Genomic DNA, 238,342 nt, shown 5'->3' on the forward strand with positions numbered 1-238,342 from the left:
CATACCTGTAGGTATCATTACGCAGCATAAAACATTTTGAGTCATCATGTTACACCGTGTGCCATATTTTGTGCTAATTTAAATCATGACTGGTAGAGAATTACACAGTTGTCTTGGTCTAAGAGAAATTAGCTTCTGTGTGAAGAAATCAGCCCTTCTGCAGACAAAAATGCCTAACTCTGATTGTGATAGGAAGACCCCAGCACAACTTCAGCCAACCTGCCCCTTGGTCAGCTGTCCAAGCGAGCTGCATGGCTTTGAAATCTTATAAGTACTTCACAAGTAGGGGTTTGTTTTTTCATGATAACTAATGCAATTCTGCATTATTACTTTATTACTGGCCAGTTGAAAATAATATTAAGAATGAGTTGGTTTCTGATGACACCAATAACTGACAAGATATCAAAACCTCTTTTGAAAAGAGGTTATCACATTTAAACAGAACAAAATAATCAGATGAGTACAAGGCCCATACATTAGTTTCTGGGTTTTCCCACTATTGATTCGATAAATTACATTTTTGTAGCATTTTATAACTTATAAAGTAATTCCCCCTGGATGATCTTATTTGCATCTCACAGCAGCCCAGTAAGAGAAACATTATTAAGCCCATTTTCCTTACATAGACATTAAGGTTCAGAGGGATATGCAAGCCGCCCAAATTCACAGAATTAGTAGGTGGAAAAACCTAAGCTCAGACCTATTGCTTCCCAATTTTATTCCCAGTTGCCCCTCGCTGTCAGCAGAGCTGGCTGCCCCAAATGCTGAAGCCAGATAATTAGCTGAGGCTTGGACATGGGTCACGGGAGCATGTTCTGCTCACTTCAGGGACCCTCCGTGTCTAAAACTTGAGACATTGTACTTGTAATAACTGCATTATTGAATAACTTTACATGCAGAAACACTACGCGAGGCTATCTTTCCACTGTCACAGAAGGCCATTTTCCTCTGGGTTCCTCATTGTGATGCTTTCCTGCCCCATTGTGCAAGTTTACCATGGAGGCTTCGAGGTGAACTTTCCCCTAGGGGACAGTTCTCAGACCTCACCCGGGTTTGTTCTGCTTGTTCAGGTCTGTTCGTCTTTATTGGCAGCTCTGGGGCAATCTGGGGTCGAGGCGGAGAGACACGAGAGGTTGGACATTGCAATGTAGTGACGTGGGCCTCCTTCTCCACAGAGCTACCACATGTGTAAAGGAATCTGGGGAGGCGGGGGTGGCGGGAGGGTGTGGGAAGCACGACGTCGTGGCCAAGCAGGGGGCTGTGGTACGGATCACACTAAGGGGCATGCTTTGTGATTTCGAACACTGTGTGCCCTGCACTGTTTCTGCAAGCTCAAGGGCTACAGGAACAATGTGGATCCCCCTCGGATTCCTGGCTCCGACGTGATGACAAAAGCTCAAACAGCCACGGGGGTCTATTTTTTCTTAATACATATTATTTAACTTTTGCAGTTTGACTACTGTAAGTAGATGCCATAAAGGAATTTTCAAAGATGTGAGTGGGAGCTGTGAACACTGGAAACTAAAGAATCAACTCACATGCTTAACAATTCTATTCTAAACAACCGAGAAGGTGTTTGGAAAGGAACATGTAGCTCTGCTTTTAAATTGCCCAATTTTCTATAAACATATAATTTTATTAATAGTCCACATGGCTGGACTGTTCTAGCAACAATGTCAACCGCACTGGGCTGATTCTTCCCCTAAATGCACTGCACTCACTGAACATAGGACTCAGGGAAGAAGGACTAAGAAATCTCTGTGACTAAGAAATCTCTAGAAATTTTTTATCCTTTCCAGGAGCCCCATGGGGAGACAACCTACAAAATCATCCCAAGACTCCTATCTTTTACAAGGAAGTATGACACGATCTCTGAGCTGGAGGAAAAGAACTAATGTAGGCAATGCAAAATAAAGGCACTTCTGGTGATCAGTGGTTTTCTAAAAAAAAGCTGTCAATTAAATATCAGAAATTTTGTGTGTGTATGTGTGTGTGTGTGTGGGCATGTGGGCATGCACACACGCACCAGAGGACTTATTATAGAGAAAGCTTTGGATGATCTTTTGTTAATACAGAGGGTCTTTCACGGCATAAAGCTCCATTTTTCTGCTCTGGAAAATTCGTATTAGCCTGAATTTCTCTTTTGTGTCCAATACCAAGATACATTTACAACTGTGTCTCCCACTAACAGATGGTAAACCTGAAGGACGAAAAGGTTATGTGGCTTAATTTTAGTTACATACTTGCTGCCACTGTCTTTAATTTTGTTGTCTCTTGGGGAATTGGTAGGAGGGCAGTTACCTGGGCCTTTCCCCTCGTGCTTTCTGTCCCACCAACACAGCTTCCGAGTCATGATTGACATAGTGACCCGGAAGGACAAGGCTACTTCTCCACGTTGGGGGATCTTCTCACTCCTCTAAGCAGCTCCAGTTCCGTGCGGGCTCGTCAGATTGCAGAACGTTGCTGAGGCAGCGCGGTGGGGGGGTCACGTGTGAGAGCTCTGACTCAGGTAGTCCAGGATTAACTGGGCTTTACCCCTTGAAAGTTGTGGAACCTCGATCTTGTTTTACTTAACTTTTCTAAGCCTTGGTTTCTTAACCTTGAAAACGAGGCAAATAATAGCAGTTACCTTATCAGGTAGGATTGAATGAGGTTATTCATGAGGTCTTGATGTGGTCCACTCACTGGTGAACTGCTGCTACCCCTCTGATCTTTTCTCCACCATAGTCCTCCTCTCTCACTCCACTCCAGGCACGCTCAGCTCCTTCCCATTCCTTAAGCAAGCTAAGTTCACCCCCTTCTCAGGGCCTATGCATTTGCTGTTCTCAATGGCAAAAACCCTCATCCCTGATACCTGGATGGCTCAGGTCAGGAGTCCATTGCTCAAACGTCACCTTACCAGAGAATTCTATGGTAGGGGGAATAATGTCCCCTCCCCAAAGATGATGATGTCCCAGTCCTTGGAACCCACAGATATGTTACCTTACATGGCAAAATGGACTTTGCAGCTGTGCTTAAGTTAAGGATGTTGGGATAGGGAGATTATCCTGGACTATCTAAGCGGGCCTACTATAATCACATGGTCCTTATAAGAAGGAGGAGTGAGAGGGAGAAGAGGGGGATTTGAAGATGTTGTGTTGCTGGCTTTGAAGATGGAGGAATGAACTAGGAGCCAAGGAATGCAAGTAGCCTCTAGAAGTTGAAAACAGCAAGGAACTACGGTCTCACCTAGAGCATCTAGAAGGAATGTAACTCTGACGATCTATTTTTGACTCTGACCTCCAGAACTGTAAGATTATAAATTTGTGTTGTTGTACACCATTAAGTTTGTGGTAACTTGTTATAGCGGCAATAGGAAACTAACAGACATTCTCTCGCTCTCTGCATGCAATTGCTCATGTCTGTTCCCCTACACCCATCCCTTGCTGTTCTGCTTACAATGCTGGATTGACTTTCACAGGCTGATTATCACCTGATACACGTTTGGTTGTCTTTTTTCTATCTCACCTTCCTAGAGCGTAACCTTGAGAAAGGGGTCTGTGTTTTATTCACTGTTTGTGCCTTGATTCGAAAAATGCCTGGCACATAGTGGGGGCTCAGTAAATAGTTCTTGGATGAAAAAAGCCTAGCATGAAATAATCCTCTGCAACTTTTGGAAATTGATAACACATCTGCCAGTGTAGAACTTCTAAACAGTGAGCTGCAGTCCCATTGCTAGGTCTCTAAGGAGTTCCAGTGTGCCTGACATACTCCTTCCCTGGGCCCTTGAGTTGGCAGGTGGAGTACCCATGCCTATTTATCCAAGTATGTCATGCAAATATTATCCTGTTCTTTGTGTGGCATAATTGAAAAGGATGTCATAAGGCTTTTTTGAGGGCATTGACATGACTACCCTGCAAAAATCAGAGCTCCTTTTCTGAGAGCCACGAATTCCGGAACATAGTTGTATCCTGAGCATGAAGCAGGTTTTAGTTTAAAGGAGATGTCAAGTGATAGCCCTCTTTTAACGTGAAATCCAGTTTTAGGTTGGGAGTGACTTCCTAGAGTAGAATGCCTACTACTAATAGTAAACATGAACCCAAGGGATGAAACTTCAGCCATGGCTTCCATTGGGCTTTTGGGCTCCTGCTATACCTTTAGACTCAGCTCCGTTACCTCTGCTATCTCCTCACTGGAAATGTCCATATTTCTTGGCTTGCAAGGCCGTCTGTTTCACCCATATTGACCAGCTATTTAAAACAGATTTCCTGTCACCGATGCATGGATTTTTCTTCTTTGACTTTTTTCTTATTACCTCAAGTGTTGCAAGATTATTGCTCATTAACCATTTCATTGTTCTAGTCCTACTGTCTCAGGAAGAGCTGACTGCTCTAATAATCAGAGCTGTTCATTCCTGGAATTTGCTGAACCAAGCATCTATGCTGAGGGTGAGTGTGCTTTTGGAGAAATGGGGCTCATGGGATGAAAGCCATTTAGGGTGGGCCTTCTATTTTGATTTGCTTACTCATTCATTGATCTATTAATTCAATCAATAGTTATTAAGAATTGCCTATATGCTGGGCCAGGGGATAAATAGAAAACAGGATAGACACTATCCCTGCCACAATTAATGCAACAGGCCAGAGAAAGAGTTAGACATTGACAAGGAATGACAAACATGTTGAATCTACAAAGGAGAAAACCAAGATTCTAGATGGCCCTAGAACCTACTCAGTATTCAACAATTGTTTAATGAATGGCTCCTACATATGAAAGGCATTTTTTAGGTACTGGGAATTCAACAGTGAATAAGGCTACCAGAGTCCCTGGCCTGGTGGAACTTACAATCTAGTAAAAGAAAGACACACAACAAATAAACAGATAAATAATATAATGTCAGTGAATGATAAATATTATGAAAAAGATAAGAAAGAACGATGAAGGGAATGGTAAGTGGGTAATTCTAGAAAGCCATTCTGAGATTACATTGGAGTTGGCTTCCTACTTCTGGAAGGAACCTCATCTTATCAGGCTTCCTGGGAAGTAGCCTTTGGAGCAGGAAGGATATACAAGGATGTCCCCAAATCTTCAGGTAGCCTTGCAATTGTCCGTTTATGATAGGTTTTCTACACAACCTGGAAATACTAGTTTCCATTAATACTCTCTAGGAGTTTGTTGAATCCTTTTCTGCCCACACAGTAATTACATAATACACAGTAATTCAGCTTCTACAAAAAGCTATGGGGTAAATTTTCAAAATCAACAGTTACCAGATAGCTGGTAGGAAAGAGTAGAAAACTAATTCGGAGGGGAAAAAAGAATTAAATCTGGGTATATCGGGGCTTAAATGAGATGTACAATGTTGATCTATTGGCAACCTTCTAGCCTAGGCAAATTTTTCTCATGCCCATTTGGGGATAAGACTGAGTGCGTGGAATCATTGGCAAGAGGGCACTATGATGAACGTGCAGTGGGTTTAAGGTTGACCAAAGAATGGATATTCATTGAGTATCTACTATGTGTATGGCTATAGGCTATAGAACTAGCAACTGGAACCGGGAGGCCTTTTCTCTTGTTGCTTTTCTCCACCTGAAATGTACTTTTTCATACCTTGTACCTCTGGCTAGTTCTATTTGTGCATCAGAATCCAAGATAGATATCATCTTACATATGCCCTTCTCAGAGCAATGTCTCCCCAACCAAAGTAAGATTCACTCATTATGTTACGTTCTAGGGTTCTACAAACTGTATTTTTGCTCTTACCATCATACTTATAATTATTTAATTCATATCTCCTTGAGAGGAGGGCTGTGTCTTCTTCATCTCTGTATCCCCCAGGACTTACTTGTTAAATTATCTGGACCATCTGGCCTTTCTCTAGAAATTCTGATCCAGCAATGCTGGGTTGTTCTAGCAAGCATTCCAGCTGATTCTTATCATCAGGTAAGATTGAGAAATACTGGCCCAACATGTAGTTAACACTGAGAAGATATAATTGAGTGAATTAAAGAACTACAAATGAACAGAACTTCCTCTTCTCCTTTAGATCAGATAATCATCACATAAATACAATATTCCAAAATTATTTGTCAAGTTCAGTGCCTAATTTTGATGAAACTGGGAAAGGGCAAATATGATGAATTGTTCCAACTCCTTGACACGAATGGAGTAGATTAAGAAATGAACGAATAAACTAATAGTTGCTGCTGGAAATGAAGCTATTGATCAGTCATTTATTCACAACTTTATAACTTAAGCAGTGCTTCTCAACCAAGTGACCTTGCCTCCCAGGGAATCTTGGCCATGTCTGGAGATACTTGGTTGCCACCACTGGATTGTCACTACCAGTATCTAGAGGAGAGGCCAGGGACGCTGCTAAACATCGTACAGTACGCAGGAAAGCCCTCCTCCCCGAATAGGTATCTGTCCCCAAACATCAGTCCTGCTGAGGTTGAGAAAGTCTGCATTAAAGTCATTTGGAAGCTTGAAAAAAGAGTCCCGATGCCCAGGCCACTCCCCTAGACCAGTTCCCTCTGAATGTCTCAGGGGAGGAGCCAAACATCAGCATTTTGTGAGCAATTCCAGTGATCTCAGTATGCAACCAAGGCTGAGAATCTCGGAGAGTTTATAGGATGCCAGAAGGAGGAGTGCACTCAAAAACCTGGGTTTAAGTCCAAAGTTCGCCACCTGTTAGCCGGGAAATTAGGCACGGCACCTCCCAGTTTCTGTTTCTTCATCTGTAAAATAAGAATAACACCTACATCAGAGGGTTATTAGAGAGATTAAAGAGACAATGCATGCGACAGTACCCTGTAACTAAATATACAAAAGTAAGGTATCATTACTGTTCCCTGTTTGGGCCTCAATCCAAGTGGCAGAATTGAGTAATTTACTTGCTTAATACCACAAATACATTCTTGCATGCAAATCCATGCTTGTGTTTTTGCCTAAACTGTTCTACGTATGCCAGGGTGAGAAAACTCATATGCTCAGGTGATTTTTTTAATACAATGAAGTCTTCCTTTTCCTTTACCTTTTCTATTTGATGTGTTTGAATTTATACAAGGTTTTAATACAGCAATCCCTATGTCGTTTGAAAATAATACAAAGACCCCACGTGCTTACGTAGAGTGAAGCTTACAACATTGCTTTGGACATGGGTTGAGACTGATGAGTTCAGCCTGAGTCCTTGAGTACATGTTCCTTCCGAATGCGGCCCGGAGACCAGCAGCAGCCACATCAGCTGGGTGATTGTTAGAAACGCAGAATCTCACGACCTGTCCAGGTGGGTCAACATCAGTATTTTAATAGCTCCTGGGTGATTTGTAGGCATATTAAGACTACAGAAGCATTACTCTAGACAAACCTATGTGGGAAATTAGACAACTCAGTTCTCCCAAACATCAAGCACACAGCAGTCCCCTGTGAGCCCACATAGAAAGTCTATGTGGCTTTCTTGCTCATCTCAAATGAATTCAGACTGCTGCCAACTGAATGCATAGGGACACTTTCAATTTGTTACTTCTCTTTCCTTTGCCACCGCTGGGTTTTTAGCAGTCATTCTACGTCAGTAGGTAATGATCTTAAGAGTTTTCAGCAAAGTTTAGCCAGAAGATAATCACTATTTATTTTTGCTAGCCAATCCTTTGAAACATGTTATTTCTTTGTTTTCATTATTCAGAAAAATACTTTACCTGGCAATAGAAGGGTTAATTCACAAGCTGCAAAACTGGTTTCTTTTGTGCTGAGAAAGCTAGCTGGCTCATGGTTCTTGCTGAGAGAGGCAGGTAATCAGTATATAAAGACCTGTGATTGATGTGGCAGAACTTCAAAAGGTACATGGTTTATTTCTCCATGCAAGAGCCTACTCCCTGAGAGGCAGGCCAGGAGTGGGGCTAAATCCTCTCATCTGTGCCTGTGTCCCACCTGGTTCTTTTAATGGCAAATCATGTGTACCCTACAGTCCTACAGCGTCTCCTCCTTCAGATTCTCAGCATCTTCGTAAATGTTGTTCGTGTTGGTGGGGCAGCGTGTCCTAAGCCAACATTGGTACCCAACACTTAGACTCACTTTAAGTCATCTAGGAATTCTTTTCAATAATTCCTATTTCACCTTTTTTCGAAAGTGGCCCTACATTTGCAGTCATGGGAGTTATTATAAATTATATGCAGTCATTCAAATCCCCACCTAGGAAATTGAAGCAATGCTCAATTATTTGGTAGTCTGTTTGGAGAAAGAATCATTCAGATGTGAGAGGAAAGTATATATTTCATCTGAAAAAGCAAATCTGAATGTACTTAGTTCAGAAGGGAAAACACAGAGCCCTAAAGAAGAGTGGGGAGAAAAGTAAGATTTACCTTGTGAGGAATGGAGCTAAAAAATAGACTAGAGCTTTTAAAAAGTTGGTTAGTGGGAGAAGAGTTAAAAAAATAAAAATAAAAAAGTTTCAACCACTTGAGTTCCTTAAGAACTCAAACCCCTGCTTGAATTCCTGGCTAATCCATATTTTTTGAAACTATCATAAGGTGACCTCCTGTGTGATGTACATGAATTAGAGTTCTTACAGTCCAGTAAGCTATCAGCCTCCAAAAAGTAAAAAAAAAAAAAAAAAAAAAATTGTGATGTAAAAATACATTGCATTTTAAAGTCACTAACTTTCATCTTATTAATGTTAAATGTACCAAAATGAATAAGATATAACCTTAAAGTTACACTTGCGTTTGGCTTAAGGGCCTAGTTGCATCACTGTAAAGTCACAATTCATATAATAGTTTTAAAAATAATTATTAATAAATTCTATGAGGTCCTTTGAAACATAAATACATAAAAAGTGTCTCTTTTGAAGACATCTATTTTTACCTAAAAGAGACTGTCTTTTGGAGAAGATACTGAGGAGAAATTACTGCAGACAGTCTTGCCATCAAGAACTAAGGATTCTGTCAGGAGGACAACAATGAACACATTTGATCTAAGTAGAACATAATTTGTTTTTTAAAAAACTGAGTTTTTTATGTGTTTTTGCATGTGAAGAATGTTTTCAGAGAAAGGAAGGATCATGGTGGCTGGAAGCTTCAGAGTATGCTTAATGGAAGACACGGAATGTGAAGCTGGACATTGGAAAAATAAAGAGTAGCAGAGTTGGAGGGAGCATTTTAACACAGGGGAAAACGTGTGAGAACATAGAGACAGACGGGAGCTTAATGTCTATATGGTAGACCCCAACATGCTTTTCTAGCCCCTTTGTGCTTGTCTGTCTCTGCTTAGGATTCAGAGAAGTGAAATACTCTCCAAGCCTCCTTTGTGGCTAAGGGAGATCATGTGACCATGAAATTTAGTTCTGGATAATAAGTCATGTGAATAGAACTCTTCTTGGAGTTTCAGGCAAAGTTTTTGTTTTGTTGGTAAAAGGGACTGTTATAGTCTATACTAACCTCTCCCCTTTCTTTCTGCCTTGAATATTAAATATGATGGCTGGTGCTGCAGTAGCCATCTTATGACTATGAGGAAAAAGTCTAGAAAAATAAAAGGCCCTGGGGTGCCTGGGTGGTTCAGTTGGTTAAGTGTCTGCCTTTGGTTTAGGTCATAGTTTTGGGGTCCTGGGATCAAGCCCTGCATCAGTTCTGGCTTCCTGTTCAGTGGGAAGTCTGCTTCTCCCTCTTCCTCTGCCCCTTCCCCCCACTGGTGCACACACTCTCTTTCAAATGAATAATTTAAAAATCTTAAAAAAAAATAAATATTACGCCAAAATTATGAATTGCAAAGTCAAACCAGTTGCCACTCACTTCTCCATTTTTTATCATTTGAGAGGAAGAAAATTCATCCTTATTTGCTTAAGCCATTGTAGTCAAGTTTTTGATAAACTCAATTGTTCCCGCTATAATATATGAAGAAAAAAGTGAAAATTTTTATGTGATTGACACAGAAAGAATGTTATGGAGTGATAGAAAATAATATTGTCTTGGACAGGCTGGTTAGATTATGGAAAGCAGAAGAGTCTGTTTGATACCGTGGGCAAGCTAGGGAATATTATCAAGGCAGAGAATATAGAAGAGCAATTAGTTGGAAATTTTACCAATAAATTGAAAGATTATTCTGACAATAACGTGCAAGCTAATTTGGAAGAAGAATTCGAAGCAACAGAGCCATACGTTGAACATGCATCTCATATATGGTAAGATGTAAGGTACGTTTTACTCCTCACATTCAGGATTTGAGATAATTAGACCAGGGGTTGTGATTCCACATCCTATGCACGTGTCTCAGTTCAGGCTGCGATAACAAAGTACCATTGACTGGATGACTTAGAAATAACAGAAGTGTAGTTCCCAGAGTTCTGAAGCTTGGAAGTCTGAGATCAGGAAACCAGCGTGATCCGGTTCTTGGTGACACTCTGCCTCGCAGGTGGCTGTCTCCTCTCTGTGTCCTCACAAGGTAGAAGGAGAGCTAGCTAACTCTTTGGTCTTTTCTTATAACAGCGCTAATACCTCCCAAAGGCCCCACCTGCTAATATCATCACACTGGGATAAGGGTTTCCATATATGAAAGGGCAGAATAAACATTCAGTCCATCACAGAGCGGTATAGGTAAAGTCAGTGGGTTAAGATAAAAATTGCATGTAGTTAAAAACACCATGGAGAATCCTAGGAGTCAAAGCACAAAGCTTTTTGTGTTTGTTTTACTTTTTTGCTGTGGTCTTCCTTTCTTTAGTGTAGTGCTCAGCAATCTTTTTCCATAAAGGGCCAGAGAGCAAAGATTTTAGCTTTTACAAACTGTACGGTCTCCACTGCGCCTACTCAACTCAGCCGTTGAAGCGCCGAAGCAGCCATAGACGGTAACTTAATGGTCATGGCTGTGTTCCAGGAAAAGTTTATTTACAAAAACAGGTAGTAGGCTGGATTTAGGCTGCAATCCTTGACCAAGAGCATTGGAAACCAGTCTTCTTTAACGTGGAGAAGGGTCATGACATAAATTAAGGGTGGAGGCCTTATAGTTTAATTTGCTTAACATAGATATACATGAAAATAAACTATTTACATTGTAAATGGTTTTACGGATTTGCTATAATGTTTAGGGTCTTACTGATGAGTACAGTAGTTCTATCTAAGAACAGTACCAAAGGTCTTAAATCTTAAAGAATCATTAAATTCACTTCCAACTTCTAAAAATTTATTGTTTATATAATTTTTTATGCAATTCAAGATCGTGATTTTCCTCATTAACATAGTTCATTATTCCCAGGTAATGAATATCACAGAATGTCACAAAACTGTACCTCTTTTAAAATATTTTCTAATTCTAATTTTTAATTTTATTTTTTAGAATAATTTTCCCTGGTAATTTAAATATTGAATTCGACTTTCTTTCTTTCTTTCTATCTTTCTTTCTTTCTTTCTTTCTTTCTTCTCTCTCTCTCTCTCTCTCTCTCTCTCTCTCTCTCTCTCTCTTTCTTCAAATGTTTTATTGCTGGGACAGGCTAGGTGATGCTGTTGTAAAAAATTACTGCCCACGTCTCACAGCAACACAACAAGCCTGTCTTCTGGGAGGCACCAGGCACTGCTCATCCAGGTGTGACTCAAGGATATACCTTGTAGCTGTGCCGAGTGGAGTTGTTGACTTCTACATCCCTGAACAAGGGAAAGAGATCATAGCTGTTCTCTGTGCTATGGCCTGGATGTTGTATGTATCAATTCTATTTACAGCCAAGTTACCAGAACTAGTCATTTGACCCCAAACTACCCATCAGGCAGAGAAATGCCATCCTCCTGTGTGATCAAATGGGACTTAGAGAACATAGCATTGTCTCTGCCAAACTTTCATTCTATTGTGTAAAAGGCCATAAAAGAACCAGTTTATAGAACTTGGTTGAGGTTTAAACTTTATGTAGACGAAATATTCAACGTAACATGTAACAGCACATGGAGACATAATATAAGCCCTATAAAAGGTCAAAGGTTATTACCCAGTTTTGTTCCTTAGTTTAGATAGCTATTGTATCTATCTTGATGAATCGCCAAAGGATTGGTGTAAAATTAGGAAACCTGTACTGTAGAATGAGAATTCTGTTCAGACGTTGTTATTTGACCACCACAAATGATACATATTCCAGTTCATTCCCTATAAGGATTTAAAGATCATCCTTAGCCAGGCATAGTTAAGAGAACACCCTTTGTTCTGGGTCATCTTTTTGTTTTACCCCTCAATTCCATTAATCCAGTTGGAAGTCTCCCACCATTACTATCATCACTGATCACAGTTAGCACGGTGCTGCTTTTTCTTTAAATGAGAGCCTTTATTGCTATTTGCTATTTACATATGAACTATGTAAAATTGGCTGCCTGCTTTGCGTAGGACTCCAGAAGTAGCAGAATGTTACCATCATTGGTCTGTTCCCTGGAATCTGAGCCTTGGCACTCTGTAAATTTACCCTGGGTTTGCTGGCGGGGTTGAAGTTATATTCAGTTCCTTTAGGCTCATGATTCTCACCAGGGAAGCCTGGTTTTCTGGGTTTGTAGGTGGAAATTAGAATCCCTGAAGGTATGGGCAGTGTGTGTAGTAAGAAAAAAACATATTTAGCATAACAATGCAATTTTATATTTAAAAAAATAAGTGCTTTTATGCTGAAACTCTTACAAGTAAAATTCAACCACCTTCTTGGCTGCTGGAAATATACAAATGTTGGTGACTTTCAGCAGGGTTGGAAGGATGCATTTCTGAATCAGCAGGAGATTGGATTTTTGCATTTATTAAAAAGCACATTGGGTTTAAATGTGGAAACATTTTTTTATGATGGGAAAAGTTAAAAATACATCCTTCACTGAGCAGTAAAAAGAAACCCATGGCATGACTGGGAGATCTGAGGGCAAGCAGGTCAAAAGGTAAGAATTCAGAGCAGTGGGTAAGCGACTAACATCAGGGCACTAAAAATACCTCTAGGAAATCCTTAGAAATATAAAAAAGGGCCCTGGACATACCTGGTGGTATGGGATGGAGCTCACATTATTTCATTTGGATGTTAAAAGAAGGTGAGCAAAGTTGTCATCACTAGAATTCCATTTGTTTGAAGCATAACGTGATCTTTGCATGGCTAAAATCGCAAGTTTTTTTAAAAAATCTAATTAATTTAAATTTTATTTGGGGGGGGCCTTGGTTTTATCTACAAAGTTAAAGAATGGATGAGAGCCAAGGTCTCTTCCATTCCAAAATTCTGTCATTTTCTGAGACGTTACCCCTGCAAACACACACACGTCAAATCTATCAGCCAATATTTATCAATCCCATATAATGATCAAAAACATTACAGGGCAAAGTTTCATAGGTGTTGTAAAACAGGATACAGACTTCCCTATCTGCGAGGAGCATACAGTCTATTTGGGAAGACAGGATATAACTGTAAATAATGCAAAAAGTACATACTTTTCTATTAGAACAAAGATAAGCAAAATATTGGCTCATTGCGGGACAAATCTGGCCCAACATCTATAGCGACTCTCACATTGCACAGAGCAGAGCGGAGTGGTTGCTACGGTGTATATGCTATCTGCCCACACGCCCAAAATATTTATCACCTTGCGCTTCATGGAAAAAGTCTGCCAACTCTTTTTTTTTTTTTTTTAAGATTTTATTTATTTATTCGACAGAGATAGAGACAGCCAGCGAGAGAGGGAACACAAGCAGGGGGAGTGGGAGAGGAAGAAGCAGGCTCCCAGCGGAGGAGCCTGATGTGGGGCTTGATCCCATCACGCCGGGATCACGCCCTGAGCCGAAGGCAGACGCTTAACCGCTATGCCACCCAGGCGCCCCAAGTCTGCCAACTCTTAGAATAATCAAATAATGTCACAAGGCAAAACGGGATAGATTCCAAGCAGATAACAGGACAAAGCTATCGGAGTTGAGATAAGAGGACCAGCCTGGGAAAGCTTCATCGGGTCCCAGCATCCCAGTTTATTGAGACAAAGAAGAGGACAAGGAAACTCCAGTTTCTATTTAAAAAAAAGGGGGGGGGGGGAATGGGAGATCCTTATAATTAGTAAGAAAATGCTAAATGTAACTACATATTGTTTTTATTATATCCTTTTCTTATCATTTTTACTCTCCTGGCCCTCAAAATAATTAATTTGGGAAAATCTAATCCTTTTAAATACTCTTCAGTGTTGTTCCAAAATCAACATTGATTAAAAATTCACTACCCCCTCTGGAGAAGCAAGAAATATTGCCACCTTGATACTTCTAATAAATGAAAATTTGTGACTCACTCTAAAGATAATTAGAGGAATATATAAATGAGTTCCAAGGGAAATTAAGACAAGAAAATGTGGAGTTTGAAATCAAATATCAATATTTATTGTATTTCGATTGAGAGATTTCTATTACTATCTGTCCTTAATTCATAGATGTATTTTATTAACCGCTGTAATTTTAACAAATGAAAATACCTGAAGATAAATGGTAATTGCTACATATTCAGGGTCTAATTATTTTCCAGTTCAGGGTCGAACTTTGCTGTTGTGGTAAAATAATTACATTTACTTTGACCCCTTGAAGCATTTGTCAATGCCTCTGAGTCCTTTGGATGCTGTGGGAATCATACTTTGAAAGACCCTCACCCAGACCTGCTCTCCCCAGAAAATGCCCCATGTTCCAGAACTTTTCTAGCTCTTACCTCTGCCTCAATCCAAATTCATTTGCTTCGTGACTTGTATCCTGGGGGCCTTGCTAGCTACTTAAAGACAATTAGATGAAAATGAGTTAATACACCTTTTAGTAAACATCTACTAGTGTTGTGATACAGGACAAGGAAGAACTCATTCACTCCTGAAACTTCCTGTGCTTGGTAACATGCTAGGCCCTGGCGACACAAAGATGGATATTAGCTTGTGAGTAGCTTGCTGTCTTCAGCAGCGGGCTCTAAAAGGTGGTCCCCGAGTGATCTCCAGATGAATCTCCTGGGCTGCTGATTAAAATATGCAGCGGTTTAGCCTCCAAAAGGGGCTTATTCAGTAGAGATACCTGTGGAGGCTACTTAGAATGCACATCTTCAGCATGCTTCCGTTATCCTATACTTTAAGACGGGGAGGAGATGATTCCTGGATTTAGGGCATCAATCAACCAGAACACTGGCAGCTATGGCCAGATTTGACTTGCAGATATGTTTTAAAATTGGAAAATTTCACATAAACATTTGATTTCTTCCATCTCTTGAAAAATAAGGAGATCTGACATTGCTGCATTTGTGTTTCTTGGTTCAGTTCAAGGATATATTCCCCTTTAGTTGGACAGAGCCCGTGCCTTCCTGTTGGCTCAAGTCCACATTCTCTATTGCCTTAAACCCTGGGCCACCCTTATTCAGATATCCCACATACCTGGCTCTTGGGAATCATTTGAGTTAATGGCCTGGGATCTAGATTCCAGTGGATAGTTACATATTAAAAAATTTTTTTGGTTAATGTTATCCCAGTATATATGTGCTCCAGGTAGGCTGGAACTTAATTCTATGCGGAACCTCTGGAAGGCCTCAGGAAGTGGACGTTCTAGGTTCTAGAGCAGAGAGTGGGCAAGACAGTTGGGACAGGTGTTCCCTTTCTGTCTCCTGGCCAGCATAGGTTTAGTTTAGGCTGTTGAACACAGGTAGCAGGAAACAGAATTGAAATCACCTTGTTTCTTTCTAAATCTAGCATTTCTATAGCAATTGTCACCATGGTATCTTGATGTGTTCTGACAGGGGAAATTTTACTTTTATTTAAAAAAAATGTGGTAATAAGGGAAAGAGAAACTCCTCCCATGCCTTAACCTTGGAGGCATTTCCTTAACTAAGAGCTCAGAAATATGTGTGTGTACAGGACAGAAAAGCTTCACCATGGTCTGAGCCAGCCAAGGGCTGGTGGTATTTCTTAATGATGCAGTAGCAGAGGTCCAGCTGAAAGATCCTTGAACCTGAGGGCTGGAATATTCCTCAAAGTCATAATACTCCTCGTGTAGCTCTTTTCAGCATTTGAGGCACTTGTACATGTTAATCTCATTCAGTCCTCACGACAACCCTGTGAAGTAACTATTGAAATGGTCGTTCCCTTTTTATTTTCTTCTTTTTTTTTTTTTAAAGATTTTATTTATTTATTTGACAGAAATAGAGACAGCCAGCGAGAGAGGGAACACAAGCAGGGGGAGTGGGAGAGGAAGAAGCAGGCTCATAGCGGAGGAGCCTGATGTGGGGCTCGATCCCATAATGCTGGGATCACGCCCTGAGCCGAAGGCAGACGCTTAACCGCTGTGCCACCCAGGCGCCCCGGTCGTTCCCTTTTTAGAGTGAGGAAAAGATAGTCACGTGCTTCAGGGCAAACGGGTCTTCTATTTATTTATTTATTTTAATTTTTTATTATGTTATGTTAGTCACCATACAGTACATCCTTAGTTTTTGATGTAATGTTCCACAATTCATAGTTTGCGTATAACACCCAGTGCTCCATGCAATACGTGCCCTCCTTAATACCCATCACCGGCCTATCCCAATGCCCCACCCCCCTCCCCTCTGAAGCCTTCAGTTTGTTTCCCAGAGTCCATAGTCTCTCATGGTTCATTCCCCCTTCTGTTTACCCCCCCTTCATTCTTCCCTTCCTTCTTCTACTGATCTGCCTATTTCTTATGTTCCATAAATGAGTGACACCATATGATAATTGTCTTTCTCTGCTTGACTTATTTCACTTAGCATAATCTCCTCTGGTCCTGTCCATGTTGCTGCAAATGTTGGGTAATCGTTCTTTCTGATGGCTGAGTAATATTCCATTGTATATATGAACCACATCTTCTTTATCCATTCGTCTGTTGAAGGGCATCTCGGCTCCTTCCACAATTTAGCTATTGTGGACAATGCTGCTATGAACATTGGGGTGCATATGGCCCTTCTCTTCACTACGTCTGTATCTTTGGGGTAAATACCCAGTAGTGCAGTTGCTGGATCATAGGGTAGCTCTATTTTTAACTTTTTGAGGGACCTCCACACTGTTTTCCAAAGTGGCTGTACCAACTTGCATTCCCACCAACAATGTAAGAGGGTTCCCCTTTCTCCACAATCTCTTCAACATTTGTTGTTTCTTGCCTTGTCAATTTGTGCCTTTCTTTTCTTTTCTTTTCTTTTTTAATTTTTGCCTTTCTAACTGGCATAAGGTGGTTTTCAAGCTATACTACAAAACTGTGATCACCAAGACAGCATGGTACTGGCACAAAAACAGACACATAGACCAATGGAACAGAATAGAGAACCCAGAAATGGACCCTCGGATCTCTGGGCAACTAATCTTTGACAAAACAGGAAAAAACATCCAGTGGAAAAAATACTGTCTCTTCAATAAATAGCACTGGGAAAATTGGACAGGTATATGCAAAAGAATGAAACTTGACCACTCTCTCACACCATACACAAAGATAAACTCCAAATGGATGAAAGACCTCGGTGTGAGACAGGACTCCATCAAAATCATAGAGGAGAACATAGGCTGCAACCTCTTTGACATCAGCCACAGCAACTTCTTTCATGACACATCTCCAAAGGCAAGAGAAACAAAAGAAAAAATGATCTTGTGGGACATCATCAAGATAAAAAGCTTCTGCACAGCCAAGGAAATGGTCAAAAAAACCTAAGAGGCAGCCCACAGAATGGGAGAAGATATTTGCAAATGACACTACAGATAAAAGGCTGGTATCCAAGATCTATAAAGAACTTCTCAAACTCAATACACAGGAAACAAATAATCAAATCAAGAAATGGGCAGAAGATATGAACAGACACTTTTCCAATGAAGACATACAAATGGCTAACAGATGAAAAAAGTGTTCAAAATCAAACAGGTCTACAGTTTAAACGACGGCCACTGTTTTTAACTCTTATTCAGCCTAGACCACTGGAGGAGTGGAGCCCCCTGGAGTTGTGCAGTGTTGCATATGGGATACAATGCAGGCATAAATGAGTCATGAAACAAGATGTGTGCAATTCGTGGTAGGCTGGCTATAAGTGCTCTTTTTGTCAAACTCATTAAAGTGTATTCAAAATGAAGTGAATGAGGTGATATAGAAATGACCTTGCATCTGATCTCATTTTTCAGTAACCCCCCCCAAAAAAGAAAGAAAAGAAAAAAGCAAACTTCAGAACTATGCCTATCATTAGGGACAAATTGCCTGAGATTACAGGTAACAAGCCCATATATTGGAACATTTGTACTGGGAAGCACCAAGGGACCCCTCACTGCCTCAACTCTGTCCATAACTTCTTCCCCTAGAGATGTGAGCTCACTCCAGAGCTGACCTGGCTGATATAAAGTCACTTGTGGGAGAGCAGAGGAAGAATGAGTTCATTCGGAACAGATGCTGTATTAGTTTGCTAGGGCTACCATAGCAAAGTACCATAGACTAGATGACTTTAACAACAGAAACTTACCTTCTTAGTGTTTTGGAGGCTAGAAGTCCAAGATCAAGTTGGCAGCGGGGTTGGTTTCTTCTGCGGCCTCTCTCCTTGGTTTGCAGATGGCCATCTCCTCCTCTTCCAGTTGGTTTTCCTCTGTGTGTGTGTCTGTGTCCCAATCTCTTTTTATAAGGATACCAGACATATTGGATTAGAGCCCTCCCTCCCATAACCTCATTTTACCTTAATTACCTCTGCAGAGACTCTATCTCCCAAATAAGTCACATTCTGAGGCACTAGGGGTTAGGACTTCAACAAATGCATTTTGAGGGGGACATAATTTAGCTCATAAAAGATGCTTACATTGACCTTTTTCAAAGGATTTCTGAATTGTTAGCATGCATTTTGATGGTGGATGGCAAGACACCTGCATTACTAGGTCTTAGACATGTTTTTAGTCCAAGTTTCCTCCACCGTTTTGATTAAATTAAAAAACACATATAATCTGGCTGGAATCACATAAACTACAACGTTTTGACTTAGGGATCATGAAGTTAAAACTCTATGGAAAAACAAGAAAGTAATGTAATTATAGGAAACAAGGAAGTAACGTAGACTAAAATAGGGCAGTGAACATTCTAGACAGCTGGAGAGTGCAAGCCTCAGTCTCGAAGGGACTCAGTGTGAGCACAGTGGTTTCAGATACTCTGAATTTCTGAGAGGTTGAAAGGCTGAATTTTTATATGAAATTCCCCAATTTTAAAATGTGGGCAATTATTCCCTTTAAAAAAGTAACATTGTATGAGTTAAAACATGTCTGCTTATTGGAATTAGCCCATTGGCTTAGATTAGGCTGAATTTAGATCTAATGGCCTGGACCAGTTCTACCTAATCCCTAGTGATATTTTTGGATCAATACTATGTATTATTTAATGAAAACATTTCCTTATTGAGTAAAAAGAGGTATGCTTTAAATGTAGCAATCATCAATTTGGCCGGAACTGACTTATAGGATACACCCCAAATTTCTCTATTATGACTTTTACAAGCACTTATGGAGAGTTTTTACTATTTAATCTAAAGTCTTAGAATACTTGATTTAAAAATTTAAAATGTATACAAAAGCGCTTGTTAGGACTGTTGTGTAGTTGTAGAATCATTTTAATAAATTCAATAAATTATTTCTGAAATGTCATGTGCATAAGGGTGACTTTACTCTTTAATAGGTACATGCGGGGCATGAAAATAGTAATGCACCTAAACTTACTAGGAGTTTATTGGGGGCCAAACACTGTCCTAAGTGCTTTAAATGAATCACTCAATTTAATTCTCTCAACAATCCTGTAGAGGCAAGAGCCATTATGATGCCACTTAACTGATGAGATAACTGAGAAGAGCACTTGCCCAAGGTCACACAGCTAGAAAGAGGCTCTTGGGGTTCCTGGGTGGCGCAGTCGTTAAGCGTCTGCCTTTGGCTCAGGGCGTGATCCCGGCGTTCTGGGATCGAGTCCCACATCGGGCTCCTTCGCTGGGAGCCTGCTTCTTCCTCTCCCACTCCTCCTGCCTGTTTTCCCTCTCTTGCTGGCTGTCTCTCTGTCACATAAATAAATAAAATCTTTTTTAAAAAAAAGAAAAAAAGAAAGAGACTCTTAATCATGGAACCCTGTACTTAACAGCTGCTCTACACTCTGTGTCCCGAGCTGTTTTGTTTTGCTTGGGGGATGACCCGGGGTAGCATTTGGGAATCTTTAACCTTCTGAGCATACCCTACTTGGCCTAATACATCTAAATTTCTATCCTTCTCCACCTCCAAAATATATGTTATATATAGGCACCATTTTATATAAATAGATCTTATATATTTACATATGTAACTCACTAAATGTCTCAAATTGGGTAGAAATTTTTATTTTAACAAGTATGAACTCTCCTTAATATCTATTTGAGTGAGCTTCTTAAATGATAGGATTCATGGGTAGAATTTCCATGGGAATTTCAGGAAAATTTTTTTAAAAAAATTATATGTTCATGTTCACTCACCTTTCACTGATAGGTAACATTTACTTCAATTATGAATTTAGGCAACAGACCATAATAGACCTGGGAGTACCTATGACTTTGTCTCAATAGGAATCACAGATCGATCAACTGATTGATTTTTAATTTTTTTTATTATGTTCAGTTAGTCACTGATATTTTTAAATCTCAATACAATTGTTACAGAGATCTGAAAATATCATTTATATTCACAGAGACTTCAAAATTACATTATTTATGGGCCTACCACTATACTGTCTTATTTCCTTATAGAAGAGAGAAGCACATCTATTCCTATGTTACAAAATTTTCTTTTTTTATATGCAGAATTTTGATCACTGGATTTGAACATAAGTAATTTTCTTTATGATGTCCTGTTTTGTTTTATGCATTTAAAATTTTTGTCTGAGAAGGAATCCCTAGGTTTCACCACAATGCCTAAGGGGCCAATGACACAAAAAAGTAAGTAGGTAGTAATATTCACTCCATCCATTTATTCACCTATCTTTCCATCCATCCATCCATTGGTTCCATTGAATTAATTTGACTAAATATTTATTGACTGCTTGTCATGTGCTGGCTCAGTGTTAGGTATTGCATGCTTGGAGTTTATGTTCTTCCTTACCCACCAATATTCACTTGACCTTGAAGTCCAGAAAACCTGCCAAAGTTTTCCAGAATGTACCAGAATCTTCACATTTGAGATGTGTTTGTTCTTTGAAAGACATCCCTTTGACCATCAGTCTCTTAACTAAGGGAAACCCAAGGCCATCCTCACTCTATTCTTCCTCTCCTTCTCTTTTCAGTCTCTCATTTTTCTTTTATTTTCTGAAAGCTGTCAGGCATGCTACTCCCTAGAAATAGGAAGCATATCACTGCATTTTTAAGACTGGTAATAGAATTCATACGTCTACTGCTGCAATGTCATCCTTTATTCCCAACATGGTTTTTCATGTCTGACTCTGGATGAGATAGCAGATCAGTGCCTGGATTCTGTCTGTCAATGGCAACTGGATAGTCTCAGCTGGGTTCCCCCCAGCACCAGGATGAGAAAATAAATAATACGGTCCTGGATACAATCCAGTTAGGCAAGGGAACATTAGGAAGTTTTGTTAGTTATAAACACTCCTTCTAAAAGTAAGCACATGTGGTTTTCAGTTCTAGTCATGACAGGTTACTTAGTATAGGGCCAATCCTCCTATTAAAAACAACATACATATGAAACGACTGGTAGAGGTGTTGGCAAGTCATAAATGTGGGCAGGACTTGAGGGGCTATGATTTTTGAGAGAAGGGTGAGAATGCGGGTAGGGAGCAGTTGGGGAAAAATGAGTTTTACTGGGCCAAAGAGATAAAGGTCAGGATTTGGGGGTTGCCAAAGCATGTGGGACTTGAAGGACGAAGTCCCAAAGAAGAAACTTAAGAATCCAAAAAAATCTGTACGTGATTTCCTCTCAAATTTTAGGCTAAATTCTAAGCTGAGTGTGTGCGGAATGAGACTCCAAGAAAGCCAACATAAAACAGCATCTGGGAGGCCAAGGAGCTGAGCAAAGATTTCATAAACAGGACGCAAAACACTAACCACACAAGAGAAAGACTGATAAATTGGATTGCATTAAAAGTCAGAACTTATGTTCTGATTTACAAGTTCATGAAAATATTTTCCTGTTAGAAGCTTTATTGCTTTGCCTTTCACATTTGAATCTATGATTTCATTTCTGTGTGTTTCTCTAGCTCTAAAAATGATTCTTTTACAGGAAATAGAGCTATACAATGTGGTTTTTCTAAGCAGGGTGCCTTTATCTACTGCTCAAGCTCCGGGGTCTGGAGAAGCTTCCGTTTGACTTCTCCCTTGCCCCTTCCTCAGATTTTAAATTCTGGAAAGGGGGTTCCCCATCACCATTCCAGGTGGTATCTATGGCCACATGGGGTGGGGGTTGAGGGCTGATCCAAGCAGAATATGTCAAGCAAAGGTGTCTCTTGACCCAAATGGCATCATCCCTTTTGGATGGTCAGTAGTCAGGAAGTAGAAGCTGAAAGCTGACAAAGTGGGGTCAGTAGCAGATCTGAAGGAAGGAAAAAGTAGCAGTAAAATACTTTCCAACTGAATTGATTCTTTTTTTTTTTTTCAAGGATTTTATTTATTTATTTGTCAGAGAGAGAGAGAGAGAGAACACAAGCAGGGTGAGTGGCAGGCAGAGGGAAAAGCTGGCTCCCTGCTGAGCAAGGAGCCCAATTTGGGACTCAATCCCAGGATCCTGGGATCATGATCTGAGCCAAAGGCAGACACTTAACCGACTGAGCCACTCAGGTGTCCCCCAACTGAACTGCTTCTTAACAATGAAGACGTTAACGCTGAAAGTGATAAATCATGAACATTAAAAGATGATGTAATGACAAAGGGATGTTGACTCTGATAGTAATGGTCAGTATATGGTTATTTCTGTTTTTCCATAAGGAAAAAGTATTGTATTGCTAGCATAAAACTACTTCAATGGTTAAATTTCTTTAATTGCCAGAATAAAACATTCCAGGCTACTTAAATGTTGATTTGGCAGTATTTTTTTTTTTTTTTTTTTATTCTATAAGTGACTTCCCCTTCCCTGGAATGAAATAGTAACATTAATGCTTTTTTTTTTCTTTCAGTTCTTGAATCATAAATATAATTAAGCCTTCAAGTCTAGCCATGACATTGTTTTATAAATATTGTGAATTAAATTTTATTTTATATTTGTTGGTTAATTGAATAACCTCTGCTATATATATTTATTTTATTTCTTTTCAAATAATGGCATCATATTTTCAGGCAATTTTAAGTGAGCTAAACTGATTTGAATTAAAAAACTTGCGGTAGACAAAAAAAAACTGTGTCATCAAGTCAGATTTGGGGTGATGTAAGATGGAATTTATGTCTCAAAAATTCCAAAGGGGGGCTCAGTCAGTTAAGAGTCCGGCTAGGTTTCCACTCAGGTTGTGATCTAGGGGTCCTGCAATGGAGGCCTGAGTCAGGCTCCACTCTCAGTGCCGAGTCTGCTTGGGATTCTCTCTCCCTCTGCCCCTCGCACTTGTGCTCTCACTCTCTCTCAAATAAACAAATCCATCTTTAAAAAAAAATTTCAAAGCCATTTGAAACTCTATTAATTTAGTGTACAGCTAGTTGATTATGATAGCCTGGAAAACGTTGATGCATGTGGCTTATTTCACATTTTTACATGGGAAACCTATACAGTCATGGCTTTTCTCCTGTATTTTGCATCATGAGTAAATCTTTGCCGAGTTGATCATAAATACCATCTGCATATTTATTAAAATTGAAAGGCATCAATAATTATTAATTCTTCAAACACTACATTTCCTTTTGAATTGAACATTACATACCCCATAGTGAAAAGAAAATGTCAGCTTTGGTTTTATAGCTAGCTCTACACCCCTAATCTGTTGAGAAAAGGGTCTGATCTCACAACCTATTTATATAGTTTTTAAACTTTCTAAGAAAAATAAAGCTTGTTATAATTGATGCCTAATGGTATAAACACCCCTGCTTTAGTGGTTGCCTAGTAACTACATACTGCAGGCTTGTGGGGCTGCTAATGAGGCTGAATAAACGGAAATATTCAGATCCATTTCCAATTCAGGTGTGGATGAGGGGCAGCAGTGGGCCAGAGTTCTTTGTTAAAATTGTTTTTCCATAATGGTTTTGCACTAAAACATCTTTTGCACTAGAACTTACTTTAGTAAATGACTTCTGCAGATAAGAGTTGAAACCAGCAAGTAATGGTTTAAGATTTTAAAAACATTCAACAGAACTGAACCAACGTTGCTACATTGTTCTCATCAGCCCCAGTTTCTGTTCTGAGTGACTGGATTGGGGAATATCGTTCTTACTGTACCTTTAACTCTTTATAAAACCTTCTTTTTGGGCCTCACTTTAGCATTGAATGACCAAATGCAGTTTCCAGCTAAAGGTGGTGTTAAAAGGGGCTGGGAGTGATTATGAGGATATATTTATGTTTGGCTTTGGCTTGCATCCTACCTAGCAGATTTAATTTCCTAATTATGTTTTGCTTTAGCTTAGGTAAAATTAGCTTGCATTCCCTTGGCACACACCGACTGCAGTTGGTGGAGGAGGCCTCCCAAAACCATAGGTTGTTGACAAGAGTGGCTAACTAGATTAGGATTAAATTTACTGAGCAAAATCCACAAAAAGCCTAAGCACATGTAGATAATGACAAGTTGACTATGAGGGAATGTAGTTAGGTCATATGAAAATTCATTTCTGGCGATGTCTTGGTTTCAAACACATGTGATAGATACAGGGCACTCAAGCTCATCGGCTCTCTTTTGTTAGTGTTCCCAGCGTCAAGATCTGGGGCTTTCTAGGTGGGTCACCATGGTGTAGACAGGGATAAACGCGGTCTGGAATATTTAAATTGTATAACCATAGCCTTGTGGATGCAGTCAGAAGTGATTTGCTCCTCAGTAATTTTGTCATTTGGCAATACTAAGACATGATAACATATGGTTTGCTCTTTGGAGCTCACATAAATGTTGTCATTTAACTGAAATAAAGAATTCTCTTACTGTACCAGGGAAACTGTTTTGGAATATGTGTATGTTCCTTTATCTTCTCACATGGAAGGAAGAAACCCTTTGCATTATTATATATAACTCTATGGGCTTTTGGTTTAGTGGGTTGGAGGATGTGGCTGGTGAGGCCAAGGCCATGGTTTAATCAGAAAACCACTTGGCTCCCCAACCACAGTCTGCATTCCTAGCTGCAGCAACCCATTTCATAGGTCTTAAAAGAGAATCTTGGAGTATAGCTCAGCACAAGCACCTCTATTCCAGGGTTCAAAACATAAATTATCTTAATCTGACAAAATAAATTCATTTGTCAGTGGGTCAGCCACACCATTATTTTCAGAGAAGAAGACAATGTAACTAATAGTTTTCTCTGTTTGCAATGTATTCAGTATCTCTCCTTCCATGTTAATGCTGAAAGAAATTTACTGATTAAAAATCATGGTTCATTTTTGTTATAGGAATTTCTTTTCTTCCTGCGTCTACTTCCACATCTTTTCCTTTCCCCTGCTTCTCAGAAATTTTCACTCTAGCCCTGGGATGTCTTTTTTTTTTTTTTTTAAGCTATTTAATGAAGCTTCAAAAGATTTAATTTCTAGAGCCATCAAGTCACTAGGCGGATCTATTTGGTCTGACTCTAGTAGAGCCTGTCTTTGTGAAAAGAAAGTCTTTCAGAAAGAGTTAATTTGCAGTCTCAATAGAGGTTAATTCTCAGGAGAGAATTTAAACCAGCAAGTGTCCCTCCCGGTAGAGAAGCAGCCCCAGGCTAGGCCACTGGTGAGGGAGTTAACTCTTTGAGTGCCACTTCTATGCAGTAGGGTAGGATATTCTTCAGTCCTTGGGAGGCAGTGGCAGCTTTAAGGTAGGGACAAAATGCTGTTTATTTTCCTTCCTAGGTCTTGGATTTGGCCCTTAGAAAATGTGCTAGTCTGTGATTTTTTTTATTTTAACTGTTTATTTTTTATTTCACCAAAAAAGGGAGGGGGAGAGGAGTGAGAGGTAAGAAATCACTCAAGGTTTGAATCTTTTGTGAAGGTTCTGCTTTAATTGTATTTAGACTCATAGAAGCTATTTCTTTCCAATGATGCTTTTTAAAAAAAATTGAACTGCATGTATAAAATAAATGGGAGTTGCTTCTCAGGGATATTGTCATGTCATATCCCTAGTTCTTACCACCTAAGTGAAGTTTATTATTTTATTTTATTTCTTTCCCTAGAAGGGAACCAGTTAATTTCTCTGGTAGTAATATCAGTGTTAAGAAAATTCATTGCCTTTTGATGTGTAAAAATGAATTTTGAAAAGAAGAAGGAATGTTTTGAGTTCAAACTTCAAGTCTTTACTGTCAGTTCAGCATTGAAGTTTTACTGTCAAATGCTTTTCTTTCATTGGATAAAGAGTCTAGTTATTCTAATATTGAGCAATTTTAGAGAGAATGATAAAAGAAATGATATAATGAACAGAGATGGAAATCAGAGGGTTCAGAGAGGGAGTCAAAGACAATAAATAAATGATTATCTCTGCTTACAGGATAACCTGGAGGTGATTTCTAAGCCCGTGACCCTTAACCCCAGGGTTCCAGGTGAAAGTTCTTTCTTGATGTAGACCCCTTCTGGGAAGGAACTTTCAACAATTTATTGATCCACCCTTTTCAGGTCCTTGAAAAGATTTTCTCTGTCCTGGTTTGTATCATATTTGGATCTACTTTGGAAAGTGAAGCAATTAAAGTGCCAAAACCTTTCATTAGGAGTGTGCCATTAAAAAAAAAAAAATGAGCTTTGATCTGTTAACCCTTGCACTGAACATTCCAGTCATTCATCTTCCAGAATTTTAAGTCCTGGATTTGGTTGTGGTTTGAATTTACTTTTTTGAGACACGGCTTGAATGCCTCCATTTGATTTTGTGCTTTCAACACATTTTTGGGATCTGGTGAATTGGGAAGGCCTGTACCATATGGTCTTGATAAGGTGATAGATTTTCACATCCTGGGAATTGGCAGGAAAGGGTAGGAACTGAATCAGATGTGGGAAGAGAAAATTAAGAGTTTGGGCCTAATTCATCTCATGGTAGATCTTCTGAGACCTACAATTCCCATAAAATCAATTTTTAGGAAAAAATTGTGTTGTCCCCACCTCATGGGGGTCACTTAAATTCTCTTAAAAGTAGAGAGCTTCCTTTTACAAGAATGGCACTTAACATTAGCCCTTCAAAAAATACCCCAGACTTTGGGTCAAAAAGCAAAAAACAAAAAGGCCCTGCTCCACCTTTCCTGAAGAAGAGGTGGTATAAAAACGAATAGGCCAACGGGCCGGGTGCCACGAAATCAAAGGTAGCAAGACACATTTTGACCTGGGAGTTGATGGTTTTCAGAGGACTCAAGGCAATGGTAGAATAAAACAAAGCCCGAAATATACATCAGAAGGGGAAAAACGCCCTGGTGGCAGTCTTGCAAAAAACCCCAAAACAACAACAACAACAAAAAACAAATCCAAGAAAGAAGAAAAGGATGCCTTATGTGATTCCTAGCGGTGGGATAGAGGGAGCTGAAGTGAAGGCTTTTCCTTGACCGTACAGAGAATTCAGAATCGGGAGGCCTGACATTTAATTCGGTTGTTCTGTTCCCCGCCGGCTTGGTGGGGACCGTGCCGGGAGAATCACCTACTGGGCTCTTTCTTTTCCTCACCTCGTCCGGGGCTTTGGGTCTCCCTTCTTCGCGCAGGTTGCTAGCCGGGCCTGGGCGCGTGCCCATTTCCCGTACCTCTCTCCACGCGCCGCTGATTGCCGGCAGCCGGGCGCGGGGCGGCGGGGCGGGGACCAGGCGGCGGCAGGCGGCGCTCCGGCGCGCAGCGGGTTAAGGCAGCGGGGGCGGCGGCGAAGGGAGGAGGGAGCGCGGCGGCAGCGGCGGCGACGGCCGCCGGGCTGCGAGCGCCCGCGTCCCCGGACCGCAGCGGGTTAAGCGCCGCCCGCGCCGAGAGGGCTGAACCCCGAGCCGCCGCTCCGAGCTCGCATTCGGATCCGCTAGAGCAGGAAGATGGCGACGGACGGCGCGAGCTGCGAGCCCGACTTCTCCCGCGCCCCAGAGGACGCGGCGGGGGCCACGGCGGAGGCGGCGGTAACCGAGGTCCCGGGGTGGGCGCGGGGAGAGTGTAGACGCGGGCTGGGGTTCGGGCTGGACCCGGCTTGCGCCCCGGTGCGCTCCGCAAGCCCGGGCTCCCTGGGGTGCCCCCTCCCCTGGGGAACCTCTCCCCGGGTCCCCCCTCCTTGCGGTGCCTCACGGCTGAGCCCGGGTCGAGGCGGGTGAGGCGGCCGCCTGCGCTCGGGATCCCTCCAGTCCTTTCCCAGCCCCGCGGGAAGCAGTCCCGGTCCGCCCGGTTCTCGGGGCTCCCTGCGTGTGTCCTATGCGACCCTATGCCCACTCCTTCAGCTGCTGTGGGGTTTGGTCAGGGGCGGGGGCTGGCGTGTGTTTCGAGGCGAACTTGACCCCCCATTGTTCGCCTTTAGCTGCGCGCGTGGTGGTGGGCGCGTGTCTCGGGGTTGCCTGGCATCTCTCAGCGGACCCAGGAAAACAGCCAGCGGGAGACGGGTCATCGCCAGGCAGGTGTGGGGATGCCCATTGTGTGTGTGTTTGTGTGCCTGAGGCCCCTTGAGAGAGGCGCGGCGTCCGGCTTTGGGCGCTGCTGCCCCCCGCTGAGCGTCGGCGCTTTGCCTGCTAGCTGCCTGCTACCCCATCACTTGGTGATGGGGGGCCGGGGTGGGAGGGTGTCCTCGTTCTTCCCTAGAAGGTGCCCGGGCGAGGTGGAGATTCAGCACCTGGTGTCCACACATTGTTCTTCGCTGAGATCTAGAAGCCTAATGAGCTTCTATCCAACGCTGGCCCCACTTTCGGCCCCACAATTATCCCTGTGCACAGAGACCGAATGGTGGTTTCCAGCCCCTACGTCGGGGGGAGGGCTGGACCCACATTTCCTGGGTGGAAACGTTTTCGGAGTTGAGAAGCAGCTTTACAGGAGCTGCAAGGATCTGCAAAGAAAGGCAACCCTGGGAACGCCTCCCACCCTTGGCGCGATCCCGCTGCTCTAGCGGGAGATTCCGGGTGGTGTGGACTGAGAAGAGCATGGACGCCCCTCAGTTCTTCCCTAAACAGAGTCGGTGCACGAGCAGCAGAGGGCAGGGCCAGGTGTCAATAATCTGGGCTGTTTGAACTTCTTCCCTGTTGTTTGGACGTAGGGCTTTCTGGAGAGGGAGAGGAGAGATGTGGAGGGGGAGGAAGCTACTTGAGCTGAGCCGAACCTGGGCAGGAAAAGAAAAACGGAGGAGGGGGACTACTGATTTCCACTTGTGAAACGTACAAGTTTTAATTTGAAACTTTTAGGAAAACTGATTTTTCATTCTTTGCATGGAAAACGTGAACTTAAGATTTCAAATGAAACCTGCTCACTTGTGATGCAGTGAATCAGTTCCCTTTTGTGAAATGCAGTAAAGCTCGCTACTAAGACAACACAAACCTCTCTGGGAAGAAGTGATTGGGTACCTTCATCCCCAGGAGGTGCTAAAGGGAGGGAAGTCAGGAAAAAGAGGTAGGGGTGTGTGTGTTTGTTTCCCAGGAAGGTTGAATTTGTTTAATTGACCTGGAACGGCCTTCTTTCTATTATCCTCAGTCTTTAATCACCTGACAATTAAACCAAACACAAACATCTGATTAATGGTCTGTAGCTGATCTATAGTTTTATTTGGTTAGATTGCAAACAGAATCTTGGATGCCAGACAGATTTTTGTGTTAACAAGGTCCTTGTTCCCTTTCTGCTGTTGAAAATTTTCAGGAGTCTGATTTTTCACTGCGTATAGGTGGGGATTTTATAATTTCACCCTGGTTAATGATAGCCATGGAAAAATCTGTGAAAGTAAAACTCCTTGTTACTTCTGTAGAATTCTTGGAGGATGCAATAACGATGCTTAATCTAATAATTTTTTAAAATAACTTTTTAGTAAAATGCTGATGATGGCTTATTATGCAGTAAACTGGGCATTTTACTTTTCACTTTGTAAGGTATGGTCCTCCTGTATCAGCCACTTATAGCCTGATTTTTAAAGTTAGGTTGAAGAATATTTGTCATTATAACTGCTTCTTATCTAATGATTAAAAATCTAAGACATTTTTATGCATTTTGGGTTCATGGCAACTGAGGACTTAAATTTTTTTTAATTTTTAGGGAATAATTTTTGCATTTTAGAGATTTATTTCATATCAAATTAGTTTACATATTATGCATTTTTATATGTACATTTGGCAGTCATGAGCCAATGGAGACTCCAAAGCAGTAGGCTATTTTTGAAAGTGAGTGTTTTCACTAAGTTTTGACTATTTAGATTGTTGCTTAGAGACAAGTTTAATTTATAGTTTTCAGCTTAATGTGCTTTTCAGTGGAGTGTTTTAAATTTAGTTTGTGATCCTTGTCCTTAGCTGTTTAAATCCTGAAAGCATCCCAAGTGTAAAGCTGGGTAACAGCTACATTATTCAATAGGATCATATTAATAGTCTTTGCCGTGAACCATGCTGAGAGACCTGGGTTATTTTCAGAGCCTTAGCCAAATGTGATGACTTTTATAGGCTAGATTGCTATTTCTACTCTGAAAATAACTCCTAATGGATAAGGCAGTATGGAAAACAGAAATCTTCCTGCTTTTTTATTGTCACCAAAGAATTTAAGAGTGAAAGGAAAATGGAGATCTCTTTAGAGCTGTGTTTGGGAAGCTGACCAACATTCTTGTCATTCTGGACTTTTCTGGAGCAACTAATATGCAAAAAGTAGATATAAATTTTTGTTGTCATGGTGATAATGACAAAAAAACTTGGACAGTTCTTTTATTAAATGCACAACAGGAATATTAAACAAATTAGCAGCTGGTACCTCGGAAATTTTTGTTTCCAGGTGGCAATATTGAATGTAAATGCAAAGAAAAGCACTTTCTTAGCCAATTTTGCTAAGCTTTCTTAAAACAACCATAGTTATATGGCAGCCATAGAATATTCAAAGTTTCACAGCATAATTTTTATGTAGGGAATAATTTAGATTTAACACCTTACCACCCACTTACCAAGATGGTGGCGTCACGAGTAACATCTTTGCTGCCATAAAAAGTAACACATCCCATTCCAATGGTGGATACTGATAAATACCACGGAATCAAATCAGACGTGATGATGTCATGAAAGGCGCAAATAATTTATATTAGGAGTCTGGGGAAGAAGAGTCATGGAAAGGATCCCTAGTGGAAGGACCTGGAAACATTGCACAGAAGGATGGCATTTGAGTTGGGCCTTGAGATGGAAGGAGGACTTGGAAGTGGAGACTGCAGGAAGCTGTATGCCATGTGTGTGGCTGGTTCTTAGGATTCCTTAAAGGTGACCTGGGGCACACGTGAGGGGCTTTCCAAGATAAGTATAGAAGTTTCAACTTCAGTCTCAACAGTGTGCTTTAGAAAAATAGATGAGTAGTTGAGGAAATAGACTGAAATATTCCCCCATGATTAGAGTATAACTGATGCTTTTCAACATGACACTTTTCACTCTTTTTTCTTCTTAAATAATTATATTTCTGTGCCTGTTTTTTTACTATGTCGTTCTTGGTATCGTTGCTGTTAAATTTCTCACAGGAGCAATTTTGTTTAGAGAAAAACATTTGTCTTCTCTGTGATTCAATCCATGCCTAGGCTAGATTGCCAGTTGGTTCTATCCTCTTGTGTTTCATGTAACTTTATGAGGTGAGAAAATGTTTCAAACTGAGTACTTATTCAGCCATTTACAAATATCTGTTGTTGATCTTATGGACAGCAAGGCTGGAGGTGGAAGAGAGCAGCCTCCTTCAAGAAAAGCTGTGTGGGTTTTGTTTCTGAAAGAAAGCAAAGGTTAAGCACTGTGCCAGGCAAATACATGGTAGGTGTTTCACCAATATGGAATGAAGAAAATGAACACTCACCAAGAAGTTGTGTCATAATACTTATTGTTGTTTAGCTGATTGAGAAATTTACTTTGTGCGTTACTAGATTGTAATGAAATTATTGGGCTATGATTTGTAGTAATTAACATTATAGATGCTACAGAGCTTTTATTGTTTCTGAAAGATGACCCTGATTTTCTGATTTTTTTTTTCCAGTCTTTTTTTGTATTTGTATATTATCTCTTTCCAAGCTGGTTGGACATTTCAGTGACATTTCAGATTCACAGGTTTTTTAAAAAGTTAATTTCCAACGCTGTTAGTTTTCCCTTTACATTGTCTTTCTTCAGAATAATGGCTGAGGCTGGGAATGGTAACTGCATCCCTCCCATCCTGAATTCTTCCTATAATAGAGTCAAGGTCAAATCACCCACTAGGGTGTGGGGGGAGGGGATGATTGAGGGGGGTCAAGGCAGAAATGGAAGGAAGCTTGGAAACAGGAAAATGGAATAAAAGGAAAGATTAGACAGGAAGACAGGCAAGGCTTTGGAATAGTCTGCAAATGCCCAGAGATCTGGGACTAGAATTCAACTTTAAATGTGCCTAGGAAAGGTGGAGCAGTTTCCCTCCCTTCTGCCGCCATATACTTTGCCACCTAAACACATCTGAGTGTTGTTTTAGAAAAGACTATTTGAATGCGCTCAATTGTATTCTTCTCTATTGGGACTCCTGTGCACGACTTGTATAACATGGAAAAGGAAACTTGTCTTTTCTCTTAGACATTAGGTTAAAAAAAAAATGGAGAACAGGTATGAGAAAGATGATGATGATGACATTGAAATCAAAGGATTTTTAAAAATGCGTTCATCTTTTATAAGTAACTTGTACAAATATAATGAAATCATATTATTAATGCTTTGCACAAGATGATGCCACGCATGTAGAAATCCTGATTTTTAGGAAAAAAAATTGCTCTTGAAATTGTTAGTAAATAACCAAGTAGATTAAGGATGGAATTAAAAGGTTATTACAGTAAATGCAGTATAACTAAGTTAACATCGCTATGCAGAATGAATACTTCGTAAATGATTTGCTTCTGACGCTTTATTTCATTGAAAAGGCAAAAAGATGATTCCAAAGGCCCAAGTTCTTCCACAGAAGGGCTTTGTAACTGTGAGAATATCAACTAGCAGTCTACGTCTCAGCCTCTTCATTTGAAAATCAGCATGCTGTCATTTGCCGCCTACAGATAATCAAGCTGATATTCAATGCACGATAAGCATCTTAAAGGACAGTTATTGGATCTGGATGCTGGTTCACATGTGGAGATGTCCATGTAGGGCTGATGGAACATGGAAAAGCTGAGTTAGAATGGAAATAGGCATCTGTTTTATCTGAGATGTGGTCTTTTTCTTTTTCCAAAGAGGAAATGGAGACAGGAGATCTGAAAGAAGGAAAAGGGACGTAGCCGCAATTAATTATCAGAGCTTGTCTCCCCTGCCTGAGCCACTTTTCTGCTTTTCATTCCAGTTTTCTTGTACTTAAAATTAGTTATATCCATTACCAGGTTTCCTTCCTGACATTCTATTTACTTGTCAGTTCTGCCTCCTTCCAGTATACTCAGTTGCTTGTCTTTCATGAAAGACCTCAGGCAGTAGGGTTGATTTGAGGTGCAAGGCCATGGAGAGCTGACCCCAAGTTCCCAGTATGTTACTTTAAAGCCCCACACCAAAGGGCCCTAGTTTAGATTACTCTAAATGATTTTTGAAATAATGAAGATAATTGGCCAGTTACTGAGTTGGCCTTAGAGTGGGCCATAACTTTGTATCTTAGTAAGACAGGTGTATCCTTTACACATGATTTACATGTTTTGTGTGTCCATACTGCATGAAGTAGGCATTTTATACCAAACGTGGGTGGGCATGCATGTTAGGTAGAATCATGTGAATATTTAATACTGTCCTCACATTTCTAGTAGGGGTGAAAAAATAGAGCATTAAGATAGAAAATATGAGGAAATACACAAGGCAGGACGTGATTAATTGCCAAATGAAGTAATAGAGCAGACTGTAAGACTGAATGTAGAGAAGGAAAGATTTCTGGGGTCCATAAAGACCTATGAAAGTGGGATATCCTATGTCCTGAAGAAAGGTAGGATTCCCACGAAATAGAGGAGAAAGGATTAGGAAGAACAAAATCAAAGGTGTGCAAACCCTGTCAGTAACCCTCTTTCTAGAGGAAATCGGGAGGGATAATCTCAAAGGAGGATGTAACGTCAGAGATTTGAAATAGTTTTAGAGCATGAAAATGTACTTTTCCTCATGAAAATCCATGTAATTGTCTGAATTCATATTTTAATATTGTAAATGTTATGTGTACCTGGAAAGTTGGATTTTTTTTCATGTTAATGATAGTCTTCAGCTTTTTATTTTCTCCTTGAAATTTTAAGATGAATTTCATTGGTTTCCCCATCCTTACAGCCTCTTATTCATCCCCAAGCCATAAATCTTGCTTACATAGAAAGTTCTAGTGTGCCTTATTAATTATTAGCATGCACTATTAGACTGGGAAGAAAATACATTTCTGTAACTTCAGAGCAAAGAGGCAAAATCAATTTACCTCAACGATTTCTCAAAGGCTTCATGGAATGACCTAAATTTCCTCAGTCCAGTAATCCGGTTACCCTCATAGTCTGTGAAATCAGGACATTTGGGAGCTGGGGGAGATTTTAGAGATCACTTAGTACAACATTCTTGTTTTACCACTGAGAAACCTGAGGTTCAAACAGATGAAATAACGTCCTTCTAGCCCATTGGCTTTCTCAGGTACCACACCGCCTTCCCATGTGGTAAACTCATTGATCAAATGGAAGGTAGCCCACTAGATTTCCCAGAGGAGATGCTCTTGGTGTCTGTGGGAAGTGCCAGAGAACACGTCTGGCTCTGTGCTTGGTCACTAGATTTTTACCATAACTAGAAAGTTTGGGCAAAGGTCTGAGGCGTACTTCTGCCACTGTGGTGTATAATCTCTCTTAAATGCCCTTTGGCAACCATCAGTGTTCTGACCCCTTTAATTCTTAAAAGGGTATGGGTAAGGATCTTCTGGCCCTGTGTGGCTGTGACTGTTGAAATTCCCTAAATAAAACCCAGTATTTTAGATTTTTTTTTTTTTTCCCACCTGAAGGTGAGGGTGTGGAGTGGTAGTGGAGGAAACTGGTATTGGCCTATGTTTAGTTCTGGCAACTGAAGACGACGTAACTCAGCCAGGTTCTGTTTTGTCTTCTTCTCCCTCCCTCTCTCTCTGAGCCTGTATAAGAAAATCTGGAAGAATGCCCTCCCCACACCCACCCCACAATCACCCCAAGTGATTTAGAACTTGTTGAAGACTGCTGTGTTGAACAGTAAGAGTTTAGGGTTATGTCTCCTCTTTTGTATATATGTTTATGTCCCAAAGAAGCCTCTCTCTCTGATGACCAGACTCTGGATTAGTTTAAGCTGTCTGTGCCAGATTTTTAAAACTAGGTGTTAAGCACTGTTCCTGGAGTACTTTTCCTGGCAACCATCAAACATGACAGGCAGAGGGGTGGCCTGTGGAGTTGAAATCTAGCTGGTTTTTTCTGTTTTTTTTTTTTTTTGTGCCTTGCTATCAGTTAAAAATGAGATCTGGGTTTTTCTTTATTTAGGAAAACAAGTACGGTAATAATAAAGCTCAGTGTGTGAACATGTCTGCTGTGATTTTGTTGTTGTTGGGGATGTGGGGGTGTCATGTTTTCATGGATGTCCTGATAGGGATCCTAATTTTTTATGTGAGCAGTAGCATTTGGATCTATCCTGTCTTCTCTCTTTTTTTGAAAATTAGGTTATCAAGTTAGTTTGCCTTTTAAAATACAAAATTTATCAAAAAAAAAAAAAAACCACAGGAGGAAACTTGGAGGCAATGGATTTGTTTATAGCCTAGATTATGGCCTTGGTTTCCTGTCTCTTCAAACTCATCAAGTTGTACATATTAAATATGTACAGCATTTTGTATGTCAATCACATCTCAACGTGGTTTAAAAAAAGAAAAGATTCAGAACAATTATTTTGTTCTTAAACCAAAAAACATTAACAATTTTTCTATATCCGAGTACTCGTGTCCATGTGTCAAGTCAGATAAATGCCACTTCATATGAAACTAACATACTTTTTTGTTGGGCTTTTTGCTTTTGGGCTTTTTTTATATTTCTAACAATACTTAAGTGCTTTGAATTTATTTGTAAAATGAATGATCTCTAAAATGATTTCATATACTTTCTATTACTTTGTTTTGTCAGAATAGTGGATGGAAACATCAAGCATTGGAGAATGACAATTTGAAAATATTATTATAATATTCTTGAAGGCCAGGAAGTAGTGTTTTTAGTGAGGACCCAGGGGTGAGAAGCATAGGGGAAACGGAGAGAGAGAGAGAAAGAGAAAGAGAGGGGCAGGCAGACAAACTCTATATTTAAAATAGTGCATCACTTAATACACTGTGATGGGAAATAGATTATTATTTTTAACATTCTGTGTAACCTAATCAGTGGATTAGCAAGGAGCCTTATAATGGTGGTTTTTATTTTAATGAATTTCCCTTTTTATTGATGGTGATATATTAAAAACAGAAGTGTTGGTTGCAGGTCACATGTAATGTTGATGATGATGGAACCAGAGCAAGCACTCCTGACTCTAATATGAATCAGAATCTTGGCAATGTCTTTCATAATTTATTAGTATTTAAAATGGAGTGCTTTGCTTATGAAGCTTCAGGGAAACAAGGACAATAAAATATACAATTAATTAAAATCTTTAGAACAACCAGAAGCAGCATTAATAAAACATTACCTTCTAAAGCACAGAAGAATTGCAGCTTACTCTCCTATCTTAGTAGGAAAAAGCAGGATAAAAGAGTCTATCTTTCATCATTGTCAATAAACTGAGTTTTTATTGGACTTAGGCTGCTAGATTTTCAAAGAAATAGGCTTATAGCCAATAGCCCACTCCTCCCTACATAAAACATCTGGGTGCTCTCAGCTTGAGTAACAACAATCACTGCTTTTATTTAGCACTTACTTCATTTATGTGTTCTTGTTTAATGCTCAGAAGAACTTTGTGGGGTAATTGTTAGGATGTATATTACATAGATGAGAAAACAGATCAGATAAGATACAGAAATGCCTCTCCAAGTGTAGCTGTTGGACGAGCAGAAGCCAACAGGAGCTTGTTAGAAAGGCAGACTCAAGGCTGCACCTCAGACTTGGATCAGAAACTCCGGAGGTGGGGCCCTGCATCACGTGTTAACAAGGTCTCTCCGTGATTCTTAGGTACGCCCGCCTTTGAGAACAATTGGATTATAAGACCCGTGTGACGCTGGTGTATTAGATTTTACTGATCACAGGGAATCTCAAGTTTTTTTTTTTTTTTCCTGAAAGATTTATTTATTCCAGAGAGACAGAGGGAACGAGAGCGCAAGAACTTGTGAGTGAGGGGGGAGGCAGAGGGAGAGAATCCTCAAGCAGACCCCATGTGGAGTGCAGAGCCCAATGTGGGGCTCGATCTCAGGACCCTGAGATCAAGACCTGAGCCAAAACCAAGAGTCGCAAGCTCAACTGACCAAGCCACTCAGGCGCCCCAACAGAGAATATCTCTTATATTAACTTTCTAAGCAAGGACATCCTGGAAATACATCCTTTAGGTTTTGCTGTAGGTTTTTCTTTTTCTCTTTTTCCATCCTGAGCCCCTGCCTTTCCAAATAACTGCTCTAATGTATGTGCAAAAAGAAACAATTTTAAGAGGAAGATCCTTTTAAAATCTTTCTTTGGAGAACCAGCTAGCTCTGGTTTCTTTCCCCTTTGTGCTGTTATCTCCTTCTAGAAGGTTTCTTTGAAACCAAGAGATAGCCAGTTCTGGTTATGCCTATTTGAAAGCCCCTGGAATCATTTATGGGCTTGCCATATTTACTTCTGTGTCATCATGAGGATAATATAGGGTCAGGTATCTAGGTGCTAAACTAGTTCTTATTAGCAGATTGATAGGATGGCACTATTTTTCATCTCTAGAATGTTGTCACTGTGTTGGTAAAGTGCGGAGACAACTCATAACACTTAGTTGTACTTTTGTCACTTCCTGGCTGAATGATGTGGGTATGTTATCAACTTCTCTGAATTGTGGTTTTCTTAACTGAAAATAGAGATTATATCTTACATATTAGATCTGGTTCTTCACGAATACTTTGGAAACCATTGGGTGCTATGCAAATGTGAAATAATGTTCTGGGATGGCCTGAAGAATGGCTTCTGAGGTTGGGTGTTCTGAGGCATTTGGGGATGAACATGTGTTCCCTGCCCTCTGAGGGTAATGGGTTTATCAAATGAATCTCTGCACAGAAGGGTGCTGTGGACAGTGTGTGTAGAGGGAGCTCAGTCTGTGGATTCACCCAAGCTTGGGCTGTGAGCACTCTAGTTGATCTTCTCTAAGATGGCTGCCGGAAGACCTGTTCCTAAAGCTTGTTGTCAGGAAAGGAGGGGGCAGAGTTGGAGACAAAGTATTGGGCATCAGTGGTACCTCAATGGGATTTAAAGAGGAGAGATTGGATGCAGTTACCAGAGAAGGAATGTAGAGCAGACAACAGAACTGGAAGAGTGGTGGGTGAGGACCATGATCCTTATGACTGATACCTTATGGTATAACTGAGTCTCTGGAAAGCTCACTTTTTCTAGCCTCAGCCAACCTTCGGAATGGCAAGAAGCTACAGAGGCATTGCTTAAGAAAGCATTTGATAACCACATAGCAGGTTCCAGACTCACCTGACCATAGGCCCAGTTGAGTAAACGTGGGTGGTGGGCCAGGCCTCTTGAGTACATATGCCTGCCCTGTGTGTGTGTGTGTGTGTGTGTGTGTGTGTGTGTGTGTGTGTGGTGGGAGAGCAGGGCAGCAAAGGGAAGAGCATGCTCCTTCTGAAGGGACTGCTGCTACTTGGTTCTGCAGATTACTGCTCTGTGAGAATGTGAACCTGGGGTTAACTGGGCATCTCTCAGAAACCAGAGATCTGGATTTTTTGGGGACATCTTTTTTTTTTTTTTTTTTTTTAAATGCTGGCTGAGTAAAAAAACAAAACACTTTGTGGCCCAAGTTACACACATCTGTAGGCCAGATTTGGCTGTAGGCTGCCAGCTGGTTACCTCTGCTGCAGAGTGTTCTATAAACATGACCTGTTATTATTGGATGTCCCGGAATTTATAATAACCTCCCAGGAGCCTCTACGTTGGGGCCCTTCTAGGAATACATTCTCGTGCTTTCTTTGCTACCCCCTTCAACTTTTCCTGAACATATACTAGGCCTGTTTGGATAGAAACTCCAGAGACTTTAAATTTCTGCCACAATTTGAAGAGATTCTGAATCCAGGTGTGCAGGCAAGCTGGGAAAATATTTCCTTAATGAAGAGATTTGGGACTTTGGCCTACAGTTTTTACCCCTCCTAGAAGGCCTAAGCATAGATTATCTGATGCTGAACAGGGCCTCTGGGCTTCTGGGATTTGCTGAGCCACTGAGATAGAAAACGATCCATTGCATACCTTTAAGACATGTGTATTGTCCTATGAATAGCTTTTTCATTGCTCTTTAAATATTTGTGTTACAGAAGAAAGAGTTTGATGTGGACACCCTCAGTAAATCAGAGCTTCGAATGCTCCTCAGCGTGATGGAAGGGGAGCTGGAGGCCAGGGACCTGGTCATCGAGGCCCTGCGGGTAAGAAGCTTCTAGGGCCCAGTCCCATTGCTGTATCGTTTCCTTTTTTTCAAAGGGCCAATGGCAAAGCGGCTTTTCTTAATTTTGAACCATGTAGATTTAAAACGTTACATTTGGTTAAAAGGTGCCCCTCACCCCAAATGCCAGCCCATAATCTTTATAAACCCAAGCACTGAAGTCAGATGGTCAGTCTAATGATGGGGATTGAGACTAAATTGTTTGGTATGGGAAACTAGCGTCTTGAGGTGTATTGTTTCATGTGGTTATTTGGTTATAAGTTTTTAGAAAATTGGAAATTTGGTGTCATATATGTATGTGAGGTCAGGGAGGAAAAATTATGAGATATTGCTGATAATAGAGCTTTTCCTTCCTATGTAAATTATAAATGACTTATTTTCCAAAACCTGTAGGAGTTAAAAACTAGTGTATAGCTCTCTTAAAAGCTACATATATCTCACAGTTTTAATACTTTTTCATCTGATCTTCTAGGAATTTTGAAATTTGCATAACTTGTGAAGTATTATCTTCTAATGTATTACTTAAATACCTCAAAGTTCTGTTGCTTTAAAAATGTTAAGTTTTCTTAATGCACAATTTTATAGTTGGTGGTTCTTAATCTTGTGCTTGTTTTGGTATATTAGCCAAGCCAAGTGTTGTTTTTTTCCCCCTCTTTTTTCTTTGATATTAAATACTTTGTATATAATCAAGTGTTTCCTGGCTTTTGGTCATTTGGCCAGGATGGCTGTATTTATTGTATATGAAGTATGGACTTGATTGTTTTCTTTTTCCCCCCACCATGAAGTATGTCCTCAAACTTTGCCTTAGGAGGTTATTTTAACATAAGAAAATCTAAGGATGTCAAATTGTTGCCCCCTATGGGCGCTAATAGAGTGGGAGAAAGCGGCAATAACAATGGTGGATGGTCAGACATCATGAAGACGGTGGGCGTGCTGAGAATCCAGTTGTGTGAGGAAGGGGTGGCTATAGTTCATTTTCACAAACTGGAAATTGCAGTGGGGATAATGATCACTCAGTCTGATGACAGAGAACGTTTGCCTCAGAAGAATGGCAGTAGGGTTCTACCATCTGCAAGCCAATAACAAGTTGAAGGTGGTGCTTTTTGAATGACAAGCTTTGCTAAGCAGACTTGTGCGCGGTTTGGTTGTGAGAGGGATTTATCTTGTTCCACACTGGAAACATTTGCATTGCTTGCCAATGTATATTTTCTTAACAAATGAACTTTGTGCGAGAAATGCTAAGCCAGTGGATCACTAATACGGATTACACTCAGCCCAAGGAGAGAAGAGGGTCACCTGTGAGGCCAGTAGCGTAGGCTCTTGAGACCAGATGGATATGAAGGCTCCAGTTCTACCTTGGGTATTTTTCTGTCCCTCTCTGCTAAAGCTGTACAAGGCATCAGCTTCTGTGGCATTTCCCACTACCTGCACAAATGTGTGAGACTTGAGCAGAGTCTGTGTTTTTATGTATCACCTGAGCAAGCATATTTATTTCTCTTTTTAACTTAATTGCAATACTTTCAAATATAAGTAGAATTAAAGGCTTGCTAATGATGAGGGCTTGCCAAACTGAAAGTTTTTCATAGAGTCAAGGAATGGTGGAGTTGCAAGGAGCCTTACTACATAGTCTAGGTCAATAGTTTGCATCCCTCTGAATCTAGTGGCGTGTTTTTGGTTTTGTTTTGCTTTTTTTTTTTTTTTTTAATATGTTTTGTATTACTCTTTTACTGTCCTGCAGTGAAATTTATGGATAAGCGCTTATGTAAGTAGGTTGTGTTAAAAATAACCAGTACACTGCCCTAATTATGATATAAAGTAACAGGAAAGTCATTTATAACAAAAAACACATTTCAGGATATAAATGCTCAGGCACGCCTAGTGGAAGACAGGATAAAATCAGTGGCAGTTTGCACCTGTCCGTCGCAGTGCCGTGAATGCCGTCATTGTGAAGGAATCCTGATCCAGGCATGCTGTATTGGGACTCAGACATGGTGAGCGGATTTGCTGGGTGTGAGGTGATTTTTTTTCCTGAGATGGTGAATGACTCTTGGTATAGTTCCAAACAAAAGTGCACACTTAATATGGGAAGGGAGTCCCTGGAAAATTCAGTGTTTGCTAAAACTAAATTAAAACAACTTGTCTGTGTGTCAAATGGAGTAACTCTTTAGCTCAGGTCGTCCTACTGAACTGAAGGTTCTACTGAAATGAATGAAAACGGGACATTTGACAGTTCAGGGGGACTTGAGACAGTTCCTGCATGGGGGACACACCTCTAGCCCTGCCCCCTAAGTGCCAGTCACTGTGGTAACATCACTGTCTAAGGTACTGCCCCTGTGGAGGAGCACTGGCTGACACCAGACTACTTTGTTCATACATTAAAATCCACGTAACAAACACAAAGGAAAGAAGCCCAGGGAGACTGTGACTTAATCTCAGGTAGACATGTGGCATCCATGAACTTAGTATGTTTGGAGATTTTTTTTTTTAAAGATTTTATTTATTTATTCAACAGAGATAGAGATAGCCAGCGAGGGAACACAAGCAGGGGAAGTGGGAGAGGAAGAAGCAGGCTCATAGCAGAGGAGCCCGATGTGGGACTCGATCCTGGAACGCCAGGATCACGCCCTGAGCCGAAGGCAGCCGCCTAACAACTGCGCTACCCAGGCGCCCCCATGTTTGGAGATTCTTAAAGCTTTTTGTCATTTTTTAAACTTGAGGATTGTGATTGATTTATTTAGGTGATTGTGTTTTAAGAGTAGATGATACCATTTTCATATAGCTGTCATAGACTCAGTGTGGTCATTTCCTGATTGACTCCCTCGAGGGCATTCACCGCCACTAGTGAAAGGTGTCATTTAGTTGTCTTCTCCTTTACTAGTAGAATATAAGTTAGTGACTGGCTAAAAAAATTGGGAAGGGGAGAGAATGTGAAACCTTTATTTTTATTTCATATTATGAGATAAACATATTCCTGAATTAAATTTCAAAATCTGTCTAATCGATGATCAGTATGTTGCTATTCAATTGTGAGAGAAATACCCCTTGTTTTAAAAAGTGTTAAAAGTAATATTTCTCTGAAGGTAGGAAATATTTTTTAACTTCATATGTAAAAAGTGATTTTATTTTTCAAAAATAAAGATAGCAAATTTATACCATGAACTATATTAAAATTCAGAAATGGTTGTGTTATGAGGCATTTAAATCCTTTAGAATTTTAGAATCTTTATAAAAAGATATTTCAGGAGTGCCTGGATGGCTCGGTTGGATAAGCGTCTGCCTTTGGCTCAGGTCATGATCCCAGGATTCTGGGGTCAAGCCCTGCATTGGGCTCCCTGCTCAGCAGGGAGTCTGCTTCTCCTTCTTCCTCTGCCTGCTCCTCCCCCTTCTTGTTCAATCTCTCTCTTGGTGTCACATAAATCTTTAAAAAAAATATTTCAGACCAAGCTTTTTTACTTTTTTGATTATGCTACCTTGATTGACTTTTTTGAGAGAAAGAGGGAGAGAGTGCCAGTGGCAGTGTGGTTGGTGGGGGAGGCCTGGACTGGGCAGAAGGGAGAGAGAACCCAAAGCAGGCTCCATGCTCAGTGTGGCTCCCGATGTGGGGATTGGTCTCATGACCCTGAGATCATGACCTGAGCCAAAATCAAGAGTCAGATGCTTACCTAAGCCACCCAGGCACCCTCTACCCTGGTGTTTTTGACTTTCAAGTTATCATTAAAAAATGCATAGATCTTTGGATTAATGGTAAGAAACTTTCAGAGCAATTCATAAATATGAATTGGGGGAGGGTGTTATGAAATTATAATACATATCTTGGTACATTTACTATTTTCATGTTTAAGGTAAAAATATTTCCGGGTAAAACTTGTTGGCTTTGTAACAGATGTAATATTCAGGAAATTAATTTTTGGGGGGGAATTATATTTTAAAAAGTGCAGCATTTTTGGAAAATATGAACTGCTTAACTGAAATATGTTTTAATTGCATAAGAAATATTCTATCAATGGGGGTGCCTGGGTGGCTCAGTCGTTAAGCGTCTGCCTTCGCCTCAGGGCATGATCCCAGAGTCCTGGGATCGGCCCCGCATCGGGCTCCCTGATCTGCTGGGAGCCTGCTTCTTCCTCTCCCACTCCCCCTGCTTGTGTTTCCTCTCTCGCTGGCTGTCTCTCTCTCTGTCAGATAAATAAATAAAATCTTAAAAAAAAATTCTATCAATGATTCCCCCTCATCCTCAAAAAGTAGGAATAAATCTTTGACTAAATAGATATGGCAAAGGAAGTTTAGAAGAAAATACTGTAAAATTTAATTGAGAATGTGCTCAAGAAGCAGCCACATTTTTTGAAAACTACGATAGATACAGAGCCTTTTGAATTAAATTTAATTGTATATTCTAAGTTTGAATGTACACTCTGTTAAGAGATCATCTATTTGATGCTAATTGTTTAGTTTGTGGAATCTTCTGGCTTTCACTTTCTTTCCCTTTTCTAGAATTTTTATCAGTACCTTAGTCAAAGGGAAACAAAGGCAAAAAGATGAAAATGCTATAATTATAAAATTTTAGGTGTCAAAATTTTGTTTTAGCTTACATTTTATAGGGTCAAGCTGGCTGTCATTAGTGTGAGTTTACATAAATATTACATCACTGAAACAATGAATTCCTTGGGCAGTCAATTCCAGATTTCTTGTGTGCCTTCTTTTTCCTTTTAGATTGATAAATGAGAATTAATAGTACTATTGACATGGCATTTCTTCCTCATAACCTATAGTTACTATAAAGTAACTGTATAATACAGATTTGTGTTATTTGCACTGAAAGTTTTAAAAATTACCAGTTTAACATTTCTTTGGATAGAATGCATTTATAGTACCCGTAGGGGATATTAAATTAGAGAATTACCTAGTATAAGTGGCTGCAACAAAGAGACCGAAAGTATGATAGATTAAATATGAAGTTTATTTCTCCTACCATTCTGGAGGTGAGCCCTCTGTACTGGAGGACCATTACAAAGCCAAGTAGTCATTCAACAGCCCAGATTATATCTATGTTACTGCTCTCCTTAGGGAATTAGCCTCATTGGTATGGTTGAAATTGTCAGTAAAGGGGTAAGAGAGGAAATGGTAAAGGGGGCAAGAGAGGAAATGAGGGAGAAGCAGCATCATGTGCATAGGGGAGAACTTTTGTGGACACACCTAGCAGAGTTCTGGGGAATGGTTCTGGCTGGCTGGCTCACTGGGAAGGGAGAACTTTGGAGGACGTCTAATAACCTAATGTAGTCCATTATCTTGGTTTAATGTTATAAAATATCCTGGGGTATGGTATAAGAAGATAGATCCTTCCTTTCCTCCTTCCCTCAAATATTTGTTGAGTACCTACTGTGTACCAGGTACAAAAATGAAAGTTTGAAGTGAATATAAGTGGAGACTTATTATGCTAAAATTGTGTCCATTTAGAACATCATATATACCTTTTATATGTTTATTTTTTATTTATTTTTATCCTTTCCTAATTTTTTTTATTATGTTAGTCACCATACAGTACATTCCTAGTTTTTGATGTAAAGTTCCATGATTCATTACTTGCGTATAACACCCAGTGCACCATGCAATACGTGCCCTCCTTAATACCCATCACCAGCCTATCCCATTCCCCCACCCCCCTCCCCTCTGAAGCCTTCAGTTTGTTTCCCAGAGTCCATAGTCTGTCATGGTTCATTCCCCCTTCTGTTTAGCCCCCCCTTTCTTCTTCCCTTTCTTCTCCTACGAATCCTCCTACTTCTTCTGTTCCATAAATGAGTGAAACCATATGATAATTGTCTTTCTCTGCTTGACTTATTTCACTTAGCATTATCTCCTCCAGTCCCGTCCATGTTGCAGCAAATGTTGAGAAATCGTTCTTTTTGATGGCTGAGTAATATTCCATTGTATATATGTTTAAAATTAATTGTTCTGAGTAGTGTCATTTGGGGCCGTGTTTTTGTTTTCTCAGACTATGACTCTATACGTTCAGATTTTGTCTAGAATGATCTTCCTTTTTAAAAACCTTAACTGCTCATTGGGTTCAAAACTCAATTAAAAAAATGTTTTGAGTGGTTTTGCTTTGAAGCAGGTTATCTTCCCTCAGCACTGTTGATGTTTGGGACTGGCTATTTGCTGTGGTTATTGTGAGAAGAAGGGCTATCTTGTACACTGTAGTATGCTTTGCAGCAGCCCTGGTCTCTCTGCTCACTTAGATGCCAGTAGCACCTCTATAGGTGTGACAGCCAAAAAGGTCTTCCCTTGGGGTACATGATCGCCCCCCCTTGGGAAACACTATTGTAAAATAATACTTGTCAAGAAAATGCTGCTCAAATACATTCATAATAAGTACAGCATCCATTATTGATAAAAACTCTCAACAAAGTTGGTTTAGAGGGAACATACCTCAACATACTTGATATGAAAAACTGACAGCTAACATCATACTCAGTGGTGAAAGAATTAAGAGCTTTTCTCCTAAGATCAGGAATGAGACAAGGATGTCTACTGTCATCACTTTTGTACAGCATAGAAGTCCTAGCCATAGCAATCAGAGAAGAAAAATAAATAAAAGTATCTAAATTGGTAAGGAGGAAGTAAAATTTCCACTATTTGCAGATGACATGTTACTACGTGTAGAAAACCCTAAAGACTACCGAAAAAGTACTAGAACTAATGAATGAATTCAATAAGGTCACAGGATATGAAATCAATATACAGAAAATATTTTTTAAAAAAAAATGTGTATGCATATATATACACATACGTGTGTGTGTACACACACACAATGGAATATTAGTCATAAAAAAGAATGAAATCTTGCCATTTGCAGCATGAATGAATCTAGAAGGTATAATGCTAAGTGAAATAAGTCAGTCAGAGAAAGACCAATACCACATGATTTTACTCATATGTGGAATTAAAAAACAAAAACAAAATGAACAGGGAAAAAAGACAAAAAAACAGACTTTTAACTGTGGAGAGCAAACTGATGGTTGCCAGAGGAGAGGTTGGTGGAAGGATGGGTGAAATAGGTGAAGGGGATTAAGAGTGCATTTATCATAATGAGCACTGAGTAATGTATAGAATTGTTGAATCACTATATTGTACACTTGAAACTAATAAACACTGTATGTTAACTATACTGGAAAATTAAAAATACATTTTATTTAGGTACAGTGATTTTTCTTTGAACTATTTTCCCTCAAAACTAAATATTTGAAAATGCCCATTTAAGAAATTTCATGACTCTTTCAAAACACATCACATTTTATATAAAATTGCAGTCTTATATGCAGAAATTAAATGCTTTACTTTTTCTATTAAAAAAAACCTTTCTAGTTGTATGGCTTAGTGTTGGAGTCTTCACCTAGAACAAAGGCAATCTCTTCAAATAAAATAAAACCATTAAACAGAAGAATGCTTTCACTTTGGTTTTGAAAGCAGCTACTGCAATACTACAGAGTATTGTGAGGTTTTCCTCATATGACATATCTGCTAAATCATGATAAAAGAGGAGCATTCTGGTTTCAGCCAAGTAAAACATGTAGCCTTTTGTATTTCAAAATTCTCCTATGATTTCAGGCAATTGATTGACCAAAACATACCCTTTTTTGTTCATTTTAATTAATGAATGAATTTGCTGAGCAGAGCTGAATTCATGAAAACATAAATTGTTTCCTTTTCTGTCTGCTGAGATAACACCTTTGTTCCATGTCTAGAGAGAAGGAAGACGAGCTGACCAGACGTCGTGTTGTTTTTGCATGCAAATCACTTTTCATAAAATACAAATAGTGATGATTCTTAAGTAGCATTGTATTTTGTCCAGTAGGACAGACATAGGAAGCATCACTTTTGATTCTTCTGAGAAATTTTATTTTCCCTGATGAACATTTAATTATTAGTGAAGGAAAAAATGGAATACCAGGCAAAATAGTGCTTTTTTATGTATTAAGAAATGAAGGTCAATGGTGCTATGAAAGCAAAATATTTGTCACTATTTAATAAGCAACTGATTTCAAGCAACATTTTCTTGCTGATGATTATTAAATCGTTAGGACATCAGTGCAACAAACTAAAGCTCATTGTTCAGCTCAGTGATGTACCATTTGTTTTACACTGGGTTCAGGATAGATTCAGAGTTACAAATGGCATGAAAACAGGAATACATTTTGTATACTTTGAAGATTATCGTAATCTTGGGGACTGTTCACTTAACAGTTCCTTTTAAGAATTACTTCCTTGTGATCTGAGAATAGAGGGTGTTCCTTTGAGGCATTTTGATAACATTTTAACCACCTCATCTTATACTCAGTGGCCAAGCTACAGGTCATGTGTTTTTATGGGAATTTCATTTGTTATGTTGATGATTAACTCTGTCTTGATTAGAAGAGGAAACAAGGATCTAACATGGTACTCAAAATTCTGCCTTCTCTTTGGTTGTGATTATTTTGGAAAGAAACAGAAGAGGTTTCAGCTTCTCCCTTTTGATTTTTGGAGTCAAAATGTAAATAGGCATTGAACAAATAGGAGTATTGTATTCAAGTATTGTATACTTGAAATGATATTTGAGCATGGTGGGGATCCATTTATCCATTCATTCAACAGATGTTTGTATCTTTAGGCATGTCCTGGGTTTCAGTGGTGGTGAACAAGGAGCATGAGTTTTCTCTTAGATTCCAGTGGGAGAGACTGACATTATTAAAACAATAAACCAAACTATCTAAGTTCATATGATTACCGAAGAAAAGAATGCCATGAGAAGAGAGATTACTCTAGACTGGGTCAGGAAAGTTCTCTCTGAGGAAGTGACACCCTCCTGAGACTTGAAGGAGTATCCCGAATCTAGTTGGAAGAAGAGTGTTCTTTCAAAGGGAGCAGCACATACAAAGGTCCTAAGAGAGGAAGGAGCTTGGCAATGTATAGGAACTGCAAGAAGTCAGAGAACAAGGGAGAGAATGGCACAAGATCAGATGCAGAGCTAGGCTTAGGCCAGACCATGCTGGAGGGTGAAGGGCATGATAAGATTGGATTTCATTTTATATCAGGGTAGCCATTGAAGTGTTTAAGCTTGAGAATGCCAGTGATTCTATGTGATTTTCTAAAAGATTCTAACAGCACAATTACATTGCATTTAATTTTTTTGCATTGAAATTTTAATTTATTAAATGTAAATACTTAATGTAAATATTTAAAATTTATCACCATCGTCAAGGGAGAAAATTGCAAAGGTCACCCTGGCTGCAAGGCAGACGAAAGTTTGCAAGAGAGCCAGAGTGAAGGCAGAATGTCATAGGGGCTGTCTAAGAAATGTGAATGTCTCAGATGCTTATAATTATTGCCCTTTAAGAAGGCATGGAAAATGTGCTTGCTCACCACTTTTGTCACTTAGCGGTGAATAGTGTCTTTCTTCAGACTGTGAAGACAAGCTGATTATGGTTTTTAGTTAAGGTGTTGTGCACCTAAAATAAGATTGATAAGGTTACCTCTCCACGTGAAATTTTTTTGAAAGGCAAAATTCTATCTTCAGTTTTACTGTTTCCAATCCAGTTCATCCCGACTCAGTTTAGATTTTTACGTTAAGTGAATTTTATGGTTAAAAGCCCTTTTCTTTCAAGATTATGTATTTCTAAAGGCATATCTGTTCTAAAATAAGCGTCCTTTTTAATTTTTTCCCGCAGGGTAGGGTAGAGTAGCAGAAGATTGCTTCACATGGTGCTAACAGTGATCTAGCAACAATAAAAAATGTTTCAACGGCATCTGAATTTGTTCTGCTCAAATGTGTCCATTTTGGCCTGTCTTCAGTGGGCCATTGCAGGGTGCGCGTTCACATGATTACCCCCTGCTAAAATAAAATGGTAGTTCTGACAAGCCTTTAACACTTCTCATGAACTTCTCCTATGGAAAGCAAGCCATGGACCGAGTTCAAACACTGTATGAGGCACCTCACCTGTATCCAAATGGAGGTGCAACCCCGATAGGGGTTAGGTTTTAGTGGTTAAAATACTGCAGAGAGTAAACCCTAGCGAAGCTCTGAATTTATTCATAAGACATTTTGTATATTCAAGCCTGAACAGTAATTTTTATGCACAGGAGAGACTGAGACTCCCGAGTTAGGGGGAAAGGACCATCTGTGTGCTGCTGTCTGGGCATTAAAGCCATTCTGCCCTGAGTTGGCTTTTAAATTCCTAGGGAAACGGGGCTGGGTGGATGCTTTAATATGACCACTCTCTGGTCTCCATGCACAGTCATGGATTTGTTTTTAAATTGTAAGAATTAAATGAGAGAATACAGTACAGCACCTTGCGAGGGCTGGCACATAGAGGGTTCTTGAAAAACTATTTCCAGTTGAACCTCAATCTTAATAGAAAGACTTCCCTTTAGGGATCCTAGGTGGCTCCGTCGGTTAAGCATCTGCCTTGGGCTCAGGTCGTGATCCCAGGGTCCTGGGATGGAGCCCCGCATGGTCTGGGCTTCCTGCTCGGCAGGGAGCCTGTTTCTCCCTTTCCTCCCTGCTAGTGGTCTCTCTTGTTTTCAGTCTCTCTCTAATAAATACATAGAATCTTAAAAAATCTTCCCCTTAAACTTTCTCCTTTTCTTTATACTTTGAGAGTCTTGGTCATCTTCATAGCTCATAAAATAGGCAGTGCCCCTTATTCCCAGGGTAGAACTCTACTCAAGTTGGAGGGTGCCAGGTGGGAACGAAGGCAAATCTCTCTATTAATTTCTCCTGCCAGCAAGCCTAAGGCAAGTGGGAAAGTAAGTGGCTGCTGTGAGTCCTGAGTGCTTGGTTGTGAGAGCAACTTGGAGAGAGAGAAGTGATTTGTCAGGTGTTGTCCAGACAACAACGTTTTCTAAAACAGAACTACTCCCCACCCCCCGGGAGGGCTTAGGAATTTGGGGGGCTTCTAAAATGTATTGGGAATCAGATAATATGTATTATTTTTAAAAGTGACTTTGTAAGTGTGTAGGAATGGCATGATAAAAATACTAGCCCTACAAATTATAAACGCTATTTCCCCATCTCCTTACTGAGACATCATATTCTTTATAATATTAAATCTTCGCTTTTTCATGGCGTTTAACTCTTTGCATGAAAATTTTGTTTGCCGCCACCTCTGTTTGCAGTCATGTAAAAGTGAAAGGAGGGAGGTGGTTCAATTTTAAACTAAAACAATTTCTTTTCCACAGCCGCTGCCTCCACCCCGTGATTGTGGGTTAAGCAGTAGACAAATCCAAAGAAGTGGCAAGTCTATTTGGCCTTTGTTGCTCAGGAGTGGTGAGGTTTGCCGCTGTTTCCAGTAGGTTGAAGTCGGAGCAGGACACGGAGATGAAATGGGACTTAACATTGTGATCTTTTTACTATGTTCCAGGCACTTCCCATGTATTATCTCCTCTCATCTCTATGAAATCCCTTGAAATCAGTGATCGTACCCCACTTTAGGAATGGAGAAACAGACCAAGAGAATAAGCCATTTATGTGACTCCTAACCTTGACTCACCATTCCTCTGCTTCAAAGGCAGCATTAATGAAAGTAGAGCTGGTTGACATTCGTGGGTTATTTACTTTAAATGCTATGAATTCCCAGAACATTTCCCACGCACCTGTAATCAATTGTAAACATCAAAAGCTGCACAGAAATTGTTAGGCAGTCCTCAGTGTGTAATCATTCATTTGTTGTTCCCTCCCGATTGACTGCAGGTAATTACTAACAGAAGTAAATCCTGCAAGATTTCTAAGATCTTATTGAATGGCAATTAGGATAATGTAGAAAAGGATCATTGATTTTTTAAATGTTTTCCTCTAATTATCATCCCAAGTGCAAGAAAGTTTGTACTTTTCTGTAATTAGGATATTCTCATCTTCTGGATGAGAACATGTTGGATCATTTGAATGCAGAATGATCCAAATTTATTCTAGGAAAATGAAGATTTATAAAATGGACAAGGATGCAATAGTTAAGGAACTCCTATTTCCATCCTTATCTTCCCACTTTTTAGTCATTATTAAATCCGTCTCTTGTAGTTGTGCTTTATTTATTTATTTATTTATTTATTTATTTATTTATTTACTTTTTTTGATACTTGATCACCTTGTTTTTCTGTTTTCATTTGCATCTAAAAAATGACAGGTGGCAAATTGAGTCCTTTAATAGAAATTTAGTTTGGTTTTCGTGAAAAGCTGTTGTACTGATTTTAAGTTATATAATCCTTTGATTCTTTTTTTTTCCCCAGTCAGTAGAAGTTGGTGGGAATTTGTGAGGGTGGATTATGTAGGCAGGGTAATAATAGATTCACTACCAATAAAGAGTTCAATATTCCTAATAATGAGCATGCTGAAATGCAGATACATCATTGACCTTGTTAGAAAGTTCAGGTTTCCTTTCACAAAGGCTAACTCAACAGAATCAAATCGTGTTTAAAAAGATTGTTTTGGATAAACCTCTTAATAATCCCTAAAAATTAATTTGAGTTGACAGTGATTTTCTATTGATGGGTCTCTTCCCATGAACGACTGGAGAGAAATCTTTCATAGACGCTCTGGAAAGTGCATTGGACTTCTGTAGTGTCTTGACAAAATAATAAGACTTCACTCGTGCATTGAGGAGAAACCTTGCGTCATCTCTGCTTGGTTGGCTCAGAGATTCCACGCTTTTTTGTACCTGTTTGGGGGATAGTAATAAGATGTGAGTTTGGTTTGGAGGGACGATAGGCGGCACAATTAAAGGAAAGGCTTTAGAAACCCTTCATGGGAATTGTTAATATGTTAAATTCTTAATGAGTTTAAATTTCAAACAGTTGAGGATTGAAATTCACCGTAGGCTCTGAGGTAGGAAAGGATATGACAAAAACAGTGTTTAAGGGAGATTATGTTAACCACTTCTGAAAGCAGATTGACAGAAAAAGGGAGAGAAGGGATCTGAGGAGGCAATTACAGTTGACATTTATTAAAGTACAGTTTCTATAAAACTCTGAATTCTGCGTGATGGCTCTAAATGTAGGTGCTATGCTATTGGGGAGTATTATAAGGACTTGAATAGATGGAGAGGAGATTGTGAATAAAAATAACTCCTCCAGGGTAAGAGCACATTATTTTCTAACTTGTGACAGCAACCAGTAATTTCTAAAGCAATTTCAGTGTCAGGGAATAAACCCTTTTTATTTTTAAAGGATATTGTGTTTATGCCCCATGTGAATTCATACTTAAGTAATTCAGCATCAGCTGCAGTTCTCCCAATCGCTTTTTTAGTGCTAGTCCTTCAACATTCACCCAACAAATATTTATTGAATATATTCTGTCATGCCAGGTGCCGGGCACTGGGAAGAGAGTAGAAGCTAGGCAATCCCTGCACCCGTGGAATTTATTGTCTAGGAAAGGAGACTAACCATGACTAACCAGACCCATTTGTGACAAATGCAGCAAAGGACAAGTACTGGGCACTAAGATCATGGGCCATAACTGATATTTTTCTCAGACTCGCCATGGAAGACCATGTAAAAACAGGGTCAAAGTAAGAGAACTAATCACCAAGCAAAATATTAAATTTTTAACGTATTTAATAAGAGGAAAATAACCATGCTTCTTCAGTTTGCTCCTTACCTACTGTGTGTCCCTAGATTGTGTGGAACTCCTCCCAAAAGTTGTTTCTTTTTGGGTATCTCCTGCTGTGCTTTGTCTCCTGCTCCTTTCTTAGATGCACATGGTGGCCTCCTACATTTCTTGCTTTCGAAGTGGGTGCTAATCTCCCTAGTTTAGCATTATTGGGTTATTTGAGATTACAAAGCAGTACTGCTGTTTGTACTGACTTTAAAGAGATTTTTTTTTAAAGCCTTATTTATTACTTTTATATATTTCATTATCAATTCTGTAGAATTCTGCCACAACTCTGGTGGGGGTTAGGCAAGATGAAGACTAAAGTATTTTGCTTTAAAATGAATTATTTCCCAGGGAGTTCTGTGTTTATTCACAAAAAGAGATCCCCTGGGAGTATTTTCCCTCTGGAACAGTTTGAGTCTTGTGATGAACAGTCTTTAAGGTTCTCACCTGTGATCCTCTCTGCTAGCGAGGAGAAAGGATGCAAAGGTAATGACGTGTTCCCGCTTTGTCATCTGTTGCTATGCCACAAACCCACTCCAAGGCTTAATGGCTTTAAAGGACACCAGCCATTTATTTTGCTCACAGATCTGCAGTTTAGGCGGGGTTTGGGATGGACAGCTCACAGTCTGCACCTCATGTAGCAGTGGGGGAGTGAGGGTGATAGAGCATCTACTTCCAAGATGGCTCCCTCATGCTGGCTATCTGCTAGGAGGTCTGCGGGGACTGTGGCCTGGGGGCTTGGGTTCCTTGCCACTTCTTCCACTTGGGCTTCCTTGTCACAAAGTGGCTGGGATCCATCAGTGAGCAGTGTAAGAGGCAGGAAATAAAATCTGCCAGTTCCTTAACATCTGGGTCACAAAGTTACTTTGCATTGTATTCGATCTATTAAGCAGTCACAGGGCTAAGATTCAAGGGGAAGAGACATAGACCTGACCACGTGGAAGGAGTGTCAAAGAATGTGATAATGTTCTTAAAAGTCCAGAAAACTGGTACTTGTCATTTACTGAGCCTTATCTGCTAGGACTGCTATTTAGCACTAGACGTGGATGAACTTATTTAATCCCCACCCGTCTCCCTTGAAGGAGATACTATTGCTATCTCGCTTTCAGACTCATGGTTAGGTAACATGTTCTCTGTCACACAGCTGACAAGTGGGGAGCCAGAACTTGGACCCAGGCCTTGCTGACTCCAAGTTCATCTTCTTAACCATCCTCCTATATAATCTAGTGGAAGAGAGCTATGTAATTGCTACCAAGTCGAATGCAAGACAAGCTTATGTGTAAGAGTAAATCACAAATGAAAGAGTTCTAATGAAAATAAATTACAGATGCCTCCTGGGAAGAGGTGGCATTCCAGGAGTCTTTTGAAGAATGAGTACATTAATAACTAGACAAGGAGAAGTGGATATGCGTCAGAAGGGCAGCATGGGCACAGGAGGTAAGTTGGCCTGGAGCATAGGCTTATGGACTTATGGAGCAGGAGATAGGACAGGGTTCATCAAGAAGGTTTTGAATGCAAGCTGATACCTTTGCGTACCTAATATGATAGGCAGGGCAGAGTCCCGCAAGATTTTTAATCAGGAGAATGGACTAACCTGAGGCATTGGTTCTTAAAGTGGTTTTCGGACCAGCTGCATCAGCATCCCATAGGAACTTGCTAGAAATGGAAATTCTTAGACACCCACCCTAGACAAACTGACTCAGAAACTTCAGGGACAGAGCAAAGTATTCTGTGGTTTCACACACCCTTCTGGTGATTCTGATGTCTGCTTCAGTGTGAGAGCCACTGATGTGAGGGGTGGTCATTTGTTGTAAAGCAGGTGTGTTTATGTAACTTAACATCAGGGTGCACTTGAAATCCCTGGTGCTGACTAAAGTCCCTGCAAGCTGAAAAGACTTTCTGCTCAGTAAGCAGAATGGGCAGCCAAATTGGTGGCTGGTGCTGGTTCTAGTTGTAAAGAGATTTTGATGTGGAAGAGGCCAATGGCTAGTCTCAGGACAGCTTCTCCAAAAGCCATCATTAAGTGCCTCGAAGTGACTCAGTCGAGACATGTTCTCAAAGGCATCTGTGGAAATAGTGCTAAATGAGCCTTCTTGGATTGTTGGATTAAAGTAAAACATCAGTTATTAAGACACTCAGAACTGTGTGCAGTAACTGTATTCTAGTACAGTTGTTGTAGCTTTTATTTACTTCTTATACCCCTATTTGTTCCACAGAGGATTTGAGGTGGCTGACAAGAATATAAAACAGCAAAATGGAAAAACAGGAGTTTGTGAAAATCAAGATTTAGGAACCAGAACAGTGGTTTACAAACCTTGGAGTCGTAAGACGCTTTCTTCTAATGAGGTCTTACTTGAGGCGGGGAGGTAAAATGAGCCAAGCCTCTGGGTGGAGGCAGAGTTTGGAGCCCTAAGCTTCCTGAAGGGGAAAATAAAACAGGAACGGGGTGGCTGGCAGGATTTGCATTGTTCATGAGGAAAACAGCAGGGCAGTTACCTCCTCAGGGAAGACAACTCCTGGTCCTGAGGTCTGAAATTTCTGTTGTGCCTCTTCAGACTGGAGGTGTTGGGGCGTGTGCATTGTTTTCAACAATATCCACATAGGTCGTGGTAGCTGGGTGTGTATTATCCAAGGACCTAAGTGAGAGGCAAGATGAAGGAGCCGGGGTGAAGGTGAAGGGGGTAGGGTGGTCCTAGGGCTGGCCAGGACAGCGGGGGTTTAAACGCGCAGCACTCTGATGCTCTGCTGTGGATGAGGATTCATTAGATCCTCTAAATAAACAGATGGGCTGTGTGACCTTCAAACCGTTTGCCAGGATGATCTCATATCATTTGCTAGTGTTCCTTGTTCATCAGTTTACATACACGCTTTTCAGACTGAACCAGCCTATCCCTTATATTCAGATACGGTTAGGCTAAGCAGTAGCTCTTAAAATTTGAACACGGGATCAAAGCAAACACTTGTATCTGTGTTTCCAAAAGAAACTCAGAGTCAATGTTAAATAATTTTGGCTTATAACACTTTTTCTACAAATGTATGATGGCTGCCTGTGACAAACATTGTTTATGTTAGGATTTTATGAATATATTTTGTAGTTTACGTTAGTTGACATTAAACATTTTCCTATAGCACTGTAATAATTTTGCAAAACATTGCCTTTAATCAACATACTTCAACTTGGGAGTTCATCAGTTTGAAAGCTTATCAGTTTTCCACATGCTTGGTTTTGGATTTTCCAGCTGTCTTTATTGTTCTTGTCATGCTTTGAAAACCAGTTTCTGCCACACCTGGAACAGCTCTAATGGTTTCAGGTGTGATACCCACTTTGATCGTCTTGTAATACACAATGTGGTTACTCATTTGTTTCTTCCTGCCGGTGAATTGTGTATTGATTTTCCTCCACCTTGTTGCTGCTTTCTGTGGTGTCACTGAATGGATACTTTGTTTTTAAATTGTAACTAACCACGTATCACTTATGATAAACATTCACTACCATTTTTTAGGCTACCCCTTTACAATGAGAGTATTTTTAGTTATGAAGCAATATTAAATTATATAAATGTCTGTTTAAGAAAAAGGCACTGTACAAGAAACTAGCTTTTATATCTCGATACATGTAACAGAGGAATGACGAGGACCAGATAGCAATAATAGAGCAGGCTTTTAACAGTTTTATTAGTAAAAATAATTGTTTATGAGAATTGAAAATTTAAGCTTTGTAAAATGTAATAATTTTCTCTACAGTCTATTCAAATGTCTCTTCATTAGTCTTTGTCTTAACTGTGCAGATAGCATTGTGTGATGCTTTAAAGTCACAGTTGTTTTTTTTAAATTTTGTACATGATTTATAGGATCCATGGGGGATTACTATTTTTCTGTGGCTCTGTTTTCCTCAGTAATAGTTGAGTTTAAATCCTTCATGGACCAGAAAGTTACACTACTTTTTCTTAATGGAAACATGTATCACTGGATTGTTAAATTCTGACTTAAAAATTCACCCATAATTTTACCACCGTAACATAGTTGTAACTAGGTTATTTCAACACTGTTTTTTAATCAAGCATTTTAAATATTTTCAGTGTTTCTGGTGTTCATAAACTGTAGCCTTGTTGACTTACTGTATTTCATGTGGTTGAAGAACTACAACCTAATTATTTTTCTATATTCTCTCATCTGTTGTTTTTCTGCTAGTTTTGTAAAGGGATGATTTTCAAGATATTTAACAGAAACCACACAGGCACCAGTGAATCAAAAAGGATGCCTAACTAACCAGGACAGATGACAACCGTTACACCATCTTGATGTGTACTAGCCGAACAACAGCCTTTGCCGTGGGTGTCTTTTAGAAATGTTTTAGCTTAGAAAGCCTTCTGAGGAGAGCCCATTCAAATGCACTGGCTTGTAAAAATCAGTGTCATCTTAATGCATGTTAGTAACACCTAATGATTTTAGGATGACCTATTCATATAGAAAGAAACCTGTAATTTAAGTGGGAATGGTTTTAAATGACATAATTTATAAGAAATTTTAACAGTTTTACTACTTAACATGTATAATTTCCCCTAATTATTAAAGCAATAAATGGTTTTTTTTTGTAGAATATCTTAAACAGGCACAAAATGATATTCCCATCATTCAGAAGTAGCCATTTTTCTCTGCATTAGTGAATATACATAATACATCTTTCAAAATAGGATCATTCTTTACATAGTAATTTGGGGACCTGTTTTCCTTCTTTCTTTAAAGATTTTACTTATTTATTTTAGAGTGTGAGCAGCGGAAGGGGCACAGGGAGAGGGAGAGAGAGAATCTCACGCAGACTCCTCACCAAATATGAAGCCCCACATGGGGCTTGATCTTACAAGCCAAGATCATGACCTGAGCTGAAATCAAGAGGCAGACACTTAATTAAGCCACTCAGGCACCCCTCGGCAACCTGTTTTCGTAAGATATTGTGAACATGTTGCTAGATACTCTTCAACATTATGATTTTTAATCACTGCAAAGCATGGATTTAATATGAAACCTCAGTGGTCCAAAATCTGCTCACCATCTTAGATCCCATGAGTTACTGCTGTAGTTCCTCCTTCAAAGATACCCTTTCCCTTGGTCCTTTCACTTTGCCCAGTTCACCTGGCAAAAACCTGACGCTTGTTAAATTCAACTCTTTGCCTAGTTCATGCCCACACAAGTAGGATTATACAGGCTAGAGAAAAACCACCCGACCTTGCTGACTGGTCTCACTTTAAATTTACAACTATATCCTCTTCTGGGCACTTTATGCTGATTGGCAATTGTATCACATTTTTTAGCACTTGATTCTTTCCCCTAGATTCTTTCACACTTTCTTCTGTGTTCTGAGACCTTCCTTTAGCACCTCCTCCCTTTGGTTCATTCTCAGCTGCTCTGTTTCACTGAGGGCCAGGAGCAATCAGAACTTCATATTCTAAGAACGAGTTCTCAACATTTGCTACAACATGGATGGCACTGGAGGAGATAATGCTAAGTGAAATAAGTCAAGCAGAGAAAGACAACTATCATATGATTTCTCTCATCTATGGAACATAAGAACTAGGATGATCGGTAGGGGAAGAAAGGGATAAAGAAAGGGGGGGTAATCAGAAGGGGGAATGAAACATGAGAGACTATGGACTATGAGAAACAAACTGAGGGCCTCAGAGGGGAGGGGGGTGGGGGAATGGGATAGACCGGTGATGGGTAGTAAGGAGGGCACGTATTGCATGGTGCACTGGGTGTTATACACAACTAATGAATCATCGAGCCTTACATTGGAAACCGGGGATGTACTGTATGGTGACTAACATAATATAATAAAAAATCATTAAAAAAAAATAAAAGAACATAAAAAAATTAAAAAAAAAAACTTCATATTCTGTCACTGTCACCTCACTCAGTTCATTGGCATCTGTACCACATACATCTCCTCTCACTGAGGGCAGACTCCATGTTCTGGGCTCTGGTTCAGCTGGCCCTTGTGCACCTGATTCTGTGCCTTCTCAACTATCCAGTTACATCTTTAGCAATAATCCCGCCCTTGTGTGTCATCAAATTTTATCCTTCATTTGACTCTGCCCGCCTCCCCTCAGCTGCTGCTTCTACCCCCCCCCCCCCTTATAGCAAAGCTCCTTGAAATAGTTGTCTACTAGTTGATGCCATTCCTTGTCTTCCATTCTTTCTTGGTCCTATTCTAATCAGGCTTTTTCCAACACTATCCCAACCAAAAGTCAATCCATTCTTGTAGTTGCCAGGAGAAGAAAACAAAACAAAACAAAAAGACTTGGAGTAAGACTTGGTTCCTCTTTTTCTTCCTACACTCACATCCAGCCTCTCTGCAAATCTTGCTGGCTTTAACTGTAGGGTACAGTCTGACTACTGCTCCCATCTCCACTGACACTTCTCTGTATTAGTTGCTGTTATTGTTTGTCTAGGTCCGTTTGGGCTGCTATAACAAAAATGCCATAGATTGGGTGACTCTAACAACAGACATTTCTCACAGTTGTGGAGGCTGGGAAGTCCAAGATCAAGATTCAGTGTTTGGTGAGAGCCCACGTCCTGGTTCATGTCCTCACATGTTGGAAGGTGCAAGGGAACCCTTGATTCATGAGGAGTTTCCCCTCTTGACCCAGTCACCTCCTAAAGGCTCCACCTCCAAATTCCCTCACCTTGGGGATTAGGTTTCAACATAATTTTAAGGGAACACGAACATTTAGTATGGCACTGCTATAACAAAATTATCACACACTTAGTGGCTTAAAAACAACACAGACTATTAACTTACATTTCTGGAGGTTAGAAGTATAAAATGTGCGGTCAGAGGTTGGTTCCTTCTGGAGGGTCTGTTGAATATTTCCTTGTCCTTTTCAGCTTCTAGAGGCTGCCTACATTCCTCAGCTTCTGGTCCCTTCCTCCATCTTCAAAGCCAGCTGTGTATTAAGTAGTTTCTCCTCCTTCCTCTCCTTCCATTGTCACACCTCCTTCTGACACTTCTGTTTCTCTTTCAAGGGCCCATGTGGCTATATTCAGCTCACCTACATTTAATCTTGGATAAGCTGCTCATCTCAATATCCTTAACTTAATCACATCTGCAAAGTCCCTTTTGCCAGGTAAGGTAATATATTCACAGGTTCCAGAGATTAGGACATCTTTGGGGATAATTATTTTGCCTACTGAAACCCTCTTGCCTGAATTATTTCACAAGCCTCCTAAGTGGTCCCCCACTTCTGCAGCTGCCCCAATATAGTCCATATTCTCCAGAGCATCCAGAATGGTCCTCTTATGACAGGAGGCAGAACATGGCATCCTTTAGCTCACAACCTTTTAGTGGTCACCGTCTCTGGGGCAACATGGTCTTCCTGACTTCTGTCTCTTCTCCTCTCCTCATTCCTCTGCAGCTCTGCTGGCTCCCTTGCCTGTTCCAATCTTGGAGCTCCTGCATCCGTTTTCTCTGCCTGTGAAGAAGCTCTTCTGAACAGATCTGTGGCTCTTTCCCTTACCTTTGTAGGTCTTTGCTCAAATGTCATCTTAATAAGGCTTTCTCTGACCATCCGCTTTTAAAATCTCACCCCTGTCCATATCACATGCATTCCCCATCCTTCTTTCTTGCTTTCTTTAGTTGCATTGCATTTATGGCCATTTAATATGCTATATATTTTTATATGTTTAACATAATATGTTTGTTTTTATTTTCCCACTAGAATGTAAGCTCTGTGAGGGTAGGGATTTTATTTTGTTTACCACTCTGTTGCATCTAGCTCAATAAATATTCATTGAATGGATAGATTTAGATTGACTCCAAATTTCCCCTGTGAAATACAGGTGCATCTTTATATCCAGGAGGTTAGATTGATGAATATGGCATAGCCATAGACATATGGTACTGTAGCCTGTTTGTATCTTTTTCACATTACACAGAAATACACATTTTCTGATTTTCAGTTAATACCCTTTTACCCTGCCTCTTTTTTTTTTTTTTTTAAAGATTTTATTTATTTATTTGACAGAGATAGAGACAGCCAGCGAGAGAGGGAACACAAGCAGGGGGAGTGGGAGAGGAAGAAACAGGCTCATAGCAGAGGAGCCTGATGTGGGGCTCGATCCCGTAACGCCGGGATCACGCCCTGAGCCGAAGGCAGACGCTTAACCACTGTGCCACCCAGGCGCCCCTCTCTCTTCTTTTTCCATAGAGGACAGTACTACTTTGTGGTGTTACTTGAGTCTACATTTCTAGGGAGCCTGGAATACTTTTCTGTACTTTATCATGTCTTTCTGTTTGTTCACCCTATGACATATAGAGATTATTTAGTGGTTAGAGTGGTGCCATGAAGCCTGGAAGAGCTCTTAGAGAATTGTGGCCCAAACAGGTGTTTCTTTTCCCCATGTTCTCCCTAAAGCCAGGGGAACTGTGGTTTCTTTTGTTTCTTCTCTGCTATTTGCTATTCTGGTCGTGGATTCTAATGGCGGCTACTCCTAGTTGTTATTCTGTTTTTTTCTCTTTTATGCTTTGACTTTCTGTTCTCTTTAGTACCTCATCATTTTTTAACCATCATGGGGAAAGACAGTGGCCTTTTATCTGACCACACCAGTTGGTGTCTCTAACTTTCTGCATGTGGCATGCAACCATGTTTTCATCATCCTCCCCTACCTTCTTTTGCATTCTATGCATGTGATTTTTGGTGGAAAGAAGAAATTCTACCAAAAGGCCCTAGCTTTGTATTTGACATTTACTTTATCCTTGGAGAGGTGTAGACCCTTTTAGGGTCCTGAACCTACCATCATTTTGATATGTGAGGGTTGCTGTTCTCTCATTAACTTTCTGGGACGAGTGGGTATAGAGGGCTCTTCATTCTCTGTAGCAAAACTGATACAAGGCAGAAATGTTCCAGAAGATGTAACAAAAGGATGGAAATGAAAGTAAAATGAAAACAGTAGTAGAATCTAGACCAGCACCTCCCAAGGTGTGGTCCAGTGTCCTCAGAGTCCCCGAGGCCCTTCTAAGTCCAGGAGATCAAAACAATTTTTGTAATAAGTATGGAGACAGTATTTTCTTTTTTCACTCTAATCCTGTCATGAGTATAGATGGGAGTATTCCAGAGGTTATGTGACATACGATTAGGCAACAGATCAAATGAAGAAGCAGGTAAGATAATCTGGCTATTTTCTATTATGCCAGACATTAGAGTAATTTGCAGAAATATCAAGTAACACCATTTTTCTCACTTTGGTTTGGAAACTATAGTGACTTTTTTTCCCCCATAAAACATGTTTATGTTAACATGCCATGGGTTTGTTGCTTTAAAATAAATGAATAGATTTAAATTTTCTCAGTTTTAATTTCTAATAAGATGAATGACAACAGCTATAACCCACATGAACAAGTTATTTGGGTTGTAAATAATTTTTAAGAGTGGCCCTGAGACCAAAAATTAGAGAACAGCTGGTAAGATAATTTGGCTTTTGAAATATAACTTGCTTGTGTTCATCTGTGCCTTGCCTACACCCACTGTTCCTTTGGACCCCACGCTGAACAGTCTCTCTTGGTTACTTGGGCTTTGCCCTCATCATTTATATTTCCTGTTGGAAAACATAGCTTTGCCCAATGACAATGGGTGTAATCGCCCACAGGACAAACCCAGACTGTATTCCAAAGAGCGAGAATGGTACTCTGCTGCCGAAACAAGCTGTAACCATAAAGATGACTGCAGGGTCCCAGGTGCGTGTTTATAGATTATGCACCTGCGTGATGATGGTTTACATGTGTGGGGGGCCCTTACTGGGGGGAGGCAAAGGATTGATTTATTCATTTTTGACCTTGTGATATGCTTGGTCCCAACTTAATGCTGGGGATGCTGATGGGAATTAGAAATATCCCTTCTCCCCTGATTTCTTCGACAAAAGAGTTGGTGGTGGCTGAGTTTCCTACTCTTCACAAAAGATAGTTTTTTCCCATCTAGGCTATTTCCAGAACTAGAAATGTTTCAAAAGCCTATGGATTCAATCAACTTGTGGTGCTTAGTTATGGTTTAGTACCTTGCAGTCTTCAGAACCTTTAAAATAGGGCCCTGTTTATGGAATATATGAGCAGGCGTTTGTGTGTACATGTGTATATTTGTGTGTGTAGCTACACATACCCATATGTGAACGTGTATGTTGTTCATTTTTACACTCCATGTAAGTTAGGGGGAGTGACATTTCGGAGTCAGGAGAATAATTTGAGGTGTAACTTTAGAAGTTCAGATTAATCAGATTTGATTATTTGGTTATTATAATTTGTTATTATTAGAGTAGTTAATGGTCATAAAAAATATGTGATGGGTAAAGCCTGTTTTTAAAACCATCTTAGGGTGATTTCGTAGAAGTAAAGAAGTGTTACGCTGTGGGGCCTGAGGTGGTGTGCCGTCGGTGATAAGCTGAGGTGCAGTGGGGTGGGGCTGCGGGGGCTCGAGTGCAGTAGCTAGCAGGGCTGGAGTGGAAGATAGGACCAGGCCTGGGCTCCAGGTTCCTGCCGCTCTGCTGTGTGACTTGTGAAATCAGAGATTGACCTTATTTCTTCTTTAGATAGAAGTAGCATTTTTATTAAATTAACTGTGTGGCTAAAATGCTCATCAGAGCACATTAACAAGAGTAAGGTGTTTGGATCCCATTAAAATGAATAATGTACTAGCATAGTAAAAATAATGTTTTGTCACATTATAAGTGTGTTGAAGTTTTTCATTTATTGTGATCCCTTTAGCTGTTTCTAGAGGATTTTTACTACCTACTAGATGCACTATTAAGGCAGATCTGTGATATTAATACAGGGCTTTGGGACTAAGTCCAGACTTTGCCTTTATTAGCTATGAGACTTTACGAAATGTATTCCCATAGCTTAAATCTCATTTACCACTTTGACAATAGAGTATAAATAGCTATCTTAATGTGGCTTTCAGGTTTTAATGAGGCTACATATGTAAATTCTTATAGTAATATCTGACAGTAACCTTGCCCTTGTGGTATGGATAGAGAGGGGGGTAGGGGAAGAAACTATGTGCAAAAATTACTAATTTGACAAGATTTTGTACTAGAAGAATAATAGGTAGGTTCCTACTTGAGATAAGGTGGTTAGAGAAGGCCTTAAAATGAATTTTCATGTTTCTCTGGGACATGACCATGAACCTATGGAAATTGCATTTTAGAGGATTTTTTTTTAAAAGCTCCCATTTGGAACATTCATATACATTATTAAACAAGAATGTGCAAAACTCTTCAAAGAAGTGAAGAAATTCTAAGTAATAAAATGGTACAGTACTTCCCAGCTGCTACATAAATGCTTGTTATTAAAAAGACTTATAAGGAAAAAAACCTAGAGAAACTATAGTAAGTCCTGAAATCTTTATCTGAGTGTAGATTTCTTTCAGTATTTTATATGCCACTGTTTTCTTTAACATTTTTGTAACGACAAAATCAAAGGTGATATATAATTGTTGAACCTCTGAAATGAAATAGTACGCTTTTGGAGAATTTCTGCCTCAAATCTTTCAAGCTAGATCACTTGTTAGACAGCTTATCATTTGTTTAGGGGAGGGGGGAAGACTGAATTCAGATCTATAAATCCTTTTGATAGCTAGGAGAGTTTTCAAAGATTGGGACTGTGATTAATGCAGAGTTAATATATGTTAATGAATTTTTAAAATTCTTCTGTTTCCTCTGTGATGATTAAATAGTGTATGGAGAGAAGAATTGCCTGTAGTCTAAGTTATGCCCTCAAACAAGGCATCAGATATCCATAAGGGTCTTTAATAAATGCATTCTTTATAACATGCTCCATTTTACTAAATGGGAGACTGGAGCTCAGTGTGTTAACTCTCCAGTGGTCTTAGTGGCAGAACTCTGATCTTTGGGTTCAGAGTCTAGTTTTTCTCCCCATTTCACCATGATTGTTGCTCACACCAAGGGTGGGCTCTTATGCTTGGAGGATTTGTAGGAAGCAATAAACTGCAATGCGACTGAGCATCTTGTTAACGTCATACTTACCTCTAGGTGGAATCTATGTACCTCCCATCAGGAGAGTGTATCCCTTAGGCCAATATTCCAGTTATCTACTGCCACATCACACACTACACCCACCATTTAAATAATGACTTGTTCCTGTCATGGTCTTTGTAGGTTGGTTGGCTTCAACTGGCTAGTGTGGGGGATGAGCTGGTAGCGTGAGGCTGAGAGGACAGAGGTCAGATCAAAGAGGACCTTGTTGGCCTTAGGTGGTGGATGCCACTTTTCTGGGGCTCTAGCCTTTGTATAGAGGTGTTTGGTATTTCTTTAACTGGGATAGATTGGTTAGGGCCCGTGACAGGAGGAGTAGGGAGCAAAGAAGGTAGCCAGGGTGTACCAGGAGAGGAGAAGCAGGAATCAGAAAGCATCTGCAAAGGATACTGTCTGTGAGGGTTACTGGTGGTGACAAAAGCAGTTAAAGTTTATTAGGCTCACAGATGTTAACAAGTAAATATTTTGTTGTAATTGGTGGTATTGTTGTCTTTACAGAAGTGTGGAATTTAGGGCCTTGTTATTGAGAATTGTTTTGGTTGCAAGTGACAAAAAACAAATATCTCCCAAGAAATATATTGGCTCATGTAACCACAAAATTACAGGAGAAAGTCTAGCTTTTAGGAATGGCCAGCTGGACCCAAGGACTCATATGATGTCAATCAGAGCTCAGTCTTACTCTCTCTGTTTCTCGTCTCTGATTTCTTCAGGTTAACTCTTTTCAGACAAAAGACTGGTCCTGGTTTCTCTGAAAAGTACGGTGCTGGTAGAACTGGAAGATTGAGGTATCTTCTGTAAGACTTACATTTATTAACCCTCCCAGGATTCTTAAAGATCACTCTCTTGAATTTTATAAAGAGAAATATGTGAAGAAAAAAAACCCCCATGAAATAATAAAAATTTAGCAACACTGCATACCTATTAGAAAGACCAAAGTCCAAACAATGACAACACAAAATCCTGGTGAAGATGTGAAGCAGTGGGAGCTCTCTTTCATTGCTGGTGGGAATGTAAAATGGTGCAGCCACTTAGGAAGACAGTTTGGAGGTTTCTTACTAAACTAAAGGTACTCTTACTATACAATCTAGCAATCACATTTCTTGGTAGTTAACCAACGGGGTTGAAAACTTACATCCACCCAAAAACTTGCACAGGGGTTTATAGCAGCTTTATTCGTAACTGCCAAAATTTGGCAACCACGATGTCTTCCAGTAGGTGAATGGATAAACTGTGGCACATGCAGACAATGGCATTCTTATTTAGTGTTAAAAAGAAATGAGCTACCAAGCCATGACAAGACATGGAGAAACCTTACACACGTATTACTAAGTGAACAAAGCCAATCTGAAAAGGCTGCATACTGCGTGATTCTAATTATATGACGTTATGAAAAAGGCAAAAGTCAAGAGATCTGTGGTGTGGCAGGAGTGAGAAGGGGGAGAAGGATGCTTAGTTGGAGCACAGAGGATTTTTGGAGCAGCGGAACTACTCTGGATGATACTATAATGTTGGATATATATTATACGTTTGTCCAAACCCAGAGAATGTACAAGAGAACCCTGAGGTAGACTGTGGACTTTGGGTGATGATGTGTCAGTGCAGGTTTATCAGTTGTAACCAGTGTACTGCTCTGGTGGGGGCGTTGGTAATGCAGGAGGTTGTGCATGTGTAGGGGCAGGGGTGGATGGGAAATCTCGGTACTGTCCTCTCAATTTTGCTGTGAATCTAAAAATGCTTTAAAAATATTTAGCAGTTGTTTCTTAGCTTGCTAATCCAAGGATATGACTTGTGCATAAAACTTGAAGTAACAGAAGTAGGAACATCAGTCTTGGTAATGAAGCCTCTACCCAATGTTCCAGCCTGGACTTAGCCTGGGTAGTTTGTAAGTGGTGTGCAATTTATCTTCTCTTCTCTTACTGGGAGTGACAGAACTGAATGCTGGTCATTGTGCCAGGCAACGTGCTATGCACAGTACATTGATTATCTCCTTAAACCTTGCAACAAGTCTATGACCTAGGTATTATAATCTCTAGTTTACACACGAGAAACTCAGGCTTAGGGTGGTTAGCAACTTGAGAGAGGCCACAGAAATAGGGAATTTTAGAGCCAAAATGTAAATCCAGGCAGCTGGAAACCATTCTGGACTGAATTATGTGGCTTTGCGTCTCTAGAATCTCTAATCTCTTTCCAGATGCTCAACCAGACCCTTAAGCTTTAAGCAAGATGAGCCATGTGAGTTAGTGTGCCTGTCTTTCTTGTGGACAAAACACATTGATAACTCCTTGTGCCGTCCTTGGGGCTCGGAGAGAAGTTTGCTCCTGCAAACACTTTTCAGAGCAACTTTCAGCTGCCCTTCTGGGGGGGGGTGGGGATTCGTTGGTTAGAGCATCCATCCACGTGGCAGCTGGCCTGCTCAGGTTCGCTCTTCTACCTAAGGAAGTGAGCCTTGTTTTTCCCTTTATTGATGCTGGCAATTATCTGAAGAGAGTAGGAAAATTGGAATACTGTTGCATAACTTTGAGACATTTCCAAGGGGCACCTCTAAATAAAGCCTGAACCTTTTTTGCTTGTGTAGCTTTTGAAGGGCCAGAATTATTTTGTTTTGAGAACTTAAGTAAACCAACCTAGCACCTTCCCGGAGGGCCACCGAATTAGTCTGTGTATTCCTGTTCCTGTCCTCAAAACACATTAGAACAAGTTATGGAAACTCATCACTTCTTGAAAGCAATAGACTTGAATGGTCTAAATGAGATTTTTCCAAATGTTAAGATGGAGAAATTTATGATCAACACTTGAAAAAGTAATGTTTGTTCACTTTTAAATGTTAATTTTATTATAGTTTTTAAAAATTGACATAGGTAAATACTCTTTTCCTCAGCTACGTACTTACCTTGAATTCTAACCAAGCTAGCATTGAAATTTTAAATTGCCTTTCACGAGGAAGAAAAGAATGATCAGTTTGTTTAGATCTGTGCTTTATCATTTCCTAACTGGAGTGAATTATAAAAGAATCTTAAGTAGGGAGATAAAAAGGAAATTAGCATAGGTTCCCAGTTCAGAATCAGATCGGCTGTCTTGTGGGTTCTTTTTTTTTTTTTTTTTTGGAAGGTACTGTATTGTTGATTCTAAGGTTTTATCACCTCAGCCAAATACATTTATGAAAATACATTCCAAAGCCAGTACCTATGGTTGGGCCACCATTAAGATGTTATCTGTATTTATTTTGGAGAGGGTGTAGTTTAAATGACTGAGAATAAATTACATCTAGAGTTATTACTGATTAACTTTTTTTCCTTCTAGCTGGAAATTCTTAATTGGAAAGCTCTATTTCAAAGCAGCAAAGCTGGTCATTAGCACTATTCAATACTAACACTATTGATGTACATTTAAATTCTTAAAGAATTGATTATTGGATACTAAGCTCAGTGCTCGTGATAAACATGAGTATGGCCCAGTCTCCTTATAGTTCATATCCTGGCTTTGGAGGAGAGAGGGGAGAGAGACTGAAGCAATTAACTCAGTTGTGGTGGAAGGGAAATGTTCAGGTAAGAGCCACATACAGTGTATACAGTGGAGGCACACAGAGAAGAGGATCAGCACTGGGGTGGTCAGAAAAGGCTTTGCATAGAAAGACAAACTAGAAACTGGCTCTCACGGGAAGATACAGCTTACCAGCTATATGTCCAGAGACCTAAAACAGCATGAATTCAGGGCCTTGTACACCATTTTGTAGTTGAACCTTGTTTTAAAATTAACCCAGGATTTGTTTTAATTACATATGGTAAGACACACAAATGTGGAAATAACTGTCAGGTAGGAAGAAGTTTTGTTTTGTTTTGTTTTGTTTTGGGGAAGTTTTTATAGTCAGATCCCTGGAAGTAGGCACAGCATTGCCACACAAGACTACATGGGGAAGCACCAGGGTCAGTTTGGAGGCAGAAAGAGTGGGGAAACGCAGGGGCAAAAGTCTTTATTGTGGTTTGCATGGTAACGAATGGGTAAGGCAAGGTAAGCAGACTCAGTATTGGTAGTTTGAATAATTTCAGGAGGCCCCAGGATTGAGAGACTGCTTCTAGATGTTGGATACCTGACCCTGGAGGAGATTAGGGCCCAGGATAGTGGCTGCTAGTGAGAGTCTGATGAAGGAGGTAAACAGAGGGACCATAGGCTCTGCATTGGGTGGTTTGCATATGAAAGTCAAATTCACAGGAGAGGCTGCCTTTAAGAACTGGCTAGCCTTGGGAGGGATTTCTCCCTAGTCAGTGATGCTCAGATGCCAGAATGTGAAGAATGTAGCAAATAAGAAAATGCAGTTAATTCAAAGCTTAGGTAAAGAGGAGGAGGGTGGGTGCTGGTATGTAAAAAATGAGAGTAGAGATAGAATAAGGGGTTAGATCAAGGAAGACCTTGATGAAGTTTTGGGCTTTATTTTTAAGTAATAAAGAGTTCTTGACAGAGTTTAAGCATTGCCATGATACCTTAGACCTGCATTTCAGGGTAATCCTTAGCAGAGAAGAGTAAGATTGATTGGAGAGGTGGAGGTGTGGAGAGTGAGCAGGAGATTGTTGCAAATGTTATGTGAGGAGGACAAGGGACTTCAGAAAGACAGTGGTGGCTGGAATAGAGAGGAGGGGATAAATATGAGTAATACTTACGAGGTAGCAATGATGAGCCTTGCCTGATTGGCTGTGGGTACGAGAAGGGTGAAATTGGCTCTCTTTTGACACTCCGGTGAGTTGTAGGGTGATGGTACCACAGTCCAGACAGGGAATATGTGAGGTAAAGGTGTCCAGTGGAGAAGAAGAAGAGTTCAGTTTGGTACTTCCTGAGTTTCCTGGCCTTATTGGAACACCCGGGGTAGGTTATTTGCCAGACAGTTGAATTTAAGGTTCTAGAAGAAGTAGATTTGGTCATAGAGGACCGTTTGTATCAGCTTAGAGATAAAAGGAAGTAGAGAGGAAAGACAAGGAGTAGATGGGATTAACAATCTTAGAGGGGCAAAGAAACAGTTTCCTTTGAGAAAGGTAATAATGCGTAATATTGAGAGTATTGGGAAAGAAGATCACCAGCTTGAAGAGGAAAGCCAGGGTGAAAGTCACAAGGAGAAGGATGAGTTAGGAGCCTAGAGAAGGTTTGGAATGTCCACCATAACCAGGGACATATGGGAGGATAGACCTTCTTCTCACTAGTATGATTCACTGAACCTGTAATGGTCTTGGCTCCTTGGGTCTAGGTGAACTTGGAGACTAGAAATGTTTACTGACTTGAAAGTAAGCTGTTAGTGTGCTCGAGCACTGCTTAGCATCCTGAGAGAGCACAGATGGCAGATGCTGGATGGACCCAAGCTTACTGCATTGAGAAATAACTGAAGAAATAGAAGCATCTGGAGAAATACGAGCTCTACACTGGATGGAGAAAAACAGTGTTTGGGGAGTGGGAGAAAAGGAGGTCTTTGTGTAGTCGTGATGAAGGCCAAGGATATGAGGATGTTGAGGGGAAGTTGTGATGAAGGCTGTTGGAGCCAAGGATACTAAGAAATTGTGAGTTCTGGTCCCTTTGCTTATCCATATGATTCATGTACTCTGGGATCCTGGCGAAGTCCTGAGTGAATACAGGGGACTAAAGTCTTAAGCCACTTTTACGTTTTCTCTTTTTCTGTTTGATTTTAACATGAAAATGTAATAACCAATAAATATTCCATTCACAGTTGAAATTATACCTTACCTTATGCTTCATAATCTATGGCTTATGTGGAAACATCATTAGCCTTTTTCTACCCGGTAGGATTCTTTGATCATTTGGTAATCTAGACTCTTCATCCCCAAAGGGTAGTTCAAATGTAAATTCGTTCTCAAACAAAAACAGTCTTTTTTTTTTTTTTTTTTTTCAATTAATTCAGACTGCGAGGTGTTTATTTCCCGTGAGGAGCAGGCAGCTTCCAGGGCCGTGTAGCCATAGAGAGTGGTGTTCATTCTATGACGAGCCTTTGTGATGAAGGAAGAACAATCTGATGCTGTGGCAAAACCATCAGTTGTTTGGTGGCTCTAATGCTTTTTTGCATCCCTTCCTCCTACAAATAATGGATCCGTTCTAAGGACAACACTTCTGTCAGTGGCTGTCTGTTTGGATTTCTAATTCTTTGCTCTCATTTCCAAATCTAGTTCTTGATGAAGAAAGAGAGGAAAGCACTAGGCATACAAGATGCATAATGTGTTCCAGTGTGTCTCTGGGCCTTTCACTCAGATAGGGGCCAATGGCTTAATGAATCCTAGGGCAGAGTCTTAGTCTATCATGGTGCTGATTAATTTCTTGACCCTGGAAGGTATCCATGGAGCACTGGCTGTTGGCCTCCTAATATGATTTTGTGGCTCAATATAATCATAGCAAAAATACTATAATATTGATCACCTTTAGATGTGCATTTATTTGGTTATCTCCCTTGAAACAAAGAGAATTTGGTTGCATGTTGTGTACTCCATATATGGTGTGTGTGTGTGTGCGTGTGTGTGTTAAATCTGTTAAAATCATTTTAATATTGAGAAATAGTAATAAAATTAGGAGTGTTACTAATACTAAATCAGCTCCAAAAAGAATTATTTTGGAAATGAACTATTAAGATTTTTCCTTACAAAGGCTGATTTTGTTTTTGTCATTTTGGTGGACTCCTTGTTGATACTGTTATTTATATGAAATAGAGTAGGAATTGTTTCTGTGAATGCCAGGCTTAATCTCAAGTACATGTTATCCTTTACTTTCCAAACACAGCTGCAAGTATCCATGTGCCTTGAACCAATATTTAAAAATAGACTTCACAGGCAAAACAGTCTGTACATTCACTTGCAAGCACAAGATGATTTTAGAGAGATCTAAATGCATGGCTGTACTGAGTCCACTCAGACAATTATCATGATGCCTTGTATTTATCTGACAGCTCCTCTTTTATAAATTCTGGTATGTAGTAAGTTCTGTTGGTTTGAGCATGAAGCCATCGCGACCAGGGCTGTGGTTGTGATTCCAATTTGGGGCATTTATTATAGCACAGAGGCAGTTAAATTATGCTAGAGTCCTTTCCTGCTGGCCAGCCAGATGGGGAGACAGGCACTCACAGGAATGGGTGAATGAGTGTGTGTGGATGCCCCATTCCTAGTCCAGTTGCTCCTATGCATGCGTATCTCCTGGAAGTTTCATAGCATCGTCATCTTGTGTATAAAGCAAAGACATTCAGATGAAAAGAACATGATCACGCTTAATATGAATGGTACTGTTGTCTACTCTGGCCGAGGGACTGTGAACACAGGCTTTAGTTCTATCTAATCAACATTTCTCTGTAACTGACCAGTGTTTTAAGAACCGGCATGTTTTGGCAGAGGGTGATGACCTCAGTCCCATCCTAACTGTTATTTTTACTATCCTGTGTTCTCCAGGAATATTAATGGGAGACTGAGGATATGAAAGGACAGAAACAGATGCCTTCAGTAGCTGGTGCAGGATAGAGGGGGTGGGAATGGCAAGGTCCCATCCTCCTTCCTGCAGCAAATTCCAGTGAGCGCTGTCATGTGCCACCTACATAGATGAGTGCTGTCATCTGCTCTGAGGCCACAGAGGCTTTCGGACTCATGCTTCACTTTCAGTGAGAAAGTGGGTGGCTTAGCTTGGAGAAGAGAAAAGGGATTCTTATAAGAATAGACTTTAAACCTATAGTTCATGTCTACTCGTTTCAGAAATTGATCACAGCCAGTCTCAAATTGTGTTGGAGACTCAGGATATGTTTGCCATTCGTCTTGGTCTGAACTCTTTTGGAGGCAATGCTGCAGTTCACTGTTTCATAATGTGTAGCATACACCTGCAGTTTTCTCTAATTTATTCTTTATTGCAGACTATTTAAGATACACTACCCCCTTCCCATTCTGCTCACAAATGCCCATTGGAATAAGACAAAGGAAGCTGGTTGCTGGAGGAAAATGGCCCATACATAGACATAGCTTGAGCTCTCACTGAATAAATGATGTAATGTAAGCAGAAAAGTCTAGCAGAAGCATAAATAGTTGAGCATCTTCACCAATGTGAACCAAGATGGATAGGCCTGTGATGAATGACCTATTTGATTTTATGTTAATACCAACCAACGTATGCACCACAGTTAATGGCTTATAAAGCATTTTCACAGCTGTTCTTGCATCAAATACAGTGAAGACAAAATTACAGGATCTGAAATAGATTTTCACCCTGTTCCTGCAAATGACACTTGACTTGTTGAGACCCGTCTATTCTTTGAACAAGATCAGGCCTTCTCCTCACCATTGCATAGGTCCCTGTGCCTCTGACTTAAGAGTAGCTAGAAGTGTTGGACCTGCAGTTTGCACATCTGCCACCTGTCTGATGGGCACGCATCTTTACTGCAGGCATATGATGAAGTTACCGTCCAGGGATTCTGCTTCTTCCCAGGTTTGCCCCAAGATCTATGTGCTGACACTGTTCTGGCAGCTACAGTGGTCTTCTGGTTTGCTGTGGGGAGCAGCAGTAGGCACACATTCTTGCAAGGACTGGGGAACATCTAATGGTGTTAAAATTACTGGCAGGGTTTGAACAAAGACTGCTTTCAAACCCTTGACATTCCTTTTCCCTTGATTGTTGTTGATACGGAATGAGTCATCTTCAGCTGGTAGAAGGTGAGACTATTAAGAGCTTTCTGTTTAAGTTTTCCAGGTGCTCAGCAGGTTCTTGTGTTTGGTGAGTTATTCCTCAGTGTCCAATGCTGGTTCCTTCGGGAGTTGGGAGGGGGCGCAGCAAAACCATCTCCACCATTCTCTCTATGTCCTGGGGAATTTTATTTTTAACCAAGCCAACTTATGTTTCCTTAAGTTATGAAAAGGACCGTGTTTAAAATTTTTAATCACAACCACTGCCCACAGACATTATCTGTTATATTATCCCCAGTACACAAGACGCTGCCTTTATTTTCTTTGTTTTTCACTTAAAAATTTTATGGATGAGGATGGTTTGTTAGCATTCCCACGCCCACCCACTGCTGCTTCCAAATTTCTTTTCTCTAGTCGCAAATAAATAGGCATTTCCGGAATTATCATACTGGCGAACTGCATTATTCCCGAAATATTGGAACATTTCAAGGAAGCTACCTTGGATCCTCTTGAGATTGGTTGGTTTGTTTGGGCAATCGTTTCTATGTTCATTTTAGGCAAGATGTTTAATGCTGGTTTTATTTTTTTTTTCCCTTGTTAGGAGTCAGAACCCCTAGATGACTAAAGCCTAATGAGAAAATGCTTCTGTGCAGTCATGATAATGTGGATAATATGAAAGTGGGGGAATAACCTGTTAGGGAATTTTCTGAAATGGGAATTTGATCCAGCAAGCATGAAGTGGGGTGGGGAGTATCTACAGAATTCCTGCCAGTGTTCTTGGCACAGGAATATTGAGTCTCCACAAGTGGTTGGTTGCTTCTCTGGACAATATCAGACTACTCTACAAAAGCCTTATTTTTCAAACACTTAGTTTCAAATCAATGGTCAAATGAAATTTTACTCTTTTTAATCATTGGAAGCATATTTTCTTATAGATGTTCTAAGTCGTCTCTTTACCAGATGACTGTTTTGTCAGTTCATTATAATGTCAAAAGCCTTGATAAGTTTTTTGATGAGATTACTTATTTTGTTGGAATATTCTGCCAATTTACTCAGTATCTAGAAGCTTTAGAAAACTTAACATAAAGAATATGATTTAGAACTTCAGCAAATGAATGGCTCGTGTAGATTTATTACTTTAGGGCTGCATGTTGATATCTAAATTTACCCTGAAAGCTGAAAAACACATCCGTTAATAAGGGCAAAGCTTATAAAGTTAATGGCATAGCCGTACCTCCATTCTCCAAATGCAGTGCTTCCGAACCACTTCATCTGACTTACGTTAGAACTGATTTTATATGTTAAAGAGTGATACTGAAATAGGATTCCACTGTATTATGTTCTGAGTCTTTGCTTTTTGCCCTGTAATCCTTTAAAACAAATCTCTTAAAAGAATTTAGTATTAATATTTTCTCTGCTGGCGGAGTGTCGTATTTATGTGTGTTCTGTACGTGTTGGGTGACGATGAGTTCATTTCCATCCAGGAGCATGTTATTCTATTTTACTTCATGTGCTGTGTCTCATGAGTATGCCCTCGCTGCTCGGGCTTCCACGTGCATGAAGGAGGCTGTAGAATCATGGACAGTTAGGAGTCAGGGCTTTTTCCTTAAGGAGTGTGAGGCAATAGAAGAGATGGAATAGTTGTAAATGTGTGGACACACACGTGAAAACAGTCACCAGCTGCCAAGGGCTCTAAAATGGAAACTTTGGCACTTTGGCATCTGACTCACAACTTCCCATTTCTCTAATGAGATAGCCTAAAAATGATGTAAAAGCAGGCAAAAACAAGAAAGAAATAATGTCATCATTATTAAAATGATCGCTATTAATGATTACATGTTTACTGTTGTTCAGGTACCCAGCTAAGCGCCTTACATGCATTATTTCATTAATCCTTCCAAACAACAGAACAGAACCCTGGATTGGGTCCTCTATTATCCTCTCATTACTGGTAAAGCCCCAGGGGAATAAAGTAACCAGCCCACGTGGACATAATGTATAAGTAACAGAGTACATCAAACCCATCTTTTGTGATCTCTGAGCCCATCCTCTTCACTATTGTATTACTGTGTCCCAAAAAATGAAAGAACACCTGCTCGATGCAATGTCCGTATGACCAGACTAAGCATAAATGAGCATTGACTCACTTCCTGGAACCCTGTGATGCTCTCTTAGGAGGCAGAACTATAACTTGGAAAGAGCCAGCCAACACATACCTTCCTGGATTTGGAGAGGCAAGGGCAGACTGTGGGATCGGTAGGGACTTGCTGCTGGAAACACGTTTCGTGAGTGTGAAGGAGAAACACTAGAAAGCAGCGTTGCTGCAACCACCAGGAAGGTACCTGGGCAGCAGGGCCACTCCCTGATCCTCTGCCAGCTCAGGGGATGGCACAGACATGCTCCCATCCCCAGTGGGCAGGTGCAGCTGGAGAGACTCCTTGTCCTTGTCACGCAAGGCAGCAGGGAAAAACCCAACAGAGGAGCCTGTTTCGCTCATAGGGACTGTGGCTCTGACTGCTGCTTCTCCCCTCTGAGCTGAAAGGAGCTCTGCCATGTAAATTAGTATCAGTCTGCTCGCTGGCTCCCCATATTAGAGAAGCATTTTAATGGCAACCAGCTGGAGACTAAAGGTACTCAGTCTACCTGGCCTGCTTATGGATGAACACCAGAACTGGGTTAACTCCTACTGGTTCAAAGATGGAGTAAATAGAAAAAAGAAAGAGAAAAAACACAAGGCTTATGAAAGATTTTGTAGCAAAGAAAAGGGAAGATAACCTAACATTTAAAATGCAAAGGAACGACCTACATCTGACAAAATTATTATGAGAAACAAGTAAATTTTAGAAAGTAATTTTTAGACACCATCTGCTTTGTGTCTTAAAATTCAAGGAAACATAGACTTTGAAGTGAGACTGAATGGTGGATGAGCCAGACTATGAGGAAGAGTGAACTGGGTGCAGAGCTGGAGAACAGAAAGCACAGATGTGGGTGGCAGATTGCCGGCCTGAGTCCTGGCTTCCCCGCTTCTAGCCCTACAACCCGGGTCAAACCCTTTCGGGTTTCCAGTCTGTAAAGTGAGGATAATGATACCAACCTGATATGCTTGTTAGAATTTAAAATGCACTAGGAGAATTGAAGCATTTATTAGAAGCAATGGTGAAAAATCAACATTATAAAACATTGAATCCATAACAAATTTAAGAGGTTCTCTTAGAACCTAGAGGAAAAGATTACAGTGATAAGGTAGAAACAAAGACACAAAAATGGAAGATAGGGAGTGGAGACCCACAGGTTAAAAAAAAAAAAATAATTGATGTTCCTGAAAAAAATCAGAACAAATAGAATGGATGCTGCAAATGAGATGGAGCAGAATCTTTAGGTTAAAAAGGCTGTAGGGGAGGAAAAATGCCAGCCTGCGCCAGGAGTAATCTTAGATGTTAGAAAAGGAATTGATTTAATTAGGCAGAAAAGTGGAAGTTTTCCCTTCAAGGGAGAAAAATTGACCCAGCCTTGGACTTGTTCCTGTGCACTATTGAATGTAAGAGGTGATGGAACAATATCCAGTGTTGAGGGATGCCACCTAAGCACGTTCTCACCCAGACAAGGTGGTGTTCACATAAGAAGGAAATGGAAATCCTAGCTTGGCAGAGCAATAAAATATTCTCATCCAAAAGCTGCTTTGAAAAATAAATGCCCTAAAGACTTACCTAGTTGGAAATAAGCGTCAAGATATTAAGCATGGGAATAATGGTAGGAAAGTGTAAAGAGAAACAAGAAATTGGTTCTTCTTATCCTTGGTTGGGGCATTGAAGGACTTAGGGGAATCTTGATAGACTCATCATTGAACATTGGGCCAAAGCTGAGTGTTTGCTGAGTTACACACAGTTCTGATGAGCAGCCTGGATTGAGAACTCCTGCTCTAGCATTTTAATCAAGATAAAATATGTACAGAGATAGTTAGGGAAGTGGGGATATTGCCAAAAATTGGAAAAGCTTTTCCTTATTTTCAAATGTATGCTAATTGATTTAAAAATAGACAACTTTGGTAAAATACAACAGCAAATTCTAATAAATGAAGAGACGAGATTACTTCCAGTAGCAAGACTTGATTTTATGAAAAAGTCCTCTTTCTTCAAATGTGTATCTAATTTATACAGGATACCAATCAAAATTATGATTGTTTTTTTGAGATTTATCAATTTCTGAATTTCATCCAGAAGAGAATAAGCTGATAGCATAACAAAGAAAGTTTTAGAAACTGATGTTGGGAAGGAAGCTTGTCCTACTGATTGGTAGGATTTAATAATACAAATTAAAACATTTGTACTGGAAAAATCTGAATGGAAAGATAAAGGAAACAATAGAAGGTTCAAAAACAGACTCAATATTGTAGGGATAATACAATTCATAATGATAAAGGGGACAATTCCTCACAAAAACGTAAATGTTAATGTGACTAGTAACAGCCTCAAAATATGAGAAGTGAAAATCAACAGGTTTAAAGGGAAAAAAAGACAATTTCATAATTACAGATTTTAATACTTCTTTCAGTAGTTGATAGAACTATTAGTAGTTGTTAGGGGAGAAAAAACAGTAAGAACATAGAAAATATGAATAACACTATCAACCACCTTAATTACTTGACATTTGTAGATTGTATTCAGTAACCTCAACAGAGTTAAATGAGAAACCAATAAGGATAAGCTATTTAGGAAAACTCTAAATATCTGGAAACTTTTGAAAAAAAAATCTGTAATTCATCTGTCAAAGACAAAATCATAATGAAATTAGACAATAATTTGAACTGAATGACAGCAAAAATACATATTAAAAAAATATTTGAGTTACAGCTTAGAGGAAAATTTAGTGCTTTAAATGCTTGTATTTAAGAGGTGAAAGATCTAAAAATGACTTAAGGCTCTACTTTGAGAAACTATAAAGAGGGGACAGCAAAGTAAACACTAAATAGAAGGAAAAAATATTTTTAATCAAGAGCAGCTATCGGGGCGCCTGGGTGGCTCAGTCATTAGGCATCTGCCTTCGGCTCAGGGCGTGATCCCAGAGTCCTGGGATTGAGCCCCGCATCGGGCTCCCTGCTCTGCTGGGAGCCTGCTTCTTCCTCTCCCACTCCCCCTGCTTGTGTTCCCTCTCTCGCTGGCTGTCTCTCTCTCTCTCTGCCAAATAAATAAATAAAATCTTTAAAAAAAAATAAAGAGCAGCTATCAGTGAAATATAAAACAGACAATATAGAATATTAATGAAGCCAAAATCTGGCTCATTAAAAAAGTCATCAAAATTGACATATTCCTGAGGTGCCCGGCTGGCTCAGTCGGTAGAGCATGGGACTCTTGGTCTTAAGGTTGTGAGTTCAAGCTGCACATAGGATATAGAGCTTACTTCAAAAAAGGGGCCGGGGGAGAGAAAATTCCTAGCTATAAAATGAGCAAGAACACAAAAGGCAAGTCACCATATTGGGAATGAAAAAAAGGGGATTATCACTACAGATCCTATAGACATCACAAAGATATTAAGTGAATACTGTGAACAACTTGAACATCCTAGATGGAGTAGGCAAATATCTTGAAAAATACAACTTACAAAATTGCTATGAGAAAGCAAAAGTCCAAACAGCCTCATATCTATTTTAAAAATTCATTAGGAATTTTAAAAACCTTCCCCAGAGAAAAACTCCAGGCCTGGATGATATGGTAAATGCTATATCAAACATTCAAAAAATAAATATTGCTAATATACACAAACCTTTTTAAAAAATACGCGGGGGGCATCATGGCCCATTTCATTTTATGGAGTTTGCAGTACTCTAATCCCCAAACTGACAAAGATATTTAAAAAGTAAAGAAGGAGACTGTACACCGATATCTCTCATAACTACAGATGCAAAAAAAACCCAAAAAAACAAAAAAACCCACAAAACCCAAGCAAACTACTGGTGGTGGGAATTGGCAAACTCTCTTTGAAGAGGAATTTGGTAATTTCAAAAGTCTTTAGAATATTTTTATTCTTTAATCCAGTAATACTGCTATGGATTTACTCTAATACACGTTCTCACAAGTTTACCTCCAGACAGGTTAGAATAATCAAATGCAAACTCAGTGAGAAACAATGAGATTTTTAAAATAGATTTGTTTATGCAATTAAATATTAAAAATATTGATATAGGGGTGCCTGGGTGGCTCATTTGGTTAAGCTCCAATGCTTGGTTTTGGCTCACGTCATGATCTCGGGGTCATGGGATCGAGCCCTGCATTGGTCTCTGCACTTAACACAGAGTCTCCTTGAGATTCTCTCTCCCTCTCCCCCCTCCCCCTGCTCGTGCACTTGAGTGTGCTCTAAAATAAATAAATAGATAAAACCTTAAAAAATATTGATATAGATTATTGAAATGGGAAACAAAGTGGGAAAGGCTACTTAAACATAATCCCTGAAGTTCTTGACAAGTATTTTTTTTATTTTTATTTTTTATTATATTATGTTAGTCACCATACAGTACATCCCCGGTTTCCGATGTAAGGCTCGATGATTCATTAGTTGCGTATAACACCCAGTGCACCATGCAATACGTGCCCTCCTTACTACCCATCACCAGCCTATCCCATTCCCCCACCCCCCCTCCCCTCTGAGTTGACAAGTATTTTTTTAATACATGCTTGGAAAAAATATAGAGTACAAGGCAAATTTAATGGTGACTGCCTTTCAGTGATTGAATTATGGATGGTAGTTTTTTTCCCCCTTTTAACAGTATTTTCGCACATTGTTTAGTGAACATGCATTATTTTAAATAAAAATATAAAGTAGTTCAAATATGCTTATAGATTTGGATGAATACACTTAGTTTTTTATTAATGTTGAAATAATAGTGCCTTGCTCATGAAATTTAGAATTATTTTTTATATGAAAAGTTCATTTATAATTAACAGTCATAGGAGTGACTAATTCCAGTAACAGAAACCATTGCTTCTGTTAACCTTAGATAACTAACTAGTATTTGTGGGGTACACTGCTAGTTGTTCTTTAAGTTACAGAGGTGTAAAAGGCCCTGTTTTAACTGTCTCGTGTTGGTAAAGATGTAGCTGATCATAGCAATTAAATGCCTACGGCCGCCTTGGCAGCTGGGTTCATCTGTGTTCCAGTTCCGATTGACGGCTGCCTGGAGAGAAGAATTAGGACAAATTGTGAGGCTTTTCCTGGATTCAGCTTCAAGTGTGCTGATAACTTAATCATATGTACTCCGAGTAAGAGAACAGAACGGTGCAGCCCTGTGTGCCATGCTTGACCTAGTTAGGGAATAAAGGTAATCTTATTTTTACAGATGTGCATGGACCACGTATCTGGCTGAGACGGATGTGTGCAAGGTGCTAAGTGGCCTATGAGATCAAAAGAAAGGGTTGGGAGATTACTTCTGGCTCTCATTTCTGTGAAACAAAGCCATTTCATGGATTTTGTTATAATGGTCTACATTTTTGAGAGAAAATTAGTGATTTATTGAAGGAAAACTTCTAGATTTTAGCCTTAGGAACCAAATAAATCTAAGTCTATCTTGATTTATGATTCATAACACGCATTATGTATATTCTTGGCATGACAGTTTCCATACATCCGGGTGATTATGTGCGTGAGCAGCTATGACATTGTAGGTGTCAGAGGAGTTGGGAAAGGAGGGAGGAGAGAGAGCAGGGAAAATGTGCCTCTTCTCTGACTTTCTATTCCAGTGTGGCATGGCAGATCATGGGACGGCGTGACACCCCTTCATTTCCTTGTGCTGTGTGTCTTGCCATATGCAAACAATGTCTGAAATGTATTCACTGAAATGAACTTTTCAGACTTTTTGGCATGTACTTCATATTCCAAGAAGTTCTCTTTTGTTCCTGGCTAGTGAATTTCTGAGACTTTGCAATCAGTGAAGGGCAGTGATGGTGCTCCAAGAGAGTATGTAATTTTTACATTGCTGTTTTACCCTCTGTTGTCTATTTACCTGCTCCGTGTGTGTGTGTGGGGGGGGGGTTGTATATGAATATGTAAACAGACTCCTACATTATTCTACCCCTCTTAGAGTGAGAATGAGTTCTGAGGACCCATGGCTTATCTCTGGTTTCCTATTCCCTTTTATTTACAAGTAGGATTTTTTCCTCCTTTCTTCTTAGAATAGCTCTTAATTTTTTTTTTTTGGAGGGAGGTTGTTTAATCTTGGTCTATTTGAACTCTTCCATTAAGAGAGAAATTTGGAGAGAGGTAAATTTTTATGTTGACTGGTTGTTTGGAAAAATCTCTATGTATTTTTCATCCCTCTTGATTTCGAATAATAGTGTTTCAGGATTTGAGGGGAGTGTAACAGTCTAGAAACCAGTGACCTTACTGATTTTTGAGACCCCTGCACCCTATTTCTACTACATGTCTTTTCAGCCTATGTTTGCAACATAGCCAGAGATTTCACGCCAGTCCAGTGCAGCTTATTGTATCTCTAGAAAGCTTTGGCCCATGGAAATTTATTATTATCATGGCTATAATTTGATTGTTTGGGAGTCATGTAAATAGTCCAATACCTCTGTAAACCTGAGACACCTTCAGATACTGAAAGAATGCAGTCATGCCTCTGTGGGTTGGTTATTTATTTAATTTAATTTAATTTTATTTATTTATAGATTTTATTTATTTATTGGACAGAGAGAGACACAGCGAGAGAGGGAACACCAGCAGGGGGAGTAGGAGAGGAAGAAGCAGGCTTCCCGATGAGCAGGGAGCTGATGTGGGGCTCGATTCCAGGACCCTGGGATCATGACCTGAGCCGAAGGCAGAGGCTTAATGACTGAGCCACCCAGGCACCCCTCTGTGGGTCTTTTAAGCATTCCTGTTTCCTTCTCTTAAATTTCAGTTCTGTCCTCAGGTTCTTTTTCTATTGATTATTATTTAAATATTTCACCCAGAACTGAGCCCAGTAGTCCAGGAATTGGCTAGTTCTGATATCTTTCTTCTATTAATTAATGAACCTTGGAATTGAATTGCTGGTTTGAGGTGTGGGGGAGGGACAGTTTCCATTTCACTGTTCACTCCTTGAATATAGTGTTGATTGCAACCCCTAGGCTTTTCATACTTGCTTCTGTTTTTTTTTTACTCAAGAACTGACTCATATTTATTCCTGAGAACCTCCGTCTTGTCAGATTGGGCTCATCATTTCAACCATCCCTTGTGGTTTTATGTCCTTGGCACCCGAGACAGTGGCGGAGTAGGCTAAAGCTGAGGACAGAATTTCTTAGTCTTGCAGTTAGATCTGTATTAATGCTTTAAACATATTTTTAGTTAATCAGTACTTTTCGATAAAATCAGTACTTTTTGAAAAAGAAACCATTTTTTTAGAAACCATTTTTTTCCTGTTGAATTGTTTTTTACATTTAGATGACATTCTCTGAAGAATCTTAGGAAAAGAAAAAAAACCCTTAAGTTTGATTAAATTTTATTAGCCATATGGTCAGTAACAATGAAAGTAAATATAGAGCATTGAGAATACTCTTAACTTCTTGAAATATGAAGTCATATTTGTGTCTTTTAAACTTCATTTCTTTGTACTGGTTGGATAGTGTTATAAACATTACTTATTTTGAACCTTTTTTTAGTGTTCCAAATACTCTAGTCATAATGATCTTTATTTTATTTTTTTAAAGATTTTATTTATTTTTTTTTGAGAGAGCAGAGCCAGAGAGAGAGCGCAAGTTGGGGATGGGCAGAGGCAGAGGGAGAGGGAGTACTAGGCTCCCTGCTGAGCAGGGAGCCCGATGTAGAACTCAATCCCAGGACTCTGGGATCGTGATGCCAGCTGAAGGCAGATGCCCAACAGACTGAGCCACCCAGGCACCCCCGTAATAATCTTTTAGTGCTCAAAAGTGTGGACTTTGGAGTAAGACTGCCTGGGTTGAATACCAGCTCCAGTTGAAGTGACCTCGAGAGTAAGTTAATCTTTCTAAGTCTCGGTCTGCTTGTCTCTAAAATGTGAATTAAAATAATGGCTATCTCTTGGACTTATTTTTAGGAGAAAATGAGTATAAAACACCTAGCAATGGGGCGCCTGGGTAGCGCCGTCGTTAAAGCGTCTGCCTTCGGCTCAGGGCGTGATCCTGGAGTTCCGGGATCGAGTCCCACATCAGGCTCCTCCGCTGGGAGCCTGCTTCTTCCTCTCCCACTCCCCTGCTGTGTTCCCTCTCTCACTGGCTGTCTCTCTGTCACATAAATAAATAAAATCTTTAAAAAAACAAAACAAAACAAAAAACACCTAGCAATAAATAGTAAGGTCTCAATAAAAGTTGTCTTTTATTAGTATCATTTTTTAAAATATTACAAGATCATTTTGGCTTTTCATAAGATAAAATAATTTTAGCTATAAGTTTAAAAATGTGTTTCAAAATTAATTGGTGGTATGTTTTAATTGTGACCCACAATGCAAGTTTTAGATTTTTTTCCTAAGGAAATTACATACTCTAGGAAAAGTTGAATATTTAAGTATTTTTCCTTTTATTGTTACTAATTAGGTCCAACCTACTTCAGTTGATCTGGTTGAACAATTAAAGCCTAAAGTAGGAACTCTGTATTTGTCAAATCCTCTCCTAATAATGGCCATGTTTTATTTCTTTCTCTACAAGATCTTATAAAACTTCAGATTCTGATTGAAATTATATTTCTATCAATGTAGCTAGCTTTAAGGGTTCCTCTAAAAGTCTGTTTTCATAATTATAGTCTGTGTCTTTATAATGACTCATTTCTCTGAAATGCGTTTCATTCTCAAGTAATTCTGATGCATAAACCAAGAAATTATCTGCACATTCAGCTCTTCCTTTTTTAAGGGAAAGGCCTCTTCAAACCCAATATGATAAATACCAAGTCATTTTTTTGTTACATGATCTCCTTAAATATTAAACGTTGTATGTATTGTTAGTCTATCCTTACCAAAAGTAATGTAGTACATTAAGAATCAAATAGTTATAAAGTAAGACGTCCTAAGGTAAACATTTTTTCAAGAATGTTAAAAGGAATAAGCATTAACAGTTAGTTGAAAAGTGAGTAAAATTAAGGAATGTCAATTGGCTTGGGCATGTGTTCAGTTATAAATGCTTGCCTAAATCCAAATTAAGCTAAACTCTGTATCTTTTGGGATGAGCAGAAGAGGAGGAGATGGCAGTGAGGGTTAGGGGTCAATGGGAAGTAACTTAGGAGAAGGATGGGAGGGTGTCCCAACCTGCCAGCATCACATGGACAAAGGTATGGGGGGACAGAGTGCTTAACAATGAATATGAGAATGTTGAAGGGCTTTAAGCAGAAAAGTGACTGACCTTTCCTTGGAAAGGTATTCTGACAACTCTGTGACAACTCAGAGTGCCTCTATTATATACAATCTTAGGTTTCGGGTGTAAGTAGTACAAAGAATCATAAACCATGGAAAATCAACAGTTACCCCCCTGTAGTTTTCCTGAAAGTGCTCTCACGTGGTTTTATTTCAGAGAGTTAATTGAGTCCTTTCTGGGATCCCCTAGTTCTGCCTCAGGTAGTGTGTAAACTAGTACTTGGTCATCATTTTCTTAGGAATTAGTTCTGCATAGAGGAGTCCGACATTGGTGGAACTTCCTCCCCAGGTTCCTGGTAAGATTGGTCCCTTTGTGAGGAAACTTGACTTCCTTTACTAGGGAAAATGGCCTGAGCTCTTTCCTTAGGGGACTCTGGGTTACCAATGATATTTTCCTAAGGCCATTGGATGCTACATTTATCTGTGCAACAAGAATACATTACACACCCATTGTGTGTTCTTTGGTGGGTTGGCAGAATGTCAGCTGAATAAAATTGCCCCTACTTGAAAGGAGCTCAGAGCAAATGTTTAGGAGAAGACAGCCCCACTCGGCCCAGAGTGACTGGACTCTTCCCATAATAGAGATTACAAACTGGGTGTCCTGTCATCTTGCATTCCCAGATTGTGTTTAGGTGAAGTTTCATGAGTGCTTCCTATAGACTAGCTTGGGCCATAAGCACCAGAGTGTGGGAATGAGATTGATTCAGGTCCTGTTCAGTAGAGAAGTCAGGAGAACATGGAACCTCTTCTGACAAAAACTGTGTTCTAGGTGCTACATAAGGAGTGTATGCAAGGCTAGCTTCATGGGTGTGCAACCTGTGCAGTGCAGAGGGCCATGCACTTAGGAAAGCCCCCGTTCGGTTAAATGGTATGCCGTCACCATCTTGAAATTCTTAATTTTTGAACAAAGGGAGCTTTGTTTTCATTTTGTACTGGGCCTTGCAGATTATGTAGTCTGTCCTAAATTGATGACCTACATTGAAGGAAACTATAGTTGAAGAGACCCCAGCAGTGGGACGAGAGGGTGGTGGCCCTCTAAAGTCACCAGACACTTCATAGGGACACAGTAGGCTTTAAATATTCACGACACTCAGTTGGTAAGGCTAGTCTTCCAACTGAACCAGTCAGGTGGAATCATCCTGCTCCCCTCACTTGCAGGCCCTTCTAGCCCAGAGAGAATGGAAACCATTTAGAAAGAGGGGGAGACAATTTATGTAAAGGGAGAGATGTTTTCATCAACCCTCCTTTCCCAGGCAGTACAGATTACCCTGCCACAGATATTTGCTGGGAAAAGGAAGGTGCATTGAGACAGGTTTATGTCTTAAAATGACTATAAGACTTGTATTTAGAGAAAAGTAAGAGGAAAAAAAAGTAAGAGAAAATTCATAGGGGTATCTCAGGTTTTCATCCAGGGGTGGAGGACGAGTTACTACGTTGAACAAAAATTAAGAGAAAAGTGAAGGAAAGCAAAATGAACTCGCTTTTGAAATTGCATCTTGGAAGTGATACTCAGTTTATTGATGACTTAATTGAATTTGAAGAATCTAGAAATATCAAATGCTTTTTCACTCATAAATCATGTTGACTTTTAAGTTTAAAATGATCCTCTGAAATGATCCTAGCTTAAATTTAATGGTGAAATTGGGCTTTTTGTCAACTGTATTTCTTAATCTAATTTGGTAATAGGAAAAGAAATGTTAGATTTGCCCATTTGTCATTTGCACTTGTGTTTATCTAGTTGTTGGCTTGCTCACAGTGGTCTAAAAATGGAAAAGTCTCGTTGTTCAATGCACTTTTAAAGTGAAATTTATGTAATATTTCTGTAGAAAACATTTAATGTTTTGGACAATTAGCTTGATTTATTGTAAAGTAATTTAGTTTTTCCACTGGCAGTGACATAGAATAATTTTTTTCAAGTGGCTATTCTACATGACCTAAGTTCGGAAAATGTTGCTAGTTTCAATATATTTCTACTGTTTTCCATTTATGCAAAGACTGTTGTAGGCTAATTATAGAAAATTTCATTTAGTGCCATGTGGATGTGAAATTAACGGACTGACACTGAGAGTGAAATGAGGTTACATTCTTTTCTGGGACTCTTTGAACTCTATTTTCATGCCCTTCAACAATGAGGAGATATTTGCATCTTCTTAAATCTTCTAGGTTTTGGGTTTTTTTTTTTGTAGTTTAGTCAAACTTCACAAAATATGAATGTTGTGACTTTTTGACATAAAAATTTCATCAAGTATTTTCTTCTTTAGCAGATATCCTTATAAATTCTTTCTGGCTCTACAAAACTTGTAGGAGATTTATATTTTGTGACTGAGCTTGATAAGTATTATGTGAAATAGAAGTTCTATCAAGGTAGAATGAACAGACACTTTTCCAATGAAGACATACAAATGGCTAACAGACACATGAAAAAATGTTCAAAATCATTAGCCATCAAGGAAATTCAAATCAAAACCACATTGAGATACCACCTTACGCCAGTTAGAATGGCAAAAATTGACAAGGCAAGAAACAACAATTGTTGGAGAGGATGTGGAGAAAGGGGATCCCTCCTACATTGTTGGTGGGAATGCAAGTTGGTACAGCCACTCTGGAAAACAGTGTGGAGGTCCCTTAAAAAGTTAAAAATTGAGCTACCCTAAGATCCAGCCATTGCACTACTGGGTGTTTACCCCAAAGATACAGACGTAGTAAAGAGAAGGGCCATATGCACCCCAATGTTCATAGCAGCAATGTCCACAATAGCTAAATCGTGGAAGGAGCCAAGATGCCCTTCAACAGATGACTGGATTAAGAAGATGTGGTCCATATATACAATGGAATATTACTCAGCTATCAGAAAGAACGAGTTCTCAACATTTGCTGCAACATGGACGGCACTGGAGGAGATAATGCTAAGTGAAATAAGTCAAGCAGAGAAAGACAACTGTCATATGATTTCTCTCATCTATGGAACATAAGAACTAGGAAGATCGGTAGGAGAAGAAAGGGATAAAGAAAGGGGGGGTAATCAGAAGGGGGAATGAAACATGAGAGACTATGGACTATGAGAAACAAACTGAGGACCTCAGAGGGGAGGGGGGTGGGGGAATGGGATAGACCGGTGATAGGTAGTAAGGAGGGCACGTATTGCATGGTGCACTGGGTGTTATACGCAACTAATGAATCATCGAGCTTTACATCGGAAACCGGGGATGTACTGTATGGTGACTAACATAATATAATAAAAAATCATTAAAAAAAAAAGTTCTATCAAGGTAGAGATAATTTTATTTTTGAACTTTTGCTAGAAGCTATTTTGATTGTTGGTACTTCTGATTTTACTTTAAACTAGAAAAGACTGTACCTAAAACACAGATTCTTGAAGGAGTGAGCATCTTGGGAAAAAACTGTATTTGCTTCATTTGTAATTTAAAAGACATTCATGAAGGAAGAAAATTTAAAAGTAGGCTGAATGGCATGCCAGGCTAGACAGGGATTGGGGTCACATTCCCCTCGCTTCTCGCTCAGCGCCTGACATCATACGTAAGCCATTACTCAAAACAGTTGTGAATACCATTTGGAAAAGTAATCACAAAACCTTCTTATAAATATCTTTCTGTATATTTTTATTTCTTTCTTCAATACATTCCTCTGATTTTGTTCTAGGCTCGCAGGAAGGAGGTATTTATCCAGGAACGGTATGGGAGATTTAATTTGAATGACCCATTCTTGGCACTGCAGAGAGACTATGAGGCAGGTGCCGGCGATAAAGAGAAGAAGCCAGTTTGTACCAACCCCCTCTCCATCCTTGAAGCAGTCATGGCCCACTGCAGAAAGATGCAAGAAAGGATGTCCACACAGCTGGCTGCTGCTGAAAGCAGACAAAAGAAGGTATTGAGACTTTCAAACAGTCATTTTTCCTATAACACAGTGTAGGATGAAGAAGCCTTCTCCAGGCTTGTTGTTTGTTCTTAAATTTTGTCATATTTTCAAGAAGGGTGGGGATAATTGCCTCAAAAGGCAAAATGCTGACAGATTCTGGTGACCCTTTTCAAATATAATTCAAAAATAACACTAAGCTATAAAATAAGAATAACAAAGAAATTATGTTTCCTATAAAGGTTACTTTGATGCTTTCTTTAAAGTATGCTTTTTTTTTTTTTTTTTTTTTTTTTTTTTTTTTTTTTTTTTTTTGGACTTCCCTTTCTGGTGCCATAAGACATGCTTAACTGCTGGGCGGGGGGGTGTGATCCAGTATTGCAACCAGGGCGCTGATCAGATGGTGGTGTCCCCAACTGTCTCAGATATTTCTTTGGAACTAGAAATTACTTCTTTAAATTATGTCTTTGGAAAATGAAATCAGCATGAGGAGAATAGAATGAAATTTGCGTGGTATATGCAATCTAACAACATGTCATCTTGAAGTCCTGGTTCGTCTCAAACTCGCCTCTGGGGTCTGATGGCCGTGTCTGGGGCAGACCTCCAGGCTCCTGCTCACATGTGTTTCATTTAAACCAACCTCCTCGCCCCTCCTCACCTCCCCCACCAACACACATACACGTATTTATTATTGTACTGGAGTACATGCTTCCAAGAGTCCTAAGTGATAAAAACTTTCCTGACTTACTGCCATCAGCCATAAGGAAATATAAGTTCAAATTTTGTTCTTCTGATAGGCTTCCCAGACTACTAATTCCGTTTATTAGAAGAGAGTGAAGAAGTCAGAGAAGCTAATAATGTCTAGTATGATTAGAATTAAAAGTAATCTGTTCTTCCAACCATTATTAAAGCAGTGTGTCTTCTATTCGTCCTTTTCAGAGAACTTGTTATGGTTCACATGTAACACCTGGTTGACAATGAACCTGAATGCAGTATACTGTAAATATTTATGATACTGTCATTTAGTGTCCCTGCAATTATATCCTTGCATTGACATATATGTGCCCATGTTCCAGTATAGGTGTTGAGTGAAAGCAAACCTCTTCTTCAGTATGTCCCGCGGTAGAAAACTAAAAGCACTGGGTAAAATAGCACGGAAGACTAGAAGGCTTTCCATGTGTGTGAGGCAAAATCAAACAGTTTTACTCTGGACTTTACAAACCCTTTACAAAGCCCTGCAGAGCAACCATTGAGGTCTCTGGAGATTTTCTGAAATCCCCAGGAACCGCATAAGCAAGAGCCAGTATATTTCAGCTGATGTCACTGAAGCTCATTTGTATTTCTTGGATGAGACACATTTCAATTATGTTCTTAACGTGTCAAATGAGCTATTTCATAATAAAGTATTTCTGCTGGGTTTTATGCTGTGCTATCAAAAATAAGAAAATATTTTGTTTTCATTGTAATTTGCATTTAATGTATAAAAATGCATGCTTTCCTAAATTTTACTTCAGTTTTGTATTTTATCTATCATTTCTCTTGTAGGAGAAAAAGGAAGGAACTCATTTCAAGTTGAATCAAAGATTTTATTATCTAGCTGATTTTTTTTTTTTAATCAACTTACATCCTGTTTGTTTCTGAATGACTGGGTCATTTCCAACCTGGCTGGAAGTGAAAGGAAATTGTTTCTGTCCTATGGGTCCTGAGAGGCTAATACGAAATGAGCCAGTGATCTGTCTCCCACGTATAACGGGGATACAGGAGTCCTTTATGGTCAAATTCATTGGCCTGTGTAGTCTCAGTGAAAGGTTGCTCTGATAGGCCGTGCTGCTCTTTGTCCATAAAGAATATTCTCTTCTGGTAGATTGTAGCATGTGAGAAGTTAGATTTTGTACTCTTATCCTGAATCTTTACTTTTAAAGAAAATATCACATCCGTTGATAAGAGCAGAAACACCAAAGTCATCTTTTTAGCAACGAAATTACCTGTAACCTTTCGTCCTGAAAGTAAATATTTTAACCAAACGTCTTCACGTCTCTTGCGTATAGAATAAATTGAAGCTCTAGAAATCTAAAATCAGAAAGACAAAAAATCCATTATTTTAAATGAGTCCAGTTCTTTAAATTACTGCCAGAACAGAAGTTGGGGAAAGCAAAGGTCCCATTATCTACAATTCAAGTATTTATTATCTGACACTGGACATAGCTCTTTGGTAATTCTAAGACATTTGGCCTGAGCACTGCTCCGGTTGGCCTTTCAAGGCGGGAGAAGAGGCTCCATGCTCATTCATGCATTGATTCCTGCTGAGACTACTAATAGGAGGGTTAACTGTTTGGTAATTTGTGTGCCAGGAAAATTTGGGCAAGAGTCAATTTGGCAAATGGACTAAGCCTGTAAAGCCACTTTGAATAAGCTAATGAGTAATCATCATGGGGAACTTTGCCTCCAGTAATCTACTTTCTGTTTAGAGCCAGTAACCCAGGGTGGAATGATATTTGGGTTTTCATTATTTATCATGTGCATCATATGTTAATGGAATTTCTATTCTAATTTATTTTCAATCATTTATTTATACTTATAAAGTATAATTTCTAGCCCTGAAATAGGAAAGACTTTTTGATTTGAACAGAACCTTTACAAGTCAGAAGCCAAAACAAAACCTAGAAAATTCAGAGGGGAGCAATTTTTTTTTTTTTTTTAACTAGTGAAAAACTAACAGTCGTTCTGTATTAACTATAGCTTCTTCTAGCTGGCAACTTAGTATAATGAGGTAAGTTGAAAAGCACGAGATGTGCCAGGCAGGATTCTTAGTGTGAGCTGGTGAAGCCAGTATTCCTGAGTTAAGCAGGAAAGTGTTTTGGTTGGCTTACAGCGTGGTAGAGCATGGCTGGGAAAGCTGGGGGACCAGGCCTTAATCAGCCAGTGTTCCTGACGAATGATCACTGTCGATCTAGTCTGCAGTGGGTTGTTACCATCATGCTCTAGGTCTTAAGTGGTGCCTCCCCTGGCCCTGCTTTTTGCAACGCTCATTTCCAATTTGAAGCCTAAGAGCAGGAGCATTTGGTTGGCCAAACAGGCCCCCCACTCTCTCTCTGGCTGTAAGGAAGATCAGGAAAGCAGCTATGGGGCGTATTTAGCTTCTACCGGGGAGAATCATAAGGTGGAGAATGCTCCTAACATAGGAAGGAGTTTCAGGTGCTAGACAACCAAAGAAATGACAAATGGGTCAGAAAAGAGCAATCAAATTATTTGTTTTAATTTATTTCATATGCTTTTTTCTTCCTGTGATGAATTGTACTTGGTTCTGCCATTTGTATTCAGCACTCTCTACTTCATTATATAATACCGTTATATCAAGCATATCATTATATATGCTTTATAACATAGAAATACAATTTAAAGTTGCTCTCTAGACTTTCAAGAATAACGTGATAGAGAATCATCTAAAATACTATTTTTTAGAAAGCCTGTTTAGGACGTCTTGTACAAGGATGGTTGTTTTTTTAGCTCATTCATGAATCTTATATAATTCATTTTGACTCCCCGGGAGCATTGCAGAGTGATTATTAAGGGGGGAACTGGAGACTGAGGTCTGTGTCTGTGAGCAGAGATTTGGAGGAGAGCGTAGTTCACTTGATCCATGTCTTGCCCTCCCTCTCTTGAAACTCTAGATGAAGAGGAGGGGTCAGATGAGAACTGCAGAGCATGACTGATAGCTGTAGCCCCTATAAGGAAAAAATATGTTAATGTATCTCATTGTTAGCTGTTTGTTGACCAGGATTGGGCAGATGGGTAGAGGTGACCAGGTGAAGGGAACAGAAGGCACTGAGTGAGTATTGAATGATTTGGGGCAGCAGTGAGGAATAGTTAAATGTCATAGAAGTATTTTGTGGTTGTGACAAACATGCATTCTGCTTTCTTATTTTACAGTTGACCCTAATTGCTTTCCTCTCTGTTTTCCACTTTGAATTAGAACTAATTGCCTTTACATTGCTGCTCTGCTCCCACCTACATAGTTTTCCCTTTCATTCTGTAAAAACAGTTGTTTGGTGCTTCTTCATTCATGGCTTCCAGTCTGGGTGCTATTCTTAGAGCAACCGCCCACTTTCTCACTACCAATGAAGCTGTCTAAGTTCTCCTAAGCTCTTCCACACAATCCACTTTTTTTTGCAAAAGGGTTTGGTGATACTGCTCATGCAGAATTCCCCTTCAGGGAATTCGGCCACTACTTGAAAATGGTTGTGAGTAGATACAAAGTGAACAATAATATAACAAAGTCAACTGGAACTCCATAATCTACGTATATAGGAGGTGAGGATTCCTTTATAATTGTAGTAATGTGTGGTTGAGTTGGGGGGGGGCTGTCTCTACCTGACTCCTTAAGTCCACAGCCCTCGATCACTGCTCAAAACAATCCCAGATTGAGCCAGTGAGAGCCCTTTTAAGCTGACTCCTTTTGATATGTTTCCATCATTCTTTGAGTACTTCCTTATTTTCTTGCAGCAAACTATTCCAGGTTCATCTTACATTTTTCCTATCCCAGCCTCTGGAATTAGCTATTACTCCTGGGACCATTAATTTCTTTTTTAATGGAAAATGGTGTTTAGGGACAAATCTAGAGCTAGGAAATTATGTATATTTACCATAATCATATATATTTTTATAAACACACATATATTTATATTTTATTTATATGTCTATTATGAAACCGTGAATTCATACTGATATTGAAACCTCTGATTCTAAACCAAAGCCATAGAGTATGTTCTTGTCCTTTCTCTATTTAAAACTAATTTCTCCAATAGTGAGAAACCTGGCTCCCATTATACTTAAATTGATTTACTCATTACTTGAGCCTAGAACACACAGGGTAGTTTCAGAATTGCTAATCCATAGCACGATAAAAAGCGAATATACAAACCTGGAATTCACCATTTTAACAGCTCTTTAAGGATATATTTACATGAAGTGAAACTTATACATCTTAAGTATACAGATTGATGAGCTTAAGAAATGCATATACTTGTGGAATCTGTACCTCTTATAAGATAGAAAATATTTCCTTCACCAGAGAAAATTTCCTGGAATACTTTCCCCATAAGTTCCTTCCCCAATCCAAGCAACCACTGAACAGTCTTCTGAGTTTTTTCATCATGAATTAGTCTTACCTGTATAGGAGAACTTCAGGTAAAATGATGACTGTAGTTAAATATTAAGCCTTAAATGCAGAAACTGTAAGTGTCTCGATTTTGTTTGTTTGTTTTTTTTTAATTTTTTAATATTGAAGTATAGTTGACATACCATGTTATACTAGTTTCTAGTGTATAACATAGTGGTCGGACAGTTCGGTACATTATGCAGTGCTCCCCATGGTAAGTGTTGCTACTGCATGTCACCAAACAGTGTTATTACGGTATTATTGACTGTGTTCCCTCTACTGTACTTTTCATTTCTGTGACCTCTTTAACTGGAAGTTTGTACCTCTTAATCCCCTTCACCTACTTCACCCATCTTTTCACCACCCCCACCTCAGGTAACCATCACTTTGTTCTTTGTATTTATGCATTTGTTTCTGTTTTTTGTTTCTTCATTTGTGGTTTTCTTTTTTTTTAATCCCCCATGTAAGTGAAATCATGTGGATCTAGAGGGTATTATGCTAAGTGAAATAAGTCAGGTGGGGAAAGATCAACTTTGCTTTTCCTTTATCAAAATTGTTTTGCCTGTTTTCCTACAAATTTGAAATCAGTTTGTTGGTTTTCCCAAAAGTTTTGCAGGGATTGAAATTTTATTGAATCTGTAGACTACTTTGTTGAGAATGGACATGAACAAGATTGAGTCTCCTAACCCATTATCATAGCATATTTGTCCATTTTTTAGTTTTTGATGATTTCTTTTAACAATGTTTTATTGTTTTCAGTGTAGTGGTCTTAAATGCCTTTTGCTGGGTCTACTCCTAAGTATTTTATGTTTTTGATACTGTTATAAATCACACTGTGTTTTTAAAAACTTTTTTCCAGATATTTATGGCTAGTATACAGGTATTGAAATTATTTTTGTATGTTGACATTGTATCCTGTGATCTTGCTAAGCTTGCTTATTAGTTTTAGCAGTTGTTTTGTATATTATATATGGTTTTGTGGGTAAACAAACATATCATCTGTGAATAGAACCCACCTTACTACTTGCTTTCTAAGTTGCCTGTCTGCCTGTCTGCCTGCCTTGTTCTCCCCACACCCTCCTATCATCATACTGACTGGAACCTCCAGTGGTATATTGTTGAATAGAAGTGGTGAGAGATGACTTCAGTGCTTTCTCCTTTTCTCAGGGAGGAAAGAGTGAGTTTCAACATTAAGTATGATGTTAGCTGTGCTTCTTTATAGATGCCCTTTACGTCACTGAGGTTTTATTCTAGGTTGAGAGGTTTTTATCATGAATGGGTTTTGCATTTTGTGAAATGGTTTATCTGCATCTATTGGTGTGGTGTGGTCATGGTTTTTCTCTTAAGTCTTTTAAGGTGATGAATTACACTTATTTTCGAATACTGAAACAACTTGCATTCCTGAGGTAAACTTCAGAGGGTTACCTTTTATTAATCTTTTTAGTATATTGCTGGATTTGGTTAGCCTGTATTTTGATAGGAAGTTTGCATCTTTATTCATGAGTGATCATTTTTCTGTAAATTAAGAAAAATCCTTGACTGGTTTGGACTTCAAGGTAATTCTGGTATAAAATGAATTGGAACATTTTCTTCTCTCTTTTCTGAAAGGGTATATATAAGTTTGGCATTATTTCTTTCTTTAATGTTTGGTAGACATCACAGGTAAAGCCATATGAACTAGAAATTTTCTTTGAGATAAAGTTTTTATTTGTGGATTCAAGTTCCTTGAAATATAGAAGGCCATTCCAATTTTCTTTTTCTTTTTTTTTTTTTCTTTTTAAGATTTTATTTATTTGACAGAGACAGGAAGGGAGAGCACAAGCAGGGGGAGTGGCAGAGGGAGAGGGAAAAGCAGGCTCCCTGCTGAGCAGGGACTCCCTACCTCACCCCCCTCCCATGCCTGCCAGGGTGATCCCAGGACCTTGGGATTATGACCTGAGCCAAAGGCAGAGCCTTTGGATTATGACTGAGCCACCCAGGCGTCCCAAAAAATGAAACTAATTCCTATGTAATCTTTACTTCTAATCCAGTGGTTCACAGCCAAGGACAGTTTGCCTCCCACAGCACATCTGGCAAAGTCTGGAGACATTTAAAAAAAAAAAAAAATTTTTTTTTTTAAGTAATCTCTGCTCCCAGTGGGCAGCTTGAACTCACAACCCCAAGGTCAAGAGTCACACACTGTACCAACTGACCCAGCTAGGCACCCCCATCTGGAGACATTTTTGGTTGTCACATTTGGGGAGAGGGTGCTGCTGGCATCAAGTATGTGAAGGTCAGGGATGCTGCTGAACAGCCTGGTATGGACAGAACAGGCCTCCACGAGAGAAAAATTACCTGGCCCAACGTCCACAGCACCAAGGTATTGTAAATATAGGTAAATGAATCTAGAGGTTTAAACTTGGACAAGAGAACACAGGTAAAATTCAGCATTTTGGAACTTGAAAACTAATTTTTGTCTCAAGATCAGGAGCAGATGTGGTTTGGTGTTTAGGAGAGAAAGGCTGGAAACAGCACCTCAAGTGTTCTAGTAAGCACTTAACCTGCTTATATTCAGACTCCAGAATGTCTCCTTGCAGCTGGCAATAGCTGAAGTATTTGCTTGATTCTTTCAGCCATTCAGCAACCGCCTCTGTCATTCAAGGTGGTATCTCCCCCATGAATATGTAATTCAGGAGTCAGCCACGGATTCTGATGGGGTTAATTGTGGCAGCCCTAGTTCCATTTTTGACTCCTCGAGCCAGTATAGGGAGCACTCTGTGCTTGAGCTCCTGCTGCCCGTGCTGCCAGGACAGGGAATTGCCCTCACTTGAAAAGCTATACAAGGGCAAATCTCATCCAATTCTTTTGGCTCCTCTAAATGGAGGGTGTACTCCTCTCCTGTTTTACCACTTACTCCTCTCCAAAGCCTTCAAATAGTTATTTTTTAAAAATATTTTTTTTCTAAGGGTTTGTAATTATTATCTGCAGAAGAGCTACTCTAATAAAAGTTATTTCACCATTATCGATAATGAAACTTTCTCTGATGTACTTTGTAATTGAATTATAACTGCTATCTAACTTATTAAAAAATCCATCTATATATTTAATATGGTCAATTCTGTAGATCATTGTTTGCCTATAAATGTGTTTTCTGAGGAAAAACACTGTGCAGAAGTGACATACTTTTAAATAGCACAAATAGTTATTGTATTATGAATTGAAAACATAACATATTTTAATGCCAGGCACAATGATACATGCTTTACATTCATTGCCTCATTTAATCTTATAAAGTAATAAGTATTAATGCTCTATTGTGCAGATAAGGAAACCAAATAGAACTGAACTTTAGGGAGAATTTACCAAGGTCACACAGCTGAGAAGTTTGGGATCAGACCTTGGTACTCCATCGCTTACTCTTGCAAGCACAAAGACTTTGTCTCTGGGCCACAATGGCCTTGGAATTTTTTTTTTAATATAAAAAAATATTTTTAAGTGTGGAATACATTTATAAACCAATTGGAAGGAGCCGGTATAGAGGGGGATGTTTATTATTTACAAAGAGCAGTGTGATAACGGATGGAGCAAGTCTCAGGTGACAGGAGAGAGTGAAGTTAATTGTTGAAGAAAGTCTGACCTTGAACAGATGGAAGTCTTTCTCCCTTAGAGTGAAGGGAGGGAAATAGAGATTGATGTGGTTATTTAACTATATATATATATATATATATATATATATATATATATATATATATATATACATACATGCTTAAGGGAGGAGACAGGATGTAGAGGGAGTGAATTTTCTTGATAGAAGAGTATTAGGGTAGACTGAGAGTTAGTTGAGTGGTCATTGGGTGATGTTTTGGGGAGAGTGGCAGAAGTTTATTCCCTGAAGTGTAAATGGTAGAGAAGGCTAAACAAAGGTAGAATGATTAATGACTGGGGCTCAGAACGCACTGGAGTCCGGAGCCTTGTGTTTGTAGGTGTATCGCTTATGTGGCTTCCTTTGTGCCCTACTCTCCGTGGTAAGAGTTAAAAAAAACTTGTGTTCATCTGAGCTAGGACTTATAAGGTCTGAGTGATGGAAGAACAAAGATGCAAAAGAATTACAGGTGCGTTGATAGTAGTATAGTTTTCTGTATAAATATGTGAGATTTGTTGAGTGGATCTCCTGTTAGAAGTCTTTCTTCAGTTTGATTCTCAAGTGTGATACGTAAGTTATCATTTCAAAAATAAAATGTGATGACCCCTAGTGAAGAAATAGTGTGGGCAAGATGTATGATGTGAGAAAAGCTTGAGACAAGTGGAACCTGGAGTCCCATGATGCGGACTCTGATTCACTAGATGACGTCAGAGAGATCACTCATTTGGCCTTTAGTTCATTGTTGTGTAAAATGAAGATAGCCCTCAAAGTTCTACAAAACATCTTTTTCTTTTTCCAGCTTCCAAGGTAAATTATGGAACTCATATTTTTAAAATAAGCTGAAAATTGACCTAGTTTGGCTTTTTCCAACATCGCTGTAAGAATTTGGGACAGTGGTGAACACAAAATTTAAAATTCTCTTTATAGTTCTAACTTTGTGTATGCCTTCTACAGAAACTTACTATTTGATGCATTTAGAAGAGTTAAATGTGTTTTGACTATTTAGAAGTCAAATTTTCTGTGAGGCATTTAGATGAATAAAATAGGCATATTAATATAGTATATGACAGCACTGTTGTTCCCCACATCTTACCCAATCTAGTTACGAAGTCACCCCTAAAATTTCATAGAGTAGAGCATATGTGTAAAAACAGTTGTCACTAATTATTCTTGGGGAATTATCTGTATTCCTAATCACTTATTTATAGGACCCATGCAACGCAATTCAACTTTTTCAAGGGAGGAAGCATCCTAGAGTAAATGAATAATATGTCTGGCTCTAATGAGCCATTCTCTCCTTTTGATGGTGACCGACTGTGAAAGTAATGGATTTCTCAGCAGGGTGAGGGGCAGGAGCACATTCCCACAACTGATGGATCATGTGAGCATCTCCTTCTGACTGTGATTACTGGATCTCACGAGAGTATATTTATATCTAACATCTGGGGTGGTAGTCGGTGGGGGGAGTCCTTTCTGGGTCTTTATCAGGTAGATCTGCTTTAACCTTTATGAATCATAAGGCCGTTTTATGGACTACCAGTGGAATGCTTCTCTAGTTGGGCAGGTCAGGCATGTGGCCCTACCTGACTACTACAGCCCAGCGCGGGAATTTGCCCTTCACGAGCACCTCATGGCAGCAGGTGCTCCTCTGGAAAGAAGTGAGAAACCCGTATAAACATGTTACAGTAGTGCGTCTCGGAGGCTGTAAGGCCTGTGTACTCGGGCCATCAGTGTGCAGAAGTTTGTTCATAAAACATAGTTCATTAAATATGTTAATTTTATTCATCCAGTCAACACTTAAACACCACTGTGTGCCAGGTACTGTTTTAGGTCTTGGGAACAGCAGCAAAGAAGATCTAGTCCCTGCCCTCATGGAGTCACATTCCGGTGGGGGCATGTAGGTGCTAAGCAAAGGGTGACAGGTACAGGGGTGGGAGGGACCATTGTTTTCAATAGGGCAGTGAGAAGGAGGCCTCGCAGTGAAGGTGACAGTTGAGCAGAGGCCTGGAGGAGCTGAAGAAGTCAGACTTCTGTCCTTTGGGTGCTTTTGTGCATATTTAAAAACCCTACCTGGAGATACAGAGGTGTTTTAAAAGCTCCTCTACATTGATCAACTAGAAAAGTGTTTCTTTGGAAAGCATAAATTCTAGTGGCCTGTGGCTTGGTGAGCAAAGAGACTCTTCTTTTTGTGAAGGGAAAGGTGCCCTTTCCAGGCAGATGCAGCCCCAGGCCTGGGCAGACACCGGGTGAGTAGACAGGGCTGGATTTGGGCTCCCACTCACCTCTCCAGCTGGTCTTCCGTGTGCGGTGCACAATCTGCTTAGCCAGGAGCCCTGCATGAAGGTGTGCGGTGGAATTCTGGGCAGAGAGAGGGGAGACCCAAAGACCCTGAGGCAGGCCAATGTGCAGGAACCAGGGAGGCCAATGTCGTGGGAGCTCAGGGAGCAAGTAGGATTGGAGGAGATGAGGTTGGACTTTGGGTTCGCTGCTACTGATCATAGTTCTAATAATATTTCTTTAGTTCTTACAGTTTTCAAAGAACGCTCAGATGTGATTTTGTATGATTTCTACAGCAACCCATCATAAGAAGCTTGAAGTTAAAAAATAAGTTAAGCAATACAATTTGCAAATACAGAAACTTAGAATTTAACTGAAGTCCTGTTTTCAGCACTTCTCTTTATACTGTACCTCAAAGATTCGTTAATAACCTTAAGGCACTAAACCTTTAAAAAAGAAGAAGAACACCAGTTCCCTTACAGAGTTCTATTTTCACAAAAACAGAACTTTCTGAACTCTGTGTTGTGATCTGAAGTATCAGATTACTGTTCTTTTTCTATTGTTTAATAGATTTTTAAAAATTCTCTATTGCTGTGATTTAGATGTTTTCATTAAACCATTTACATCTATTTTCTCATTTAATGAGTATCTAAAATATTAGCTTTCATATCACAACACATTTTAGAAATGTGGCACTTTGGCTAACCCAAATCACATAGCTGTTACACAATTAATAAAAATCTTGCAAGAAGCACTTCTTTGGCTGTGAGGATTCTCCGCGTGTTAATCAGGGCTGTCCTGTGAATTTCTTTCAGCTAGAGATGGAGAAGCTTCAGCTGCAAGCCCTCGAGCAAGAGCACAAGAAGCTGGCGGCCCGGCTGGAGGAGGAGCGCGGCAAGAACAAGCACGTGGTCCTCATGCTGGTCAAGGAGTGCAAACAGCTCTCGGGCAAGGTCCTGGAGGAGGCCCAGAAGCTAGAAGATGTGATGGCCAAACTGGAAGAGGAAAAGAAAAAGACGAGCGCGTTAGAAGAGGAGCTCTCTGCTGAGAAACGAAGAAGCACCGAAATGGAAGCTCAGATGGAAAAACAGCTCTCTGAGTTTGACACCGAACGGGAGCAGCTTCGTGCTAAACTGCACCGAGAAGAAGCGCACACCACTGACCTCAAAGAGGAGATAGACAAGATGAAGAAAATGATTGAGCAACTGAAAAGGGGAAATGACAGCAAACCAAGCCTCTCTCTCCCCCGAAAGACAAAAGATAGGCGTTTGGTCTCCATATCTGTGGGAACAGAAGGACCTGTGACAAGGTCTGTTGCTTGCCAGACAGACCTAGTGATAGAAAGCGCTGACCACGTGAAGAAGTTGCCTTTGACCGTGCCTGTGAAGCCTCCCACAGGGAGCCCCCTTGTTTCTGCAAGCACGAAAGGAAACGTGTGTACCAGTGCCGCGATGGGCAGACCAGGTATCGACAGGCAGGCTTCCCACGGTGACTTGATTGGCTCCTCTCTGCCTACTGTCCCACCTCCAAGTGCAAACAGAATTGAGGAGAACGGACCAAGCACTGGCTCCCCAAGTAGCACCCCCCCACTTCCCAATAGCACTGCCCCTCCCACCGTGCAGACGCCAGGCATAGCTCCCCAGGGCTACTCGCAAGCACCGCCTACGCACAGTTTACACTCACCGTGTGCCAATGCAGCTTTGCATCCAGGTCTCAACCCACGAATCCAAGCAGCTAGATTTCGATTTCAGGGCAATGCTAATGACCCAGACCAAAATGGAAATACTACCCAAAGTCCTCCATCCAGAGATGTCTCTCCGACAAGTCGTGACAACCTAGTGGCCAAACAACTAGCTCGGAATACTGTGACCCAAGCACTGTCAAGATTTACGAGCCCTCAAGCAGGAGCGCCCCCAAGGCCTGGAGTGCCCCCTACGGGGGACGTTGGCACCTGCCCTCCGGTCGGTCGGACCAGTTTAAAGACTCCTGGTGTAGCACGAGTTGACAGAGGAAACCCTCCTCCTATCCCTCCAAAAAAGCCAGGGCTCTCCCAAACTCCTTCTCCACCACACCCCCAACTCAAGGTTATTATGGATAGCAGCAGGGCCTCCAATGCAGGGGCCAAAGTTGATAACAAAACTATGGCTTCGCCTCCTTCCAGTTTGCCACAAGGGAACAGGGTAATAAGTGAGGAGACTCTCCCTAAATCATCTTCCCCTCAGCTGCCACCAAAACCATCCATAGATTTAACTGTGGCACCGGCAGGCTGTGCCGTTTCAGCCCTGGCCACGTCTCAGGTGGGTGCCTGGCCTGCTGAAACCCCTGGACTGAACCAACCTGCATGTTCAGAAAGTTCCCTTGTCATTCCCACCACCATTGCCTTTTGCTCTTCCATAAACCCTGTTAGTGCCTCATCCTGTAGAACAGGTGCCTCAGACAGCCTCCTGGTAACAGCATCAGGTAAAGGGATTGAAATATTATACCCTTTTTTAAGAATGTGGCCTGTTTTCTCACTTGCCTTAATTTTCTTCACATTGCCTTGAAACTTTTTTTTTAATTTGATACGGTTTTGGTTTTGTTTTCCTATTTCTTTCTTCTCTCTCTCTCTCTCTCTTTTTTTTTTTTTTTTTTTTGTATTTTTCTTTAAAAGCTCCAGGGTATGGTGATTCGTCTTGCTATACGAATTGTGGTTTCTTGATGCTAACTGCCTTCTTCTTTTAAATAACCTGAAGGTCGTGGTGTGGAGCACATAGAGACCATTAATATAGAGACACTGAAGCATTTCCATGGGAAGAAAGACTATTCCTTCTTTTTAAATATTTATCTCACAAGGCTTCATATATTAGGGGGTCATCACCAGACAAGCTGTGTTCGATTCCATCCCTTCGGAGATAATGTTAAAAAATCCCTTCAAGTGGTTATTAACACTACAGTTTACCTCGGATTATCAAATTGATTAGATTCACTCTGTAATTGGTATGTTCTAAGTTAATAGTGGTTTGGTATTCTTTTTAACCTCAAAAATAGAGTACGTATATTTCAAGTCTCTGTTCTAAGTTTAGTTTCTTTCAAAAGCTATTTATTCTGTTCCGAGCTGTTTTCTTCCAACACTGGAGCACAGATGGATAGCATCGCATGTAGGCCGTAGTGGAGGTTTTCCTTGCAGATGTGGTTTAGGAAGTAGGGGACTCTTAAAGGAGTTGATAAAGAACTGGATTTTTCCCTTTTGTTATACACTTTTGAAGAAAGCATTGCTTTTTTTTTTTTTTTTTAAGATTTTATTTATTTATTCGACAGAGATAGAGACAGCCAGCGAGAGAGGGAACACAAGCAGGGGGAGTGGGAGAGGAAGAAGCAGGCTCATAGCGGAGGAGCCCGATGTGGGGCTTGATCCCATAACGCCGGGATCACGCCCTGAGCCGAAGGCAGACGCTTAACCGCTGTGCCACCCAGGTGCCTCGAAGGCATTGCTTTTTATTGACATGACTGGATTAGTTCTTCGCTGAGTAAATGTGGCTCTAAAATAATGTCAGAGTGTCAAAGTTCTATTGAAACTTGACAGAAGTCTCTCTTACCATGGGGTCTTAGTGGCTACCAGAGACCACTGGTTCTAATGAGAGGGAACTTTAAGAATTAAATGAAGGTTTGAGTCATGTTATATTTAAAACTCAGGGTGTAGGGAGTGGGAATGAGAAAAATAGGTAGCACTGTTCTTGCTAATTGCCAGGTAATGAGAGCAAAATGCCAGGACTTACTTATCTAATTATAAGCTGTCTCCTTGAAATTATGCTCATTGAGAGGCTGTTATTCATAGTTTGGAACGTAACTGGGAATTGGAAACAGCATGGACTTTGATGTCAGGTCTGCGCTGGAATCCAGGCTTGGCAATTTATGGCTGTGTGTTTTGGTGATTTTCTTGGACTGAGCAAGTTTTCTCATTTTAATGTGGAGCTTATGCTACTTACATGGGGTAGGGTGGCTATTAAGATTAACTATCCTAACATGCACAGAGCTTGGTATTGCACTTAGAGTAGCATGAGTGGTGAATAAATAGAGGTGATATTCTGGCTTCATTGATACTGCTGCTTAAAATATTTTTTGAAAATTTGCTTTAGAATTGACCTCACTGTTATTACCTTGTGGTCTTTACAGGCATTCAGCACTCCATATTTTTAATTCAAAATGGTATTACTGAGCTGGACAGCCCTTCTCATGGCCTACAATGATGGTAGCTATTTTCCAGAGCTAAACCCACGCTCAAAGGAGGAATTTTTGCTGCCATTTAGGAGAATCAGAGGATGTACTGTAAGGTCTGAAGGCCATCTCGAAGCACAGGTTCCAAAATGGTTGGGAGCCGTGGCAGTGCTGTTGACATAAATGCATGAACCGTAAAATGGAAAACACTTCCTGGGACATGCAAATTTTGTCAGTTTTTAAAATCTGCACAACCATCTTTGCTTTGGACCTTGACGCTTTGCCAGTGATTGTCCCGGTCGTTACTATGGTTTAGCTTCAGTGTCCTGGTTTCAGTGGGAAAGCTTTAAAATCAGCATCCATAACTGAGGAATAATTTGTCAGTGGGATCTTAAACTTGGAAGACAAGAGAATTCCTAATCTATTATATATTTGCCAGAATGACCTAGTGAGGATAGTGTGTAATTTTGGATAAAGGAGCTATAATCCCTCCGAAAAATGCCCTTTGCTTCTGTCTAGAGAGCAAAAGAGGATAAACAGTGGAACCAAAGAAGTAGCAGCCACTGAAGATAGGTGAAACTTGTTCCTCATTTTCTCTTCTCTGATTTTGCAATTTGGCCAAAACCATCTCAGAATTCCAGGATTACCCTTGGTGGGATGATAAGTTTCTTGGTTATAGGGAGGAGTAGTCATTCAGCAAGCTTTTCCTGAGCATCTAGTCTGGGGATTAGTATTACAGTTAATAGGAGGGGTGATTAAATCAACTGTGGTTGTAGGTCAGCCTAACTTTCCCAAATGAGAAACAGGATTTGAGCTCCTTTACATTTGGATTGCCCCTATGTCTGCCGCCATGCCCGCCATGCCCGTTGCAGCCAGGAAGTGCCAGAGCTCCCTCCATCTTGCTTCTTAACCTATCTGTGCCTGGGTGGACTTGTGCCTCTCCAGATCATAAGCTCATTGAAAGTTATTAATCTTCTAAATAGCCACTAATGCCGTTGTGGTTGGTAGGAGCAGGGCCTGAGGACAGAGCATATCTGCCAAATCCTTGGTAGATAAATGTCTGTTCCAAATTCAATGAGGAAAAGAGCTCTGGACTGAGTCTAAGAAGTCAGGGTTAGTCCACTTCTGCCTCTTTCTAGTATCACCCTAAAGAGCCCATTTGCTCTGAGCCATTAGCTTTTTCATCTAAAAATGAAATCATTGAGCCAAAAAAAAAAAAAAAAAAAGTTCCAGACCAGAAAGATTTATTAAACTTGCCTGTTGAATTTTTCAAACAGCATTACATTACCTCTCCCTTCTTGGAGAACCACTAGATCCTGTATCTTTAAAACTCTAAAATTCTGAGTTTCTATATCAGCTTTTATCTGTGACAAACAATTATGATTAAGCTAAAGGACTCCTGAGGAGAATTGCAATGACAGAAGATACCATTTTAATGAATTATATTGTAAATTGCTTGATTAGCCGTTTTTATGGCCAAATGTTAAATTTTTAAATAGCATTTTAAATTCTAATGAATTAGAATTTCTTGTTCCTCCTGAACATGTCCAGTGAATGCATTTCGAACCGTTAGATGAACAGAAGCCTAAACCAGAAATCACCCCAGGCAGCTGTGTTTTCATACCCTTGGAAATTTATTTCTGGTTTGTTTTGTTTCTTTGGGGTTTTTGTTTGGGGGTGGTTGTGGTTTGGTACATTTTATTTATTTGGTTCAGACATTTTTCCTTAAACATATATTTTTAAAAAATGATCTTCCATGTATGATTGGCTTCAAGTCTAAATCTGAAGATGAGATTGACCTGAGCTATGACATTAACCCTCTCCACACTCTGAAGCTGATGCCAGAAGCTGTTCTCAACTTCTCTTCCCTCTCGCATTGCATGTTCTGTCTCTTCCCTTCCTCGCCCACCGCATGTTCTGCAAGATGCTCACCTTTACCAATGTTTGCCTGTGACACTGCAAAGCTGAATGACGTTTTTCTCACATCATTAAAGTAGCTGTGCGACGCAGGTCTGTTCTATCATTACCTAACCAGTCAATAAATATTACCATTTTTATCATTGTTGGGAATTTCAAATGAACAATAAAGTGTCATGGTAAAGTTTTATTTTATTTTTCTCATATTGATAGAATTCATTAAAATAACTTAATTGGAAATGATAGTGGGGATAAAAAATTTATTTAAACTTTAAGAATACTTGGTAATTATAAAGCATTGTTCTTATGTAAAAGATTTTAAAAATATATTGCACACCTCTTAGAAAATTTTTAAAAATTCATGTATATTCCTCTGTTGTTTTGTATGACGGAAAACTGACTCTTGAGTGGTCTAAAGATTGAGAAAATTTTTGAATGAATATTTTCTCTTTCATAGCTTAGCATTAGAAATAGTTTCTCAGGAATACTATATCCCAAGTTGCCATAGAAGGCAGTTAAAAATATATCTGTATTTAAATTGTCCCCCAAAGCCTGGAATTGCACTGAAAAAAAAAAAACAAAAACAAAAAAAAAAAAATCCAAAAGAAGAGCAACCCATTTGATATATAAGTGTTGATATTCTTTAGAGGATATCAATAACCAAGACTGCTTGGGTGAGCTAGAGGAGGTGGGGGCAGGGGGGAGGGCAGTGAGAGGAGAGAGAGGGAGGGGGAGAAGGGTGGGGAGAGAGCGCACCAGGAGCTCAAGGAGAGAAACTCACTGTGTTGTGAGCCACACTCCTGGTCCACAGAGGACCACCTTGCAATGCCTTCATGTTACCTTTGTGTTTGCTTTGCAGTCAAGGTGTCATACCTTGGTGTTTATAATTTCTCTGTTTATCATCCATTTCTAATAAGTACTGATTTAATTTTTGTGGGCTTGTTTTTTTGTTTGTTTTTAAGAAAATACAAAAGGTAAAATGTACCAGAGAGGAGCCTTCTTGTAAGTATGAAGTAAAAATACTACTTTTGTAAGAGGAGCTAATGAATATCAATGGGAAAATATCATAAAGTTTAGATAAATATTTAATTTTATGAGCATTTGAATTTTGTATGCCATTGCAGTCTAACAGGGTAAAAACAATACATTATTCATGGACCCAAATAATTAATTATGAAGATGTAATATCCAGCTTTTAATAAACAGTCTTGTTTTATTTGTATAAACTGCTTTTTTTCACCAAAAATTTTTAAAATACCAAGAAATCCAAAATCAAGTTTTAATTATACAAATTTATTACTTACTAATGTAATATCTGTATACGTAGACTATTATCCTGATACCAAGGTGGAGGAAACATAAGAGGTCCATCTATTGTGTCCTACTACAGAGAACGTTACTGGGTTTATGTAGAAAGCGTACCCTGAGGAGTGAATATGTGTGCAAAGCCCCCTCCATATACACCACCATTACTCTGAGGTATTTGGGGCTTCAAAAGGAAGAAAGTACAATGACTTATTTTGAAAGTTAATTGTATCTAAAACACATAAAATACCTATATATCACATTAAATAAACATTTTTACTTTACTGTTTTTACAGCCTTTTGACCAAGGAAGAATTCAGAAAATTTTCCATGTTATATGCAGCCGACTTCACACACTTAACAGATTCTCTTCTAAAGCTGCTAAATACTGATGAGAAATACCTAACTATGATAACTCTTATGACTCTTGTTAAAACTATATGGTAGAGTGTCCTGTTTTGTTGGCTGGTTAAAAGTTTCTGGTACACAAGTTGTAAAGATGGCCAGACGATAAAGTCTTCAGAATCATGTTGTGCATATTTATGCTGCTATAGAATATTCTAGATTCAAATACATATGTTGTGCTTCTATTAGCTCTTGATACTGAATAGCACTTGGCTCCCTCCATTATTATTTTTTTCCCCAAAATAAGGGACTTCAAGGAATGTAAATAGATTTCTTGGCAATATTTGGTCCATCTTAATGGTCTGTGTAAAATTTTTAGTTAATTACCTTGGAAACATGGTTGAAAAAAGAAAATCTCTATTTCTTACATTATTTCTGGACCTAAAGATGTCAGTTCACTTTTCAGATTGATATTGAAATTGAGGAAATCTATACATAATTTTAAAATTCAAATTGTTTTGAAACCCTGAAGTGGAATTTGAACTTTTAAAAATGAGACAGCCATCTTAGTTTCCTAAAACCAATCACCACTTTAACATTTATCTGTGTAAGACTGACAACTAAAAAGAGTATGTCACCGTGTATGTTAATTTAATTAGGTACAAGATTGAAATAACAGTACAGATTTGTGCTAAGTAAATATTAACAGATAATGTTAGAAACTACATAATCCTCTAAGGATACATATTCATATGTCTGTGTGTGTGTGTGTAATTCAGATACAAGTGGGTAATATCTGTCTCTTGTCCTTGCTCCTACTCTCTAACTAGGGTCACTTTAACCCACAGGCTGGTCACCCTCCCTAACCCCTTTGCTAATGAGTGGTGGTCCTGCCCCCCTGGCTGGCAGGCCCACCCTTCTTCAGCAAGCTGCTGCCCAGGGAAATGTCACTTTATTATCAATGCTGCTTAATGAAGAAGGACTGGACATAAATTACTCCTGTGAAGATGGCCATTCTGCCTTGTATTCTGCTGCTAAGAATGGACATACAGGTAAAGATGGTGAGATCTTACTCTTACAAAAGATAGAGAGTCAAAAGCATTGCTAACCATTGCTATGACCACAGGGTCTTTTGGTTTTGATTTTTCTCTTACAGGTGGTAGTGGATACATTTTTTTTTTTTACATGATTTAAAGTGTGTAAATACCGAAAAAAAAAAAAATCCAAATTGTGGTTTTGTAAAAATGTAAGATTTAAGGATCACCTGGGTGGCTCAGTCAGTTAAGCAACTTGATTTCAGCTCAGGTCATGATCTCAGGGTCGTGAGATTGAGCCCCCATTGGGCTCCATGCTCAGCACAGAGTTTGCTCAAGATTCTCTCTCTCCCCTCTCCCTTTGTCCCTCCCCCCATGCTCACTCTTTCTCTCTCAAATAAATAAAAATTTTTTAAAGTAAGATTGTATTGCAGATAGCAAAAAGTGATCTTTGTTTTATGCACAATGGAATGTATTGTGTGTTTCAACATTTGGGGTCTAGTACTATGAACCACATTTTAGAATTGAGCCTTCCATCTGTGATCACTTTAGTCAGGACAAAATAGCTCTAATTTTTCTGCTAGAATACCTCTGTGTGAAAGTCAAAGTGACAGGGCTTAACACATGCTACAGTGAGGGCAAGTTTTAGTAGTTAGAAAAGGTCATGGGTCTGAAACTGTTCTGTTGTTGGAACAATTTATAGTTATTTGGATTTTTTAAGAGAACCTAGGGGTTGTACAGCCAGAAAGGACATATTGATGAAGTCTGGGAATTATTCTTGTTTCTTAAAATGCAAGTCTTGTGGTCAAATTTACTAAAACATATGGTAGTGCAGAAAAAGATAATTTGACTGCAAATCCAAAATCAAATAGCATTGCTCATATAAGCTGCATGATTGTTGAGTAATTCAGAGAAGTTTTCAGAGCTTCACTGCATTCAAGTGGACTAATTGGCAGAATCTAGTGAGCTAAGAAGATAGCTCATGATTTTAAAAGTACCTTCGGATTTTTCTTTACTTCAAAAGCCCTGTGGGAATTTTCTTTAATGTAGAGAAATTAAATCTAGTAAATACCATGGGGAACACGCATCCTAGATGATATTTATTCCAGAGTCAGGTGACTTTATGTGGGTTTACCTCACCATAGAATTACGTGTAGGATGACCATCACACAACAGTGTTTTAAAGGTTAATTATCACAAAGTAAGAATTTAACTATTTAAATACAAAGAATGGTATTTCAATTTGGTGAGTAGTTTTCGTTCTCTATCCAATAACGTTATTTCCTGGGATAGACTGGTGGAAAAATCTGGTAAAACATTTTCTGACACATAACAATCCTTTCTCTCATCAGCAACTCCTCCCAAAGCAACACACACACACACACACACATCTCGTCTTACTTAGTTGGTGAGTCTGGGGCATTAGCATCTTCTGGAAAAGAAGCTACTTTCTCTGTAAAATAGCCTGTGGAGTCTCATATCCACCATGCTAGAATTGTCAGGTGGACCGTGCACGGGAGAGGTCCTTCGGGTTTAGCATCTATATGGAGCTCGTTTAGAATTTGGCTCACCATAACTCTAAATGGGGAATTTAAATGGCTTTCTATTAAAATCCATAGACTGTGTGAGATTGCTGCTGAATGCAGAAGCCCAAGTCAATGCTGCTGATAAAAATGGCTTCACACCCTTGTGTGCTGCAGCTGCTCAGGGACATTTCAAGTAAGTGATGCTCTGAATTCTTCTTTTTCCCCCCAATGAGAAGAGTCTCTCTATAATTTGCACACACATTTCAGGTCTGGCTGAATGTGTAAACTAGCGCTTAAAATCCACTGGCAAATAAATTCACTAAATATACTTGAAGATTTAAATGCAAAGCAGGACCCTAAATTTGCTCTTCTTCTTTAAAGGTAAATAGTTATATAGGAGGGAACTAAAGAAGAGAAATGTGTTGGGTGTCCAGCCTCACATGAATGAACTTGCTTCTGAAGAAGAAACTCGATTTATAGTCTATCAACATACATGCGGTGATACATACACTGTTAAGGACTGTCATTCCCTGTTTACCACCACCCCAACACAGAAAAGCTTTTTTACTTGTGATGGCATTAAAAATAAATCCTAGAATTATATTAATTACAATAATCTTAACTTTCGAGTGGCAGTTTATTCACTATTAAGTCCCAATATATTCACCTTGTTTTATCATTTAAAAAAGTTGAAACAGAAACTTTTAATACTAAAAGTAATTAGAGCCCAAACCCAGAAGTACGTACCGTTTGAAATATGTGTAAGTTTAGCAGTGATTTCTTCAGTAGCCTACCAAGTCTGTTGAATATGGCCATGGCTTTTGAAAATTAAGAGTCATGGTTTAATAAAATAGAATGTCACTAAGCTGCTTTCTCTGCCTGTGCTGAAATGTCCTGTGGGAATGCAAGCTGTTTTCAACTTTTTATCTAACTATCCTGATAGAAATATGTGGGGTTTTTTTTAAGTTTTTTAAAATGTTAATTCAGTTGATTAACATATAATGTATTATTAGTTTCAGATGTAGAGTTCAGTGATTCCTCGATCTTATTATATAATACCCAGTGCTCACTACATCACATGCCCTCCTAATGTCCATCACCCAGTTACCCTATCCCTCCACCCCCAACCCCTCCAGCAACCCTCAGTTTGTTTCCTATGATTAAAAGTCTCTTATGGTTTGTCTCCCTCCCTGATTTCGTCTTGTTTTATTTTTCTCTCTCTTCGCCTATGATCCTCTGTTTTGTTTCTTAAATTCCACATATGAATGAGATCACATGATAATTGTCTTTCTCTGGTTGACTTATTTTGCTTAGCATCCACATCATTGCAAATGGCAAGATTTCTTTTTTTTTTTATGACTGAGTAGTATTCCGTTGTATATATACCACATTTTCTTTATCCATTCATCTGTCGATGGACATCTGGGCTCTTTCCATGGTTTGCTATTGTGGACATTGCTGCTATAAACATTGGGGTAGAGGTGCCCCTTTGGATCACTACATTTGTATCTTTGGGGTAAATCCCTAGTGCAGTTGCTGGGTCATAGGGTAGCTCTATTTTCAACTCTTTGAGGAACCTCCATACTGTTCTCCAGAGTGACTGCACCAGCTTGCATTCCCACCAACAGTGTAAGAGGATTCCCCTTTCTCTGCATCCTTGCCAACTTCTGTTGTTTCCTGACTTGTTAATATTAGCTATCTGATAGAAATGTTCTTTAACATATTTCATAATTCCTGTAATATGGGTTTTAAAGTTCACACTAATGTTATTAATTATAAATGTAAGTTTTAAATATTCAAAATGCATCTTTAAAGTATATGTTATTTTTTCTGCATGTCCGATGCACACCTCAGTGAGTTTATTGTTGAGGACCATAGATGCTGGTTTTGCTGTTACTTTGTACATGTGTCCTGAGTCCTCCAGAAGGGATTTCTTCTTCAGGCCTATGCATTTATACTTATTGTCACCCAGCTTTCTGTACTGCCACTTACGTGGAAAGTCTAGGAGTGCCAGGAATGCAGGCTTAGATAGGTTTGCCAAAAGGAAGAACCCCAGGGGTTGATTAGTTTAAACATACATGAGATACAAACACATATCAATATGTAACTTATTTTTAAAATATATATAAACCAAATGTTTTCAAAAAAAGCCCAGAAAAAAAAGCATATATCTGCAGTAAAAAAATGAAGATTGATGTGCATTGCTTCTTAATTTGATTATGATTTAGCCCACTTTTCTCCATTTATTTGAATCTGATTTTACAAACACTTTGCATAAATGCCACAATGTCTTGGATTTACCTCATTTCTTTCCTCCTCGATTCTCAGAGCAATGAGTTTCTGCTTAGCCCGTCTTTTTCCTTGTAAGTAGCCCCCCTTCAGGAGACAGGGTAGCCTCTGCTGTCTGTTGTGCCCAAGGCAGCCCTTTGCTCTGCCTCCCTGCTGCCTTTTATAGTGGAGGCACATGGTGCCCTGCTGTCTGAGCTATTTATAATTATTTTCTCAAGTGAAAATTTCAAAATGACTCAGCAGTCTGACTTTTTTCAAGGTTTAATCTATTTTGAACCACAAATAATATATATGTCAACCACAGTTCAACCATTCATCCCAATTAGTTAAATATATTGCAAGGACTCAACGTTTACAAGTTGGTTACAGAAAAGTGTCAAAACCAAGTTTTAGCACTTGATCGACGCTGCTATTTTAAATTTTCATGGGAGTAATTGTGATTAAAATATATCTTCTAGCCTTGCTACAAAACAGTACCCATATAATAAGACCCGTAGTAATTGATAAGTATGCAAGTAAAAACAGTGGATGTAGAAAGATACAGAATTGCTTTAGCATTATTTCCTATATTTAATATCTGGGTCAGGTGCTTCAGAAATCAAACCAGTTTTAATGTGATTAATCATAATCTTGAATTCAGGTGTGTAGAATTATTAATTGCATACGATGCCAACATTAATCATGCTGCTGATGAAGGACAGACACCTCTATACCTGGCCTGTAAAAATGGAAATAAAGAGTGTATCAAACTCTTATTGGAAGCCGGAACTGACCGAAGTGTAGAAACCAGAGTGAGTACCAGTTTTTTTGGGGGGGGGGGCGGTTTATCCTGTATTTTACCCTATCTGCTAACTCTGTAGGCAGAAAACCAAGATATACTAAAAGAGATGTTGTTTTGTTTTGCTTTGCTTTTAGGCTATCAGATATGAACAGAGTCTGACCTCTGACTTCTGTTCGAGTGTCTGCTAATGAAAAGCCTTGTCTGTTAGCCTAACCAGTCCTTTATCCTCTGAACCTCAAATTATTCATCTGTAGAACAGAAACATGAGTACCTGTGTCCTGGCTGTTTTCCGAATCAGGGGAGATAATGGAAGTGTAAGTTTTTAATCATTGGACAAATAGTACCTGAGCACCAGCTGTCCTCAGGATGGGAGAGACAGCAGCAAATCAAATAGTTCTGTCCTCATGGATCTTATATCCTCACAGGACGGGAGGGGCGACCATAGGCAAGTAAGTAAACAGATAGTAGCTGGATGTTTCCAAGATGGGAGTGCCTGGGGTGGGGGAATTCCTTTAGTTGGTGGGGAAAAGTCTTCATTGAAAATGTGACAGTTGGGCCAAGATCTGAAAGATGCAAGGGTGTGGGCCAAGAAGAGACACGGGGAGAAGCGTGCCAGGCCAGGGATGGGAGAGCAGTGGTACCCTCAGTGCACCTCAGGCAGGCCAGTGTGGCCAGAGGCCAGCCACAAAAGGCCTCGTGGGCCATGGCGAGCACTGGAATAAGTCCTTTGGATGGATGGGTTTAAAGAGAGGAAGGACATGAACTGAGTCATTTTTATGAGTCACTTTGGCTGCAGATTTGAGAATAAACTGTAGGTGGGGCAGGGCAGCTGTAAGGGAGACCCATAGGAATCTGTCGTAATCCAAGGAAGAAGCAATAGTGGTTTGGATCAAGGTTGAGGGGTAGAAATGGTGGGAAATGGTCCACTTCTGAATATATTTTCAAAATGTATATTTTATAAAAGAGCTGCAGAAGTATCACCTGTTGAGGCGGTGACAGTAATAATGATAGAAAATTATCGCATAGCGGCTGAGAGAGATCAGGCTCTGGAATCAAACCTTTGAGGCTCAAACCAAGCCTTCACAAAGCTGTGTGAGCTTAGGCAAGTTATGTTACTTCTCTGTGTCTTGGTTGACCCCTCTACCAAATGAGTCTAATAACGGTAGTCACTGTTAGGGGTATTAAGTGAAACGAGGCTGTCTATATAAGGTAGTTGGTAGAGTACCTGGGAACTGTAAGCAATAAACAGATGTTAGCTGTCACCATGGTCACCACTATCATCAATTATAACATGGGACTCCTTGCAACGTGTGTCAACAAAAGGAAGTTTTGTGACAAGATAGTGCCCATTGCCGACACTTAGAGGAGCGTTATCTGTGCTCTCTTTTCTTCCTCTGACTGATGTTTGTTATTGCTAAGATTGTGCAGCACCTCACAGAGTTCAAGGTCATTGTCTAATTTGCCTCAGAACCAGAAGCACTATATGCAGAAATCCACTCTGGACCTCAAGTCACTCTTGGCTCCGTCCCACACCGTTCTGGTATCTCCTGTACAGGGTGCACAGATAAAGTCAGGGATTTAGAAACTGAAGACAAGTAGAGTCTGATGCATGGAAGAGTCTTTGCATCTCACTTCTGGCTCAGAAGTGTGTTTGAAACAAAACTTCTCAATTAGCCCTCCCAAATTTGTCTTCATCAACCTGTTGTGTAACACTTGAAGACCAAGGCATCAGCGCTGTGTTTTGAAGTGTGTTTGAAACAAAACTTCTCAATTAGCCCTCCCAAATTTGTCTTCATCAACCTGTTGTGTAACACTTGAAGACCAAGGCATCAGCGCTGTGCACACTGACATGCGTTTCTCTGATGACGCCCTCTCTGGGCTGGAGGAGTTAAGGAGCTTCATCATGATCCACTTTTCATTGTGCTCAGAAATTGCTTTGTTTTTGCAGCTTCCCAGAATATGAAAGGTGTAATATCCACCACCTACCATATATTCCTGATGAAAGATGAGGGTAGATACTTAATTTCCAAAGGTTATCTGAACCTTGGATTTCTTGTTAGTAAAAAGTATTGCTGTGCATTCCTTTCATAGGAAACATCCTTAAAATTTCCCAGGATAAAAAGGTGCCTTATCTATTTTATAGGTCACCCTTAGATCCTGGATTGTTGTTGGTTTTATGTTTTCTTTTTTCGTTTGTTTGTTTGTGGTAAGAGCACTCCTTAATCCCCATTGACAATTTAACCCATTTCCCTCCACCCCCTTCCTCACCCTCCCCTCTGGTAACTATCAATTTGTTCTCTATAATTAAGACTCTGTTTCTTGATTTTTTTTTTCTCTCTGTTTCTTGATTTTTTTTCTCTCTCTAATTTTTTCCCCTTTGCTTGTTTGTTTTGTTTCTTAAATTCCACATATGAGTGAAATCATATGGTATTTGTCTTTCTCTGACTTATTTCACTAAGCATTATACTCTTAGGCTCCATCCATGTTGTTGCAAATGGCAAGATTTCATTCTTTTTTGTGGCCGAATAATATTCCATTATATAATATATATCTCACATCTTCTTTATCCGTTCATCAATTGATAGACACTTGGGCTGCTTCCATATCTTGGCTATTGTAAACAATGCTGCTATAAACATAGGGGTGCATGTATCACTTTGACTTAGTGTTCTTGTATTCTTTGGGCAAATATCCAGTAGTGTGATTGCTGGATCATAGGTCAGTTCTATATTTAACTTTTTGAGGACTCTCCATGCTGTTTTCTACAGTGGCTGCACCAGATCCTGGGTTTTCTTAAATAAGGTACTGAAAGAGAACCAGTAATTAATGCTATAACCAGGTATAAACATTTTCCATTGAGTCCTATTGCTAGAGCTTTTTTAAAAAACAAACAAAAAACAACCACTCCTTTTTACTTATGTTTTGAAAATCTGAAAAAATAGTACAGTGTCCTATTTATTCATTTATTTTATATAATTTATTTAAGAAATCTGTGGTATTACACATATTTAATATAAAATTCTACCTTATATATGAGAAATGAGTGAATTTCACATCACCAAACTGAACAAAAAATAAGTAGTACAATGTAAAAATAAAAATTTAAGTCACATCCTGTAAGTTAGAGAGCACAGAAGTCCATGCTCACAAGCTACTTGTTGAAGAACTGAACAAAATCATTGGAAGTACAGGGTCTCCAAAGTACAGAGATAAATGGTATATTTGATAGAGGAACTGAAGAAAATAATTATTTCTTATGACTTTTAATAAGAAATCAAAGGGGGAATGGAAAATTGAAAGTTTTTCAGAAATGATTACATAGCCCTTGTAATGTAAAAATCAGGAAAAAGTCAAGAGATTTGACTAGGGAAGGTCAGGAGCACTTACACTCTGGGGCCTAATTAAGGGTTACCCAAGTAAAGGTGTCCATAGCCCAACAAAGAATAAGCCATGAAATGCTTTACCTAGCGGGAGTATGGCCAAGGACTCTAAGGTATTCCATTTACTGCCCAGCCCTGGTCTTGCCTTAGCCAAGTCGACTTCACTGGTATGAAGTACAGAACCAGAGAAAAGTCCACTTCATCAAGAGACGGCTTTAGCAGATGATCAGATAACTCACTCTAAATGTACCTTGTTACCATGAACTGTCTTTCCTTCCTTCTACCCCATTAATTTTTTAACGTAAAGGTGCTTTAGCTCACTGAAAGATATTTAATACAGCAATATGAAATACCACATGAGAAAAATTAGCCAAAAAGAAAATAAAGATAGGAAAATAAAATAAAAAAATACAGATCACCAAAATAATTCTGTTCTTTTATGAAAGTCTTAAAAATGTCATGAAGACTGGTACCTGAGTGGAGGGAAGACCCTTGAGAGATGGAAAGGGGACCAAGATTTTCCCTGTAAAAGTGCTTGTCAAACTTTGGTGCATCGGAACCACCCAGAGGGCTGGGCCTCACCTCCAGACTTCCTCACCCAGTGGCGCTAGGTGGAGGCTCAACCCTCATTTCTAACAAGCTCCCTGGGGATGCCGCTACTGCTGGTCTGGTGACCACACTTGAGAACCACTGCCCTAGAAAAGAGTTCTGAATTTACTCTAGCAGCCAGCTAAGTGGATGATGAAGGCCTCACAGAATTATCTCCTAGAGAATGGCCCCAATAATTGTAGCTGGAACATTTTCTAAGCCTGCATTTATCAGTTTCCAACTGCCATCACAGAACTCTCAATAGACGCCCATAGACATTTCGTGAACTTATTTGGCCTTGCTTTTCCCATATGTCTACCTTTTCCCTATCATCTAGATTTTTTTCCTTCAAGAGTCATTGGCATTAAATTCTAAGATCACCAGTTAGGACTGCCCTATAAGTAAAACTGGCTTATAGCAGCACTCGTTCAGTACATTCCTAGTAATCCTGCACTTGGTTTTAAACTTTGAGAAATCTTTATGCTGAAGTTCATTCTCTTTTGTATTATTAAACTCCAGATGGTTAACTGTTGAGTGGAAATTCTTACAAAACAGCAAACATGAGTCACAGCAATGGGAAGTACGGTAATTGACAGAGGTCAGAGAACTTGACTCAGCTCATCAATGATATTCAGGATTGGAATGCCTGCTTTTCCCAGCTCACTGGTTCATGCCCAAGAACATTTAGAGGTGAATTTTAAATAATACTGTTCTCAACATTACTGTTGTAATCAACCCTTTCTTCCTGGCCATTTTATCTTCAGGATGGCTGGACACCAGTACACGCAGCTGTGGACACTGGTAATGTGGACAGCCTCAAGCTTCTTATGTACCATAGAGGACCAGCTTGCGGAAACTCTTTGCATGAGGAGGAACCCGAGTCAGGTGTCTTTGACTTGGATCAAGGAGAAGAGAGTCCTGAAGGCACATCCAAGCCTGTTGTTCCTGCAGACCTCATTAACCACGCTGACAGAGAAGGCTGGACCGCTGCTCATATTGCTGCTTCAAAAGGTTTTAAGGTGTGTCTGGTAGCAGCTGGCATCATTACACAGTTGTAATTTGATGAGTGAAACAGATGTCTGCTACTGACTGAGTGTATTTCAATGGAATGATTGGAGACTGACTGATATCCTTGCCAGAGACAATCAGCTACCAATATGAACTGACTTCTGTCCAGTAGTATTTACAGTCAACCATATATGAGACTTCTTTTTTTTTAAAAGTTTATTTATTTGAGAGCGAGAGAGAGAGAGAGCGTGCACAAGTGGGGGGGGGGGCAGAGGGAGAAGAAAAGCAGACTTCCCGCCTGTCATGTGGGACTCAATCCCAGGCCCCGAGATCATGACCCCAGCTAAAGTCAGATGCTTAACTGACTGAGCCACCCAGGCACCCCGACACTTCTAAAAAAAATCATATTGGAGTTTGTTAACAAATGTCGGAGTAATTTCAGACATTTTTTTTAATCCCATGTAAAATTAGGAGAAAGAGTTTGATGTTAATTTAGTTGACTAGATTGTTTGATTCAAGGGCCAAGGCCATGCTACTGGTTAGAGGGAGGGCCAGAATTCAAATGCAGGCTCTTGACCCTGACCTTCCTCACTTGTACTCTTCCTGTGCTGATTTACTGGTAGGTAAGAGGGGGCTCAAGATGTCACTCATCAGAGTAGAAAATGATTATTAAGGAAATAATAGGCCATTCACTCATGCTTTTTTCTGTTTTGATCAGTTTAGCAATAATGTACTTTAGCGATAAAAAGCTATTAGGGAGCTCCTGAGTGCAAGGCACTCTGTAAGCTGACATCTGCAGGGATCATTTATACCATCAGCTAACTCCTGGTTCAGTGGCAAGAGAACAGGATACAAGACAAGCATAGATAAGGGAACATAACAAATTAAAATAAGGGTAATGGACATGCAGTTGGCACAGTATAAAAATGCAAATTTTATTTTATTTTTTGAAAAAAGAGAATGCACATATTTCAGAGAGCAGAGTCATGGGGATCTTAGGCTCAGAAATGGCTCTTTTGGGAGGCAGTGGAAGTGATTTTGGCCTTACAGGTGGGTTAAATTTGCCTCTCATCACTGGGATTGGAGAGTCATTCAGATTGGGCAGCAGCAGGAACAGAGACTGCAAGTAGGGAGGTGGGCAACAGCACTGGTTGGGCTGATGACGGATAGTGAGAAATAAGATGAGACTAGGGGTTTCATAGTATGGTGTGGACTTCAGTGACATTTTAAGGAATTGGGGCTTTATTTACTGGTTGGAGTAAAGCCACCGAAATGTTTTATACAAGGGAGCAAAATAATCAGCTCTATAGTTTGAATGATTAATTCAGCAATAACATATAGAAGATTGGGGGTTATGAAAAAATTGGTGGCTGGAAGAGAGACTGGTGAAAGATGAAGAGAGTGGCAGAAATGAGAGACATTACAGACCGGAAGTGTCCATAGGTTGCAGAGAGATTAGATGCAGAAAAAGAGGGAGTGGACGAAAAGGGAAGCAGTGACGTTACCAGAAAGAGAAAAGAAGAGGCGTCATTGTTATCAGAAGATAGAACGTGGGTTTAGACATACTGGATTTAAGTGCTGAGATGTTCATCCAGATGGAGATATCTGGGAATAGCTAGAAATTGCATTTGGAGCTCTTGGTAGGGTAACTTCCTGTTATTATGACCTAGAACAGAAGCTGTTCATTTTGGACTTTTTTTTTTAATGAGAAAAAGGCATGATTTAGTTAAATGTGGAGGTATTGCTTGTTAGTAGTTTGCTCCTATTTTACCCTTTAACAAGAAAGTACAAAAACTTTGTGAATCTGATATACCTGTCTTGATTTGAATGAGATGCAATGCATATATATGATATAATAGTTTTTAGGAGGCAAAGATGAGAACTGTGGAAAGTTTACATTTGAAAATGCACAGTTCATCTAAGACCATGAATCTCATTTGGTGGTAGAAAGGCACATTGAAGGGGCTGTTTTCAACCTACTTCCACCCCCTCAAGAAAATCTCTGAGTATAAGGCAAGATGTTACTGATAGGAGTGGGTTGTATACATGCTCAACCTGGAGGAAAAAAAAAAAAAAGAAACCCAGAGCATCACTGATCCAGAATGTTCAGCTGCTGAACCTCTCATGCTAAGCAGAGAGAGAAAGCGCTCCCAGGGTGAGTTACCCTGATTTGTAGGGCATTTATGTTGCTGTTCAGCTCTTTAATTATGAACTCCTTATTAGTCCTGGTGCTTTTTGTAATCAAGGATGGTATCTTCCTGGATCCTCAGGCCCTTTGCACACGTAGATGCTCTGTCTGTCATTATTGAGTAAAGGGAAATATGACCATTTCTCTCATGGAAAATGACTCTCCCTGTATTTTCTTTAAGAGGCAGAAGATAAATTTTGAACGAGAAAAGAGAGATTTTTAAAAGTGATCATGACTGACAACTCTGGCACACTGCTGAGTAGAATCATAGATTAAAATAATAGATTTTTTTTTTAAGCCCCAAAATGGATACTTCATCTTCCAGTCTAGCCTCTTCATTTTATGATTAGGACATTTAAGCCCTGGAGGGAGTAATAGAGAGAAGTTGGGAATGAAGCCCAGATTGCCTGATTTCATTATCTTCACACTGTACCATGCTGCCTTCCTTCCTAGTCAAAGGTATTGGAAAGTTCTTCTGCGTCATTTGCCTAATACAGAGTTCGTATCCTGGCTGAGATAGTTCTCCAGAGAGGTAATCCATTTACAGCTAAGTTCCTAAGCCTAATTTTCTGGAAAAAAAAAAAAAATTACAATTCTGCATTAATCATTGTGTGGGGGAAACATTCTACCTTGACCACAAGCAGAGCTTAGAAAATGGATGTTTCTTCTCTGTCCAGCAGCATATATGTGTCTGACCTACGTAAGGTAGCAGTACAACGTTACTTGTTTCCATGTGTTTTTCAATAAAGAATGGTGGAATTTCAGAGCTCGAAGGTCATGAGACCGACCTCCTCATTTTGTAGATGAAAAAAATCAAGTCTCAGAAAATAGTGTAACAAATTCCCCGAGGTCAGTTCACGGAAGGTCAGATTCCCAAATCACTCTTCCCCCACGTTAGTCCTTGTTCTTTCTCCCAGTGGTTAAGCAATTTACGCAAGTCACCGTTGAGTGTTTGGTAATAGGAGTGCCTCTCTCTAAAGCCGGCCTGTGACGAATCATTGAGCATAAACCTTTGTTTTCATCACAGAGTGAATAGAAAGAAGAATTTCTTAGTGAAACTCGGTTGTGTCATGAGACCTTTGACATGTCAACTTTGTGCAGCAGAAACATGAGGGAGATTTTCTGAATTTGATATCGCTGTTGTTGAAGCTCTCGTACAAAGAGATTCTTTATTTCGGAGGACTGTGTGTGTTTTCGGCTGCAGGACTAGATTCTAATTCTAGTTTATGTATATGACCGAAGCTGGTGGCTTCGGTTCTCAGGGTCTCACTTGGTCTCTCTGGGTTAACGTGCTGACAATCTCACGCACACTCTTTCCTCCGCTTTCAGACCCTGCCCCATCCTCATTTCCCCTCCTGTTTCCAGGACCACCTTTCTCTTTGTTTTTCTGGTTTTCTCTTTTGTTTAACCATAAGCAACTCCCACGCTCCATTTGCGATTGGCTGGTCCTGTTTTTTAAGAGCTTATCCAGTCTTTCAGCTTTAACTGTGGCTTCTGCAGTAACTGGCCCCAAACCCCGATCTTCAAACCTAGCTTTTTACCTGTCTTTCAGACATACCTTTCTAGCATCCTAGCGGTCATCTCTGGGCAGGCCTACTGCCCTCTGATCAGGCTGTGGCCCTCTTGTCACCATCTTTAGGCCATTCTTGCATTGTGTTAGGGTTGTGGTCTGCCTGATACAGGATTCTCTTCTAGCCAGGGAGTGTCAGGCACTTCCTCTGAGGCAGTAGCATCCACCCGTGTGGGTGGTCTGGATGAGGGTGTGTGTCTCAAGTATAGGCCCTTAGGGGGCCCCAAGATTTAGATCTCCTCTCCCTGGGTCATGGCTGCAGGGAATAAGATTGTGGGAGTCACTCCGTTTCTTCCTCGTCATGCGGAATTGGGTAACTGGCTGGGAGAGGAGAAAGATAAGATACTTATGAAGTTGGACCAACTCTTACGAAGTTGGAACCAGATGTGGATTGTGCTAAATAGAAATCTATTCTTTGGAATCTGTTTTTGTGCTTTAGATTCTCCACAATTATTTCCTTTTTTTCCCCTTAACTTTTATAAAATTATTTTTGAAAAGGCCAGACTGACTCAGCTGTTAGTAAACAAAGGGAAGGCTATATGTTTTTTTAACACTTATTCCAGAATATTCAGTGCAGAGTATTGCACCCTTGCTTAATTGGAGCAGCAGTGATTAACCGACAGGATCCTACAGGATTCTAATCTAACCTTAGCCAACCAGAGTCCTGTTCCACCCCTTACCCAAGACGTGGACTCTCCTTGTTTTCCGCGAACACCTTTCATGGACCTGGGTTTTGACCCTTTTCCTCCTTGTGCTCTGTACTTTTTCCCTTGCATGATCTTACTTATCCCCAGTTTATAACCTATAGAAATTCCAAAATACTGTCTCCAGCCTTACCTAACCATTTCCTGAATCTATCCAAGCAGGTCCTATTCAGGAGGGCCACGGTTTACAGGGCATCTCCTTGGAAACTAGAGCAGCAAAATTCCTTTGCCCAGTGCAGTCATTCTTTATGCCTGTCATCCCAGTGTAGCTATTAACAGTACCCTCCTTTTTACTCTTAAAAGTACACCATTTGGGGAATTATATGGTAACCCCATTGATGATCATATTCACTTTTGCTTCATCAGACAGCTCCATGTGGCTGCATCCCCGTGCTCCCATGTTTGTGCTCCTTGGCCCAGCTGCTGCATCTCTTGTTCCTTCTAAATCCAGTACCATCACCTAGCTTTTGTGTTCCCTTGTTCCTCTTCCTGACTTAACGAATTCAATGATTGGTACAACTAGATTTGATTCCTTCGCATATGAATGTTGACTATGTTGCCTCCTCCATGTCTCGTGGGCGCTGCCCCTGGGGAGCCCTCCTCGTCTGCTGTCTGGATTCCTGCAGGTTCCACCAGACTCTTCATCTGCGGCCTCTCCACCCCCTTAGCCCGCCATGAGAGGGACCTTTCAGACAGGGGAACTTGGTCATGTAATTTCCCTGCTTAGCGTCTTTCCAAGGGTCTGTCACTTCCAGGATAGTGCCAGACCTATATGGTTACAGACAAGTCCCTTCCTGATCTGGACTCAGTTTACCTCTATAGGCACGCTTCCTATCTCCTCCCCTAATGCATTCTGTGCTCTCAGCAGGCACTGCTGGCTGCGGTGCAAACACCCTGTGCTCTCTCTTCCCTCCCTGTGTCTCATCTGTTCTTCTCATGACCTCAAAAGACCTCTTCTCCTGTCCTGACCCTTCCCTGTCTGGAAAACATCTCAGCTTAAGTCTTGGCTTCCAGAAGGGAGGTGTTCCCAGGGCACCTCTCCACACTTCACTTAGAGCGCTTCTACTTTAATTGTTTGCATGCCTGTCTCTCTTTCCATCTCCTCCAAAAAAAGAAATCAGTTTTCCATTTTTTGTATGTACTGTGTCCAGCAGAGTCTCTGGCCCATGAGTACTGTTGGCTGAACTGATGAGTGAATGGACTGTTACTGCAGTTCTTTCTTACTGAGCTCCTACTTTTCACCCTCCTTTCCAGTATAGGAATGTACCAGTTGGTTTTCAGAATTAAGCTTCTCATGGCATTCTGCTACCTGAATATATCCTCATGCCTACAGAAAACCTAACTTCATGCCAACCTTGGAACTCAGCCCTTCACAGCTAACTGCAGCTGTCTTTGTCCACTCACCCCAAAATCTACCTTGTTGCTTATGCCATTATTTCTCACTTTAACAGCCCCCATCGCCCTGCCCTGCCAGACAGTGGGCATACCCACACCCCCAGGGGATCCACCCTGTGCATTTGCAGGCTGTTTTCACTCTCCCTCCTTCTGCCCAATGTCAGACTCTCGGCTCCCTGCCCTGACTTTGATCTTCTATCTAGCTCTTTGGACTTGGGGTTTCTACTTAGCCTCCCTGGCACTTCTACCTTGCTTCTCAGCTCTCCTTAAAGGACCGTGGCAGAGGTGGGCCACTGACCTTCAACAGCTCTTCTCCCCTTCCTCTGTAATAATGGATTCTGCAGAGTTTGGGGCCTGTGACCACCCAAAATAAAGACTACATTCTCCAGACTCCTTTGCAGGTAATAAGGTCACCTACCTACATTTTGGAGAGTGAGATGTGAGTGAAAGTGAAAATTTAAGCTTAAACCTCTGCTTTTTAAGTCTCTGTTGTAGCAGATGTATCTCTATCGTGATGAATAGGACTTTGGTTTAAACCCACTTGTCCAGATCTCTTGCTCTATGTCCACTTGGGTAGGACACTGCCCGGTTTAGGCCTCCTGGGAATCCATTTCCAGAGGCAGTGATTGGCATCACAGCATTTATCCTGTTCACAAATCCCACCCATCGAGGAGAGAGCTTAGATTCTTTTCTCCCCCTTTCCTTTCTCTTCCACCTAGTACAACTTTGGACATCACTTCAGTGCCATTTTGCCCACGTCTCTACGACACTTTGCATTCTACCCCGAGAAGCAGAATTATTACCTTACTCATCATCACAACCCTTAGTTCTAACAGAGGACCTGGCAGAGTGCTTGGTACCTCTTCCTTAAAGTGGCCGGGGGTAATGAGCACTAAGTACTTGCAAAGTGTTAGATCTGTGCCTGCACTTAGTATGCACTCAAAAACTGTAGCTGTGCTTGTTAAGTGTCAGTTGGGTGGAGGTTTTCAACTTCTTCCTGTTCCCCATGGAGCCCAGCATGGTGTGGAACTTACACTTGCAGAGGGTTTGGAGATGCATCACCCTGCTGTCCTCCTGGGGACCGACATTGCTTGCTTCCTTATAGAGAAAGTCATTGCTTGTATTATTGCCCACTGACCTACCTGAGAATAATAAAAATTATATACAACCCACTTCAAAGGTCAGAAGTAAAAGAATCTTACAAATTTTGGTTGCATCTTTTATCATTTCTGTTTGTGATTTGAAGTAATGTCACCTAGAAGAATTATATTGAAATCAGTGATATTCGTTGATGTGTTATAATTCCTCACCACTTAATTGAATATTTGGGCTATTTTCTAATTAGTGATTATGTCGCTTATAATAATAACAGCTAATAAATATTGAGAGCTTAGTACCTGCTGAGAATGTAAACTTTTTATGCATCTTTTCATTTAAATCATGTACCAACCCTATAAATACAGATATTTAAACAAAGATAAGGAAACTGAAACAGAAAAGTTAAATGATTTACCAACAGTCATAGATAAAAGCATTTACATTTGCAAAATTAGGATGCAGGTCTGTTTTTGCTTTTGCTGCAAGTATTAACTTGCATAATAAGGGTATTACTTTTATCTCTTCTCTGGGAATTCACAAAGTTTAGTGCTCCGATTGCATTCTAGTTAATTTCCCATTAAAGTTCATTTCTAAGTCAGCATTTCTGAATTTCTCATTTACTATCTAATGCATTTACTGATATTATACAAATTAGTCAACAGTTTGATAACTGTTATTTATATATTTGACTTTGTTTTCAGTTCATTTCTTGGCCTAGGGAGTTTTTGAATTTGAACCCCAGACTTATCTACAAAAAAACAGACTTTGGTTACAGGTGTTGGAGGAGATCCCTCCAACCTGAGCAGGGGCAGTGAGAAACCAATGTTCTAGTCATTTCCCTTTGCAGGCAAACGCCTGGTTCAGCTCCTCCATTTTGGGGCTCTAAAGACCTAGTCTCCCATCCCCCCAGAATCTGAAAAGATTCCCTACATCCGCTTGGCCCTCACACCAGCACTGGCTTCCTGTTCAGATTTCACTTAATTGGTGGTTTTAGCTTGCTTGCTTTCTTTTTGACCCTAAGGGATTTCCTGTACTTCCTTATGAACTCATGTATTAAAGTCTGTTTTGGGGACAATATGAAGCAACTGGAACTCACATATACTCCTGGCGGGAGCGGAAATTGGTATAGCCACTTCTGAAAGCTCTTTGCAGTGTACACTGACCTAGAACAACATATGCATAACCTGTGACCCAGCAGGCCAGCTCTGAACATAACACCCAACAGGAATGTGTGCATGTGTCCATCAAAGGACGTGTACTAGAATGTCCATAGTAGGGGCACCTGGGTGGCTCACCTGTTAAGTGTCAGGTCATGATCCCAGGGTCCTGGGATCGAGCCCCACATCAGGCTCCCTGCTTGGCGGGAAGCCTGCTTCTCCCTCTCCCACTCCCCTTGCTTGTGTTCCCTCTCTCACTGTCTCTCTCTGTTAAATAAATAAATAAAATCTTTAAAAACAAACAAACAAAAAGAATGTCCATAGAAGAACCTGATGTCCATTAACAAGAGAATAGATAATTATGATGTATTCACATATACCACACATGGAATACCACACAGTACTTTTTTTTAAAAAAAGGATAAACTATGATTACTCCCAACATGTGGGTGAATTTTATAGACATTATGTTGAACGAAAAGAAGCCAAATATAAAAGTGAAATTGCAGTGAGATTCCACTTATATTAAGTTGATAAATAGGTTAAATCAATCACTGGTATTAGAAATCATCACAGTTATTTGTGGGATAAAGGGGAGGGGCTCGTGATTGAGATGGAACATATAGGAGGCTTCCAGAGTGCACCTTACATAGTTATGTTCACTTTGTGATACTTCAGGCTTCCCTGTGTACTTTCCTATGAGTATAGTATATGTCAATAAAAATATTTACATAAAAAGAGGAAAAAATTATGTTTCTGTGCTTTACAAAACAGAAAAAGATGTTTTACAGCAAGATTTTCAGACTACCTGGTTTACTAATGTTAGAAGTGAAAAAATGAAATCCGCCCAAAGCCTGTGTGTGTGTGTGTATGTGTGTGTATAAGGGAGAGATGGAAAGAGTGTTGCTTGTTTTGTTGTTAGTTCCTTTTTATGGTTCTGATCTGTTCAGTTTTGTGCTTATTCTGGTGGGAAATCAGTAAACAAATCATGAAGCAGTAAAAATTGATATAGCAGAGGTTGTTGGCCAGTATCCTGATGTTCCATCCACCATGCAATTACTTACTTGAAAATGTTTACACATGTATTGTCTTACTTCTACGTTGCTATGAAAAATTTTGGAGAACTAAGAGTTTCCAGTTCATAGGTTACTGATACTTTTTTGGTGGGGATCTCCTGAAGCAACATAGAAGAAGAAAGAGCTGCAAAAGAGAGGACGCGTATCTTCAATATCTATTGGGAAAATTTTTCTAAAAACTCAATCAACATGGTGGTCGTATTTTTCAAATAAAAATAGGGCAGTGTAAGATCTCAAATATAAAAGTGCTTTTGGGGACTCTGAGACAGAATTGTTAAAATCGGAGCCCTGCACTTACATGACCAGGAAAATAGTTCATCATCTAGAAGATAGCGTGGAGCACCGGTTAGCAAAAGTCTTTTTGCTTTATATTGCCAAATTACCATAAAAGGAGACTGTCTGCCAAAGTCAATTTCTTTCTTAATTTCACTCCACAACATGAGTGATTAGTAAGCTTTTTTTCTCTTGAAACCTAAGAGGCTGTTCTGTGGAGCGATGTTGTGGTCCGTGATTCACATTTGAATGAAGCACTCTTTGCTTTCCATCTTGAGCCAGTGTTTAGATTAATGTGTGTATTTGGGTTGCTGGAATTGAAATACGATTTCTAGCTGAGAATTTCTGATTTGCTTGTTACAGGCGAATGACTTTTCCCTTGAATTTTTCATTTGAGTTTATTCATTTGGACGTGAGGTAATAGAGCCTTTGCCTTTACAGAACTGCCTGGAAATCTTGTGTAAGCATGGAGGGCTTGAGCCAGAAAGGAGAGATAAGTGCAACCGGACCGCGCACGATGTCGCCACTGATGACTGCAAGCATCTGCTGGAGAATCTGAGTGAGTACCATTCGCAGCTTTGTTCGTCCTTCCTCACACTGCCAGGGCCTCTGGCACAATGGAAGATATTCATGCAGCTAGGGTTTTCTCATTCGCTTCTTAGCCTTCTTTGAACCGTAGCAACTACAAAAACATTTTATTGATTATAAATGTGGTTATTGTGTTTTCCATGCAGAATGGCTTTTTAGAGAATTAGTTGCTATTCAAATAATGCTGGCTCTTCTTTGTATTTTAATGACCTCGGACAGTATTTAAATAATTACTGCTCTTTTCTTTTGGACTTAGATTGTCTCTCTAAGACAGGAGATGAATAGGGTATGAAGAATCATGGCTGGGGCTAGGTACTACCATTAGCTGATCATACAAATGTAGGAAGGTTATCTTTCAATGCCTGGTTGCCGACCTGCCTATGAAGATAATTGATGATCTTTTGGGTCTCTTCCAATTCTAAGAATATATGCTCCTCAGCACATGTTCTAAAAGGTTCACTTGTGGGTTTATGGAATATGGAGTTTCAGATCATACAAAATATTAGTTTCTTATATGAAGATTATCACTCCATCCATCCAATCAGCCAGCTGTATCAGTATTTCGACTTTAACATATATTCTAACATTGAGACAGAAAATGAAAATAAACATAAGAAATAAATTATCACATGGTATGTGAGACAGTAATTTGTGCTATGGAAAAGACCCAGGAGGACTGAGAGTGTGAGGATGGGTTTCAGTTTTTAAAGTGATGGTCAAGGTAGCCTCACTCGTAAGACATTGAAGCAACCACTTGAAGGAGGCGAGCAGGGCAGCTGTGTAGACTCTCAGGTGAGAGTTTTCCAGGCAGAACATCAAGTGGACAGAGGCCCTCAAGTAGGAGCATATTTGCTGTGTCTGAGGGTGTCTGAGGAGCTGTAAAGAGGGCAGAGTGCTGGGTTGGAATGAGCGAGGGAGAGAAGTTATGAGATGGGATGAGGTGGCGGCCTGATCTGGTTGGAATTTGTAAGCCATTGTAAGGTAACCCTTCCAATGTTTGAGCTTCACAGTGACAGGATCCACTGTACATTTTCATAATTTCTGTGGCTGCTGTGTTGAGAATAATTGTAGGAAGTCCCAGGAGAAGTCAGAGAGGCTTGTTAGTCCCTTGATGTCTTCCAGTGAGAGAAAATAGTGACAGCTCAATCTAGGATTGTCACAGATGAGGTGGTGAGAAGGGGTGGGGTTCTGGAGACAGCTGAAGGAGGAGCCAGCAGAACTTCCTGATGGACTGAATCTGAAGCATAGGGTGGGGTGGGATTCATGTATCACCCCCAGGAATTCAGCCTCAGCGATTGGTAGGATGGAGTGGCCATCACCTGTCAAGGGGAAGGCTGTGGGTGAAGCAGATTTTGCTAGTGAAGATCAGGAGTTCCGTTTTAGGGGTATGAATGTGAGATGTCTGTTAGCGTGTCTGTGTGGAGATGCCAAGTCAGCAGGAATCCCGGAGATGAGATGAGCTGGATACATAAATCTGAGAGTCAGCAGTTTATAGACGATATTTAAAGTCATGGGACTCGATGAGATCACTAAGGAAGTGAACACAGAAAAAGTACAAGAAAGGAGCCTTGCAACACTCTATGGTTAAGAACTCTGGAAAATGTGGAGGGACCAGCAGAGAATCATTACAGAGTGACCAGTGAGGCATGAGGGAATCCTGTGGGAGTGGATCAGAGAACAGAGAGAGAGCAGTTGTGTTGGAAGCTGTTGACAAGGTGAGAACTGAGAATTAGTGATAATGGAAAAAATAATGTAGTAGTTGGTTAATAGAAAAAGCCAGTTTAAGAAGGGAAAATAGACTTTTTTTAACATTTTATTTTCATTTTAATCATACAAATACTTCTTTCATCAACTGCCAGGCAGAGGTCTTTACTTTAGTATGGTTTTGCGGACTGAAGTTCCACATATTCTTATTTGAAAACCATACCTCTAATGCTTCATCTATGATTTCTAGTGTTTGAGGACTTAAACACATTTATAAAGCAAACTAAATTTTTTTCTAATTTTGTGTAGTCTCATCTGTACCTCATTAGATGACCTTTTTTTAATACCTCCTCTGTTCAGTGTCTCTAAAGTGTTCAACTTCATTTTTATAGGATTAGTAAGTCATTTCATCAGTTTATGGAATATTTAATTTACTAATTATAATAATGAGTTCAATAGATATAAAAGATTAGGGAATAAACACAAGTGATTCTTGGTGAGCTCATAATTCAGTTCATGAGAATAGAAGTACATCGGACACTGCCCACTTCAGTGGGGCCTCAGTCAATTGGTGTCACAGACAGACTGGAAAGATCATTTAAAAAGCTTCAACTGCACTGTTCACTATTTATTAAATACTCACTAGTATTTACCATGTAACTGACAGTATGTTAAATTCATTTCAAACATGAGTTCCTTTAGTCTTTATAACAATTTAACAGCACATTCCTAACATTCTGTGGAAGGAACTGGGGTATGGAGAGATCAAGGCAATTCACCAAGTACACGTGGCTAGTAGGCGGCTGGCCCTGAGGCTCAGACCGAGGTCTGTAGGAGTCTGAAGCCACCATCCTTGACTTCCACAACTGTAACCTGCCGTATTCATGATGTTATCGATGTAGGTGAGGAGAAAGGGCAATATAGAGAATTCAGGGTCAAGAGAGCACTCTGGTTTTCCCAGGTTTTTGTTTGTTTGTTTGTTTTTAAAGAATTTGAGAGTCTTGCTGAAGGGAAGATGAAGGGAAGGGCCAATGAACTACAAAAGCCCAAAGATACAAGGAAAGATAAACAATTCAAGCAACATGGTTCTAAAGAAACCGTGAAGAGTTTGGGAGACCAAAGTTTGCTGTAGTAGAGGAGCATTCAGTTAATAATATCTAAAGAAATAGGATAGCTGCCCTTTGCTTTGTATTTAAAATGCTTGGTTTTTCCTATCAAAGTTTTTTTTTTTTTTCCTAATTCTTTTCTTCTTCCAACAGACGCTCTTAAAATACCTTTAAGGATTTCAGTGGGTGAGATTCCACCAGGCAACTATGGTTCAGATGACTTTGAATGCGAAAACACAATATGCGCTTTAAATATCCGCAAACAGACATCATGGGATGATTTTTCAAAAGCAGTGAGTCAAGCTCTGACAAATCATTTCCAAGCAATCTCATCTGATGGATGGCGGAGTCTGGAAGATGTGACATTTAATAACACCACTGACTCCAGCATTGGCCTCAGTACCAGCAGTGTGCGATCCGTCATGCTAGGTATCAGCAATCCTGTGATGAAGAGAAAGTTAAATTTCTGGGTTTATTTATGTTTATGGGCTCCATAACCTGATACTTAGTTCATTGATTAAATACATTCAGAGCTCACTTGTGACAGCTGCTGGTGCTGAAAACCTTGAGTATTCACAATGCAGCCATTACACAATGTTGCCTGTTAGTATGAAAGATGCTTTTATGCCTCAGATAATACTTAGCGAGTAAAGAACAAGAAAGTCCTTGATGAGGCTTTGTGATTGCACTTGCTATCTGATAAATGCAAGAAACTAACCACATTGCAGCTGCTTACTGGTGCACGAGTTCTGAACACAGCTCCAGATTTGCACTTGGGCTGTGCCAGGGATGCTTGTAGTATATTAACACCTTACCTCCAGGACAGGAGCGCTAATGTAGTCTAGAGCTGGAAGAAGCACTCTCCATTGAAGATGTACTCAAAGCTCCCACATGGGATGAGTCAGGGTGATAACTGGTTATTTTTGTTTGATAGACACTGAAACAGACTCCGGAGAACTTATAAAGATAAGATTTGTTGGGGCGTCTGGGTGGCTCAGTCCATTCAGCGACTGACTCTTGGTTTCAGCTCAGGTCATGATCTCAGAGTTGTGAGATCGAGCCCCATGTTGGGCTCTGCTCTCAGCATGGAGTCTGCTTGGGATTCTTTCCACCTCCCTCTACCTCCCCCTCTGGTCCTCCCCCTGCTCGCTTGCACTCTCTCTCTAAAATAAATAAATAAAATCTTAAAAAAAAAAAAAGATAAGATTTGCTTTCTGGTGAGCATAAGAGCTCCCTGAATGTCCCTGGTTAGTTTGATTCCTCTTGAGCCAAGAGAACTAGCACCTGTGGGGAACCTGCTCTTATTTCAGACCTGTGTTGGGAGCTTTATACACAGCACCTCAACGAGTGCTTAAAACAGGCTCATTTTACAAATAACTATACAAGATGACTTGCCTGGGATCACAGAGCGAAGGAGTAAAACAGGCAGGATTCAAATCCCAGTCTGTCTGGTAGGAAAGCCTGCATATTTTCAGCAGCACTCTGTTGCAAAAGAATGGTCAAGGTTGAGGAAAAGGGTGAGTTTCACCGTGCTTTTAATACATCAGCTTATTAGATCAGAAAGTGTTTTATTCTGTTAACTTACATATGCTAAATCATTTTAAAAATATATGTATATATTTTACTAGTTTTTAAGGCAGATTATTCCTGACAACTTAATTTTATGTATCTTTGGCAAGATCATTAAAATAATTGTTATAGAAGAATTATTATATAGTTAAGTAAAGTGCATTAAGACGATATGTCATACGTGATTCTCAGTAACACATTTTGCCCACACATGAACTGTTATTCAAGGTGTGGTTGTGCCCAGAAGTCTAATAAGTCAGCACAGGCTTGTTTTGCAGAAAATGGCCTTTCATCATTAGCCCTCATCTAGCTAATCTGGAAATGAGCATAAGCAAATGGATATTTACCACCATCAGAGAGACTTACCTCTGTGAGTAGTGGATGCTAAGGCCTGATGGTTCCAGTGTTCATGCTTGTCAGTGACGTGTGGGGCACCCTGATTGTTTTAGATTGAAGGATCATTGAGTTCTGTGGGTAGAGGGCTTAGGTTACTGTCTGCCTGTAGCTGCTTGAAAATTAGCAACTATGACAAGAGTTATTTATGTATATAAGTAACTTTACTATATTGATATCCTAACTAGAGTAAAGGGACCCAGGCCAACCAGTGAGTTATAGGGAGGCCCTGCATATGTGGTAGGAACATTTAAGAATTTAAGATCTGTAGAAGGGAAGGAATGGGACAAGTAGCTACCATGCATCCCTCCCTAGAGTAGACACCCATGACGTGGGATCCTTTCTGAGCAAGAGTGAGCAGAGGGCCCAGACTGTGGGAGGCTTGCTTTATTCTCAGCTCCTGAAGTTACTGTTTTTTTCTGGAATCTAAAACTTTGTCGGGAAGGGAGCAGATCATAAAGGCCCCGTGACCTCATCCAGAGTGCTTGGACTTACTTTGTAAAGCCGGTACTGCAAGAGCCATGAAAAGTTATCATCAGCTTTGTTCCTGAAAACTTAACGCTAGAAATAATTGTTGCTCCCCAGATTTCTCTCTTACTCTGGAAAATAGCTCTGGAGAAGCCTGTTGTTGGAAGGCCTTCCTTTTGACCTTCCATAGACGTTGTGTTTGGGAGTTCACCCCCGTGGCCCTTGACATATTCTGTGCGTGGCTTTGACAGTTGAAGATCTGGGTTCCTTAGGGTTCTCGCATAGGAGATTGTCTCCTATAGGAAAAGTTACTTTTAAGCTTCTTTGACATTTTATTTCGTTCTTTTTGAACTAGGAAATGTGCCATGGTCAGCAGGTCAGAGCTTCTCCCAGTCCCCGTGGGACTTTATGAAGAAAAATAAAGCAGAGCAAGTCACTGTGCTTTTATCAGGTAGGGACAGTCCAGATGGAGGGAATGCTGACACGGTGTTTGGCTTCATGATTGTCTCCCAGGGCTGGTTCTTAAATCTGCATGTTTCTGTCCCGCATTCTCTAGCAATGCACGTATGTCTCCTTCTGCTAAGTCATTAGATGTGTTTTGAAACATTTGACTAAGGAGAAGAAAAGAAGCCCTGTTTCTGACACCCCTGGTGATATCCATCCTGATCATTGATTGCTGCGATTTTTTTTTCTTTTTTTTTAAGATTTTATTCATTTATTCATTCATTTATTTATTTATTTGAGAGAGAGAGAGAGTGGGGGGAAGAAGGGTGAGAGGAGCAGAGGGAGAGGAGTGGGGGGGGCGACAAGCATAATCCCCACTGAGCAGGGGAACCTGCCCTGGGGCTGAATTTCATGTCCCTGACCCTGAGATCACGACCTCAGCCCAAGCTTAACCAGCTGAGCCACCCAGGCGCCCCGCTGAGATCCTGCTCGCCTCTCTCATTAGGAACAAGCCAGAGGTTAAACCTAAGGTGCTGAGAGAGTGACAAGAGACCAGGTTAAAAAGAAATGACTTCTGTTACTGTCAAGTCCGGTGTATGATTAATATGATTATTGTGATCATACCAGGTAATGTTTGGTGAGCTGCTATTATGTGCTAGGCCCTGTTGTTTACAGTGCATTGCAAGTATAAATTCATTTCATCCTTATAAAAATCCAAGGAGATATGTATTTCTGTTTACGCTCATTTTATGTACAAAGAAATTAAAGCTCAGAAAGCTTAATTTTCTGGTCTAAAGTTATATAGCTAGTAAGGGTTACAAGAATCCTCAGTTTCTCAGCCCTTAACTCTAAAAGGGATTTCATCACGTATTTCCCATGTTGGGATTGTCTTTAAAAGTTCAGCTAATAAAGTTTCAACTAATAAAGTTGTATTCTATTGTTTGAACTACTTACTGAAGTTTGGAAAAAAAAAAAGTGAGACTATCCCAGAAAATTCCTTTAGGCTCAAGTGCTATATTGAAAGAGTAGCAGAACTTGGGAGCGAAGTGAGGGAGATAGAGTTTGGGGAAGGATGTAAAGGATAACCTCCCCCATTGGCTCTGGTCATGATCTCAGGGTTGTGGGATCAAGCCCTGTGGTGGGCTCATGCTGGTCGTGGAGCCCGTTTGAGATCTCTCTGTCTCTCTCCCTCTGCCCCTCCTCTCTCTCTCTTTCTCTCTCTCTCTACCTCTCCAAAAAAAAGCGGGGGGGGGGGAACCAATTTTCCTTCTGTTATTGCTTTCTTACAGGTCCTCAAGAAGGCTGCCTCAGTAGTGTGACTTACACGTCAATGATCCCTCTTCAGATGCTGCAGAACTACCTCAGGCTGGTAGGTGGCTGCTGCCAAGTGGAGTCTTAAGCTCCCATCTCTGACGCTGGAATATATTGGTTGGCCCATTTTCATGTTTGCAAGAGTATGAGTCCCTACTCACCCTGTGCCCTAACCCTGTGACCTTCCCCAGCAGCCCTCTCCCTAGAAGGCTGCTGGTCACTTAGTTCTGGGTTTCTGTCACAGTCGTGCATGTGTTCACTGCCTGGACCCGGGGACTGTTACCTGTCAAGTGTTATAATTGGAGCGGGAGATTGTCTTCCCCCAACATGGACTTGACATCAAGAAACCGATCATCAGTATGAAAGACAATGGCTATAAATAGCAAGATGCTTTGCTGTAAACTTTTATAATTGAAAACTAAGTTAAAAATGCTAGTATTAGTTAAAATATTGATTTGGCGGGGCGCCTGGGTAGCGCAGTCGTTAAAGCGTCTGCCTTCGGCTCAGGGCGTGATCCCGGCGTGCCGGGATCGAGTCCCACATCGGGCTCCTCTGCTGGGAGCCTGCTTCTTCCTCTCCCACTCCCCCTGCTGTGTTCCCTCTCTCGCTGGCTGTCTCTCTGTCACATAAATAAATAAAATCTTTAAAAAAAATAATAATAAAAAAAAATATTGATTTGGCCACTTCAACGGAAATTGAACAGTTATAGCTTAAACAGTGTAGGAATTTATTTTTCTCAAACAGAGAAATCCCAGCAGGGAGAGAGCCAGCCAGAGGCTGTGGTGCAGGGTGACCCCGGCAGGGTGTCAGCACCTTCTCTCTCACCGGGCCACTCTGACCCGGGGTATTGCATATGTGGGTTTGGTCAAAGAGAGTCACCAGGTTCTAGCCTGCGGGAGGAGAGCCTGGAGGGCAAGCCCCTTCCTTTCTGGGGAGTTGCACACATCAATTCTACCCACAACCCACTGACCAGAATTGAGACACAGGTTCACACCTCGTTAGGATATGTGGTCTTCTGCTGGGCAGCCGTGCACCCAGCTAAAATTAGTTCTGTTATTAAAGGGAAGAAGAATATGATTATCAAGAGAAAGCAAATTCTAGACAGTGAATAACTATAATGCTTTGCATTTGTCTGGTACTTAGTATATGCTAGACAGTGTGCCAAATGCTCATACGTGTCTTATTTATTCCTCAAAACATCCCTATGAGGTAGATAACATCATCCATCTTATGGATGAGGAAATTGAAGCAGAGGGCACATAATGTGCTTAAGGCCACGAGGCTAGTGAGTGATTCAGCCAGGACTGTGCAGTCCCTGCGACACGCAGCGGTGTCTGTGTGAGATCCATCTAATCTAAGAAACTAATATCGAAGGTATAAAACTTGAGGCAAATATTCATATTGTTTGCTGCCTTAATTTGGAAAGCTTTTAAAAAAAAAATGGGTTTGCCTATGGCCCTTTACAAAAATTGTTTCCATTAACTATCAATTGATATCTTTGTTCCTCATGAAGTATTCAAAACCATTCTGTTGATGTGCTAGCTAAAGTCTAGAGTTGGGGTTGGCCTTTGTAAAAGTAGCCACAGTAGCATAGAAACATTTAGAGGCTTTACAATTGGGAAGAGATGGTGTCTTGTAAATCTGAGACGTTCATTTGTTTTCTTTGTCATGTGTTCCTCTCTCCCTACAGCTTCAAAGTAAGCCTGAGGGTTACATACAGGTGGGAGGGAAGGCTGTCTCCTTCCTGTGCTTTAGTGAAAGGTGAAGTTGTGTGACCAGTTGGTTTTCAGGAATGTGAGCCTAGGCTCCCAGTAGAATGAGCGTATAGAACCACTTTCTTTTCTCCCTTCTCCCTTCTCCCTTCTCAGCTTCTCTGTACCAGGCAAGGTTCTGGCTCAGGGCTTTTCATTCACTCAGATGATAAAATAAACAGAAAGGTGATGAAACAGATTACAAGTGCACATCAGGCTTGACAGCAGGTCAAATGAAATGTCTATTAGTACATTATATCCAGAATATTCCAAGTATATTTATATGTGTATCTCCTAATGCATAAGACATGGTAACTACCAATGACCAACAAACCAGACACTAACTAGTTGTTAGTTCTAGTCTCAGTTTAATGAGTGTACACAAAAGGCTTTTTAAAATTCAACAATTATCCCCTGGATGAAGATAGTAAATATTTATCGTGCACTTGAAAATTTAAAGTGATTCAGGCAATAAGATAATACCATGGTTGTGAATGTTTCATCTTCCACATGAGATTATAATGCCCTAATGAGACAGATAATATGTTAACACATTTTTGTATCCTGTTTAGTTATTTAATTCAGTTGTTTGACAGGTATTTATTGAGAGCCTTCCAAATGCAGACAGTATTTTAGAAACTTAGGATATACCTATGTGTGAGATGTGTTCCCTGACCTCATGGAGCTTACATTCTAGTGGGGGAAGAGAAGTAAGAAACAGATGAATAAATACATCTGTAATGACATGGCCAGTCAAGTATGCAAGTATATAGAAAAGTATGTAAGTATAAAGGAAAATAAAGCAGATAAGGAGATAAAGAGCCAGTGGGAAGGGTGGCAGAAAGAACTTCTGGATGGAGTTGTTAGCAAAGACCTTTCTGTAGTGATGTATAGACAGAAAACTAAATGGGGTGAAGGTGGTAGCCTTGTGAAGGGTGTTCGAAGCAGACGGAAGCTAGATCGCTTGGGATCATGGCAAGGACTTTGAATTTTATTCCAGGTGTGCTAGAAAGCCACTGGTAGGGTTTGAGCCAGAGAGTGACATATCCACCCAGTGCCACAGTAACTATAGGCACATCCATAGGTCTTTGAATTGTGGGAAATCTGTGCGACATGCAAATCTAGTAATATCTGACTTTACTGAGTATTATGTGCCGGGCTCTGTCGGAAGATAGGGAGGTTGTTTCATTTAATCGCTCCATGAGGGTAGGCATTTATATCAGTTACTCCCATTTTACAGGTGACTAAACCAAGATTTAAAGTAACTTGTCCAAGGCGAGCAAGCAGGTGGTAGAGCCTAAGGAGTTGCCCCTAGTCTGTCTTCCTTTCTCATGCTTGTAATAATAGTGTACTTATTAACCTGTTGGTTAAGAAGGAATCACAGTAACCAGTTGTAACTGTGTGTGTAAATGGATTACATAAAATGCATATATTAAAGCCTTTATGCAGAAAGCCACATGGATTGAAGACTTTAAATCAGATTTGTTTCTTTTTTTAAATGGTGTTATTTTTCAATACTTTCATTATATAATTAGAATAATACACATCTTAAATGTCCATTCTGACAGTTAATAAGGAAACATTTAACTTGATTGAGTTTTGAGTTGCTAATAATTTATTGTAATAGTTGAACTTTGTGTATTAACTCAGACTTTTCCTAGCCGGTTGCAGTTTTCATTACGTTATTTGCAACCTTCTTTTTTAATACTTCAGTGACTATGAGTAATTATTATATTAGAAAACTTGCATAGATCATCCTTATCTGAGCACTACTTTAAAAGGCAGGATCTGAATCCGCAGGACATAGTTCTTGGGATTCCACTGCCTGGTAGCCGTCCACCCCCATTTGTGCCACACTAACCATCAAGAATCAGGACTAGAGGGGCGCCTGGGTGGCACAGTCGTTAAGCGTCTGCCTTAGGCTCAGGGCGTGATCCTGGCGTTATGGGATTGAGCCCCACATCGGGCTCCTCCGCTGGGAGTCTGCTTCTTCCTCTCCCACTCCCCCTGCTTGTGTTCCCTCTCTCTCTCTGGCTAATAAATAAATAAATAAATCTTAAAAAAAAAAAAAAGAATCAGGACTAGGAAATTCCACCTGCTCTTCATAGAGTCTCATAATAAATTTGCTATGTTCCCATTAAAATAATGTTGTAATGATGACGGTTATGTATCTAAGGCCACAAATATCGATCTAGCAGGTAGCTGGCCAGTTCTAGCCTTATCTCTTTTAGGCAGGAGGAGTAAACGTGGGTAAGGCTCTAGTGGAAAGAAGAAGCCAGTGAATCTTTTGGCTTCCATGGGAATTATGGAAGAAGATTCTGGGCGGCCGGCAAGTGTCAGCCCAGAGGAGGTCTGGAGGACCAAGAGCTCATGAGTAGAGGCTGGGTGACAAGGGAACGGTTAGATCCAAAGTTATATCTTATGGTGGTTTGGTTTTTTGGTTTTGGAGTTTTTTGTTTTTTGGGGTTTTTTTTGGAATAACTACAATACCAAATTATTATGCCTGTGTTACTAAATGAGGGCCTGTCTTTATTTGAAATTAGTAACCAAGTCCAATCTTGGCTTTTCAAGTTTTAGTAAACTAATTTTTTAAAAACCTATGGTGTGTCTCTCTCTATGAACTGTAATTTCTCTTAACATTCCCATTAGTCTTTTATACCGATTCTATAAAGAGGGACCTCAGCATATGGCTAAAACCGTCTCGCTACCATGAAGGACTCTAGCTTTTTTGTAGCCGGGATGCTGGATGTGCCAGGATTGTTTGGGGGGATTTTATGCAAATCAGTTGACAGTAACTGTGTTGTTTGTGGCTCTGAAGTCCTACATAAATTCTTTAAAATCGATGTCAGGAGAGGTCAGAACGAAAGTCCTCGCTATAAAGCCATGACACTTTAAGCTGCAGCCATCTCAGCTTTACTGGCTCAGTAAAAACCTTTTATTTTTTATTCTTTTTTGAGTTCAGCATCTTAGCCCGACCAGGCCTAAAACCATTTTTCGACAGTAGAAGCTTTCCCTCAGACTCTGATGAGTGAAACTCGGAACAGAAGTTGAGGTTTATTGCTTTAAAATAAGGCGGCAAGTCTGAGAACACATCCCGGGTGCCCCCTGCGTGCCCTGCCGATGTGAAGCCGGCAGCTCCCTGGTGCACTCCAGCCGGCAGAGAACACGGTGGAGGGGAGCACAACCTAGAGCTGGATGGGCCTTTGTCAAGGTCATTGTTGCCCTTTAATCCAGAATTCATTTGCGTCACAAAGCACTAATTGACATGTGGTAAGAACTTCCTGAATGGGCTGTGGAGACAAGAATAAAAAGGATTGGTACAGATTGTGATGATAAGGCCAGTGTCCCTTTCGTAATAAGCAGAAATGTGCCACTGTGAACGCATACTTTGGAGTAATTGTGGTGACTCTAATTCACCTTTCGAAAGTTGAGTTTGATTTTCTTAAAGAGCAGATCTCCTTTCAAAACAATTAAAATCTTTACCTTCCGTGCCCCCAAGTCTTGTCCGCCTGCCTACCTTCCTATCTATCTTTAGAGCCCTCTGCTGGCAGCATGAAGCATGCGTATTTATAATACCTAAGATCTTTGCTGTTCGGAGAAATGTTAATTTTTAGCTAGAGCAGATAAATGTGTTGTCTTTGCATAGCTTTGCATGTTTGCACCAGTCTCGGTAGAGCAACGGGCTCCTGGTAATTATTTTGTTGTTCAGATCTTAAATGGTAACCAACAAAACTACAACATTTGTGAGATAGAACAAATTACCATTAACAAAAAATTGATAATATTTGAAATGAGGAAAAACCCAATGGAATGCATGTATTAGAATGTATGAATGATCTGGAAGTCTGTACATTTGTTTCTCCATTTCTTTCCTTATTTATATCTTACCTTATTACAGAAAGGATATTAGACTATGTGAAGACAAAAAGCTTACTGCTAGTGAATGACCTTTTCAGGGAGATTTCAAGTAGAATGTTTCCTGCCTGTATTTTGTAAGAACCTACAATCTGAGAACAAATGAGGTGTTGAAATTGAAGACAGCTTATCTATGAAATCGGGTCTCTTGCTGTTACGTGATTTCAAAATCAATCTTAAGACAGTGTAGGCAGTTTGACAGGAGAGCTGTAATGAATAGAGCGCTCTTGTTTTCAGAAGTGAGACAAGATTAAATAGCAATCCTAGTTGAAAATCTCAGGGGTAGAATATTCAGTAAATCTTGAAAATCTGTATCCTGTTTCACTGGTATGAAACAATCCAGTCCTTGTGAGAGAATTTCTACCCAATAAGTCATGGCAGTTTGGGATTAATTTGGAGAGTACAAGACTTCTGGTTTAAAATTGCACTTAGCTTGCGGTACCCAACACAATTTCCTACTAAAGTGCTTTTGAACAGTGATAAAACTTCACAATAACAGAGGAAAATAGAACTGAGGTCTCCCTTTGGCAAGAATCTGGAAAAATTTTCCAGTACCTTTAGGTGTAAGAGAGTGTTAAACCCACTTATTTGAGGCCTACCTGAAACTAGGTAGGAAGACGCTTTTATTATTTTTCTTTTACCATCTCACTCATATTCAAAAAAGCAAGGTTGGTACCAGGTAGAAACTGGGGGTATATCCTTACTGCATAGTCTCTGCTTTTGGCAGCACCATGACCTTCTCCTCCATCTCCTGTCAAGATAGGCCCTTCTACAGGTTCATTCAGAGATTAAATCTAGAAATACCTGAGCAGGAAGTTGGTGGGCGGGCGCCGGTGAGGCTGCTCTGTGTGGGGGTGTATTACGTAAGCACCTTCAGCAGGATGGATGCTGGAGTGCCCTGCTCCCTGGGACTGCAGCGTAGCTCACGCATTTGCGTGCCGTGGTGGACAGCTCAGGGTCAGCCCACGGCAGCCATGCCACGTCCTGGAGGGTAACTCGCAAGTATAGACAGCAGCCCACCATCCAGCTGTGACCTAAGGCAGGATTCAGCCGAAAAATGAGCGGAAAGCGAGTGAAGCCAATGACCGTCAGCACATCCTGTTTTACTGCAGAGTCTGCGGTCTCACAGGACATAAGGAATAACAAGTTAACGACATCATACCTATGGAGGAACATTGCAGAACAGAATGGAGTTATCGTTCTGGAAACTCAGAATGACAGCACCTTAAAATTGCGAGATAAAATGGAAAAGAATTTAGAAAATTATGTTCTTTCTCTAGAGAATGCAAGATCAACTGTGAAAGCAGGGCAAGAAAGCCACGGTAGAGAGAGGCTAAGATTAAAGCAAAAGTGTTGGCAAGGAGATGGGTGAGGTAAGGAGCTCTAAGAAGAACTGAAAATGCAATGACGTCTTTAAACTTGTACTTGAGACAGTAAAGAGCGGAAGGGAGATGGTGATTATTCTGTTCCGTGCTGTGAAAGACTAGCTTAAGGAGCTCTGCCCAAAGTAGAAGCAAAGGACAAGAGTTACGATAATGATGAGGAAATGGATACACTCTCCGAGGACATAGAGGGAACTTAAGCATTAGTGGTCTTCCTTCAAAATAAAATTAGAAGAGGAGAAATTACCAAAACCATAATGGAAGAAAAATTTTCTAAGCCAAAAAAAAGTCTGACTGTGGACTGAAAGAATTTACCATGTTCCATTTAAGATTGGGAGAAAGAGGTCACAACCAGACAAATCTGGGTAACTTTTTAAAATGATAAGTACAGTCCCTGTACCGGTCTTGGTCCTTGCTGGCACTTCTACCATTGCTTGTCTCACAGACCCCCAAAACCATAGACGACAGCCCGGGGCCAACTACTGCTGAGTTCATCCTGTGACTTCGGGGTGCTGATGTTCCTTGGGCAGCTGTAGCCACCGTCCTGTTTCTTTCAGGTATATCATTCTCCCTGATGCTGCCCTAGCCCCAAAGGGAATCCAGCTGCTTCCTTTTGTAGTGAAGGCTTAGCAGTAGTGGAATAATACTTGTATTCACAGAAAATCAGTGGTGGCTAGCAGGCATGTTGTCTTTCAGAACCTAAAACCCAGTCCCAAGTCCCACATTACTTGTCCCCTTCAAGGACCACTTCCCTTTTTAGCTCATAGTCTGACACCCAGTGGTCAAGCCTGGTTTTCCAATACTTTCCAGGAGCTATCTCTAAGCATGTCTTGGTCTCTTTGGAGGCCAGAGCTCAAGCCCTAAAAGCCTCAGGCAAGGTGGGAGTCCCCTCTTCCTTCCATGCTAACTGCTTTCCCTCAGGTCTGCCTTCTACGTCCCAGAATTGGCTTCTTTCCTGTAATGATGGATCAGTGGCCTGTTTTTCACCAGGTCTACTCCAGCCACCCTCAAGAATGTGTCCTTCCCCCTGGATCTCAAAGGGACAAGCTCATCAGAATACAGGAGAGCAACATAGATGTCCTTAAACATGAACAGACCTTTTCACATTTAGCGTTTCTCTAAGTCTGGGTGACTCAGGCTTGACACGTGAGCCATGTCACCTGTACTGGTTAGGGTGCCACTTCACCTATACAGAGCTCTTCTGTAAGATCTTTCCAAGAAGAAAGCTGCTCCCAGGCATGTAGGCTGGGAGCGGGAGCTCGGCCCTGGGATGACAGGTGGAGGGGATGACTGCCTTCTACATCTCACTCTACACATCACTGGCTTTGTCCCATGCAGATGCCCACAGGCTTTCTGTCCCAGGGCCTGCTGCATCTCTTCCTGGTCTCAGGCAAGGTACCCTCACAAGTGAGCAGAAAAGGTGTAAAAAAAAAAAAAAAATCCTATAGGCATCCAGGCAGATTTTCTTTTCTACAGAATAAAAGTGATCAATCTCTACCCAGGTTTCTTTGAAACACTGAATTCCAGAATGGAACAATATAGGTAGTTGACCCAGTAATCTTACAATCGTGAAGATGTCTTTTATGTAAGAAGTCAAAGATATTCTCTGATATGCAACAGCTGTAAAAAGTTTACACTCCTATAGCCCTCTTAAAAAATACATAAATATACATACACATATCAACTATACAAAGAAAAAAGCTGAAGGAAGCATAAAATATTTTTTCTTCCAAGATTTTATTTATATTCAAGGCACTTAACATAGAGTGTAGTACTGGTGTCAGGGGTAGAATTTAGTGATTCATCACTTACATAGAACACCCAGTGCTCCTTACATCACATGCCCTCCTTAATGCCCATCGCCCATTTGACCCATCCCTCCATCCACCTCCCCTCCAGCAACCTCCAGTTCTCTGTAGTTAAGAGTCTCTTATAGTTTGTCTCCCTGTTTTTATCTTATTTTTCTTTCCTTTCCCCTATGTTCATCTGTTTCTTAAATTCCACATATGCGTGAAATCATTTGGTATTTGTCTTTCTCTGATTTATTTCATTTAGCAGAATACACTGTAGTCCCATCCACACCGTTGCAAATGGCAAGATTTCATTCTTTTTGATGGCTGAATAATATTCCACTATATAGAGATAGATAGATAGGTCTATCTATCTATCTATCTATCTATCTATCTATCTATCTATATCTGCATCCCACATCTTCTTTATCCATTCATCAGTCGATGGACATTTGGGCTCTTACCATGAGCCCTTTGAATCAGTACATGTGCCGCTTCGAATCAGTATTTTTTTTTTAAGATTTATTTATTTATTTGACACAGAGACAGCCAGCGAGAGAGGGAACACAAGCAGGGGGAATGGGAGAGGAAGAAGCAGGCTTCCAGCAGAGCAGGGAGCCCGATGCGGGGATCGATGCCAGGACCCTGGGATCACGCCCTGAGCTGAAGGCAGACGCTTAATGACTGAGCCACCCAGGCGCCCCATCGAATCAGTATTTTTGTATACTTTGGTCAAATACCCAGTAGTGCAGTTGCTGGATCATAGGGTAGTTTTATTTTTAACTTTTTGAGGAACCTCCATACTGTTTTCCAGAGTGGCTGCACCAGTTTCTATTCTCACCAACAGTGTAAGAGGGTTCCCCTTTCTTCACATCCTTGCCAACATCTGTTGCTTCCCGAGTTGTTAATTTTACCCATTCTGACTGGTGTGAGGTGGTATTTCATCATGGTTTTGATTTGTATTTCCCTGGTGATGAGTGATGTTGAGCGTTTTTTCATGTATCTGTTAACATTTGTATGTCTTCTTTGGAGAAATGTCTGTTCATGTCTTCTGCCCATTTCTTAACTGGATTATTTATTTTTTGGGTGTTGATTTGGTAAGCTTTTTAAATAGATTTTGGGTACTAGCCCATTATTGGATATGTCATTTGCGAATATCTTCTCCCAATTCATAGGCTGCCTTTTAGTTTTATTGATTGTTTCCTTTGCTGTAGTTCATTTTTGCTTTTTTTTCCCCTTGCCTCCAGAGACATGTCTAGTAAGAGGTTGCTATGGCCCAGGTCAAAAAAGTTGCTGCCTGTGTTCTCCTCTAGGATTTTGATGGATTCCTGTCTCACATTTAGGTCTTTCATCCATTTTGAAACTATTTTTGTGTATGGTGTAAGAAGGTGGTCTAGTTTCATTCTTCTTCATGTGGCTGTCCAGTTTGTTGAAGAGACTGTCTTTTTTCCATTGGATATTCTTTCCTGCTTCGTTGAAGATTAGTTGACCATGTAGTTGAGGGTCTGTTTCTGGGCTCTCTATTCTGTTCCATCCGTGTCTGTTGTTGTGCCAGTACCATACTGTCTTGATGACTACAGTTTTGTAATAGAGCTTGAAGTCTGGAATTGTGATGCCTCCAGCTTTTTGTTTTTCAACATTACTTTGGCTCTTCAGGGTCTTCTGTGGTTCCATACAAATTTTAGGATTGTTTGTTCCAGCTCTGTGGAAAATGCTGGTATTATTTTGATACAGATTACATTGAATGTGTGGATTGCTTTGGGTGGTGTAGACATTTTAACAGTATTTGTTTCCAATCTATGAGCATGGAATGTTTTTCCATTTCTTTGGGTCATCTTCAATTTCTTTCATAAGTGTTCTCCAGTTTTCAAAGTACAGATCTTTTACCTCTTTGGTTAGGTTTAGGTATCTTCTGGTTTTTGGTGCAATTGTACATGGGATTGATTCCTTGATTTCTCTTTCTGCTGCTTTGTTACTGGTGTATAGAAATGCCACAGATTTTGTACGTTGGTTTTATATCTTGCATCTTTGCTGAATTCATGTATCAATTCTAGCAATTTTTTGGTGGAGTCTTTCAGGTTTTCTATATAGAGTATCATGTCATCTGTGAAGAGTGAAAATGTGATTTCTTCCTTGCTGATTTGGATACCTTTTATTTCTTTTTGTTGTCTGATTGCTGAGGCTAGGAAGGGAAGCATAAAAATATTTACAGTGGGTGATGACACTGTCAGTGGTTTATATTCTACTTCTTTATGTTGTATTTTCCAGGATACATTGAAATGAACGTAATTCATTGCTATTTTAAATAATCACTCAAAAGCAAAATCAACATTGGGAAAATTCAAACTAGAGTGCATCTGCAAGAGATAATAAAGAAAAACATTTGCAAGGGACAAAATACAGTAGGAACCATGTTCCCAGCCTGCGTACTGAACCTCACTGTGGAAGAGAAAGGGAAGAAAGAGTATGCTTCGTCTTTTTTTTTTTTTTTAAGATATTTATTTATTTGAGAGAGAGCAAGCACAAACAGGGTGAGGGGCAGAGGGAGAAGGAGACTCCCCACTGAGCAGGGAGCCCAATGCGGGACTCAATCCCAGGACCTTGAGATCATGACCTAGGCCGAAGGCAGATGCTTAACCGACTGAGCCACCAGGTGCCCCAAAGAGTAATCCAATGTCAGCTCTTCCTATACAGAAACGCTACATAAAATACTATATAAGTATACAAATACTATATTTCATATTAAAATGAAAGACTTCAAGTGCCCAGTGAATAAAGTTAATCCTGAAAATATTATTTGTAATGTTTTCAAAGGCTGAGGACAGTCAGAAAGGGAATTTCCTACTTGGGTACCACTTTTTTTTTTTTCTCTTCTTCACATTTTCACCTAAGATTTCCTCTTGGTTTATTAATAGGTCGAGCAATACCACAATGTCATTTTCCATGGCCCGGAAGGAAGCTTGCAAGACTACATAGCACATCAGCTTGCACTCTGCATGCAGGTATCCATTACTTGTGTACCCTCTCTTTTTGTCTGAAAATTTGAAAGTGTGTAGAACTAATCACTGATGTCTTATCACAGCACAGACAAATGGCTGCAGGATTCACCTGTGAAATAGTGAGAGCCGAAGTGGATGCCGGTTTCTCCAAGGAACAGCTAGTAGACCTGTTCATCAGTAGCGGTAAGGCCGTTCCAGCCAACTGAAGTGTCACGAAGGGCATGATCTTCAGTGATGCCGTTGAAAGGAAATAAGGTTTCTTTCTGGGGGGTGAATTTAAGGTGACTTTTCAAATATTCAACAGCCTTGAAATGGAAACGGGAACCTAGATGAACACGTGCAAAAAAAATATTTTCATGTATCTGTCATTGCACTTATTGCTCATCCTATGTTTTTTCTTTTCTCCCCCCATCTTTTGTCTGTGAATCATCTGTAGTGAGCGTGCTACGTAACTGGATCAGAGGGGTATCAAGGGGGGGCGTTGGGAGCCGCCCACCCTGGCAGAACTAAGTACTCTACCACTGGTGCTGTTCAGAGCTGCATGGTGATAATAAAGAGCAGAGAGGTTTTTAGTAAATAATTCATAAATTCTCTACAACCAAAGCACCCCTTCTTGAAGCACCTGAGTTAACCTTCCTCCACCTAACCCTTGGCACATCGACTGGCACTTCGCTAAACCCACTGCACACGTTAATGAACTCATTTAATCTCCACCGTAGCCCTATGCGGGTAGGTGTCATGTCTGTTTCCAACGTGAGGAAGCTGGCACGGGGAGGGGAGGCTCGGTATCTTGCCACAATTCCAGAGTGGCTGAACCAGGATTAAATATGTTTATTAATATAGCTTTTTTGTGAATTTTCTGTCTTAGGCTCCTGAGGTTACCATTCCAAGCTTCGCCACAGGGCGTGTTAGCATACCCTGCACAGCACAGCATGACCACCAGCTCCAACCCAGAACCAAAATGAACCAGACTCCAGTCTCCAAGGGCCCAGAGCCACAGAGAGCCCTGGGGAGAGGGTGCAGGAGGGGTGCAGTTGCAAGATCAGTGGTAGATGAGCTGAAACACAAATCCAAATCTGTGTTGAGGTGTTTCTCATCTTTGGAGCCATGATCAAGGGAGAGACCACGTAGCTAGGTCAGCCTTGGAAGAAGAAAGGGCCAGCAGCTTTTACGTCAAGAACTAAAGTTTAAGAGGCCGGCTTGGGGAGGGATTGAGGGTTCCACAGACCTAGACACACATTTTAAGGACAGAAAAATCCTACCGGAATCAGAATGTTACTCTGGTGCATGGGTCAGTCTTTGTTCAGAAACTAGTGAAAGTTAGCTACAGAAAGCTGTTTTTTTCTGCTGCTGTTACTAATAATCATTACCATTTATTAAGCTCTGACTCTGGTAGGCCCTATTCTCAACACTCTGATTTATAAACATGAGGACATTTGAAACAGGAGGTTGGAGGATCCTGACAGGAGATACCCCAGCAAGAACACAGCCAAGCAGGCCTCAGACTGCTACCGAGCCTGCCCTTCCTCACAGCCAGCCACGGCTCCGTAGAAACCCACCTGTGCTGACATTTCTATTTCCCCCCTTGGTCTTATAACAAAAGCCCACTACATTTTTTCCAACTTGCAGTCTTGTTTCATCTCAGAGTAAGAAGCTGAAATATTTTGTTCTCACCCTGTCAGAGCAGATAGCAATCATAGACTGGATTCTGCTCTCTGCTCTAAGCTGAGAGAGCTAAGAAACTTAGCAGTGAGTCAGGTCATAAAAGGGTGTAGAGGTGCCCGCACAGCATTTCTAAACCTGTTGGTGGGCGGGCATCTTAAGAGTTCCTCTTCCTGTTTCCCAATTTGGTGAGTGGCACATCTCTCAGCCTCTCCCACTTGAAACTCTCGTCTTATCAGCAGGCTTGACCACCTGAACGTCCACAGTGCCAACAGGCCACGTTAAAGGGTGAAGTGGGCTCGCTGGGGCTGCGGGGAGCGGGGAGGCGTCTCCATCTGCAGGAGGACAGCCGCTCTCAGCAGCCAGTTGCTGGAGGTGGTGTAGGTCCAGTGTCAAGTGCTCCTGGGACTTTTAAGAAGTCAGAAATCCTGTTTTATGTAAAATGCAGGATATTCTTCTTTCAGTGTTGTCAGTTATTTCACTTTTTAAAGCCATAGGAGGACCAGATAGAACTTCCAGATCCTCTTTCATGGACCCCTTGTCTTCATCCCATGTCGTCCATAGTCACGTCCTGCTAGATGGGTCCCAGCATGCCTTTTTCATCCGTTCTATTGGTACCATCCTACCTTATGCCCCCTTTTCTCGTATCTCAACTCCTTTCCTATGACTGGCTGCTCTGCCGACTGCTTCTCCCCCTCACACAACCTTCACGGGCAGTCGGACCCTTAATTAAAAGCTGTGTGTGATTCCTGCCCCACACATCCTTCTCTCACCCACTGAACTAAGTCAGTGCCGTTCAAGGCCTTCCTTTCAAGGACAGTGATTGGCTTATCTGACTCTTTGTTTTTTTTAGTTGAGATATTACTGAGATATACCATCGTATGACTTTAAGGCGTACAGCGTGTTGATTTGATACGCTTCTGTACTGCAAAATAATGACTGTAACATTAGCTAGTCCCTCTGTTACCTCACACAATTACTATTTTTTTTTTGTGGTGGGAATGTTCAGGTGGACTTTCTTAGTAACTTTCAAGTATGTAAAACAATATTGCTAACTGTAGTCACCATGCAGGACTTTAGATCCCCAGAACTTACTCATCTTATAACTGAAATTGTGTATCCTTTGATATCTCCCCATTTCCCTCACCCTGGCCCCAAACCCCTGCCAACCATTTTACTCTGTTAGCGTAGGTTCGGCTTTTCAGATTCCGTATGTAAGTGATATCATACAGTATTTGTCTTTCTCTGTCTGACTTGATTCCCTTAGTGTAATGCCCCCGTGGTGCACCCTGTGGTTGAAAATGGCAAGATTTTCTTCTTTCTCAGTGAGTGAAGAATAGTCCATTCTGTGTATATACCACATTTTCTTTATCCATTCATCTGTTGACAGACACTTGGGTTCTTTCCGTTTCTTGGCTATTGGGAATAATGATGCAGTGAACATGGGAGTGCAGATTACTCCCTGAGATCCTGATCTCATTTCCTTTGGATATATACCTAGAAGTAGGATGGCTGGACAATGTGGTTATTTTGAATTTTTTGAGAACTTCCATACTGTTTTCCATAGTATGGAAATGTACCAATTTACATTCCCACCGTCAGTGCTCAAGGGTTCCCTTTCCTCCACATTCTTGCCAGAACTTGTTATCTGTTGCCTTTCTGACGATAGCCATTCTGCCTGGTATGAGGTGAGATCTCACTGTGGTTTTGTTTTGCATTTCCCTGATCATTAGTGATGTCAAGTATCTTTTCATGGACTTGTTGGCCATTTGTATGTCTTCTTTAGAACATTTGACCCTTTCAAAATGGATGTCTGTGCTCCAACAGAGTATGCTGTTTCTTCTTTATGTGTCCTTTGCTTTTCTACTCTGAGTCTTAGTTCGTGTGCAGCTCTCATCTAGAATGATAGAGTAATCTATCATCGCCCCCCGCCACACACACACACACACACACACACACTGACTACCAACATGGCGGGTGCTGTGCAAAATAGTATGTGTACAGTACTGCTTAAAACAGACATGGTTTTTGCCTTTCTGGAAACTACAGAAAAAGCCCCTGTTAAAATGCTCTAAGGACACCTCAAATGAAAGCTTCTCTGATCCCCCCCAGATGTGACTTCTCCCTTTAATGAACATCAGTAGATTTTGTTTATAACCATGTCCCACATCACTATAGGTCAAGACAGTGAGGCTATTATCTAACCTTTGGCCTTGGCCCATGCACACATGGTGAGCTCCTTGAAGGCTAGCACTGTACCTTATTCTGTCTTGTACACTGATAGCTAATAATTATTGGTGATGAGTGGGTGAATCTGATAGAGGAAGTAGCATGAGCAAAGACAAAGGGAATGTCATCTTCAGGTGTCTGTAAGTGGAAAAGCCTGCTTAGACTGGATGTAGAAAGACGTAAGGTGAGAGAGTGCAAGAGTTGATAGGGGAGTAGGTGATGATAGGACATAAAGATAGAGTGATTTGGAGTTTAAAAATGAAGTTTTTGAACAGACTGAAGCCAAAAAAAAAAAAATCTCCATTTTAATTACCCTTTTATGTAGGAAAGGACATAAATGGGACAGGACTTGATTCTCTATTCACCTCAATAATTTGTAATTATCAAATATCTTTCTTCTTCTTTTAATAACACAAGTAAGACACAAAGGTAGGTTCATCTGCTAAGACCTTTTTTTTTTAAGATTCTATCTATTTATTTTGAGAGAGAGCATGAGCAAGGAGGAGGGGCAGAGGGGGAGAAAGAAGCAGATTCTCCCACTGAGCGGGGAGCCCGACACGGGGCTCGATCCCAGGGCCCCGGGATCATGATTTTGGCTTAGGTCATGATCACAAGGTTGTGAGATGGAGCCCTGCCTCAGGCTGTGCACTGGCGTGGAGCCTGCTTAGGATTCTCTCTCCCTCTGCCCCTGCCCCCTGCTTGCTCTCTATTGCTCTCTCTCTCTCTTAAAAAAAAAAAAAAAAAAAAAAAAGCCAAGACTTATATGGAGATTAAAATAAAATGGTTCCCATGAAGAAAAGACTGTAGAACAAAAGAACACATTAAAAAAAAGACCTAGCACTAATGTTACCAAGGGTTATTTTGTGTTTATTTTAAAATAACATCTTCCTAAAATAATAAGAAAAATAACATCTTTTCATATTGCGTTTTGTGAGAGAGAGTCACAGCATATGGCTCTGTTGTTTGGTAAAGGAGGTGTGAGCGTGTATTAGAATTGGGTCAAATTTTCCCTTAGTGTAAGGTATATAGTTAGGTCAGCAAGACAGATACTTTTAAAATTACATGTGACAGTAAGGAGTAAAAAAAATTTTTTTTGAATACTAGATTGGTATTTTTAAGTAACACTTGGAATTCTTGAGAGAACTTTCCTTTTTGGAAGTAATAAAGATAGAATTACCATATTAATAGTAGGAGAATAGGGTCATTGGAGTCCACACAGCTGAGTTCACCTCCTTGGCCCTGCATTACCTGAGGCTCTTGGAAGGTTTGCCCCCTGCTTCTTAGCTGGACTCAGAGCCTTGTTCTCAGTGGACCATAGAAGACAGGCTGCTTTCCATCCCAAGGGGCAGATTATGGACTCGTGGTCACTTTAGACGCAAAGGAGTTTGGATTTAACTATAATAGGCTAATTATTTTTAAACCAACAAGTGTTGACTGAATCTCCAGAACTTTTAATACAAGGGTGTACGTGTCTGATTAAGATCACCAATGTGCAGGAGAGGAGCGGGGCTCACACAGCCTATACAGCTGAAGAAAAAGGACCGAAAGAGATTTGTTTCAGAAATAGAGCTTGAAGTAGCCTACGGCAAGGGGACCTACATGGCTGACTTCCTGGCAGCAGCTGTAGCGTGCGGTGCGTGGCCTTGTCTCATGCCTTAGAACATGATCGGGGCTGGTTAATCCTTCAAACTGGAGACTTCCTGCTCCTGGGGTTGGTTAGACCTGAAACTCTGCTAAATAAGCTGAAGTAGACACATGCTATTTCACCGATCGAATTTACCTTTGGACCAACTGATTTAAGGATGTTGAACTTAAGTAGTTAGAGAAGTGGGTGACGGAAAAAATGAGGTCATGAGACTGGCGGTGAAGAGGAAGCTTTTCAGCAGAGAAGCCCAGTCTATTTGACCCTGGGTTGGTATCTCCTGGGACACCAGGATAAAGACGAGGTGGAACCCCAACCTAGCTGTTAGAACGGCAGCCCTGCCCCCTTTCTGTCTAGGGCACAGGTTATCCATTTAATGGGCGATTCACTGATTAGCCATACAGCCCTGGCTGGTGGACCTCAGAGAATGTTAAGCACTTTCCAAAAGCTCTCCAGGGCCCCTGTGAACCCATTCATTTTATCTCCCGCCTGAATTCTCCGCCCCCTGCTCCGGGCCCAGCGCCTGCGGGACATCTGTGACGGGATGCTCCCTCCTCAGCTGCGCCCCCGGTGTGCTCGTGCCGCTCTTGCTCACCTGCGCTCGGCCTTCCGCTCCCCAGCCGCGCAGCTGCTGCTCTCAGCGCCTTTGTTCTGTACCTTGGCCCTGGACGAGGCTCCCATTATCTCCTGCATTCGCCTCAGCTATCAGAGCCTGTAAGTGTGTTTTCCTTTTTCTTTTCTCTCCAGGCGTTCTTTGCACCAGAGTGAGATTTCAAAGCAGGAATCCAATCCTGTTTATCCCCCTCTTTAGAGACTGCCATGGCATCCCAGATCTGGTGGTTTCTCCCTACCAACACGACATTCTCGGTCTTCCACTTGTCATCTGTGGCTGAGTTCTGAGGCTGCATATCATTAAGCCTCACCCCAGGCTGCACACAAAATTCCAATGGCCCAGCCCAGCCCAATGAAATCAGAACATCTGGAAGTGGATCCCAGGGGATGGTTCCCTGCAGCCCAGGGGGAGTACATGGTCACTGCTTGACTGCTGCCCCCCCACCCCCACCCCGTGGCTACTTGATCCCATTCCGTTGATGTGACTCCACCCCAGGCTTCCAGCCAGTCCCGACCAGAGCTTTCTATCAGCTTTGAGCTCACCATCCTTCACTCTTGCGGCTGTTCTGACCTTGACTTGATCCTTAGTCCCTTCTAGGACTGAGCCCTGCCCAGTCTCCATTCTCGGCCAATGCCATCGCTCACAACTAGAAAGCCTTCTCCTGACCTGTCTACCTTTGAAGATGCTATTCCTTAAGATAGGTGCATTTTAAAATGCCACATCCCCAAGTTAGAGTCAGTCCTCTCTGGTACACCATAGCACTTAGCATAGGACATACAGCGAGGGGGCAAGGGATGAACGTTTGTTGAAATGCAGATACATGTTCCTGTAGAGAGATTCTGGCTGGACGCAGCAGCTTCAAGGCCGCTGGAGCTGGCCGTACCCTCAACACAGATCAGGGAAACACTGCAGACTTTTAGTCCTTGGTTACAGCAAAGCAGGTGCACGTACCATTCAACCTGCTCTGGTTTTTATCACTGGGTAGAAAAGGTGAGTTTATCATTGTTGTTTTAATGAACTATAGATCTAGCATACTTCCACATTGAATGTGTTTCTGAAAGAACGTTTGCTGAGAAGCACAGACTTTTTAGCACTTTTTACTGAATAGCCGTGTTGAAAGGACTCAGGCACACAGCAGACACTAGTGGTAACAGCCCCCACAAAACAACTAAATTGAGAGGTGGCAGCTACTGTTTCCAGTTTTCTAGTTTTAAAGCTTCATAGCCTGCAGAAAAGCTATTTCAGTCTCAGAAGAGATTCATTTACAGTGTTCGAAGAGTTCTTTTGAAAGTGAAAATGCATCTGTCTAGAGTAACAAGGGGGACTGGAGTATAATCTGTTATTATGAATATTGGTGAAAAGTGGAATACTTGATAAAATTACTCTCAAGTAATTTAAATTGATCTCTTTTTCTCAAGGTTAATTTGGCTAAGACTGAGGCATCTTAGAATCTTAAAGATTAAAAAGTGATTTTAATTTTTGACTAATTCACTGGTATGTAGAAGTAGTATATACAAGTTAACTACATTATTAACATTCGAGTGCTTAGTGGGTGCTGGGCACTGTTTCAAGTACATTCTGTCTACAGACTGCTCGTTTCCTACATATAATCTTCCATTTACTTTCCATTTTTCATTTTGGGTTGATACGCAGTTTAGCGCCCCCTTCAGTAGGAGGTCCACTAAGGATGATTCAGAAGTCCCGGGGCACCTGGGTGGCTCAGTCAATTAAGCATCTGACTCTTGATTTCAGTTCAAGTCATGATCTCAGGGTCTCAGGGTCCTGGGGTAGAGGCCTGCGTGGGGCTCTGCATTCAGCACGGAGTCTGCCTGAGGATTCTCTCTCCCTCCCTCCTCACTGCTCGCGTGGCCATGCGCAAACCTGCGCACACTCTCTCTCAAATAATCCTAAAAAAAAAAAAAGAAAAAAGAATCGGAAGTCCTAGTCCTTCCTTATAACTGTGGTGAAACCCTAGTCAAACCACTTTAACCTCTCTGAGGTCTGTAAAATGAAAGGATAATCTGCTTTTCTGAGGTCCTATTTCCATAATTTTGTGAATAGTTCACATGTGTAATTTAAAGGTCATTTAAGGGTTTCTGACCTTTTGTATTATGAAATATACATCCATAAAATACATAATACCTATATTTATAGATTTATAGATATTTCTAGATCAGGAAATAATTCTAAATAAAATAATCATTTAGGCACCAACCAGGCCAAGAAATAGACTCTCCCAGCTTCCAGAATGTGGCCATGGCCCCATCCCTGTCCATAAACCCTTCTAGAGGTAACCATTAGTCCATCTTTTGTGATAACCATTTCTTTGCTTTTATCATTTTACTACCTTTAAATCCCTTTACTACCTTTACTCCCTTGTGAATCCCTAAATTATATATTTAGTACTGCCCGTGTTTGAACTTTACGTGGTGAAACCATATTATATGTATCCTTTTGTGATTTGCTTCTTACTGTATTGTTTGTGGCAGTCCTGCATGTTGATGCTTGTTGTCGGTTCACCGTCCTCTCCAGTCTCTGAAATACTCCTGTGTATCCATTCTGCTGTCAGTGGGAACGGGCGTTGATCCTTAGCGGGGTCTGTGTGAAACTAGTAGTGGATCATCGTATGTGCATGCTTCCGCCAGTATGAAGTAATGCTAACCTCTTTTCCAGAGTCCTCCTACTCCACCAGCAATTTAAGAACATTCTCATTATGTCACGTCTTCACGAACACTTTCCATCTTCAGACTTCGATTTTTAACCAGCTCTTAGAGGTTTTTGTAAAAGCTTTAATCCCTGAATTGTGTTTTTCACCCCAGCTTGTCTGATCCCCGTGAAACAGTCTCCTACGAACAAGAAAGTCATCATCATCTTAGAGAACTTGGAAAAATCCTCCTTGTCTGAGTTGCTGGGGGACTTTCTGGCACCTTTGGAGAATCGCAGCCCCGAAAGCCCCTGGACTCTGCAGAAAGGTAAAGAGAGTGGCAGGAGCATGCCCAGAAGCGAGGCTCTGTGGGATTATTCTCATCCTCTGTGGCCCAGAGTAGGAGTTGAACTTACTGTTCTTCTCTCTTAGACTCGTTTGACTTTGTGTTTGTCTCATCGTATGGCTTCCTGAGGTTGGACCATTGCTTTTGGTTTGTTTTAGGAAATGGAACGTCTGAATGTTACTACTTTCATGAGAACTGCTTTCTGCTGGGAACCATTGCCAAGGCCTGTCTCCAGGGCTCGGACTTGCTGGTACAGCAGCACTTCCGCTGGGTCCAGCTGCGGTGGGACGGCGAGCCCATGCAGGGCCTGCTGCAGAGGTTCCTACGAAGGAAAGTCGTGAATAAGGTAACCAACTGCCGCCGCAGCCTCTGGCCCGAGACGCAGCCGTAGCGTCAGGGGGCCTGCGCGGGCGTCCTACCCCTTACCGACCACGCAGCCTCGGGCACGGGCAGTGTTTAGATACCCAAGAGTCAAATAAGATAACGTATATAAAACCTGGAACAGTTTCTGAACTATGTTAACTATTAAAAAAAAAAAAAAAAAAGAAAAGCAAATAGGTATTACAGCTGTTGTTAACTGTTCTCAAGGAGTGCCTCCAAGTTCTAAACGTTTGCTCTAGAAGGCTGTCTTAGAAAACCAATCACTCGTTTTAAGAGTAGCCGCGGCTTCCTTGGAGCCTTCAAAACACGATCCATCCACTCAAGCTAGTTTTGATGTGTGACTGTTACACTGTGCTAAATACTTAAAAGTCAAGATTAAGATTCTCTAGCTTTGAGACATTTTCAAGCGTCATTATAACGCCTGGCGATTATTTTGGAATAAAATATTCTGTATCCTCCCAAATAACAAAATTAGCGCTGACCAAATTTAGTACGTTGGTATTTAATTAATATGCTTAAGTCGAGCTAGGATCTGATTGTCAAGATTGACTGGAAACATCAGAGCTTGAGTTAGTAAGACTGTCCCTTCATCCAGCACCCCAGGCCACATTTGGAGGGTGATACCTTCTATCACAATATTTTAAGCTGTAAATAACACAACACCTACTGTTTTTCCTCACATAACCAGCATCTTGTGGTAGGTATTGCTGACATCTGTTCACTGCCATGATGTCAGGTCCTGGGTCTGGGGGAGACTCTTGAGTTCCCCTAAAGATTGTAGGATGTCAGCAGGGGCTTCGGGCACCAAACCTGCACCCATGCGTGTTCAAAGGTGGGAACCTCGATGCTACCACGGGGGAAAGAGAGTTTTGGCCTTCTCAATTTCCTTATTGGGGAGGAAGCATCTTTTTCTGGAACCCCCAGAAAGAGACGACTTTCCCTACATGTTTCATTAATCAGAACTGGTTTTGTGCCCACCCCATTGCCCCAGATCGTGCCTAGACTTACCTTCCCAAGATGGAAGCTCTCCACCAAGTACTTAAAATTCTGTGTGTTATGTTAGAGTGTGTGAATGTGTGTGCACTTGTCGGGGGAGGATCGGGGAGGAGAGTGGAATGGTTTTGGTAATTCAGCAAACTATGCTTGCCACTAGTGATGTGAATTAGTATCTGAAATTCCTAATCAGAGAAATCGTCTACCCCAAGCTCTGTTAAAGTCCATGGCTGGTCATAAATACATGCTTTTGACCAAAGCAAGGCCATCAAATCATGTCCACCAGTAGGAAGAAAGGTGAGGTAATGACAGTCATAGGTGTGTAGCTTTGCAAATTACTGATGCTTCCATTAATGTTATCATTAATATTTAATTTCATATAAATCACAAATGATACTAGTTTCTTTTTCTTAAAAACTTTATTTTTTTTTAAAGAGCAATTTTAGGTTACATTAAAAATTAGAGGAACGTGTGCAGATTTCCCATGTACCCCCTGCTTCCATACATGCGTAGTCTCCCGTGTTACCAGCAGCACTCACCAGCATGGCCTGTGTGCAAGGATGGACCTACACTGATAAATCATAATCACCCCAAGTCCATAGTTTACCCTAGCGAAAAATATGGAAGGCCTCATGAGTCTGCATATTATCCTTGCACACAGGCCATACTGATCTCTGAAAGTCCTAGTTTTATTCTCTGGATGTGGCACTATTTCAGGTAAAATGGACCTCCCCCACACCCAGCTCACTGTACACATAGTTTGTAAAGGCTTTGTTTTACTTACTTTGAAAAGAAAGTTGCAAGCTTTAAGTTGTGCTCTCTTCTCCACTGTGTCTGAGAATGGGAATGTGGGATGTGCTGTGAAGAATAGGAAGGGGGGAGGGATAATGCCTTTCACTGACCGAGAGTCACCTCAAGGAGGTTAATGAAACTGATTCCTTGGGTACATGTACAATGGGAATGAATGACTCCTGCAAAACCTCAGAAATCTTGTAACTGCAGAACAGAACCAAATCTTCGGGGGCACTTAGATACATGCTGGCCCTTGATTACAATCTCTTCATCCAGTTCCTGAAAGGAATGTAAGTCAAGAGCCTTTCAGGACAATACCAGGCATCCTACTAGTATTTAATGAGTATAATTTTATTAATAAGAAGTAAATATTAAACTATTATTAATTGTAGTACATGATCTTATTTGTGCTGGAAAAATATCAGAAGGAGAATTCCTCTTTTGAAGAGAAGGGAAATTATAAGAACTCCCCAAACCTCATGTAACATAATACCATTTCAACAGAGCTGCTAGGATCGCTGAACCAATCTTTCATTTTGACTTGGCCAAATTATATCCCTTCAAGTAGGACATACCCATATTGATAAACTACCCCAGTCTTAATATCATAATTACTTGGTAAAACCGAGATTTACATGAATCCCTTTCTTGTAAAATACTGAGTTAACTGCTGTATCTGACTTCTAAATAATTGAAGGATATTTCTCCTAATACTAAAGAAATCTTTGTCCTTTCTAAAAAAAAAAAAAAATGCTAACATCAAACCATATATATTACATACTGTTATTTAGAATTTGCATGTTTAAAAATTTGAAAACAAATTTCTTTATGCCAGCAACGCTCTATATATTTTGATGTAGCTAGCATTTTAGCTGGGATAGTCCTTCTAGGGAAATTAAACTTAATACGAGGTGAACACGCCACAGATCCAAATGGGCCATCTTGTCACTTAACCACATATTGGAGTATTTAATGTTATTTTTTGTTTCATGAAATCAAAATCCTTTAACACCTATGTGAAGTACTCTGTATGCATGTGGATAATAATTTCTGCCAGAACTGATGTTTAAGAATTTGTGTAGGGTTTCTTAGTCTTACTGCTCTTTCGTGTCTGAACGCTTTCATTTCCCGTAATAAGCTGCAGATCTGTGTCTCATGAAGACACGCGACAGGTGTATTGGCTACGCCTCCTTCAGCCACCTCAGGGGCCACAGACAGATTCAGCTGCGTTTTTGTTTTACAGTTTAAATGCTGATAATTTTCATTTTTGAACTGTTAAAAGGAAAAGCAGCACTGTTCTAAGCCAAGCCCCACGTCCGGCCTCTCTGTCTCTCTAGTTCAGAGGTCAGCTGCCCTTGCCCTGCGATCCCGTGTGCAAGACGGTCGACTGGGCCCTGGCCGTGTGGCGCCAGCTCAACTCCTGCCTGGCCCGCTTGGGCACACCTGAAGCTCTTCTCGGGCCGAAGCACTTCCTGTCTTGTCCTGTAGTCCCAGGACATGCCCAAGCGACAGTGAGGTAAGGGTCATTTCTCCTTATCTACCTATTTAAAATCGAGCCGTGGCCAACTGGGGATGTGTGAGAGCGAGGAACTCCGCGCTTCCTATCAGAGGACGACCATGACTCACCTGCTGGGTAGCTTCTGGGGAAGCTTTTTACTGAGAACTGGTAAGTGGCCTTTTCCATCTGTTCCAAGACTCTCCTCAAAGTCCTGTTCCACGTGCAGTGCAGTGTCTCATGGGAAAGGCCTACATGAGAAATTCATCGAGGCTCCTATAACCCAAAACACAAGCTTACATTCTATTGATGATTAAAAAGCTTCTTCCTTGGGGCTCCTCGGTGGCTCAGTTGGTTAAGCACCTGACTCTTGATTTCGGCTCAGGTCAGGATCGCAGGTTCATGAGATCGAGCCCCATGTGCTGGGCGTGGAGCCTGCTTAAGAGTCTCTCTCTCCCTCTGCCTCTCCCCCCGGCCCTCCCTCTCTCAAAAAAACAAAACAAAACAAAAACTTCCTCCTTTATAAATGAGACTTAAATACTCACTATGTTTTCCTTAACATAGTTTCCATAACAGCTTATGGGAACAGACGTATTAACAATAAAGTTAATGAAATAGAAAAGCAAGAGGAAAAAATGTGTCGCAATCCAGCTTAGTAAGGATCTGTGATTAACTGTGAGCATCGATTCTGTACTTTCTGGCATCCTGGGCAGAAATCCACTCTGGAAAGCAGGGCAGACAAATAATCTATCTTCTCTATTGTAACAAACTGTCGATTTCATAACAGCTAATTGGGGGAAAGGAAGAATTACCATATTAAAATACATATACAGCATTTTCTTGCTAAAGAGCAGAAATACATTTATTCATGTAATCACTTCTTTTTTTCATTAGTATTACAATTAAATTTAAGCCTTTTTCACATCCGGAGTCTCAAGATTCTTAGGAGCTACTCTGGGCCTTTCCTATCCCGAGCACAGTCACTGCCAACAACCACAGAGACTCTGCTCTGAGATGTGCACCCTACTTGCAAGCTAACAAGTTAGGCTGCTGCAAGTGCGTGATGCCGGGGCACCACCCAGAGCACACAGCCCCAGCCTGTGCTCCACGTGCGCAGAGGTTCTCCTAGCGTCTCAAGCCCGGCGGGGGGAGGGGGGAGGATGGACAGTGGCCGGTGGATGCTGGCTTTGCCTCCCAGCTACTGAACTCGGAGCTGGAGAATCGCCCAGCTCCGACAGGGAGGTGCTAGCAAAGCTGCCCACCCTTTGCCCCGGGAGGAAACATCACTCATTACCTTAGTAAGGGAGCAGGTCCACCTTCTGCTCTAGGAGACACGGTCTCTCTCTTCCAAGGCTGTTTGCCAGATTACGTCCTTGAAAAGAGAGTCTAGAGCCGAAATAGACACTCAATGTGCAGAAATGCCACGGAGGACTGTCTCCCAACAGTCATGTTCAGGAAGCATTATTTTTTTTTTTTTAAACCAACAATTATCATCTTTACCTCCTTAGCACCTTTAGGAGTGCCTGTGTAGGTCTGACTCATGGTACAGAACACCAGATGTTGTCTATATTTCCCTATTATACTTTTTTTCTCTTGAATTACATATCAGACATTAACACAGAAGCTTAAAATACAGATGCTTGCTATCTGCATAAAAGTTTTAACAGTCTTCAAGGGCTTACACCAGTATCTAATAACTTTGAAAACTTCAGTGTACTGGGAGACGTGGTTTAGCTTCTACAACCTTGAAACAAGTGGTGGTTTTTTAAATGTTGCAACAAAGGAATTTTAATTGCTATTGGATGCCCCAAACTTGGGTAAGGTCCCACTGCTACAGCTGTTACTACAAAGAGTCCATCTGGGGAGACAGCTGGTGACCCCATCCCGGCTCTGCAGAGCTAAGCCCACCCACGTGCAGACACTGAGCCTTTGCCTTGGGGTGGACAGATTTAATCTGCCACTGAGCACAAGATCTACCCCAATTTCAGAAATATTAAAATATATGTATCTTATTAAGGACATAAGGCAAATAAGTTTAAGCTATTTAGACATGGATTTCCAGGAAATCTTTTTTCTACACGTCCACCTGTAAATTTGCTTTTCCTTCCATGTATTTTATTTATGCATTCATTCAACACACCCTTAAGCATTGATTCCTGCTCTCAATGATCTTAGGAGGTAAAAGGAAAGAGACATGTAAACACTTTCATTTGCAAAACATGGTATTTTTGAGGCGAAGTCAAACATCTTTTATATTGGATAATTTTTTTTAAAGATTATTTATTTGAAAGAGCACAAGCAAGGGGAGCAGCAGAGGGAGAGGGAAAGGAAGAAGCAGGCTCCTCCCCTGAGCAGGGAGCCCGATGCAGGGCTTGATCCCCAGACCCTGGGCTCATGACCCGAGCCAAAGGCAGCCACCTAACTGACTGAGTCACCCAGGCACTGCAGTTTCACTTATTTCAAAACTACCTAGGAAAGTTAGCCTATCTGCAGAAACACTTAATGTTTTTTCCATGTTCTTCAAACCCATCCTTTGTGGTGCGGTGCGGTGTGGTGTGGTGATTTGTGACTGGGCCTCACTGCCAACCGCCCTTCTCTTGCAAGGTGGATGGCTAAGCTGTGGAATGCTATCATTGCACCCAGAGTTCAAGAAGCAATATTGTCAAGAGCCTCTGTGAGAAGACAGCCAGGCCTGGGGCTGCCGACTGCTAGAAACCACCCCAGCCAAGGACAGCAGGCCGTGGTTAAAGCTGCTCTCAGCATCTTGCTCAATAAAGCCGTGCTGCATGGCTGCCCCCTCCAGAGAGCAGGTATGCGGGTGGGTGCGGGGAGGGGAGGAGATTCACTCTTACATAATACTTGTTTGACTTCATTATAAGGGAGCTCTTTTTTCTCTCTTCGTAAGTAAAGAAATTATCTCGACCTTAATGTACATTTCACACCATTGTCCCAGGGCTCTTTTTAAAAAAATTTTTCTTTCCTAAAATTTTTTTAATTTGATTTCAATTTACATATAACATATTATTAGTTTGAGGTAGAGGTCAGTGATTCATCAGTCTTATATAACACCCAGTGCTCATTACATCAAGTGCCCTTCTTAAGGTCCACCACCCAGTTACCCCATCCCATCCCCCTACCTCCCTGCCCTCCAGCAACCCTCAGTTCGTTTCCTGTGATTAAGAGTCTCTGATGGTTTGTCTCCTCTGGTTTCACATTTTTTCCTCTCTTCCCCTATGATCCCGTTTTCTTTCTTAAATTCCACACAGGAGTAAGATCTTATGAGAACTCTCTTTTTAAATTATTGGCTCAGTAATTCCAGATCTCCAAGTAAAATTTGCTGGGTCACAACATCCCTGCTTGGGTATTAAGCACAGCCATGATTCTGAAGAGTATTTCTTGGAGAATCGCAAGTGTTAATATTTTACTTGACTGTGAAGCTGCATGATCGCTGCCTTCTTTTTGGCAAAACATGATCTGTGTTGTTTCAGAGCTGGACCAGCACACAGCTGATTTCAAAGGAGGAGGTTTCCCTTTATCTATAGTCTCAAGTTACAACAAAAAAAAGGGAGAGAGTGGTGCCTGGAGAAGAGTGAGCACCAGTCCTCGCAAGAAGTCCGGCCGCTTCTCTCCACCCTCCTGGAGTAAGCCGGGCCTGGGCGAGGAAGGTAAGTGAGGCGGCCGTGCTGCCTGGACGACTGTGGGCACTCACGCTCTGCTTTCCGAGTGCAAATGTACTTTTACTTGTTTCACTGTGCATTCAACAAAGTTGAGTTTGTCAATGCGTATTTTCACAGAGTGAACAGGGGGTAGTAGGTATATTTCCGAAAATATTTGCCAGCCCCGCACCTGGGAAATAATCGTTCGTGGCATCCATCTTAAATCTACGTAATATAACAATTGTACTTTGTCATAGTTTTCTCCTTTTCTGTGTCATCTCTGAGCCAACCCTAAATTTTTTAAAGTATGTATAGAGATACATTTGATACCAGTTTAAAGCCTTCATGAGTGAATCCGTTGTATACATTTCTTTTTCCTTTATTCTGTCAGGTTCTATTCTACACCCTCGAAAGAGAACAAACAGAAAAATCCCTGCCCTCTTAGGATTCACATTCTCATAAATTATTAAATTCAATATAATGGAACATCCTCTATAAAAAAGGAATATGTTACGTAAGTTTTCATTTGAGCAAGATAAACAAATTTATCTCTGGTGTTAGACCTATTCCTTTTGGCTTTGATAGGGTAATCAGTAATTATACGAATTGTCTCCCTAAAGGAAATCCTTTTCAGTCTTAAATATGATGTTCCAACCTCATATGCGTTGTGCATTTCTCATAGATATAAATTTGGATTTTCAGGAGTCCCTCCCACCCCCACATATTCTGTTATGTATGATTTCATGCCAACTTTATAGCAGTCGAGTTGCTAAAAAAGAGAATATGCCTAAAATCTTGAAACATGAAAGATTGCTTTTGTTCATTGTGTTTTCATACTTAAAAATCAACTAAATACAGGCTTAATATTAATACATGCTGGAGTTTTGTAATTACCCCACCAAGTGGGTCTGTAAACTGACTTTTTTAACGACTGAATGTAAAGTTACAGAGGTTACTTATACTTTAAGGTGATTGCCATGCATAATACGGTATATCCTAAGAGCCTGCCATTACTTCCCAGAGTTAGAGTGTTTGATTCAGGGAGTAAAGTCATTAGACGTCAGCCCCCTTCTATGGCGTAGAGACTCCTGGGGTGATCTCCACAGCAAGGACTGGACCTTCCACTTGTTTATCCCTATATGTAGGGCAAAAGAGCTCTAAGATGAGGATTATCTTCTCCATTTCCAGGTAACAAAACTAAGGTTTAGAAACCTTCAGTTGTCTGTCCCTATCACCTCTCCTGGAAACACGGGGAGCTACAATCCATGTTTTTGTTTCTTGAGAGTCCAATGCTGTTTACCTCTATCTGTGCCACTCTAATCCCATGGTACATGGAATAATCCATGGGCACTCATATAATGGGACACCCACCCAGGCTCTTCACTGTCATTTCCAAGTTCTTTACAATTTCTGTAGGGTTTAAGACCAGCCCCTGGTCTCAAACTCAGAAAACTATTATGTAAATTATGAAAAAGTTAAATTATAAATGATTTTATATTTATATTCAATAATTTTAGTTTTAGAACTATTTATCAAATATTATACCCTTAGAAACATGAAACCATACTCAAAAGATCAATAAAATTGTGTATAAACCAGGATATTTCCTTTTTTATAATGGTAAATTTTTTCTCTCAATAATTCCATTGGATATTACAATGTTTGGGTCGATATTGGTTTTTTTGATGCCATTGTTTATCAAGATAGAAACCCCTTTGCATTCTACACATGTAACTATGGGCGATCATGAAGTTTGGTAAAGACACAGCCTCTTTTTCTCCTGACCTAAAATAGAAAAAGCTAAGATGTCAGGTCACAGGCTTCAGGAGACAGGGATCAAGCCCAAGCATACATATTAATTAGGAAAATCTGCTAGTCACCCTTTCTGACCATGACAACAAAAGTATGGGCAAAGAAACTAGTGTAGAGATTGTCTCTTCATGAGGATGTATTAAATTCAACTTTGCAAAATCATTCTTTAGAGATAATTTGTGCTAGCAACAGTCACACTATTTTAGAAGAGGGGCCATTTATAAAAGCAGTGGCCATGCAGGAAGCTCCATCCAGAGCCATTACCCTGAGGAGAAACTTCTCAAGAGATGGATTCAATCCAAAGACAGTATCAAAAATCAGAGTTCAAGATGCACAGGGACAATGACTGACTCTATTGAAAATGACTACATTTTTCTTTAAACAGGTATCAAAATTAAAGCTATATCTCAGCTGAATTATAACAGGAATGCTTCTCTGTCAAAACAAAAGTAAGTTTGTACATCTATAATGCTATTAATATATTTTAAAAAGCGGTCATTCCAATGCTAGTATTGAATGAATGTGTAATGGTAGGAAAATTTTCCCTTGTAGGTTCTTTGGTCTAATAATCAAATGGACATAAGACACATGACCAGGAGAAAAATGAATTTAATTGCCTCTGTCTGGGAGCCCCAAAGATAGGAGACTCAAGGCCAAGCCAGGCAGTTGAGAGTTACACTGCCATCCTGAACTAAGGAATGATACCAATCTGTCAGGCCTTGAAGCCCCAGACCCCTATATTTCAGATAAAAAACAGCTCTGGTGGTAGGTCTTTCTAAATTCTTTTAGGTACTTAAGGGTGAGGTAAGTTTTCCTTGAGTCAGCTGGGCCTTGATTGACTTCAGATCAAAATAAACCACATGCCAAAGTGACACATTTGGGGACAGCATACTCTCCCCTTCACATGAAATCTAAAAAAACATGTTCTGTAAGCTTAATATCACAACATTAAGCGTTTGTTGCTTGTAGTTTGTTGAAAAGGTTGGAAATACTAATAGCTTCATTTTTTTATCAAACTTACTTAATCATTAATGCATCCAACAAAGATATAAAGTTCACACACGCAGGATTTTATCATCAACAGGCTCTACAGGACAGATGTTTTAAAATGAAACTTGCTTTTAGGTGCTACATGTTTAACATGATCGTTTTATTTTCTTATGTTGCACCTAATTTCTGCTTACAAATTTCGAGGTACAAAGGATGATTTGGTTAATCACAGAATAGGAATGTTTGGGCAGTGTGTAAATGGCTCTGCATTGTACCCCAATAAATTTTGTGTCCTGTCACTTGACAGGTAACATTTAGAACCAAGTTCACAGAATTACAGAAGGGGGGAAGTGTAAAGAGAGAGAAGATGGATAAAGGAAACCACAACACATGCTTCTTTCTGCCAGGCGCACGGCTGAATCCATTATATACAGCAGCCTATGTAACTCCCCCATGAACCATAATATAGATAACCCAGAAACTGAAGTGTTAAGGAAAGCAAAAAAAAAAAAAAAAAAGACCCATGGCCGCCATGTTGTTAATAAGTAGTAGAACCAAGGTTGAAATTTGTATTTGTTGCAGAGTATCACCCTGCCCCCCTGCTTCCCCAGTGTTCTGTGTCTTAGTTTCATCTAGGCTTGGAGAAAGGGAAGAAAAGGGGACTGATATGTTCTAAACCAAGTAGATTTCTCCGTGAGTGAAATTCCAAGTGGGAATTGCACGAATTGTGCCATCAAATGACATTTCAGACTCTTTTTAAAGGATATTGAAAAACTCTTTTCTTACCCCACACCAAATCCTCAAAACTGGATTACAGTCCCCACGTTGAAAAACTTTTCTGAACTTCGTTTTAGGTCTTTAGAGAATGATCTATCATCGACATTGAATTTGGAACAAAGACTCTCTCTGAGTTCAGATGATGAAGCAGACCTTGTCAAGGAACTTCAGAGTATGTGCTCCAGCAAATCTGAGTCTGACATAAGCAAGGTAAGCAGTCCAAAGGGGGGAGGACAGTGATGGGCTCCCCCCCCAGGAAAGAGACTTCCTTAGAGCCACATCCTAACACACATTCCCTGAAAGACATTCCTGACTGAATATATGGTGCATGCTCCAAACCAAACCCTCCTTACCTTGCTTAGAAAAGCCCTTTCTTCTGAAGTATCTTTTATATAATAAGTACAGGCTGCTTTTCATAACTCCTCTGAAAGACCCGAGGTTAAAATTGCAAGTTGATTCCATTAGCACAAATCACAGCAATGCATTCAGGCAGCACTGCTTCCCCAGGCTTTCTTCTTGTTTTTCTAATGTTGGTATACAAGTCACTTGTCAATAAGAGCGTCACAGCAGACTCATGTTACAGACAGAGGAACAGTCACAGCCTCCCTTAACAGCAAGAAAATTTGGCCTGTGTGATGCATATAGTCATAGCCTTTAAGCTGTGAAAATTGAGATCCAAATATGGGAATCAGTGACCCAAAATTTCAAAGGCGGTGTCAACAGCATCAAGTTCAGCTTGTTCTGGCACTCTGTCAGCTGCCGCTAATTGAACCAGACTTCCTTGCTAAATGCCTTTTACTTGAAAGGGAGGATAAGAAGGTAGTTATAAGTGCAGGTTCCACCAAAAGACTCCTAACTCATACATCTGAACAACCCAGTCTCTGGGCCAAAGTCGGACTGACAGTCTGATTTAACCTTGCTGGAAATGAGCTGAAATACTTACAATTTTGCCAAGACAGATTTTTTTTTAAGGGAAGAGGGTCTACTTCTCATGCATTTTCTGGCAGTTTCACTAAAGGCTTTGAGTCTTTGTCGCGCACAGTGCAAGCCTTGAGGGTGTGTTCACAGAGCTCTGAGGGTCAGAGGAAAAGGTAACCCTGCGGCAGGTTTCGATAGTGACTTTAAGGTGTGTACCTGTGACTCGATCAGTGCTCTGTTTTGCAGATTGCTGATTCCAGGGATGATTTACGGAGGTTTGATAGTTCAGGAAACAACCCTGCCTTTTCAGCAACTGTTAATCCGAGAATGCCAGTGTCACCGAAGGTAAGTGCCCCTTTCCTTGCAAAAGGAGACGAAAACGGATTGCTGTGGAATGGACTTCCTAAATCTTCTTTCAGTGTGAATCACAGAATTCTTTTTCAACCACAGCTGTGGAAAGGGAAGTAAAGGTAAGTGTGTTCAGTAGTTAATGTAACGTTAGAGAGATCACTGTTTAGATAATAGCTTGAAAGAATGACATAGACAAGCATTATGTGTCAGAAGTAGATATAGTGTAACTTCTGTCTCGGTTCTTCTACTTTAGAATGTATTCGAGAACCTTTAAGATTTCCGGCATTTTAGAATTTCAGCAGGCTAAATAATGTAAAGCTCTATCACACCTGAAAAAAAAAGGTCCTTTTTAGGGACACCTAGGTAGCTCAGTCGTTTAAATGGCTGCCTTCAACTCAGGTCGTAATCCTGGGGTCCTGGGATTGGTTTAAATGGCTGCCTTCAACTCAGGTCGTAATCCTGGGGTCCTGGGATTGGTTTAAATGGCTGCCTTCAACTCAGGTCGTAATCCTGGGGTCCTGGGATTGAGCCCCACATCGGGCTCAGCAGGGAGCCTGCTTCTCCCTCCCCCTGTTTGTGCTCTGTCAAGTAAATGAAAATCTTTTTAAAAAGAAAAAGAAACTGAACTAAAAATGACTTTTTTTTTAACTTGCCATAACAGCATTGGTTTCAGTGAGATACTTTCCTTTAAAAACAAGTCAGAATGGCAAGTGGCAGAGCCAGGATTTCAATAGACTTCATTAACTTCTCAAAATAACTTCTATTATTGGTTAATAAATGGTACTCCTGGGTGAACAAAAACAATAAAACTACTTCTTACCCAGTAGTTGTTCTGTGAGAGTGCAGATTTCCCAGAGGCATTTAGTGAGAGGGGGTTTGTTCACCAAGTCACGTGGAGTGTGGTTCACATCCTGTTCTCCTCTCCTCCCTCGGTGGCTTACGAAGACCTGGCAGGGGGAGGTGGGTGCAGAGGGGAGGATTATAAATTATTCATCATCTGCTCACCACTGCCCCTGCTCTCCCAGTGCTTCATGAGGTTCTAGTCCCAATTCGTTACACTGTGGGTTCTGGGGGAAGAAGGTGGGAAGCATTGGCAAGGCTGAGGTCCCAAATAAAAAATACGTTACATGATGATCTGTGAAGAAGAGCATGACCTTTCTGGCTCACGCCATCGTCATGGCTGCCTCACCCACCCCCTCCCCAACTGGGAACTGCTTAGAAAGCACAGCAAACACATAATTTGGAGAGCATGTAAGAGACAATGACCTAAGGAGGGGACGTGGAGTCCCTCTTGAGAATTCTGGCAGGAGAACATTTTGGTCAGGAGTTATCCCTCCTGAACACATTCCCTGGGTCTCCAGGATCACTCTTTAGAACAGTCAGGCCAGGAAGGTCTAGGAAGAACAACCATGAACCACTATTTCTCCACGGGGCCCAGTCACTTTCCTGTATAAAAATGTGACGGGTAGTGACCAGCTGCCATTGTTTAAATGTTTTGTACTCCTGTTTCTCTGGCTCAGGATCTGACTGGTTGCCACGATAAGGTTCTGTCCACAAAGTAAGTAGCAGTACTGAGAGTGGGATATGCTCAGGACAGCTTTGTTTTAAAAGAGACCTTTAAAAACATGTGTCCTTTTATACCCTCGGGGCTCTTACAAAAGAATTATAGGGACAGCTGCCTGCGCTCACTCTTGGCCCACTGAACACAGGTGGAGGGGCTGCCCCTCAAGGGCGAGGAGGTGTTTTTCTCAGAACCTGCCAGCAGAGGGCGAAGTAACACATTTGACAGCCTGCTGAAAGCCTGGCAGGCTCATGGCTTTTCTATCCTTATGATAACGCTCAGCTAGCATTTCTTGGGTAGATGCCGGGTTTTTCTGTTATCAGGCAGTAATTCTTTTTAAAGTAAGAGCTCCTGGCTTAGTTGAAATCACTTTCAACAATCACCATTTGTCATAGCAGAACTCCTTACTGCTCTGACGGTAGGGGATGTAGTGGGGTTATTCACTGGGTGGCTGGTTAGCCTCGTAAATTAGAAACAAATGCACATATTTAAATCACTAATACAACAGACACCGATACGTTTTCTCATGAAAACCAAATGACTCCTCTGAAAGCAAAAGTTTTTATCTTTGCATAATGAAATCCCCGTGAGGATTGTGTTTTTAAACCCCACTGCCCAGATCTTGCTCCCCCACCCCCACCCCAGAGGTTCTGATGGAGCTGGTCTGAGGTGCAATCTGGACTTGGGGGTTTTTAAAAGCTCCCCGGCGATGCTGATGTGCAGCCGGTGCTCTAAGATGCTTGATCTGGGGTCCTCCCTGCTGTCCAGCCCCTTCGTTTCTAACTGTATCTGTAAAGGGGTTCATATACCTTTACGTAACTTATTTGTACATGTAATGCACTGTTTGTTTCTACACCATCCTCCACACCTTCCTGTCTTCACGCTTTCTCCCCTGTGCACTGGTCACAACCTCTCCCTCCTCCCCCGACTTCCCATCTAGAGAGCAGGGCCATAGGGGCTTCCTAGCTTCCAGCAGTGCGTCAGTAGAGTCACAGGAACGAACTGCTCTAATTTAACACTATTACTTTAGGTGCGGCACCTTTCTGTACAAACTACGGGTTTTCTTTGAGCTTAATATGGTCCACACTGATAATCTTACTTGTTTAATAGAACTTTTGGGTTGTAGCCCTGAAAGCATTAAACACCCTGAACTCTCCTAGGCCCAGGCTCTTGGACTTCTTAGCTTTACGGAAAACACCTCGAAACCTGTGCATCAGTCACTGGCCCTGTTCTTACCCTCCCAGCCTTAACGGTCTGGGGTCCTCCACACCCCTCAACACCCCAGCATAGGTTTAGCTGCAGGGGAAGCTTCTTGTTACTCCATTTCCTGTCTCAGACCATAAAGATACAACCCACACCTCCCTCCCCGATGCAGACGGTGGTGTGGACCAGCAAAGAACACCACGTGTCCCCTTTTCTCTACCATCTAGCTATTATCTTTATCACAATATGCCATTTCTTCTCATTATGATGCATGTGTTGAATTTCCTGGTGTTTTAGACCGAATTACAAGTTGGGATTCGTTTTACTAGGCCCAGGGCTAAGTCCCATTTTACAAATATAAGAAGATACCAAGGAGAATTCAACTGCCAGTGGAGTCCACACAGTTACTTTCCTTTAAAAGCCACATTAACTATTTGCCTATTAAATTCTAGTTTTACAATCTGTTACATGACTGTTCAGCTGCATTAAGAGAGAGAAAGTATCGACTGCTTGAGAGGCAGGGGGAGCAGCTCACAGAGGAGACCTTCCTTCATGTTCGTTGGTGGAATTTTAGACACTCTAAGGGCAAACACCTTGAGTGCAAGTTGGGAGCCCGAGGTCTGGCCCTGCGTCCTCACTCTGAGACTGGGGACAAATCTCGTCACCTGTCCAGCTCTGCGGCTGCACAGGAGCCTTAACTCACTAGAGATGTGAGAGCACAGATGTTCTCTGCTCTGGGGTCCACACCTAGAACCGTGGCTGAGCATTTAATGTTTAGTTTCCAGGAAAGCAGAAAAGTGAGGTGACTCACCCCGGGTGACGGAGCTGCTTCTGGTGCAGCTGCGCACAGACGCCGCAGCTCTGACGAACCCAGCTGGGTGTTGTCTTCGGGGCCAGGACGTCAGGGAGCTCGCAGACTCTGGCATTCGATGGACGGAGTCTTGTGAGGCCACGAAGGGTCAAAATGAAAATCAGGCATTGGGTCTGGAGGAAGTTAATCATTCAGCCTCTCCTCTCTGTTGTTCCCTGTTTGGTGCTGCAGGAGAACCGTGTCGAGGGAGCAGCTCCTTCACGCTGGTGCAGAGACAGAGCAGGAGAGTTAGGGCTGCTGTGAGCTATTGGCAGCCAGGTCCGACGTGACCCGCTCGTTCTGTTCTCTTACAGGAGGTCAGTCCTCTCAGCAGCCATCAACCGACCGAATGCAGCAACAGTCAATCAAAGATTGAGTTGGGTGTTTCAAGAGTTAAATCTTTCCTTCCTGTTCCTAGAAGTAAGGTCACCCAGTGTTCCCAGAACACCAAAAGAAGCAGCAGCAGCAGTAATACAAGGCAAATAGAAATAAACAACAACTCAAAAGAAGAGATTTGAAACTTCCACAAAAAAAGAACAAGTAGAAAAACCAAACAAAACAAATAGGCCTGCCTACAACAGCCTCACTCTTAACTTCTGTACATTTCACACAGAAACCAAGGACAACAAGATGTAAATACCTTTAAATGAAGGCAATGTTTTCACTGTAATATAAAGTATGAGTGCGGGACCACTATTCAATTTTTTTTGTAAAGAATGTATTTATAACCAACATTTTGTTGCTTTTTTTTCCCCCCAATTCTATAGGATTGAACTTCAATACCAGGAGGTGATGCCAACTTTTCAAGTAGTTTTATAATAGAAATATTGTAATAGTTTTAATCAACATGTTCAGGGGTATTAGAACTGTCAGTGTACTGTATATCTATATATATGTATATATGTATATTTCAGAAAGTCCATGAACCATATTGCGTACATGTTATAAAGTGTACAACATTGGCTTTTAAATAGAGATAACTTGATGTTCACTTGAATGACTAGAATGGGGCAATAACAAATCATTTCTAAACAAACAGTTACTTTCCATTAAAAGCCATATTAAGTATTTTGCCTGTTAAATTCTAGTTTTACATTTAAATCTTTTAATGGTTACATTGCTGATTGGTTGCATTCTGTATATTTATGCTTATGAGTTTGCATTATAACTCCTACAAAATATGAAATTATATAATGCAATAAAAGTGTTATCTTTCTTACAAAAGTTTTGTACCTAAGTGAATATAACTGCAAATGCTTCAATAAATTAATTTAGAGTTAACTCCCTCTTCTATTTAATTCTAGTAGCACAACTGATAAAAGGTGATAATATTTTCTGGAAGCGTTTCTTCAAAAATTAATGAAATTACATATACAACTCAAAGTTAAAATGCTTTGACATCAATAAAATATTGAATTCGTGAAATAATTTTGCTGTAGTTTCTATCTATCGCTCTTAGTAGTTCATCCATGCAACAGAGATTGGTGTCCAATTATAAAATGTGTTCTCCCTATTGGTATTTCACTAGCTGTTCACAGAAAGGCCCATCCCTGTTAGAAGGTATTAAATAAAACATTTAAGTGGAACTCTAAGAATGTTATTCAGTGAATAGAACATCTTTTTTCTGTCATAAATACCCCCCAAAAGGTATGATTTTACACAGAATTATTTACTTAAGAGTATTATAAGCCCTCTCTTGGCCAGAATGGTTATTTACATTTACACATGTACACTGATAACTATATTAAACTTTATAAAAATATCAGCAAGTAGCTTAGTGGGTGATGATTGATTAAGATTACGCCACAAGGGATGAATCAGAGAAGATCTTTCTAGCAGGGAAGAACTCGATTCCAACACAGGTCGGCCTTCTGCCTGGGCTTCATCTGGACAAGGTGAATCCTGGGGGTGCTCAGCTCTGATGTCTGCACAGGGGAGCGGGTGGGAGGACGGGGAACTAGAGCAAGGGACAGAGAGAGGGTGGGTGGAAGAAAGAGGCCAGGGGAGCTAGTCTTAGGCTCCAACACAGTAACTCCTTTGAACTGGACTCCAATTCTTAGTGCCCTGGTGACATTTGATAACTACTCTCAAGTGTTTGTTTTCACAAAGACACTGAAGAGCTCTCTCCAAATCAGAGGCCAGTATACCTAGATTGAGGTGGCTCTGATGTGTGCTTCCTCCAGTTTATACTCATTTTGAATTACTAAGCATTGTGTTTTATCTTAGCTTCTTTTCTGAAGCTAAAGATCCCATTAGAGTACTCAAGCACCAGAGAAAACCACCACATTTGAAACACGATTAAGATGGCTCATAGTGACTGATCCATACAGCTTTGATTTGTCTGTAACACTCAGCATGTACACTTTTTCTAACTGGATGGCAGACTGCCAGATGTCTAAAGAAGGCATTCAGATTGGGGTCTTTCAAAATACAAGTAGAGATCCAATGGATCATTCTATCAATTCAGTGAGTCACAACTAGCAATTTTTTAAAAGTAGAATGGATATTCAAATTGGCAAAGAAGTCAAACTCTCACTTTATGTGGAAAACCCAAAAGACTCCACCCCAAATTACTAGAACTCAGTAATGTGGCAGGATACAAATATCAATGCACACAAATCAGTTGCATTTCTATACACGAACAATGAGACTGAAGAAAGAGAAATCAGGGAATCCACTCCATTTACAATAGCACCAAAAACTGTAAGATGTCTTGGAATAAACCTAACCAAAGAGGTAAAGGATCTATACTCTAAAAACTACAGAACACTGATGAAAAACATTGAAGAAGACACAAAAAGAGGGAAAAACATTCCATGCTCATGAATAGGAAGAATAAACATAGTTAAAATGTCTATGCTACCCAGAGCAATCTACACTTTCAATGCCATCCCGATCAAATACCATTGCCGTTTTTCAAAGTGCTGGAACAAACAATCTTAAAATTCATGTGGAACCAGAAAAGTCCTCGAATCGCCAAGGACATGTTGAAAAAGAAAAACAAGGCTGGGGGCATCACGTTGCCTGATTTCAAGCTATACTACAAAGCTGTGATCACCAAGACAGCATGGCACTGGCACAAAAACAGACAGATCAATGGAACAGAACAGACTCCAGAAATGGACCCTCAATGCTATGGTCAACTAATCTTTGACAAAGCAGTAATAAACATCCAATGGGAAAAAGTCTCTTCAATAAATGGTGCTGGGAAAATTGGAAAGCTATATACAGAAGAAAGAAACTCGACCATTCTCTCACGTCATACACAAAGATAAACTCTAAATGGATGAAAGACCTCCATGCGAGACAGGAATCCATCAAAATCATAGAGGAGAACATAGGCAGTAACCTCTTTGACACTGGCCACAGCAACTTCTTTCATGACATGTCTCTAAAGGCAAGGGAAACAAAAGCAAAAGTGAACTTTTGGAACTTCATCAAGATAAAAACCTTCTGCACAGCAAAGGAAACAGTCAACAAAACAAAGAGTCAACCCATGGAATGGGAGAAGATATTTGCAAATGACACTACAGATAAAGGGCTGGTATCCAAGAACCATAAAGAACTTCTCAAATGCAACACCCAAAAAACAAATAATCAAATCAAAAAATGGGCAGAAGATATGAACAGACACTTTTCCAAAGAAGACATACAAATGGCTAACAGACACATGAAAAAATGTTCAACATCATTAACCATCAGGGAAATTCAAATCAAAACCGCATTGAGATACCACCTTACGCCTGTTAGAATGGCAAAAATTGAGAAGGCAAGAAACAAGTGTTGGAGAGGATGTGGAAAAAGGGGAACCCTCTTACACTGTTGGCGGGAATGAAAAGTTGGTAATGCCACTTTGGAAAACAGTATGGAGGTTCCTCAAACAGCTAAAAATAGAGCTACCCTATGACCCAGCAATTGCAGTACCTGGGTATTTACCCCAAAGATACAGATGTAGTGAAAAGAAGGGCCATATGCACCCCAATGTTTATAGCAGCAATGTCCACATTAGCCAAAATGAATGGATAAAGAAGATGTGGTCCATATGTACAATGGACTATTACTCAGCCATCAGAAACGATGAATACCCACCCTTTGCATCAACATGGATGGAACTGGAGGAGATTATGCTAAGTGAGATAAGTCAAGCAGAGAAAGAATTATCATATGGTTTCATTTATTTGTTGAACATAAGGAATAGCAAGGAGGTCGTTAGGAGAGGGAAGGGAAAAATGAAGGGGGGGAACAGAGGGGGAGATGAACCATGAAAAACTATGGACTCTGGGAAACAAACTGGGGGTTTTAGAGGGGTGGGGGTTTTAGAGGGGAGGGGGTGGGGGGATGGGCTAGCCTGGTGATGGAGGGCATGTATTGCATGGAGCGCTGGGTGTTATACGCAAACGATGAATCATGGAACACTACATCAAAAACTAATGATATACTCTATGGTGACTAACATATAATAATAATTAAAAAATTAAAAAAATACATAAAAGTAGAATGGAAAGTATCAGTACCTCATAGTGTCCATCAATCAAAGTAAAAACAGTTAATGACACTTGTTTCTGTGATGTAGACAGATAACATGAATGTGCTGGGCTGGGATGTGAGGCATAGCTTCCTGTGGGTCATGGCCAAAAATCTTTCAAAGTAAATACAATATAAGGGAGCCTAGTGGTGGGGGTGGCTTGGGGTAAGAAGGTCTTTGATGATAAACTGCTCTGGGGCTGAGTTAAGCACTGCCATTTCTTAGCCGTCTGGTCTAAGACAAGTTACTTAATTTCTTTATGCAGTTTTCTCATCAGTAAAGTAGGGTCATGACAACCCTGCAAGTTGCTCATGAACATTAAATGAGGTAAGACAAGCAAGCATTCCCACTCCCCCCCCCCCGCCCGCTCATTCATCAAGTAAGTAAGGGATCTTACAACTCTTTGTGGCATTCCAACATCTTTTCAAAGTATAATCAATTCACAAATACTGAGGATTTAAAATCTGATGCTCATAATAGAGGGGCAAGTGTATGAAACAAGTGAGGGACATGTAATTGGAAATTATTAACCACAAAATAAATTAGCAATTTCCATCTTCCTCTTACGTTAACTTGAAGGTGTCTCCAAAACAGACTCGTCTATTTTGCAGTTGCTTATGTAAAAGAGAAAAACAAGGAGAGACTTCACAAAAGCTGATTCAGAAAACTAGCCAATTTTGAGAGACAAGGTTGAATTTTCAAAAATGAAAAATTTTTTCTTTGCAGTTAATACTTAATAATTGAAAATCAAGTTCAGTCGCCTAGCCCTATTCATAACCTGACTTAGCCACCTGTTATGAACAATTATGACCCACTGTAGCAAAGTCAATCTCTGAAGTTATGTGACACCTTCTGAATTCTATACTGCCCCTTTTGCAAGATCATTTTTCTCAGAGAACATCCCACGAATATTAGAAGAGTAAATCAGTGAACAGATATCCTTTGTTCATTTGGTTTTTACTACAAATAAATATGTTTAGTTGCAGGCTAAATATGTTTGTTTAGTTGTGTGTCGATTGTTAATTAGAGGGGACTATGGAAATACATTGAGAAGAGATAGTGTCTTTAATAGTGAAGATAACACTAGAGTATCAGGAGCTGTGACCTCAAATTCTGGCCACAAAGCTAAGATGACACTTTCTATCTCTAGGCTCCAGTATCCTCAACGGGAAAAAATTAGAACTTTTTCTTATTCCCAGGGAGAAAAGCACAACAGAAAATCAGAAATCCTGTTAGTTGCTCCCATACATTCCAATACCTTCAAAGGGTATTAGCTAACCATACCATAAATGTGATTTGGCTTATATTTTAAGAAAATCAAGAATATATTTCTCCTTAGCTAATTCAAAAGTTTACATTTCTTCAGAGTGGCTTCAGACCTTATCCATTCATTAAAGTAATATTATGTGCTAGGGACTAAGGATAAATTGTTGGGATGGGCCAGATGCCGCTCAACTTGGAGCTTAGAGCCTACTGGGGTGAGACAGCGAGCAAATAAAGAAACAAAATGAAATAACTTCATATTCTGTGTGTTCTGTAAAGGAAATCAGTAGAATGATGAGACAGAGCACAACTGGGAAAGGTCATGGAGGAAGGATTACTTCAGGGCAGACTAGTTCAAGGAAAGGTCTTGAAGGACCTAACATTTACTCTGACACCTTAAGGATGAAGGGGATCTAGAGACGTAGGAGCCAGTGGCTACAGAACTGGCAACTGCCCTGAGGAAGTAAGGGGGAGGAGCCTGCGGCTTGAAACACATTCAGCCAAGAGAAGAACTCAGAGCGACGAAGGTGGACGGAGTGGCAGAGGTCGGATTCTGGTGTAGGCTGTGGTAAGAGTCTGTAGCTCAAGGAGAAGTCACTGGAGAGTTTTAAGCAAATGTCAGGCACTTATTTCTATTTTTAAAAGACTGTTTGGAGAGATTGGTGCTGCCCCCCAAAAATGTAATATTAGCCAAAAATGTGAGCCACATACATATTTTCAAGCTTTCCAGTAGCCACAGTTTAAAAGGTGAAATTATAACAATGTTTAACTACTATATCCAAAACATTTCAAAAATATAAAAAAGTACTGAGATATTATTTTTCCAATCTAAGTCTCTGACATACACTAAATTTTATAGCAAAAATGAAGACAAAGTAGTTTTATGTGCAAAAAAGCTTGCTGTCATCAGCTCTCCAGTCCAAGAAATACCAAAGGAAGTCCTTCAAATGATTGATTCCTGATCAAAACGTGTACCTTATCACCCAAAATGAGCAATGCTAGAAATGATACATATGTAGTAAATGAAATTTTTATTTTTAAGTTATCTAAAAGATAATTGTTCAAAGGGGAAAAGGTAGCAATCAATGAGTGGAGTTTATAACATAAATAGAAGTGAATATATGGCAAAGCACAACGGAAGGGACAGAGGAGAGAAATGGAAGTAACTGTGCTAAGCTTCTTACATTAACCCTGAGGTATTATATTATTCGAAGGTACAAGGTAATAAGTTAAATATGCACACTGCCAACTAGAAAAACTAAAATTAATAAATTTAAAATATGTAACTAGCAAGTCAAAAGTGGAGATAAAATTGGAATAAAAATTAAGAAATTAATCAAAAACAGGAACCAAACACATTATAAGAAAACAAACAAAAAAACCCCCTAATGACCAAGAATCCTTGTGTGCAGAGATGCAAAAATCTTTAATACTAGGAAACAGAACCCAGCAATATATGAAAAAGATGGATTATATCCAAGAGAGGTTTGATAAACTTTTGAAAATCAATCAGCACGTTAAAAGAATCATATATCATGATCAAGTGGGATTCATTCCTGGAATACAAGGATGGTACAACATATGCTAATCAATAAATGTGATATATCACATTAACAGAATAAAAGATAAGAATTATATGATCATCTCAATAGATGCAGAAAAAGCATCTAACAAAATTCAACATCCATTCATGATAAAAACTCTCAACAAATTGAGTATACAAAGGAATGTATCTCAGCATAATGAAAGCCATACATGGCAAGTCCACAGCTACCATCATACCCAATGAGAGGTTAAAAGCTTTTCTTCTAAGATCAGTAACAAGGCAAGGATGCTCACTCTCGCTACTCCTATTCAACATGGTACTGAAAGGCCTAGAGCAATCAGGCAAAAAAAAAAAAAAAGTCTAAAAGGCATCAATATCAAAAAGGAAGAAGCAAAATTGTCTGATTACAGATGACATAATATATAGAAAACCCTAATGGCTCAACCAAAAAAAATTATTAGATCTAATCAGAGAATTCAGTAAAGTTACAGAATACAAAATCAACATGCACAAATCAGTAGCATTTCTATACACTAACAACAAATTATCTGAAAAAGAAATAATCCCATAAACAATACCATCAAAAACAGTAATATACTTAGGAATAAATTTAACCAAAAAGGTCAAAGATGTGTATGCTGATAACCATCAGACACTGATGAGAGAAACTGAAGACGACACAAATAAATGGAAATGTATCCTGTGGCTTATGGAAGAACTGTTGCAATGTCTATTATCCAAAGCCATCTACAGATTCAGTACAATCCCTAACAAGATTCCAATGGCATTTATTACAGAAATATTTTTTTTAAATCCTAAAATATGCGTGGTTCCACAGAAGACCCTGAATAGCTTAAGCAATCCTGAGAAAGAAAAGAAGCTGAGGCATCATACTGATTTCAAACAATATTACGAAATTACAATAATCAAAACAGTATGGCAGTCTGGTTCAAGATGGTGATATAGGAAGATCCTATACTCACCTCCTTACACGGACACACTGGGTCTACAGCTGTATATGAACAATTTTGAAAGAAAGAGGGAGAGAGAGACAGAAAGGGAGAGAGAAAGAGAAGGGGGGGAGAGAGAGAGAGAGAAAGGGAGAGAGGGAGAAAGAGAGAGAGAAAGGGAGAAAGAAAGAGAGAGAGAGAGAAAAGAAAAAAGAAAAAGAACCAAACCGTGGTACAACCCTTTCACACTGAGCAAACACCAGAGAAGGTAGGAAAGTCTGAGGCACAACCTCACCATAAACTCCACCCCTGACACAGTGAACCAAAGTTGAAAGGGAACTCAAAACCCAGAGCTTCTCCCTGGGGAGTGAAGGGAACAGAGGAGGCTAGTGGATGCAATCTCTGTGCTCTCCCCTGCCTACTCCCAGCTTGCTGGTATCTTACAGAAAGGCGCTTATACACTTTTTTGGTGCCCTGATTTTTATAGCTGCTGCCAAGGAACACCTTCACATTGCCTAGCCCTGGGGACCGAGTGGGGCTAACAGTTTTGGGTCCAACAGGACTGTCACTGAATGGAGAAAGAGTTCTTAAACAGCTAACACCCCAGGACACAGCAAGAGGAAACAGACCCAGGAGATTTTTAATTTATCAGAGCTTCAGTCTTATGGGCAGGCTTCTATCTGAAAACACACCCAAGAGCTGACTGTAAACCCTTCCTGAGACCTTGGAGGGTCTCATGCTTCACGCTCTCACTCCACTGCACTCCGGAACACCAACATCACACATTTTGCATCTGGTGCACTGGTGTCTGTGGCTGCAGTCCAGAAGATACTGCTTGATCACCAGGCTCGGGAATCCAGGTGTCTGGTATTCTCGGTTCCCCAGGACTGTAACAATTGAAGAGACAGTTCTTGGCAGGCTACTACTCCCAAGGCACAGCATGGAGAGCAGAGTAGAACACATCCCCAGGCTTTCTGAGAAGTCTACTTACCAGTCCTAGAGCTTTGGCCTCAGGGGAAGGTCTCAAGATTGGCACATACCTAGGGACTACATAGCTGCTCTCAGGGAATGCAGATCAGGGGACACCATCTTTGTGTTCTTCTTCTGCCTCTCCAGCTCATCAGTTCCTCGCAGAAAGAAACCTGTACACTTCTCTGAAGCCCCACTTTCAGCAACTGCTTCCCAGGAGACTCCTCCTGATCGCCTGGCCCTGGGAACCAGCAGGGCTTATGTTTGTGGTCTCACAGGACCTATCCCACAGGATCCCACGAATCCCCCAAGACTTGCATACTTTAACAGCTGTTGCCTGAAAGTCTGGCCTCCAGTCAGCCTAAATATAGGTGCTGACTGAAATCCCCCTCCTTTGGGACACTCACTGGTCTTCAAACACTTTTCAACTACCGGGAACTATTAAAAATTCTATAGGCTGCTTGCACAATCACAAGGGTTTGAGAGTCAACCAAGAGCTAGGGCAGACAGTTGAACAGTAAGGTTTATCTTCTACATGAGACCAACTCTTCAAGAGTGGGAGATGTGGCTGTTTCATTTAACTCGTAGAAACCACAGTAAAGATAAAGAAACAGAGGAATAGGTTTCAAAAGAATAAGACAACACCTCAGAAAGGTGAAGGAGACCAGCACCATTACACCAGCCTTACAAGAAATGTTAAAGGGTCTTCCATAAGCTGAAACAACAGGACGCTAATTAACAACAGGAAAATACATAAAAGTATAAATCTCACTGGTAAAGGAAACTATACAGTAAAGGTAGTGCATTAATCACCTATAAAACAAATATGAGGTTAAGAGATAAAAGTAATAAAAATAACTAAATATAATATTAGTTTGGGATACACAAGATAAAAAGGTATGAAACGTGACATCAGAAACAAAATGTGAGTGAAAGCCTGAAAATACAGAGCATTAGAATGTGTTCAAACTTAAAGGTTTTATCAACTTAAAATGGACTGTCACTAAAATAAGTTGTATAAGTTTCATGGTAAGAAATGAATCTAAACATATCACTAAAGAAAGTCATTAATTCAGAGAGGAAAAGAACAGAAGAAAAAAGAAACAGGGAACTATAAAATAGCTGGAAAACAACAAGATGGCAATAGGTACATACCTATCAATAATTTCTTTAAATATAAATGGACTACATTCCCCACTCAAAAGACAGAATGAATGGATTTAAAAAAGACCCAGCTATATGCTGCCCACAAGAAACTCAATTTAGACATACGGCCACATATAGACTGAAAGTGACAGAATGGAAAAAGATATCCCATGAAAATAAAGCCAAAAGAAAGTAGCTATATTTGTATCAGGCAAAATCCTTTAAAACAGAGACCAATAATAAAGAAGGGCATAACATATTGATAAAGGGGTCAATCCAACAAGAGGATACAACATTTGTAAATAAGTATGCACCCATGATAGGAATACCTAACTACACAACGCAAATATTAACAGACCTAAAGGGAAAAACAGAAGAGCAATGCATTAATAGTGGGGCTTGAACGTACTACTTACACTCCTAGACAGATCATCCAGACAGACAATAAAGAAACACTGGCTTTAAACAACACTTTAAACCAGATGAATCTAACAAATACATAAAGAACATTCTACCCAAAAGCACCAGAACACATATTCTTCTAAAGTGCACCTGGACAGTCTCCAGGGTAGATCATGTGTTAGGCCACAAAGCAAGTCTTAACAAATTGAAGAAGACTGAAATCATATCAAGCAACTTTTCCGACCACAAGGATAGGAAACGAGAAATCAATTACTAGGAGAAAACTGAAAAAAATTCACAAATATGTGGAGAGTAAACAACATGGGTAGTTTAGTCTGAACCCATGGGTCAATGAAGAAATCAAAAGCAAAATAAAAAAATACCTTGAGGCAAATGAGAAGAGAAATACTGCACACCAAAATGCGTGGGGTGCAGCAAAAGCAGTTTTTGTTTTTTTAAGATTTTATTTATTTATTTGTCAGAGAGACAGAGAGGCACACACACAAGCAGGGGGAGCGGTAGGCAGAGGGAGAAGCAGGCTCCCTGCTGAGCAAGGAGCCCAATGCAGGACTCAATCCCAGGACCCTGGGATTACGACCTGAGCCAAAGGCAGATGCTTAACTGACTGAGCCACCCAGGTGTCCTAACAAAAGCAGTTCTAAGAGGGAAGTTCATAAGAATAAATGCCAGGGCACTTGGGTGGCTCAGTCGTTAAGCGTCTGCCTTCGGCTCAGGTCATGATCCCAGCGTTCTGGAATTGAGCCCCGCATCAGGCTCCCTGCTCAGCGGGAAGCCTGCTTCTCCTTCTCCCACACCCCCTGCTTGTGTTCCCTCTCTCGCTGGCTCTGTCAAATTAATAAATAAAATCTTAAAAAAAAAAAAAAAAAAGAAATGCCTACCTCAAGAAACTATAGAAAAAAGAACAAAGCCCAAAATTAGTATGAGGAAGGAAATAAAGAGCAGAAATAAATGCAAGAGAGACTAAAAAGACAATAGAAAATAATAAACCAAGAGCTGCTTCTTTGAAAAGATAAAACTGACAAAACTTCAGCTAGATGCACACTAAAAAAAGGGGGGGAGGCTCATATAAAATTAGAAATGAAAGAGCAGACATTACAGCTAATGCCACAGAAATACAAATGATCATAAGAGATTACTATGAACAATTATATGCCAACAAATTGAACAACAAAGAAGAAATGATTAAATTTGTAGAACCACACCGTTCAAGACTGACTCATAAAGAAAACAGAAAATCTGCACAGACTGATTACTGCTAAAGAGATTGAATCAATAATTTTAAAACTCCCTACTTACAAAAGTTTAGAACCAGACAGCCCCACTGGTGAATTCTACCAAACACTCAAAAAATAATTAATACCAATACTTCTTAAATTTTTCCAAAAAATGGACAAGCAGCAAACACTTCCAAACTCATTTTACATAGTCAGCATTACCCTGATACCAAAACCAGACAAGGACACCACAAGGAAAGAAAGTACAGGCCACTATTTCTGATGGACACAGATGCAAAAATCCTCAACAAAATATCAGCAAACCAAATTTAACAATACATTAAAAATATCATATACCATGATCACGTGGAGTTTATTCCAGAGATGCAAGGATGGTTCAACATCTACAAATCAATAAATGCGACAGACCACATAGACAGAATCCAGGACAAAAATCATATAATTGTCTCAATAGATACAGAAAAGCATTTGACAAAATTCAACATTCATTTATGATAAAAACTTCCAATAATTTGGGTATAGAAGGAACATATCTCAACATAATAAGGGCCATCAATGACAAGTCCAGATGCCAATGTCATCCTCAATGGTAAAAAGCTTTTCCTCTAAGATCAGAAACAAAATAAAGATGCCCACTTTCTCCTCGTTTATTCAACACAGTATCAGAAGTCCTAGCCAGAGCACCCAGGCAAGAAAAAGAAATAAAAAGTATCCAAATTGGAAAGGAAATAAAACTGTCACTATTTAGATGACATGGTACTATATAAAAAACCCTGAAAGCTCCACCAAAAACTTGTTAGAACTAATCACCAATTTCAATAATGTTAGAGTACAAAATATATATATAAATTAGTTTTGTTTCTATACATAAATAACAAACTATCTGAAAGCAATTATGAAACCAATCTAATTTATAATTGCACCAAAGATAACGACACACCTAAGGATAAATTTAACCAAGGTGGTGAAAAACCTGCACATGGAGTTATAGCTGTATATAGTTGTTTGTAGTTATAAGACATTGATGAAAGAAATGAAAGCCAACACAAATGAATGGAAAGACATTCTATGCTCATGGATTGGAGGAGCTGCTATTGTTAAAACATCCATACAACCCAATGCAATCCGGATTCAACGTAATTCCTTTCAAAAGTCCTGTGGCATTTTGTGCAGAAATAGAACAAACAACCTAAAGTTTGTACGGAGCCACAGAAGATACTGAATAGCCAAAGCAATCTTGACAAAGAACAACAAAGCTGGAGGCATCGTGTTCACTGATTTCAAACTATATTATAAAGCTATAGTAATCAAAACAACATGTATTGTCATAGAAACAGACACACAGAACAGAACGAACAGAGCCCAGAAATGAACCCATACATAAACAGTCAATTACTTCATGACAAAGGAGCCAAGAACATACAATGGGAAAAGGATAGACTTCAATAAATGGTGGGGAAAACTGGACAGCCACAAGCAAAAGAATGAAACTGGACCACTATCTCATACCATATACAAAATTTACCTCAGATGGATTAAGCACTTAAATATAAGACATGAAACCATAAAACTCCTAGAAGAAAACAGGTGGTAAGCTCCTTGGCATTGGTCTCATGATTTTTTGGATCTGACACCAAAACCAACAAAGGCAAAAATAAATAGGTAGGGGGCGCCTGAGCGGCTCAATCAGCTGGGGGCCAACTCTTGATTTTGGCTGAGGTCATGATCTCAGGGTCCTGAGGTCAAGACCTGCATCAGTCTCTGTGCTCAGTGGGGAGTTTGCTTCTCTCTCTCCCTCTCCCTCTGCCCCTCCCCCTGCTTGCACATGAATGTGCAGGCTCTTTCTAAAATAAATAAATCTTTAAATAAAATAAACAGGCGGGACTGCATCCAACTAAAAAGCTTCTGCACAAAGGTAACCATCATCAAAATGAAAAGGTAACCTATTGAATGGGAAAAATATTTACAAAATATATATCTGATAAGGGAATTAAGATAAAAAATATATAAAGGATTCATAGGACTTATTAAAACAAACAATCTGATTAAAAGATAGGCAGAAAATCTGAATAGACATTTTTCTAAAGATGACATGTAGATGGCCAACAGGGACATGAAAAGGTGCTCAACATCACTAATCACCAAGGAAATGCAAATTAAAACCACAGTGAGGCATCATCTTAGACCAGTTAGAATGGCTAGTATCAAAAAGACAAGAAATAACAAGCACTGGCAAAGATGTAGAGAAAAGAGAACCCTTGTGTACTATTGGTGAAAATGTAAACTGGTCCAGCCACTACAGAAAACAGTATGGAGGTTCCTTGAAAAAATTCAAAATAGAATAACCATACAATCCAGCAATCCCGCATCTGGTGATTTAGCCAAAGAAAATAAAAACACTAACTCAAAAAGTTATCTGTACTTCCATGTTCACTGCAGCATTGTTTACAAGAACTAAGATCTGGATCCATCGCCTCCACCTTCTGTCCCACACTGGTTGTGGGCACCAGGGTCCCATGTTCCATCACTGGGAGGCCCTTGTGGTGTGGGGGGCTGCAATGTCAGGCCCCAGTGGGGACTTGGGCATGCCGGTGGAGGCAGGCAATGACGGTGAGGACGTCGGCTTCAGGGAAGCAGAATATGTGCCCTCAACTCCATATTGGACCAGATCAACTCCTGTCTAGACAAGCTGGAGGAGGACAACCACGTCCACACCCACCTCCAGTTGCTGCTTGAGTACACCAGTAAACACACCTTGTGTTCTAGCAGCAGTTCGGGGAGGCCCCTAGTGATGCCAATCCCCAGACTCTGAAAGCCGCCAACCAGCCTCAACCCTGCCTCCCTGGGCGAGGCTCCAGCCTGGGTACTCACCATCCGGCTTAGATACCTTCTCCAGGGCTGGCCTACAGGCTGCCTGGGGGGTCTGCCTGCCTAGGCCACCCTTTGGATCTCCCTGGGCATGGCCGGGCCAGCTCCAACCACCTAGCATCCCCTCCTGGGGTCAGGTGTGGACCTGTCTGCCTGCCCAACTGTGGGACACTTGCCACTCTACCCAGGCCTGGAGCTTTCACATGAAACGGGGCTCCAATCACAATAACAACAACAACAACAAAACAAACCAACAACTAAGATATGGAAACAACTTAAGTGTTCATCAGTGGATGAATGGTTAAAGAAAACGTGGTGTATATGTACAGTGGACTTTTATTAAGTTAGAAAAAGAAGGAAATACTGCTATCTGAGATAAGGTGGATGAAACTTGAGGGCATTATGCTAAGTGAAGTAAGGCAGACAGGGAAAGAAATACTGTGTGATCTCATGAATATGTGGAATCTAAAAACAATCAAACTTATACGCACAGAACAAATTTTTGGTTGCCAGAAGCAGGAGTTAGGGGCTGGGGGAAGTGGGTGAAGGTGGTTAAAAGGTACAAACTTATTTGTAAGTTTGTAAGATATGTAAGTTCTGGGGATGTAATGCATAGCATGGTGACTATAGTTAAGAATACCATATTGCATACTTCAAAGTAGTATGAGAGTAGCTGAGAGTAGATATTAAAAGTTATCACACACACAAAATTTTTTATGATATGAGGGGATGGATGTGTTAATTAAACTTACTGTGGTAATCATTTTGTGATACATGTATCCTAAATCATTGTGTTGTATACCTTAAACTTATACAATACTATATGTCAATTACATCTCAATGAAACTGGAGAAAATCAATACAATTCAGCATATTTACCACATATAGAAAGAAATCACAGGATCATCTCAATAGATGCAGAAAAGTAGTGATAAAACGCAATATTCATATATGACAAATACTCTCAGCAAACTGTGAATAGAGGGGAACTACCCCAACCTGATAAAGGACAGCGAGGAAAAACCTGTAAGCAACATCATATCTAATGGAGAAAGAGTTATGCATTCCCCTAAAATCAGGAGAAGGCAAGGACACACACTCTGACCATTTTTATTAAAAATAGGCCTACACAAAAAAATAAAGGTCTACATACTGGGATAGAAAACATTAAACTGTTATTACTTGCAGATGACAGATGATATACACAAAAAATCCTAAGGAATACACAAATGTGTTACTGCATCTAATAAGTGAATTTAGTAAGGTCCAGGATATAAGATCGGTATACAAAAACCAATTGTATTTTTATATTGTACCACTAAGCAATTAGAAAACAATGTCGCTTGCCATAGCATCAAATATATGAACTATTTAGGAATATATATAACAAGTGCAATACCTGAATAATACAAGATATTGCTGACAAATTAAACAAGACCTAAATAAATGTAGAGATACAGCATATTAGTGGCAGGAAGACTTAATACTGACTACTGAGTCCATTTTTGCTAAATCTACAGATTTAAAGCAACCCTAACAAAAATCCCAGCAGGATTTTTTTTTTTTTAAGAAATTAAATACTCTCTTAACCACATGGCTTCCTTTTTAATCCAGAAAGTTTTGGTGTATCTGCTTCGCTCTGAACTGGAAACAGTCCATAGATATTCAAGTAACTCTCACTTACAGCTGAATTCTATGATGACGACCCAGTGATTTGGGACATTTTTTTCTCTTGAGGAGGAGAAAAGAGACTGATCAAATTCATTTGATTTCTGGGCCTCTCTGTTGTCAAGAGGCCTAAACAATCAACGTTCTATTTTCTTCCTGACAAATCCTTCAAGGGCTATTTAAGTCCAAATATAATAATATTTTCACTAAAATATTTTTTTAAAGCAAAAGCAGCACAAGTTGGTTTGGTCAAACCAGTTTGCTGTTCACACATTTCTGACAATTTACCCTGGGATTTTCAAGAATGTCCTTGTTAGTAATGAAATAGGAACTAGTGAAATATATCGCATCTGTGTGGGGTAATTTGAGAGGTGAGACAGGATGTTCCTGCCCTTTTCTTCCTTGTTTCTGAACCATCTTATTAAATGTGATATATTGTGGTCTTTTGTACTACAGTAAATAGAGCACAGAAACCGAAATAAAACTCCCTGTTCTGCCCTTGAGTGACCTGTGTCACTGGCCTTGGGACACTTAACTTTTCTAGGCTTAGGTTTTTTATTTGAAATTAAAGTACCTAACTTCGAAGTCTTTTCTTCTATAATCGTCAAGTACCTCAAATTGTCTCAGAAGAGCTTTTTTAAAAATTTCAGCTGAACACTGAGGGATGGATTCAGAATCCCTACATTTAACTAGAAAGAAGTCATCAGATAGGATAAAGGAAATGGGGTCCTTAGCATCAAGTGATGCCCCAGGTGCGCGGGGTGAGGTAGGGAGCAGTGACAACACACTGGAACAGGAAGTGAATAAGGAGCAACAAAGCTGAGGAAAGGGGACCAAAAGCTAGAAAACTGGGTAAGACAACTTAGAAACACAGGCTGAAGAGACATTTTATCCGGCTAATCCTAGCTGAGTCCAGAACTTTGAGGAGAAAAAACCACATTGCTCCAAATATTTAACATCAAACAAACAGTACTGTTAGCTACTTGAAGGCAAAGGCCGTTCATACCTCACTAATTTCTTCTTACCTCCAATATCTACTAGTCAATAACACCTACTACAGTGACGCCTGGGTGGCTTAGCTGGTTGAGCGTCTGCCTTCAGCTCAGGTCATGATCTCAGGGGCCTGCCCTGGGCTCCTTGCTCAGCCAAGAGCCTGCTTCTCCTTCTGCCTGCGGCTCCCCCTGCTTGTGCATGCACGTGCTCTGACAAATAAAATAAATAAAATCTTAAAAAAATAACTACTACAAAAATCAAGGACAGACAGAGACCAGTCTTGAAGGTTCCTTGAGCAGACAAAACTGGTTTAGTCATGTAGGCAAAGCTTAATTTAGCTTCTTTTGCAAGACTAGCTTGACCTGGATAATTTCTTGCTTGTGTCTCTGGAAATGCTAAGCAAAACTTGAACTGTTTCCCAAGGTTGATATGAAGTAACCACTGAACATTTTCATATTGTAACCAATCACAGTGAAGAATAAACAGTCACTGCTTTCTCCCTATATAAGCTGATTTATAACAATATACCACTAAGCCTCATTCTATTGAAATACTCCTGGCTTGCAAATTGTCTTTTTGGTGTATGCGTAGTAAATTTCTACTAATCATTACTTCATGGATTCATTGGTTTTACTTCGGTTATTTTGAACCTGTGACATAGAATTATAATAGATATATAGATGTTTGGCAAGAATCTGATAAAAATATGATGATGATGTCCTTGCTTAACCAGAAACCCCAGTTCAGTCCAAGTTCCTCTCAAGTAGAGCTGTAGAAAGTTCCCATGTTCACCACCACACCACCACCTCCACAATAGGTATCTACATTTTTTTTCATTTAGGATTTTAGAATTCCTGGAGTCACTGAAAGGAATGAATTGATATCAGTACAAAAACCAAAGAAAAAGAACTGGCAATGTGGAAAGTGAACACAGTCAGCTTGCACACACTCTGTCCATCCAGGTTCCTGAACACCCGGATAAATCCTCTTGCAATGGCCTTTCTCGCTGGCTACTGACCAGCACCCACATAATGTTTTCTCTCTTGAACTATGGTCCCTAATGATCCCCTAGTTTTTTGACCTTTGGGGTTCCTCAAACCCTTCTTTGGTCTTTCTTTCCTACTTCCATCATTTCCTGCCCACCGAAGTCCTTTTCCCTTGTAGAAGAGAAGTTTTAGTTTATTTCACAGAAACTTCTTGGCCCATTATAACTTCGAAAGCTTAAAGTGTCCATCAAACCAGAGGGAAAAAAGAGAAAAGATTAGTTATCTCCTAAATTTGATAATGTTTATCAAAATATTCTTATGTGAGATCCTGTGTTAAGTGTTATCTCATGAATTATCCCATTTAATATATTGATAAATAGTATCATATAGTGTTATGAGTTTGGCCTCTATAAACAGACTTGGGTTTGAGTAATGGCTACTCCGTTTACTAGCTGAGAATGACCTTGTGGGAAATTACTTGTCTCTGACTCCAAGTCCCTTATCTGAACAATGGTGATAATATTAGTATCTACATTTCATAGAGTTGTTACAAAGATCAAAGAAATTAATGAAATTTAAGTACCACTGAGAACCTATTATATGGTCAACACATGGAAAGTGCAGTCTCTAAATTCTAAACAAATGCAGATAAGCCAACAAAAGCCTGTGGTCGAACAGATACAATTTTAGTTAAACGAATAAAATTTTAAGTTATTAAACTTTAAAGCTCAAGAGAGAACAAGGGATTCATGAGAACCTGAGAGAATTTTCATGGAGGACCTTGATTAATCCTTTGAACAATTAATCAAGTCTCTAGGAAAGGTACTGAAAAATTAAAAAGCTGTACTAGATGATTTTGAAGGTTTTTCCCAAAGTGGATCTACCCGACTCTGTGACTCAAGGTTGTGATTAAAGTTTTTTGGTGTCCTTGAGGGTGGGTATGGAGGACAGAAAAAAAGCTGTTGTGGTGATTTTAGATTTTTTAATCCTATTTTTCTATTTACACATCTAGTACATTTTAATAAACATTTTTATGAGGACACTTAAACTAATTTAGGGCCTGTTATAAATTGACCATGCACAACTCTTAGGTTCTTACTGGTAAATAATGATAGCCATCAATGATTAGAGGTGGGTGAGGGATAACTACTTTTCCTCGAACTCACTATTGGGTTATTATAAAAGGAAGAATCTTAGGTCAAATTCTGTCTCACATTCATATTTATCTTAAAAAGCATTCATTAGAAAGCAGACACCAAGTAGTTCGTATAACTGTGTTACGAATCTGATGAAGTCTCAGCTTTCTAACCCATTAGATGATGTAATGACATCCTTCATGAAAAGTTCGCTTGAGGCAGATATAACGATATTCTGAAGGTAGATCATTTACTTTATCATCAGATTTAGTCAACCAGAAATCTTTCTAACCAAGACTGGATTAGAAGCCACTTAAGAAATCAAGCACCATCCTTGAGGTTTCTCAAGAAGTTTATACTTTATTATTCATCAAAAATGTCTCCAAGAGGCACCTGGGTGGCTCAGTCAGTTAAATATCCAACTTTTGGTTTTGGCCCAGGTCATGACCTTAGGGTACTGGGACTGAACCCCACATCAGGCTCCATGCTCAGCGGGAGGCATGCTTGAGGATTCTCTCTTCCTCTCCCTCTCCCCCTACTCATGTTCTCTCTCTCAAATAAATCTTTTTTAAAAAGTCTCCAAGATATTTTAGCCAGATGATACAATTTATTTAACCAAAAAGATATTTCTAAAATTCATTAAGCCAACTAACAAGTCACTAACTTCACCCAAGAAAATTCATTTCTGACATTTATTACACTAATTAACCAAGGCTCTAATGACGATCAATGATAAAATTAGACAAGTGCTTATAGTACCTGCCTTTATTGCCTGACCTGGATGTCAGATTAGGTTAACTACCTGAACTAGGGAGTACTAAGTGATAAAAACAAAATCTTAAAAGCAGTCAGAGAAAAAGACACATTGCAAAGTAAGGACTTTATATAACTTAAGTAAGGATACAAGCCAGAAAAATAAAAATCAAAGTAGATTTCTGAAGTGCTGAAGAAAAAACACTGTCAACCTAAATTTCTGTATCTGGTGAAAAATACATTCTAAAAATAGCAAAAAACAGAAGAAATAACCATAAAATCATTCAACACAAAAATATTAGGCAAAATTCAACATCCATTCGTGATAAAAACTGAGTTGATCAGGAAAAGAAGAGATTTAATTCAAGAAAGGACATATACAAAAACAAAACAAAAAACCACAAAAACACAGAGGAGGTCTTCAAAGATGGTGCCACAAGAGATTCCTGAACTTCCCTCCTCCCATGACACATGGAATGAACAGCTAGCTACACAAGGAGCAAGTTCTTTTGAAAGAAAACCAGAAACTATCTGAGTGACTCCTACACATCCAGTGACTAAGAAAACAAAACAAAACAAAACAAAAAAACCCACACTGAAATGGGCAGGAAAGGTTGAAACACTCTTGCCATAAGCCCTACTCTAACACAGTGCCATACAATCAGAAGGGAACCCTTAACTCCCAGCTTCTCCCTGAGCAGGAAAGGGTTTGGACCCCACATCTAGCACCCCCAAGTTTTAAGACTCTCCCTGAGGGATAGGCTACCAGAACACCTCCCTCTGAAGCCCACTAGAGCTTGTGTCCATGAGACCTCCAGGAGTATAGCAAACAAAGGTGCAGTTATGAATGGGCCTGAGCAGGAACACTCACTGCAGCTATCACCCCATGTCTCAGCTCAGAGGGGGCAAGCAGAAAATGCCCATCTCTCAGCCTTTCCCTAAAAGGAATCTATTGGCATACTTAAAAAGCTGTTGTCTGAGGGTCAAGCTTCTAAATTAGCACACATGCAAGGGCTGACTTCAATGTGGACACTTCTTCACCATCTCCCTCCTGCCTGCTCTAAATGACCAGTATCTCCCTGGAAAGAGCTTGTCTATATGGCTACATCTCAGCTTCTATGGATGCTGTCCAAAAGACAGATCCCCTGACTCCGACAGCCAACCGGGCATGGATGCTGTCCAAAAGACAGATCTCCTGACTCCCACAGCCAACGGGGCTTTCATTCAGGAGTCCCACAGGATTATAGGAAACAAACTGTTAAGTTCTGACTTGCTCAGGGGCAGCCCATCCCCACTCCTGGCTATACACCTGGGCCCACCACAGAGCAAGCAGGCAAAAACAGTCACCTCCCAGTTTCTCCCTGGAAGCATTCTAATTACATACTTTCCAAAACACTGCCTGAGGGTCTGGCTTCCAACTAGCCTGCATTTAGGTACTGACTACAATTTTTCCCTTTGGGACTCTGATGGGTCTTGACACACCCTCAACTATGAGAAGCCACTAACGAACAAAGAAGTCAACTTGAACAATCACCAAAGTTTGAGAAACAACCAGGAGCACAGGCCAGGATGGTTGACGAGGTTTATCTCCCATAAGACCACTCTCTCAAGACTAAAGAGAAAGGACTACAAATATACCACTACAGAAAATTATCAGATCACTAAGGAAAGGAGCGTAAGAAGAAAAGAACAAAGGATTTACACAAAGCAAATGGCAGTAATTCCATACCTATCAATAATTACTTTAAAAGTAAATAGACTAAATTCTCCAATCAGAAGACATACAGTGGATGAATAAAAAAAATAAGACTCAACTACATTATGCCTACATAAGACTCACTTCAGCTTTAAGGACACACACAGACTGAAAGTGAAGCAATGGAAAAAGATATTCCATGCAACTAGAATTAAGAGACAGTGGTGGCTATACTTATATCAAACAAAATAGACTTTAAGGCAAAGACTGTAATAAGAAACAAAGAAGGTCATTATATAATGATAAAGTGGTCAATCCAACAAGAGGATATACCATTTGTAAATAATCATGTCCCCAAGACAGGAGCATCTAAATATACAAAGCAAATACTAACAGACCTAGAAGGAGAAAAAGCAAAACAAAAATAGATTTTAATATACCACTATCATCAATGGATAGATTATCCAGACAGAAAATCAATAAGGAAACATTGGACTTAAGTGACATATTAGACCAGATGGACTTAAACATTTATAGGACATTTTATCCAAATATAGGAGACTACACATTCTTCTCAAGTGCACAAAGAACATTCTCCAGGATAGATCATATATCTATGATCTACAAAGTTTTAACTAAATTTAAGCAGTCTTAATAAATTTAAGACTTAAAAAATAAGTCTGAATAAATTTGAAAAGACTAAAACCATATCAAGCATCTTCTCTGACCAAAATGGTATGAAACTAGAAAGCAAATACAAGAAAACTGGAAAATCCACAAGTATGTTTAGATTAAACAACATAGTCCTGAAAAACAATGACAAAAGAGAAGCTAAAAAGATTTGGAGACTAATGAAAATGGAAATACAACATACCAAAATATATGGGAAATAGCAAAAGCAGTTCTAAGAGGGAAGTTCATAGCAATAAATGCCTACATTAAGAAACATGAAAGACTGCAAATAAAGCATCTACTTTTATACCTCAAGGAACTAGAAAAAGAGCAAAGGTCAAAGATAGAAGGAAAATAGCAAAGATCAGAGAGGAAATTAATGAACTAGAGACTAAAAAGACAATAGAAAAGATCAATAAAACCAAGAACTGGTTTTTTGAAAAGATAAACAAAACACACAAAATTTTAGCTAGACTAACCAAAAAGAGGACTCTAATAAATACAATCATAAATGGAAAAGGAGACATTACAACTGATGCCACAAAAATACAAGAAATCATGATACTACTATGAATAATTATGCACTAATGAATAAGAAAATCTAGAAGAAATAAGTGTTTAGAAACATAAACCTACCGAGATTGAATCATTGAAGAAGAAAATTTAAACAGATCAATTACTAGTAAGGAGATTGAATCAGTAACTAAAAATCTCCCAACACAAAGTCCATGACCAGACAGCTTCACTGGTGAATTCTGTCACATTTTTAAGGAATACCAATCCTTCCCAAACTCCCCTGAAAAATAGAAAAGGAAGGAATATTTCCAAACTCATTTTACAAGGCCAGCATGACTCTAATACCCAAAACAGACAAGGACACTACAAGAAAGGAAAAGTATAGGCCAATATTGCTCATAAACACAGATGCAAAAATCCTCAACAAAATATTAGCAAATCAAATTCAACACTACATTAAAAGGATCACATACCATGATCAAGTGGGATTTATTCCAGGGATGCCAGGATGGCTCAAAATGTGCTAAATCAACGTAATACACCACATTAACAAAGTAAAGGAAAAAAAGGTATAATCTTTTAGTTATGAGATAAATAACAAGTAGGGATGTAATGTAGAACGTGTTGAGTATAGCAGGCCTTACTCTACGATACACAAGAATAAGTCTGAAGAGTTCTCATCACAAAAAGAAAAATTTTACCCTTTTTTCTTTCTTTTCTATTTACTGTTTCTATATAAGAGATGAGCTGAACCTACTGTAATCATTTCACAATACATGTAAATCAAGCCAAACCTGTACGGTGATGTACATCCATTATTTCTCAATAAAACTGGAAAAAACCACATGATGATCTCAGTACATAAGAAAAAGCATTTGATAAAACTTAACATTCATTCATGAGAACAACCTCACACCAATCTGTATATAGAGGGAACATACCTCAACATTAATAAAAGTCATAAGTGACAAGTCCACAGCCAACATCTCAAGATCACAAACAAGGCAAGGATGCCCATTTTCTCCACTCTATTCAATACAGTATCAGAAGTTCTAGGCAGAGCAATTAGGGAAGAAAAAGAAATAAAAAGCTTTCAAATTGGAAAGGAAGAAGTAAAACTGTCACTATTTAGATAACATGATACCATATAAAAAACCTTAAGGACTCCACCAAAAAACTGCTAGAACAACAAATTCAGTAAAGTTGAAGGATACAAAATAAATATACAAAAATCAGTTGTGTTTCTACACACAAATAACTATCAAAAAGAGCAATTAAGAAACCAATCTCATTTATAATTTCATCAAAAAGAATAAAATACCTAGGAATAAATTTAATCAAGGAGGTAAAGACCTGGTACACTTGGCACACTGCAAACTGTAAGACACTGATGAAAGAAATTAAAGACAACAAAAAATAAAAAGATATTCTGTGCTCATTGTGTTCATGGGTTGCAAGAACTTTTATTGTTAAAATGTCCCTATTACTCAAAGCAATACAGATTCAATGCAATCCTTATCAAATTTCTAGTGGCCTTTTTTTTTTTATAAACAGAAATAGAAAAAACAACTCTAATGTTTGTATGAATCCACAAAGGACCCCAAATAGCCAAAGCAATCTTGAGGACAAAAAAACAAACAAACAAAAAGAACAAAACCCCACAAAACTGGAGGCATCATTTTCCCTGATTTCAAACTATATTACAAAGCCATACTAATCAAAAAAGTATGGTATTGGCAGAAACAGACCCATATATCAATAGAACAGAACAGTGCCCAGAAATAAACCTGTACATAGATGGTCAATTTATGACAAAGAGTCAAGAATATACAATGGGGAAAGGGTAGTCTTTTCATTAGATGATGCTGGGAAAACTGAAGCGCCACATGCAAAAGAATGAAACTGAACCACTATCCATACCACTCACAAAAATTAACTCAAATGTATTAAAGACTTAAAGGTAAGACCTGAAACCACAAAACTCCTAGGAGAAAACATAGCTCCTTGATCTAGGACTTGGCAGTGACTTTTTTTGATTTGACACCAAAGGCAACAAAAGTAAAAACAAGTGGGACTATATCAAACTAAAAAGCTTCTGTACAGCAAAGGTAACCTGCAACAAAATGAAAAGGCAACCTACGGAATGGAGAAAATATCTGCAAATCATGTATTTTATAATGGGTTAATATCTAAAATATATGAAGAACTCATGCAAAAAACAAACAATCTGATTTTAAAAATGAGTAGAGGATGCAAACACAGCTTTTCCCAAAGAAGATCTACAGGTTCATGAAAAGTATGCTCAACATCACTAATCATCAGGGGAATGCAAATAAATAACCAATAGAATGGCTATTATCAAAAAGGTAAGAAATAATGAGTATTGACATGGATGTGGAAAAAGGGAACCCTTGAGTACTTTTGGTGAGAATATAAATTGGTGCAGGACTGTGGAAAAATGTATGGAGTTTCCTCAAAAAATTCAAAATAGAATTATATGATCCAGTTATCCCACTTTAAGGTATTTATCCAAAGGAAAAGAAATCATCATCTCAAAAAGATATCTGCACTTCTGTGTTCACTGCAGCATTATTTACAATAACCAAGACACTGAAACAACCTAAGAGTTCATTAATGGATGAATGGATGAAGAAAATGTGGTATATACATACAAGGGAATATGATGAGAAGAATTAGTATTTTTCTCCCCAAAAGGACCCATAGATTCAGAGCAATAATCATCAAAATATCTGTAGTTTTTTTTTAAGAAGTTGACAAACTGATTTTAAACTTACATGGAAATATAAAGGATATGAAATAGCCAAATTAATTTTGAAAAGAATAATAAAGTTGTAGGATTTGCACTAACAGAATTCAAGACTTACTACAAAGCTACAGTAATTGAGAATAAGTGGTACTGGTACAAGGTTAGATATACAGATCCCGGAAACAGCGAGTCCAACATAGACCTACCCACAATGGGGAAATGGGGGAAGGTTCATCTTTACAACAAATGGCATGGAAACAATCATATACTCAGATGTAAAAGAATAAAAAAGAAAAACTTCAACCTTTACATTATATATAAAAATCAACTCAAATAAATTAAAGACCTAAATGTAAGAGCTAAAGTTAAAAGTATATAATTTCTTAAGAAAATCATGGGGGGGTGGAATTCACCTCAGATTAGGCATAGTTCTCTTAGGATGTAAGAAGTCCTAATCATGGAAATTGACTACTGACAGCTTTTGACCTGCATAACTTCCCTTTCCCTTTACTCCCATCTGGACAAGCTATTAAGAAACCTTGGATGCTCTTTTTTCACTGGTGATAAGTTCCAGTCACGCAAGCCCTACAAAGACACCCTCACCCCAGCCCTACTACCTAACCACCATGAAATCCCAAATCCCCCCTACTTCCAATCCACTTTGGGACTTGCTTGGGTGCCTGGCTTGCTTTCCCAGAAAACTTTATTATATGAGTAATAAACTTTTTTGTACCTTCTTGGGGGGGGGGTGCATCCATGCAAGATCATCAGTTTTGATATCTGAACTAAATTTTGGGTGAAGGGTTACAGTAAGAACTCTTCTGTGGAGCGATAACAACATCATCTTTCACTTCTCTTGAGATGCTGAATATGAACTTACACCTCACTTAATTCTGTAAATACTTATACATTAAGTATCTTTACCTTTAAACCTAATATTTACCCCAATGTACCTTAAGAGGATCACCGTACCAACTAATGCTTTATACAGTGTCCACAACTGGGCAGTTACGTCAGTCATGGAAGTCTTGTGTGTATGTGTGTATGTATGTATATATGTATGTGCATGTATTTCACTTTAAGCCTACACCCTGTTAAGCTCACATCTTCCTTATTCTTATTCATTAGAGCATCTGCATTACCAAGATGGATTATTATTTTGTTCTTTCTCATGCTTTCCTTGACAGATCTATTTCATAACCACTGCAGACTTTTCAAAGATGAGGTCCAGAATCATGGAAGCATACGGTACTTTGGGGTAGACCTGAGACTGCCCACTTTTTTATTTCAAATCAAACCACGTTCTCCCTTATGAGTAAGCAACCTCTATATTGCAGAGTCTAACCACTACAGTGTCTTTAAAGAGGTACACTAGTGCTTCAGAGGACACTGTTTATATTGAATTTCATGTGAATGGTACCTTTGGAGTCTGAAAAATGTCCACCTGCCATAGTACCTACCATTCTTGTCTAAGCTGATAAAGAACCTACCATAAATTAAAAAGGTATTGCTTTGAAACCCCAGATGAGTGATTCATCTATACCAAAGTCAGAAGCCAGTACATGCATTGCCAATATCACGGACAGATGAAGAATACAAGTTTTGATGGAACTTCTAAAACGGTCATATTTTTTTCAGTCTTTAATTTATATTTAAGTCTCAACAATCTGTGGGGTTCTCACATATTTGTATTTAGATCGGAAACTTGTAAAAATAAAAGGCTTTCAACACCCAAAGCAAGGATCTCTAGTTGAGAAAATTCATGTGCCATAGCCAAACATAAATAACTTTTCCCTTCCCCACCGAGGTCTTCCCCAGCTTCTCTTAATCATGCCACGAGCTAGGCCAGCTGTCTATACACAGAGGACTAGTCATGGCGCCAAATATCTGAAGACTTTTCTTTTGGGTTCACTCTTTTCTCCAGCTCAATTCTATAATTCCTAACTTTTTTTAAGCAGCCTATTAGAAGGGTCAATTATGCTCACAACTGAATTCTATCTCATTTTTTTCTAACTGATCCCTGCTCCTACTTCATTGGTTCTCTGGGGCGCCTGGGTGGCGCAGTCGTTAAGCGTCTGCCTTCGGCTCAGGGCGTGATCCCGGGGTTCTGGGATCGAGCCCCACATCGGGCTCCTCTGCTAGGAGCCTGCTTCTTCCTCTCCCACTCCCCCTGCTTGTGTTCCCTCTCTCACTGGCTGACTCTCTCTGTCCAAAAAAAAAAAAAAAAAAAAAAAAAAAAAAGACTTCATTGGTTCTCTAACACCACAAGAGTAGATATGAAAATTAAGAAGTGCTGGGAGCAACTTAACATCCGGCATGGCTGCTTCTCAAAAATAAGGGTTTGGACTTCTCTAAACAGACTGGAGAGTTGAAAAATGAGTTAGAAACCTTGCACATTTCTTGTCAACACACAAAGACAGCACACCACCTCATGACTCCAGACAGAACTACATTTGCTGTAAGAGATATTGCTATACCACCTCACACCAGTCAGAATGGCTAAAATAACAAGTCAGGAAATAGCAAATGTTGGTGAGGATGTGGAGAAAGGGGAACCCTCTTATACTGTTGGTGGGAATGCAAGCTGGTACAGCCACTCTGGAAAACAATATGGAGGTTCCTCAATAAGTTAAAAATAGAGCTACTCTATGACCCAGCAGTTGCACTACTAGGTATTTACCCCAAAGATACAAATGTAATGATCCAAAGGGGCATATGCACCCCAATGTTTATAGTAGCAATGTCCACAACAGCCAAACTGTGTTAAGGGCCAAGATGTCCATCAACAGATGAATGCATAAAGAAGATGTGGTTCATATATACAATGGAATAGTACTCAGCCATCAGAAAGGATGAACACCTACCATTTACATCCAACGTGGATGGAACTGGAGGGTATTATGCTGAGCAAAATAAGTCAATAAGAGAAAGACAATTATCATATGGTTTCACTTACATGTGGAATATAAGAAACAGGGCAGAGGATCATAGGGGAAGGGAGGGACACTGAATGGGAAGAAATCAGAGAAGGAGACAAACCATGAGATTCTCAACTGTAGGAAACAAACTGAGGGTTGCTGGAGGGAAGGTGGCTGGGGGGATAAGGTAACTGGGTGATGGGCATTAAAGAAGGCATGTGATGTGATGAGCACTGGGTGTTATATACAACTGATGAACTGCTGAACTCTACATCTGAAAGTAACGATGTACTATGTTGGCTAATTGAATTTAAATTAAAATACATATATATTGCTATCCCATGAAAGTCATTATATTGAATTTATCAAAGAAAATCAGGTTTAGTCATGTTTTTAATACCAAAATATCTAGCAAATTCATCACTGAGTTAGAACTTTAGATTAACAGAGAAATTTGAGGACTTTTCTGTAATTTTATAGAAATGGGAACCAAGGGCTACAGAGATAAATGATTAAGGTAAACAAAAAGCTACTTAGTAGCCCATTAGACTATAGCCCAGATTTTATGACTCATGCTGCAGCACTCTTTAATCAAGATCCTTTGTTTTTACCTGCTCCAAATCCATCACCATAACCACTTCTTCTGGTAATGCACCCTGATTTTTCTTGGGAAACAATTCCCTTTCTTCTCAGACCAGTGGAGCTGGCAGAGCTGACTCCCTCCCCAGCTTCGACAGCTGGCCTGTGATTTAGTTCAGGCCAATCAGGGCCAAACACACTCAATTCCAGGGCTATGTTTCAGGTTCAAACAGTAATGCACCCCACAACCATGGCTGCTGAGAGAACAGATTGTAAGCCTGGAGCTGCTGCAGCTAGCTTACTATCAAGGAGCAAGCCTGCCTCAGAATGGAGTCAAACAAACAAACAAAAAGCATATAGAGAGAACAAGAGTAAGCCTTAATGATAAGGGTTGAACACTTAGATTCGGCACTACCTAAAGAACCCTGAGCTCACATGAGTAAATAAATTCCCCTTTGGCTTTAACTGGGTAAGTCAAATTTCTGTTTCTTGTGATTAGAAATTCCAACTCATACAACTTCTACTACACCATGCCATATACGATCAAATTTTTTAAAAAGAAAGCCTATCTAAAACCTGTCAAAGACATTCTCTAATATAATGCAGTTATCTTTTCCTTTTCCGTGGTATGCTTTGATATACTGATATAAAGTCTTAGAAAATTGTACTTTGTTCTGCCTTCATTTTGAAGGAAACAGTATGATTAGTTACAGGTCCTAGGCCAATTGGAGTGCAGAGAACAGGACCCAGCGTCTGTTCATCCACACCAAGGAATTGAAACAGTTGCAAATCTGAGCCAGAGAATATTTTAAGAAACCTTCACAAATCTTCCCACAGAACATTCTAGTTTCTAAGAAAGCTAACAAAAAAGGTGCAATCTAAGGATTGTATGGTCTTTCATAGACTGCACACAATTGTTTTTTTAATATGGCAATGATATTATGAAATTTTTTTAGAAAAAAAATAGACAATTCAGTCTTGATTCTAGCAGATCCACTCAAAATTCATTCTAATTATTGACAATATAGGCGAGAATTTTTTAGCTCTATTGGTAATACTATGGTGCTATTTCTGGCTGTGGGCAGGATGGACCAGATGGCCATGTAGGCAAAGTCATAATGGTCTGGATTGGAGAGCAAAACAGTGACTCATTCAGGTTCTTCTCCTTGGGGCAAAAGATAGGATTTGATGCTGACTGAGGTCTACCAGAGTCAAATTTTAGAGGCATAGAGGTAGGACTGGCCTGGGACCATCAAGATTTCAAGTGAAGTGTTCTGTATTTCTAACATGCTTGGCTACTATATTATCCTACAACCTCTGAGAATATCTGGAGGCTTGGAAAGGGTCAGTACAAATGAAGGTCCGTGAGCTGAAGCTTCATCAGTTAGCTCTATGTGATTTCCTTTGGCAGGTTCCTAAGCCGAGGCCCGAGAACTGGCCATTTATCTAAATTTGAGAGTCTCTACGGGGAGGTCAGAGAGGAAGGGAGAGGAAGAAGATCCAGCTATCAAGGCTTGCACTGTGAAGGAAGTTAAGGGCTGAACATGGACATGAGGCAGCCAATATATTTCAGTGGTCTACAGACAAGTCATTTTGAGACACTGAACAAGTAATTCCATCACATTTTATAGGTGAGAACAGGGAAACCTAAAGGTAGGCTGTCAGCCCAAAGTCACAGGTGACATAGCAGTCACAAGCAGACTTCAGAGGTGGTTGAATATTATGCAAACTTACAACAACCATGGGTCAATGAATTCTCCATGTCTTAGAGGTTTCCTTGCTAAGGCAGCATGGAAAGTGCGTGGCCATGTTTATCCACCTGGCACTTACCTAATGAGAATGATGGTCGTAAGCACTGTGTGGAAAACAGATTTTGAGATGGGTTGCCAAATTCTGGTCCTAAAGGATTATTGGATCAAAGATGCAATTGCTTCTTGAAATGGAGCTCTGAATGGCCTCTGTGTGCAGACCCACACAGTGAGTTGTACATGAAAAATGTGAGAACCTTAAATCAAAGGAAAGGCATCTTACCTCCCCAACCATCAGAGAATAAAATAAAGTGAAAAGGAAAAGCTTCAAGTTAGATACATGGAGAATTAAAAAAAGATTTTCATATGGGTTAGAGAATGATCTCACATGGAGGTTTCCACCATACCTGAGAGAGAAGACTAAACCTCCCTCAGAGCCCATTCATTATCTGCCCTGAGGTACTACCCATTTATATCTTCCTTTTCTTTATGATATTAAGTTTCCAGCCTCTTGTCGGACGCTAACACAACACCGCCCCACAACACCCCCCCCTTTTTTTTCCCAAGGGGCAACAACCCAACTTGCTGTCTGGGAGGAAAAATATAATTCAATAATCCTAAAAGTAAATACTGTTGATACAAAGGGATTATTAAATAAAATCCACTCTGTGTTCTGTTGACCTTGACAAAGTTTCCTAAAGGAGGTCTTTTCCTCTGAAGAAAAGGAGCCTTGATAAACCAACGGTAGCAATATAACAGGCAGAAATTGGAGCTGAAATCTTTGTTCTGTGTTTACCTCTAAATGGAGAACAAAATGTTGACCTTCAGAAAGTATGTAAAATCGCTAATAATGAAACATCAAAGCATTGGTTATTTGAGTAAACATCTGAAGAATCTCTTGGAGGGGCTTACCATATTAGACAAAGATTCTGTGATTTTTATTTCATTCATGACTATTTCTTGATACCTCTGAATGACTCTGGAGTCTGGAGTGAAGCAGTCAAGTGTGAAGGATCTTAAAGTTCTCTTGACTGGAGTCCACTGTGTACCATTAACAATGAAGATAATGAGTCTAGGGATGTCTAGTTGATGGACTGTATTAAGCTTCATCCAAAGAACTTAGCAGTAGTACTGAATAACTTCCATACTGTAGAGTAAGTACATTTCCCAGAAAGAGTGGCCATTTTTAATTCATAAGATGGAGGCCCTAGTACACAATGTTACACTTCTTTTATTTTCTAGTAGTTCTTACCCCAAGTTGTTTAAAGGCAAAAGAGAAACTCATAATAGGTTTATCACAGAGAGGTGAAAACCTCATTCAGATAATTCCATATATTATGAACAGTGGGAGTCTCAACCTAATGGAAACCATTAAAAGGATCCAAGTGAAGAAATGCCATAGAATGAATGTTTGTCTCTCCCTGAAATTCTTAGGTTGAAACCTAATCCCCACTGTGATGATATTAGGAGGTAGGGCCTTTGGGAGATGAGGGAAATGATTAGGTCAGGAGTGGGCTGATGAATGGGCTTAGCTCATGAATGGGCTTAGTGCCCTTATAAGAGACCCCAGAGTACTCCTTTGCCCCTTCTGCCATGGGAGGACACAGAAAAAGAAAGTTGCTGATGAACCAGGAAGCAGGCACTCACCAGACACTGATCCTGTTGGTGAACAAACTAAGACAAGAATCAACATTGAGGATTAGCTTGTTTACTGGTTAAGGTAGATTAGATAACTACCTCCCTCCCTCTCTAAAGCCAGACCTTGACTATGATTTTCAGACTCATTGGCAGGTGAGAAAGCTAAGACCCTACACCAACACTACTAGGTACCAAGCATCTGTCATTTCCTCCCAGAGGTTATCACAGTCTTGTAGAGGGACACACTCTAGTGCAGTAAGATTTTGTGCAAATGTGCAAAACTTGCAAATGTACAAAAAGTACAAAATGCAGTAGCATCAGTTATACTTGAGAAATAGGGGAGAGGTCCCCAAAAACTTCTGGAGTATATGAACAACATAATTTATCCAGCTGTGCTTGAAACTGAGCATATGAGACAGTAGATTTAAAGAGGGACTCTGCAGCTATTAGCAATCTAGGCAAGATGTGGTCACCATCCAGCCCAGATCAAGGCCCTGAATAGGAAGACTAAGAACAGGGAGAAAAAGGGTTGGTGCCCAGTACCATATTAGACACTAAAGACGACAAACTTGTCACAGTTATTATGGCCACTCCACGAGTCCCAACCTAAAGCTACTTCTACAAAGCCCCCTCCACCCTCCTACCCCATCACCCACTCAGGTGCTCTGTACGTCTTCAGAAGTCCCATAGACTTTATTTGTGCCTCTCGTATACTGCCTATCATCATCAGCCTTGTGTCCCAGGTATTGCTGTTATTAAGTTACACATTCCTTGGTGGCAGAAACCCATATTTAGCTCTCTCTCTCTGTGCTTTATACATAGTAAGTGCTCAATAAATCCATATATATTTTGCATTTAATTAAATGAGGACTAACTTACTAATAAGAATTACAAAACTGAATAGCCTTGGAAGCCGGGGTGCCTGTAAGAGGAAAGGGATCAGTTGTACAATCTACGGTCTTTATTCTTACTATTTCCCTCTGGAGAAAAACATAAAACCCTGCCTCGGTTGCGCCACTACACATCACAGTCCGGTCCAGTGTCCAGTCTCAACGAGACCTCGAGAGGCACAAAATCTTTTTATTTCCTTTCATTTTCTGTACTTCAAAAACTTCATCGTGCAAGTACCTTCCCAAATGCTGTTCTTTCCTCTTTTCTCATTCTAGCCAGACTAAAATATTATGCTTCTTACTCCAAGGATAAATGAGACCACCAGCTGGGAATTCCCTTATGCTCCTATTCTTATTTCTTGACATCCAAATATCCAAAGCATTATAGCAAAGCTTTCCCATGAAAATGCACCACCCAGGTTCCCTGATGTGCGAGCATAAGTGCTGATGACTCCGGCTGCTGCCCTCCGGGTCCACCCCTGCATTTGTTTTGAGGCCAGGTTTCCCTTGTGCTACCCCCAGCCAGTGACTGAGCGTGGAAGGGATGCTGACAGGCCCTGTCCTCGAGACATGGGACTTCTTCAGCTGTAGGCCTTGGCATTTCATGGGCCCCATCAGAACTTCCTTGGAACTCAGTTCTGAGTTATAGCTGAGATGCTTCCTACCTAATCCTCCCTGTGTCCCTTTTCTTCATAGCTGTCGACCTCCACTGAGGTCTGAAGGTTCTCCACACTTTCTCTTGCTCCCTCTTCCTCATCTTTCCACAATAAACCTCTTACACATCTAAACGCATCTTGGTGTCTGCTTCCCGCAGAACCTAAACTAAGATACTTCTACCACAGATGAGGTTTTCCGTCACCTCTGTGATTATCCCAGGACCTACCTCCTTCAGAGACCTACTGGGCACCCTGCATCTTCCCTCACTGTAGTTCTTTCCCTGAAGCCTGCATGTGAGCTCAAAAAGCCCCCACTAAAAAAATAAAAAGGATCACCTTCTAGCAAATGACAGCTCTTCCCATGTCTTCTCATCCAGCCTTTTCCTTTCCTCCTTTATTCTTTAATCAACTAAAATGTGCTCACATTAATGAAACTGCTATTCCTAAATCACCAGTGATTTTCTAATTCCCAGAACCAACAGTTTTTAAGCTTGAAATGAATACATTTCTATGCTGTATGTGGCACCATTGATTATGCTTCCCTCACCCTCCTTCTTCATGAAGACTTTCTCCTTCCATGGCCCCCACGACATCAAGTTTAGTTTTCTTTCTACTCTCTGCTCGAAGCCTCTCCGCCTCCTTCGCCGGCCCCTCTATCTGTTCACCTCCAAAGTCCCAGCACAATGCTCCTCTCTTCGCACTTGCTCTTCTGCTCAATGCATTTTCCTCAGAGAATCTCATTCATTTCTATGATTTTAACAACATATATGCTGATGTTTACCAAAAATATGTATCTGTATGGTGCGCTGGATTTACCTAGACCTAGCTGACTGTGAAATGGATGTCAGATAATTGTCTCCAATTTGACATGTCCAGATCACAACCTATTCCTTCTCCTCTCCCTTCATGAGCTCGTATCCTTAGTTCCTTATCTCAGTCTTCAGAAGCATAAAGACAAAACCTGCCAGTCACCCTATTTCTTCTAAGTAGAGACTGCACGGATGGTGGTTTCTACCATAAAATGCTGAGCTTACGTCTCTGCATCTCAATGTTGGGTGATAGTCTAGAGTGTCTCTGATAGATAGGAAAACCAGAAAGAGAAGGACAAAAGACAAGCAGAAAAATAAAGTAGGGCATAATAAGACTTAAGAAGGACTACCTATTTACTTCTCTGCCTTTAGACAGATACGGAAATAGTATTGTTATCCCCAATTTACAGATGGATAGCTTCGAACCAGATTGATGAACTAAAGGTCAGCTAACAAGTCTGCTACAAAAGGGAAACTAAGACCCAGGATTCTGGTTTATTAGTGCAGAGCACCTCACGCTACATGACGATGGCTCAACGGTGACCGAGTGAATGTAAGGGAGGCCAGGTCTTTCAGCAAAGGCTGCCCCACCATCATGGGACAGAGACATCTTTGAGAGAAAGCTCCCTCTCCCTCCATGCGTCTCTGAGCACAGGGCTAATCTCATATACTGTCTGGCAGACAGTGCGGCATCAGTAAAAAGAGATCAAAGGGCAATTTACTCTCCTCTGCTTGTCACCTGAAAGGAATAAATCCTTCTTGGATGACAACCCAAGTCGGAGAAGCCATTTGGGGCAGTCATTCTCCTAAAATCTATGAACATCTGCGGACATCATTTCATCATTGGCTGCAAAGAAATCCTGATACTGGGAAGGAGATCTGGGTACCCTAAATCTGACACAACAAATCTCAGAGAATTACATGCTATCTGACCAAACATGATAATGATTTCACTGAGGCGTTGGAGAGCATGCTGATGTTATTACCATTCAGTTTTTAAAAGTCTACCAAATCACTTGTAGAGTGGGCTCTTAGCAGAATCTAGAATTAGGACTTTTTAAAAAAACATCATTTTGGTCAGCCAGGCAGAAGAGCACACTAAATTCACTGATCCTTAGCAAAAGAACTTTCCAAACTTTTCTTTTTCTTTCTTTCCTTTCCTTTCTTCTTTCTTTCCTTTTTTCTTTCTTCTTTCTTTCCTTCCTCTTTCCTTTTTTCTTTCTATCTCCCCTTCCTTCCTTCCTTCTTCCCTTCCTTTTCTTTCCTTCTTTCTTCCCTTCCTTGTCTTTCTTTCCTTCCTTCCTTCCTTCCTTCCTTTCTTCCTTCCTTCCTTCGATTTCATTTTTGAGAGAGTGAGAGAACAAGGGAGCACTAGCAGGGGGAGTCTCGATCCCAGGACCCTGGGATCATGACCTGAGCGGAAGGCAGACCGTTAACTGACTGAGCCACCCAAGTGCCCCCCCAACCTTTTCTTTACATAGTGGATAATATCATGTTCTGACTTTCTACAACAAAGGCCCTGTGAACATTGCATCTGACTTAATCAACACCATAATCTTAGGGGGTACTACTTTTTTGCATTTGATGAAAATGAAGATCATGTAGCTTATATTTGTTTTCCAAACCCACACATAACTTAATATACCAGGAACAGGCGAGGCTGGAATTATAATTGAAGTATTTTTTTTTAAACATCTTATTTATTTGACAGAGAGAGACAGCCAGCAAGAGAAGGAACACAAGCAGGGGGAGAGGGAGAAGCAGGCTCCCAGCGGAGGAGCCTGATGCGGGGCTCGATCCCAGATCGCCAGGATCACGCCCTGAGCCAAAGGCAGACGCTCAGAGACTGAGCCATCCAGGTGCCTCATAATCGAAGTATTTCTAACTTCAAAGTTCTGCTCTTTCACTATGTTCCAAGATAGGCTGTAAAAAGTTAATAATCCTTTTGTTGATGATGATTTAATTTTAGCTAGATACCACCACGCTGTGATAGAATGCTTCACTTCTCGCCTACTCACATAAGCATACAAAGTGCAACTGACATGGAAACTACTTTCCTTACTTAACCAGCCCAAACATTTACCTTGCTCTGCTGTGTAGACAAATGTGTATCTTCACATTAAGACATTTTGGCTAGATGGGGCTTGGGGCTGAGGACACTATAGTACTGTAGAATTAGTTACCATCCTCTCCAAATTCATCCCTATATAACCACTATTATCTCTTCCTAGAATCTTCCTTTGCTTATACAAACCTACTCAAATATAGACAGATAAATAGATAAATTGATTTTTTAGGGATGCAACCTTTTTTTCAGCTTTATTGAGAAATAATTTATGTAAAATGAACTGCATTCATTTCACGTAAAATTCCGCAAGTTTTGACAGTTATATACATCCATGAAACTACCACTACAATTAAGATACAAAACATTTCCATCACCATACACTGAGTATTTAAAGATCATTTTGTATTTTACAAATTATTACACCTTCTATTTACATATTATTTCTGTAGGCCAATCTACTACTCAAAAATGTATTGTGGATATTTTCCTAAGTTAACAAATATAGATTCAACATTCTCTTTAATAGCTACGAAGTCCCTCTTATATATGTATCATAATCTATTCATCCATGTCCCTATTAATGGTTTTATTCAGAATGTTTGTTTTTATATGTTATTTTTGCCACTATAATCAATGCCACAGTAAAATCTTTATACTCTTTACTTAAGTATCGGTAATTTTGTTTCTGTGCGATAGATTCCTAGAAATTATTTTGCTGTGTGAAAAGACATTTTGAAATTATGAGTTCTATGGGGTACCTGGGTGGCTTTTTCGGTAAAGCATGCGACTCTTGATCTCAGGGTCGTGCATTCAAGCCCCACGTTGGACATGGAGCCTACTTAAAAAAAATAAATTATGAGTTCTAACACTTTGAGGAGGGACATCCTTGAATGAAAGGAAGGTTATCTTAGAAAAGTGGTCAGTCCCTCTTAACTGAAGAATGCTGCACCTTACAATGCAGTGGGAGCCCACACCACAAACAGTGACGCTGTAGGCACAGGTGGAGTTTTCTGCTCTTTGTAGGCAGCCACAGAGCTTCTGTTCCTTCTGGTGTTCTGAGGAAGGGCAGAAAACCAGGACAGGGTCCACAGAGGCTCACCTGAAGCTGCCCCGCCTGCCTCTTTTCCCTCGTTCCCTACAACTACCTGCTGACTTTCTAGGCTGGAATCTTCTGGGTTCCAGCTATCCTTCTTTCTTTCCTCCAACACATCAAATTCAGGGCTTTCCAATTTCTGTTCCCTCTATCCTCCCCCAGATCTAACAAGGCTGACCATTTCAGACCATTTGTGTTTGAGCTAAAATGTCACTTTCTCGGGCATGCCTTCCTTCTCTGGCTACTGGCTACTAATGTAATTACCTTCCTTCACACCCCTCCTTTCCATTATGCTCTTTGCCTTACAGCACTTCTTACTATCTACCACTGGCCAAGCTGCAAAATCCCATCCTACCCTATGTGGAAATAGGGTTTTTGCAGATGTAATCACATTACATTGAAAATAAAAATGGGCCCTAAGCCAGTGACTGGTGTCCTTATAAGAGGAAATACCAACACAGAGAAACCCAAAGGAGAATGCCATGTAATGACAGAGGCAGAGATCGGAGAGATGCATGTATGAGCCAGGGAATGCCATGGATTGCTGGCACCGACCAAAAACTAGGAAGAAGTAAGGAGGATCCTCCCCTAGAGCCTTCAGAGAGAGCACTGCCTTATCAAGAGCACGCTTTTAGATTTCTAGAACTTTCAGAACTGTGAGAGAGGAACTTTCTGTTGTTTTAATTTACTCAGTTTGTGGTATGTTGTTACAGCATCCCGAGGAAACATAACACACCACTTCTCTATTTTTTTAAAAAAAATGCTGTCAGTCAAAAGATACGATGGTGTCAATATTGAAAATATGATGAAAAGAGTTCAATGGTGATCTCTGAACGTTCTTCCACTTTAAATATCAGAGATTCTATAAGCAACAAGGTTGTTTAAGGTGAGGAACTAACCATGATCTGGCCTGGCCTATTAGACATTTGCTTAAAGACATTAGAAGTCTGATTCCCATGCCAGAGAATAAGGGCTCAGTTCAACAACAGGTAAGGTGAACAAAGATACACTGCCATTACCTTTACTGACAGGAAGCCGAGAACATAGAATTAGCTGATTCATATGAATATATCCTGAGACAGCCTCTAGGAAAGCCAGAATTTACGTATGCATAACATGTCACACACCCAGACAGGTAAAACACTCTTTAAACCACAGCATATGTAAGGTATGATGCTTACGTGGCCTACACTTCTCGGGTAACACAGTGCTAACTGAAATGATCAGTTGAGGTTGTATACATATATATTACTAACAAAACCTCAAGGAGTTCCTTAACCCAAGAAATTCAGAAATAACAAGAATTGAGAATAACTAAACCTACCTCATGGGAAAATAATTTTATACATGTAGAGAAAAATACTCCCTCCCACCTCTGCCCACATCCTCCCTCTGCCCCAGTAAGCATGTGAGGCTTAATAACTTGGGATGGAGAAGGCTGAGTCTCAGGAAAGAGCTGGCATAATGTTGAGGTCTCGTGGGATACTCCACGATATTTTGTGATACTGCAGAAGGATGAGAGAAAACAACAACTCCTTATGCATTCTAGGGGCAAAGCAAGTGGCCTTCCTGGGAATTTCTACTTAAGCATGGGAAGGAGGAAAAAATGGAAAAGGCCACACGCAGTCTACCTTGTGGAAGGAGCTGCTGATTCTATTGTGTTTCATGATACGAAATTACTCTTTTTATTAGGCAAAATGGTCAATACCAGAAATTTCGTAAGGTTCAACTTCATGCATTCTGCCTAGACTTGAGAGAGGACTTTCTTCTCTGCTCCTTTTGGTGAGAGGAATAACATTCACATTGAGTCCAAAGTGAGGATTTTCCAGTGTCTATAACACTATTAAATAAGTCCCCTGATGTAGAGTGTGTGTGTGTGTGGGGGGGGTAATCTTTTTACCATTCCATGCCAAATTAGCAAAGTTCAATGATCCTTACTTTTAGAAATGAAAATGTTTAAATCAAATCTAACTTAAAACTGCACCAAAAAGAATAAAATACCTACTAATAAACTTAACCAAGGAGGTAAAAGACCCATACTCTGAAAACTGTAAAACACTGATGAAAGAAACTGAAGATGACACAGATAAATGGAAAGTTATTCCATTCACATGGATTGGAAGAATTAATATTATTAAAATTCCCATACTACCCAAAGCAATCAACACATTCAATGCAATCCCTATCAAAATACCAATAGCATTTTTCACAGAACTAGAACAAATAATACTAAAATCTCTATGGAACCACAAAAGACCCTGAATGGCCAAAATAATCTTGAGAAAAAAGAACAAAGCTTGAGGTATCACAATCCCAGATTCCAAGACATACTATAAAGCTGTAGTTATCAAAACAGTTCGGTATTGCCACAAAAACAGACACACTGATTGATGGAAGTGAGAGCCCAAAAATGAACCCATGCTTATTTGGTGAATTAGATTAATTTGGTCAATTAATCTATAACAAAGGAAGCAAGAATCTACAATGAGAAAAAGACAGTCTCTTCATAAATAGTGCTGGAAAAACTGGACAGCTACATGCAAAAGAATAAAACTGGACCACTTTGTTACCACATACACAAAAAATAAACTCAAAATGGATTAAAGACCTAAATGTGAGACCTGAAACCATAAAACTCCTAGAAAACATAGACAGTAATTTCTTTGACATCAGCCTTAGCAACATATTTCTTTTCAGATATGTCTCCTCAGTCAAGAGAAACAAAAGGAAAATTAAACTATTGGGACTACACCAAAATGAAAAACTTTTATTCAGTGAAGGAAACCATCAACAAAACAAAGAGGCAATCCATTAAATGGGAAAAAATATTTGAAAATGATGTATCTGATAAGGGGTTAATATCCAAAGTATATAAAAAATTCATACAACATGACACCAACAAAACAACCCAATTTAAAATGGGCAGAGCACCCAAATAGACATTTCTCTACATAAGACATAGAGATGACCAAGGGACATTTGAAATGATGTTCAACATCACTAATGATCAAGGAAATGCAAATCAAAACTACAATGAGATAGTATCTCACACCTGTCCGATTTGCTAGAATCCAAATGACAAAAAAATAACAAGTGTTGGTAAAGATGCGGAGAAAAAGGAATCTTCATGCACTGTTGGTGGGAACATAAACTGGTACAGCCAATGTGGAAAACAGTACGGAGTTTCCACAAAAAATTAAAAACAGAAATACCATATGATCTAGTAATTCCACCACTGGGTATTTACTCAAAGAAAACAAAAACACTAATTTCAAAAGATAATTGCACCCCTGTGTTTCTTGCATTGCTTACAGTAGTCAAGATATAGAGAAAACAGGCAACCAAGTGTCTATTGATAAGATGAATGGATAAAAAACAATGTGGTATGTGTGTGAATGTGTGAATGTGTGTGTGTGTATATGTATGAATAACCACTTAAATATAAATATATATACATTATACATGTATATAGGTTAGGTTTCTCCAAAACCTAACCCTGATTTACACCCACAACTCAACCCTCCAGAGAGGTCTCCACTGTGGTAGCAGATAAGACCCACCAAGCTCCTGGACCCTAACACTAACCCTACATTGGTTTCTGGCACTACCAAAGCTCTAAGCACTGGTCTGAAAAACCAAGAGATTTTGGACAGCTGACCAACACCAGGAGTCAACCAACATAACAGAAGGAAATTGTGCCCTTAGAAGACCAGAATGGGGCTAGGATGGAGGTGCCAGAATGAGAACTTCAGGCAGCTCACACAATCAGCACCGCTTTGAACACAAACCCTAAGCCTGAAGCTCACCCTATCCGTGGCCCTCAACTCAGACCGCCAGGGAGTTTCCACAGTGCCTCCAAGATCCAGGGCGGTAATCCTAACCCTAGTCATGGCTCTAGCACCATCCAGGCCTAAAACCTAGTTCTGAAAAACAAGGGATTTGGGATGCGTTACCAACATCAGAAAACTCAACCAGCAACACAGAAGGAAATGATGCCATTTGGAAGACTGGAATTGGGTTATCTAAATGGAAACCTAAACCGACTCACACATTCAGTGCCTCCCTGAACACAAACCCTAAGCCTGAACCTCACACTAACCCTCACCCTCAACTCAGCCCTGAAGGGAGGTCCCACACTGGGAGCAGATAAGACCCTCAAGCTCCTGGGCCCTAACACTAACACTAATCTTGGTTCTGGCACTACACCACCCTAAAGCCTGTGTTCAAAAAATCGGCGGGGGCACCTGGGTGGCACAGCGGTTGAGCGTCTGCCTTCGGCTCAGGGCGTGATCCCAGAGTTATGGGATCGAGCCCCACATCAGGCTCCTCCGCTATGAGCCTGCTTCTTCCTCTCCCACTCCCCCTGCTTGTGTTCCCTCTCTCGCTGGCTGTCTCTATCTCTATCGAATAAATAAATAAAATCTTTAAAAAAAAAAATCAGCGAATTTGGGACACCTGAATAGGACTATTTTTCAACCATCAAAAAGAATGCCATCTTGTCATTCGAGAGAACATGGATGTGCCTACAGGTTATTAAGCTAAGTGAAATACATCAGAGAAAAACAAATACCATATGATTTCACTTCTACATGGAATCTAAGAAACAAAACCAACGAACAAACTGAAGAGAAATAGACCCGTAAATAGGAGCTGATGTTTGCTAGAGGGGAGGGACCAGGCACAATGGGTGAAGGGAGTGGCAGATGCAGGCTTTCAATTACGGAATGAATAAGTCATGGGTATAACAGGTGTAGGGAAGTCAATGGTATTGTACTAGCATTGCAGAGTGACAGAGGGTAGCTACACTCGAAGTAAGCAAAGCATTATGTATGGAGTTGTTGAACTACTATGTTGTAGCCTTGAATCTAATGTAACAATGTAATAATTATGTTACTTTATAGTGTGTCAACTATACTTCAATTAAAAATAAACAAAAAAATAAATCACTCAAACCTAGGTGGTATTTCTTTATATTTTTAAAATCTAACTTCCATATCACTTTGTTTTAAATATAAATTGTCTGCTACTGTATGAATTAAAATGACCCTTTGGTTTTAAAAGCACAAGAAAAGAGATTATTTTCTTTCATGTCTTTTCCAACCTAAGGCAAGCCTGAAGAGGTCTCTGCCCAGCAGGGGCTGCATTCCAAAGATAGCAGCGTGCCTAGGGAGAGCTGATCTTCTCAGGCATGCTGTTAGCCATGCTAACCTAATGCAGTCACACTGACCACAACTGTTCATCAGGGGAGATAAAACTGGTCACTGAAGTTAAGATATGGTTGGCATAGCTGTTTTTATTATTTTTGTCTTCATAGAAAAAATCCTGAAATCAATAACTCATTTGTCTTTGAGGGAGAAAGGAGGCAACTTTCTGGACTCTGGGAGAATATACTCTCAACAGCACTAGATGGAAATCATCCAAGAAATACCTAGAGGAGAGTTATTTCACATTTATTAATAACATTCGACCAACCCCTCAGCGTGGTATCAGTCAGTGCCTGAGGCACCACTACTTTACAGGGCTACTCTCAACAAAATCCCTTCCATTAGGAGAGATTTTACGCAGGCCGACCTACCTTCTCTCTGCTACTGTTCCAGAGGCAAAGATCTCACAGGATCCGGAGTAAGAATGTTTCCAGAAGATCCAACACACATTCCTTTGGGGCCTCTTGTGTTTGCCATGGGTTTTTATAACCTAGACAGCAAGAGCCATGAAAAGAAAGTTTGGTGGGAGCTGACAAGATAATTTAATAGAACTTCTTCCAACAAACAGGATGTCTGTTCAAATGAAATGAAAAGAACCAAGCCCTCTGAAGACCAAATGAATAATAGTGTAAAAGGCAAGGTTAGAAGATAGCCAAAAACATTTAAAAAAAAAATGCTGAGAAGATAAACATAACACCAGACAGTTGTGTTGATCTGTCTTCTTTCATAAGGGCAGTGTCTCTATTTGTTCCAATTAAAATATTGTTCCAGCCCTTTCCAACTCTAAAGAGCAAAGTAAAATGCAACCAGCATGCTGTATATGCCTTTCCTGGAGGCTACTACATATTTATATGGGAACTGTATTCAAGATTTGTAGAGAGCATGTTAATGACATACTGGCCTTTTTCACCCTAAAGGATAGAACACTGTAATAAAAGGCTTGGCATTTATAAACAATCCTCCAAAACAAATGAAAATACAAATGAAAGCCCTAAATGCCCTTTTGATTGAAATGAGTTCTCATTCCCTTTTTAAAAAGAGTTTAGCTTTCCCACAGGATAAATGTATTTCTTATAAATTACATTGATCTTCACATGAGAAAGGTTCTACAAAAATTAGAAATAACCCTTGATGCCAATGGAATTTAACAGAATAGCGATCATGTCTGTTCTCAACAGATTTGTCTCTAAAAATTATAAGATGCTTATGACATATTTATATTATCAAGTCGCTAAACCATTTCGCTGTCAGTGAACTGAAAACTCTTTGAAATAAATTTTCTTTCCTAGCTTCGGTTAGCTTTGGTAGGTGCTACTGGTTAATTGACTTACAGAGTTAACGGTATCAGGTTGAATTTCAACCACATGTTGCATTGCTCCAAAGCCAAAGAGCATTCAAAGGTCCTTTCCATTTTCTCTAATTCTTCAGTCAGAAACCGGGCAGACCTACAATCATGAAAGTGATTGATTACATTAAGAGGGAGGTGGATTTGACTTAGAATGACTAAAAAAACAACACAAGTTCATGTCACCCATTCACCTTAGTGATTGAAGAACACCATTTAGACTACCTTCTTAGACTTTGTGTTTTTTGTGTTTTTTTTTTTAATAGAATTTAAAAAATTGACTGGGTCAGAGTCAACACTCAAAATACTGAAGACCCTGTTGGAGGTAGTTAAAAATTTACTTCTGCACAAAGGCATGAGCCAGAAAAACCTTTGGGGTTGCCTGGAACTCTTTTGTATGTGCAGTTGTAGAATCTTCACGACTAGAGTGTGGGCGACTGATGTTTAAACTGTCTACATTCTAAGAAATGAAAATCCTGGAATACCTTTCACTTAGTCAACTTCAATCACTTAGGAGATATAAACAGAACCAAGTGGAACTCTGGAACGCAGTGGTAAAGTTATAAAGCAGAGTCTATTTGAACAGCTGGAATGGAATTTATTTAGCCTTAGAACCATACAGGAGAAACTTTCTGCATTCTGTCACTAAGTCAGGGGGCTGTATGTGAGCACTCGTAGACAGATGGGAAAATTTGTGACTCATGGACGGACCAGAGGGAGGCATCAGAAATCAGTTTGAGGAACTGAGAACACTGCCTCACATAATCCACTAATATGTGACCAGCTATAGAAGAGTCTCTGAAGCTTCCAGTTGCTGCCAGAACAGGAACCCCTTGAAGGGTAGTGATTCGAGCAAACTCATTTCTGCCTATTGTCATGGGCCACGAGAAACATCCAAATCTCTTATACTAGTCCCAGTTAATTGAAGGATTAAGGCCCGTTTGGAAATGGGATCGTATCCACTCCTAAGAAAATGCACATATGGACAGACCCACATTCAGGCATATAATTCCAGGGGGTGGGGAGGTTCATGGATCCCCAAGGCCACACAGATTAAAAATCCCTTATGCTAGAGAAGCTGACCATCAAAGCAGTGAATTGTTGGGACCCATTTCTAGTTGGGTAGCCCCACAGTCAGAAGCTGAAAGCTGACTCCATCACTCTGTTGTGCGAAGCAAAGAGAAAACACATTACTTCCCTGCCCTTTGATTGTAGGTGAAAGTAAGTTGTGCATCATCGTCGTCGTCTCAGCTCTGACACCCTAAGACCAAGAGCAACTGTAAAGCTGTTGAGAAATTTCCCATTCTACCCCACGTTCTCACATATATTGACAAAAAAATCCCATCACTAAGGTGATGTGTATAGAACTTCTTGTGACCTTCAAGAGCCAAACTAATATAACTGCCAAGTTATGAGATGGGATGTCCCACTGGGGTTACTCAACAGCCTGCTAGAAAGCTGGCTTCTCTCCTCCCCTCTTCCCTGTAAGTTCACAACAAAGATGGGACCACCCCACATGCCAGCCCTTATCCTAGCTACTGACTGACTTTATTGCAGACATCTGTTGTTTGCCTCTTATTGTGGGCATGGAAGTAGGTAGTTTCTGGGTACTTGAACTCTGAAATGAGTAATCTGGTAACTTGGAAAACAAGCGCTCATAAAGGTTGCCTAATAAAAGGCTGTGAGGGTGGGGAATTGAATCTCAATTAGAACTTGGACAGATTCCTAGAATTTTCTAACTGTCCTTCAGTACACAGTGTTTTTGAGAAGAGTATTAGCCAAGATGAGTCACAACCAAAGTTTCACAGGTCACAGAAAATAGAAGCACCACAGAGATTCATAAAGATCAGGTCTAAAGAGCACTCAGGACACCACCACTTCCATTCCAACAACACACACATGTATTCATACACACCCTCACTTCCACTGCACAGGCTCATAACCGGATATGTAAGATTAAGATGGAACCAGTTTTACTTAAGATTTAGATCAATGTTCAAACCAAAAAGGAGACTCAAAGAGTCTTTAAAGAGAAAGTCTTGAAGAAAATGGATAATAACTTCTCTAGAATGAATTATCTGAAGGCTGGGGATTAGACAAGATTTGCTCATTTTTCATTTCTGGAATTGATAATCTTGAAGAAAATTTCAAGAAAGGGTTAAGGAAAGGCAAAGCAGTTTTATTAGCTAGATTATGAAAAATATTTTCTATTTTTTTACATAGGTTCTCTGAAAAGCAATGTTGGATAATGTATAGCTGCACAGGTAGAAAACGGAATTATCTGGAGTTTTTGTTCACCAATACCCATAAAAGCAGCGGTAACAGTAACAAGCAGCCCACCACTTCATCCCCCGAGCTCTCATTCCCTGGGACTCCACAAACCACCCCCCCACCCCCCCACCCCCCGCCGCCAATCTGATCCCATCTCTCAGATCTCCCAAACTCCCTCAAATCCTCCTATTGTTACCCTTTGGAGTCACAGCCCTCACATCCTGGCCAACTGTTTCTTTCATCACATTGTTTTAACGAAAAGCTTGCTCCTTCTGAGCATAGTTTTTTTTCTGGGGCCCTTCCAAGTGAAATGTTTTCTTTTCCACACATCTTGTACCACCAGACCTGGAGGTAGAGGATGAGGTCCTCTTTGACACTCATCGTCCCATCCACACATTGTACCTCCCTCCTCCGCATATGCCCTTCACTGGAGTTCCAACATCAGACTTACTACCACATCATTCTATGGTATATATTTCTTCTGGGTTACTCTCCCTCATTTGTTGAAAATTTTATCTCCAGGTTTACCATTACCCTCATCTGGTATCATTTTTGGTGACTTTAATATCAAAGTAAATTATTCCTGATACCCTGGTATCTCTGTCTAGCAACGTCTTCCTCCACCTTACTCCAGCTACATACTCCCATGCAGTACCTTGGCTTTACCATTACCAGTCTTTGCATCTCACCCATATTTCAAGCATTCTATTCTCCAACCAACTCCTTCTCTGTGGTATCCCAACTACAAAAACACTGAGACCCCACAAAATTCACAGTCCTTTGATCCACTTACCTTTTCAATATACCTTGCCCCTCTGTGTCCTAATTTCTCTTCCTCACTTAATTTGCATTACCTGATTCCAAAATGTAATTTTTCGCTTTGTATTCTTCTCAACTCCCTCACGCTTTCTTTCGTCCCAATATAACTGCTTGGCATAACCCCAAACCTAGTTAAATCTAGTTCTCCACCTATTGCATGACTACATATGTGTAGCTGAAGATGGTTAAAAAACACACAATCATCTTTACCAGTCTCCCTTAAAATTCATGAACGCCACTGTAAATGGATCCTTTTATGATAACTGCCTATCTTTATTCTTTTCTCTAGTCCATCCATTCCCACATCTTACTCCAAAGCCATGTACCAAACAGAACCAAGATATTAGAAGGTACTACTTTCTTCTGGGCAGGACCTGTGGCAACCAGAACCTCTAAGCCAGTGGCCCCCTGACGCAATAAACTTGTCCAGGCCTCCAAATGCCCTTCCAATTGCCAAGTGTGCCACCCAAATATTTTATCTTTTTTAAAAAAATGTGTCTCAGGCTCTTGTCCTGTTTTGTTTTTAAGATTTTATTTATTTGACAGAGAGAGACAGCGAGAGAGGGAACACAAGCTCTCTCAACCAGCTTCTCCTTCAGTCTTAATCTCAGTAAATAACAATTTCATCCTTAAAGCTTCTCAGACCAAAAACCTTAGCACCATCCTTGAGTCTTCTCATCCTGTATCTTGTTTATCATCCAATTTTGTTGCTTCTATCTCAAGATACACACGTGCAGAATCCAACCACTTCTCAGCTACGCCATGGTTTCCACTTTGGTCTGAGAAGCTGGTCTCTCACTAGGACTACTGCAAGATATTCCTAACTGGTCTCTGCATTTACTTTCTATGTCTTTCAGCTTAGTCTCACCATAGCGGCAGAGTGACCCTGTAGAACACACTCCAATCACTTCAAAACATTCCAATGGTTTCCCTTATCACTTGGAGTAAAAGCGAGTGTTCCTCTAGAAGCCCACCCATATCATCTGCCCCCAACCCTCCACTTCTCTTTATCCCTAGGATTCTGTTTTCCTCTCTAATCTGGACACCGTGCCTCTGCCTGTACCTCCAATGTACTGACCGTGATTCTCCCTTTGCTTTTGTTCTTCCAACTGTAGCAAATACTCTCCTTCAGCTACCCACATAACTTACTTCTTCACTTCATTCAGGTCTCTGCTAAATTGTCACCTTACTGGGAAGGCCTGGCTGGCTCAGTCATTAAGCGTCTGCCTTCGGCTCAGGTCATGATCCCAGGGTCCATTGGGCTCCCCGCTCAGCAGGGAACCTGCTTCTCCCTCTGCCGCTCTCCCCGCTTGTGCTTTCCTTCTCTCTGTGTGTCAAGTAAATAAATCTTAAAAAAAAAAAAAAAAAATTGTCACCTTACTGATGAGGGCTTTTCTGACTACGGAATGTAAAATTATCCCTCTAAATTTCTGCTTTATTTTTCTCCTTAATTACCATCTGCTATATTACAAAGTTTAATCACGTATTTTCTGTGTCTGCCCACTAGAATGTAAGCACCATGAGACTGAAAACTTTGCCTTTTTGTTTGCTGCTGTATCCCTATTACCTAGAACACATAAGATGGTGCTCAATCTGTTCAGTATCTGGTTAAGAATTTTCAACTGATGTTACCAACAATTTTTTAATAAATGCCTCTAACATACCCTCAGGTGGGGTAGGTGGGTGGTTCAGTCACTTACGCGTCTGACTCTTGATTTTGGCTCAGGTCATGATCTCAGGGTCACGAGACTGAGCCAAACGTGGTATCCCAACTACAAAAACATTGAGACCCCACAAAATTCATAGTCCTCTGAACCACCTACCTTTTCAATATACCTCGCCCACTCTGTGTCCTAATTTCTCTCCTTCACTTAATTAAATTACCTGATTCCAAAATGTAATTTTTCCCCTTTGTATTCTCAACTCCCTCACCCTTTCTCTCTTCCCAATGTAATTGCTGGACATGGAGCCCGCTTAAGATTCTCTCTCTCCCTCTCTCCTCCCCACCCCCCCTCTCTCAAATAAATAAATAAATAAAACCAATTTTTTAAAAAAATTACCCGCAGGTGCCAGGCACCACTCTACTGATCTTACCCTTGGTTGATAAGCCTCAGTCTCTCTGGCCAAACTGCTGCTGTGCTCCACTGGTTTCCTGAACATCACAGCTCTTTTGGCGACTTGGAAAGTCCAACCTACATGGTCAATGATTCTTAGCTGGCTGCACATTAGAATTACCTGGAGAGCATTTTAAGCTATCAATAACCTAACGTCATCTCCTAAGATTCACTTTAATTGATTTGACCTGGGGCCTCGTCTCCATGCTTTCTCAAGCTCTCCCGGTTTTCACAAGGACTGCTCTGATGATTATCACTACCTTAGTTCAGGCTGCATAACAAAATACCACCGACTGGGCGGCCGAAACTACAGAATTACTTCTCACATTTCTGGAGGGTGGAAGTCTAAGGTCAAGGTGCCGGTGGTTCCGGTATCTGGAGAGAGCTCGCTTGCTGGTCCACACCAACCTTCGACCCAGCGTATCTTCACGGAAAAAGGACCAGGGAGCATTCTGGGATCTCTTATGAGGGCGCTAATTTCATTGGGAAGGCTCCACCCTCATGACCTAATTTCCTCCTACAGGCTCCACCTCTTGATAGCCTCTCGTTGGTATTAGGGCTTTAACATCTGAATTTGGGGTGGGGGAAACACAAATGTTCAGTGCAGAGGAATCACTTTGACTTCAAAAGGATAGTCTAGGTCAGTGGCTTTTTAAAACTTGAATGTGAATAGTAATCACCTGGAGGGTTTGTTTAAACAGTTTCCTGGGCAAATCCGAATGATTCTAACTCAGTAGGTTGGGGGAGGGAGGCATGAGTTTCTATTTCGAAGCTCGTAGGGAATGTTAAGATGCTGCAAGTCCCGGAACCACTAGTCTAGTTCTTTCAGATTGATTAATATTTCTGTGGAGTAACTTCACTACCTTACCAGGGACTGAGTTGAGGAGTTCTTAGTGGGACAGCATTTTCTGAACCTCCTCCTAGAACTCCCACAGCTGAGGCTCTTTCACTCTCCCTTTCCCCAAAATAAGTCTCCTCCCCAGCAGTGAGGACACAGCTGATTTTCCTTTTTTGGAAAGCCTGACTCTGAATTGTGTTGATTTAGTATTTAAAGTATTTATACAAGTATTTATTAAATGCCCATGATGCACAAGGCACCCTGCTGGGCACTGGCGAATTCAAATGGGTTGCCATAGCAAAGTTAACTGCCTGCCCCAAGGTGTTTTTCTGAACTCCTTCCAAAGATTGGCAGTTAGCCTATGGGATTATTCCAGAGTGGTCCTAGTGGGAATGCAGATTAGGCTTCTGTGGGAAGCTGGGTGTGCCCTCACAGACCCTAGCAGCTAGCAGCAGTTTGTCCAAAAGCTCGATCTTTAAGAGACAGAAAATAGGAACTATCTTCCCTAAACAGATCCTAAAGGATAGCAGATGGAAACACTGTTATGCAAATATTTTCCAGCTGGTGGTAAGGATTTCTCATCTCCTTTCCTTGCTGAATAAATGTTCTAGGCCAACCTTCCCCAAAACACAGAGTGTAAATAGCACATGGAAATAAACCCAAATATACCAGGAAACATTGCATATGATATGTCACTCTTACAAAGTCAAACATGCACCTTTGCATATTATAGGTTCTGAGGTTACTACAAGTAGTAACCTATAACAGCCAACTAAACAGACTGAGAAACTACTGATACAGGTTAATCCCTTGTTATTACATCTTTATAGACTTTGGAATATGTTAAAAGGAAGCACTCAGACATTAGCAAAGACTATAAAAAATCGGTGACAGAGCCACAATCCTGAATCTTGGTTGTGCTGGAAAACATGAGCTTGAGCGTGCTGTGAGATTCTGTTTTTCTGAGATTTTCTGCAGTTTAAGACTGGGGGAGGGCAGAGAAGAGCTAGTAAGCTCTCTAAAGATGAAAGCATAACTATAACTAGGAAATGATTCTCTGACTCTCTGTGTGGCAAACTCAGATGACTTTCCTCTGATTAGAAATGAATCTAAATTTTCCAGTGGCTCAAAATTCAGGAGTGAGATGTGATTTCTGGAAAGACCTACAACCTCTCTGAGCCTCACAATAAAAGAACCTCCTTAGATTTTATGGGAAACAAAAGGAGAACTATATGTCAAATGTAACTAGCACATAGTTTAAAAAAAAAAAAAAAAAAAGAACTGATTCAAAGAGTTACCCAGGAGGTGAAAGATCAAAAAAAATTGGAAACCACAGGGATCAGTATTAAGCTGGAGGACAACTTCCAGCATACAAAAGTGAGGAACTCTTTGGACCTGCTCCCCAGTGAAAAAAAACCATTACTGGTAAAAATTATCAAACAACCATTTAAACTCTCTGGAAATTGTCCTAATGGCACACAGCAAATGAAGAAGCATTTATTCAAAAAATTCTTAACTCTTCGTAGAACAACATAGTCTATGGCACGTTAGCCATAATCTACTCCCTCTTCCCTCCTCTAGCTGTGACAGAAACTCTACTCCAGCTGTTGTGGCCAAGAAGGTGGGGTTCCCTCTTCCCAAAGGTCACAGTCAGACCACAGTGTCTTCCTAGGGGTACAGGCCAACAACATTTCTCATTCCCCCATCCCACAGCTCTGTGTTGCAAAGGCTACCTCCAGATGAGTGCGACAGGGGGGTCAGGGGCTCCCTTCCTCCACCGAGTCCCCATTGTAGGGCAGAGGATCATCCCAGGTACAGCAGGCCAAGAATACTATCCTCACTCCAGCTCATTCATAGCATGGAAGTTCTATGCCAGGAGATGCAAGCTTAGAAGACAAGAGTCTACGACCCCTACCCAACACTTTGTATAAAGCTAGGGTGTAGCTCCAAGAGAAATAGAAACTATATTTTCCCGCAGCTCTGGAGCAGTGGCTCCCAGATTCTGTCCAGGTGGAAAGCCACACCATAAGGATGGAGAACACTCCCCTGCCAAAACTGACCTTATTTGGGACAGAGTGGGGGAAGCTCAAGCCTGAAGACACTCTCAGAAACAATGGAGATTTAGATGGAAAGCAATTGAGAGTAGGCTGGTAACAACATCAGAACAAGAAACACAATAAGCTAAACCATTGGGTCAGTTAATTTATCAGAAAGAATCATGGGAAAAGAGCTAAGAAAAACAAAACAAAACAAAACAAATAAACCTAAATATGTCTCCAGTTGGTAGCATAATCACACAGAGAGGGATTCTTCCAAATGATTTTAAAGCATAGTAATATGCCTGTATCTCTCTGGTGGAATATACCTTAAAGATGAAAAGAACTTGAGGGAGAATAAGAAAAAGGAAATTAAATATTCTTCAGTAATCATAGTGTTGGTGTTGTGTTGTACTGTTATTTTGAAACTGGAATGGGATAGGACAAGTGAAAAATTATATAATATCCTAATTCTTATTATTGTGGGTATTGTTGAGACCTGAGATTCTTGGCATGGAAGAAAGAAAATACAGATATAAGATAGAAGAGGGTAAGCAAAAACCCTGAAGTACAGAATTTGAATTGGAAGTAATAGTATAAACTTATGACATATTTTCAGGATAGTAAATACAAAAAGAGGTAAAGATATAAATGTGAAAATGACATATCAAGAGATGTATTTCTTGGCTCACTTCAAATCTATAATATTTTTTATTTATTTCTTAGGTCAATCCATCGGAAAGACTAATCCAAGGACCCATTCAACTTAGCAACTCTATGACCAAATTTTGGTCTTCAAACACCATTTCCCACTGAAAGGGCTCCTTGAAGGAATGGTTAATTCCATGTTTGCAAGTAAGCTTAGATTATAGAAATCAGCTTAGAATATCTTCTCATACCAAAATGCAAGGCAACTATCAAAACCTATTAGGGTGTGTCAAAAAAATTCAGAACCCAAGAAGAAGCCTTTGGATCTAACTGCCAGTTTATAGGAAATATGGAGGATAGTAAATTATTAAACAAGACTAAAGAGATGAAAATAGCAAACTCCAGACTGTGGAAAATGGCAAAGGATAAACAATCTCGTTCTTCAACCAGTAAACTGCATGGAAAAAAGAAAAAAAGAAAATGTAGGGAGGGATAATCTATAAAGGGACTTAAGAGAGATATGAACCAATCACAATATGTAAATCTTAATTGGATCTTGATTCAAACAAACTATAGGCAGTCTATGTTTTGTACTGTTGGTTCAAATTTCAGTTACCACAGTATTATCAACAGTGAATTACTGCATAAAGTGCAAACGTCACCACTAGCTTTTCAGTCCACAAATCACTACATAAATAACAGATTTGCACCATGCTCAGCAACCAATTATATCATTTTTTTCACAGTCTGTGGGTGATTGGTCACTGTGCAACTGTTACTCAGTACACTCACAAAGTGCGGACGGTGTGCTTCTGTTGCCTCCTTGTCTCTCAGTGATAAACCTACATACTTTACAAAACTGGAGAATCAAAAGAGACAACTGGCCAACAAAGATGAAAATGCAGCAGAAGCAAAAAGCTATAATGCCGGGAATGAAATTCAATCGAGTTATAGACGAAAGCCGACAGAGGACATGTTGACACTGCAGCCATTCAAGAGACTGCAGATACGCAGCCAGAAGAACTTAGTGAAGGCAAACTTAGGAACGTAAATGAGGAAAGGGGTTGTGACGAAAGGACAAAGATGTCCCAAAGAAAGTGACATCTTGGAGATACTTCATAACGTTGGAAGCTGATCCAAACTTAGGAAGGAGTTGCCAAGACATAGAAGAGATGCCGTCTTCATATCGTAAGTCTCTCTACCAGAAGAAGACAAGTACTGCTGAAGCTCTTCTTGGTAAGTATTTTACCAAGAAATAAAACACTTTAATTCTCAATGTTCCTAATGTTTTAAATTACAATGTACTAAATAAATATTAGTTTTACTAGATATTTCATTTTCTTACATATGTGCATCTAACAGTAAGGGAGTTTTTAATGTTTGATTGTTTAATATTTTTAAAGGTCATGGAACAGTCATAATTTTTCCCCTAAATTATTTATGTTATCTTGGCATGGTCACTTTTATAGCTCCACCCTACTGTGCAAAACAAAGACCGACTATATTTGAAAAAAAAATGAGATACGGACATTTATATGTTGAGTGGGTATTTAAGGATATTAAGGACTTTTTTTAGTTGTGGCAATGGCACTGTGGGTATGTCACAAAAAAGGGGGGGTTGTATAAGAGAGAAAGTCCTTGTCTTTTAAAGATATATACAGTTAAAATTATATAATGTCTGGGATCGTATACCAGCCCCTGGTAACCACCATTCTACTCTGTGTATTAACCTTTCTTTTTTAAAGAAAACAGGAAAAGCTTATTTCTTTTATATTAAAGTTTTTGGTAAATTACAACTTTCATTTCATAGGAGTTAATCGCAAGATACAGTTCTGTATTTTTTTAAGCATTTGTGCCAATACTTGCCAATCAAAATACAATTCAGTTTTAGTTCCATTTATCAGCATATCTATCATTCCTGATAATTAAAGAAAATTGCTATTATTCCATCAAAGTCCAGGTGAATGGGAGAGACTATAGCTAAAGAGTTGCTTATACACCAAAACTTCTAATTTCCAATATCCGTAATGGTTTAAGGAGAAAATGTCTTGCAGGTTCATTTAAGTTGGTGTGTGACTCTCTGTGCTCAATTTAGTAGTTGGCATATGTGTTTTTTGGGGAAATCAGTTATCCTGAAAATAGAACCAAATATCGACAAGGGGGCAGTTCTTAAAAGTCATTCTGTACTTTGATTTTGGAAGTTTGGAAGATTCCAAATTTTTGGAAGATTCTATACTTTGATGAATGGAAGGTGTAAATTGTGTTTTAACTTTTTATCCAAGTTACTATTCAGCATTATTGCTGCATTAATTCATTTTGCTACATGAAATTAAAGGCCAGCATTAGCATATTCACTTAAACAAAAATTTTGACCACCTTTTCCAATGCACTATATCATTTTACAACTAGAGAAACTGAGTTATTAAAAAACAAGTGAGTGTTCTTACCATAATGAATTAAGGATAAACCTTAAAATTCTGCCAAGAATTCTCCCTTCTCTGAGAAAATACACAGATACTAATTCCCCCAACTCCCTTTCAATTGACAAATAATGACTTGGGCCTCTTTGGGTCTACACACTGGAGATGGCTTATAATTTCCAACCTATTGATTTGGAGTTCTCATGCCCTAATGTATTTGTCTTGAATTTATACGGGCTGAAAGGAGTTTTTATAATAAGGAATTGATTGTCCACACCTGTTTTAACAGGCCAAACAGGTTTTTATATTGAGCTCTTTAAACCTCATTCTAAATTGTCTTCCACATAGTATTTGAGGTTCTTTATTTAGCAAACTACTAAAATATTTACATTGGGAGTTTTATTAGCCTTTCACTCTAATACATAATAATTTCCCAGCCCTAGAAGATCCCTGGTTACTGGAAGGAAATGTATTTATTTTAAGTTAGTTTTTTTTTTTTTCTCATAAAGAGGAAGAACAAAGTAAAAGGGCTAAGAAATAAATGAAAAAAGTTTGTGTCAGATGGGAGTGGGCAAAGACTGAGACATGGAAAACCCAACTCACAACCTGAATATAGGAACAATTATGTAAAAGTACGAAGTCTGTGGCCAAAATAGCTTATTTTTTTAAATGTTAAAGAAAAGGGGAAAAAAATTCTGATGTAAAGAAGAGCCAACTGTTAGGCTGAGCAATGGAGCTTGGGTGACCAACACTGACTTTCCATCTTGTTTCAGTACTTTTCTTCTTAAAGTGATCTTTCAGAATTAGGGATTCTTTTGTCACATATCGTTTGCATTTGACTCCTACTACCTGCAAAGCTCTATTCTTCTTTAACTCAAAATGAGCTTCAAAGACTCCTGCTTTCAAATCTGGCATATGTACAAAGCTTAGTAGTCATGACTCCAACCAACCTAACAACAAGTAAAAAGTTGAGGAAACTGAAAAAACAATAACTCTTCTTAGATATGTCAGAGAAGTGAGATCACAGGGCAAACTGCTGACCCCATAGTTGGAGAAACAGACAGGTGGATACAGAGATTCACAACTTATCTGAGTAGAAACCAATACCGGGTTAGGAAAACCTAAACTATAACTAATGAATTGTTAGAGGCTCAGTGTGGATAAGCCTGAGAGATGAAAATTGTAAGGAGACTCAGTCTTCAGAGGAGAGAAACACACACTTCCATGAGTTTTACCTTCAGGAGCTCAAACAGGTACTCACAGTAAAAATGGGTAAAAGTTCCCTCTTGCTCTTAGCAGAATGAGGGTTAAACTAACCATTTGGAAAACACACACACACACACACACACACACACACCCAGAGCATTGTTCTTCTTACCAAGGCCTACCTATGGAGAAACTATTTTATCAGAGCCCAACCTACGTGAGGAAAAGAAATATCCAATACCAGTCTATTCTAGCTGTCCTACTCCACTTAAAAGAGGAGAAAAAGCTAAGCAGCACTAGTGAAGTTCGCAGTCTAGAAACACAGGCTTACCAAAAGACTGAGACCTAATTAGAGGACTACAGAATGTTCTCCTCCTCCCAGACGTTATTACTACATAACTAAAGATCTATTTACCAAAGCTCCTTTCTCCTACTACATCATGTATGACTTTGAATAAATATTACAAAGCATACTAAAAGGCAAAAAAACATACTTCGAGGAGATTAAATAAGCATCAGGACTACAGGCAGATATGACAGAAATGTTGAAATTATCAGACCAGGAATGCATAAAAACTATGATTAATATCCTAAAGGCGCTAATAAAAAAAAGAACACAAGATAGAAGAAAAAGTAGATAATGTAAGCAGATAAGTGGAAATTCTTTTTTTTTTTTAAAGATTTTATTTATTTATTTAACAGAGATAGAGACAGCCAGTGAGAGAGGGAACACAAGCAGGGGGAGTGGGAGAGGAAGAAGCAGGCTCATAGCAGAGGAGCCTGATGTGGGGCTCAAACCCAGAACGCCGGGATCACGCCCTGAGCCGAAGGCAGACGCTTAACCGCTGTGCCACCCAGGCGCCCCAGTGGAAATTCTAATAAAGAATCAAAAAGAATTGCTGAAGATCAAAAACACTGTAACAGAAACGAAGAACGTCTTTGACGAGCTCGTTGGTAGGTGGAACATGGCTGAATCCCTGAGTTTGAGGACATGACAATAGAAACCTCCAAACTGAAAAGCATAGAAAAAATAGGCTGGAAAAATATAACTGGGAATATCCAAGAACTGTGGATAATTACAAGTGTAATACACCTGGAACTGGAATACAGAAGAAGAAAGAGAGAAAGAAACAAAAGAAATATTTGAGGCAATAATGACTGAGAACTTCCCTAAATTAATGTCAAAACCTAAACCGCAGGTCCAGGAAGCTCAGTGAACACCAAACAGGATAAATGCCAAAAAACCCCACCCCACACCTAGGCATATTCAAAGTGCAGAAAACCAATTAAAAAAAAAAAAAAACTTGAAAGATGCCAGAGGAAAAAACACTTAACCTGTGAGGAGAAAAAAATAAGAATTACTCCTCAGAAACCATGCAGGCAAGAAGAGTGGAGTGAAATACTTAAAGTATTGAGAGAAAAAAAAACAAAACCATCAACCTAGAATTCTGTAAAACTATCCTACAAAAGTAAAGCAGAAATAAAGACAGTCACACAAACAAAAATTGGGAGAATTTGTAGCCAGTACACCTACCTTGAAAGAAATGTTAAAAGAAGTTCTTCAGAGAGAAGGAAAATTATTTAGGCCAGAAACTCAGATCTACATTAAAAAAGGAAGAACATCAGAGAATGAATAAGTAAAGGTAAAATAAAAACTTTTACTTATTCTTTATTTTGTTTTCCAAATGAAAGATCTCACATATTTATTACTGAATCGACCTAACTGGTGCAGAAACAAAGTAACAGAAAAATCATTTTTCTGATAAAACGTGTCTATTGTTCAAGTACAGTGATATTTACAGAGTGATATGATACAAGCAAGTGACCTTCATGCAACATAAATACTTATACCGTCTCATGTGTGATTCCTTACAGACCAAGGCTTTGGTTCTTCTCCAATGTCTCTTGTTGGAGTTGTACCTGATTTTGTTACCAGTTTTCATCCAAATCCACTGGGGGAATGGGACAATTCTGCTTTTGTTTCTTGGCCAGGAATCACTTGATCCTGAAAATCTTGGGAGAAGGCACGGTGAGGAACAGTCAACTGCACATGTCACGATGGTGGAGAGAAGGACAGCTTATTTTTCTTGTTCTTAATTGATCAAAAAATTACAGCCTGGGAGTGCCTGGGTGGCTCAGTCAGTTAAGCATCTGACTTGATTTCAGCTCAGGTCATGATCTCAGGGTCCTGAGATTGAGCTCACTTTGGGCCCCATGCTGGCCACGGAGCCTGCTTGGGATTCTTTCTCTTCCTCTCCCTTGCCCCTCCACCCTGCTCACGGTCTCTCTCTCTCAAAAAAATTATAGGCTGCTCAACAAGTAGTAACAACAATGTATTTGATTACATATACTACGTATATAAACATGCTTATGTATAAATGAAATGAAATTAATGACAGCAATGATACAGGGAACAAGAAAGAGGAATTAGTAATATTTTGTTTTCCTGAGGTGTTTGTATTACCAATGCAGTGGTATAGTGTTATTAAAGGGGACTCGGATTAGTTGTAAACACATATTGCAAATTTCAAAATGACCACTTAAAAAAAAAAAGTACAATTGATATGCTAAGAAAGAAAAAATGGAATCATACAAAATCCTCAAAGCCACAAAGGGAAGAAAAAGTGAGAATGTCAAAAATAGCCAATAGAAAATAGTAAAAAAATACAGTAGCTATTAATTGAACTATATCAATAATCATTACACATTTTAATGGTCTAGAAACACTGACTAAAAGATAGAGGTTGTCAGAGGGAAAAAAAAATAAGACCCAATTATATGTTATCTATAAGAAACCTACTTTTAATATAAAGAAACATGGATTAAAAATAAAAGCATGAAGAAAGTTATAGCAGGGTAACTTACTCATTAACGCACGTGTGCCCAACAATGGCAGCACATAAAAATACACAAAGCAAAAACTGATGGAACTTAAAGAGAAACTGAAATAGATGAATCTACTATTACAGATGGAGACTTTAGTACCCCTCCAAAGTAAATAAAAGATTCAGCAGACAGAAAATCAGTGCGGGCATGGTAGAACTTAATAGTACCATTAATCAACTAGATACAATTGATATCTATAGAATACTTCATCCAACAACAACAAAATACAAACTCTTCTCAACCTCACATGGAAAATTCACTATGTTAGATCCCATCGTGAACCATAAAACACCTTAACAAATTTGAAAGAAAAGAAATTACATGTTGTCAGACCACAATGGAATTAAACTGGAAATCAACAACAACGAAAAAAGCTGGAAAATCCCAGAATACTTTGAGATTAAACATTACATTTCTAAATAACATATGAGTCAAAGAAGAAACCTCAACATAGATGAATAATATCTTTTTTTTTTAACTTTTTTTTTTTTAAAGGTTTTATTTATTTACTTGACAGAGATAGACAGCCAGCGAGAGAGGGAACACAAGCAGGGGGAGTGGGAGAGGAAGAAGCAGGCTCATACCAGAGGAGCCTGATGTGGGGCTCGATCCCATAACGCCAGGATCATGCCCTGAGCCAAAGGCAGATGCTTAACGACTGCACCACCCAGGCGCCCCCATAGATGAATAATATCTTGAAATGTATAAACATAAAATACAACTTATCAAAATTTGTGGCATGAAGCAAAAGTAGTGCTTAGGTGGAAATTTACAGCATTGAATGAATATATTAGAGAAGAAGAAAGATCTAAACTTAATTATCTAAGCTTCCACCTTAGAAAACTAAAAAAGGAGAGCATATTAAATCTAAATTAGGTGGAAGAAAGAAAATAATTAAAGTAAAACAGATTAATGAAATTGAAAATAGGAGATCAATAAAGTAAATCAACAAAACAAAAAACTGGTTCTTTGTAAAGATCAATTAAGTAGATAGGCCTCTAGCCAGGCTAACTACAAAAATAACAGAGAGGACATAAATCACTAATATCAGAAGTGAAAGAGGGGAAATCACTACTGATCCCATGGACATTAAAAGGATAATAAAAGAATATTATGGAAAACTCTATGCCCATACATTTGATAACCTAGATGAAATGGACCAATTCCTTGAAAGATATAATCTGCTAAAACATGAAAACAATAATCAATCTGGGGGGCGCCTGGGTGGCGCAGTCATTAGGCGTCTGCCTTCGGCTCAGGGTGTGATCCCGGCATTCTGGGATTGAGCCCCACATCAGGCTTCTCCACTAGGAGCCTGCTTCTTCCTCTCCTACTCCCCCTGCTTGTGTTCCCTCTCTCGCTGGCTGTCTCTCTCTGTCAAATAAATAAACAAAATCTTAAAAAAAAAAAAGAATCATCAATCTGAATAAGTCTATTAAAGATATTGAAATGATAATTAATAACTTTCTTTTATTAACATTTATTTGAGAGAGAGAGAGAGAGAGAGAGAGAAGGAGAGTTGTGAATGGGTGAAGGAGCAGAGGGACAGAGAAAGAATCCTCAAGCAGACTCCCCACTGATTGCAGAGCCTGACATGGGGCTTAATCCCAGGACCCTGAGATCATGACCTGAGCTGAAATCAAGAGTCGGACCCTCAGCCGATTGAGCCACCCAGGTGCCCCAATAATTAATTATTTTCTGAAACAAAAAGCACCAGGCCCAGATGAGTTCACTGGTGAATTCTACCAAATATTTAAGGATGAAATTCTATCAGTTCTCTACAATTTCTTTCAGAAGATAGAAGCAGAGGGGATAATTTCTAAGTCATTTTTTGAAACCATCATTACCCTAATCCTTAAATGAACAAAGAAAACTATAGATCATTATCTCTCATAAACATAGATGCAAAATGTTCAACAAAATATTAGCAAGTTTAATCCATGACCAAGTGGGACTTATCCTAGGTATGCAAGGCTGGTTCAGCATTTGACAATCAATTAATGTAATCAGGGTGCCTGAGTGGCATAGTTAGTTAAGCATCCAACTCTTGGGTTTCAGCTCAGGTTGTGATGTTGGGGTCATGAGACTAAGCCCCCCGTTGGGCTCCATGCTCAGTGTGGAGTCTGCTTGAGACTGTCTCGCCCTTTCCCTCTGCCCCTCCCCACCCCCTGCACTCTTTCTCTAAAATAAATAATTTTTTTAAGAAAATAAATTAATGTAATCTATCAAAATTACAGGCTAAATAAGAAAAAAACCACGTGATTATATCCATAGATACAGAAGAAGCATTTGACAAAATCCAACACCAATTCCTGATAAAAACCCTCAGCAATGTAAGAATAGAAGGGAATGTCCTCAACTTGATAAAGAACATCCACAAAAACCCTACAGCCAACATACTTAATGGTGAGAAACAGCTTTCCCAGTAAGATCAAGAACAAGTCAAAGATGTCCCCTCTCACCATTGCTTTCAGCATCCTACTGGAAGTCCTAACTATGGAACAAGACAAAAAAAGGAAATAAAAGGTACACAGATTGGGGACCCTGAGTGGCTCAGTTGGTTAAGTGTCTGACTCTTGATTTCAGCTCAGGTCATGATCTCAGGTTCTTGAGATCAGAGCTCCACGTTGGGGTCCACACTCAGGGGGAAGTCTGCTTGGGATTCCCTCTCTCCTTTTGCCCCTCCCCACTCCATGCTGGCTCACATTCTCTTCAAATACATAAATCTAAAAAAATAAAAATTAAAAAATATATACAGATTGGAAAGGAAGAAATAAAACTGTCTTTCCTCACAGAAGACATGATCATATATGTAGAAAATTCAAAAGAATTGAAAAAAAAACCCTCTTGAAACTATTAAGTGATTATATAGCAAGGATGCAGGATACAAGGTTAATATACAAAATTCAATCACTTTCCTATTTCTAGCAATAAACAAGTGGAATTAGAAATTAAAATCACATTGCCAGTTATATTAGCAGCCCTCCAAAAATGAAATAGTTACAAATCTACCAAAATATACATAAAATCTATATATGAGAAAAACTATAATAAACTTTGATGAAAATTTTGATGAATAATATCTAAAAAGAACTAAATAAGGAGAGATCCATGTTCATGGGTAGGAAGACTCCATATTGTCATGTAGGAAGACTCCATATTGTCATATTGTCAAGATGTTGTTCTTCCCAAATTGATTTATAGTTTCAACACAATCCCAATCAAAATCCCAGCAAGTTATTTTGTGGATATCAACAAACTGATTCTAAAGTTTACAGAGAAAAAATAAAGACCTAGAATACCTAACCAATAATGAAGAAGAATGAAGTCCAAGAACTGACACTACCCAATTTCAAGATATTCTATCAAAGCTACAGTAATCAAGAATATAGTACTGGCAAAAGAATACACAAGTAGTTCTGTGGAACAGAGCAGCGAGCCCAGAACTAGACCCACATAAATATGATCAACTTACCTGTGACTATGAGGGAAGGCAATACAATAGAGAAAAGTGTTTTCACCAATGGTGCTGGAACACCTAGACATCTTCATGCTAAGAAATGAATAGACACAGAACTTACACTCTTTACAAAAATTAATTCAAAATGGATCGCAGACCCAAATGTAAAATGCAGAACTGTAAAACTTGTAGAAGACAACATAGTAAAAAACCTGATGACCTTGGGTATGATGATGACTTTTTAGATACAACACCAGAGGTACAATCGGTGAAAGAAAACTTGATAAGCTGGACTCCATTTAAATTTAAAACTCCTGCTCTGCAAAAGACAATGTCAAGAGAATAAAAAGACAAGCCACAGACTAGGAGAAAATATTTGTAAAAGACACATCCGAGAAGGGACTATTATCCAAAATACACAAAGTACTCTTCAAACTCACCAATAACAAAACAAACAACCCAATTGAAAGATGGACAGAAGACCAGAACAGAAACCCCACCAAAGAAGATATATAAGTGGGAAATTAGCATATGAAAAGACACTCGACAGCATGTGTCATAGGGGAAATGCAGACTAAAACAATGAGATACCACTATACATCTACACTAGAATGGTCAAATTCCCAAACACTGACAATGCAAAGTGCCTGGGAAATAGGAACTCTCCTTTACTGCTGGTGAAAATGCAAAATAGGACAGCCACTCTGGAAGACAGTGTAATGGTTTCTTAACAAAACTAAACATACTCTTACCATAAGACTCCTGGTATTTACCCAAAGGAGTTGAAAACTTACATCCACACAAAAACCTGCGCAAGGATGTTTACAGCAGCTTTATTCATAATTGCCAAAACTTGGAAGCAACCAAGACATCCTTCAGTAGGCACATCCAGGTAATGGAATATTATTCTGCACTAAAATGAAATGAGGTATCAAGCCATGAAAAGACATGGCTCCATGTCTTAAAGAGAAAATTTAAATGCATATTACTAAGAGAAGCCCATCTGAAGATACTGTATGATTCCAACTATATGGCATTCTAGAAAAGGCAAAACTACAGAAACAGTAAAAAGGTCAGTTGTTACCTGGGGGTAGGGAGAAGGAGCCGATGAATAGGGGTTTGCCAAAAGTGAACATTAATGTAAACCATGGAGTTTGGGTGATAACGATATATTGACTATAAAAAATGTACCCCTCTAGTGTGGAATGTTGACGGGGGGAGGTTGTATATATGGGGGTGCAAGGAGTTTATTCGGACTCTGTACCTTTTGCTCTATTTTGCTGTGAACTAAAAACTGCACTAAAATATAACGTATACTAATTAAAAAAAAATTAGAATGATTAGAATAGAGCATGCTCTGAGACTGCCCTCTTGGGGTCATGTGTGAAAACAAACCTCTCCAAATAAGGAAAGACAAGGTTGGAGGACTTGGTAGGGGTCTACTTTCTATCTACCACACCCTGGCCCCTGCATCTGACATGAAGAAACTCTGCAAGGAAGAAAGGGGAACCTAGGAAGCCTCATCAGTTAAACACACGGACTTAAACAAAGAGAAACCACTCAGCTTCCAGGAATACTACTTCCCTTGATGAGATTTGCTCATGGAAGAGCTATCAGATAGCTACCACTATTTGAAAAGGCTTTCAAATACATAAATGGACCCTTGCAGAATATACATCTTTTGTATTCTATTAGTCTCAACTTTAAAACAAAATAACCTCAAATGTGTCCAAAGGCATGAAAGCGGGGAACACAAAAAGGTATTTGTACACCCCTGTTCATAAAAGCGTTATTCAACATAGTCAAAAGGTGAAAGCAACTAAAGTTGACAAGTGAATAAACACAATGTGGTCCATACATGCAGTGGAATACTCAGCTTTAGAAAGTAAGGAAACTGACATATGCTGCAAGATGATGAACTGTGAAGACATGATAAGTGAGAAAAGCCAGTTGCAAAAGAACAAACATTCTATGATTTCACTCACATGAGATACTTAGAGTCGTCACATTCATAGAGACAAAAGGTGGAATGGAGCAAGTTTGCCTAGGATTGGGAGGAGGGAAAAAGGGAAGTTTTTGTTGAATGGCTTCCGTTTCAGTTTTGCAAGATGAAAAAAGTTCTGTGGAGGGATGGTAAGGATGACTGTACCACAATGG

The 238,342-nt window shown here is 40.0% G+C and overlaps 1 protein-coding gene, 2 long non-coding RNA genes and 1 pseudogene across 5 annotated transcripts; 2 read left to right on the forward strand and 2 right to left on the reverse strand.

The window, feature by feature from the left end:
• Positions 1 to 6,158: 6,158 nt before the first annotated feature.
• LOC148110359 (uncharacterized) lies at positions 6,159 to 27,791 on the reverse strand. The gene is made up of 3 exons (XR_015723745.1): positions 27,665 to 27,791; positions 18,404 to 18,549; positions 6,159 to 6,716 (listed from the first exon to the last, which is right to left on the reverse strand). It is a non-coding gene; the product is annotated as an uncharacterized LOC148110359 (long non-coding RNA).
• Positions 27,792 to 27,854: 63 nt separating this feature from the next.
• CTTNBP2 (cortactin binding protein 2) lies at positions 27,855 to 173,855 on the forward strand. 2 transcript variants are annotated; one of them, XM_045792777.2, is made up of 23 exons: positions 27,856 to 28,093; positions 39,573 to 39,680; positions 88,995 to 89,219; positions 101,080 to 102,724; positions 108,874 to 109,077; positions 110,679 to 110,778; positions 113,515 to 113,665; positions 118,388 to 118,642; positions 128,534 to 128,651; positions 131,644 to 131,919; positions 134,276 to 134,371; positions 135,654 to 135,733; positions 147,429 to 147,515; positions 147,596 to 147,695; positions 156,478 to 156,630; positions 156,807 to 156,994; positions 160,152 to 160,330; positions 162,914 to 163,119; positions 163,798 to 163,974; positions 166,163 to 166,226; positions 167,622 to 167,754; positions 168,709 to 168,807; positions 172,742 to 173,855. In XM_045792777.2, exons 1-23 carry the CDS (start codon positions 28,013 to 28,015, stop codon positions 172,943 to 172,945), a joined length of 4,929 nt encoding a protein of 1,642 aa, XP_045648733.2. In that variant the 5' UTR covers positions 27,856 to 28,012; the 3' UTR covers positions 172,946 to 173,855. The 2 variants fall into 2 exon arrangements, with proteins under 2 accessions (XP_045648734.2, XP_045648733.2); XM_045792778.2 differs by lacking the exon at positions 134,276 to 134,371 and having other exon boundaries at positions 27,855 to 28,093.
• LOC123789029 (uncharacterized) lies at positions 158,431 to 222,993 on the reverse strand. Of its 2 annotated transcripts, none has more exons than XR_015723889.1 (7): positions 222,672 to 222,993; positions 217,474 to 217,587; positions 216,514 to 216,632; positions 172,389 to 172,651; positions 169,634 to 169,760; positions 160,441 to 168,912; positions 158,431 to 159,093 (listed from the first exon to the last, which is right to left on the reverse strand). It is a non-coding gene; the product is annotated as an uncharacterized LOC123789029 (long non-coding RNA). The 2 variants fall into 2 exon arrangements; XR_015723890.1 differs by lacking the exon at positions 158,431 to 159,093 and having other exon boundaries at positions 160,330 to 160,585; positions 168,679 to 168,912.
• LOC123788668 (bublin coiled-coil protein pseudogene) lies at positions 187,043 to 187,367 on the forward strand (annotated as a pseudogene).
• Positions 222,994 to 238,342: the final 15,349 nt, after the last annotated feature.

This window comes from Ursus americanus, chromosome 3 (genome assembly GCF_024610735.1).
Source record: "Ursus americanus isolate L20-20 chromosome 3, mUrsAme1.1.p, whole genome shotgun sequence".
Lineage (NCBI taxonomy): Eukaryota > Metazoa > Chordata > Mammalia > Carnivora > Ursidae > Ursus > Ursus americanus.

Excerpts from the sequence above, each read along its gene's own strand:
- CTTNBP2 (XM_045792777.2), top strand. The coding sequence starts at position 28,013 with ATGGCGACGGACGGCGCGAGCTGCGAGCCCGACTTCTCCCGCGCCCCA. Across the intron at positions 128,652-131,643 it reads GCATCTGCTGGAGAATCTGA|ACGCTCTTAAAATACCTTTA; the intron begins GTGAGTACCATT and ends TTCTTCCAACAG. Across the intron at positions 135,734-147,428 it reads TGCAGAACTACCTCAGGCTG|GTCGAGCAATACCACAATGT; the intron begins GTAGGTGGCTGC and ends GTTTATTAATAG.